Source organism: Myripristis murdjan, chromosome 12, assembly GCF_902150065.1.
Source record: "Myripristis murdjan chromosome 12, fMyrMur1.1, whole genome shotgun sequence".
NCBI lineage: Eukaryota > Metazoa > Chordata > Actinopteri > Holocentriformes > Holocentridae > Myripristis > Myripristis murdjan.
The window spans coordinates 11341543-11603700 of NC_043991.1; the positions used below are offsets into that span (position 1 = coordinate 11341543).

Here is a 262158-nt window from a genome sequence, read left to right on the forward strand (position 1 = left end):
CTGACATCGTCTGGCGGTGGTTCTCTAAACATGGTAATGTTTTTTTATTATTATTATTTTATTCTAACTTATATATAGTTATATAGTTTTTATTCTAACACAGTATTGACTTAAATAAATCTACCGAGCCCTCTAATGAATATTTGAACAGAACATCTTAGATTAATATGGTATAAAACTAATTAGTTATGATTATTCTTTAGTGACTATAGATGTCTGTGTGTTTCAGGCTATGGAGTGTAAGGTGAGAGGAGCAGGCGCTGACATATGGATCTGGGAATTTATAATGGTGGATGAAGAGAAGTGGACTGTGTCAAAGGAGCTGACATTAGTGGCCTGGAGAGCACCATAGTCTTTTTTCCAGAGGGTGGCCAAGTTCTTGCTCTGCAGTTTTATTTATATTAAATGTTGCAATTGCTTTTTCTGTGATTGGACTGAAGAGGTTAACCCATGGTGTCAAACTGGTGCCATGGAGGGCCGAGAGGCTGCAGGTTTCCATTCCAACCGAAAGCTACAGCAGGTGATTTCACTGATCACCCCACCTCCAAGCAGAGAGAGGGGACTGATCAGTGAAGTCACCTGGTGGAGTTTTCGGTTGGAATGAAAACCTGCAGCCTCTCAGCCCTCCATGGCACCAGTTTGACACCTCTGACCCATTTCTTCATGTGTTCCGTCATCCTGTTTGGTCTGTGGTGTAATACTATGTGATAATATACTTTGAATATAGCACTCTAACGTTTTATTTCATCATAAATACTGGCTAATATGCTTTGCACTGTTGAAATTGATGTATTTTGCACTGGTTATGTCCAGCTTTTTAGTAAAAATCTTGATATAGTGTTAACTATATGCATTAAACCTTTTTATATTTTATACAAACCTTCATCTTCTTTGGCTGCTTTTTCTTTGGATATATTGATTGATTGATTGCTAGTTTTATTAGCTTGTGATGAAAAACAGTTAATAACAGTAAAGCTTAAACAGTAAGTCATGCAACTTCTTTACATCAGAGTCCAAGGTAATCAATTCATCGTGATTTAGAGACATACAGTTGTTCTATGCTAAGCAATAAAATCCATCGCTTATGCATGCATACTTTTAACTTTAATGTGGTGTAGCGTATAGATGAGACACAAACAGTATGAATGCCAATGTACATTTTATTTGAGCAATCATTTGAAATCGTAGGTAAAAGACACTCATATGATAAACCTACCCAGGTAACAACTGTGCTGTTGGAGTGAAAAGACGAGAATGCATGTCAACGTTATTACGTGGATGAATTATTGACATTAACCCCAACCCTTGACGGAAATAGCGTGAATTTTCGGTAATAATTGGCAACACAAAAGTAGCCCTACAATGTTAGGAATTAATTATTTAGTAGCCTATATTATACCTTTAGCGAGTTTGTGGGGAAAAAATATATATATTATACTTATTTTAAGTCATTTAAGAGCCGTCATTTTAGCCTTGTAGATTGTAAACTTCCTGGTTGTCAAGGAGACCCTGTTAGTAGCCCGGTACATTTGCCTGCTTAAAATGGTAAAGTTTAGATTGTTCGCGTTCGTTAATGTCCACGAGTCAAAGTGTAAACATTTGTTTACAGTGCTTGTAAGAATTTTATCTGTATAATGTGAAAAAATATTGTAGGGCGGGGAGTGGAGAAATACGAAATTCACAATTCCAGCCCTCGGCCCACGGCCTACATGAAGTCACATACATACTCATGTCTAACAACCAAAGAGTCCTACTGTATGAAGTGGGGAACTGTGGGACTATCATGCACCTGCTTAGGGGATGCTTGACATGAAAAGGTTTGGGGAGCGCTGGCCTAACCAATCTCTGTCCATGCTTTGATGTTCACTGTCCCTCCACAGTTTTGGACTACGTATGCCCACATGCTTAAGATTAAGGTTATGGCTGGGTGTAAGATTATATCAAGGCTGTTTAGAAGCTGTTTAGAATCGGAAACAGGACAAGAAATTCTCTGACCAGTCATAACACTTGCTAAGAATTGCAAAAAGATTCAAAATAACACATAATTTTCACTATCAGAGCTAATACTTTGCTCTCTACTGGCATGTAGCAGTTGGTGGTGACCAAAGAAAAGGAAATCTATGAGCCTCCATTGTTTTTGATAGATTTTTTTTAATGCCAACACTGTAAAATGCACTCTGTGTGGAAGATTTTATGGCAAAATGAGAGTGAGAGTGTTCGGAAAACCTCAATAATGCAAGTGCATACCATCTCAAGCCATCAAATATTGAATTGGTATTATTCTAAAATTGTAAAATTATTCTAAAATAAGTTGTTTTCAATGCCAGTTCAAGTAGGGTGGCAGGCCGGCACACTCTCTTGATGTCACCTCCAAGAGAACACACACCTCATCCTCAGAAATCCAACCCATTTCTGCAGCGACCGATTAAGCTTTCACAAAACTGCCTTGATTTGGTACTGAGATTTTCATTTCCAACTTTTTCACCGAGGAAGAATTGAACAGTGCATTTCTAAAACTGTTTACGATCTCCTCCAAGAGCACATTGACCACTTCATCCAGCAGTTAAAGCCACCTCAGCGACCACAACACCACCACTTTTATTCAGTGACCTTTTGAACCCAGCCAGAGTGCAGGTCACGACCGGGTGACGGTGATGTCATCGCAGCCACAAGCACACTTCCTGCCCGGTCGTCTTAATGGGCTGTGGTCGGGTGAATGGTTGTCAGAGGGAGGGGATGTAGAACTCACAAGTGGCCAATAAGAATAAAAATTTAAATTTAAAGAAAATTATAAGGAAAAACTACTTCCGGAATTGATTTGTGGTGAGTTGACCTCAACCTGTGTAAGATCCCAGCGGTGTTAACGGGGTGGAAGATGTTTTTTTTTTTTTTTTTTTGTATACTTTTTAGCATCCATTTGCAAACCAGCTGAATGGTTTTTAGGCGGTGGGCTGCAGGACGAGTTGTGGGTTACTTAATGGCTTTAACAGTGACACCTCCGGGCCTGTGTCAAAGAGCAAGCAAAGTCCCTCCAGATTTTACAACCAGTCCTCGCGGGCATGTTCTGCAGCGTTTTCTACTTCTGAGGGAAAATAAAAAAAAAAAAAAAAAACAACATCTTGTCAGGAGCAAAGCAAAAAAGACTTGGTTTTAGTGTGACAACCATACATTTTAGACTTTAAGCTCAAGGGTCATTAGACATTTTTCAATAAATCAAGGAGAAATCTGAATAGAAGTCCTTACTTAAGTAAATGCAGCAATACCATAACAGACCAATACCATAATTTCACTAAAGTAAATTTATAGCTCTTTATAGATCTTTGAACAGAAATAAAGTCACATGGACTAACTGCAACACTGAAATGTCATTCTGCTGGGGTATAATAGGTTTAAAATATCAGCTAAATGCCCAACATGTTTTGGTTAGTGCTTCTAGTGATGCTAGGAGTTTGAAGTCCTTGTCAAACATGTAGAGTGTGTGAAGGGCAAATCTGTCCATCAGAGCAAAACTGACCAATATAATTAGCTTAGTAAATGGACTGCAGTTCATCAGCACTTATAAACGCAAAAGGCTGAAAAGACAGTATGAGATCTCATGGAAATACGTAAATTACCAGGACCTCATAGCTGTACTTAAGTACAATACTTTACTTGAGCAAATGTACTCAGTTACTTTTCACATCTGAATCTGAGTTGTCATTGGAGTCACAAGGTATTCCACCAACAACCACGACATGCTGTCCCTCTCACTCTTTCTGTAAATTGTATGAGAAATAAACAATGAGATTGTTGTGTTGTGTTTGTTCTTTTTTGTTTTTATATGTGTGTTTGCATCCATTCTCTGTGAGGCACTTTCTGATGAGCGTGTTTGTGAAGACCATTTTCAAAAATACATTTGGGCTGAGTTGCCTGGCCTCACAATGAAATGACATCAAGTGTAACGGGGACAGGGGTAACCCAATAGCACTGATGTCAACCCTCTATGCTCTGTGCCTCTGTGAGAGCAACCTCATTAGCAACGCAGCAATAATCTGCTTTATAGGTATAATTACCACAGCCCACACACACACACACACACACACACACACACACACACACACATACACACACACACACACGATTGCTCTCACAACAGCTGGGGCTCCCCGGTGCTCATAGTGGTCCCGATTCACATAAGGCTCCTGGTATGAGACTGGTAAAGCATCTTAGGGCTTATAAACCTTATATCAACGATGGACATTTTGAAGTGAGAAGCCTTTTGTCTACCTGGAAGCGCAGCATAGCCCAGCCACGTCCTGCCTCTGTGCACCAAGATGTACATCACATGATGCGGTATTCCAGTGGCTTAATGCCACATTTGACACAGAATGCTATAACTGATCAGAATCAAGTATTTAATTTAGCCATGTTTTACTGTTGCTCTATTTTCTCAATAATCTGACACAATCTAGGCTCACATTTTAAATAAACATATTGTGCCTACAATACCTAGCAGGTGAACCTAGGAGCTAACTGCCAAGTAAGCTAGCTGACCTCTCAGCTAGATGATCCAGGGCCCAAAAGTGTCAGAAAGTACCTGTCCTGCTGAGGTGTCGCAACACATGGAGCTGCTATGCTGTAGCTGACCGTGACCTTTGACTCCCCTGTGAATAGGGAGCAAGTGGAAACACAGTTTCTGCCTTTAGAGATCAATTATGTGTCACATTATTATTTATTGCTGCTACAGCTGCATCAGGCAACAATGCGTGTCGGTGTTTCAGTTTTTAAGACGTCAGTATCCAGAAAACAGTCAGTAAATTGTGGACTCCTCAAACCGACAAGTCCTCCTCTCAGCAGCCGGTGTGGTAGAGGTAGAAGAGGTAGAAGTAGGAACATTATCTACTTTGCTGTTTTGCATCAAAAGCCTGCATTTGTGTGAATGTGCAGAGGGGCTACATTCAACAATCACCTCTTTATGCTTAACAGAAGATGAATGAGGCAACATGGCCAAATGTCGTGAAGCATATCAGGCTAAAACAGATCTGAAAATGTTGGCCAGTGCAGCTTTAAACTAACAAGAGTAATAAAACTGTTGGTGTGTACCTTCTATTAAATACCTTGGACAGAGGAGGCCAACAGCCCCGGTGTGCCTGACTGTCCCATCGGCCCCTCGGGCCCCTTTATCTGACAGCCTGCCCCGTCTCCCTGAGTCCATGACTCCCTGACCTCCAGTCTATCTTTGTCACAGTGCTGCTTTGCCACGACCCACTGAGTCAGTGGAAAACTCATTTAGGCCTAATTACATGGGCCCGGCTTCTGCCTCTCTCTTACTTTCTTTCACTGAAGAGGAACTTTCTTTCTTTTGCCCCCTTGTCTCTTCTCCCTCGCTCTCCCTCTCTCTGTTTCACTGTCCTTCTTTTCTCTTCGCTCTCTCATTTCTTCTCTCTTTCTCTCCTTGTGCTCCAGTTACCAGTTCAAGGTAGCCCTGCACTACCAGCCAGCCAGAACGTGCACACACACACACACACACACACACACACACACACACACACACTGGACATCCAACACTCTGGTGTGGACAAGAGGCCACAGGTACACAGGTACAAAGGCTTTTAGTTGGCTCATTGTCGTTTACTCAGGGTCAGCCATAGGTTAGGGTGCAGTCTTAATTAGTAGACATAACTTATACATGATTACCCTTCTCCAGGTACTATGGCCCCAAAACAAACACACACATGCACATACACACACACACACGCACACACATGCACACACATAAAGCGCCAAAAGGGTTTCTCCACACACATACATTTCAAGCACAAACACCGCATCCCCTCAGTGTGTTCTTCCCACTTGTCCCCCGTCTATAAACACACACACACACACACACACAGCATGTCTTAGGTTTAGAAATCAAGGGGTTAGGAAGGTGAAATGTAAGGAACCCTGGGAGGAACCCTACCCCGGGACGTCAGACGACACAAAAACAACGTCAGAACAAAAGTCATATTAATGATAGATGACAGTCTGGGGTCAGCAATCAGGTCGTGTGTCAGAACCTGCGTTACCGAATCAATTGGAACAGAATTTGGCAAACAGACCACTTACAGGTCTGTTTACAAGGCTGTTAATAAACAACAATTAACATACAAAACCTATGGCTGCAGCCAGTAAAATCTATAGTTTCACTGATGTGGTATTGGCATTCATTTGTGACAGTCTGGGGAGTTTCTAAACAATTTCTATACTGTAGTATCCTGATTTAGTTAAATTGATGAAATATTTGAAATGTTCAGTATAACTTCTTCAGCAGACTCAAAGTTTAAGGGTGACATGAATGAGACAAAAAAATCTTGCAATACATTTTTTAAATATTTTTAGATGAATGTGTATACATTTATGTGTTCCTATATCAAAAATAAAATGAAAAGCATCTTTAAAAGAGGGGATTACAAGGTACTCAAAGGCATGTTTTGGCTATGTTGGCAGAAATGCATTGGGCTGTTTTAAATATGTTTAGCCATAGGGAATAAATGCTCTTCTATGTTTTTAAAGCTACATTATGCAATATTACATGCATTCCTTTCACACTAAAATGACCCATTGAAATGTGACAGTCATCACTGTGGGTCTTCTTTTCTGTATAGGTTCGAATAAGCTCCTCCTCCTCCACTTCAGCTTCATTCAAAGTGTTTCTGAAATATCACATTCTGCAAATAAACGTGTCTAGATTACAGATCAATTGCATGAGTACATCAGTTGCTGCAATCAGCGCTGCAGCGTCAGAAAACATTCATTCAAAGCAGCCTACTTGTAGCTGAATGTCTGCAGCTTCACCACATTTTCAAGTTGGAGGTCAAACTAAACCAATTAATCCAACAAGAGCCTTTCGAGCCTTTTTTCATTTCAATCTCAAAAATGCAATATTTCGCCATACTGTTCAGTTTTGTACAACCAAGCCGTCCTTGAACCTGGGAGCAGGACTGACTGTGTGTTCACAAACTGAGCTTGAGCTCTCAACACCCTCTAGTGGCCAAAAATCACTGAGTGCAGCTTTAAAGGATAGGCTTGAGAACTCTTTGTCCAAAGAGCACCCAACTAGATTATATACATTTTTGCACATCGAAAGCTCTGCAGCATTTGAGCAATCCATTTTCTATAACGTCAAGTTTTAAAAATAGTGAGCTAAAGTTTATGTTTGTTCCTGCTCTTTCATTTCTTTAACATGGAGACCAATGAAGGCCCATAACCAAACTTTAACGTTGAAGCTACAAAACACTACAGAAGTATCAACAGCCCGGTGAAGCTCACTGTTCCAATACTTACGCTACAGACTGTAATTTACCAAGCTGAATTACTCTCACAGTTATTGGAAAGCATTTTGCATTTGCAGCCCTGACACGAGACGACGTGGTTACAGCACATCCGATCGATATCCAGCCCATAAACGAGACGCCACAGTCACAGGAATTAACGTGCTTGTGTCTGTAAACCGTTCAGAAACATAAACATAAAATGAAATCCATTCTGCAACCGCAAGAGATAAAAATGGCTGCCACCATTACCAATCTATATTACACTTCCAGAAAGTTTAGGTACATTCAGGATATGGTATTAATTTGTTTGGGAAATGCTTACTGCTCTGAGCTGTAACAGGACTCAGGGGAACGGATGAGATCCAAGGCCAAACCATAAGGAAGCAGGGCCGGCATCAACAACAACAGCTTAATGATGCTCTGGTAATGGAGCGCGAGCAGGTCACTTAGAAAGAGTACTCACTCTGACGGGCAAACCCACACACACACACACACACACACACACACACACACAAGCACACTCACAGACTCAAATCTAAAAACTCTAAAACACACATTTGAGTGTGTAACTGCATAGACACAAAGCTCAAATGACTTGTGCACGTGCAAACAATCCCATGCACCCACAGAGAAAATGAACATTCATACATTTGCAGACATACAGACACGAACAACACACACACACACACACACACACACACACACACACACAGACACATTATTTTTGCATGTGCAATCATTCGTGTGCACATACAGACAAAAGTATATATGTAATACATGTTGGCATATAGGCATAAACACACACACACACACACACACACACACACACACACACACACACTCTTAGCTTACATGTTTACATATATACATGCATGCATACACACATGCACACATTTTTTTACAGGGATACATGAAGTGACACAAAGATTACACAAGCTAGTAGTGGTTTCAGTCTGGCGCGTGCACATGAATACACACATACACACTTTCACTCACAAATGCACACACACACACACACACACACACACCGTCTCCCCACTCTCAAAGATCACTCACTCTAAGTCAACCAAGCCTTTTAACTGCAGTGTTTTAATGTGTTTTAATGTCTCTGAGATGTTTAACTGTGAGGCTGTCAGCTTGCTAAGTACTGCGCTGTACACAGCAGGGATGGGTTTGGGGTTTCCATTGCTGACAGTAAACAAGTCTAAATAATTCAGGCACTGAAAATAACATTTATTCATTATTTGTCTATTACTGTTTCATGGTTGGGAATCAGAAGTGTGTGTCTGTAACACAGGGGCAAAGTAGGGAAAAGAGAAAATGTGCATGTGACTCTTGAAAAACAATGAAGACGAGTTGGGTCTAATCTGAACGTGAATTTTTCTGTTTGCCAAAAACACACTTTGGAGAAATCTTCGGGGATAGAATTGTTAGAGCTGTTTTTTTTTTTTTTTTTTTTTTTTTTTACAAAATAATTGCTGCAAAATTAAAACATAATGGAGCCTCTTAAAAGACAGGACAGTAAGTGGTTTAAGTCTCTGGTGCTCTGAGTGATAACACTTCACTGCATACAATTTGGAGGTACTCAATGGCAGAGTGATTTTTTTTTCTTACAATGAATAATTAGCCTTTTCGAAAAAAAAAAAAAAAATCCTCATGTGTTGATTAGACACAGATTGTGAAACCTTTCAGCAAAACTCAACTTTGGGAGAGTGTTGGGTTGTATGTTTACGTCAGCGTGATATGAGTCTGTATGTTGATTTTATGTACATATATAGCCCTTTATCACTTTACAGTTCATATCACACCATGCTACATCGCCATGTACATCTACTACATCATATACATACATCATATCATTAGATACATCATTATTCATACTGTACTGCATCTGTCATGCATCTAGGCAGTCTGCTCTAACTGTACAGTAAGTTAAAATGAAGAAATAACAATACTAATACATACGATAATAATACATACATACAATCAGTTAAATAAAATAAAATTAAATTGATTAAATTCAAGATCACAATTCATTACTTTAAGTTGTAAGGCAATTTTCACTAGCTTTATTTCTACTTCTGACACACCGTGGGAACTTACAGTATGTAAGAGACTTCTCACCCTTATTCATTAGTGATATGTCAGCTGGGATTAAGAAAAAATAGGCAATTTTAAATCAACCTAATCAAACCATTAACCATTATGGTTTGAGGGCTTTTAAAAAATCTTACATCAACATCAAAAATGCATCAAAGAGAAATGTATTTTCATCCTGCCTGGAGAGGAACTGATATGACAAACTTATAACTTGGCACCACATGGCAGAGGGCATGCACGTTTTCTGTACTGAGCATTTGCACGGTGTTGTGCTAAAATCCTCAGTTCTGATGCATTCAGTGCAGGACAAGGGTTTTGAAACTTGTGTTCTACACATGTGAAACGTTAAATGTTCCTCAGAGCTTCTCCAACATGTATGGCATCCACATGTGTTTCATTACAGCTGCTTTAGACAGTGTCGGCTAGGCTGATATCTGTCCTATGATGACCACCACGGGAGTGTTAACCTCTTTCAGGGCAGAAAACTGCTTTTTTCATATTTTAGTCATATTAGTCTTACAATAGAACGAGGAATCTGAAAGATACCAGATAAAAGTGACTGATAGGGCAAACAAACTTACTAGTCACAAAGTTTATCAGCATGAATCAACAACCTTCAGAGCAAACAGCTGTAAAGGCTGCATGAGCCACAGTGAACAATGCATTCCCATTAACCTAGAGAGATAATATTTAAGACATAAGAGGTAGGCAAAGAATGAGAGCCAGGCAAGGGGAGTGTAAAGCTCTGATGACTGATATTGTGTTTGCCTCCAGAGAATCACTATGATCTTCATCATCATAGCTCTTGCACTGTATTGTGGCTCTCTGACATGAACTGTGAAAACTAAATAAATAGATAAATAATAAAACAGCATTAACATTATTCTTATAGGTAGTAAATGCTTTTTTTGCCCACTCTGATTTTTTTTTTTCAAGATGATATCTGATTACGTATAATATGATGATAATATGTAAAATGCTGATGTGATCAATTATATGATATCAAAGATAAAAATCTAAAGGTAATTATTAAGACGCATTTTAAAAGAATCTTAAGGCATAAAAATGAAACAATGCAAACCAAATGCTAAGCGATAAAGTTTAAGATCTTGTACTATATGCTTACTGTAGTTGCTGACATTTGTTACCATCCCAGTCGTCATGTTTCTTATTGCAAAGTATGATTACCTCATGTATTAAACCTATGTTTTATGTAACTGCTCCTTCAGTGCCTAGTACCATGCTGTGTGGAGTTTGCCTGTTCTCGCCTGTGTAGGTGTATGGAAGATCAGGTGGCATTATCTCACCCCAGAGGCACTTTATTTTGCCTTGTTTTGTGAGCAGGTTGTGGGTTTTTGAATTTTCCCTGGCATACATTGACCCATCCTGAAGAGTGCCAGGTAGTTAGTCTGATCTTTTGCACGTGCCCCAAATACCAGTGTAGCTCTTTCTCTTTGTCCTTTATTTTTCACATCCTTAAACTCATTCCTCCACCAGCATGCCTGCTGGCCCATTCACCGACTGGATGGACAAGAACATCGTAGTCATGAACACCACCATCCACAGATCAAATTCAGAAAGGACTATCAGAAGGTAAGCCAGGACTTCAACCTGTCCATGGCAGGACCTCAGTCCCATATCAATATCCCATACCTGACCTTCTGGACCTGTACAGAGGTCCAGAAGTAGAATAATGCAAGGTTGTTGTTTTGTTTTTTTGGCTTGGGTAACAATGAGCACACTATGTTATGTTTAAAAGTATCACAATTATTCTTGTTTCAACATAGACACAGGGGTGGGTTGAATTTGACACACGGATTTGAGTGTTGAAGCACTTTCCATGCAAAAGCAGATTCCCAAATAAACACATTCATGGATCAATAAATGATACAGGCTATTTGAAGTAGAAATATTAATTAACTTGATCCTTGCAAACAAATAATTTAGCCTTTCTACTTGCTTACTAATAATGTTTCTCATGCTAAAGCTTGTATCATAAGTGTTCTTCTACCCCCCTCTAGTGCCCATTATGAGTATTACCTCCAGATGTGCTACTGCACTGCTTCTGTTGTTGCCGTTGGGCCACTTTTACCACAACTGCTACATAGTCAAAAAAAAAAAAAAAAAGTAAATTCTCCAACTTAACAAGTCATTTAGTCTTATATTCAGTGTTGAAATGTTTTTTCTTAAAACAAGTGGGGGGAAAAAATCGGTAAGCAGGATGAGATAATGAGTTAATTGACACTTATTGATGTTAATAACCATCTTTTGAAGGACTTATAAGTGTTATAGCAATTAAGGCCCTTACTACAAGGACCCTAATATAAAAGGCTACCCTTAGTGCATCAGGATGTTCTTTACATTCACTGAACATGACAAGTAAAGGGGTTCTGATTCAAATTTGCTAAAATACATGCACACACAAATCATCAATTCAGTTAAATCAGCTTTATTAGTGTACACCGTAAGAACTCGTCTGTATATGTAACACACCTGGAATTATCATCATCGTCTGAAGAAGACAGAAATCCTAACAGCTTGTCTGTCTAATGGAATATGCTGTGTTGACAGAGAGAAGAAGGTACAGAGTATGGTAAAATAAAAGAGCTATTATACAAGAATATCACTAGTGACATGTAGAAACTTCACTTCTCCGAAAAGCCAACTCTTTTAGGAATTGAGAAAAGCTGGTTGAGTTTTTTTTGGGGGAAAAAAAATGTTAGCTGGCACTTACATGTTCAAAACGAAAAAGAAAGCAGATAAAAAAGGTTTTTGCTGTACCCTGACAATATGAATGCACTGTCTGTCTAGCAATAGGAAAACACTGTTGCAATGAGGCAATATGTCAGAGTAAATGGTCATTTGTGGAGGCTTGAGGCTTGTTTGCAACCTGATTGGTCATTGCAAGATGCAAAAAAAAAAAAAAAAGCCACAGTGGTCCAAACAATGTCATGATGTCATGTCACTGCATAGAATATGGGGTTATTGTTAAGATCAACAACCTTAAGGAAATACCGCACTGTCCTTTTTAATTTGTTCATCATATTAAAAGGAATAGTTCACCCAAAATGGAAGATTTTGTCAATACAAAAACTGGATTTTTGGACCCAGAATGCAATCTCTTGGTTTCAGAAGACTCGGATAATGCTGTTTGGAATAGTTTTATGCCAATTATGGTGGCCCTTTTTGAACGTTTAAAGAAATAAAGCCACTTTGGTTGTTTTGGAGTTGTTTGCCCGAGATAACTGCGTGTTCAGTTGAGATATAATCTTAACCTGTGCTTCCACTGACGTGATGGTGAGTGTAAATAATTCCCACATACTTATTTTTTGGGTGATCTATTCCTTTCACAGGTCAAAAAAAGAGTACAGTTTACTTTTCCTCCCATATATAAAGTAAAATGCATTACAAAATATAAACAATGATAATGCTGATAAGCAGAAAAAGAAATGGATGACATCTTGGAATCAATGTTCAGTAGCCATGACACTTCGGGAATAATACAATGAAAGAGACAGGCAATGAGGCAGGCAAACATGTAGACAAGACAGAAGGGTGGACAGACAGATTCATATAAAGACAGACAGACAAGACAGCTGTTGTTGGTTTGAGACCTGATACAAGTTCATCTGAACTGCCGTTCATTGTTTAATGCACAAAAATGATTTTTAGAACAGAAAAGAACCTTTTCTGCAGCTGCCGGAGCAGAGTGACGTTAGTGGCTGGTGTTCATTTCCCTGCCATACCATCAGTGTCTTGCAGAAATTATTTACTATCTACCAAATATTAGAGAAATAAGAAAAGCCACATGCTTCTTTTTAAAAAGCACTATTCATGGTTTGGTTTAGTCCCAGTGTCATAAAACTGTTTTCTGATGGACAAGAATTTGCCTTTGGTGTTTTGTTTTGTTTTTGTTTTTTTAAAGGCATCAACATTTGGTTTAGTCCAAGTGCCAAAATACAGAAAATGCCAGCTGTTAGTTGGAGCTTAAAAATTGTGCATCAAATAAAAAAAAAATGGATGCATACATTTTCTGCAGGATGCTGACAATACATCTGATGAAACACCAAGATCTCGTAACTTTTATCTCAGCCCTTATATGACAAAGGAAACGTTTGCAATGTTTTACTGAGGGCTCTGCTTGGGAATGTAAACCTCAGTCATGTAGTCTACTATTGCTAAAACAGTGTTTCCCCCGATATTATCCAAGAGAGCGAGGCAAGTTTAAGTTCAGCTTTCATGATACAGTACATCCAGAATATGGTGTTTATAGCATTTATACAGGAATACTGCTTTAACAGCTTATTTTAAATAAGACCTTGATCAGGATATCTAACAATAGTGTACTCTCCAGACTTCAGTGTGCATGTAAAAACACACACATTCACTGTCACTCTGAAACCATACGTAAGAGTCAAACGGCTGTATATCTGAATCTGGCAGACATTAAAACACTGCCGATTGGAATGCCTTATGTTGCTAAAGTAAAACAAATTTAAATAAATTCACTTTTCAAGGTGAGAACTTTTATATTGTAGAATCAATCCTGTATTACCCTGCTGCAGGATAAAATCCTATTTTAACATTTCTGGAAATAACACTGCTTCATTTCTAGTTAGATGTCCATGCAATATTTTAAGAAAATCTAACGGTCGTTCTGGTTTGTGTTCAGCCATGCAACAACCCAAACCCCAAAAGGATCATGGCAGCTTTCGGTATTAAGTATCAAACAATGAAAACCATTAATAAAACTGAGGTTGTGAGGTTTTCATCTGCTAACAGCAATTATCTTCTTGAAACAGGAAACTGGCTACAGAGCACAGTAAAAAAAAAAAAAAAAAAAAAAAATTCTGTCTTTGGAAGGTTGCAGTTAAACTCTTGTTGCTGCTAAGAATACTCACATTTTCATCTACCGGCCATAACAGCTGATGGATTGCATAATTTCCCCAACACTTTCACTATTTTCCAAGTCTAATTGTTTGTTTGTTTGTTTGATTGTTTGTTTGTTTGTATAATTAGAAATCTGCAAAAGATGTTTGCTTACTTTGTTGAAGCAGCAGGTAGAGAAAAACAACCGACATTTAGCAACACTTGGCCTGCAACTGGTGGAAATTTCCAACTCTAATATTCAGAAAGGAGACAGTGAATAAGTGGCACGCACACACACACACACACACACACACACACACACACACACATACATACAAAATGGGCTTGGCCTCACTTCTTTCAGGATACAGTTTGAACTGTTTTCTGTTATAAATACAGTGAAAATGTTGTATCCTATGCTACATACTTAACAACTCATCATCAAAAAGGGGGTATGGTCTAAGAAAATATTCAATTCTAATAAAAAGGAAGAAAGCTTTGAAGATTTTAAATATATTTATATATAAAAAATACATGGAAATACAAAAATGTAGCTAAAAGAATGTATAAGGAAAATAACAATTGTGTAATATAACCCAGGTTGTAAAATACTTAAAGCTTAATTATTTGGATTTGAAAAGATTTGGACTCTAAAATACAAATTTTGGGACCATCTGGCATCTTCCACAGAGCCATAAGTTTCACTGAAATCAAGTGAATCATCCGGTCACTTTGCAGTGACCCAATTTGAAGAAGGAGAGAATCTTTCCAGTCAATATTCAGAAAATATGGATTTTTTTCTTTTTCTTTTTTGCTTGCTTGATTTCAATCGGGCTTTTAAACATTCCTATCTGTGCATTTCAAAGCAAATCTTGCTCCATTTCACATCAAAGGCAACTTTCTTGTAGGGAAAAACAAAAAAGAAAAAACAGGGGCACATAATGTGGGGCAGTGCATGGACAGCAGTAGCCGTTTTAGCAGTCCCACAAGGCTGCATTGATTCTGCATTGCAGGACCTTCCTATCAACACCATATCATATCAATAATGGAGAAATCGTGCATTGGTCCTAGCATATAAAAAGAGAGACTTGTACAATGGCTACATCTCAAGAGTGAAACATCAGTAAAGGGTGTTTGTCTTTTCATCTTATAAACAGCAGGGGGCGACATTGAGTTTTCAAGTCCCACACACATCTTCCACCCCCCAAGGTACAGGTAATGATATTATTTATAGAAATGGTTAATAAAGGGAATGCGAGAGAGGGAGAGAGCAAGAGCACACACGAGAGACATAGTGCAACTGGGTGTGCCACAAAACGAGCGGGGGAAAACTGTTAATTGTAGCAAGCTCCTACCACTTTGAATAATCTAGAGACAAGCTCGCGGATTGAAGTCTGGTGCAATGCCAGAGGGGTGAAGTATTAAATCCTCCTGCTTTAAGGATTCATTAGCTTACTCATTCCAGATATGTTGGCTAGTTTGCAACTGACCACACTCTGATTAAAACTCCTCACAGAAGAATAATATTAGGCATATTTCTTCATTTAAACTGAGATCCACACTTCCTGGAACAGAACTTAAGACTTTCTGTCCAGTTGCAGACAAGTGGCTCTGTAGAGCCGATCAACATCTAGGATACAGAATAAATAGTTTGCTGTAAAGTGAAAGCAAAGGTGATGGCGACAGCAAGAAGTTACATGGTGCATTGAATTGTAAAAATGTGCATGTGTATCTATAGTTAAATGTGCTTGTGAACAGGTGAAGAGGAAATATGTACTATTAAATATAAACAAGAGGGCAAGTAGCTATATATCAGCTGGAATATAGGAGTTGAAGATCAGTGTTTGGGTAATCTTATGTCAGCATAACAGTCCAGTGTTATTTGCATAACGACTGGGTTGGAAAACGCAGTTTAAAGTGGAAATATCCAATAAAAATGAATGAAAGTTTGGTCACCAAAACCAAAAAAAAAAAAAAACCCACCAAGGAATTCATATTAAGGAATGAACTCAACTTTTGCTGAACATCAGCCTGGCGCCGCAGTATCAATGTCATGTCTTCACTAGAAAATTGGTCAAACTTTGTGTAAATAAAAATCTGACATTTAATCAAGCTTGTGCTGTGGTGTGGTGGACTAGTTGTTGGAGAGACTGTCTTGTAAGTAGGGGGTCACATGTTCAGTCCTGGGAACAGCTATGTGCCCTGTCGAGACTTTGCTCAGCAAGACACTGAAGCCCGTTTGTCCCTCTGGATTGGAACGTCATTTAAATCCCTAAAACATAAATGCAGTCTAGTCCATTACGACCAGACGCTTGACTGTTGTGTGAGAATCATTTTGATATTGCAGTGTGATTTTAGGTCAACAGTCTACAATTACTGGAATGTCAGCTTGATGTTGTTCCAACTTTGCCAAGGTGACTGGACCCATGCCATGAATATCCATCAGAGTGGCATCGTTGTCTCGTCTTTCAGGACAATTTTTCTTCAAAAAAAAAAAAAAATGTGGGTGCATCAGTTTAAAACTGCATGGTGGTCTCCTCCTTTAGGACACGCCGCTCTAACATTGTGTGAATATCAGTCTGACGCTGCTGCCTGCGTTTAGGACATGCTGGAACAACGGACCGAGGGTGAGCCCATTTGGGTCAGCACTTTATCCAGCCACTGGAGGGGGCCGTTGAGATGCAGCTCGATCCAACAGGGGGTGCTGGTTACCGTCTGACGCCTGTGGGGACAAAATGCATCACAAGGGTTAGGACAGACTTTAAATCAACCTCTATCATGGTCTGTAACACAAGTTTAAAGACCCCTTCTCCACTCATTCCAGACAAAAGGGGACTCTGTCTGTTTTTCAGACTTGCACTGACATTGAGTCAAAGGCTGAGATGCCCTGCTTTGAAAATGCTACTGAAAATAAAAATCTGGCATGTATGGTGACGTAATCACTTCAAATTATTACAGCCTATGCAACGAGTCAAAAAGCTGTAGTACCTCTGGCTTCAAACAGACAAGAAATCATATGAAATCATATTTTTAAAAAGAGAAAAGTCCCCCGACCTCATGCTGTGTTATCATAATGGTCTAGTCATTTTTCTGGCAATTGTATTTGGAAAAAAATAAAAGATAAAAAGAAAGAAACGCCTGTTGCTGAAAGATTTAAGTCCAGAATATCTGGCAAATAAAAATTTCCATCTATCACACATCAAAGTATTTTTAATGTGTTTGGCATAGTATAGCATGCTTGGTTTGTGTCTCTCCACTGATTGTGCAGACAGACAATACCATGGCAGAGGTTAAAAATAGTAAAACTTAGTACATATTATTTAGTTTCTGAATAGCATAAACTGAATGGGTGCAATCTGTGTACAAGTCTGGCCAAATCATTAAACACAGCTGGCCGTGCTGTGCTCCAGCCAGGCTCGGTCAGGCTTTACAGACGGTGGAGACGCTGACTGTGAACCAGACAGGCCACACAACGGCTAAACCCTGGCCAGCGGAGAAGAGCCAAAACACCCCCTCAAACACTGCTGCCTGGTTCCTGTGAGGGTAAAACACACAGCGAGGCCTGGGACAGCCACAGCCACAGACTGACATGGACAAACGCATTCAAACCACTATGAGATTACAGTAAAAAGAGATCAGCTCGACTTCACATATGCAGCACAGACAGCAACATGTTCATCCACATACAATAATATTTTTTTTCCAAACATTTCTTAAAATTACTCTCTTTTCCTCCCTCTCACACACACCAGTTTATATTTTTCATTTTAGACCTGCACTGGGCAAGGATCGTGGCACCTTGCATCACAAATCGGGGCTGCAACAGTAAACCATCCCATCTCACCTACTGAGAAACTGGATTTGCTCTGCTTGCCCAAATGAACTTCTGCCGTTGTCACTGACAGGAAATCCCTTCCACGCACAGGAAGCAATGACTCAAAATTGAAGAGCAAAACAAACTGTGAGCAAGCGCTTCATCCTGAGAAAATTGGACCCACTAACCTCAGGTCTTTTGTCTCTCTTGTCTTTTTGGGTTTCTGTGGTATAAAGCATCACCAACAGACAAGCATGATGAAAAAAAAAAAAAAAAAAAAAACTATCATGATGTGTGCATTTTATTCTTTTCATGTTACCTGATTTCTGGGTATTGAAGTTATTTTATTTTATTTTATTTTTTTGGAAGTTACCTCCTACCTGTTAGCAGGTAAAGCTGATTAGCACAGTTTCAAGTTAAACCGTCATGACTGTAAAACTCAGCCATTGTTTCCTTGAGTGACACATTAAAACAAATAAGCAAAGCAAGGAGAGAGGCCTGAGCTGGAGAGCCTGGCTAACTGTGTATCATGCTCCTGTGCACTTTTAGGTAATTGCACTTTCTGATATTTTAATGTTACTTTTTTGGATTCAACCATCTTTTTATAGGCAGTTGCATTCATACACTTCATACAGACTGGGTTCTATTTTTGGTTGGTTTTATATCTCTGTGACTCTGTATTGGTCTTTGTCTTTTAAGTCGCTGCATTCACTGCCCACGGGAAATGAATAAACTGAACAGTCAACAGATAACAAATATTCCTACAGCCCTATATTTATCATGTAGGATAGAAAAGAGCCGCCGACTGAAGCTGGGGACTTACTGAACTCCACCAGTGCTTTTTATCCATCTTTTACCTACTGGCTGTCATTAGGCAACTTTTTAATGTAACTTTGTATTCATTCATACGCCTTAATTTTTACTATATGCCCCTATGTATTATTATGATATGTATTTGCATGACATGTTTAAGAGTCTTCTATGTGAGCTACAAATATTCCTTTAATGTGAGAGGGATGAGTGTCTGAATGTACAGTATATATAAATGTTTTCATGAGAGCCATACAACTTGCCAAAGACAAACTTCTGTTACTGAATGAAATAACAGACAATACAATCTTTGAATCTGAAAGTTTAGAACCAAGAGGCAGGGAACGCACCTGTACTCTGCTCCCCATCCTTTGACGAAGCTCATCCTGATGGTGCACATCCTGGTGAGCTGGTAAACTGCCTCAAAGCCTTGATTGACTGACTGGGCCAGCAGAGCCGCAAACTCCTGGTTGTTAAAGATCTTCAGATTACAGCCTGATTTAAAAAAATGGAGATGGAGGCAAAGTGAGGCATACATTCATCATCATTATAGTGACAGTTGCAATCATAGTCATTAATGTGAGAACTAGTGTATATAGTATATAAGTGGGTCCATTTCACACCAGACCTAATACACATAAGTGCTGCCTGCTACTAGTAGTAAGCAATGTCGCTGAAATTTTCATATCACTTTATTTGTAGAATTTTGGACAGCAATAGTATATGTCATGTAAAATCCTTGTTCTGGTAATTCTGGTAAAAGAGAGACAGACACTATGAATGTGTGTGTACCTGGCGGTATCTTGCAGACTGTGGCAGGGTGCCAACCGTACCGCTGGTTGCAGTTGGGACTCTGGACAAAAATGGCACTGTCACTGAGGCACTCGGCAAACACTTCCCCTCCGATGTAATACAACCGTACACCGCGACCTGGACAGAGTGAGAGAGGAAGAAATGTAAGAGACAGACACAGGGAGAAACAGAAAGAGAAAAAAGGAAGGAAAAGAGCAAACAAGATGAGGGAGGAGAGAGAGCTTGCCTTGGTGTACTATCCACACAGATATTTGTGCTCTACCTGCAAGCCACCACACTGACTTTTTACCATGGCACTGTCACCAGACCCTGACAACAGCACCTCAGTTACTACTGCAGAAAATGATTTGTTACTATCTGTTGTTTGAGGAGCATGGACTTTGTAACTATGAATCTACACACTTCACCTGTGAATTTTAACTTCCCCACAATCGTATGCCTGTGCCAAACCTGCAAAATTATCTAAGCAGCTGCAGGGAAAAACAGAAAAAAGATGGTTGCTCAACACCTCACACCACTGACTGCTTACAGTCAGTGGCACTCATTTGGCCGACACTGTAACATTCACATGCCTCAGTGTGTAAGTGTGTGTGTGTGTGTTTGTGTTTGAGGGAAAACTGTGTAATTGAGGAGGGATTTAGCCCTGAAACATCTGCGCTGTGAAAATCTTGTTAAAATGCTGTGCTGACAGCAGAATTAACAACAACTAAATCTTTGACTGTGGACATTTTGGCCGTGGCCATGATTTTCAAGTGCCATTGGCTCAACATCCTAAAACTGTGTTTTTCTTTGTGGGTGAGTGTGGCATTTTATTTTATTCTGACACCCAGACACAGATGCATGTGTGTGCGCATCAATACCTAAGTGCCTTTGTGTCATTTAAATATTTCAGCTCAAGTCAGTGCTATGTAGGCTCAGACTGAAATGTTGTGAGTTGCAGAGGATGCTCACGTGCACATGATTATCTTTGTATGTGTGTGTGTTTGTGCCCATACCTATATGTCTCCTTGTCATTTCGACAGTTGCGTTCCTATTAACGTTGCTGAGCAGCCCTAGACAGAAGCGTTCAGAGTTGGAGGGGTCGGTGAAGCCGTCGACAGTCAGAGACGGCTGCGAGGCGTGGAAGGTCTCTCCGACTCGCTGGTTCAGCTCATAGTAAGCTATCGAGCACCAGAAAGCCGGCTCGCTGTAGGTGACTGGCTGCAGGTCTGGAGAACAAAAACAAGACAAAATTCTTATTGTTTCCTCCTATTTCTGTTTTGATTATTTTTTGAGTAGTTCATTATGTGCAGGCTCATTTTGTGTAAATTCCTTTCAGACATGTTTGTGATGAATGCTATATAAATAAATGAACTTCCTTTTTCAAAATCACACCGTATTCCCAGATACATGTTTTTCATACATTTTCCTTTTCCAAAATCCCTTAATTTTTCCAGACTTTGACGTCTGTTGAAAGAATTAAAACTTTTTTTTTTAATCACACAGTAGCTCAAGGCACATGTCAGGTGACACTGGGTTTATAGCAGAGCTGTAACTGAGATTATTTTCACTGACAATGAATCTATTGTTTTCAATCCATTTATTTATTTACTTATTTATTTATTTATTTATTTATTTGTTGGATTAATCCATTTGTAATTTAGTCTATTATGTGTCAAAAACAATGGCAAATGCTAGCAAAATAAAAATAAAAATCCTTAATTCTGTAATGAGATGGAAAGAGAGCTAAGCAAATTGGCATTTTACCAAATTTAGAGTTAAATTTCTCTATCAACTAACTGATTAATCAACTAATTATCAGTCTCGTAATGTTTTGTCATAACTTATCAGGACTGCATGTATTTTCTCTTGCACTTCTGTCCACAATTTAAGATTTAGAAATGACCTAATAACTTTTCCAATCTTCAGAGCTGCCTACCGACTGCCAGTAATAGTGAAGATTCAACAGTGAAATACAGATAATGTGGTCTTACCCAGGCCATGGCTGACAGGTGACAGTGTACTTGGCGACAGTTCTGCTGGTGAACCTGAATACAAAAAAAAGCATCAATTCCTGATCATGGGAAGTTGTGTTGTTAGAACACGTCAAATTAATATTGTCAAATTATGTATGCATGTAGGCCCACTGAAATAAAAAATACCACATAGCTCTTTGATTTTTAAGTAGTGAAATACAGTATAAACATCCACAGTAATCATGTTCTGAAAATTATGAAGGGTTGCAAAAAATTCACATTGTAATTGGAAGGATAAAATAAATGTATACTGGAAACACAAACTGTTCACTCAATTGTACTGAACAGTTTTATGATCTGTACTTAAGTGGCAAACAGAATTTTTCACAACAAGGATACAAACTGAAGTGTGGCCTAAAAATTGAAGTTCAAATTGAACCGTGAAAAGGCTTGAGACTCTGTAGTCCAAAACGTGATCATAATGAATATAACCTAACATATAACTTTCTCTCCAACATGTAACCTATTTGCAGGGTGAGGGATTTTACACCAGGCCAGCGAGCGCCGATAAACGTTTTGATAAAACTGTTGTCAGATTGGTTTTTGATTAACTGCACACCTTCAGACGAAATCTTTGGCAAAGCTGTTTTACATGCAGGAGATATACTGTGGGCCTTTGGCAAAGCTTCTGTCAAATCAGCTGAGATGGTATCTCTAAGCTTAAATGATGTCAAGGCCAACTTCTGCAAACTGCAACCTCCAGTGTCCCAAGATCAAAATCTGACAGTCCCAGAAATGTTGGAGTACAGCAGCGCTCATAAAACATGTGTAGTGTAGCATGTATCTAAACCTTTGCAAATGAAAACAGCAATCCACAATGTGACACATTAGATGAAACAAGCTGCATATTGCCTCGCATGTTATTCCAAGACAGTCACTGGACCTCCAGTTGCTGAGGTTTTATCACACGACCATCTTGCTCTCCACACGGATTTTAGTATTTATTAACTAATTAATTTATGATTCATTAAACAGCAGGGTGGTTGTTATGCCTCAGTGTCAGTCCCGACAACTCTGGCAGACACTATCTGCTTTCAAAACTCTACTGCAGGTAAACATCACCTTTTGAGCTTAACAGCCATCAGGCAGGTGTTAACAAAGAGGTCAAACTCTTCAATGCAATTCTTCAATGCAACAATTCTGGGGAAAAAATTTGGATTTGAGGCCAGTGACTACAAACCAATGGAGCTGATTTATTTTATCCTTGTTTATTAGTTTTGAACCCTGTGTCTGCATACATCTATGACTTTCTGTGACTAATATGTAGAATTCCTATGACCTAGATCAACTTTTTTTTTTTTCCATCCTTGACTAAAATGTTTAACACTGTCTTACTTTGTGGGGGAACATAATGTGAACATGATGGGAAATATTACATTTGGTGAATAACTGAGTGATGATTTTTTTTTTAAGCTGAGGCTGACAAAATTGTAGAGAATTCCATGACTTGACCCAAAAATGTATTAAATTTCCTTCACATTCCAAGTCTTTTCAAAATTTCAAGAGTCCCCAAAAATTTCAGGGCCACTGGGAAGGCCATTTTGGGCCCCTATTTATATTGTTTTAGTGGACACTTTGCAAAGCTTCACTGAGCTGGAGGACCAATCACAGCATTCACCCTTGCTTTGTTTGGGGCATTGTAAACCAGTAAAATATCTTCGAAAGGAAAGAGTTGACAGAAAAAAGAAGCACATTATTTGTAACACAGATGCCCCACTGGTTCTGCTGGTGGTGCTAGAGGGAAGGGCATGGGGGTCACTTCTATTGCCAGATTTTATCCTCCATCCAACATGAATGTCGTTAGAAAATTTCAGCTCTTACATCCACCACTACCACTGTAGCAACATTTTGGCCACATGGCCTTTAGAGAAAAGTTCATGGAGTCACAATGGAGTCACAAAGTATCGTCATTTAGCCAGCATGAACACTGTCACCGATTTTCACAGCAATGTTAAATTGGTTTTTGAGACATTAGTGTGCATGAGTCAAAATTTGCCCAGCTGGTGGCACCAGGGGTTCAGCATGGGTTCACCAAAATTGCCAGGTTTCATCCTCTAGGCGACATGAATGTTGCCACAAAATTTTGACAAGCACAATTAACACAATCACCTGATGGTGGCGCTAGAGAGATGCTCACGCTCATGCTCATTTCATCTGCTTGGCGACATGAATCTTAAAATTAATGGCAATCCACCAAATAGATTGAGGGATACGGCCCTCTGGATCTAACTGCCAACCGACCGACCAACACAATAAACCTACTCTAAAATACTTCCTCAGTGTGCAGGCTCCTTAAGAAAATATCCTCTGGGGTACGCATGACTGCACTCGCACAGCTCTTACGCACACACACACACTCACACTATCAGAAAGTTGTCTACCTGATTCCATACTTTGATTCATTTGCTGGTCGCTCGTCTCTCCATCTTCACTGATGTAGCCAGGTGGGGGAGTCTCTGTTGAACACATACATGCTTGCGCTGAAAATATATCTCATATGACGCACTTTTGAACATGAGAAGAAAAAAACTTAAGTGTGTCAACCAAATAAAAGTCTTTGGCTGGTGAGCTAGTCTCAGTCACTGTTGTAGGTAACCAGCTGTCAATGTGGTGGATGCTTGAATTGCACTTTGAACTCAGAATGTGGCGGGTAAACTGTACAACTTACCAGCCGGTATGGTGAGAGAATAAAAACAAAGATCTGCTGCATACAGACCTGGTATGTAGTTATTTGGGGGGTCTATGCCGGCAGGGAAGTTGGTATTTTCAGGAATGGAGTGTGTGTAGTCGTCTAGAGGCGGCAGCTCTGTCAGGATCTCTGTGTGGCGCGGCACCAACACTGGAGGCAGCACTGGGGAGAAACAATACCATCACTGTCATAATTTCTCATGCAATTTAAAAGTCTGTGGCAAAACGACTTCTGCTTCTCCTGATTTCTTATGATTAGGCTATGATGAAAGACTTGAAACATGCTCAGGAAAAGGAGGAACATTTGTGGAACATTTTGTCTGTATTGCCTGTGCAAAAAAGCACTGCATTTTTTTTTTTTTTTTTTTTTTTTTTAGGTGTGTAGTTTGTTAAAAGAATATCTACGTTTTAGACGTCGCAAGGTGATATATGTTTTTAAAACCAGCTATGTTGGCCGGGCACCTCAAGGGCATGACAATGAAATACTATCCTCTCTCTATAGACTCTTTGTTGAATATTTTTGTATTTATCAGGCAAAGCTGTATGCATGCTGTAGCCACCACGTCCTACTTCTCTTTCTCTCTCTTTCTCTCTCTCTCTCTCTCTCACACACACACACACACACACACGCACACACACATACATATTTTCCAGTAGCAGTGTTCTGGTAGATTAATTCTGCTAAATAAATTGGTGAAAACACTAGTGATAATGGCATGCCTTTCAGTTTCTGTTGCCATGGCTACTGTGATTATAAACTCGTTAGAGGACACAGTGGAGAGCACAGCCAGCAGTGCTCAATGTAAAGACACACACACACACACACGCATTCAGTTTTCAGACATCATTACCAGGCGTCTCCACTCTCTGGTAGTGGTAGGGATTGACACACACTTCGTCCTTCTTGAGGTTGAATGCGTACTGGCAGGTGTCGATGGCCCGCAGCTCGTGGTGACTGTGAAGGTCGGGCCATCTCCACAGGCGACAGTAGATAACATGAGGAAGGCCCTTACGATGGGACACCTGAAGACGCCCATCTAGTGACCTGGCAGGGTTGGGAGAGAAGGTGGGTGCTGGTCAGTGATCTGCGCAGGTGTTAATTAAAGGTGGATAAAGACGAGGGTGACGATTAGGTGCTCAGTGGCCTGACAGGACACCGATGACCTTGAGGAATAATTCATGATGTCTGCACTTTCTTTATTTACTGCTTTGATGTCTGTAGATATCATAATACTAGCTAGGAGAATCTTCTTTGCTGTGTTTATGGGTATTCTGCTGAAGTGGTGACTGTCAATTTATGTTGGGAAACCCAAAACACAAAAAAGGGCTCATAGTAAAGAAGGCCCTGAAGGGTATTATGATTTTTATTTTTTGCAGAAAAAAACAATGCATGTCTATTGCCTAAAATGTTTTCTGGAAACCTTTTTGGAAAAATAGGTGCTGTCAGTGTTACAGTCAAATATATTCAGTTCATTTTATGTGTTTTAAGGATCAAAATTGGCATGATTATTTATTTATTTATTTATTTTTCTTTAAATGCCATCCTGCCAGCTTTTGGAAATGTTGATCCTCTACATCAGGGTGTAGGCTCATTTAGATACAGCCTATCACAATGCCTCCATTTTAGATTTACATGTCGCTCAATCATCTTGATTGACATCTTACTGTACTACAGCCGACATGACAGCGGGTCAGCATTACTGCAGTGTGGAGGGATGTAAATAGACAGAAATACTATACTGGCTTCTTGCTGACTGTAATAGATTATCTTTACCAACTGGATTTCAAGTCTCTAGAGCTGTTTTCTGTGCTGTTTGGAAATGAAAGGGAGTGAATGAGCCCACGAGGTGAAGCAAAAGTAATTAAATCCATATTTTGTTTCCATTGTAGCATATGCATGTAAATATCATTAACTTTACAGTGACAGAAAATATGAAAATGAAAGTTTAAAAACTCCTTGGGCACTGTAATTGCACATCCACTGTAATGTTTACTGTAAGTAAACTTTGTGGTGAAAACTAATGCTACTTGATTTATCCTTGAAATACAAATCCCCATTGTTGGTAGGTGCTGAGTCTGATATCACAGAGTAACATCAGTCATATAAAATGATTATGATAAACCAAGTCCTATTAATTGCTCATTTTTCTTTTTGTGCCACTTTTCCTTTTTTATATAGCCAAAATATTTCCTTATTGCCCTTAATACAATCAGCATTATTATATTTAGAGCAGGGATTACATCATGGGCAGCAATTTACATTAATGACAGTCTCAAGGTCTACCAGTAATCTTGATATAATACAAATGAGCCAAAGTGTATTGATAAAGCAGTAAGGGAGACATTAGACCAGTGTATGGGCATTCCTCTTTTTACAACACAACTTTACAGCACCAGTAGAACAGATGTAGAGATTTAGATAGGTGTGTGTTTGTGTGTGTACACTGTGGTGTGTGTTCATTTGTGTATTCACCTGCTGTGGTCAGGGTATCCGTACATGCCTGAAGAGTCCCACTGCTCTATCGTATGTCCTGAGCCCAGACCCCATAGATCTGAGCAATTACTACACACACACACACACACACACACACACACACACACACACACACACACATACACACACACAACCAGACATGCATATACATACACACAAACAGCGTCCACACATATACACAAAAACACACACACACACACACACACACAAAGGACAAGTACAAAAAGGATAAAAATAAAAACAAACAGATGGTAAACATGAGATGTTTCATTCCAAATTAGTAGGATGACATCACACAGATTGATCTCTTATTGGCACCGAGGCAGTCACACGGCCTCGTCCACCTCAATAAGAGAAGCTGACTGGATGACAGGTGATCATGTGACAAATCCAAATCTGACAGACAGTGATATGGTAAAGTCAGGCAATGCAGAAGACTAGAATACAAATGGCTAGACTGAATTACGTCCAAGATGAGAGGGGAATGATGTCTGTTTTTTGTTTGTTTGTTTTGTTTTGGGTCAAAAGATGATGTCAATTCTTCATCTTATTCCCTTTACCTGTTCACACAGCTGATCATCCCAACAGATCTAGCTTGTCAATGTGAGGGAAAGCTGTAAATAAACTACTGATCAATAACATCTTTTTCTGTTTGATTTTGGGAGAAAGAAAAAAGAAAGAAAGAAAAAAAAGAAAGGCCAAGTATATGCTATCTACAATTACCTCTGCACTCTTTTTAAACTCATACAATACCGCAGGGCACATAATATCTAAACCACAATGTGCAAATGATTACATTTCTTCATGTTATTTATTGACAGAGAACTTAAATGTGGTGTAAGTCACAGTGGAAACACACACATCCATAAAACAGTGATTTGGGAATGAGAAAATAAAAAGGAAGTGAACAAGACAAAGTGTGTATGTGTGAAGACGGGACAACAGCAAAGATAGACATGATATATGTATGATGTGCGTGTGTATGACTGAGGAGAACCAAACTCTAAAACATACATCCTGATTCTGCCATTCTCCACTCCAGTCAGTCACACTTAAGTGTTCACGGCATGTGTGTGTGTGTGTGTGTGTGTGTGTGTGTGTGTAGAGAAGGAGAGAGAGGTCAGTCTGCTGGAAGTTGCTCAACCTGTCTGTACAAGACCTGCTATCAACATTTATCAACCTCTGCAACAAGAGAACTACAGCACTCATATCTGCTATCTCCAGACAACATTGATTATGTCTCTCTCTCTTTCTCACCTAAAGGTCATCATTACAATCCCCTGAGTGTCTGTCCATCTGCAGTATGGTATCCTGTCAAAGACCCCATTTACACCTGGCATTAAACTGCATCTTGACTGATCGACTAGCAATCCGATCACACTCCACATTAAACCTCAAGGTGTAAATGTGCCCAAGTCACACTGGGGAGGGATTTGTGTCCCAGTGTATCAGGGTGCCTTAAAGCATTTCATGGCTGCACGTTAGCCAAGTGTAAATGTGTAAGTGTTTCTCCAAGCCACACACAGTATGTAATCTCTTGTCTCCTACCAGAGCACTCAGATTTGCTTCAGTCTGAACAGAAACAAAAACGGACAGGCCATGGGTGAAAGCCTCTTTCCTAAAGTCAAGCCAAGAAGGGGAGGGGCACAAGCTCACTACATCACTGCTATCTTTGAGTTAGTTAACTGAGGATGGGTGGCTAAAAATTTTGCACATTTAGGAGAAGGAATTTACATTTTGTGTGGGCAGCACAATCAAATGTGTGGTTTACAGTTGCATGTGTGGTTTACAGTTGGTTTGCATTGTCACTTATGAAAATAAAAAGACCCCAGGAAGAATAGCTGATGCTTTGCAAAAGCTAATGGGGATCTTAATAAACTCAAACTCAAATTTATACACAGTTACCTAATCTTAGACAAGAAATGTAAATGTAATGTAGATAATCACATCTGCATACAATCTGGGTATGAATCACGCAAAATGCCAGGTGCAAAACTGTGAAAAATGGTGCTCACTCAGTGTAAATAACTCTGGATAGTATCAGCGAAGGGGAAAAGATGTAAATTAAACTGTTTATGAACAATGGTTAATTGTTAAAGAAGGTCTATTATGGGGAGTAAATTCTCTTTCTGTAACACATATGATCGATACAAGGAAGTAATAACGTTTAATACTTCTATTAATACATTCGATTAAATTCACTCATTAGTCCAACTGTCTGCCAAAGCTTGGGCAGCTACCTCAACAACTGAGATAGTGCATGCAAACTGGGGGTTTAGAGAAATCGGATTTTCTGCCTTAACTTAGTTACTCACAAAAATCTGGTTTCTTGTGTGCATGTAAACGCAGTCCGATTCTGAAAATGTTTCCTGAACCAGAGTGTATTGAAAACAAAATCATGTAAACTTGAAATATGGACCATGTAGTGCTCTCTCTTTCCATACCAACCTCCATCACCACTCAAAAACAACAAGACCCATGCCTGCTATCTCCAGACATAGCTGTGCTCTTACACACTCCCTGTGTATGTGTTCATCACACTTTCTGCCTCCTCTCAAACAGAAAACAACTCCTATCTTCCTGACATCCTTCTCTTACATCCTTTCCTTCCAGCTCTCCCTACCAAAAGAGAAAACCACGAGAGCCAGACTACTTTATCCAACATTTTATCAGCCCCTCCTCTCAGTGTTCAAAGGGAAATGAGCCTGATATGGATAGCCTGGAATGCCATGCACCTAAAAAAACTACTGTATACTGCTAAGAATATCACACCTGGGCCAACACTTAAGGAAAAACATTAAGGATTGCCCTTCAAAAGCAAAGTCCATTAACTCTGGAAAAATATTTGTTTTTCAAAGTCTCACTTCCGTGCTCTACTCAATGATCTGAAGAGGATGAGCTCAAAGTCTCTCTGGAAGAATAATCTGTGATATTAATGTCATCGTTGGCATCTCGTGTAGCAAAATAATTAGAAAAAGAAAAAAACACGTTGCCGTGTCTTTTTAATAGACACAGCAATAATAATAGAAACATAAATTGAGGCTAAAAACATTTTTCATGCTGCACAGGATGTATTGTATTTAGTATATCATTTATGTATTGTTTTTTACTCAATTTAATGTATTTTTTAATATCTTGTATGAATCTGTTTGTCTTTGACTTACATATCTGTGCTGTTGCCTTTTAATGTGCAGTGCACTGAGACCTTTGCTGAAGACAGACTTTAAACAAAATTTGATTTGGTTTGATAGCAGTAAGTCACATGAAACAAACAGGAAGCAAGGTGAATCCTTGTGAAATGGAGATAAATAAATGCAAACCGCTTGCCGCAAACCCCGAAATCTTGAATAAATAAAGACATGCGTGTCTACATCCTAGGTTGACGACGACTGCAGTGCTCAAGCCAACGTCTACCAGGAACCACGATCACCTTATCAGCAGCACTTGAGAAGATATCTTGCCTGCATTCCTCAGAGTGATGAAACAGAGCGAGGCCTGGCATCAGACCCTGTTTGGTCTCACGTGGCTATACCTCCACCCTTCTTTCTTCCTCTCGTCTTTGCATGCAGGATAATTCTCCTCTTCTTTCCTCTCACCAATAACTTTCTTCTTTTCTCTTCCCGCTGGCCCTCTCGCTCAGAAGCTTCAATTAGACTGGCACCACTTAGGTTACTCAGGTTCACTTGTGGTGATACGTGCAGTCACATCATCTGGGGTAAATAACCATTTATAACCTTCACTATTTACCCAGGGACGCTCTGTTGAGCATGCATGCTTTTTCAGCATTCACCTCTTCAAGCAAAAACCACGTCCAGATTCAAATAAAGACTAGAAAACACATCCTCCCCAACTATACAGTAAAGACGGGCAAAATCAGGGGATGCACCACTATATCGATGGACAGTCAGTATCAGCCAATATCAGCTTGGAAGAACAATTATCAGTATCAGGTATATGGTATTATTTTCACTGCCAATTTTTGGCATATTGTGGAACTGGAATTTTTGTGACCTTTTTTGTTTTTCTCTAGGGCTGTCTCACCTAATACAACTATCAAATTAGCAGCAGAGTTAAAAAAAGAAACAATACTATCTCATTATAAAAAAGCATGTAATTACCTTAAGATAGGCTTATCTGAGACACTGAACCTGTCCTGTACCTGCATTTGAACAGTGATTTTTTACAAATTAGGATATCGGTGTCAGTCAATACGGCTGGGTAGATATCGGATATTGGTAGCAGCTTAAAAATAAATAAATGAATGAATGAGTACAAGAGTAAAACTAGAATGTTCTTTAATTAAAAAAAGATTAAAGCTAGGCACATAACATTATCTTTAGTCTGAAAGGCTTAACCTGCCTACCTGCACTGGCTCAGCAATTCTAACAAACAGGCAAATCGTATATTGTATCGGCTGATCAGATAGCAGTATCCGCCTCTACAAAACCATATTGGTGCATAATTAGTGTAACAAATTAACTATAAGAATGCAGGGAGAAGAGATGTAAGAGAGAAGAAAAACAGGGGCAGCAGCATGGTGTAACTGAGTTGAGATACAGCTCTTGAGTAGCGAAGACCGGGTTCAAGTCCCCATGTTGACAACAATCTGCACTAATGGAGTGTCCCTTAATAAGACATCAAACTCCAACCAGCTCCTGGGGTGCTGGTGTGTAGCTGACCCTGACCTCTGACCTCCCTGTAGAGAGGGGCATGAGAACAGACAATTTCTCCACAGGGATAAATAAAGTATTAGATTGCCATTAATACATTATAAATATCTGAAACAAATAGGGAGAAAGGGGCATGAGAGACGGAGACCAAGAAAACTAGAGAGGGGAAGCTCATAAAACCTTCATTGAGCGGCGTGATTATCTCTCCTGTGTGCTGATCCTTGATGGACTGATTGACAGTGTCAATCACATTACTGACCGTTCTACTTTGCTCATGATAAGGTTTCAGCTGGTCTGGTGACATGGCTAGTTTACCTAATCATGAGACAAACAAGAAATCTATACCGTGAGACAAGTGACCTCCACATTTCAGGGCCAGGATCCCCAGTGTTTGTAATTTGCATGCACAAATGTAAACCTCTTTCAGGAAAACATGTCCACCAGAGGATGAACAATATAGACCAAGTCAATGTATATCTTTTTTTAAATTACTTTTTTGTGAAAATTATCATCCACACACTTAGATCTATGCTAATTAAATTTATTAGGTAAAGCTCTCTGTCTACAGGACCGGCAGCAGAGGATATGTATATATCCAATGAAGATCTTTTTCATTGTGAAAAAGACTCTAACAAGGTTAGCAGTTGATACTCTGCACATTAGATGACTTTTTTTTTCAAATGTCATACAATCAAATCATTGCCACTCAGATTATGAACTGATATTTTTAAGGGACTTACTGTATATCTTTAAGACTCCACCCACACAGTCCCACTTATTAAATCTTTTTCTTCCTGTCTGTTTCTTTCTCAGTACAAAGGCAGTCTAAGTTATTTTTTCTTCATAGTGAGTGTCTGCATGACATCAGAGCTCACTGAACTTGACGGAAATGTGAGCCTCAACAAAGGATCTAACCCATACTATGAAAAGATCTTGTGCACTTGATTTTGTAGGATAACTATTCAGCGTAACAGCACGGGGACTAGAAAGCCTGTCCTGCAAACAGGTTCCTCCCAGGTCTCTAACCTGTCAGCATCCACAGAATCTCCAGACTGCTGGAGCACGGTGAAAGTGCAAAGGCCCCAACAGGAATCAATCACATCAATCGACACAATGTCACACAAACTATATAAATACAATCTATCACCGATGGAAAATGTTGTCTAGACTGACATTTGCAACAGGGTTGGGTTTAAAAACAGCTCCAACTGAATCAATTCAAACTGCAAATACAAATTACCAATTATAATTTTGAATGACATGCCTTTTTCAATTATAGCTTAGCAATGACAATGGTCTCATGCCAACAAATCAGTTTTTTTTTTTTTTCATTATTATTATTATTAATAATAAAATCTGCCTGTGGATGGTAAAAAGTGATTTAACTCTGACTGTGCATTCGCTTTGTGAGCAACACAAGTTACCATAAGTCCATCCATTTACTTATTTCCTTGTTTACTGACTGAGGTGATTTCATTTCAGGAGTAGCACTAGTGCCCAGAAAATGCGAAACAGACAATAGTTAATAAAAGCCACTGAAAACTGCCCAGTTCTTGACAGCTTTTATGTTTTAAAACTCCAGGAGTAAATGTCTCTATAGCTACAGTTAGGGAGGGACTGCATATTGGTGGGGTCGATGATAATCTCTTAATTTTATTATTCGGCTCCAATTAATGCTGACTAATGTTCCCTACATAGTGTTTTTAACCCATCCAAACAATGTGAAAGGAACCAGATAAGCATGTTTTTATCTGTTCAAAATTTCACAGCTGTCCAACATCCCTACATAGATACACTCTTGGACTGCTGACAATTAATGGATTCTATTGGAATACAACACACACTTGAGAGCATTTTCACCCCTGGCATGCACAGCATCATGTGCCGGACATCTGTTTCCTCCAATCAGGTTTCACTTCTGCTGCCTTGCTGGCCTCTGGCATGGTGGGATGGGGAAGTGGAGCCCACATTGCACAACAGCAACTTTTATCTGGAAACCCATGGGTGCATCTCACCTTCTAATTTCATGTGTGCACTGCTGACACAGTTTGTTGGGGTTGTGCACAACTGCATGCAGACTGTGTTTATTAGTGTGTGTGTGTGTGTGAGCAAGATGGAGTGCATGTGTGTGTGGGTGAGACAGTGCGCTGGTTTAACAATCTTACACAGGTTTTGTCACACACTTGGTGCTACTCTTCTGTGTAATAATACTGCTGAAACAATTAGCTGATTAACCGATTCGTTGATCAAAACAAAAAATTACTGATTATAATTTCAAGTAATTGTTTTAGTTACTGCTGGCTGAAGCTTCACAAATGCTAATATTTGCTTGCTTTTCTTTGTTTCATAGTGGAAAATTAAACCTTTTTTGTTGGCTGCTACTCAGACTCAATTTTAGGACCTCATTTGTGCTCTAGTAACTTGTAAAGGGCATTTTTCATGATTTTTAAAAACTGATTAAATTATTAAGTATTTAATTGAGAAAACAAACTGAAAATAATACTTAGCAGCCCTAGTGTGCAGTTTTAGCGAAAAAGTGTTGATGCTTTACCTCATTATGTTGACACACTTGGTGTTACTAGGGGGATGGATGCATGTGTGTGTATGTATAGACAAATTAACAAGACAAGAGAATGTATGCGTCCTCATCCCTCACCTGGGTATGGTGACACACTTTGTGTTACTGTTCTGCGTGCTGATAGCTTTCTCCAGCTCATCCAGCTGCCCTGTCTTCTTCAGCTTCTTCACCAGGCTCTTTACGGCCTTTTCACACCATTTCTCCTCCTGTCCTCCTCCGTTCTGCTCCCCTCCTCCTCCTATCCCTCCTCCTCCTCCTGCTCCTGCACTCCCTCCTGGAGTCTTCTTCCATCCCAACAGGCGTTTCACTACAGGGGGAGTGAAAGGTAGGATGGAGGACATGGTGGCCCGTGTGTGTCTGCTTGTGTGTTTGTCTGTGCGCAGGTCCAAGTGTTTTGCTGCCCCTCTCAATATGACCTAAAGCGAAAGAAAGAGGAGGGGGTGTCGGGCCGTATGTCTGAATGTAGGCCTACGTGATGGGGGGGTAGTGGACGTGTAAGATTTAGATTTAATCAAGTAAACGTAGGCCTTTCTGCATGCCCACTGGAGGTTTTATTGAATTATATATATATCAGTGACCAACGCCAGCTCAAGATGGAAAGTAGAGGAACAGGAAGTGGAGGAGATGCCATCCAAAGAAACCTAATGGAATAGAAAGGCAGACAAGATATTAACACTCACATACACTGACAAAAACACAGATAATCAAAAAGAAACCATCTGACAACATCACATATACTTTTATTAGCAACTGACTTATTCACTTTCTCTCATTCTCTGACTTTTGACTGTGAACCTGGGTGTGAAATTACCACTTGCCATCACCCAAATCCTGGAAAATCATGGCTGCCACTTTTCAAATACCCCAATTCTCGATTTTAAAATTCAAATTTTGATTGTAGAAGCACTAAAAAGAGCTGGGGACGTTTTGGATCCAATATCCACTCCAGCCAGTGAACTGAAAGTTAGTTTACAGTTAGTCAAAGAGCTCTGACTTATATAACCTTCACTTATTCACTGACCCATGCCTTAATTCTGGTCTTGAACATCACCATTATCCATTTTCCTAATGAAATCAGGAAACTGGTGATCTATGGGATTTGTGCTTCATTTGGAAACATTTTAATTACACACACACACACACACACACACACACAGTGTCAGTGACTTTTAAAAGGAAATCATGAATACTCAAATTACTAAAATCAAAATTTAAAAATGTAGGTTATATTTTTGCGTGTGGGCTCATCAGAAAAAAACCCTGGCACTTCATTTTAAGGACCACAAAGCTAGCGCAGTATCAAATAATCAACTGGTGCAGCAGACTACTTATCAGTAATACTTATACACATAGATTTGTATCAACTCTGTGAAGAAGACTTTTCATTCACAGTGAACTCCACTGCCAGAGAGGAAGGGATTATCACTGAAAGTGCATTACTTACTGTGAAAGTCCAAGCTCCTTCTAAGAATTAATTTCACTGGCTTAACCCTCAGACTACTTTCCAATAGTCCTAGACCCTGAATGGCCTTTAAAACAGGCCCAGAACATTGAAAAGAATTAAGTCAGTGCCCTTTACTGTGGCAGCTTAAAATACTGTAACAATTTAAGCATACCAACTACTAGAGACATCATACAATGTAGGACAAAAAATCTTTCACAGTTTCAGTAAATAAATACAGGAAATGTTTCCAGTAGCAGAGAAAGGGTCTGGCAAATTAAATAAAATGAACATGGGCGACCTAGGTCTTTTCCTGTAAGTCAGTGGTTTCAAAAAGCAGGGTCTGGGGTCCACTTGGGGCCCCTCAAAGGGTCCTAGGGCGTCCTCAGCAAAATTAAGTTTGATTTAGGCTCGTGTTAGCCCACTATTACTACTGGAAGTTAGTAGCCTTCAATATAATTTTTAAGATCACATTTTGACTGTATTCGCTGACTATAAAAGATTAAAAATCGTGTGTGTGTGTGTGTGTGTGTGTGTGTGTGTGTGTGTGGTGGGGGGGGGGGGGGGGGGGGGGGTGCTCTATCGGTATGGACGTCTGAGATGGAAAATAACGGGGACTCTAAAAAGGAGAAAACAGCATAAGCAAAAAGTGCTGCTATTATTTAATTGCTTCATCTAAACGCCTAACAATGTCGCCAGGCTGTCATGGTCCTACTGGCAGAATAAGCACCGTTATCCGCACCTTCGTGTCTTTGTTATGTGAAAGCGTGGGGCTGTCGCTTTACAACCTATGCGATTATTATGGCCAGGTTAGGCTACTTCTCTGCAGACGAAACCACACACACACACACACACACACACACACACACACACACACACACACACACACACACACAAACGGTTTCAATAAAAGGCTAGTACCAACAACGGCGATTTAGGAAGCCCATGCAGCCAGTGAATGTAGACTTTGACAAGCCGACAAAGCGAGTTGGTTTGTCTGCTGGCTGTCAGCTGTGGTGATTTCCATACCACAGTGAAATGTTCAGGTTTCTTTTGTCTCTTAATGACTTACACTTTACCCCCCCTCCCTCTCTGCCTCCCTCCCTGCCCTCTCTCTCTTTCTCTCTCCCTCTCTCTCTCCCTCCCCTTCAAAAAAGAACCGCTAGCAAGCGTTGCTACTTTGTGTCACAGACAAATAAACAGCTCTGTTGCATGTTTTGTTGCCCACAAAACAAACCCGTTTCAACGTGTAAAAAAACACACTTACTCAATATTGAAACGCGGGGATGCCAAACAGCTACTCGGGCACCTGTCGGAAAAGCCTGCTCGTCCGTTTTAAATCCATCTAGAGAGACTTTAAACTGTGTTTTCCCCCACCAAGCTGCCGGGATGATGGCCCCCTCATTCAAAGCTCAACCGAACGTGATCACGCACACACAGAGCGCGACGCCGCGCCGTCTCTCCTCCTCTCTCCTCCTATTGGCTGACGGTCGGACCTCAGCTTGTAACCTGGCGAGACCCGTGCAATCCATTGGCTGGAGGTCCCGTCCATCATAGGTTACTGCGTACAAAGGTATGTCGTGGTGTTTATCAGTGGGTATCTTGATTGTCCTCAGAGAAGCGGTCAATAGAATAGAATAGAATAGAATAGAGCAGAATAGAGCAGAATAGCATTTATTTATATGGACTGATGAATAGATCGGACTAGAATATAGGAAATTGTTACATTGTTCATTTCCCCCTTTTTTTTTTTTTTTTTTTTTTTTCCCCAAAACTGCAAAATAGCAGTGCGAGCACATGTGCACACACGCACGCAGAGGGTTATGGTATAGGCTATATATTTTTATAATGACGCTGTAGGCCATTGCAGCAATACCAAAACAAATAAACACAAGGGCATATCATAAGGTCACCAAGTCCCTTCTGTAGAAATATTACATCATATGTCATAATATAACATGAGATGTGATATGATATCATAGGAGATCAACAAAATGCCATTAAGTTGCTTATCTTACTATAGTGGCTATACATTCTTTAAGTCTCTGGATATTATACAGCCTATTTTGTGAGGGTCACTCTCCCTCACATGCACTACAAATTATCAATAGCCTACATCCATTAATAATCAATACAGCCTAAAAAGGGTTAATGACTTAATTACTAACCCTTTTTACAAATGCCATTCAAATGGATAAGAAGGTCACTCATTTTGAACTCAAGTCTGTCAACCAATATTCCAATCAATAACACAACATTGTCTTGCGTTTGCTGTGGGCTTAGGCCTGTAAATTGTGCAAACTGTGCCTGATGGAGAATAATCCAGCTGCATTTGCTGAATGTGCAGCCTAATGTCAACATACTTGCTCGGTTCTAACCCCAGAGTAAATTCAAATCACAAATCACAAATCCGTGCATATTGTCTGCTCAAAAAAAGCCTAAACTGGATCTGCATGAAACGATCTTGCATTGGAGTGCTGTGAGCCTGGCTGTCGTTGTATTTCATCACCACCACTATGTGTCTCTTTATGTGACATTCAAATGTTAGTGATAAACTCACGTTATTCACCCCACGCTGATAGAAAACAACTAGGCTACAATGCTCCTATAAAATTCCCACAGGCGCTTAATGTGTCTTCATGTGGTAACTATAAAAATTATAGTGGCCTTTATGGTAGGCTATTTGTTTTCCTGTTGTAACAATAAAATATCCCTACAACCTACAACATCAATATGACTATGGAGATTAATAGTTCTGCTGTGATATTTTTATAGCGTAACATCCCTTTAAATTCTCGGTGGTGCTTATTCCCATCAGGTTACAAGCAGTGGACATATTAAACCGCCATTGAGATATAGGAGAAAGGATGAGGTCGAGTCAACCTTCTATGCCCTGCAACTGATCCATAAAATGCAAATGATCCAGGTTATGCACCTGCAGCACCTGCATGCAAAACAGCATGCAAGGTCTCACTGTAGGAAAAAAAAAAAAAAAGAAAAAGAAAATGAAAGAAATCAGTCTGCGATGAAGTTGCTACTTGATGTCGAGTCAGTCTGTATAATCATAAAGGAGCCTGGAAGGATTTTCACCATCACACGCATTCATCTGGACTCTGCGAGGCGCATGCTCCATTTTGCGCCCATCAGTCTTCCTCACCTGTTACCTGTTGCTCTGCAGCAGCTGCTGCTCTGTTATGAATACGCCGGTTTTGACTTTAAGTGTTATTTGCTATTTTGCGATTGTTATGGAACTAACTGATGTACAGGCCTGTCGTATTATAATTAGGTTATAGCCAAACCTGATGAAAATAAACAATCAAACGTTGGACAGCGCAGGTCACTGTATCTTCTCTCTCAGTCGGTCCTCTCAAGTGGAGAAGTCCCCTCACTTGTAAGTATTTATTTTTTATCATTAGTCGACTAAATCAAGGCTTGGCCTATACCAACAGTTGCTACAGGCATTATGGCTATTAGTAATATTTTGCAGGCATTATAATCAACTATTATTGGTTTGACATGCATGTTATCTTTCTAGTAAGTGCAAGGTAATAGCAGAGATCAGAGGTTTTCAAAGTGGAGTCTGGGGACCTGAAGGGGGCTTGAAGGGCTTCCAGAAGGTCTTCTGCAAAAAAAAAAAAAAAAAAAAAAAAAGGAATAGTTTAATTTCACTATAACTTAATTCAGTAAAAACTGTTACATCGCAAGAAACGTATGAGTGATTATTTTAACATGTTTCAATCTCACCACTTTACATATATCTGTCAGTGTTCAAGTATGACCTCTCCAAGCAATTTCATACTTAACACAAAAAGTATCCTTTCTCATTAGGGTCCCTAATGAAGGATCACTTCAGTCTGGGGTCCTAGATATTAGTTTTCAGTGTGCAACAGTCAAGAAAATACTTAAAGAATGAATGTAACACAGTAAGAAATAGGCAACTCTACTGAAAATGAAGGTGACCACTATTTCTCTTGATGTAGGCAAATGTTTACGTAACTTTTAAGAGGCAAGCCTTGAGGAATAAGGGAGGTTTGTCTAGCTTATTGAAGGTACATGTTGCACGCTGTGTCTACAGGGGCTGGATGCCAACCTGCAGGTCGGTGTGATGCTTTGAGTCTGTGTACAAAACAGATAACAAGCCTCCATGGAGTATCACCTAGGTGACAGAAACTCCAGGGGGCTGATTGTGGTTGGCTGTGTTAGCTATGGAAATGTTCAGTTAGACCCATGAACCGAGTGATGGAGGAGGGTACGTTTTCCATCTTTTGCAATCATCTAATTTTTTTTGTACATGTGTATGTGTGTGTGCAGGTGTGTGTCTGATTTGTACACAACAGGTGATGGCCCGCTGCAGATGCAATGGAAGGCTGCTGTGCATGTGCCTATTGCCTTGCATGATGACCGGACACCTTCTGATCTATGTCATGGTTTCCATATTTGTCACCATCTCCTACTCTCCTCCTCAAATATCGGTGCACTATATCGCTCCGGGGGCTTCCGCAAACTCCGGGGCTCTGGCCTCGCACCCACTGGGCCCTTTCTGGAACCTTCGTCTGGAAGAGAGTGCGCTGTGGAACCGGCTGCAGCACATTTGGGACCGTCAGCATAATCCAATACTACACGGAAACACAACTGGAGTAATGAGGAAGCCCAAGACCAAGCTCTCTCCGTCAGTAGAGGAAGAGTATATTATAGACTGCATGTCATACAAGTGTTTAGTCCATCAATTGCATGACTATAACAGCTTGCCAGAGCAAATGAGAGCTTTTATTAGGTCAATGCACTGCAGGCAATATCCCCTCCTCATCAATCAGCCTGATGCATGTGGGGGAAACAAAAGCTTTGGTCTGGAGACCCCCATGCTCCTGATGGCCATTAAGTCTCAGGTAGGGAACTTTGAAAATCGACAGGCCATCCGTGAAACATGGGGGCAAAGTGGTTTAGTGAAGGGAGAACTGAACAGGAAGGGAGGGTTGGTGCGCACTATTTTTCTGCTGGGAAGGCAAGACTCAAGCACAGGCCCTCACCCAGACCTCAGAAACCTCCTGGACCTCGAGAGTCAGAAATATAAGGACATCCTGCAGTGGGATTTCAGAGACAGTTTCTATAATCTGACTCTGAAGGATTTGTTATTCTGGCACTGGCTCCAGCAATACTGCTCCACTGCCGTTTTTGTCTTCAAGGGTGATGACGATGTCTTTGTTCGAACAGGTGCCCTTCTGGATTACCTGCACAAACAGTGGGAGGAGCACAACATGTGGCGAGCTTATAGAAATGAAACCGACATGATGTTGGATTTGTTTGTCGGGGATGTTATCAATAATGCAAGGCCAAACCGTGAGCCAGCCACTAAATACTACATCCCGGAGAGCTTCTACAAGGGCGTGTACCCACCATATGCTGGTGGAGGAGGGGTGGTGTATTCTGGTTCACTTGCATTACGCCTAAGAGAGGTGTCAGAGAGGGTCCGCCTTTTCCCAATTGATGACGTATACCTGGGCATGTGCCTGCACAGACTTGGGCTGTCCCCAAGCCACCACCCTGGTTTTTTAACATTTGATCTCCCAGAGACAGAAAGGGACAAACCATGTGCTTACAGATCGGTTCTGCTTGTTCACAAGCGGAGTCCAAAGGAAATGCTGACACTATGGAAGCAGCTTCAGGCTCTCCCTGCTCAGTGTTGAGGCCAATTTGTCATTCAAATAAGATCCATTCAGTCGAGAGCAAATACTGTAGCTACACGCATTTTAAAAAAGGAAGAATATTTAATCTTTTGTGATTGGGGCTGCAGTTTCATGTCAGTGAGGGAGTATCTATGAAGGTTGATTCACTTTCTTCATGAAAAAGGTACATAATACAGAAGATTGCTTGGGAATTATACAGCAAAGGTAAATCCATTGTTTGTTTTTAACCCCAAAAGGTGCATATATTATACCTTACAGAGATAAATGATATTTCTTAAAACCTACTTTTATACTGTTTCATAACTTACAGCCAAAATGTACAGAGAAGATTACTGAGATATCTTTGCAGAATACACCCCATGAATTCACTCAAGTTTTCTCTTAAGAATGTTTATCTTTGTATTGATGCTTTCTAGTAGCTAAGCATTTCCAACCAACTGTAAAATGGATTTTTTTTTTTCACAATGCCACACTGCCACTTTGATTAAAATTACCCTATATCCAAAGCAACTGATTATAAAAATTTGAGAGCCAAACTCTTAAATTACTTGCTAGGTTTCAAGTCTGTTTGATTGTAATGTGAATATAATGTAGTTACAGTAGGTGTCATAATGTTAAGGCTGCACTCACCATCTCACTATCCAGTCGTGGTGCATGCAGATTTAAAATGGTGGTGATCTCATTTTTTTTTTTAACAAATCTGCATCCCTTATGTTCAAACAATGTAAGTCAAGTGAATTTTTCAATCATAAGCATTTTGCTGAAAATAAATAATGATTGCCTTAAGCCCCTGATACACACATACCAAGTTGATGGACAGCTGTTGGCACAAATCAGTTTATCTTGCTATTGTGCAATCTATCTAGCAAGGTAGCTAACCAAAGAAAGCTAGTTGGTAGGAAACAAACTTTCTTTCACAAGCAAAATGAGTGCCAGAAGCATCTTCTCATCAGACTTATTATCTGTATTATGAAACTGTTTAGATTCACAGTAGTGTGAAAAGGGAGGGCTAATGCTTGTTTGCTTCTTTATCTTTCTGAATCTGAGGCCTCCGGTTTACTTATTGAAAGATTACTGCCCCCTCCTGGCACTTATCTCCTCTCACACAGACGCAGACCATGCCTGCCTGTTGGCCGTGAGTTGTGGTCTGTGTGGTGTGTTCATGGAAAGTTACTTAGCCTCACAATGCCCCTGTAGGACATAACTACTGAATGACCTAAACCACGACATTCCCAGCAGCGTAAAAGCTACAATAAAAAATTTCTACAAAATAAAAATGTTACAATTTATGCATGCTACAGCAGGAATATTTGAATGCCATTGATACTCTAAGTGAAGTTTTCTTTCACCCGTTCCTGAGGTATTTAATACAAAATCACATCAGTGAGAATACAGAATTAAACAGTTTATATGCCAACACTGAAACAGTTTTCCATTGATGTTGTTTTTATTATTTGCCAATTGTGACTTTATGATAGTTAATGAGCTGTAGTCGGACGGTAGATTTTACTTTATAACCTGAACAATTCTAAGAAGAGAGTGCTATGAAGTTAAAGGAGCAATATACAAAAATCACAAAGAGTCGATTGAAGAGAGGAGTCAACTGACAAAAAAAAAAAAAAAAAAACATGGAACAAGCATGTTATTTGATTGTTTAACTGACATGCGGGTAAATTACATGCTTATTCCATGTTTTTGTCATTTGAGTGCAAATGTTCCTCCCCTCAGCTGACCCCTTGATGATTTTGCATAGTGCACCTCTGATGAAGTTAATCAGAAAGTGAGAAATTATTTTGTCTCTAGATTGGAATTTTCCTGTGTGAGAAGCTATTTTGTCTCCAAACTGAAAATGACTATGTGAGAAATTATTTTGTCTTCAGATTAAACTTTACTACATGAGAAAATATTTTGTCTCAAGATTGAAAGCAAGCAGAAGGTTTATGTTGCCTTCCTCTCCTTGCCCAAAGATTTACATATACACAATTAATTAAATAAATATATCTGTACAAACAGTGTTGGATATCATTCTTTATTTGTTTTCTGTAAAGTTTAAATTAAATTTTATTTTGGTTGAGAAGGTCATCTAACCATGAAATCTCATTAAAAATTCAGCTACAAGTGGGATGAAAACATTTTCTTCAGCCTTCATAAAGCCTCCGGTCTGCTAGCCTGGACATGAGTCAACAAATTTAGCCAATGGGCACACAATAATTAATTAATTAATAATACTGTTCAGTGATAAATGAGCATTATGCTGTTTTATACAAATTTATTACTGTCATGTGTTGTTATGTGTTCTTACTGCTAATTACCTTTGTAGGCAGGGGAATTTGTTTTTGGCATTTGTGCCTTTATTCAATATGATAATCATAGTAGAAAGGAAGGGAAGATTGGGAGAGAAATACAGATGACATGCGTGAATTGTCCGTGCCCGACTTGAATCCAAGATGTCAAGATAACATGATACATGCTGTACTCAAAAGAGCCAACAGGACAACTTTTCCATCCACAATTCATATATATACTGTATATATATATATATATATATATAGAGAGAGAGAGAGAGAGAGAGAGAGAGAGAGAGAGAGAGAGAGAGATTTAATCAATATAGCCCAACTTTTTTTTTTTTTTTAGAAATTTTGCAAGTTTATTCTTGTTATTTAGCCCTTTGAATTAACAGTTTGTAGAGGAACCTTTGGCAGTGACTACAGCCTCAAGGCTTCTTGGATAGGTTTGTTTCAGCTCAACACTTCTGAAATTGGCATTTTGTCCCATTTGCCTTATTCACATCACAGCCATTCTTTTTCACTTAAGAAACATTTCCTCTCACCTAGATTGCAGCTCGGTCTGTTCCTGCTTAAATCAAGTCTCTCATAGCCCCCAGGCTTGAACTGATGCTGACAGGAGAAATCACTCCAGCTAAAACTGAAACACTATCACTGAAAAAAAAAAAAAAAAAAATATTTATAAGCATTTATTATTTTTTTATGTATTTATTTTTTATTTAATGACAATAACATTGACTGAAGGTTTAACCTACATACATAAAAGACTGATGCTCCCAAACCGAACTGTGTGTAGAGATGTCACTGCTTATTTTCTGTAACTCTAATTCTTCAGTGTCAGTGCCATCTGGCACTGCATTCTGTCAAAGACAGGAAAGTTCCTGAAAACACAGGAATGCTCCTTTAGGCGTGGACTAGTGCTGTGACGTCAGTAGCACTGAGTAACAGCTCCACCCAGTGGAAATCTCTGGCAATGACAGGAAAGTTCCTGAAAACACTGGAGCTCCTCCGTTGAGGATAGAAAAGCTGCAGCAGTCTCACTGCTGAGGCAGAAAGCAACACAACACACACTCGAACAAGAGGACTCCACACTGAACACACACTGAAGATGCTGTGCTCACATGGACTCCAGGCTTCCTTCAGCCCTTTCATCTACTTCTACTGGCCAGTAAGCAGCCTCCGGCCAGAGGTGCAGCCTCTTTTCCACCAGAAGGATCTACTGCATGCAAACAGAAAGGAGCTGGTGGACAAAGTCCAGCACAAGATCCTGGAGGAGATGCAACCTGCCCCAACCTCTCTCCGCTACCAGCTGGTGGATCAGGGAAAACACTTTGGCCTGAGCCTGGATACTGAAGGCTTTTCCCCAGAAGAGCTGTCTGTCAAACAGCTGGGCAGGAGGCTGACAGTCAGCGGGAGGACAGAGAAGAAGCAGGAGGATGGGAAAGGCTACTCTTACAGATGCCAACAGTTCAGGCAGGAGTTTGATCTGCCCCAAGAAGTGAATCCTGAAGCCGTCAGCTGCTATCTGGCTGCAGACGGGAAGCTGCACATCCAGGCAGCAAAAGCTCCATGTGCTGAGGAGGCTGACAGAGAGCTGACTGTCAAGAGCAGCCTGGAGGAGAAGACACACACAGACAGCACCGGCAGCACAGAAACAGACAGCAGCACACAGGACACTGAGGACAAGACACACTGATCTCCAACTTGTGCACACTTACATACACTGGACTCTAAATACATGTTAATGATGCTCACATATTGTTTTATATAGATGTAATTTTGAGCAGTCAATAAACATACAAGCACCTGAGTCATTTTTGCATCTATTTGCATTCATTTGGGCATGCTGATTTTAGTTTTGAATAATAATAATAAGAAAAAAAGGTTCAGAAAATTCACAAAACTGTATAAGGCTACAGCTATAGGTGTGGGAAGAGCACCAAAACATCACACTCAAATAGCGGCATTGTCCCTTCACCGATATTTTTCTTAAGCAGAAGAAAAATGAACAGTGTTAAGACCCAACTCATTTCAGATGCACTCTGGGTAAAATTACTGAGTTGCATTTTAGAAAAAAAAGAACAGCATATTATTTAAATTCAAGCAAAATTAAAATGAGTGAATTTTAATGAATAATGCAGCAGTGTTATTATCAAAGTTAATTTAATCAATCCAGAACTTATATCTGAAGTGATTTAATGTTATCACCTCAGAGACCTGATTCTGAAGGCCACTTGCTCCTGAAGTCCTATGAAGATGTGTGCAGAAAGTGATTATTTTATGAAATGATAGTTTGAAAAAGGAAGATGCATTTCACATTTATGCCACAGTCACCTTTATAATGAGCATATTTTCATGCACATTATTAATTTTCATTTTAACCTGAGAACTTTGTCATCTGATCATTTTAATCACAGTGTGGTCATGATTGGAGTAAGTATAACCCAGTTAACACCTACATATATTTCTGCCCAATCTTTCCATTTACTGAGGCACACATGGGTAGATTTTTCTTCTTCTCCTTCTTCTTCTTCTTCTTCTTCTTCTTCTTCTTCTTCTTCTTCTTCTTCTTCTGGTTGGTTATTACATCACTTTCTTTAACCCAACAAACTAATCATTATGACTCCAGGTAAACTGGAGGCTTGAGCTGATTATTCACAGTAATGGGATTATTGATATACTGTATATGTAGTGTCCCCTGGTGTTTCTCAAGCAGCCATTAACAGAGATCTATCAAAAGAGAGTTGTTACTAGAGCTCAGGATGGCTGCCTGAACCTGATGCAACCCAACTGTTTATACAGGATGCAAAATTTAGATATGTGGGCCTTATTGGTCAAATTGGCCTTGGGTTTGGTTTTATGTTTTTGCTACTGATTTTAACTTTTGATGGAGGCTGCAACTGGCCTAGTATACATGATTATCCACAACAAAGTCCACTATGCTGTATATAATGGATACAGACATGGTAATGTTTTTTTCTTCTTCCCTGCAAGTAATGTAGTTAGTCGTTAACAAGTAATGTAGTTAGTATTCATTGTTAAAAGTTCTGTTTTTCTTTCTTGAAACCAGTGAAAAAATCTGCCAGTGAGATGAGATAATCCCCCTTGTTTCCACTGCAGTTTCATTATGGATTATGGAAGTACATATGTTTTAACATGAGAGCATAAGGCAGAACAGCCCACTAACATCAAGAGAATGACTCTTGATTCAAGAAAATTCTGGGAACAAGTTGAAAACAAATAGGATTATCACATCCGCCTGGCAGATTATTTTTCTTTAAGAAACACGAGATTTTAACAACTCTGAGTAAGAGACTGACTGATTTGTTAAGATGGAGATTTTCTTGCAGCGTGACCCTCCACATGGTGGGAGGCAAGCGATAAATCCCCTGCAGGCATCAGTAAATTATCACAGCTTTTTTTTTTTTTTTTTTTAGCGCTGGAATAAATTGTTTTTTGATGGAGATCTTAATTGGAAAAGCAGATATTGGCTGGATTCCTAATGGAAGAAAAAACATCTCTGGTTGCAAACTTACGTGACTCATTTATAGCAGGCCATACAAGGAAAAACATCAAATCAGTGTCGCATAGGGATTTAAAAAAAAAAAAAAAAAAAAAAGGAAAAAAGCTTATTTTAGTGCCAACATGCTTTTGGGAACCTGAGCCCAGCCCTGGCACTGCAGCGCTATGAGACAAAGCCATGAGATCTTAGCACTGTAGACAGGATATAAACCCAGAGAGATTGTGCTGGAGTCAGTGAGTTTAGACAGGGCTCAGAGAATAATGAATTCCTTCTCTTCCTTCTTGCTGATTGGTTAATGGCCAGTGGCCTTGGGGTCGGCGCCAATCGACCCAGCAAATCAGCTCGAAGATTGTTTTTCGCGGCGAAGAGGATGAGTGGGGATGATTGTGTTTGCAGTTAACAATAGGCTTCCTGACAAAGGGCTTTACGCGTAATTACCATGCACCCCTCCAATAATAATAAAGGCTTGTTAAAAATGTGTTTCAGGCCCACACAAAACGCATAATATCAGAGCAGGGAGTTTGATGCCCAGCTGTCTAATTGGATGCAGGAGCACATCACAGAGCCTGGGCTGCAGAAGCCCCTGGTTTCTGCTGTGTAAACGACTGGCATCAGATAATGTATGAGGCGAAATCCTCTTCCAGCTACCTAATATGGGAAGAATGAATTTGCTTGAAAATCAGCGGACAGCATGTGTGCAGCTTAAAAGATCCGCCATGTCTGACAGGTCATGGGGACATGCGAGAAGACTTAAGATAAAAAGGATTTTGAAAACCCGCTGCATCACACACACAGCAGACTTCACAGATATGCATCTTGAAGCTTGGTGCTTTCGAAACATTTGAGCGTTTCAAGTCTTTGATCATGAATTTAGTTTTATTTGAATGCAGTTGCTTTGATGAAACTTTTCTTTTTCTTTTTCTTTTTCTTTCTTTCTTTCTTTCTTTTTTTTTTTTTGTTTTAGGTAGGTGAGGGTTCAACATTGTAAGTGAGGGCCCCAGTCTCAAAGTTTTCCCGATGACTTAAATAAAGATTCATATATCTTGGCTTCACATTTGTCTCCTCCTCCAGCATATTTAAGTAATATCACACAAGACAGTCAAGAATGGATGGCATCTCACACACTGAACTATGTAGCAACCTGACACAACTTAAAGTATTCATATTTAATGAGTCTAAAGTATTTTTGTCTTCTGCTTTCTGTCTCTGTTTGTTTTCACAGACTGGAAATAAAAGACACATTCCACTCAAGATGGCCCAAGAAACGAGTGAAGCAAATGAAATGTCATGAGGAAACACCTGCGTCATACTGCTGTTTTTTTTGTTTGACTTGTAACACAAGGCAGAGATGCACAAAGCACAGAGAAACAGTATTGCTCAACTGATTTGTGAGATGAAATGCAGATATTAATGTGATAACGGAAGACAGAAAAGTTGGGAGCAGAGATTGTTTCACGTTTCAGTATGAGGACACAGAGAGAGAGTTTGGATACAAAACCGAGCATCGTTCATGTTGTAAAGAGAGTTAAAACACAATCAGACCATAAAGCATGTCATATATTCAGCCAGCAGTTACACATGAGATGGGGTAGTGTGCTGCAGGGGTGATCGGGCAAAAAGGCAGCAGTCGTCTGACAAGAAGTCGAGCCATGCAGATTCAACTTTTGCTAGAAAACAACTTGACGTCACGCTCCGGTGCCCAATCATGCAGGCCGGTGATCAGACTTTTACGCTAGAGATGAAAACCTCCCTCTCAGTAGAAAACTTGATGTCGTGAGTCAGAAATTGAAGGTCATTTGTTGAAGTGAAATGTCTATCTGTAACCTGACTTTGAATTTAAATACAAAATAGTTTGAGGATTGAAGCTATACATTCATCAATACTGGACCGTGGACCATGTAGAAGAACCCATGATAAAACGACATCAAATGTGGATGCAGTTTGCTGGCCTGACAGATTTCTGAAATGAGAACCTCTGAGATTCATCTAATTTATGTCCATATTCTAAGTAATTGCACCATGGCTGAGTCTATGTGGCATGTATTCAGGTCTTAGTGAATGTGGTTGCAAAACACGTGCTGGTAAAAGAAGTTGATAACACAAACTGCTTTACATCTGCAAAGCAGTTTGTGTTATCGAAGCAGAAATACAGGACTTTGCAGCTGCTGAAAGAGGAGCTGTGACAACCCGTGTGACCTTGGCAGAATTGTATTACCTCTATTGTTTTGTATTAATGATACAGGTATCTGTGTTACGTGTTATTGCCTGTATTCCTCCATGGGTTTCCAGACTGGCCTCTCTCCCTCATGAAATTACTGTGCATGTTTATGTGCTGCACAATCAGCTAAAATGAGACTAGACTGGTAAAAATACTGGGTAATTTTGTTCATCATTATGTTGTTTACCATTTATGAGATGTGCGGTAACATAATCCATGGAGTACATTTTCAGTTTCATGATGTAAGCAAAAAATACTTAGGAGTTTAATGATTCTTTTTTTTTTCCATTGATGCATAGATGGTAAATTCTGCTGATTTATTGCATCGATCTGCAAAAAGAAATAAATCCAATGGGTTGCTGTGAGGTTGGCCTGAATTCATCTGAAATGCTTTGAATCAAATCATTTATGGTTCCAAAAAATAAACACAAGAGAGATGTGCTGGGTTGAATCTGTCAGAATACTATGAATTACAACCTTTTTTTATGTTTCTCCCTCAAATACATAATGTTAAACTAATTCTGCTGTCTGTTTCTTTTTTTTTTCAAATTTCAGAAGAAAACAGAATCGTGATATTATGGCATGCTTTTTTTGAAATGGGTACACAATGTTGGCTTACACAGTCAAATCAATGACTTGACTACTGGTTTACAAAGTTGAATTGTTCCAAAAATAGAAAAAAAGAAAAGAGTTTGACTTGTGGTTCACTAGTGCGTACTTCAATTCAATTCAAACTGCATCTCTGCTAAGCCAAATATTTTCACTCCTGCAAAATACAAGTGTAAAAATATACAACATGTTTTGGGCTGTGTAGTTTCTGACTTTTTCAAATCAATGTGAAAGAATGTTTCTATGCCTGAAAACAGTCTCTGTGGAACAAGTGAGCTTTGCTTTATTCCACAATTTGATCGACAAATAACAACACATTTGGTCTCTGATATGACGCTTTGCTTTCAAAAGTTTGGAAAGTTACACAAAATGCAGGCCATCTTAAATATTTATTCTATATAAAAGTGAAAAATCAAAACAACAACAACTTAATAAGGGAGCGCCCCCCCTGTCTGGAAAATAAGGCCAGCTTCCACCAACACTGCAGTAGTCCTTTACCTTCACAATATGGCATCAAGAGCTGCCAAAACCAATACTGAGATACAGTGGAGAGTCACCAAAGAGGGTAAGAAGCAGAAGAGACCTCACTCTTGCCCCATGTTGTTAGTCAGAGTCTCTGTTGTAGGTGGGGCTAGCCCACCCTGTCACCTTCAAATCAACAGGTAGAGATGGTAAAAAAAAAAAAAAAAAAAAAAAAAAAAAAAGACTGTCTTCATAAACATGTACCGGCTTCAGGAAAGTCTCAGCTTGTTCCTGTAAGTCCCGGAGGAGTTGACTTTGACCTCTTTCCTTTGGCTTTCTACACCAGAAACACTGCCTCTCACATTTGGCTTATATTTAATAGCATCGCCATATATATATTTAAAAAAAAAAAAAAAAAAAAGTCACATAATTGCCATATCAAAAAGTGAATGTCCAGGTAAGATAGCATCATCATAAGATGACCATTCAGATCAAATAATAGTATACACAACATCGCAGGGGCCACGACAACAGTTTTGTCTCAAAAACAACATCCTTGTAATTCAGTGAATGTCAGCTGATGTTTTTGTAGCTCTGCCACCCTGAGCAGTCATTGAGCGATGCCGTTTCAGAGGTGACATCATCACAGCACTGCTGCTGCGCAGTCGCCCTCATAGTGGTCCAAGAGAGTCCTGGGACTCCTGTTCGGTGGCCAGTATCCTGCGTCCGTTGTCACTGTAGCTCCGGTTCGGCAGGAAGGACAATCTGAGACACAGACAGAGATTTTCTATTAGGAAGTCATAAAAGCTAGGGGTGCACAAGTTCAAACTAGTTTCATAGACACATACTTCCATTTTTAGACTAGAGCAGTGTATTTTTCAGGTCACTGAGAGTCAGAAAGTAAAGTTATTTATGCCTTGACTTGACCTTTATGTCCCCATTTGGCATGTAGACAGACTAATGAAACAGAACAAGGGCAATGGGGATTTGAAAATGCCCCTTTCACACAGATTCCAGCACCACTGAGTCAGCCGGAATGGTTTGTGATACTAGCTGCTCACACACACACACACACACACACACACACACAACACAGGACATAACAATGCTGGGTAAGGGGAGAAGGGCAAAAGATGTATTGAGTTACAGTATAGGTAAAAAGAACAGACAGACAGTGTCAGGCAGGTGCTCTTGTAATTATATTAAGGCACCCAGTGTAGTTTGTAACCACCAGTGGCGCTATTGCACACACTAGGAAAACTGGGTTCCCCTAATTGCTCACGTAACATGTTCATCCAGCAGCCATGAACATGGAGGTGACATGTTACACACTCACCTACACCTTTAAAACTTTCCAAGTATTCCTCAATAAAGCTCATTCCTCAAAAGCAAATGTCTTTTGAGGGAGGAAATGCATTCAGCATGTTTGTTGGGCCTCAAGGTCACACACAGTGTGTTTTGGAGAGAAATTTTGAATATAAATCCAACCAAGTTCACTGATAGCAGATTTTTTTTTTTTTTTTTTTTTCCCAGTGTAGAGATGTCTTCCACTTTGTGTCAGTGGAGGATAGAGACAGGTAGAGGTGAGGGTCAGCAGAGTAACAATTGTAGAGAAAAGTTGTCAGATTTCTTTTGACAGAACTTTGAGACTTAACCCATTTAAGCCCACCGGCAACTATAGTTGCCGAAGTCTATGCCTGTCATTTTCTACTCAAAATAAAAAATCTAAATGTTACTCATATAGTTTTCTTCAATTACATGATAGTAGACAACTTAGACTAAGGTTTTAAGAAAAAAAAATAAGTTTGCAAGTGCTTCCTGTCAAATGACATCATCGACTTCCTGCCCCTTCCTCCCGAGACCATGGCGGCAGCAAACCCTCCCAGAAAGAGGTAATTTTCTTTAAATTATGATGTTTTCAATCCTGACATGTATATATGTATTTAATCATACAAGTCTCTTGAATAACCCAAAAAAGAATTTTGTACCTGGGATGAATAGTTTTTTGTTTATGGGCAAATTTGTGCAAGCGGCAACTATAGTTGCCGGTGGGCACATAGCTTGTAAGTACCATGGGAAAACACTGTTTGCAATATTGCTCATGAATTACTTATTTTAAATTGTAGAATGATGTACAATGGCTCATTGTAATCCTCTTAGATTACCTTTTCTAACTACATAAGGACACTGGTGTTCAAAAGCCACATGTCCCTAGATTTTGACACATTTACACACCTCATTTTGCTCGCTGCTAACGTAATCGATCCTCCTTTGCTAGCTAGCTAGCTAGTATTGAACTGAGGAAAAAAAGACTGTTGTCCAACTGGAGGTGCCTGGAGGTGCCCACACACACCCACCCACCCACACACACACACACACACACACACACACACACACACACACACACACACACCACATACACACACACACACACACACACACACACACACCCCACATACACACACACACACACACACACACACACACACACACACCCCAAGCCCCCCCATCCCCACCCTCAGCACCCCCTCTATTATATGTTAGCACTTTTCATATAATAAAAATGAATAATCATGTTGTTCATTTATTCCTTAGGTATTCTGTAGCAGAGGTTGTGGCCATGTTGCAAGATTCTCAAACTGTGACAAACATTACAGTTGTACCTGAGTCTGAGATGAACGCCCATGATACAGATTGTGACAGTGATAATTCTGATGATGATGCCACTGGTGACCACAAACGCTTACCATCTAGGCTACTGAAAGGGGAAAGCTTTATTTCTAATGCAGACATGCAACTGCCAAATGCCACCAATGCTGATGAACCTGGCTGTTCTACCTCAGTGAGTCTTTCTACAGAGACAAGAAAGATCAGCGGCAGTAATGAAAAGGTAACCAGTCAACAAGTCATTGGGCCCATGCTTCAGAGAACCAAAAACCAAGAGAGGAAATTCAAAAAAATCAAGATTGCACCCAAAACACCAAAAGCTAACAAACACTATAAGCTACCTCCCTATCTCCCCAACGAACATAATCCCATTGTCACATCAGATGATCCTGCTGACATTTTTCTCACTTTCTATCCCAAATCCCTGAGAGATATCACCTTGGAAATGTCCAATCTGTACGCAGCACAAAAAGGCAAAACACTCAATCTGAATGAGGATGAACTTCTCACATTCTATGGTATACTTTTGACCAGTGGTTACAACACAGTCCCAAGACGGCGTCTTTTCTGGTCAGATGATGATGATGTCAGCGCCACAGGTGTTAAAGACGCTATGCGACCGAACAGATTTGATGAGATTATGTCTTCTATTCATGTAGTAGACAACATGAAGATCACACCCGACCCCTTCTTCAAGGTGCGTCCCTTGTTTGAGGAGCTGAACAAAATAAACAAAACTATTCCTACAGAGGAACATGTGTCGGTGGATGAAATGATGATTGAGTATTTTGGAAGGCACGGGTGCAAGCAGTTCATCAGAGGAAAGCCCATTCGATTTGGGTATAAGATATGGAGCTTAGCATCATCCTCGGGCTTTGTCCATCAGATGCAACCATATGTAGGAAGCCACACACGTCTGGTTGAAACTGGACTTGGTCAGGGTCCAAGCGTGGTTCTCGGCCTGGCAGAGAAGGCTGAAGTGCCAACTGGATGTAAGTTCTATCACGACAACCTCTTCACAACCCTGTCCCTTGTTGATGAGATGACCAGAAGAGGCTACGGCAGCTGTGGCACACTGCGGGAAAACCAGCTCCATCACGTGCCACTTACAGCAGCACAGTCCTTCAAGAAGACAGCAAGAGGAGATGCTGAATATCTTGTGGAAGATGGAAAGCTGATTGTGAGGTGGAATGACAACAGTGTGGTCACTGTAGTGTCCAACATGGAAAGGGAGTACTCAGAAACTGAGACAAACAGGTGGAATAAACAGAAGCACAGTATGGAAAAGGTGAAACAGCCCAAGTGTATCCAAGAGTATAATGCTCACATGGGTGGAGTGGACCTGCACGACCAGTTTGTGAACAGATACAGGATCAGCATTTGGTCCAAGAAATGGTGGTGGCCATGCTTCAGCTGGGCACTGAACAGTGCCATGGTGAACAGCTGGTGCTATTACAGGTAAACAAAGCTGTTATTGAGAGATATGATGTGGAAAGATTGTAAAATTGATAATTCATCAATGATTTCAAACTATCACGTGAACAAAAACATAGTAGAGTCAAGTGAATTTATCCATGGTGCTTGTTGTATCATTCATTCAGGTGCTGGAAAACAGGGGATAAAGATCTCCTGTCCTTCCAGCGGCTGGTAGCGCAGAGTCTCCTCCTGCGCCATGGGACCAAGCCAAGTGGGCGTGGACGAAGATCTGCACTGGCGGTGGCAATTTGTGATGCTGCCAGATTTGACGGTGTTAACCACTGGCCCCACAACACTGGTAGAAAATACCAGAGATGTAGAGGCTGTGATGGGCGTACTCCATTTGGGTGTGAAAAATGTGGTGTGGCACTGCATGTGGAGTGCTTTAAAAAATATCACAGTGCATAAGATGGAAGAGGAAGAGGAAAATCAGTTTTTAGACGTTTTGGGTCACATTTGACATGTTTACAATTCATAATGTTTATGTTTTTTTTATGATGTTTATCTATTTCATGTTCACTTTATGATTTGGAACTTTATAAGTGCTTTTTAAACTTATTATGAACTTATTTATCAATAAAGAAAATTGCTGAAATATATATATATATTTTTTTATTTCATGATTTGATTTGACTGTTGTTCAACATGTAGCTTAGAGGAACCAGGATTTGAACCGGCAACCCTATGATCATTGGGTGACCCCATCACTACCTGCCTGGGCCAATAATTCATATCCATGTACAGTTTTAGATCAATTGCTCAAGCCAAACTGAGGAGATACAATAAAATGGCAGATTATACCATTGATTTACTGGTTTAGACCTTGATACAAGGTATGTGCCCACCGGCAACTATAGTTGCCAGTCATTAAACTGCTATTTTCTTCAAAGCAGAGTACGAAATGGAAAAAATACATACATAACATGATTGTTAGTGACTCAACTGACATAATTATATGCATGAAACCTTTGAAAAAAATTTGGGCATAAATGGGTTAAAGCCAGAAACGGAGATTCTCTCTATGAGCACTGCAAAAAATATTCTGATTAAGGCATTTGGGCTCATATTTAGTGTTGAGATCTTGTTTTTCTTCATGTTCAAACACATTTTAAAAAAAAAAAAAAAATCTGCTTGTGTGATGCGATAATTAGTCCCACAAAAATTACTGATGTAACTGTGCACATCCAATACAGTTTCACATGTTTCAGGACTTTGGAATCCATTCTTCCACACCATTTTTTTTCCTACATAGCAATGATATATTTTATGTCAATCACTCTTCATACACTCAGTTCCACTAATGTACTTTCTTTTTTTGTTTGTTTGTTTGCTGGGCCTCAAGGTCACACACAGTGTGTTTTGGAGAGAAATTTTGAATATAAATCCAACCAAGTTCACTGATAGCAGATTTTTTTTTTTTTTTTTTTTTTTTTCCCAGTGTAGAGATGTCCTCCACTTTGTGTCAGTGGAGGATAGAGACAGGTAGAGGTGAGGGTCAGCAGAGTAACAATTGTAGAGAAAAGTTGTCAGATTTCTTTTGACAGAACTTTGAGACTTAAAGCCAGAAACGGAGATTCTCTCTATGAGCACTGCAAAAAATATTCTGATTAAGGCATTTGGGCTCATATTTAGTGTTGAGATCTTGTTTTTCTTCATGTTCAAACACATTTAAAAAAAAAAAAAAATCTGCTTGTGTGATGCGATAATTAGTCCCACAAAAATTACTGATGTAACTGTGCACATCCAATACAGTTTCACATGTTTCAGGACTTTGGAATCCATTCTTCCACACCATTTTTTTTCCTACATAGCAATGATATATTTTATGTCAATCACTCTTCATACACTCAGTTCCACTAATGTACTTTTTTTTTTGTTTGTTTGTTTGTTTGTTTTTTTTTTTATCATACTGTAACGCCACTGGACACTGAGGCATTTATATTCAAGTACATAAGTAAGATTTGGGATTTTCCACAATTCCACAGAGTTTCCACAGAAAGCAAAATTAACAACTTCAGCTTTTTATAATATGCAAAGTTTGTTTAAAGCAACAAGTCAGCGAGGGAAACCATAGGAAATATCTCTCAGGGTAAAAGTGGTCAGCCCTAACTTGACCAAATGTGGAGCAATTAGCAGTGAAAAAATGCTAAGAAAAAAAAAAGTAATCTGGTTTTATTTTGTTAATGCACTTAAAGTAAACGTATTCATCCAGTTCAAAGTAAATCTAATTTCAGCTCTGTTCTGCCGTGCTTTTAGAATTGCATGTGAAGATCACATGTAACACTGTTCTCTTTTTTTTTTTTTAAATAAAAAAAAAAGCAAATTAGCTTTTAGTACATTTTATATAAGCTACTGTGTGCTTACTTCAATTTTACACCAATTATTTCACTCCTACTCAAGAAAACATTGAGCAAAGTAGCCGTACTTCTACCTGAGAAGGCACTGGTATAGTGGTATCTGGGTGGGTGTGTATACTGTGACTTCATCCCAACGTGCACACAAACACATGCATACTTACTGCCTCATGCACACACACACACACTCCTCCATGCTTGAGCAAGGGACCAAAAGCTAGGTGTGCTTTACCGCAAGCTAATACAAGACTAATAAAAAAATAAAGTGTAAATCTTTTTCAAGTACACTGCATTTCACTCCATTATTCATGACATTTTCATTAAACTATGCATAAAGAAAAACTGACCCGAGTTTTCTCAGTTGGATTACTCTTACACATTCACTATCAAGAGCAGATCAGTCTGTGCACTTAGTAAAAAATGCAGTTAGTTATCTGTGACCTGATTGAAAAACTGATTAAGTTGGGAGTTTATAAACTGCACCAGAGTACTGCAAATTATGCTGAAAAGATTAATAAAAATGAAGGATATAAATACCGTAGACGATCTCTTCAAATGCTTTCAGAATAAGAGAGACGCACATAATGAAAAATCGTACCTAAAATTAAATTATATTGAAGTTATAAGACTAATGTTGTGAGACCACAAGATAACAATTAGGATTGAGACAAACCTGCAGGGAAACACAACACACAGCCCTTAACACAAAGCTCCAAACATGCTTAGCACGGGGATCTCTGATGTTGCTCTAACTTGATTGATTAGCATTTTTAAAAAAAAAAGCGATAGCAGAAAACAAAACACTGAGGGACTGCAACATTTAGTTGTAATGGGATTTCATCGGCTATAGCCTCACTCAGCAAGATGGACACTGATACATATCTCATGTTTTTTACATAGGTAGGTATTAACATGTGCAGAGGTGGATATATGCCTTATATATGCATGTAATCATCACTAGACCACTGTGAGAGGGATGTCTCAGTACTCTTTCTACCTCTGCCCTTTACAACCACAGACAAACATCAGCAATTACATCAAGTTGTTTGACCAGACCAGCAACATTCACATCATGAAGCTGGGACTGAATCAATCCCTCCGATCTCTACTTGGGTGCGAAAACATGGTTTGATTCTAAATCAGGTCAGTTATCTGATTTCACTGAAGTAAACTGCTGTATTTGTTTCTCTGCATCATCCGGCATGATTTCACATCAATCAATGTGCCTTGCCGGTGTTTAATTTACCAAAAATTTTTACTATCCGTGGGTAAGGTATGCAGCTATTTGTTTACACTGCCACTAGTTCATTTGCTGTAATTGTTAGTTGCAGCAAGTCTGTTAGTGATGCTTAGATTATCACCAAGTCCTTTCGCACACTGAGGTTTCGGTTTACTTGCCTTCATTTGACTTTTAATTTACCTGGAGCCTCAGGCTGCAGATCAGAAGCAGGAGGAAGGTAAGTGAAACTGAATCTAAGATTAAAACTAGGCATGAAAAAAAGCTAAGCTTGATGAAAAACCCAAAGTAAATGTTCCTTTTCAGTTTTAATCTTCTACATGTTGAACGTTGACATTTTGTGAGGTGCAAGTTGTCAGCATATGTGAATTCATGCTTACATTTGCCTTTATTTTTGTTTTGTGTAACCTGAGTTTAAAATAAATAAATAATTAAATAAATGAATGAATAACAAAATAACTATTCATCAACGGAAAAAAGTTAAGGATTCCAACTTTAAAACGAAACCTAAATTAAGTCCTTGAAAAAGTGAGTACAGGCTGGTGTGATTTCTATCCTTGTAAGGACACAGTGCAGGACCTCACACACACACACACACACACACACACACAAGCAAACACACCTGAACGGAGATCCGGGAGGAATCCTCCTAGTAAGTCCACATGCTTAGTTGTTATCAGATATCTCACTACCATGGCCACACACACACAAACACACACACACACACACACACACACACACACACACACACACATACACACACACACACACACACACACACACACACAGAGTCCGATGTGGAGGCATGTTGAGGGTGAAGAGGCGATGGGGAAAGACAAACAGAAATGTTCTTTAGCTCCTGCTCGTCTGTTTTGTGTGTTTTCTGTTCAGGGAGTCTGTTTACTGTCCAAACAAAGCTCTGTCCATCCACTGCAGTGTGTCACACAGCCGTGGACAAAATTCCCATCAGCCACCGGGGGAGGGATCAGTGTAGGACAATAACGCCAGGAAATAATGAGGGAAAAATGCAGGGGAATGGAGGTCGTCATTGTACACAAATGGGGGACAGGGTGTGTGAGGACACCAAACTCAACAGTATTGACTTGGTTGATGTCATGCAGACTGTATATAGTGCCACTTTATAATTTCTGCATGCCTGTGGAATCAGGAAAACAAATACAAAGCAAACAAAAAAAGCTTATTGTGTTGTGCTTATTCTGTTGTGTGTGTGTTTTTATGTTGCTTTTTACTACTAAGGCGAGACCAAAGACCAAATTTCCTGTATTATGTTGGATTATCATATTATTTTCCTATTTATGCAATTTTCAACCTAAAGTTTATTTTTCATTGTGTTCACATTACGTTCACTTGACCCCCAGAATAAAACAGAATAATAAACTTTGATAAGACCTCTGAATTTGCAGTGTGTTTAATTTGTTATCATGTATATAGCTTATGGTAATTACACATTTTAGTCTTACAAATGTCATAGAATGGACCCTTTCTCACAACATCACCTTTGTTTATTTAAGATGCACGAGGCAGCTCAGCAAAAGGCGGCCATTTGAAAATTTGAAAAAAAAAAAAAAAAGAAAGAAAAAGAAAAAAGATCACCAGTGCCCGACATAACTACGCCATTTGACTGAGAACCCATCTTTATACCAGCGTCCCGGGCAGAGGGGTGTTACACATGGGAGCTGCCCAGCAAACCACAGCAGGTCTGCAGAGCGTTTCTGGGCTGCTGTTGCTAAAAGGAGGGAGATGCCCAATCCAGATTTTCCCAACAGGACTGAGAATTCAAACCAGTGACCTCTCAACCACAAGGTTTACTTCTCCAACTGTGAAACTACCGCCACTGCCCCCCGCAGGTGTCAATATGTCATTAAACATGAACACACTGACCATTATGTCTTTGCTCAGGGAGAACAGGCCCTGAACGGAGGGTATTTGTACGTGCACATGATAATGCAACTACTGCCAATGCTGCAGACAAAGCAACAATCTATAAGATGAGCAAATGATTCTATGGGTTTGATTCCCCACAGTAATACAAAAATAAATCAAAAATGGAAACTTTATTGTCCACAGTGTCAAAATTTGTCTTTAGTTTCCCCTTAGAAGACAGTATGGGTATGTAAAATGTAAAATGCAAGTCTCAAAGAATCACAACAGCACACAGAGCTTCAAAACAAATACAATGTGCAATATGCAAATTGGAAAAAAAAAAAAAAAATCAACTGTACAGGAGACTGACCTAACGTGGTCACAAAAGTGCAGTAAAGTTTCTCAAGCCTGTATCTGTAGTGTGGATTAGTTTTCACTCAGACCTTTCCAGTTTACACGTGTGAAATAGTCCCAATTATCCACATAGCAGACATGTAAACTCATTAACCTGTCTGACAAATCAAACAAGCCTCATTTTTTTTTTTTTTTTTTTTTTTTTTTTTTTTTTGATAACATTTGTCTGAAAACGTCTTCAATACAGTCATCTAAAATCCACAGCAGACCCGTCGCCCTCCAACATTGCCCTCTGGTTTCCTCACGGTTCCTTATGAAGAGATCATTTAATAATATGAGATGAAGCACAACAAGTTCATTAAATTAGCCTTCATCTTGAATAAGGTAATTTGCTGCACAGCACAAAGAACACACAATTACAATCAACACACCAATTCAGTAATTCGCGGCGCATGGGCAGAGGCTCATAATTAAATTTTCTGTGGTAGCTCATGGCATATCAAGCTAAGATTCATGCAGCACTTTTACAAAATCAGCAAATGTAATACAACTCATGACCCGTGTCTCATCACCTTCCTCTGCCTCACATCCTTTGTCGTATTCACTCCACATGACACGAGCCGATGTTTCATGACCCGACTGACCAATTTTTGTTGTCAAACCACTACAACCACGTGAGAGACAGAAAACCTGCGACTGTTTCTAACCTGAGCTGAACCATTTTGACAAAACATTTCTTGCTCTGCGTCCTCACGTTCAACTTGACCTCTCTTTTCACTTTGGGGAGCAGCTTTTACATTCTCACGTCAACAGTAAGTTTTGGGGGGGCATCAGCTGTCACAACCTCCTTGAGGAAGAATTGGAGTTGATGGAATTTATTTTAATTGAATTATCATGCCGGAATCCCTAAATAGATCTGGATTTGTTTAGACTATTGCTCTATGTGAAACACAATAAAATACTGTTTATCCCAGAGATTTGAGCCTTTGACAGCATCATCTGAAATCTATACAAAATGGCTTTGAGGGGGGTGTGCAGATCAAAATGTGATTAATTCAATGACAAATAAATTTATGTTTTTGTATTATTTCATTGATCATTTTCCTAAACATCTGGAAGCACTTTGGATTCAGTTTAGCCTAGCAGCGCCTCCCTGAGGATTGCTGTACATGTAAGGTTGCATATATTTTACATATACAACCAAAACACTAATATACCATTAATAAAACTGGACTCCTTTGTATGTAACGCTTATCATCTCAAATTAGTTTAATCTTGGTTGAGAGCGATTTTCAGGACTTACTGTACATATATGGCACTGTTCACAAGTAAAACATGGACATTATCTTCACATCACCCCTGTGGGCCAGAGCAGATGTTTTGACTATTTTAAATAAAGTACAACATTTAAACACACAAACATTTGCATTTGTCAAAGATACAGCACATATCAGCCCTGGGCTATTCAGCGTGGTTCAGTTTGGAAAGTCACAAGTAGTTTTAAATAAAGAAATTGTTGTTGTTTTTTTTTCCTCCCCCATATTACATCATTTCCAGAGTTGAATCAAATCTTATAACATCAGTTTTTCTTGCACAAACCACAGAGCAAACGCTTTGTGTCCAGAAATAGTTCAGTGGTCAGCTCCCACCAGAATTTTCCCTCCTGTGTCTCTCCTAATCAGTCTCTGCTTACCCACTGTCCAACTCAGTAATTTACTAACAAACAAACAAACTAACTAACTAAATTGTACCAAAAAAAAAAAAAAAAAAAAAAAAAAAAAAAAGAATAAATAAATAAATAAATAAATAAATAAATAAATAAAATAAAATAAAGGTATCCTGAGGTTCATGTTGGGTCCATTTCCCCTGACAAAAATAATAAATAAATAAATAAATAAAGAAAGAAAGAAAGAAAGAAAGAAAGAAAGAAAGTTCATTTTGGAGATCTTCACTCTCTTGGCTCAGCTGAGGGCAGTGAAGCACATCATGTAAATTGAAGACAGCCGTCACTTACAGTGAACATAGAAAAAAAAATAAAACGTTTAAGGTCATATAATTTACTGAAGGAAACCTCTGGACAGAATTTTCCTAAAACGTGAGTAACATTTTTGTTCTGATGAATACCACAAAGAGGAAAACCTAAACTGGACAGACACTCTGGCTGGGTTGAAATGAACAGAACTGCATGAACAGGAACAATGTTCTGTACACTGGAACCTGACACGCTCCTGGTGTGATTATGTGTATACAGTATCTGACTTTCAAGGTTCTCGTATAGGTGAAACTCAGGGAGTAGGAATTTGAGATTTGATATAAAATTGTTAAACTGATCATCATACTTGTTCCAGTTTTTAACTCACAGTCATGTGAAATCAGGAACGTAAATGACTTCAAGCAATGAAATGACTATAAGTCATATTTTTTTTCTTCTTTTCTGCCAAGACTGAATTTTTAACTTTACAGTCCTTTGTCCATTCCTGATCCTGTGATGAAAAGAGCTGCAGAGAGCTGAATCCTACTGATTAATTTGGTTGTTATATTACATTATTTCTTTTTTTTTTTTTTTTTCCCAAGAAATGTTTGAGGCCTTTATTTTGTCTCAAATACACACACTTTCAAGGATTTTCAAAGCCCATGTGTTTCTGAGCAGGAGCTCTCTGAAAGAAGAAAAGCCAAAAACAATCCACGGCAGGTCATATATTCAACTTAGATGACTACATCTGGCATTTATAGGTAGCCAGCTTTGAGGTTATATGTCTTTTATTTTGGCCAGTCAGACAAACTGACTGCTGACCAAATCACCTCAAAAGAGAGGAGGAGTGAGAGAGAGAGAGAGAGAGAGAGAGAGAGAGAGAGAGAGGGAGAGAGGAGAGAGAGAGAGAGAGAGAGAGAGAGAGAGAGAGAGAGAGAGAGAGAGAGAGAGAGAGAGAGAGAGAGAGAGAGAGCAGTTTTTGCTCTGCGATGGTCTGATTTTTTGTGACTTTTTTTGTCCTTCTCCAGGACAAAGGTATTGAACTAAAATATTTACAGTGCATAAACACCTGACCAGAAAGAGTGAAATGCAAAACTAAGAAAATGGTTGGTCTAATTATAGTAGGCATTTCCCTCCTTCATTCTAAATTTAAATGAACTTACAAGAATATTTTTGCCCAGAGTCCTTGTTAGTTGTAAAAATGGCCATGGCAGCACTGCATAATTATTTCCTGGTCAGCATATGGAAACATATCAGTCATTTGCCTCCAAGATGCATTTCTAACCTATGCTTGCATTCATATATGTTGGTCTCACGTAGTCCAGTTATTAGAAAATGCATGCCTTTGCAGAGTGATTTCCATGTATTACACATTACACATGTGTACATACTGTAGATTCAGCTTTTCCAAACAGTTTAGTCTCATATGACCCTGGGAATACCAGCTACAGCACTGCACACAGCTAATGAGATCCTAATAAACAAAGAAATAAATAAACAAATTTTCCTGCACGGCTGCATCTGCTGGGGTATATGACTATGAAGGCTTTTATTTATTTATTTATTTATTTTTTTCATTCATTCAGCCTTGATTTATACTGGAAATCACTGAGGTTGCCCTCATTCACAATGACATGAAGGCACATTTTAAGCAAAAAACATTTTTAAAAAATCAAAATGAAGAGGGCATACTAAAACTCTGAGTATTATAGATACAAACTCGATTAAAAATAGATGCAAAGTTAAAATACCTGAAGTATGAGATGATCTACTTTGGTAAGGCCCTTGGTTCCAGTTCAGTAGAGTTGATATGAAGCTTGGTGGCTTTCCAAGAAGAGCTTTGTAGATGAACAGCGACCAATGCTTACTGCATCTTTCAGCCAGTGATGCTCTACCAGTCTTGCTATACACAATGCATTGATGTGTATAGTTGTCGTCGATTGGAGAGTGATATACAGCATCTAAGGGCTTAAGAGTCAAGGAAGCCACATGATAAATTACATCTCCATAATCTAATACTGGCAGGAAGGCAATCCTTTCCCTACTAAACAGAGGAAAGTTGTATCTGTTCCTGTACAAGAGGCCAATATGTGGCCTCAACTTGCAGAAAAGGTTATCACCATGACACTTAAATGTGACTGACTAAATCATCCCAGATGTGAAGATATTTCTATTCCGACACTCTCTCAATAAAAGAATCATTCACAGCAGATATGTGAATATTCCTGTGATCAATAGCGTTGGCAGATGATCCTTTTGAAGTGCTGTCTAAACCACCGACCACCATGAGAAGCTCAGATTTATGTCGCATGAAGTTAAAAAAACAGATCTTTTATGCCTCGTTTCTTTAGCCTTTGATCCCGTTTCCACGGTCTAGCTGTGGAAACTCGTGAAACCAGATCAGTACACATATTTCCGCTTAATACAACCACGCCATTTTCACATTAACAAGACAGTAATCACACACAAAGCCAAGTCCTCTGTTGGCGCACAAAAATCTCAGTCACATCTGATTACTGACCACTTGAGTGAGAAAGTAGCGCCTGATCTGTAATGTGACCTTAGAGAGAATGGAACTTACAAGAAAAAGGTTTGTGTTCCTTTAATTTTGTGCTAATATCTTTCTGGAACATTAAATAATCAAATTTCACTCTTATCTCTCTGCACTCGGAGCTGCTGTGGTGAGGAGGGAGCGCCGATGGGGAAGGGAGATAAAGCATGTTTTTCCCACAGGAACACCAAGGAGTAGGGCAGTGGGCTAGTCGGAGGGAAGTTTGAACGAGGTGAGCTTGTGACTGTAAGGTTGCAGTTTCACATGCTTGGCCTGATATTGAAAGGTTGCATATGACCTGATCTTAGGTCAGCGTGCTGTGTTGTTTTCAGGCCAACAATCCTTGCAGCCAGTAAGCCTGTTGCATCACGGAGAAGCCAATCTCATGTACCATTTGTTTACAGCCACAAAGAGAAACCAACAACTGTGCAGCTCTGAGCTCAACTTCTACCTAAAAAGGGGCATTAAAGGATCCTGGACCTCCATCATGTTCTCTAAGGGAGCTTTAGGGAGGGGATAACAACATGTTTTTGAGGAAGAGCCTTGCAGCTCGAAACATTACACAGCAGCAAACAATTAAAATCCTCTTTGGGAGCTTTGGTGTGTGGATCTATTTGTTCTACATTTCTGTTATTTCCCTGATCCAGCACCCATCCAACATAGTTTTGGGATGTGCATGCCTTTATCTTTGCTGTTATTTTTGTTTGATGGGTCCAGTCCCAGAGAGACTGTGATTGGCTAATTGGCTGTGTAAATCCATTCTGATTTCCTGGGATGGCAGCCAGTGAGGCTTCAGTGTTTCCTGTATAACAACTGCTCTGGACAGCTGAACTCCATGGGAGCTGAAGGAGTCCGAACTGGGATGCAATCCAAACTGAAACAGAATTTTGTAAACCATGAAACATGTCTGGTGGCAACTATTGACGATCCGATGCTCAGTTGTGTTTTCACAGTTAAAGAACATGAAAATAAAATGACATTTTGTTTATGTGAGGAAAAGGTTCCTCTATAGACATTTTACTGAGGGTTTACAAAAGGAGGATTTGAGGTTGTTGTTTTGACAACTATCAGCCATTACTGCTAGAGAAACCCAGAATTTTATCTCTTTCTTCCACTGCCATAGCTATTGCTCTTTTCCAGTTATCCAGGGGTGAGAGACAGAGAGAGACACACACCAAGAGGGATTCATTTACAAATGATTATCTTTAAATGTTGGATACCTTGGCACCATTGTTCTCATCTTTCGTGCCAGTAAAGCACATCAAATTGAGTGGAACTGAGAGAGACACACACAAACAGAGGTTTTGGTTAGAACTGAGAGCAGAGGACTTTCATCTCGAAACCTCGAGTCATGCTAAATTGAAGAGGGTGGTCGGAAGAGCCGACTCTTCCTGAGACCAAACAGAATCAAACATCAACATCAAGGGCCTTCTCTTTTTTAGTGGGCAAAGCAGACCTGGGGTGCCGCTTGCTCAGACCACAAGAGATAAAAAAAAAAAAAGGTCTCACTCCCACAGTAACAGGAATGGGTAAGCTGAGAGGCCAAGCCCAGAACTGCAACATGCCAAGCCCTGTTCAAACAGCGATGTTTACACGGACACCAGAAAACACATTATTGGGAGTAACCGGGTTAAGTCAAGAAATCAGATAATGCATTTACATGTGTTGCACTGGGGAACCACAGGGGGAATCCTGATCAGTGGCATGTGGCATGCGATCAGGATTCCCCCCTCGTCATCACGAGCGCTTGATTCAAGAAAATTCTAGAAACAAGTTGATTAGCTTTGGAAGCAAAAGGGATTATCTCATCCCACTGGCAAAGACTTTGCCTTACTGAAGAAAAATAACATTTTGCAACAAGTAACCTCTTCAGTATGAGCCTGTACCACCAGAGAGTCCCAGAGCTGTGGAAAACATCATGCCTGGTCCCAGTGCCGAAGAAAGGACATCCTGTGGCTCTGAATGACTACAGGCCCATAGCACTGAAGGTCATGGAGAGGTTGGTTCTGGCACACCTGAGGACACTGGTATGTGCAGCCCAGGACCCGCTGCAGTTTGCATACCAGCCCCGTGTGGGGGTGGACGATGCAATTTTATATCTGCTGCAGAGGGCCTACTCCTCTCTGGCAAACCCAACACCACTGTACGCATCGTGTTCTTTGACTTTTTGTCCACCTTTAACACTATCCAGCCTAAGCTGTTGAGGAAAAAGTTGGAGAGCAAGGATGTGGATGCCCCCCCTCATCACCTGGATCACCAACTATCTTATGGGCAGACCGCAGTTTGTGAGGCTGCAGAGCTGTGTGTCTGACCGTCTGATTAGTAACATCGGGGCCCCCCAGGGAACTGTGCTATCTCCCTTCCTCTTCACCACCTACGCTGCTGATTTTAAGTACTGCTCTGAGTCGTGTCACCTGCAGAAGTATTCAGATGATACGCCTATAGTACAGAAAACTGGTGGACAGCTTTGTGAAATGGTGTGGGGAGAACCATCTACAGCTGAATGTGGACAAGACAAAGGAGATGGTGGTTGATTTCAGCCGTAAGAAGCTGCCACCTCTGCCGATCTCCATTGCGGGAACAGATGTGGAGCAGGTTACTTCATACAAGTACCTCGGTGTTAACTTAGACTGCAAGCTGGAGTGGTCCACAAACACAGAGGTACTCTGCAAAAAGGGCCTGAGCCGACTTTACTTTCTCAGAAGGCTTAGGTTCTTCAACATCTGCAACAGGATACTCCACATGTTTTACCAGTTGGTAGTGGCCAGCACCATCTTTTTTGTTGTGGTGTGCTGGGGAGCAGGGATCAGGGTAAAGGATGCAAGCAGGCTGAACAAAAAAGCTGAGTCAGTTTTGGGCACAAGGCTGGCTCCATTGGAGGAGGTGATTAGAGACAGAATGCTTAGAAAGATCAAGGCAATTATGAACAATGTCTCTCACCCCCTCTACAGCATCTTAGACAGCCTGAGAAGTCGCCACAGCAACAGACTGCTGCAGCCCAGATGCACAAAGGAGCATTTCAGCAAGTCCTTTCTGCCCGAGGCTATCAGACTTTATAACACACATGTTGCCTCCAGAACTGTGCACTGAATATAATTTTTATTTGTCTATTAGGTGTGTTCTTCACCTGTTTATTTATAATTGTGTTCTTCTTCTGCTCAATGCTGCTGGGACAAATGAATTTCCCTTCAGGGATTAATAAAGTGTAATCAATCAATCAATCAATCAATCAAGTAGATGACTAACACTCAAAAGGAGGGAATGCACAGGCTCACTTGATGTGGCCATGCATACTGATGAAGGCTCCTGGCCGAAAAGTTTGTGCATGTACTCTGCATTTGAAAAAAAGCCAATATAAAAGTGAAAAATGAATTTTAAATTTCAAATGCAAATCTGGTTTACTTTATTTATTTATTTATTTTTCATTTTAATGTAAAGGATGTTACTGTGTGTGCACAGACTCCTAGCATTTTCTTACCTCAAGAAAATGATAAATAAAAAGCCTTCCGCCCTTGCTTGGAGCAGAGTTTGTTTTGGTAGAGAAAGGAATGAAAATGATTTCATCAGGCCGACTTCTGGACCTGATCTCGTCCCATTGAAGCTGCACCGGCTCACTTCCTGAACTCAAGCTGCTCAGAGATGGGCTACCTGATAGTGAGATGCTGCCTCTGTTTCAGACCTTGTGTCTCTCTCTCTTTCTGTGTGTGTGTGTGTGTGTGTGTGTGTGTGTGTGCGTGCGCAGAGTTTGCTTTGTATCTAGCCAAACTATTTGATATGTCTCTTATTTGCATTTTTATGGACTCCTCTTTGTCCTGGAAACAAAATGTTGTCACCTCAGTGATGGTCAGCAGAGTTTTATAAATATCATACATAGAGCATAGTGAGTATTTTGGGATGTTTGCTTTCTTTTTGTTTATTTTCACACTCTAATTCTGAATGTGCCATGTTGACACTGAGATACAGATAATAAGTTTCACTACTGGTGGATTCCCAGCCAATTTGGATAAACTCAAAGTAAGGAAATTCAGATGTGTGCGTGTGTGTGTGTGTGTGTGTGTGTGTGTGTGTAGCTACTGTGTCTTTACCACTTAGCTCCACAAGCTGAAATTAACTCGGCGTTTTCCTTTCATTAAGGGATCCAACCAACACAGTAGATATCTATTCCCAAGTACACACTGTTTCCTTTTAATAAAAGTAAATTAAAATAAAATAAAGTTGAATGAAACACAGCCCAGACGGAGTTTTGTCTGTCTCTGTCACCCATGCTGAACCAAACTCTGAAGACTCCGTGACTACTGTCCCGTTACTAGGGCACATCCACAACAATAAATAAATACATAAATTAATTAATGAATTCATAAACATGCCTGTAACACACACACACACACACACACAAAATACATACTGCCTTGTCAGTCACCATAACCTCAATGTGAAACGCAGAAATGTCCATAATCAGCCACTTGGCAGCAGCAGTGGGAAGCTGTCTGCAGCCAAAATCTTTTCTTGATCACAGCAGAGAGCGGAGCGTCAGGGCTGATGGTTCACGGCAGGTCTGGCAGCGCGGGACACATCTCATTTCAAACTGACCGTCATATTCCATCATCTCCTGCCGGAAAACATTCAATCTGTATACAGCTCGACAGACGGGTTGCCTGCCGTTACTTTCATACAGCATACAGATCAATCCCAGCTCCTGTATTTAGTTTGATTCTGTCAGTTTTCGCTTGTTCTGACAACAGTAAGGAGTCAGAGGGTGGTCGGAAGCAAGAAATGTTAAATTGCCTCAGAGGTTCTCAAATTGTTTTTGTCAAGTCTCCTGTTGAGGCTATAATTTTTTTCAGTCAATTTATGATCCAGGATTTTTTTTTTTTTTTTTTACACACAGGCTACCGCTACAATGTGATCACATTTTATTTACATTCAGCTTTCGGGCAGTCCACATTGTTTCTTAAGGAGAAATTATGAAATATAAAAACAATGTAAGAATGAATCGTGAAACAATAATGACTTTTGACATGATTTGCAAGACACCAAGTATGTTTTCTCTTACCACAGAAGAAACTGTCAGTGCAGGAAAGGAAGTTAATAAATCAACTAAACTTGCTGAGATATGGCACTTTCACACAAGACACAAACCGAATGAATGAAACGATTCTTTCCAAAATGAGTAACTCACCATTTAACACTCTGACTAAATCATTTATGTCCTGAAAAATAGCCTCATGGTGGAATAACACTGGTGCAAACAGCTCTCCTAAGACATTTATGTTTGTAATATTTCTCTGTTTTTCAAACGTTGAGTGATGAATGTCAGGTGACTTTTACAGGATTACCCACAGAAAGCCTTCAAACTGCATCTTGTCTTAGTCAGCTAGTCTTTGAAACCTGATGCTACCTGTGACCTGTTTCTCGTGGTAGCTAGTATTAATTTTGTCCGTGAAGAGGATGACGAAAAATGTTTGTCAGTGACCTTTTTTTCCATGACGAGGACGAGATGAGTCATGGTTGACATACATGTCAACTATGTTGACATGTATGTTTGGTTTTTGTTGATGAGACGGGATGAAACTGTTATTAGTAGACTGTCAGACATTCAAAAATCCCCCCTCCTGTGCGTTTCTCAAAATATAACCTTGCAGTGTGCCGCAAAGTTCAGTGCACTACCCTGTCATTGGTTGAATTGGTTGAAAGAGGGCAGTGCTGCCAACCCTGATCCCCAGCCACAGCCACACAGCAACACCAGTTCACCACGAGTTCACCGTGACTCAAACCACACTCCAGTCAAGCCCACCGGCTTGGTCAGAAAAAAAAGAATAGATCTACAGACACACTTTACATATAATGCTGCAGAAAATACAACACAATGCATAATGGCAACAGAAGAGACGCCCTGTGCTGCTGTTTGATGGGCCTAGTTGTTGTGATCATCTGTCAGTATTAAAATCACTGTATTTGCATTTTATAATGTTACACGAGAAGTAGCTAAATAAACAATGGCTAAAAAAAATGTTTTGTTTCTTGAGTTGGAGTAAAGCAACATTCAGTGCACGGCCCTGTTCCCCTACTATTCAAACTATATCATTAAATGCATGTAGTTCAGACTGAAGTGCATCTAAAATCATCTGTGTGTGCTTGATGAAAAGTTGATTTCATTTGAAAAAATCACAAAAATGCATTTGACTGAAATGAGACTAAAACCTCTGTAGATTTCGTCAACTAAAAGTAGACTAAAACTAACAATAATTCAGATGACTAAAATGTGACAAAAACTAATGTGCATTTTAGTCATAAGACTAAGACTAAGACTAAATCAAAATCAGCTGCCAGAATTAACACTGGTGGGAACTCTTCTGTTATGGACTGATTAAAAGAAGTGCTCCCCACTCCCATTCCTGAAAATCACTGTGGAGGAATCCACAAAGCGAATGAACGCAACAACTGAGGCAAGTGATGGCCCCAAGACCGGGAACCTGCAAGACTTTAGCGTAGCTGTTAGCCTGCAGGCACAGGGCTTACTTTTGAGAAGGAGAGGGGAGAGATGCTGGCCTAAACAATATAATCATAAGTAAACAAACCAACATCCAGCCATCATCTGTCATATTAAATACTGCTCTGTGCAGGTACCTTAGATAACCCTCATATTCACTGGCTGAAAATGCAATACACAATGGGGGCAAGGGGGCAGACCACAGGCTCTTTCATTTGAATGGTAGTGTATGGAAGAGAATCCTCAGGAGGCTGAAGAAACATTTTTTTTTTTTTTTTTTTTTTTTTAAGAGAAAATGATTGGTGACTAGCCTGGAATTGCCACATCAATTCACAGATGCAACTGCAATGGTCAGAGCAAATAACACAAGCTCACAGATTCATCTATTTCCAAGGCTAATTGGTGATATAATAAGCAGAAATGGTTGCCACTCTTGCCTACCATGCTCCTCCTGACATGATATGTTCAGAGAGCCATGATGAGACTGTTAAGAAAAAAAGACACTATTTTTCAAAACAGAGACAGGTTCATGACACAGAAGACTGATATGACTGGCTTACAACGGTCCACCTTGAACAGCCAACAATTATGCTTTTGCCAATGCTGAAACCCACAAATCTCCTACTGCATCTCCTCCCTGTACAGAAGATCTCTGGTATTAAGGGCCGATGCAAAGTCAGTGAGGAGAAATGAGACAACTGGTGAAAAACAGCAAGGAGAAGAAGAGAGGAGCGGCTTTGCAAAGAGTTTACATAGAACGTTGTTGCTTTGCTCGATACCATCTGGTGGTCAGACCAAATCACATGGTGTATGTTTAAGAAACACTGTTTTAGATTATACATCTGCTCAACACTTTGTCATGCCTGCTTGCTGCTGCTATGGAAACACATAGAAAAACACACAAGGTCAAACAGCTTTTTCAGATATGGACTTTTAAGGAACATCCGCGTCACTGAAGGAAGTCTATACCACCCAGTAAATCACAGCGATGCAAGAGAGGCTCTGGGTGAAGAAAACAAGTTCATAAATGCTCCCTGCTGCTCCCTCAGCAGCTACATTTGAAGCGCCAAACTCAAAAAGTGCAGCAGCTCAGTGGCCAGCAGCAGACCGAGGCTGTAGCTAGGCCGAGCAGCTCCCAGGTGTGAATATGTGTGACTGGGTGTGAAGCAGGCTGTTACTAAAATAGAGCATGCAGGCACCGCCAAATCCCCCTGTATAAATAAAACTAAGAAAAAAACTCTGGATATCAGCTACTCAGTGAATTTTTACCGATGTTCAGGTGCTGTACTGAAAGTGCCAACACGAACAATAATCATAGCAACTGGACAAACATGAACAAAAATTAAATTAAAAGTGTTTATTTAATGGCTAGTAGAATAAAAACTCTCACCAACATGTTTCAGCCTGCTGGCTTTCATCAGGGGCAAAGAACTAGGACAATGTGTTGGTACCGTTTTATTTATTTTTGTATTATCTATCTATTTATTTGTTAGTTTATATGGACTTGGCTTGTTTTTTGGTTTGTGTTACTTTCACAGTTTCTAACTTACTTATGTCTATTAATTATAATTATATATAATCATGTACTCCTTCATGCTTTAATCTCCTGACTTTAACTGTCTTCTTACATTTTTTTTTCATTGCTTCAGTGAGTTCAAAGTGCAGCAGCTCAAATCTGAACTGCAAAATCTCACAGCTACATGGAGTTGATTTTAAAATGCTCCCTATCAGTTCTGAAGGCTCAACAGAGGAGACTTGTACGGGCCATAACAGACTGTGATCATAATAAGCCTCATTCTCAGGCCAAACACACAAATGACAAGGCAGTTTCATTATTCCAGTATTTGCATTGTGATACTTATCTCTTTGCTTAGGATTTCTGCTCTCATTGGCAAGCTCAGGATACGTTTACATGGTAAAACAGGCAAAGTTCTGCCCCTCATCCATTTTCTATGACAACAGGCAGTGCTCTTAATCAGCCCCCACCTACTTTCAGCCATAGCACTGACACTGTGTCACCGTGCAGCGGCGCTGTGGTCCCATATTCAACCTACAGCGTGGTACAGTGGCAGCGCTACGGAAGAAAAACAGCTCCGCCAGTTTGGACCGAAAAGAACAATGAAAGTGAGTGTGTTGTGGCACATCCTTCAAAATGATTTCTCAGCTCCGTGTTGCTGCTCAAAATTATATCCACAGTATCCACTTCATTCAATTTGAAGTAGTTTGAAGTAGTAGTTTGAAGTGGGGAAGGACTTAATAGACTAACCTTAGCAGATACACTCCCTTATGGCGACAAAAAACACTAGAAGGGTAAGAATTCAGAGTATCCCTTTAAAACTGAACACACGACCCAGACTCACATCAAAATGTGTAATAGCTATGTTGGTACAAAGTGCAAAAAAGTACTAGTTTCACAGTAATGGCTCTGAAATTGTAACACGCCTACATTTTTTTGGCGTACTTGCACTGTGTGATGTTATCTAATGTTTGCGCATACTTTACCTTGTGTCTTTAACTGCCTCATTCCCATAACCCTCTCTAAATTCCCTTTAGCCATTTTCTTTTGTATCCCATATGTGGCTGCACCTTTTACAACCTATAACAGCTGACTGCCAGAGACCTCACACATACACACAAGGACATTTTATAGTTCATCAAGCCATAAGGAGCAATAAAGTCATGCTTCATGTATGTCATGCAGAGAAGGGGTGTCATTCCTATATTCCCAGGGTCTTCTGTTCCCCAACTCTGTAAGCACATAATGGGAATGTATTTGGTGGGATAGGTAAGGAGTTGTGGTTGTGGTTTATGTGTGTTAACTGAATACTGAACTGGGGAACATAGGACCCTGGGAAAATCAAGTTCATAAGTTTACAAGAACTGAACTGAAAACTGAATTGCACTGAATTGAATGCCACTAAGCTAAACTGAACTGAACTGAACTCAATTTACATTTTTATTGTCCCCTGAGGGAAAATGTGGCCTGTGGACAGGGCTTTTGGTAAGAACACATGATCAACATAATAAAAACAAATGAATAAATAAGTCCCTAGGAATGTCTGGACTTCAACCCACCACTCTAAATGAATATGTTTATGTCCGATTTTGACTGAGCCTTTATCTTGTCCGCATTGGAAGCATGTTATCATGGCCACTATTGCACTTTGATTTGAGAAGACTGAGAAATGTCAAATATTTAGTAAACAGATTTGGTCAGGCCAGCGAGGCCAGCAGTCAAATATGGAACAGAGAGTTATGGGAACCACAAATTCATGACAGCACATTATTTTGTTGCACGGCTGAATATGTGACATAATGAAATCAATAAAAACTGTGCTATAATGAAACAAGTCTCCGCTGTGTCCCACACACACCACACATACACACACTCACACAAACAGAACTCACTCTGCAAAACTGTACATTTTCCATTCCCTTAGGTAAATAACTTAAAGAAATACTCAAACATTTTGAGGAAAATACCTCTTTTCTGACTTACTCAGACTGGGCCTTGCTCCGTCAAAGGGAAAAAATAAACCTTATAGCAACTCTGAAGCTGTCATATTTCATATATTTGTATTTGAAATACAAGTCTTGGAATAAAAAAAAAGCTAGATGTCTAGATGTCTATTTCAAATACACATGATATACTGTGTAAGTATGACAGCTTCGGAGTTGCTGTGAGGTTTATTTTTGCCACTTTGACTGAGCTAGGCTAACGACTCCCACAGACTTCAAGTCTTTATGCTAAGCTAACATGAAATGCTACCCATAGGAACTGAACCACTAGACGTAGAGAAGTAAGAATGGTATAGAACATTTTGCCCAGTCTGGGCAAGTCAGAAAAAAAAGATATTTTGCCCAAAAAGTTGGCAGTATTCCTTTAAAACAAATCAAGTGCAACAACAAAAATAACAGAAGCAACAACAGCAATAACAATAGACAGGGCATCGACTATAATAAAGACAGGAAGCAAAAAATGGCAACAATACAAGCAACAACTGGAAGTTAAAGAAGTTGTGACACTGCTTGTGCTAAGCCATGCCTTTTCAAGCAAAGCTGTTGACATAGCACACACTAACCCGGCCCTGTTTGTGCTAAGCTCCATCCTTTGCCCACTTCCTTGAGGTTAACTGGCCTTGATTAAGTCAGACACAGCATGTAAAGGAGGAGCTGGGGTGGAGGCCGGTTTCAAAGAGGCTTGCAGAGGAAGCAGCAGGGGTGGGGAGGCTAGAGCAGCTTAAATAAGACACCCAGTATCATTAGCTGATGTGGGCTGGGTTTGTCATCAATCAATCAATCAATCATACTTTATTTGTCCCCAGGGGGAAATTTGGCTCATGGCCTGCTTGGACTAACACTATGCTTGGACTAACACTATGCTCAGTGTATCTGAAGCATAGACTCATTGGAAGTAACATATAGTTAAGAATGAAAAGTAGCAGTAGTCATTGTGGGGAATGGTTCCTTTCAATGCATTAAGCTATATGTAAGTATTTTACTGCAGTTGCTCTATCTGCCCCTTGGCAAGTTTACATACTAACAATGCATCAGATTTGATGTGTGGCATGTAAAAAACTTTTTTTCTTTCCCTGCAATATAATGTATGGAAGTCTCACTATATGATATGGAAATACTCAAGTACAGTGCTGTTATGGAAATGGATGAGGATTACCTAAAGACTGGACTTTGCTACAGTTTTTGAGTAAATGTACTTTAGCTACTTTCCTTTTCTGACTGTGTTGGTTATGACTGAGTGTCACATAATGTCATACTCTATTTGGAGGGAAAAAAAAAAAAAAAAACTTCAGGAAATTGCTTCAAAATGGTGCTATTGTTCCCCATGTCTGGAAAGCTGAGCATAATAAAATGAAGTGTGGACTGACGCTCATATTCAGCTGTTTCCTCATGTGTGTGACCGTCAAGTCCAAAATGCTCATCTTAAGTTACAGAAACTGGATTCAAATTTGTTTGGGCTCCTCAATTGCCAAAATGTCAAACCTGGCAGGACAACAGGTTACCAAAACTCGGTCTAATAAAAACAAGCGTCTTTTAAGTTCATGTGACTTTAATTTACAAGCCCTGGGTCATATGGAATTGAGCAGCAAGAACCCAAACAAAGCAAATCTGTTTGTTTATTCCCATTATTCCTTTTTTTTTTTTTAAATTGTGTTTCCCTATGCATAGTCATCTCCCTTCTAACAGTACTTATTTTTTTGTCATGTGCAACAAACTCATCTCAATACAAAAAAATCAGCTGTTCCTCTGTAATTCAGACAAAAGAAAACAAACTGTCGATGTGATCGCACGCTGACCTGTATCTACTGTGTAAGCATGTATATTTAGCTGCTGGTTTGCCTTGTGTTTGGGAGATATCAGTAATAAAATATCTATACCGGCGCCAGTAAAAGAGTAATACCCAGAGTTAGAGAGACTCACGGGTCTTTTGATAGACCAATGAGCAGTGATGATAGTGTAAGTCCTCCGAAGCCCCATCAGAAGTCTCTGGCAACACATCTGATGTAAAGTTCAATCAAAACAGTTCCACTGGCTGAAATGTACTTGGAATTTTTTCCTTGTGAGTATTGTGTTGTTTTAAGCGATCTTTTGTGTCTCTGTCAGTTTAACGGGCAGCTGCCATGAATTCCTGCTGCAGACGTTTCTTTCCTGACTGACAGCGATGGAGGCTCGATCTGTTTTTTAAGCGCCAGCCTATAAACTGCAGTGAGCAGTGTGACAGATACAGGGCATTTGTTTTACATGATAAAAGGGTGTATTTTTTTTTTTTGCACCAGCTGCTATGTCTGACTTTATTTTCATATCTTTTCACTGGTTTAGAAAGAACAGGCAGCGTGGAAATTAATCATATAAATTTGCTTGAAAATCCTAAGATGTTCAATTTTTTTTTTTTTTTTTTTTTTTTTTGGCATTTTGGTGATCTGGTTATTCCCAACATGTTTAGATTAGATTTGCTTGGTCCGGGCCCTTTACTGCATGTCATCCCTCCTCTCTGCTCTGTTTTTCCTGTCTCACCTCACTGAGGCTATCAAATAAAGCAGAAATGTCCAAAAAATCATCCCAAAAAAGGTTTGATGAGGACGATGTAGTCAAAAGGCATTGGTTGTCGTCCTGTGCTAAATGAAGGATTTTATTTTTACTTTTCGTCACTATCAGAGTGCCTCGGGTTATTGAACTGTTTTGCGCAAATGGACTTCATTCACAAGACAGTTTAACAGTCATTTTTTATGGTCTCAAATAAATAAAGAAAGGAAATACATCCCACCAGCTGGCAATGGAGACACGGTCTTGTCTTCAGACTTCTGATAACAGCTAATGAAAGTTTAAATCAAGGAAGAAGAAAAAGAAAACTGAACCACAATAGAAGTCACTTTTGAGAAACAATAACTCGCAGTAGATGGATAGTTTATGTCCGTAAAAAAAAAACACTTCTTGCAGTCCGTTCCTGTTAGGGTGCTTTACAGATTCATTCAGAGGAATAAACCTCATACAAAAAGCTGAAAGAAGTAATGCACTGCAAATATCCATTTTAACAAGATATTTGCCTCCCATTTCAGTGTTGAAGTGCCTTGGTTTTCCTTCAAATGAGGTAAAAAAATGTGCCAGTGGGCAGAGATGATCCCACTTGTGTCCCATGCAGTTTTATTTGTTTCAGGAAATCTCTTAGTAAACTATAAATATGTTGAAGCAAAGCAGAGTAAGGTAGATCAGCCGACTGGTATCAAGAAAGACACTTGGTTTAAGGAGATTCTGGAGATACTGATGGGAGTTTAAATTTGTCTGTTTTGGTGGTTCAAGTGACAAAAACGATGAATATTATTCCTTATATTGAAGTTATCGAGGTCGACCAGCTTGAATGGAAATGCATAAACACTGTACAGCTGTCACATTTTAGCACTTTTTTGGTTTTATTAATTGTTTTCCTTCTGCTTATATTGTTTGTGTCTTTTTCCTCGCTGAATCCCACTAGCTCTGCTGCTGCACAGGCTTCGTTTCCACACAGAGATTAGTCAAGTTTCATCTAATGTTATTAATCAACATATAGAAACTCAAAGATATATTACAATGGGGAAAGAATAACAGACCAGAGTGACCAGGGAACTGAGGTGATGAGACGGCCCATTTGTCTTCCTTATGGCCCACATTCCTAAAAGGTTTGAAATTCTCTTGTTTTGCTTTTATTCCTTTCAAATGATGAAATGTCCAAGTAGCTCTGCACTGCAGTGCTGTGCCTTCACGCTGACTGCCAAGGAGTTTTATCACACAACAATCGCACTGATTGTATATGCCTGATAACTCGGGCTGCTTGGCTGTATTACTGTACAGGAATGCAACAGGACTTGGCCTCGGTGATCTGCAGTCGGAGCTGAAGGTGAGCCGAGGACAGACTCTCACGCTCTGCGCTCGATAAACTCTTTGAGGAACAGCTGACGGGACGCTTTGAATTGTAGTTTGTTAGGTTCTTCACTAAGCGGTCGTGACACTCTTGAGGAAAAACGTTTCGACATTTGTGTTTCGGCTCCCCGAAATGGCTTTTAAGCTGCAATGAATATTTAGCAACCTCTTTTTCAAGCACTGAGACTGGAAACTGTATCGCACAAATAAAACTTGTGACCTGAATTTAAGCAGATTTATTCTACGTCTCTGAAATGACACAGCGGAGATTAATTCCATTTTCGCTCCCAGATTACGCCTTAACTCTCACTCTTGTTTTACTCACTCACACACTGTTTTCTAGGCTAAGATCACACTTTCAGCCCACACCATACTTGGCTGCTATCAGCTGCTTTGAATGAGAAACAAGAGACAAACTGGCCGCTGAAACTTGTTCCCTGTGGTGAAACAGCATCGCTACAGCCTGAGCCAAAGTCAAAAATCAACAAATCAAGATAGAGATGGAAAAAAGCAAAGAGGAGGATGTAGATCACAACACAATAAAATAAAGGCAAATATATATATATATATATATATATATATATATATATATATATATGAAAACGATTATTAGCAGCATCCCCAGCTTGCTGCCAAAGGTGATGCAAAGCAAAATAAGAAATAACTACAACTAACTACTACTAAATGCACTGTAAAAACATGTTGGGTGACATCATGTCTTAGAAAAGCACTAAGGTGTTGAGTGACAGTGACCCTTTGAACTGAATAGGATTCATCAAATGATTCAAATCACTTTATCAATCTAAACACAAGGCCTGAGAGTAGGTCAAAAACTCAAAGTGGAGATCAAAAATCAATCATCATTTCACACAGTAAAGGTAGATTCCCTGCATGTACATTTAAGACAAGAGCAGGCAACTTTGGAGAAAGGAGCAAGAGTCTGAAAGTGAATAATGTCCTTTGCAAAGACTGAGAACTGATGAAGATTTAGAAAACAGAGCCGTCAGATGAATGTTGTGCACTCCAGGAATCGAATCCAAGTTTGTGGTTAAAGTTTTTGTTTTATGTCTCTCCAGGAGTCTGACTGTTGCTAGGCAAACTTGAGTCGGCACCCACACAATACATATCTCTGAATGTCTTACATTAAAAAATAGACCCTACCCTACAGAAGAAGAAGCTTCTCTTATAATGTTATTGTTGCTAATTTGAATTGATTTCCTTTTCCTCTGTCATATTTCTATATTTCTTGGCAGACAGCTTGAGAAATGAAGACATTTCTTGATCAACTTAATTAATAATCCCACATCAAAGAAGACAAACTGATTACAAAAACTGGCTATGCCAAACAAATAGCTTCTGCAATTTTATTAACAAGAAAAGGGTTGTTCTTTAATAAATTAAATGACAACGCAACAGTAAATAACATGTTTGAGTTGTAAAAGGTTTTTTTACTACCCGTATGTGATGAATGACAATAATCACACTCAGAAATCAACAAAATTCTGCAAGGGTCAATATTTCTTCCCATGTTTACAGCTCAAAAAGCTTGGCACACTGCCCAGTGGATGAAAAAAATGCAATATAAAGATAACCCTGCTGACAGGATTCATTGTTCACAGTGAAAATTAGGAGCACACCTACCCTTTGCAAAATGCCAGGGGTCAAACCGATGCTTGGTATGTCTTAAGGCGTCCACTTTAAAAACTGCTAAGCTCACTTGGTCAAAGCCCCAAACACACAAACACAACAAAAGCCTCATTAGACAGCCTCATAACTCAATAATGCAGCAACAGAGACTGTCCATCACACAGGAGGAGTGGCAGCCTGGCTCAGGCAGTGAGGCAGTGAAGACCACCAGAGTGATCATAAAACAATGATGAGAGCAACAGCAGATTTGTCTGATGTGAGCTCGCTCATTAAATTAATAAATGTTGCTGTAATGACAAAATCAAAAAGTCTCAAAACAGTCTAATTTCAGGAAATTTCAGCCAAAATAATGTTATTTTTCTGCTTCAGCTGCTACAGCATGTGAGAGGCTGGTAGATGTCAGGGTTGCATCCATACATGGAGAAGGTCAGCTCAGAGAATCAAAGTTCACCAAGTTGAGGGTTGTTCAGTTTGATTCTGATGATTTAGGAAAAAAAAGGAACACAACAACATGGCTTTCTCCTTTGAAGGAATGTTAAGACTGTGTGTATTCATTCATTAAGTGTTAAAAAAAAAACTATAATAGCAAGAGTCTGTCGGAACAGGAAAAGGACGACAAGGAAAATCACTAGCAATGTCTTTGTCTGCGGCCTTTAACGTGTCATAATATCTTCTTCCAATGATTCTTCCAGTGATTCCACCACCCTGCCCCAGCATTTTTCCTCAGTGGTGGACCGTAATGACCATTTTTTCTTTCTCTAGCGCCACCAGCAGGCCCAGCAGGGCACCTCCTTTAGAAACAATGCTTTTGTTTTCTGGTTCCGGGCCAAACTTTGGCAGCGTCTATGGAAGGCAATTTGATGGCCTCACTTTGATTTCTACAAAAATGGTAATAAGAGATGAATTTCTCCAACCAGGTGCACATCAGCTGAAGCCAACTTGCAAGCTTCAGTCACTGAATTCCTTGTCACGCACAGACATAATATTTTCAAGACATGATGCATGTCTGTAAATAGAATTATTCATAAAAAAAAAAAAGAGAGAGAGAGAAACTTGTGGAAATAGCTTTGCCCACTTAATGTTTTGCCTCACTATCAGCGAATTTTGTAGCTTTCTATTGGATGCAGTGCTATCAATCTGGCACTGTGCACTGTGATTGGCTGGGAGGTACACACCCAAGGCCCAAAGGCTGATGCCCTGAAGAGTCCAGAGCTCTGCAAAACCAGAAAATCCAGGCAGAGGGCAGGGTCTCTGCAGACACACACACCACCACAGCACACCTCTAGTGGGTCATAGGAGATGACTGAGAGGGATTCATTTTGTATGAGTCTATACATTATTTTATTTCGGAAAATCATACTCATTTTGCCTTTAAGTTCTTTAAGTTCTGCCAACAATGTTAAAAATGATAAAAACTCTCTATATAGACCTATTTACCCTTTAAGGCAAAGAAAAACTAACATGTAGTTTGCCGTTTGACCACTTTACAGTAAATACAAGCACATGCAGGTCATCATATTAATTAGCAACAGCATCCTTAGCAATAGTATCAAGCTTTCTAATTTTACCTCCGAAACATGAGTGCAGACTTCTTTCACTTCTAGGAAAACTGTAAAACCCCAGACTATCAAGAGAACAGGTCCAAGACTCGCGTGAAACTAATGAAGGCAATGGAAGGCAAAGCCTGCCAACAAACCGCAGAAAAATAGTTCACAAGAACACAAGGGACAGTGTGGCAGCATTTAGACAACAAGTTTAAGGCTTTTTCACATGGACAAGATGTCATTTCTGTCTTCTCTGGTACTCAGCACAATACAAGACCTTTGTTATGACTCTAATCACAAACAAGTGTCTACTGTCCACTGGTGGGGTGTGTGTGTGTGTGTGTGTGCATGTGTATGTGTATGTGTTGTACTAAAGGGCAAGGCGGCTTCACATTATTCATTTTGGAAAGAGATTAGTCCTGTTTATTTTAAATTGTACACCAATGCATACACACACACACACACACACACAGACATACACACACAGAAACATGTTAAATGATGCAAAGAGAGAGGGAGAAAAAGAGAGATGACAGTTGACACTTGTGATACAAAAATAGATCACGCATGAACATACTAACGTTTTCACACACACACACACACACACACACACATATATGCATGCATACATCTTGGCCACCCACACACACTGCACCCAGATGCCCGACGCGATTCATCTAATAATTTCAACAGCGAGTTTCCAGGATCCTGGCCGCTGTAATCTGATTGTCTGAGTCTGTTTTCTGTCCCAGACAGATTTTAATAGAGGGGACATTAGACCGGCGTTGATATTGTTTGTCTTTCTGTTTCCTTCACACACCACATACACACATTACACACTCACTCGCACACTGTACAGACACAGATTCAGACATACACACAAAGACACAGACACAAGACCTTAACGAGCACGCAGAAAACACGAACACACACACACACACACACACACACACACACACACATACCACAGACATCATAAAGTCTTGGTAACGAGTACAACTGTTCCAGAGTTACTAAATAGTATTTTTCCCCACAAACTCCTTAAGTAGAAACATTTGGCTCCTTAAGCAGAAAGACAGTGGCAGGCAGACTCATTACAGCTTCATCTTATGAAGTAAAGTCTTTGTAATTAAAATGTGGGAAAAATAAAAAAATAAATAAAATAAATGACACACTGTGGAACAATGAAAGAAGACAGTTACACCCAGGAAGGAAAGCCATTTAGTAGCAGCTATGAAAGAGATTGAAGACAGAGCGAAAGGCAATAAAAAACAGGGTGTGCAGCATCAATTTGTGTGTGTGTGTGTGTGTGTGTGTGTGTGTGTATACATGTATGAGGCAGCCTGTGCCAAAAAGTTTACATGTACTGTGTGTGTCTGCACAAGGTTTTAGACTTTTTCAGTGTATCCGCTTGGTTACCCATTTGCACTTGCTCATTTTATACACAGTATATATAAATTGTCGTGTGTGTGTATGTGTGTGTGCAGCATGCACACGTGCGCACACTTGTCTCTGTGTGTTTCTCTCCGGCGGTGAAGTACTTGTGGTAAAGTTAAACAGTGCAGTCACACGCAGGTCACCTCCTCCATCATCCTCTCGACTGAGAACACAAACAGAGCCGTCGGCTAAATCACCACCATTAACGTCAATGGCAAACCCTCATGTGAAAAGCACTCTTGGATTATTACTGCAATATTATCAAAGATTATCATGCAATCAGGGAGTTTCAGTCAAAATAACACCCCGCATTGCCAATCCAGGGTTTCAATCCGACCCTCAGTTCTGAAATCAAAACAATTCAAAAACATGCACAACTCCACATTGACAAACCTAAATACTTTGGAGGAGAACATCTTGAGACGGCTCTCAGCTTTAACGGAAAACCCACTGTGTTGTTAACTTTCATGCCAGCAACCAGTTTGTAAAAGTAGGCATCAGTTTTTCATGTTGGAATGAAAGGTCTTTCCCCTCTCTTGTGGGCCAATACCGAGCAAATAAATGAAACAGTGAAGTCACATTTCAGACAATAATTTAAACATCTTTAAACCTGCCAGTCTTATTGGTTTCTGATTAAATATACATGCTAGTTTGTTAAAATTGACAGAAATTCATGCAAGACACATTTCTGGAAATACACAGTAATCTAATCTAATCTGGTGCTTCAATTTAGGAATGTCATAGTTCCCCACGTTATTTCGTTAAACATATCGACCTTTAACTGTAGCGCTCCTTCGGGCAGTCAGTGTTATGTTAAAGATTTCCAAGTTTGTCAAAACCTGGTCAGTAGTGTCTGGGATATTACGTATGACAAGTGAATGACAAGTGAACAACAAATAAACAATGTGGCGCCCTCTTTGGGCAAACTGGTGTAATTTTAGAAAATTCTTGCATCAGTGGGTGCACCGTCAACCTCAAATTTCATCAAAATCCAATCAGCCAGTTCATGGTACTCCTCCCAATTTCACTGCGAGGCAAGATAAATAAATAAATAAAGGAAAACAAAACAAAAAAAGAAAAGAAAAGAAAAGAAAAGAAAAAAAAGAACATAGACGAGCAAAGCATTCAGCTGATGCAGCACAGCACTGCACAGTTAGAAAGGTGATGTAAATCCACAAGTTTCTGCTGGCACAGACAGAAATTAGCCCAATTTCCTGCCTGATGACCAATCTCCTCTCTGATGGACTCTTAGCAGAGGACAAGAGACCAACACACACACATACACACACACACACACAGAGGCATACATAGTCACCTAGACTTCTCTATTTCTCTTCTTCTCACACACACACAGCAAATTTCATTAATTCCACCCCCTTCCACAGAACACACACACACCTGCACTTCCTTGACATTTACCTCAGCGCCATAGACGTCCCGTTGACCGATGCCGCCGAGCAAGCTCTGTGGGTGTGTCCATGAGAGAGGCTGCTCTGCCGCACGTACCTCTCATCGCCACAGCACAGTATCACCAGAAACGCCCTCCGAAACGCCCGGTTCAGGAAGGCGTACAGGAAGGGGTTGAGCCCTGAGTTAATGTAGCCGAGCCACAGCCAGGCCGTCCACAGCTGCCAGGGCACAGAGTAGTGGATGAACGGGTCCACCACGTTAGTGATGAAGAACGGTGCCCAGCACAGGCAGAAACACCCCATAATAACAGCCAGCGTCTTTGCCGCCTTGGTCTCCACGCGCATGCGGCTCGTGGTCACTGGAGCTGGCTCCGAGGAGGAAGAGGAGCCCGCTGCCGACCTGAGGCGGTAGTGCTCCGAGTGATCCGAGGCCGTCGAGGATCGTGTGCTTGTGGCCCCTGTGATAGGGCCGGCACCGGGAACGGGGGCAGAGCCGGCGCGCTGAAGCGTCTCGATCTGCCGTGCGTGGGACATGGCGGTGACGTAGATCCGCTGGTAGGCCAGGACCATGAGGGCCAGCGGGACGTAGAAGGCCACAGCGGAGCAGATGAGCGCGTATGGCCGGTTGACGAGAAACACGCAGCTGGTGTCATTGGAGCTGCCTGTGGACACGCGCCTCTCTTCGATCTGGAAGAGAGAGAAAGACAGGAGACACAGGTGCAAAAATGACAAAGACATAATATGCTGAAAGGAAATTAAGGCCCCTGTCTGGAGATTATTATGACCTCAGTCCTTTTCCAAACTCTTTGGGCCTGCTCACCCTTGGCTTGACCTTTGATCTTCAGTGATCCAGTCACAAATGCGTAGCTGGCATGGTGCATCTCAAACGCATGTCCAGTGAAATCCATCCTCACATCTGTCAGAATCCCATCTTTTTTTCCCTTCGTTTTCTTACTTTGGTTCCACTGTACCTTACCCCAACTCCCTTTTGTCCCTTATGTGCTGTAATTATCTGCCCAACAGTCAAAACCCCCCCTTTTCCTTATCTGTGGCCTATTCACAAAGCAGTTTTGCCAAATCACCTTATCATTTGTTTTAGGTGATAACAATGTCATGATTTGTAATAACAAACTTCTTCTACATTTGTATTTCACCACAAACACTTGTGGTGAAAAAAACCCGGTGGGCTTTCACACCACAAATGCTCTGCAGCCCAGTGCATCGCTAACCCCATCGCGGAAGGTGAATAGAGTAATCCGATCACAATGTGTCTCTAAGACGCGTTCACACTTGAACTTAGCGCTGTCCACTTGTGATCAGATCACCTGAGACAGATGTTAAAACCACCAACCTGATCAACACCCCACAGGTAAAATAAAGGTCATTGTGGTGCAATGTGTCAGTAAAAGCATTCCTTTTCGCCCCTTTTATGTGTTAAGGATATACGTACTACTGTTCTAAGACTATGAGAGAGCAGAGGCGCCTTCATTTTCAAAGCTGATGGCCAGGAGTGCTTCCTTCTTTGTCTCATGAAAATGAAACAGACACAAGCACAGATTATAAAAACAGACACATCCTATCCCTTAACTTGTGTGCCCTGATAAATCATTTCTTGTGGCTTGTTGAAGAGAGGAGAAATTTATATTTTAAACAATTCCTTTTTTGGACGTACAGCAAAAGTGCACCAGAAATTTGCAGTGTTTTGACCCCATTATGGGAGAGACGAATTGTGAGGAGGAAGACCCATGCACATCGCACACACAAAAACAAAAATCTTTTAACCGAGGCCAGAAGCACCGTTTAATGAACTAAACAATGTGCAAATAATTAACGAACCCCTTTTAGATTAAAAAAAAAAAAAAAAAAATATTGCCTTTTATTTAAAAAGATGTAAATGCATGAATTTAGCAGCCCACAACTTGCCACCCCCACGGTTTAATTAGCACTTTGTAAAATGATAGGACTGACCTCCATTATAATTTAGGCTTATTCAGTATCACACACGCAGTCTGTGGATATACTTTCAAATAATGTTAGCGACAAAAAAGCCAAAATCAAATCCTCCAGCCAACCGTATGAAAAACAACCTTGTTATTTGAATACTTCTTGACTGAAATGGACAGAAAAGAGCCGTGTATTTCATTAAGTCGAGATGAATAAGTACATCCATCCCCGTCTCCCCCTGGGAGTCCTGCAGCTCATTTCAAGGCAGCTCGGAGAGCGCGCACAGCCAAAACATTTCCAAACCAACAGAAAATGCCTCTTGAACTGCTGTCGTTGCTCGAAGCTAGAAAGCCTCCACAGGGACTGAGATTGTTTTGGGATTGCTGTATTACCGTGTCATTGTTCAAGGGATTGGAAACGTTATTGGAAACAGAATATTAGGTTGGAAAGAACTGAAAAACATCTCTCTTCTAAGGCCTTTAAGGAAGGCATTTGAGCTATTTGGCTGAATTCTTTTTTTTTATATATATATTTCATCTAATTTCTTTCTTTTTTTCTAATCTAATGATAGCCTGTTGTATTTTTACTTGATAAATGACGCTGTTTGTAGAACTTTTGTATTAAACAATGTCATACAAGAAGGAGTGCTGTCATACTGTATATCAGCATGGCTGTGATTTGGTCGTAGCTAATGTAGAGGACAATCATTTATTTAATCATTTACTTGATTTTGCCAACATAAACAGTTCTGTCAGAACTCAAGAAAATGATTTGCACAAACACAATTTCCCAACTACAAGCTTTTTGGAAACGTGTCTATCTTTGCATGGTCGCAGTGCAAATTTTGTTTCAGTGTTGGTTCACTGTCGTCCTGATATATAATAGCAATCCCTCTCATGTGATATTTATCACATGAGATGTTTGCATTGTTTCCTGTGGCCAATGGTTAAACTGATTCATGTTGCTCATTTAAATATTTCTAACTTGATGAGTTTAAACATAGCCTATGTTGTGGATTAAGAGCCCACTCACATTGGCAAGTTTGAGCCCGTATCATGCTAAAGCCAAAATCCCCCACTCCCCCTCCCCATAAAATGTAACTTCTCTACATCACATATAGAAAGCTGTCAAGACAAAGCCTCCACTTAACATTCCAGTGTTTTATAAGATAAGATAAGATAAGATAAGATAAGATAAGATAAGATGTACTTTTATTAAGAGGTACATCTTCTCATTCTTGGCTGTCCTCAGTGACCCTGCTAGTGATTTGTAGTGTAGTTGAGTGTAACTGTGCAGGGGAAAAAAGTGCTGTCGGCAGCTGCTGTGTGTCCCATAGTTCTGTCAAAATTAAGAGGAATCACTCTGCGCTGGCGCAGGAACTCAAAAACATGGAAAAGCATAAATTCTCAACATCTGGGATGATTACATGCAGACCATTTTAACTTGTGAACTTCATTAATCCCGAGGGGCAACTGAAACCAAACAGCAGCAAAGAATAGAGGGATAAACAAAAGAACAATTACTACAAATGACAGCAAAGCATTTTTTTTTTTAACTAGTGTCTTAATGACACAAAACCCTGATTTGTAAGAAGTGATAGTACTTCTGCGTCTTTTACAGTCGGTTAGCGGTTATAGTGAATATATCATACTTGGTTTTCTATACTTTTACTTATACTGAAGACAAACTAGGACAAAAACCTCAGTGTATCATGTGTCAAACACTCGCAGACGAGCTATCAGAGCAACAACACCGTTTAGAAAAGACACAACCAGCCTCTGCGGAGACACCAGTACCTCAGCTACTCAGGGACTCATTTTTGTGTTTTAATTTACCCGTGATGAAAACACTGTGGATTACCGCTCTTGTCATTTTGCAAAATTAAAATTGAGTGGCTAGCCTGTGCGTTAATTAGCCTGTGAATGAACTATAACTGAGAAGCTATTGATGACGGGGGCGGCGGGGCTGCAGATGTGCAGTGTTCCTCTTGTAAACAGAGGGTTCCTGGTTCAATCCCTGGCTGCTCCAGTGTCCTTGAGCAAGACACTGAACCTCTAACTGCACCTGCAGCTTGGCACCTTGCACTGCAGCCTCTGCCATCAGTATGTGTATGTATGTGTGTATATATGTGTGTGTGTGTGTGTGTGTGTGTGTGTGTGTGTGTGTGTGTGTGTGTGTGTGTGTGAATGCGTGAATACCTCCATTGTGAAGCACTGTAAGTGACCGGTAGACTACAAAAGCGCTATAGAAACACAGTCCATTTACCATTTAATAAGGATAATGAGGATCGTGTTGAGAACCACTACAGCACATTGATCAAAATAATGAAATGAAAACCACTATGAGATTTTAGAACGTATCAACAAGCCTGAAACAAATGTGCGCTGTGTGGAGACTCTTTAGTAATGATCTAAACCATCCAGTTTGCTTTTTGATAAAGTGTATCAGCACATGCAGGGAGTTATTGGCATGGCATTTTTGACCAAAGATTTTGTTTAGCTACAACCAGCTGTGATTTTTTTTTTAATAAAACCGCCAGCTGTGACAATTCTAATCTTACTCTTCTTAACTATATGCTCTCATTTTTAATTTACTACTTTATTATTGAATATTATTTCCTGTTTTAATGTGTCATTTTTGCTCTGTAAAGGGAACTCCAGTTTTGAAAAGGAGATATGCAAATAAAGTTTATTATTGGTGTTGTTTTTACCACTCGTATGATTTTGACATAGACTGGTCTCGTGAATTTGTTTATGTTGAAAGCAGCTTTTGACAACTCACTATGTCCTCAATGCCAATGGCGTTCCAGCTTTGCATGATGGGTAGGAAGGAGATGAAGAAAGGGATGAGCCAGCAGCCTCCCAGCATCACTGCCACTCTGACTGGGGTCATTTTGTGTCTGTAGACCAGTGGCTGGCAGCAGATTGCATAATACCTGGAATAACACACACACACACACACACACACACACACACACACGCACAGAAAACACAGGTGACTTTTACAGCTGCGTCATCGATTCAAGTTTCTCTCCAACGGAAAACTTTGATATGCCAGCAGTGTTTTCTATACATAGCTGACACTGTGGTGGCCCACCACAATATATGCACTGACCGCAACAAATACATATTTTTTTTCCCTCTCAAGTTTTCATGTCCAGCTGCAAAAAAAAATGCAGATTCGCTCATTATATTACCGTTATTATTGTTGTTATGTTCATTATAGTGATCTTCTTTACAGTTTTACCGCATTTCCTCACATGCTCCATGCTGCCACTCCTGCCCGCTGTGACACACACACACACAAACACGCACACACAAACCTGTACAGCGCTTCCCATTAATGTATCAACTGCCATGTAACCGGCACTTGCATTTGCTGAGACACACACACACACACATACACACACAGACATACACACCCAGTCTTGAATGTACTATTAGTAAGGCTTAGTATTGAAATTCGTACATTTATGGTACCTGAAATGCCTCTCTACTACCAGTACCTTATAGAAAAAGGATGTGTCATCTATACCACACTGATTTCGATACCTAATAAACAACAAGCTGCCTCCACACATGGTTCCCTTTATAAAACACACTTACCAACTACCTCCTAACATGGTGTTTTCAATCACATTGTTCACAAGACTTGAAATGTGACATTTCGATGTGTCCTTGGTTTGCAGAAAAGTAAAATGCCAGCTTTTTTTTTTTTCCTGCAACTAAGCTGTGACCAGAGAAGGGTTGCAGGTTTGGTGGGTTTTCATGCCAGATTGAGATATTATGTAAACAGAATTGAAGGGGAAAAAAAAAAAATCAAAGATGCAAGCTGTGTTTTTGGGCTGGTTAAAACACACTTCTGCTGTGGAAAGTCAATACAATGGGCACACAGGGGAGGAGAGAGGCAGGGCTGGGCGAGCAGGTGTGTGTGCAGTGACAGACCAAGCTTTGTGTTGATCTGTTTTATTGTGGTGTAGCAACACACACTGACTGAATCATTTGAAATAATAACTTTCGGGTGGCAGCCCTACCTTAAAGCACCACTGTGTAAGTTTTCCTGAATGAATAAAGTTCACACACACACACACACACACACACACACACACACGCACACGCACACACACACACATGCACACACCTGTCCAGCGCTATACAGCAGAGGTGCAGGATAGATGCTGTAGTCAACAGGACGTCCAAAGATGTTCGGACCAGACAGAAGATCGCCCCATATCGCCACTGACCAGTGGTCAGTTCTATGGCCGCAAACGGCATCACAACCACGGCGACGAGCAGGTCGGCAAAAGCCAGCGACACTATGAAGTAGTTTGTTTTCTTTTTCCTGCAGGGGAAGGAAAACAGGAGAGGAGAGGAGAAGAGAGGGGAAGGGAAGTAAAGAAAAGAGTGAGCCAGGAACGTGTTCAGATGCTGCTCAGATCCCATTTCCTGAGTGTTTGTTTGCTTTTCCACCAACACTGTGCGGCGAGTCGAGTCTGCAGGCTACTGTGGAGAGTGATACAGAGCTGGGAAATACCTCAGGAAATCATCCGCACATCAGAAAAAAAGTCTGACCATTACTGCCTCTGCATTTGCCCATCCACGCGCACCCTGTCATCAGCCAGATGTCAGTGTATTATTCTATTTTATTTCATTTTATTCATTAAATTTATTAAATGTGCCACTTTGAGTTGATTTGATTTGACTGTGTCATTACTAACTTAAACCTGCCAACTGCTATGTCACAAACCCATTCAGATTGTTCATGATGTTGTTGTTCTGTAGAGGATCTGTAACAAACCTGGTGTAAAACTATATCTAAAGCAGGGGTCTCAGACTCGCGGCCCGCGGGCCAACTGCGGCCCCCGGGACGATAATTTGCGGCCCCCGTCTTAATATGAAAGATTAATGTTAGTGCGGCCCGCAAGATTGATATGAATGACACTTGTTGTGTGCGGATCTGAACAAACCAATCACGGTGAGGTATATGGTTCTGGAAGGCGGGACATCGAGCGGGCTGTCCAGTGCCTCGCTCACTCATTCATTCATTCCTCTAGTCAGCTGGGCGGAGGAAAAGCCGTGAAGCCGCTGACTCCGCTCGGCGCCCACAGTCCTCCGCTGCTCTCAGCTCAGAAATAAAGGAGGCGCTGTGATCTGTGATGCCACTCCAAAAATCAGTGGACTTTGACCTGCAGGGTCTCAAAGGCCAAAATCCACCCTCTGTCCCCCCGCAGCACAATAGAGGCACAGTGGGGGAGGGAGATTTGTGAGATTTAACGTGTTTGGATCACACCGTTAGTGTTCAGTGTTTACTGGTCAGTGCACGTTTGTTTTGTGCGTCTTTCTGCGGTCCGTCTCTACGCCAACTTTCTGCCTAGCAACTACAATAGAATTTTGTGATTAGCTGACGTAGTGTGCTTTCGACCAAAAGGAAAGGAGCGTATTTCGGTTGTTTTCTTGTCAGAATCCATGTATTACCGAGTCCTGTACAACACACGCTCCATAAAAAAAGACGCACCAAACGTGCGATAAAGTACGGCGTTTATTATTTGTCGTAACTCTGGTTTTACTTGGCCGATCGACACAATTCAAAGACTGGTAGATAGTTTGAAGTCCGCAGATTCGACACAGATTGAGGGCGTTTTCACACCTGAAAGTCCGAACCAAGGTCCGAACCAAACTCCGTAATTCTGTTACATTGTAACACATTTGGTCCGGTTGGTTTGGTTGCACACTGCAAATGGAGTAACGGACTTTACAAGACAAACATACAGGGGAAATTTATTCTTCTCATTAGAGGACGCATCAACTCCCCATGCACTTCCGCGGCTCATTTTGCTTTGGTTACGCTGAGTTGTTGGGCTGGCCGGCATCTGACATCAGTATTACTTCCTGTTTACAGAAAATGAATGGAGCAAGCCAGAGCCGGCTTTGGGCATAGGCGGTATAGGCAGGCCTAGGGCGCCATCTGTTGGAGGGGCGCCGCTAGCGGCCGGAGGGGCGCCGGCAGCGGTTGTTTACCGGAGGGATACCCGCAAGATTTTATCGGTGTCATAGGTAGAGTCGTCGGCGACATAGGTAAAGCCGGCACTGGAGCGAGCCATCTTTTTCCCGTTCTAATATTTTTGTTGGTATATTGCTACCAGCAGCATCAAGTTAATGAGCAATACATCAGAGTAACTGCTATTCACAAGATGAGCCTCCTCATCATGAGAAAACTTTATCGAGAGGAGGAGAAAACGGCATACAGTCCTGCGAGTTATGGCAATGTGTATTCCGGAGAGAAGGTGAGTGTGGGAATATTTTTTAAAGAGATGAGCTGTCAGTAGTGATGTACCGGTATTAACTTGTCTTTATAGTGCTATACATTTTACCATGCGACACTTCATTCAGCATAATAACAGACACGAGTCGACTAACGTTGCGCCTTGCATATCACAGCAACGTTTAACGTTAGCAGCTAAAGTTAGCATGCCGTCAGAGATGCATAACCATGGTAACTTTACTGATGAGCATCTTCAAGCCCTACTGAGGGTCTCCACTGCTTCCTCCCTCAAGCCAAATGTGGCTAGGCTATGTGAGAAGAAGCGCTGCCAGGTCTCTAGCAGCAAGAAGTAGGCAAGAGAAGCCATGTTCAGAACAGTTCGGGCTCTAGTTTCTGGCGCAGTGAGGCGAACCCCGCGCAGAGCTAGTTTCGACCGGCGAAACGGCAGAGGCGGACAGTGTCCAAGTTTCGCAGGCGGAGGTTCGCCGAGATGGGAGTGGTGGCGCAGCGGGGGGAGGTGCTGACAGATTCGGCTTGGCGCAGTGACAGTTTCGTGCCAAAAGGCTTCGCCGAGGTGCGCCAAAAGCTCGCCATCTGAAACCACGTCTACTTTCAGCGCAAGGCGGAGCGGAGCCGGCGCAGTGGAAGTTTGGCTGGCTGGCGCACATCACCAAAACCTCACGATCAGCACAAACGGTGCCAATCTCCTTTGATCTGACATCAGCTGTGACGGGACAGTTGATATGGAGATATATGTATGTGCTGATTGTGATCGTAGCATTGAATAGTGTTTTTTTTTTGGTATTTATTGCATTGTTCATGTGTCTGACATTCCGGAAGCCTGCCTGTGAGGTTTTGGTGATGTGTCCGCACAGCTCGCCGGTCTCCGCTCCGCGCCTGTCTCCTGAGCTCCGCTCCGCCTGCGGCAGTAGACCTCCATGTCAGCTGTGTAAACTTTCATTACGCCTTCACGCAGCGCATTTTAAAGGCAAGGACAGGGGCTCATTTGATTGGTTACATGTGAATCGGCTGTGTCAAACCCACTCCATGCTTTCTCTCCTCCCCTCCGCCGGTAGGAGGGACGGCGGAGTACTTGCGCCACCGAGACCGGCGTGCCAAACTTGGAAAATCCGCCTGGCCACACCCAGTTGGCGAAGCGCATCTGCGCTACGCCCCCGCCTCGCCAGGTCTGCGAAACTAGAGCCCTTCATGTTCAATGTTCCATTCATGTTCAGAAAGTTAAAGTTTAAAGAACTGTTAATACAGACATTTGAAACTGAATAAAAATAATTAGTTTTCTCTAGTCAGCCAGTCAGTCAGTCAGTCAATATGTGGTTTCTTCAGTCGTCTGTATCTGCTGTATGATCATTATTATTATTTCATTTATTTATTACTGATTGATTTTTTTTTATTCATTTTTTAATTTATTTATTTAATTCATTATTTTGTGTTAAAAATAAAGATATTTGAGAACATTGGAATGTTTTATCAGCGCTTTTCTTGTGGAAATCCTGATGCGGCCCAGCCTCACCCAGACTCTGCCTCCAGCGGCCCCCAGGTAAATTGAGTTTGAGACCCCTGATCTAAAGTATGAAACCTTTAGTTATGTTATGTATGTTCAGTCTAATGCCAAACAAATTCACATCACTACGATTAGGCTTAGTATTATTGTGACAGTGATTATAAATACGGTGTCTATAGTGACATTTCCGGTGCAGATTGGACTTTTATTGACACATGCTGTGTCAGCTACACTTAACATTTTTTTCTATCCAATTTCTCGACCTGATTTAAGATGTTGGAGTAAGAGTTGTTGAACAAAAGGCAGAGCAGACAGCTTAAAACTAGATTGTTTTAACAAAAAGAAAACGCTAAATTGCTGAATGGCTCCAGTCCACAACATGGTTTGTGATTATTTGATCAGTTTATTCTGTCATGGATGTGTTTTTCAATGGAGCAAAGTGGCATGGTTCAGTCAAAACTTGCTTAAACCTGCAGCACAGAACTTTAAGTATCTATGCAATAACTTAACTTAATTTGAGTAGAAAGTGTGAAGTATGGTTGACGTAAAATGCATTACTAAAGGTCAGCTGTGCTCCAACAAAGGAATGCCACAATAGACAGCTTTGTAATGTTGTCATAATTTCATTCAGCTCTGATTTGATAAAAATAGTTTTTTTTTTTTTGCAGTGGGAAACATGGAAACCATAGAGTGATTACACCAGACGAGTACAGAGAGCTGCTTTGATATCTCATCAGCTCTGCTCCCAAACCGCTGCACGTTTATTTCCGAAAACATTCATTACCCAAAGTTTATCATCCATCATCTCTAAAATCCATCATCCAGTTTGTGCAATGTTATTTTGTCAGCAAAGGGCTCGGGGTACCTACTGACCTTTAAAGTGCCATATTTTTGCATTGTTCAGATTCGGAGGTGTCAATCACTTTGTAATGATAAGGCACTTTAATGTTAACTTACTAAAACTGTAGACAGGACATTCTGGAAGACAAATCTATTCAAATGACTGACTGTGAAACTCTTCCTTCTGATTTAGTGTGACCAGAATAACAATCATGACAAAGTTAGGCAAACATTTGAAACAAACTGTTTTTTACTAACTATCAGTTTTAAAATCGGGTCAAACAACGTGAAGTAAATCTGCAATGAGATGGGAGGGTGGGCTAATTTCACTTGATTCCAACTGAGTTTCACATAACTCAAAAATTTAGATGAATCAAGCCACCTTATATTCAAACAAGTGGACTGGCATGTGCATGATGCTCTCAAAATGCACAAGATTTGTGTGAAAAAGGTATCACTGTTGTCCAGTATGTAGCCATAGTCTGCACTCATGCACACTGGATCACTGTGCAATATTTTTGACAAATATCTCAAATTTACCATAACCTCTGATTAGAACTTACCGCAGATGTCTGTCCTTGCAGAGCGCCACCATGACCAGCAGGTTGCCGAAAACCGTCATAATGATGATGATGGAAAGGAAGATGGTGAGCACAATCTTCTCCAGGGAGCTCAGGACTTGCTGCTGCTGCTGCTCTTGTTGCTGTTGTTGCTGTTCTGCGTTTAATATGTCATCCAACAAACTGCAGAAACACATTTTTTTTTTTAAGTTCAAAGTTTTTAAAACACCTTTATTGGCTTGCACTACATTCCAGTTGCTCATTGCTGTAATCGTTAGTGGAAACAAATGTGGAGTTTCCATGTATCTTCAGTCTATTTTATATGCAGGCAAGGCATGTAAAAGTCTCTCATGTTTTGTACCATTCAGACAGACGAGGATGTGATCTAAGGTGGGATGGAAGGGATGCGTCCCCCCCAATACTGATATGAGGAAATTTCATCCCCCCCAATAATGTGCAGTGATATAAATAACCCCAGTGGTAATGAAGCTTAATTTTTCACATTCAAATGATTCAGTAAATAGACTCGGGGTGTGCTGCTGAACAAAGCTGTGCCTTTTTTCCAGTTTAAATGGTTTTATAGGCAAGTTTGTCTCTACTGCCTCCCTGGAAAAGTGTGGAGTCCAGGGAAGCACCGTGGTGGAAATAATTTTGCCCCTTCCGCTTCAACAACAAGCAGGGTGATCGCCAGTTTGTTTCGAGGATTAAACTGAGACCTACTGTATAGATGATGCTGTGGCCATCACTGGTCGTCTGCATGGAGGTCAGCAGAGGACAGTCCTCATCACCCCACGCTTCGGCCCTATTAACACACACACACACACAAAGAAACAAACACAATATCGTGATGGAACAGAGATAGGTTTGGATGCAATACACTGCTTTTTTTGTTTTTCCAAATAAAAGCCGGTTTGTGTGTGGAAGTGGACTGGATGTCGTTTGTCCAAATTGTAGTTGGATTTTGAAGACAGTTTGAAAAAGTGATATATAGATAGATTCAATATATATTCTGTTGATGTCTATTCATCTATGCAGTCTTAAGATTATAGCAATGTCCGAATGTCCTGCAGGCTCATGAAATTTAACAATATGTTGCTCTATTGTGCTAATTTATCTGTTCTAATGGCCTGTTGTATTTTAGTATTAAAACACAAAGCAGATTGGAAGGACCTGTTTCATTCAAATGACACGTTAGATAAGTCCTTCCAATGAAAATTTTCAGATGGCCTGTAGACTAATAGCATAGTCATCAATCAAAATTACTGAAGTAAGTTTAGCTTTCATCTCAGTGAAATTACAAAGCCTGACAACAGAACAGCAGGTCTTTTAAAACAGGTCAGAACCGTATGCATCACAAGTCACACATCACTTTGGTACTGTCACCTGCTTTTGTCTCACACCTGTTCCTTACTGACGGCGCCATGACTGAGCGAATGGATAGGCAGCATGAGAAAATAAATAACAGCCAGTAGTTTCACTGGATATGTCCGAACTCGCAGCAAGCATCAAGTGAAGCAAGCAGCGCTGCTTCACTTTGCCTCTACTTCAGCAACATGTCACGGATGTGCCAAGGCTCAAAAGCTCTGCTATTGGCTGAAAACAGCATTTACAGCAAATCAAGCAAAACAGCATTTAACTCTAACTAGAGCTGGATGTAGCGAGGTTTATTTTGACAGAGGAGAGGGCTTTGCCTCCCTGTGATGTTTCCTAGCATGATTTAAAAGGACCTGAGCAAAAACAAGACATGGGTATAAACTGCAAAGATTTTAAATTCAAGTTCTTAGCGTGACCCACCGTAGATATATACGATCATTGTCAAGTAAAAAAAGGGAAAAGTGTGCAAAATAAGTAAAATCCCACTCTGCAAGACGACTGATTCCCATTTGCGAGACTGTGCTGCTGCCAGATCCTGTCAAGACACATCCCAAGGCAATAACAGGTGTCAAAATACTGCCACACAGGGCTTTCACATAGCTGGACAATGTCTTTTTTTGGATCCTGGATCTAGCGCATCCCCAGAAATAATGCTGTACTTTCTTGATCACCATGAAAAAGTCTCTCATTTGCCTCACCTGGGAGGTAGGAGCTCAGCTACAGAGTGCTACATGGAGCTGCCACCCTTATTTAACCAGGCAAACCAACTGACAACATTTTGATTTTACCAGCAACAAGCCAGATGTAATGGTGAGGGCTACAAACACTGGATCTGGGGGTTAAAGCATAACTTTAATAGGGCCCACCCACAAAGCACCGTCACACATCATGTCTTTTTAAACACACTGATTAGTGCCTCTGTGATGAGACAGGTTGGTAAAAAGATGTAAATGATCTACAATGAAGCTGTTCTGGTAGTTTTGATGCTACCTTGGCTGCAGTCGCATGCAGTCGCCTGTCTGCATGCACTGCTGTGTAAAGAAGTTCAAAATAAGCAGTGACATTCCTCGACTCATGGACAAACTGAGAATAAAATGCTTTCGGGGCTTTCTCGTCTCCATGTTCATGTCAGTTGGCGTGTTAGCACTGAGTTAGAAAGCTGCACCCAAACGCCTCAGTTCAGTGCAAATTCAATTTGATTTGATTGACTCAGTGTGATTCACTTTAGGTCTGTGCAATTTTAATACAATTCAATTCAACTTTATTTGTCCCACATGGGGCAAATTAAAAGATCCTGTGAATCACGCTGTAGTTCAGTGGGTCTGACCGTGTCTCTATCAGAGACGGTTTACCAAAGTCAGTGCTTGTCCAACCTGCACGGCCAAGACTATTGGTCAGCATTAAACCATTCATGGTAGGCTACCTGATTGCATAATCATGCATTGCCACAACAACAGCAACATTTACACCGTTAATTGTTGATCTTTTAATCTATCAATACTGCAAAATTTCTTGAGTACTGAAGATGCCAAATCTAGCTTGCTATTGGTAACATCATAACTCTTCACAGCTGCTGTTTGTTTACCTCTCAGACATGAAAGCGCCATCAGAGTCCAATCAGTCATCTCTCACAAATATGTCCCTGTGAATGAGCACTTCCAAACCTCAGGAATCACCATGGAATTAAAAAAAGGTGGATGTGGTGATTCGTAAGGGCTGGATCCAGGCTACCAGAGTTCTTCTTCTTACTTAAATTTGTCATTACTTCTGCCACATATGTGTGTTTTCTCCCCCTCATGTTTGTGTGACACCGCAGAGTGCCAACCTGACGCGAGAGGTTTTAATTTACAGTGCAGTATCGGTGGCTTGTCGTGTGATATTGTCGGAGCCTTTCTCAGGACAATGCTGAGACTAAGGACGGGCGGGTTGACACCAAACTGTCAATCCTGAAGCTCAGTGCTCAACAGCAAATGTTTTCCCTCACCATTATTTTTTAGCATTCCTTTCTATGAGATATGATGTTGATAAAATGAGAAGAAATAAATGTTTGTGGCAGTTAGGAAGCATTTCTTCTTCACGCTCTCTTTCCACACACACAAAGGCACGCTGAAAGACACACTCTCTGTCGGAGAGAGTGGAGTGGACAAAAAATTTTGTGCTGCTCTGCCATAATTAGTGTTTGCAGTTATTTCAGTCCACTGAACAATGTTGACAAACAAACAAACAATCAGACCAAGGAAAGCGCCTCAGTGCCAGCACCTGCACTGCTGCTGTGCACGAGAGGCATCACAGCCACATGCATGAGCATACATGATGGATGGTGAGATGGAAATGGAGAAAGCTGCTTGAGTTTGACTTTTTTTTTTTTTTTTTTTTAAGAAACTGCCCATTTCTGCTGATTTCCGATTGATAACTGCAAACCAGGTCATGAAAAAAAGACAACCAAGCCAAAATAAAAACATGGTAATAAAATGTACTGTTGACCTGCTTGGTCTCTGCAAAGGAGTGTGGCTGAGAAGAATTTGATCAGAACTGATTGGTAAAAAGATATCATAGAATAAAGAAACTGCAAGAATCTGGGTTTCTTTCTATACAGAGAGAAGCCTGCCAGTTAATTTCTCCAGAGTCAAACAAGCGGTTTTCCTGGGGATTAAAAGCCACTTTCACACATCAGAGTGAAAATAATAAAATAAAACGACCTCAGTTTTTACTCCTCCCACCACCGTTTGATTGACAGCCTTCATCTGCACCAGTTATGCTCCACCAGGCTCATTAACCCATCCGGTGAGCAACAGGAACGGCTAATTTAGCAGCACAGCAGCTGATTTTGTGCTGGATTTAAATCTACAATTTTACCAGGGATTACTTTAAGAACTCTAACATTGTGTCGACGAGACAAGGGCGAGCAAAGGACTTCGGTCTGATTAAAAGCTGTGGCTCTTAAAATGGCCATGAACATCCTCCCATCACCTCTAAGTCTAGCTCAGAGAGAGGAGACCCCTTCCTGGCCAGATGGCTGTGCAGTAGGTGGTGACAAAATACCAGCGCAATACTGTCTTATTTGCAGGCAAAGTAGAAACACTATAGAAAATGCAACCCCTACAACTTCATATTTTTTATCTAGGTTTACTGTCCCTGTGGATTTTTACTGTAAGTGAGTAGCACCTCTAAGTGCCATTTACAGTAATTCCTGACGGCCACAAAAGGGCCTTTCACCGGTTCAGTTGTTGACGCCTTATCAGTCGTAAGCACCTATTACGACATCTGCTGCGTCTCTGCCTTTTTATGACAGCTGTCTGGCGTTACTGCCCTGCATGGGTCAATATCATCACAGACACAAACCGCACTGTCACCAACACCCACTTCCTTAAGATAGATCATTTACTGTATGTCGTGTCTGTGTATCATCTGGTCGACGGCAGTCCCCATTCAAATTTCGAGAACACGGCGTTCGATATGAATCTTGTTTCCTCCGCTCGGAGTGATGCAACAACTTTAATAAAACAACATTTACACTCCTGTCATGCCTGGGATGTGAACTTAGTGCGGCTCTTAACTTTCCGTCAGAGGTGATGAAAATCATACTGAAACCTGAATACTGAGATTGAAATGCAGCTGATAAGAAACAGTGGAGGCAGAATTGGTTTATCTGTCAGCGGTTCCACTTTCTTGAGAGGCAAAGCAGGGAGATAACACAACGCCGATTATACACAACCTTATTGTGTTTGGCCGAGGAGCAGACATGATGTCTGTACTTATAAGGGCTGGTAATGTGCTATGAACATTCTCTCAACATATGAGGTTAGAAATACACACACACACACACACACACACACACACACACACATACACACACAATAAAAATAAAGTCAAATACAAAGTCGGTGAAAGAATGATTTAGTGAAAAAATAGTCCAGAAGCTGGACTGTATCCAGCATTGCACTGTCTTTCTCTGCCATCTCTATCTCTCCATTTGTCTCTCTTTCACACACACACACACACACACACACACACACACACACACACACACACACACACACACAGAGACACACACACACACACTAAGCTTTCAATAGCTCACAGAAATAATACTGATTATGTGTCTTAAATGCTCTGCAGAGAAAAGTGAAATCAACATTACTCTTTCTCTCTCTCACTGTTTCACACACAGACACACACACACACACAGACACACACACACACACACACACACACACACACACTAAGCTCTCAACAGCTCACAGAAATAGTACTTATTATGTGTCTTAAATGCGCTGCAGAGAAAAATGAAATCAGCATTACTCTCTCTCTCTCTCTCTCTCTCTCACACACACACACACACACACACAGGGCCAAATAATCACTCAACAAAAAACTAACACTGCCCACCCACCAACTCCTTGCTTGCTCACTCGCACACACACTGAACTCCAAGGAATGAGACAATATTTGCCCAATCTGAATTTCAACAATACAAAAAAAAGAAAACAAGAATCCTTCCAGGGAGAGTAGACATATTTCTGACAGGTTGGTGCGGTCCGGCTGTCTGATGTGCGTCCAGGGAGGCGTGTTTTCACAGCTCACCATGTACATTTCACATCTGTCTGACAAGGAGCCGAACTGGACATGATGAACTCTGCAGAGCAGGGAGGACAGCGGAGGGAGTTTAAGGAGAAGGAGCAAGAGGAGGAGGACAAGAGAGAGTTCGCAACAAAGAATATCCATCTTAAGTCATTTTTTTCTCACACTAACTCCTAAAATTTGTGCCTTGTTTCAACATATTTACACTTTCCAGAAAAAAAAAAAAAAAAAAAAAAAATCTGCCAGTGGGATGAGATAATCCCACTTGTTTCCAGTGCAGCTTTACTTTTTTCTGGATTTTTTTTTTTTTTTTTTTTCTGGAAAGTGTAAATATGTTGAAACAAGGCACAACAAGGCAGATTAGGAAACAAGTGGAATTATCCCATCCCACTGGCAGATTTTTTTTTACCTTGTTTGAAGAAAATTTAACACTCAATCTGAGACAAAATGATTTGCTAAAATGGAGGTTTTTTGCACTGAAGGAGAAGGCGGGAGAAAGAGAAAGAGAGAGATAGACTGGAGTTTTAGCTCCATAAATATTTCTTGAAGGCAGAGATGGTCAGCAGGCAGAGATAATCTCATTGGCTGCGGTAAACCTCAGTGGGCGGAGCCACTCCTCAGCCACTCTTCACTTCATAGAGGAGACTCCCTGTTTTCACGCCCCTTTGCCCAGATTACCTCAACATGTTTTCGTTTGATTTTCAGACTCTCCTAGGCAACTTATTTCCCACAACTTTTTACAACCAAGGTCAACATTTTTGACAAACCTGACAACAAATCTGTACAGCTGGTGCCAATTTCCAATACATGTTTGCTTAATTTAAACAGGTCTGATGATCACATGGCAGCCCGACAACATGCTGAAAGAATGCTCAGTGTGCAAATTAGCATATGATGCCATCTGTTCACTTCAAGCAACTTCTTAAGAAGCTGATACAGCCACTCTCCTCGGAAAACACCTGGCAGCACAGACGTGTATGGTGCTTCAGCAAACTTGGTGCCTCCATAACTGGGTAAACATAACCATGCATCATCAGTAGTGACATGTGGGTCATTTTTTTTTTTTTTTCTTAATCCCTGCAACCAAACACACCAACCTGCCATCAGAGCCTACCTAACAAACCTCAGCCACTTTGAGAACAACTTAAACCCGCCCACTGCCCACCTGCTACTTGAAGGAAAGTTTCTCTGTTGAACACATGCAGCACAATTATAGATGCTGTTCTGGAAAAAACTAGAAATGGTGCAGCACATGAAGAGGACTGAAACTGTAACTGTGTTGACTGTTGACCTCCCGACCCACTATTACATGTAAATCCATAGTAGCCACAGACTGACTCATGCAACACTAGTTTGCAAACTGGCTAAGTAGCTTAACTATACACTAGGGCTGTAGGATGTGATTATGTGCTTGCTTCCACTGTTGTATAGCGTATACTGGAAATGACTGTTGCTCTTCAAGAGGGTTTATATGATGGATTCCCCGATGTAATCTGGTGTTTCTCAGCCCGTTGTCATCAACAACCTTGATGGGGACGGAAATCCATTTAGCGACTGCATCGCTCACAGTTTTGTTGTGTTGACAGATTTACCCCTCATGCACTCCACAAGTGTGGTTTGAGCAGCGCCGTTGCTCCTAGTAACTTACCACTCCATCAGGGAGCTTCCTGAAAGGAAACTTGCCAACCAGCAGGCCACAGGCTATCTTGTCATCATTTTGTTTGTTATCAGTTTTCTGCAGCTCACTGCTGGCAGCATCTGAGTCATGTGTCAGTTTGCATGGGGTTAAGGATCAAAAGTGTGTCAAAGTTCAAAATTGCCTTAATTCACATTAATTTCTTAACAATGCATTTCGATGCATTTTATTATGTATTTTTTTCCCCATTTGATGAAATTCATGTCTGCTCATCACGCAGTGTCTTACCTTCCACACAGTTGGTTGGTGTTTGATTAGATTTGGTGGGGAGGTTGGTCATTGGCCCAGGAAGAAGTGTCTAACTTTTTTTGCCCCTTAACCAAAAGGGTGCATGGTGGTGGGTGTGGCGGATCAACAAAAGGGCTCATAACTTCTGAACAGATTCACAAAATATCTGATTAACTTTTCACGTCGTTCTGCCAAAAGCTGGTGCGGCAGTGTGTGTGGCATTACACAAAAGGTCACACAAATTCCCAGCAGATTAGCATAACACCGACAAACACGTTGTTTACTTGTTTTTTGCTTTTTCTTTTTTTTTTTTTTTTCCAATTGCTAATACGAGCACCAGCCTTCATAATTTCGTCCTCTCTAACCTCTTGCCATTTTCCCTGGGCTTCAATCTCTATTATGGACCACCCTCTGCTTTACCCCACTGAGAGGAGACACAAAGCTGTCATGCTTTTTTAACTCTGGAGAAAGCTTTTATTCTATTGTAAAGCTATTCATTCTCCACTATTTTCAACCAGAGAAATAGGACAGGGAAGTCCAACTGGGAGCTTGCAGCCACCATGTCTTTGTTATTCTCTAGGAACAGCTCGCTATCACTATTCCAGTACGGTCAAGTCAGATTCACTTATAAAACCCTCCTAATAATACAGGTTTTTCACCAAGTGATTTACAAATAATGAAGTTAGAGCTTTTCTGTTTGTGTGTGTGTGCACATGTGTGTATTAGCAATTAAAAAATACCTCCTATCTTTGTCATGAGAAGAACCTGTTTTTAGTAGACAGTCTGATTTAAAAGCATCTTTCTGATGAAGGTGACGAAGGTTGCATAACTGTATGTTACAACAAAATGAAGGCTGATGACTAAGTGGTTAAACATAATGTGCAAGACAACATTTTCAACAACATCCACTGTGCCCTTTTTTAATATACCCCTGTCATTTTGGAGAGATGGTAAAATACTCTTGGATGAACACCAGGGCGATCATTTTCAGTTAAATACACGGAAAATGTCAAATCTCTTTCTCTGTCTCCCTGTTACACACACACACACACACACATGCAGATACACCACACCACATAAACAAAGACTTTTTTGCATATTTTCCAGCAAAAAAGTCCAAAATCTAAACAGCATAATTTCTGATGTGCTGACTCTTGACGACATTCCCAGGAATATATGTGAAAGCAATTTGTAATGTAATGAATGTCTAAAAATTACAAATCCCACTAATCTGATTAATCTGTAGTATACTGTGACCATAATAACACTGCACAACAACACAAACAGTATAAATCAAATCCTCTTAACTCTCCGCACACTTCTTTTCTTGTCAGGTGGGAAGTAAATACTTCACACATAATCTCACACGTCAGCTTGTGAGAGGGCCGATGTGTGTGTGTGTGTGTGTGTGTGTGCGTGTGTGTGTGTGTGTGAGTGTTACAGTTAGCAGTTTGTGTATTTCTGACACGTGTCTGCATGTGCCTGGGCATTTAAGTGTGCATGATATACTGCATGGTTTTGTAATATGTGCACTGACTTTTGTGTGAGAAAAAGTAAAGGCCTAAATATACTCGTCTGTTTGTACTACTTTCTGGAGATCGCAGATTGCAGTTGGTGCCCTTGTATCATAATCTGGGATGCACATGGTCACCGGTGTGCAAACATCTGTGGACTTGAGTCGTGACAAAATTTACATCACACGGATCCAACCGAACCCTCGTGGACAAACGGATGCAAGAAGTGTAATCTGAGTTTAAGCATACGGGAAATGCATATAATTTTGTGTATATGCATGTGTTCATACATTCATGTGTGTGTGTGTGTGTGTGTGTATGTGTTTGTGTGGAGCAGGGAACCTCTGCTCCTGTTGCCATGGTGACTAAGAGACACCACGCTTGAGCAGGGACGGTTTTACTACCAGAACTACTCTCATCTGTAGCACCTGCTGACCAGTGCTGATACACACTAAAGGACAAGTCCTATTTCTATTTGTGTTTTTTTTTTTTTTTTTTCTCATGTATAATCTGAGAATCCCTGAAGCTCTCACAACAAACTTTTAACAAACAAGCTTCTGGATTCAGTGGATCCGCACAGGAGATGTGAAGACTATTCGACTATTGTTACAGAAAACAGTCACAGACAAGAAACCACATAAACACAGTCAGCATGGAGCTGCATGATTTTGAGACATTTGAGGCTTTTGTGAAACTTTGTTTGATCCTTACTAAGATATTGGCAATATGGACAAAATCATGATTTTCAATATTGATATTGTGACAATATGACAAATGTAGGGATGACTGCTGAAGGGTAGTGTTGACATGATGACCGAGCAGGTTAAGGCAAATGATAGACCAGCTAGGAAAAAAATAAATAAATAATAAAGTCCTCATAACATAATTCTACTTGACCTCACTTTTGTTGTTTTGGTATGTAAAACCAAAACCTTTCTATAAATAGTACATATTAGATGTTTTGCTTCAGATTTTTCATTTTGTTGACTAGGTAGATAGATAGATAGATAGATAGAGTAGGTCACAGCAATGGCCATATAAAACAGAGAGCACATGAACAGCCTAAACAATAATAAGTTTAGGGTATGGTGATGATAATAATAGAAAGACCAAAATGAAAAACACCTTTTTTCACATTTCTGTCCCATACCAGCTGGACCCATATGATGCGGGACCAGGGTTTACCCCGCCTTTTACACATTTCTTACTTGCAGCCTTGATCAGCATGGGAGTAATAAAATTTTGACACGGCCATCTAGCATTTCGGTGATCTATGTGCACACCCACCAGCTGGGGAGCTATAAATGTTCTCACTGTTGTGGACAACTACAGTGTAGCAAAAGAAAAACTTCCACTCAGAACCATAAATCAGCAATAAGTGTTGGACAGAGCGATAGCAACGGCATAGTCGGGGCAAGAGAGCGAACATTTTCTAGTAAAAAATTGAGAGTCTCGCCCATTTGCTCATGATGCAACACGTGTTGTGGCTGAACTGTTTGAGGGCTCCTCCTGGCAGCTAAAGCAAATCCAACATCATCTATGTTCACTCTGAAACAATTCGGATTAGTTTATTTGACAGTTCAGATACATTTACGCACATACGAAGAAAATGTCAGGAATAGTACAACAAAGACACAGGCTCATTTCCATCACGGCCCCAGTTTTTCCTTCAGTCCGGGCGAGATGATGACCGACGTCACAAAAAGTCCAGTAAAGTAATATATGACACCATAGCGACATGTTAAACTGGCAATAGACCTGGGGCGCTCCAGTGGCCCACATGGTAGAGCGCGTACCAAGTAGCAAGACTGAGTCCTCACCACTGCAGCCTGGGTTTGATTTCATGTTGAGGCATTTGCCACATGTCATCCCCTCTGTCTCCCCTGCCTTTCCTGGCTCTCTTCACTATCGCTATTATAAAGCAGAACTACCAAAAACTGATCTTTAAATAAATAAATACATTTGGCAAAAGCTCTCAGAAGTCATAACATTGGCCACAACTGACATACCATAACTGACATAGCACTGACCACAAACCTCTGACTACGTAAAAATGACATAACATTGACCACAAAAGCACATTTTCTCAGTGGGGACAATCCATGGGGTTTTTACATAATCATCCCTGTCACAGTTTATGATTGAGACTGCCGTAAGTCTTGAAAATGCAAACAAATCAGAGATAGATAAGACTTCTGAGGCCTATATGTAAGACTTTTCTGACCTGTAGCAAAAAACGGACCTACAGAAAATGCTGCAGAGATTGCAAAACAATGTTACAAGCTTGCAAGCTGCAAAATGACAATCTAGGTTTTACATCACTCACTCTTTCCAATTTCTAGTGGAAGTGTTTGACTGAAATCATAGTATGCCTAATTACCTCATTTAAAAATTCCATTATTCTGTCATAAAAAATAAAAAAGCAGCCCAAGCAGCATTACATTTACTGCCACAAGGGGGGAGACAAATCATACAAAACTGGAAGATTTGGTAGTGCAGGCTACTGCAGCAAAAACCAAATGTACCTGAATGAAATAATATTAGGCTACTAACTAAAAAAAAATGCCCACAAAGTGTAGAAAACAGTTAATTGCAGTCATGAAAGTAACTGTGATTTATTAGTTTTAGCCACGGCTACGCTGCAGTCAAAACATATGGGAAAATCAGATTTTTCCTCTCTAGAAGCCCTTTCTTGGCCGTTTTTAAGCCATGTCATATTAGAGGTGATGACTGCTGCACGGCACGTATTGGAGCAACAAGCTCTCAGAAGTTCAAAAGTTCTCTGACCTCGTCCTGGCACCAGTGACTGACCTGCAGCCAAAGCTGCGGTGGAAAGATGATGGATATTTTTGCCACTATTTTTCACTGGAGCAGAGCTTAGAGAGGACAAAACAGAAACAGAAAGCAGAACCCTTGTCAGTTTAACTCAGCAATCATCAGTCCTCCTCTAGAGCCAGGAAGCAAAAACACACATCGTCCGGTCTCACTCCCCAGTTGACTTCTTTTGAGCCAACACACATGCTCAAACACACACACACACACACATGCAAATACACACACACAGCCAAGGATTTCCAATTTTGCCTTAACACTAACTGACAGCAGCAGGAGGAAACAGAGAGGAATTGGAGAAATGGCAAACTTGTAAAGTTTTCTCAAGAACCAATTGGTTTGGGCTGCTGGTCAAAGCTATGAAATAAACACCCCCTCTGCTTATAACACACACACACACACACACACACACACACACAGACACACACACACATACACACACACACACACACACACACACACACACACAGAATTTCTTTGGTTAGGTTGGAAAGGCCTCTGAAATAGCATTTACACCATGTAACATTAAACTCTCGACTGTAACCAATGACATTCTTACAGCTGCGGTGGAAACAGCAGTTAGACTGTACGGCATGTCACTAAAACCCGCTGTGGGAGCAAATTTATACAGATAATCTCAGAGATCCTTGTGTTTGTGTTTTGTTTCCATCTTTGGTACTATGTGCTCATTGCTGTGGTGTTTCTGCTTTGCTCTTCCCACAGAGATCACCTGTTAATCTAACAGTGCTGGCGGGACACTAGCTGGGTTTCCATCCACCTATTTTTTTATTTGAAATCTGAATTTGTGCATTAAAAACGTAAATGGAAATACTGCAAATTCATAAAAACCTATTTGCATAACTTTGACCAAGTGGGGATCCTCAGACCGATGTTGCGTTTCCTCTGTCAGAGATTTAGGCTTTATTGTCAGCCGAGTCAGAAACAGAGAACACCTCCCTTGCACAAATAATCACTAACCTATTAATAGACCATAGAACTATCAAGCCACAATGCTTGTTGTATAATATATATGGACCCCGGATTCGTCATATCATCATGATTTGACTTTATGTGCGATGCAGCAGCAAGGGAGTGATTTTGGGCTCTAAATCAACCTGAATTTGAACTTGGAGTGCAATCTGCAACACCAGAACTCAGAGCCTCTATGGTGGATTGCATCTGATCATAACAAAATGAGCCATTGCACAGCCTCGTCTGTGTCTCTGCACCGGATCAGCCATGTGTGCTGAGGACTGTAATAACCACTCAGCCCATAGCGAGCTGGTCATGCAATCTCTCCATCTTCTGTTTGGCCGTCTGATTTGATTACATTGGATTAATGCTACATTTTCAGGATATCTTGCATAACGTGGTTGATGGAAACCCGCATTAATCGGCACTTTCTTTTGCGGAAGTGAGCTTAAAGTATGCAAAACATTTTGGATGGGAACATAGATACTAATGTCTTCCTGGATTTTCTGTTGACGGTGTCTGAGTTTCTCTAGGTGGGGCTCTTTTCTTTTTCAGTTCAACCATGGTTTCTATCACTGGTCATGTTAACTACCAACCTCTTCTGTTTATAACAAACAAAATGGAGACATAACAAGAGGCACTTAATGGCAAACATATCATTAAAGATGCTCCATGAACAAATTTGACCAAGTCATAAAAATACAGTTTCAAGTTTCATTTCCCAGGTTTCTGGCATTAGCAAAGCCCTGTCCACACATAAAAAATAATGTTTTTTTGGTATTCCCTATCAGGGGAAAATAGTTGTTCTTCTTGTTAGCATTTATTTATCCTGAGCTGACGCTGTAAAAACCATGTGGTCAAAGGTTAGAAATTTACAAGATGAAGATCCAGCAAATGCAGCATTAGCCAAGTTTTTTTTGGTGGATGAATTTGGTGGCCATATTTAACTGTGCTCTGAGTTTCCAAATTGGGTTGTTCTGAGGTCTAGCAAGAAGCTGCTGATGTCTGGGCCACAGCCATACCCTTGCAGTGTTTCCTTAGTGTTTTCCCTGTGTTTCCCTGTGGGTGTGTTTGTCTTTCTCTCTGTCTTTCCAGGTTCACCGATATAACTCCTCCTCATTGCCATCAGCGCACCTGCCATCCATCAGTCTTCATTCCCAGCGTTTGCTCCCAGATCGTTATTTAAACTACAGTGGTAGTCAAACGTTCTCTCCTCAGTATTGCGTATACTGTTCTGCTCTCCATTGTTGTTCCTGGTTGCCTCTTCTCACCTGGCTAAATTTGCCTATCTATCTATCTATATTGTAATTTTTTCCTTTAATTCAGTTTTTAAGTCTAAGTCTGTCTACAGTCATATAATTTTAGAGATAGTCCTCTCATAGGTAACAGTGTAAATGCTTTTTTGTTCATGAATAAGCAGAGTAAGCATGCATTTCAAGCATGCATCATATATTAATTAATCAATCAAGAGGGAACCACATTTGTCATGAAAAGGAAAAAATGTTAAGTGTTGTCATGTCTTGTCTCGTGATTTCCTGTTTTATTTTGAAACCCCACTTCCCTTCTGTGTCAGGTAACTTGCCCTTCCTGTTGTGTTTCCCTGGTTGATTGTCTTCCCCCGCCCTGATTGTTTCCACCTGTTCCCCATTACCTTGTGTGTGAGTGTATATATACTCAGCGTTTTCCCTTGTCCTGTGCCAGTTTGTCTTGTGCCATCTTGCCAAGTAAACCACGCCATTCTTGTCTCGTTTGCCACAGTTCTCTCTTGTCGTTTTGCCTTATTGCCTCAGTTTTATTTGATACTTTGTCTTGCTTGTTTCCTTTGTTCTCCTTGACCACGCTTCAGTGAGTATTTCAGTTGTTACTTTTGTATAGTATTTTAGTTGTTACTTTGGCATGTTATTTCCTCCTAGTTGAGTGTTTAATTCCTCCTAGTTGAGTGATTTTGGTTTTGTTTTGTCCTCCTTGCGAGTGAATATTTGTGTTGTTACTTTTGCCCAATAAAGACTGTTTTCATTTAGAACCTCTGTCTGGAGTCGTGCAGTTGGGTTCACGTTTTTGCTCGGACCTGTCAACATTTTAATTTCATTATCCAACCTGTTGTATAATGACCAATAAACTTCCTTGTATCCTTGTATCCTTGTATATTCTGCCAAAGCTACAAAGGCCTTGTTCATGAGAAATATTGTGTGATATTTCTGTGCTGTAGCTGCACCCAAGTGAAGAATTATTTAATGAGATCCTGTAGGACTAATGAAAGATGCAGGTTCACAGGGGATTACTGAGGGTACTGCAGCTGCACAACCTCACACAACCTCCTGTGGACAACTGGCCATCAGCCTAAAGTAGTTTCTTCAGTGAGGCCTGTTAGTTTAAGTCTGCGAAGAATTAACATTGGTTATTCAGTTAGACCTACTGCGGAGAAACACCCTGGACAGGTTTCTAGTTCACTGCAGGGCAGTTACACAGACAGACACATTCAAACCTGGAGGAAAAAAATTAATATATCCAATTCACCTGACTCACATGTCTTGGGACTGTTGGAAGAATCCGGAGGAAACCCACAAAGACACAAGGAGAACATGCAAACTCCACACAAAGCTGTATGCAAACTCCATACAGAAAGCACCCTGGCCATCCAGCTGGGAATCAAACCCAGGACCTTCATGCTGTCAGGTGCTAACCACTGTTCCACTGACCACCCTATTCGAAATACACTGAACTCCAAATCATGAGTTTCCGTTCAGTACCACTTGTGGTGTGAAAACCTTCCATTTCTGGCTTTGTTCTTAACTTTCACTGATTTAAATAGCTTGATAACACCTATTTAACCAGCTTGATGTGCCCCAGTGGCTCATCTGGTAGTCATTATTGCAGCAGACCAGGCACAGAGTCTTTTTTTTTCTTTTTTTCTGATAATCAGCAATCCTTTGGCATATGATTTTATAGTACATATTGTAATTAAATACACTCGTAACATATACACTTACAAATAAACAGCTTTTTTTTTTCAGACCATTTTGTTGTACACCCGCTACAGAGTGAAATGATTCTCCTGGCTGTGGTGCATCAGCCTTTAAGCGGCACTCCAACAATGCTGGACACGTCTCAATACATCCTCAAATCAATAGTGCCACTTATAATTACTGATTACTTAAAAGCCCGTCATTTTCTCCATTGGCAAAGAGGCGTTGACTTTTCCATGTGCTCACAGAGACTACTACACACACTAGGCTGCTGCACGCATGGCTGGAGCAAGATGCAACTCTGTGGGGAGAAGGATGGTTTATGAATAAAGCTGTGTGGCTGAAGGTAATGGGTTGTGAGTGGGTAATTGAGCATGCAAGGCTCGTCACAATAAGGGCGCCAGTTTACTGGATACCGGGGGGCATAAAAAGAGAATGAGTATGGAATAAAATGTTCTGAATAAAACGTGCCCTTGCGCATGCATGCAAGCATAGACACACACACACACACACACACAAGGAGTCCCACGTGCATAGATGACCACAGGGAATAAAACGGCGATGGCTGATGGGTGCATAAAGAGAGAAAGGCACACAGCCATTGGAAATAATGCATCTATTCGAGCCATCACCCGTTGTATTCTTCCCTGTGTGTTTAGTTGGGACTGATCAGTTTTCCACTTTCTCATGGCACCACTGTCCGCATCAATATCTCCTTCTCCACACACTCTGCTGGGCAATGAAGCCTACTTGTATGTGGAAGGAAAAAATGTTATGCCCAACAAAGAAAAAAAAAAATCCTTACACAAAAGTTGAAAACAACAGGCATACCAAAAGGGTAAACTGTTCAAATTTAAAAACGAAAAGGTTTTAATTATTCTGTGCTAAGAATAATGGGTACTGGTGGTGGTACTGGAAGTTGAAGCGGAGATGTTTTGTTGTACCAATGTCATGTAATCCCGTGTGGGCTGGGCCACTGGTGTGGTACGACACATGAATAAAATCATTCACTCACTCATATAAATCCAAAACATCTCTCTAGGTGCAAGCAGTTTAGAAACCTCAAGGACACGCTCACCCCCTTAACCATTAATAACCTGTTCAACACCAACAAATCTCAAAGAGGAGGGAAAACCATGTTTTGCTACAAGACAATGTAAAAAAAAAAAAAAAAAACATGACTACAGCAGAAAGAGAAACTCAATCCAGTTCTCATCTGTTGTCATGTCACCTCCATTTCCTCTTGAATAACTTGAAAAACAATGCCACCTATGTACAGAATCAGGATAAGAGGCCTTAATAACCTGCTGACCTCTTGTTGGTAATTCTCCTGCCAGGCTAATGGCCAGTTGTCAGCACAAAACAAGCCTGAGATTGAACGCAATTAACAGGTGTAGTGAAAGCCAAATCAATGTGCTGGGCTGGTCTCTTAGCTGTATACAATGAAAGCCATCATTGTTCCTAGGTGGGGGAGCACCTCTGTTACAGCCGAGCTCTGTGGGTGCGCTCATTCACTGTTTCTTGTGTAACTCTTTTTTTGCCACGTGCACTACTTAGGGGAATTACATCGGCACTGTGTGGGCTCTGTAAAGGAAATCCAAGACTGTAACACCAGGCAGGCCAGCATCCGTAAATTGGAGGCTGGTTGGTGAACATTGACGAACCAGGAATTAGCTTGCTGGTTCTCTAACTGTAGTGGCCCGAGTTGTCTTTCTGTGTTTATTCTTCATTTATTTTTTTGTTTGTGCTGTCATCTCCAGTTAATTCATACAGCACTCCACCTCCCCGCCGTGCTGGAACCAGAGAGAAGTTACATGAATTTAGTTTACCATTGTTCAAAGAGAGAAAGAGAGGAGACAGAGAGAGAGAGAGAGAGAGAGAGAGAGAGAGAGATGGAAAACTACTGCCCTTCACCTGATGTTCTGCTGTCAGTTCAGGTGTCCGTTATGTAATGTTGCTAGTATGCCGTCTATCAGCTGACTATCTGCAGATCATGTTACCTGTCTACTTTTGAGTCTTTTTTTCTCCATGTGGGGAAAAAAGACTAAAAGTCTAAATGACGCACAGCTGCAGCGAGGCTCGAGTCGCGCTGCTCACGCAGGCTGTGTGGCTGCTCTAATCTGTTAGCGAGGACGCCAGAATGAACGCTCAGGTGGGCAGTGTGTCCCAGACCTGACATGGGGAAATCATCAAGCCATTTTCATAGGAATCATGCTCTTTCCCTCATTAAATGGCATCCTCCAAAATCTCTTCATGTTTAATAAACCTTTCATGTTATTCTGCAAAGTTCAATTTTTTTTTCATTCACATTAGTCTCTCCTGATTGAAATATGTTTGAGAATAAATTTTACCACTGCATGTTATACACAATTTGACTGTGACTTTAAATACGGAAAGCACTTGATAATCCATCCTGCAGAATGGCAACTACCCATTCAAAAAGATAGGGGTCTGGACTCATTGTTGGTGATCTTACTTCCCAGGGGTGTTTCAAAGGTGGCGGTCAAGTGATGAGTCTCCTTTTATAACCACCATGTCTCTGCCAAGGCTAAAAATCTAACCTCATCTGGTTCATATACTTGAAATCTCAATCTGGTCTGATCCTGGCCCGACCCAGTACAAACAGTCAACTTGTGCTGGGTTTGGCGGCCATCTCAAGCTCTAATAAGAATTACCTGGGTGCGAATTAATACCGTCTGCCAGTGTCCTTCAGCGGGGTATAGTTCCTGCCGAAGTTTGTGTTCTGGATCATCTGCAGAAGCTTGAGTGTGCCTGCCGGGAGCCCTGCCAGTAAGGAGCTGCAGTAGTCAAGGCGTGAAATCACAAGTGCCTGTACCAGGAGTTGTGCTGCATGCATGTTACGGTCTAATTTTTCTGATGTTGTACAGGGCAAATTGGCAGGCGCGAGCTCCAGAAGTCACATGTTCCTTAAAGGTCAGTTGTTCGTCAATTATGACTCCCACGTTTCTGGCAGATTTCGTGGCAATATCAGCATTAGGCAGCAAAAATACAGATGTGTCTGTCTTGAGAGACTAGACAGCTATTCAAAACATTGGCAAGAGGCTGCAGAGCAAGACAGTGTTATAGCTTTTTTTTTTTTTTTTTTTTTTTTTTTTTTTTACCACAGAAAGACCAAAAAGAGCATAATGGGGTTAGGTCCAAGCTGACATGATGAAGAGTGCAATTGTGTGCAACTGTGGAGTTATAGTGATTTTTTTTTTTTTTTATTGTCTGCAGTCTTTCATTATCTGCAGTCTTTATTTTTCCCACTGAGAAGTGGGAAAGCACCCTTTTTTTTGCAATCTTTTTTTTTACTTTGTTTAGTCATGAGCACCCAGTACTTTTTCCTCATTTGTGAATCAAGTGGTAAAAAAGTCTCATACAGATGTGCTGCTTTCGGAGAAGTGGGCTGACACTGATAACGAACAGGCCTGGCTAGCCTTCCTCAGCCCTGGGAATCAGGCTAATGAGTTGGCTTTGGTACAGACAATCTGAAACTGGGCTGAAGGCAGTGTGTCTCTGCAAAGTGTCTAAAGGGAGCGGCTAATGTGGGCGGCAGAGTGGACTTGTGCAGGGACGAGAAGTTAACTGTTTCTGGTAAAAGCGGAGGGCCGACCTAATACGCGCATCGCCTCTGTGACTCTGTTATACTTACAGTATCTTGTTTGCTGTTAGATATTTCACCTTCATTCAGCATGTGCAGGTTACCTGAGTGCACTTCTATCTCTCAGCACAGCTCTGTTTCACCTCCCTGATTCAATTACACACATTCATGCCTGGCAACTGGACAGTGCCATCATAGTCTAGTTTTGGCCACTGACCAGGCTACTGTTGGGACTGTGCACTGCTCAGGGTTGGAATCAAACAAAAGCTCATGCTACCATGCAGTAATCAGTGTTTAATTGATTTTTTTGGCCAGATTTTGGCCAGTTTTGATGCAGTCAGCTATCTAATAACAGCAAGTCAACAGCTTACAATTTCCTGCATTGCTTGTTGTTTCCCCCTACAAATTAAATCATTATTTTTTAAATACTGCCAGAAGATGTTGTACAACATGATTTCTTCTTGAGAAACATCTTTAAGGAGCAAAGGAGGTTCTGTGGGTCCTAATTTATGATGATTTTTGAAAATACATATTTTGATGCACTTAGAAGAATTATATGGTGTGGAGTCAATGTAAAACGTTTTGTACATCTGAACACGCCAAAAAGGTTACCAAGCTTCTACTGATTTCCCATGCGTAATCAAGGGGCTACAGGGAAAATAATGAAAGTCAAAAATGATTTATTACCATGGAAGTTATTTGAACAACTGCCTAGGGAATTGTTTTTGGACAACACCATGGTCATCAGCCTTGCTTTAAAATCCTGTCTCTCATGTTACAGACCGTGATCCAAGTTAGTCTAAATATAAGTCTCCCCTGCTTAACCAAGATATCTAAGCTCCTTTCTGCTACAGCAAAAGTTGCTAGCATAAAATCAGACAGAGGGGGGTACTTTCATGGTAATCTCTTTTTAGTTGCCTTATAATTTGTGTTATGTTTAAGTATGTCAAGAGGGGGGGGAAATAGGCTGAGGTCCATGCATGAGATCCCAAATCCACCGTCCACTTTCACAATTTCACTGGGTAAATACTTTTTTTTATTACAGTCAAACTTCACTTCAGTCTCATCTGGACACTGGAAATTCCATGAAATGAAAACAATGTCTTCAAATATAAATAATGTGTTCTGTGCATGAAAAGGAAGTGCAAATGGAGTCAGCTATGGCCCAAACCACTGTACATTCACTAAAAAAATGCTAAAACACCACTTAATCACTCACTGGTTACACTGATGCTTTAGTCAGAATAAGCAAAAAGCAATACGTGGAGACAGGATACTCACTCCATCAGTTTAAAATGGGAAAACTTGAAACGCTAACCATGCCAGATTTTGCGTTGCTGTTCAACAACAACTACACTGCAGCCCAGACAAACTATGGCCTGCTCCAAACTGCAAACTGATAAAGGTAAAAATCAAATGTATGCATTTTTAAAACAATCTCTGTTACTGTGGCAATGACAAAGGCTGTTGCAAGGCCAAATGACATAATCTTGCTATTCCCCAAGGCTGTGGATAAGGCATGCATCTATAAGCCTTCGTGTGTGGGATTTTTTTTTCTGTGGCACTTATGTCCTTCAGAGCAAATTTTATGAGTCCATGTTGTATTCGGCTTCCCAGAGTCCCTAAATATGAAAAAGTACATGACAATTCATGCCAGATTGTTAAAGACAACTTCCCATTCAAACAGAAGGAGGTCTGGTGTTGCATGTTGAGATCCTGCAGCCTGAAGGTTGTTTCAAAGATGGTGCCTGAGCGCCTCTCTCTTGTTTTTAAACACTTAAGCAGTCAACTGGAACTTTTTGTCTCGATGAGGCATGCCATTAAAAACTTTTTGTCAGACATTCCTCTTCTGTAACTACTTCAGCGAGCATCTGCATCAATGTGTCAACTGACGTCTTCTGTAGCTACTTCAGCGAGCGTGTGAATCAATGTATCGTTGAAATCAGAATGTAACATTGTTGTAGCGGGAATATCTAAATCTTACCCGGATACAGCAATGCTATTTTCTGATTGGCTGTTCGGTAGCTATATTCTTTTTATTTGATTAGCTGGTGCGTGGCAGGGCCTTCTGAACTCTACCCGGAACTCACTTGATTCCTCTACCTGTTCCACTGTTATAAAAAATAGCGGTGCAACTTTCTGGGTGTTATCCTGGGAATTTCTCTGCGTGAGAAATACAAGGTGTGGCGTGTGAACGGGTTGAAATGTGCGTGTCTCACGCCCAATGCGTGAGACTTGAGAGCTTTGGTCTCCACCCACCCACCTTCCCGTTTTACTCTCTCTCCGCTGCACTATTTCACTGCCAAATTACTGTCTGTTTTCGGTTACACCCACAGTGATGGAGCTTTGTTTTAAAACAGAATTTTAAAACTAAAATGATCTGTGTCCACAACAGCATTTTAGCACCACATCAGAAATAATCTCTGTCCATACCAACATGCCTCAAAATGCATAGAACCGTAGTGAACCTGAATGGTCATCATTCAGGTTCACTGAGCATGCATGGACAAGAATCACACTGTCAGGTGCAGATGATGCAGCTGGTGCAAAGCTAAAGGCTATTTTAATGGAGAAACGTGGGAAATTTAAGCTATCTATTCCCTCGGTGGTGATGGGGAATGTGAACTCACTGGCCAATAAGGATGACCAGCAAGTGATCAGAAATCAGAGGATCAGAGGACATTGTCAAATTATGCATTTTAAATAAAGGCAAATCAGTGTTGATGTAGGCCTAGTCATGTCTCTCCCACTTGATCTTTTCATGCTGAAGGAATATATTTCTCTCTCTTTTCTGTGCACAACACTCATTAATTGCTGTTTAAGACACTGTGGTCATCCATCTGCCTCTCTCTCTTGCTCTTGCTCACTCACTCACACACACACACAGAGTAAACACTGAAATATCTACACTGTATCAGCAGTTATCTCAAACACTTAACTGCTGTGCAATAATACATTTCATCACACCTTTATCTTACTGTGTTCTAGCCATTCCAATCAAATCCAGCCTACACTTCTCAGCTGAATGCACTGTGTGCATACAGTATGTGTGTGTATGTATGTGGGTGTGCTCACACAAATGCTCCCAATAGATGAACAAGGAACAGGCAACAAGGAGGGAGAACCTGCACAATGTCAACAGTGAAATGCCAGTAATCAACTCACTGTGTTGGAATTAATTGAACAACTCAGCAGACCTTTTCATGTACCTTGGCAGCCAGCAGCATTTTTAGAGACACTGACGTGAAACAGCCTTACTCAGAGCTCTCTTGCAGATGGCACAGCAGGCCAAGATCTATGACAAACATCTACATCTACCCATCCATGATCTGGTGAGGCCACCAGATCAGGAAAATATGCAAACACAGGAGGTCACTGAGTCAAAAGCAGCACTAGTTGGCACTGAGTTCTAAACTTAAATGTTCCAATAAGCCCCAAGAGAAGACATCAGAGCCAGGAGGGTCTGCCCAAAGATGGTGGATAAAAAGATAAAGATAAAGATAAAGAAGGCATAACAGTGAAAGCCTGGCAAGATCGACCTGATGCCACTGTCCAATACATCCGCCATGTTCGTCACTTGCTGCAGTGAACCAATAGCAATTCCAAGCCAACCTTAGCAGTAACATGGAACATTCCTTTTTTTCTTTTCTTTTCTTTTTCTTTTAAGTGTTATATTATGGCCTGCCATAATATAATAGTCTGCTTTATCTGCAATGCTTTTTCCCCACCAAATGATTACTACAACATAATCATGTCAGGAAATAGATATAGATATCTTTCTGTTTCAGCCTCTCTCTGGTCTGGCCAGAGATGGTTCCAAAGCAAGACGACCCAGCTCTGAAGAAGACCTACCTGAGTACATTATTTGTCCTGCTGTCACTGAAGTACATACTGGACTAAGCCACAAATCTCCCAAACAGTCTGACACTAAATCCAGCACAACTCCACGTGTTTGTTTAATGTTCAGTTATCAAACACATCCTTTACTGAAATTCTGGGTTTTATAGCACTAATCAGCTTTCATTATCATATTTTCATCTGTTCTCCCTAGTTTAAATAGATCGATGGATATGGATATAGATATGTACACATATTTTAAAAATCATCTCCCATTTAGGTACAGTAAGTCTGCAAATGGATTTTTTCCCACTTTCATACTGAGTTTTTCTGCATGTACACTGATTTTCCACATGTCTCTGTCCTCTCTCTATAATTTGTCAGGACTAACAGTTACCCAACACAGTAATGATGATTATTACAGTAATAACAACACATGACTGACAAAAAAGTAACATTACACAATGAATTGTCTACCTCAGCCCACAAGTGACCTTTCACAAGTGTTTTTGTTCTACTCCTTAGTCCTTTTTTGTTTCCTTAAAATAAAATCCACAGCTACATGCCTATCCAGATTAACTATGCGATTATGAAAGTGACAGTGAGACAAATAATGACTGTATGAATGACATTCAAAATTGAGGACATGACTTATGGGAGGCTACAGTTCACACAACACAAATCCCAGCAGTTTTTTGCCCTCATAATACTGAGCTGTTTGACCGTATTTGCTGTAGGCTATTTTGCTGGATGTGCTGCAACTGTATGTTTTTTTTTTTTTCCTCTTCTTCTTCTTTTTTTTTTTTTTTAATGACTGCAGGCTGTAAGGGAAGTTGCCCCCACGAGAATAAACCCCTCTCTGCTTTACTCTGAATTGTCTATTGTGACTATTCAGGGGTTCCTCTGAACAACCAGAAGCAATTCTTAACTGCCAGTGAAACTTGTATAGCTTCACTTTATATTCATGTAATCACAAAATTTTGAAGGCAATTACTTTAGGCTATACATTCAGAGAAAAAGAGCACTCTTAACAGAATAAAGAATGAATAAATTAATAAATACATAAAGCTGTGGTTTTATACCCAACATGAATATTTGGCTTACTATTGTACTTTTCATTCCCACGGATAAAGAGAGAAAACAAAACACAAAACAAACTTTTCCCCCCACCCTCCGCACCCTGCCTCACCTGTGCCGGGCTCCGCGCCGCCGCTCCCCGGTTCCAGCAGCGCCTTTGGCTGCGCGAGCCTGTCATATTCCACCGGACCCCAGTCGCGTGTCAAGAACGTCCGTCCGCGCGAGCTGCTGCTGCCGCCGCCGCAGCTGAGTGACAAAAGGCGACAGGCTGCCTCGTGCCATTAAGACAAGGGACGATAATGAAGGAGAGAGAGAGAGAGAGAGAGAGAGAGAGAGAGAGAGAGAGAGAGAGAAGCCGAGCCGCTGTGGGACACTAGGGGCTCAATGCTGCCATCTATTGGCATTAGAGTTTATTGTTTTTTTTACCAAGTCAAATTATTATAGATAGATGCATAGATAGATATACTTATATTGTCTTCTTGCTTTAGTTTTTTTATTGGGCTGGAAGAGCTTTTTTGGCATCACGGGCATCTCTAAGCTTTTTGATGCTATTTGATGCTGAATTATAGTGCTACACAGTGACTACCTTTAGATTGCATCCGTTTTTCACGTGGCTGCTGCACCACCGAACTTTATTTTAAAGCCCTGTGAAGATCCCATGGTTTCCAGAGATGCCAAATATGTCCTGCTGAATTACAGGAAAATGTGTAGAAAATGATGCAAAACATATTTAGCTGTTTATTTTATTTAGCTATATTATTTATATTTAGCTAACCCTAACCCTGTTTAGCTGTTTTATTATTATTATTATTATTATTATTATTTGATGCAATACTGCAGCCACAAAAAATGGCTTCTTGGTTGAATATTTTCCTCAATATAAGCATGATGTAGTTTCAATGAAGTGCTGAAACCAGAGGAGACAGAATATGTAGGCCTACGTGACACTGTCATACAAATGGGGAAAAAAGAGTTTGTTTTTTTTTATCATTATTTTATTATTATTTTTCATCTTTGATTTTCACTTTAATTTCCCTTTAGAGTTTAATTGTTCATTATTAGAGCTCAACCGCACACCAGGCCACCCTACAATGCTGGCGCTACCACCTAAGATACAGGTGACTAAGGCTGGCTAACACACTGTAAGATGTGCAATCATCCTGTTACTCATGAGACAGGTCAGTGTTAAATGAACACACTGAGGGTTTTTTTGGGGAGATTGTTCCGCTGTTCGTCTTATCTGTGAAGGGTGTGTTCACACAGAAGTTTTTGCTTACATACTAAAAACAGCAAGGCATGCTCAGTGTTCTTGGTTGCATGGTTTTCAGGGGTGGAAGTACACACGTTTGGGATTGACTAAAAGGGAGTGACTAAAAGTCACCAAAGCTCTCAAGTCTCACGCATTGGGCGTGAGACACACGCATTTCAACCCGTTCACATGCCACACCTTGTATTTCTCACGCAGAGAAATTACCAGGATAACGCCCACCAAGTTGCGCCGCTATTTTTTATAACAGTGGAACAGGTAGAGGAAATCAAGTGAGTTCCGGGTAGAATTCAGAAGGCCCTGCCACGCACCAGCTAATCAAATAAAAAGAATATAGCTACCGAACAGCCAGTCAGAAAATAGCATTGCTGTATCCGGGTAAGATTTAGATATTCCCACTACAACGTTACATTCTGATCCCCTCCCCTCCCCTACAAGCCGTGTAATAAACAGGGTAATATGGGATCTCCTGTTGAGGAACCCAGTTCTTCACCTCCTCATCAGTCATTACTTTTCGATAACAGACTGCCTCGTTGTGGAATATCCCTTACATTTTGTCCTTTACCTCAGTAGTGCACCAGTGACATCAACCTAACTCAGATGTTATCTCACTGGAGGAAACTGCCAAGCCACTTTCAACTAAGCAGAGCTAAGCCCACCTTCAAAGAGAAGAAGAATATTTATTCAGGATTTGCTTAGCATTTGAAGCTACTCGCAGAGTTTCAGGAGCGGGACCACAACTCAACCACATCTCTTCCACCTTACTGGCAACCCAGACATTCTCTGTGGACAATGACCTAATGAGGAAATCTGATTGGCCGGTGGGTGCTTTACCACATGTAGGGCATACTGGGGCATACACAACACAAACACTTTTTCCACAAAAGAAAATACATTCAGCACATTAATGCACTTACTGCTGATGTTTAAATTTAAATTATTGTTTAAGTTCAAAATCTACATAATCTACCTTTAACTTTGACTTTTAGGTAGCTAAAAGTTAGCTTTCATGTAACAGGCAAAGTCCAAACCTCTGTCCTAAGTCGAGGTAAGACTTTAGAGTTTGAAGCTTTCTGTAATTCCAACCCAGGCTCCTCCTACATCTTTCCTCTGCCCAAATTGGCCAACAAACAGCTGCTGTACTGTACAAGCCTCCACCACTGACGTTATCCACGCTCAGCCCTGCCCACCGATGGCTCCATGACCTGCACGTGTCAAGAGAGAAATGCTGAGAGGGCCTGGTGCTGCCAAGCTTTACTGCAACGCAGGCCAACCCAGCCCAGCTTGAATGGCCGTGGCGGGGGCACAAGGATCAGAGCAGAGCCTCTGCTACCCAGAGGGCTGCAAACAAGGGGGTCCAGTGGCTCCCAGCTCACCCTGGTGATACCCAGTGACTCAGACGGGAGCCCAGAAAGGGTAGAGAAGATCTGTGAAGCCAAAAAAACCTAACAACCCAAACCTGAGCATTGTAGCACTGGATATCACCACAGTAAGGTATACAGGCTGCTCACTTAAAGGAGCTTAGTGTTGATAATCTGCCCATTGTGCCCTTCAAGGTGTGGAGCAAGGTCATGCTGCCCTGAGCCTGCAAACACACACTCCCAGTGTGTATGGGGGGCTGACCACCGGCAGCAAAACTTCCTCAAAGTTTGCAACTACAAGGACCAGCAGGGAGAGTAATGCCTTATAGGCTTGTCATTAGTTCAGCAAATACAAACAGCAAATACAATAAATGTTTTTTTTTTTTTTTTTCAGTTTGTATCTGTAAGTTAAACATTTCATTATTTAGAGTTTTTATTTTGAAATCGATGTGTTGAATGCACAAATTTTTTCAGTCAACTCATCCATATGACTTATCCCTTGAATATCCGTTGAATAATAGGAATCTAAGAATACATGATTTGATATGAGTATATATATACGGCATACTTTCATTCACTCTGTAAATAACCCGGAAGAAGGATGAGTACCAAAATGTGGTGGTTTAATAAAGTTTCATTTCCTCCAGTGAATCAACTTGTCCTGCTCAATTATTCTCTGCCGCATGTGGCAACAGTATCCGTAAGTGTGTGTGTGTGTGTGTGTGTGTGTGTGTGTGTGTGTGTGTGTGTGTGTGTGTGATGATGGAACTTTATTGATCCCCATGATGAAATTAGGTCCTGGCAGCAGCAGAGGTCATAGCATTTGACCATGAGTAGGAAAAGAGAATATAGGTTGAATACAATTATGTGGTTATGAATACACACTGCTGACAAATTCAGCATTACAGAGTGGGAAGTGTGGGAGAGAGTGTGAGTTATTTATTTACATTGTTACTTAAAGGCATCGTCTCTAGCACTAATTATTCACTTAAACAGGGATCAACAGATATCCTGTATGATTGATTGATTGATTTCTTTTATTTAAGTGTCATACTTCACTCAGAAGCCCAGCCCATATGGGCTTACAAGACACTGTTACACACATTACAAAACCATACTCAAACATACAACAACAGCAACAACAAAATACGCATTAGAATAAATCAGGCATACAAAGTCAAATCCAAAATGTACCCATCAAAGTATCAGTTAAACAAAATATGCTGCCTTCTATTCCAAGCCTTGGCAATAAAATTTGCAGTCTTAAATACTTCAGCACTAAAGAGCCATTTCAATTTATGGCCATCATCTACCCAAAATAGCTCAGGTTTTTGGTTTTGCATGGCCTCAAATAAAGGGACCCTCAAATCATCATACAGGGTGCAATAAAACATAAAATGAAATTCATTTTCAACATCTTTTAAATCACAAACATTACAGATCCTATTCTCTTCAGGGATAGCTGTGAACCGCCCTACTTCAATGGCCAGGGGCAGGGTACCACTCCTCAGCTGGGCACACAGTGACCTCTGGCTTCTGGTTAGAAAAGAGGTGACATAGGGTTCAGGAACAAAACAATCTTTCATCTGAACATATGATCTGAGCTTGGGCTTCAGCCATACATCATTTGACCACTTCTCTTTAAAACTGAGAAACAGTCTCTGCTTCAACATATTCACATTACAGCGAAGCCTATTGTGAAAAATATAAGAAAGGTCTGCTTCCCTAAAGATAGAGAGGACTTCCATTATCCAGGGATGACTGTGGGCTTTATTCCAGTTGAAAACCTTTTTTGTTAACCTACTCTCTGGCATATCAATAAGGCGGTTCCACAGTCTAACCATTTCTCCTTTTAATTTAACTTCCATTGGTTCCCAGCCCATATCACCCTGTACTGCAAGAATCGGAGCAAAAGCATGCACTCCAAGAAAACATTTAATAGCTCTGTTTTGAATAGAATTTACTTTTTTGGCATCCTTATATCCCCAAACTCCAGCTGCATAGCAAAGAATTGGACTTACGCATGCCTCATAAAGCTGTGAATATGTTGAATAACCAATATCTTTACAAAATTTCATTTTACTAATTATCGATCCGACAGCCCTTCCCGCAGAGTCTGCCAATATTCCCATTCCCTCGTCATAGGTCATAAATTCATCTAAAGTAAAACCTAGATATTTATAAACATTAGTAAATTCAAGAGGCAGGGCGCCAAATGAAAAGTTATACAATGATCTTACAGTACCCTTCTTTCTAAAGTGCATAATTTGAGTTTTGTTTTGGTTAATCAGGAGCCTCCATTTAGAGCACCAGAGGTTAACAATATCCAGAATTTTTTGCAGGGAGTCCTCTGACTCTGCCAGGAGGATTATATCATCCGCATAAAATAAAGAACCTAGCACAGTATCCTCCAATGCTACACCTAACCCAGAATTTTTGATCTCCTGAGCTAGATCATTAACAAAAATTGAGAAAAGAGTAGGGGATAAAACGTCTCCCTGCTTTACTCCAAATGGTGTTGGAAACCAACCAGTAGTCAGATCGTTCACTTGCACACATGCTACAGGAGCTTGATACAATATGTATGTTTGTGAAGTAAATATAAATATAAGCAAATAAAAGTATATATGTAAGTACTGGCATATAAATGTAGAATTATAAAGAAATATAATCATAAACATGAAGAGGAAAAGTGCCGAATATGCTGACAAATACAGAGAATCAGCACAGATTTGTTTAGAAATGTGAAGAAGAGCACATATATATGAATATAATATGTATTAAAAAAAATATGGTGCACATAAAACCACCCTGCTCTCTTTTTAGGCAAAGACACAGAGTTTGTCAGTGAGGAGAAGCCGATGACCTGAGGCAACAACAGACACAAATGGTGACCGATAACATTATTAAACTTTGGCAGGTAGGATTTGAATAAATAAATAATACAAACCAGCATTTTTGTATATTTGCCTCTGTGAAAGAAAGACATTTTTTTTCCCTTTATTGTATATTATATTGTATTATATTGTTTTATATAGTTTGTGCTGCATTCACTCTATGATATTGAAAACTAGTGCAAAAGTCTCTGCAGACTTTCAACATGGCTCCACGACACGTCTTATAAATCATATTCCCAAAATTGTATAAACGCAGGTTTACACATGTATAATGAATGTTTATACTTATGTATTTACATAGCCAGCATTTACATATATGTTATAAAATGTGCAAATGTAAGTAAAATCATTAATTTCCCCACTCTATCCCATTTTTCACACATTCAGTATTGTTAACATGTTGAAGTTTTAAGCATTCACCAAACTCCAAGTGCTATATTAGCTCCAACTGTTGTATTTCTATCTTGTTTCCAGTATTTGTTTGCCTTATTTGTAGGTTGCTTAACTTTTATTTCCCTTTTCCAGGTGAATCCTGTTTTTGCTACTTAAAGGCAAATAAAGTTTTGTCTTTCCTCATACTCCTGGTAGTGGAAGCTACAGAATTAGCCAGAAAGAGTCATTTTCACATTTATACATCTGCTGTGATTTCAAGTCATTTAGGGATTGAACTATTCTACTGGCGGGGGAAACACCGGAGCCTCTGACAGACTGGAGCTGCTCACCTGGAGGGGGCGGAGCTTAATCTGGAGCGCAAGGAGTAAGAACTCGTGCTCCCTTCAAGTACTGCTCGTAAAAATAACTACAAATGGCAAACAAAGAATAATGATTAGAATGTGCACTTACTGTAAATTTAATTATACTTTTAACCTGAGTAAATACATGTCCTATATGTCTAAATTTAAGGGAAAAAAAGACATTTATGAGGGTTATTCCTTATGGATGAAATTTGTGTTGCTTTTTTTTTTTTTTTACTCAATTCAAATTCAGTCAAGTTTATTTTTCCAGTCCCTTATCACAGTAACAGTCTCAAAGAGTGTTACAGTGTCACATTATGAAGTAATAAATGCAAATGTAACAAAAAAAAGTATTATTTTAGTATTATAAGTAGTATTATATTACTTTTATCCAACCTTTGTTTGTTTGAGAAAGTAAAGTCCACTCACAATAAAGTAGCAGCAGTAATGATAGGTTTGAAATACGACAAGATAAGGAGAGTTGTTTTCAGAGGGCAACAGAGACGCAAAACAAACAAACAAACAAATAAATAAATAAATAAATAAATATAGATGTGTAATGGTCCATTTTTTTTTTTTTTTTTTTGGCTGATTAGTCAGTCAACAATTTCATTGTAACACAGAAAGCTTTAGCCTGCACTTAATGCCTGTCTCAGAGGTGAAAAAGCATCAACGGTGCATTTGTGGGACAGAGTGCTAGTGTCTTCTGAAATTTAAAAAAAAAAAAAAAGGGTCAAGAAAAAAATTTAATCTTTCTGGCCCAGTTTTGCGTGTTCATGTGTGTCCGTGTTAATGTTTAACACAGACCTGCAGCTTTAGATTATGTCATTTAGACAAATGATGTAATCTAAACTACAGTTAGTTACTAATCCAGAGAGTACTGGTTATTGTTGTGAACTGCAGTGGTGAAAAAAAAGAGAATAGTTGAATAGCTGGCTGTTAACTAGGCTACTTGAATTTTCTGACTCGTCCTGAATCTGTATTGGTTGACTGATTGGTTACAGCTTCAGAAATACTAACATTTGTGTGATTTTTCTCCTTTGAAATTGCTGTTAGGTGATTTATTTGGCTCCTGGTCAGACTGAGACACTTTTAGATTAATTTTAGATTAACTATAAATAAGTAAATAATTAAGTGAGTAAGCAATGCCCATAGCAATTGGAGCATTTCCGCCGGTCTTTAAACGCCTCATCGGCTGCTGAAGCTGGATACTTTCGGTTCTCCTGCGAGATAACACAATTCACCATGAGATAGCAGTAATTTGAAACACAGGTTGCTTCCGGTGAGCCAGGCGGACCAAACGGACTACAAACACGGAATCTAACTGTCTGCTTTAATCCAGAACACAATTTTAGAAACACACAGGATTAATTTCGCCCGTTAACCCGGCAGAATTACACGTCTCCAATGCCAGGTCACCGAGCAAAACGGTGAGGTACAAAAAAAAAAAAATGTCTAAACTGCCGGGAAATGCGGGCGTCTCCGTCCTGGGGGACAAATCCCTGGAGTTTTACCGGGACCCAGTGTGTTTCTGCCGGGAGAAGACGGAGAAACACCGGAGCAGAGTGTTTCAGTCCCGGCTGCTGAACAGACCCACCGCCTTCGTCTGCTCCGTGCAGGGGATGAGGGAGCTGCTGTGCGGTAGGTCGTGCGTAGATGCGTGTGTGCGTGCGTGCATGCATGCGTGCGTGTGCGTGTGTAATGGATGATGCAGGTGCAACACACACATCAGAGGAGTCCAGAGTTTATTGACCGCTGTCGTGATGCCAAATCAACAAAATGTCAGATGGGAAATACTATTAATGTGTTGCTATAGTACCCATAGTTTTCACTAATGACGCTGTGTAATATTAGACTGCAGTATGTAATATAATGGCGTTTTAATCTCTTGTAGGTTTAATATATCGGTCGTACACACAATGATATTCCTATTCGATTTAGTGAACATCCATTATGTTTTATTTTCCATATTATCTATTTAAAAAGCCCATGACTGGAATGTATGGCTCATTTTTGGCTACCATGATTCTCTTATAATATTCCTTTAGGCACTTGTTTGTCTGTTTCACTCAATAGATGTGATTATTTATAGTATCTTATTGTACTTTGTGATACTTTTTTCTCCTTATAATATTCTTATGTTCAATAATATAATGTTAATATGCATATAGGGTGCCTGCAGTAGGCTCAATAGTTGGTTCATGACTTTTTTAAAGCTCTATTAATGAATATTTCAGCTTCCATTAAGATTTGAGTAATAAGGTTAATAAGTTTTCAATCCCACCATCCTTTTTGAGATAAAAAAAATAAAAAAAATAAATAAAAAAATACCTGTTGTTCTTAAATCAACATGCTTGGGGAAGCTGATTAGGCTGCATCCTTTAAACTCTCACAGCTCTGAGTTCATTGTTCCAGACAGTCACATGCAATCGTGAGTTTTGCCCTCAGGCCAGAAATAGCTCAGTTTTTCTTCCAGATATCTCAGTTTGGGGTGAAATTCATCCTGGGATTAGTCTGAGCCTGTCATGGGAGAGCCCCGTGACATGCCCAGTGGTGTGTGTGTGTGTGTGTGTGTGTGTGTGTGTGTGTGTGTGCGTGTGTTTGTGTGTGTTTGAGTGTGTTTGAGGATTGTGGGGGGTTTGATTCTATACAAGTAACATAATAAATCTGTTGAATGCCATGGAACCAGGCGAGTATTGATCATTGTACCCTGGCTGAGGAACCACAAACACTTTTTATAAACTGACTATTACATACTGTATATTTAAAGTTGGATGAGGTCACTATAAACTGACTGTTTAGAGGTGTAGACACACCTCAAGTCCCAATAGGAAGATTAGCAATATTACAGTGATACCACAGGAGATAAAAAATCCCATAACGTACCATAAGCATCCAAAGCCCACCACAGGAATAGCATTTTACCACAGGAATATTATAGGAAATCTGATAGTATGAATGAAATTGTGCATGTGCATGTAAAGAGGTTGTGTGTTGTGTTTCAGACAAGTCAAACGTGTTTCTGAAGGATCCAGCCGATGTGATGACCAACATGTATGGCGACAACATTGTCACCACCAATGGTAATTCTCACACACACACACATACACACACATAGGGTACACAGAAAATATACAGAAAAAGAAAAAAAAAAAAAAACAGTGACAAAGACCATCAGAGTTTAATATAATTGAGGGGATGAAAAGATGTTTGCACAACCACTCACAATGTCTGTGTAAATGCCTGCATGTAGAAGTGATAATGATGCATCAATCAAATAAACAATGACAGCATAAGGCAGACAACTGATAACATAAAGTGAAAAATACAAACAAATTTGATTGTACGTACAGAGAGGCTCGTATCCATCAGTTGTGTGTACGTGTGTGTGCATGTCTGTGTGTGTGTGTGTGTGTGTGTGTGTGTGTGTGTGTGTGTGTGTGTGTGTGTGTGTGTGTGTGTGTGTGTTTGTGTGCATGTCTGTGTGTGTGTGTACTTCAGGTGAAGAAGCATGTCTTCTCCGTCTGTCCCTCACCAGCTTGTTCACAGGATCCTGTTTAGAGTCGTGGAACAATTACATTACCAGGTAGGGAAAATAAAGTTTTCTTTCATTTATCTCCTTTTTTCTGCTGTGTTTTTTTTTCCCATATGTACTTCTGTAATTCTCAAGTGGGCCAAGATGATGGCACCATAGACAAGATGTGATGTAACTGCAGAGCCTCTGTTGCTGCAACAGCTGCTGTAATGTGTCCATCGCTGTCAAAGGTTTTTTTGAGCAAGATACTGAACCCTCTCTGCTCCAAGGGAAACTCCTTACACTGAGTGTAATATGGTGACTGAAGTGTAACAACCACAGAACTTATACTGTGAACCGGAATTTAATCTTATGTTATTATGGTATTATTAGTAATTTTAGCAGTGGCAGTATGTGCACTCAGCTTAATAACTCTGACATAGATTGGTAAGGTTTTTTTTTTTTTTTTTTTTTTTTGAATTTCTTATTTGGCAGGTAATCATGGTTTCTCACAACCTGGACACAAAGAATAGTGCTTTTTGGCCCATAACAGGCACCGTAATAAGCCCTCAAAGTCTAGGACTCAGCCATCAGGTCTAGGGATCTGACATGTGGTACTTTGTACGGTATTTATCTGCACATGCTGAATATTTTTGCTGCTATTGCCCATAAAATTTGCTGTCTTTTGCCTATTATTATTATTATTATTTTATTATTTTATTATTAATAATAATAATAATAATTTTTATACTTTTTTAGAATCTCTTTCTCTCTTATGGAAGACTTACTTTCTTCCACAGTGGTAACTAGTTTGTTAGTGTGTTTTGTTAGTATGTTTAAAACATGTGTGTGTTTTTCTGCATCTCTCTCTTAACAGTGTGTGTGAGCGCTGCCTAAAGGACCTCTCTTTCAGGTAACATTTAATGTAAACTTTATCTATGCAGCACTCAAATCACAAAGTGTTTCACATGTTTCACAAGCAATAAAAGCCCAACGAATAAAAGTCAGTTGAAAATGTAATACAAAATATTTAGTCTAATTGATGTTTGGTTTCCCACATGAGTGTCGTGTCTACCTCACGTTTTAGGTGTCTAGTCTTTCTGATGTATGTGTATGTGTGTGTGTGTGTGTGTGTGTGTGTGTGTGTGGGTGTGTGTGTGTGTAGTGGTCAGCCGGAGTGTGTGTACTCTGTGTTTAAGGGTCTGGGGACAGAGCTGGTGTTAGGTCTGTTTCTGAATGTCCGTGCAGACGAGCAACCTGAGCTCTACCGGGAAATCACACAGCTCTGTACTCAGCACTGGCATGGTAGGACATGTACACACACACATACACACACACACACACAGACACACACACACACACACACACACACACACACACACACACATAGTGCCTGTAATAAAGTGCACAACCTGAGGTGGGCATGGCCATGTGTCAGCCATCTTGTTTGCTTCTCCACGTAGTCAGACGACACTGCATAAGGAGTCATTTGGGGAAAATTGCAAAAAACAGAAGTGGATGTGGCCTTTGATGAAGTGGGCGTGGCTTGCTTAGTGTGAGAAGTTATTATGTTGCTCCTTAGCCCAGGACAAACTTTGTGTCATTGTGTGGTGTCTTCCTTGGCCTATGACCAGCCTGCTCACCGAATTTGGTGAAAATCTAAACATCTGTCAGGAAGTTATAGCACTGTGGGGCACACTAAAAGTATGATGCTAATAACTAAATGAAACAAAACTCATTTGGTTTTTAAAAGAATCAAGATGTTATATAATCAACATTTTTTTTTTTTTTTTTTTTTTTTTGCAGTGTGGTATGCAATATGGCAATAGTTTGGACTAATTTTTAAAGTTTCAAATATATTTAATTATATTCAAATATATATGTACTTTTTACATATAAACCTTTTTTTACATTTAAACATTTCTAATATTTTTGTATTTATGCTTGTTTTACTTTTCCTTTTTGTACTGTACAAAAATCCTCATTATTATTAATTTTAAACTGATTTTTTTTTTTGTTAAATATGTGTCTGTCAAAAGAAATTCCATCGCACATCTCTTAATAAGTGGTAAGAAATGTGCACTTGTTTCTAGGCTTGTTTCTATACATAGACCCTAATTCACATTCATGTTTTTTCATTTGCATTTTAATTTTATAATACAGGATAACACTGTCATCCAAACGATCATGAAAAATGTGCTGGAGGAAGAAAAATTAAAGGCCAAGGAAAGAAGTAGTAGGGATGTTTTTACTTCACAATAAAATCATATAGGCAGACAGAAGGGGTAAAGCATTGGAGACAGAATATAATTCAGGGTTATGGGAAATAATGCTTCAACAAATAGGTTCTCAGACTCTGGTGGATTACTATTCCTAAGTAAGGCTTTGAAAGGGAAATAAAAGCACTCCTAAATGCCCACAGTTTGTTTTCTTTGATCTGAAATACAAAGTGGAAAAGTTTGCTTTGTTGCATTTCTGTATTTGGTTTGTTTAGGCACAAACTGTACAGTTCCAAGCGATCCAAAGCTTGTAAATGAAATCACTGGGAGTCATAAGAAGCTTGTTTATTGGACAGTTTTGGTTACTTGTTGTCCTGCCAGGATAAGGGATATTGGCGTCTGTCTCTTCTCTGGGGTTTGCAGCACTCAAGGAAATGGATGAATATGCGCATCAGTCCACACTTTATTTTGTTAACCTCAGCTTCCTAACCATGAGAAACTGCTGGCTTTATCAACAAATGTCATCCTGTACCGATAAGAGCTTGGGCTCGTAGCTGGTTGCAGTACTTTGGGCCATATGTAATATCTTGTACAAAATCAAATTTCCACTCCCTCCCAACCAAACAGTCCTGCAAAACAACTTTTTAGTATTCTGAAAGTTGTTGGAGATTTCAATTTAATATTTACATTAGCGGATGAAGTTCTTAAATGCTTGGTGATAAAAGGATATCTATGATATTTTTGGACTCTTTTCAGTAAAATTCCTCTTTGATTGCTGGAACTCGGCTAAGAGGGGAGGGGCTTAGAAACGGGAACGTCAATCACGGACTTACTGACTTTTTTCAGAAATAAGATAGTGGCCCCTCCTAGTGGTGACATTAAACATTGTTAAGTAAGGACGGGTCTCACATGCCCAGACGTCACTGCTCAAGTTCATATTGATTTTTGTTTCAGACTCATTGTTTTATTCAACTTCTATTTCAATAACCAAAAAAAAAAAAAGAAAGAAAAAAAGAAAGGAAAAGAAAAAGGAAAATTGTTGACACAGCTAATACTGGCAAAGTATTTTGAGGTAATTTTTATTACATAAACTCAATCAAAACTATCATAGCTTTGGATAATATGCAATTTGTGTACATAAAAGATTGCAAAATGTCATTGAGAGAATATAGTGATGTGTAATTTTGGAAAACACAGACCGTAGCTGTGTTATTACTGTATTCACATGCAGCACATGGCATGTTAAGGCACAGAAATACACACATCTTGCATCAATATGTAGGAAGTGAGTTGGGTTATTTTGCAGTGTAGTAGCTTATTGCAATTAATAGAGATAACCACAAGGTGCAAAATCGGACTCTTCCTCTTTCCGTTTTTTGTTTTGTTTGTCTTACATGTTGTCATGCTCTTGCTATCCCGCAGGTCTCATCTCTGCTCCGGTGAACGTAAAGGTTCCCATGTGGTCGTCCGGTTTCTGCACCGCTCTAGAGGCTAGAGACAAACTGATGGACATCATCAAAGACAAACTGGACAATGACAGAAATGGGTGAGACTGAAACTCCCTACCTCTCTCTCTCTCTCTCTCTCTCTCTCTCTCTCTCTCTCACACACACACACACACACACACACACACAAAATTCAGTTAAAGAATGACTGGTGTCTGTCAGTGTCCGTCAGTAAATGGAACAATTTCGCAGACCGCATTAGTATTTGGAAACTTGTCATTAAAAGTTGAGCTGTGGAGTTCTGTATGAGATTTTCTGTATTTAAACAGCAGTATGATATTTTCAAATGGTACAAAGTTGTTTATAATGCAAGTGTTACATATTTCAGCATGTGAATTACTCTGACAAATTCCAACACCACAGTCTGTCTAACCTGGCATCATGGATTTGATCATGGACATGTGCACACACCAGCAGCACAGACATCTCCAGTGGTTTTGGTTTACGTTGAAGACATCGGCTTTCATCCATTTTAGGTGGAGTTCTACCTTTCCCCCTCCTTTTGAGCCTCTTCAGCTCTCTCTCTCTCTCTCTTCCTCACCATGTCTCTTCAGATTTGTGGGTTCCCTTGGGTCTCTGCCGCTGCCGGACTCCAACTCTGCCTCCCAGCACCTCCTCCTGTTCATCTCGGCTCTGATCCCCAAAGCCCTTGCATCCATGCTCACCTCCTTCACAGTGGCACTTAGTGGGAGTGAGCAGGTAGACATGCAGATACACACACACACACACACACACTCACAAGATAGGCCACTACATTCACTGAAAATGTCCACACATGATTGTCAATAAGTGAGGCGAGTGGCGGTGCTTTGGGTTAAAAAAAAAAAAAAAAAAAACTTGGTCACTTTGCCTCTATTTCAGCAACATGTCGCAGGTGAACTGAGCTTCTAAAGCTCTCCTGTTGGCTTGAAGCTGCACTGATCTTCTGTTCTGCTCCTGCTGATAAAGGCAGTCTTGTCTTGAAAGTAGAGAAACATCTGCCTCTCAATATTATTTGTGCATGAAGTTACACGATCCACGACAAAAATTAGGCATTCAATTAAGTACCTTTACCCACAGAAAGGTACACATTTTGGTCAGGAAAAAAGATAGGAAAAGAGCACAAGATGACTGGTTCCCATTTTTTTTTTACCTTGCGATGCCGTTTGAGCCCGTCAGCACATTTCCCAAGGCGATGACATCAGGCAGTCACTCATTCGCTTCTGATACAGGTTAGGTATTTAAAAAAAATCTCAAAATCAGAAATCCCTTTGAGTGACAAAAGTAAAATGCACACAGCTCACACATGATTTGTGATTCAGGGTTCCCAAAAGCATTAAAAATCATTAGGAGGTTGCTGCTTTGAGAAAAAAAAAACAAACAATGAAAAAGTTGAATATTTTAAGCTACAGCACATGAAGTCCTGGAATCTGATGTCCAAATGACCGTGGGAACCCCAGTGATCGCTTCATACCAAAGGAATGACACAGAGGAAAGTTTGGATTCCACTCATAAATTTTGATTTGTCCCTTCCTGTGTGGACAAGAGACCAAACCTGACACCAAAATCTCACGTGGACAAACAGTGTGAATCTACAGGGTCTGTTAGGGGGAATGGCTTTGGCAGCAGCACTTTATAATTAAGTCCCTTTTCCTCTCTCTCTCTCTCTCTCTCTCTCTGTTTTCCAGGAGGAGACTCGTCACCGAGCGAGGCTGGACCCCGACTACCTCCACAACACTCTACTGGAGGTTCAGAGACTCTGGCCTCCTTTCATTGGAGGTCGCAGGATAGTCAATCAGGTAGGACGGCTCACCTGCAGAATAAATTTACCTCATGCCAAAATCTAAAAGTTGAATTATCAGTCATAGACATTCACAGAAGGTGGAGTCGAAGAGTCATGATTTTTTACAAGCTTACAAAGAATACCTTTAAACGTTAAGGTAAACATTTGAGGCTTTTTCCATAAATTAACAAAGGTGTAACTATTTGATAATTGCCACAGTGATGATTGTGAGATTTTGCTTTTGTAATAAAATGCAAAGAAGCATTATAAACTTCTAATTTCTATTACTCTCTGTACATTTATATATTTTATACATTTTTTATTTTTTCTTATTGCTATTTTTTTTATTTGATATGTTTTATTTATTTCTTGTCTATGTGCACTACAGGGAGGTTGCAATTTCGTTGTCTGCCTGGTCATGCAATGACAATAAAGTTCATTCATTCATTAAACACAACAAGTGCAATGCAAGGCCAACCAGTAGTTTCATACATCAGTGCTATGGGTTAGTTGCCATCAAGAACCATATAGTGATCACATTGGTATAATAATAATAAATAAGATGATCACTGCTTCTTAGAAAATTAACATATCTTATTTATGTTATAAACAGCTTTTTATTTATTTATTTTCATAAAGTTTTAACTAGTTCTGGCCACTGAGTGAACAGACAGTGACAAGCAACAGCTTCAGCCAGAAAAGATTCAGATTCTCTTTGCACTAAAATATGAGATGTCTGTCATCCCAAACATGTCCAGTGGTTTATTTTCTTGGAATCAGGCCATGTTATTATTCTGTTTATCAGCAGTTTTCTGTACATGGTCCACAGAGACTGAGACAGAGTGTCTCTGTCCTGTTTCATGTGTTAGTAGTCTGATCCTCCAGGTGGCAGTGTGTTACTGCAGACCTGAGTCTCCTTTAGCATCCAGTCCTTTCTTCTGCTTCCAAGAGCTGTGTACTGCAGCATTTAGTGAGCCACTGTTTCCATGTGCTTGATTAGCTGGCGACTTATTTCCTAGTAGGATTTAAAATTTTCCCCCCTCTTTACAAACAACACAAGAGGTTTTGGTCTTTGTCGAGTCAAATACAGCTTCTTATGGGGTTAAATCATATTCTACACATCTTCTGACAATTTAAAATTGGTATAATATCTTAAAATTCATTAAATATGTGCTGCTGTCATTTTGTTTTTGCTGGTTTGGTCTGACAGTAGTGCTGTCAGCCAGTAGAATCTCGCTTTGCCCAGGATCCTGTGACGTGATTGGCCGGATGCTTTACCCTGGGGGCGGGAGATCACAGCATCTCCACCCACAGCGGCTATCTTTGATCGGTGTGACCTCATCAAAGAGGCTTATGCAAGAGCCCAATAAGAGCCATTGATCCGTCTCTGTGATTGATTGGCTCTGCTCCCCAGGGCGATCAGTGTGTGTTGGTGATGCTGTGAAGCCGAGTGGAAAGTCGTTCGTCACTACCAGGAAACGCAGCGGTGCATTTTGACTCATGTGGGCCAGCATCAGTTCATGATTATGTGGGATTTATCCATCTTAGGGAAGAAACGACAATAGTGCAAAAAACAGCAGCTTTCCATATGGTTTTAGGAGCCAGAGTCATAAATTCATCAGTGTTAGGCATCAGTCATGAAAGAAAAACACTTTTGCTAAAAAATACTGTGGTTTGATATTCTTAGAGGTGTAACTAATGATGATTTTTATGATGTCAGTTAATTTACTGATTGTTTTTTGATTAACTGATGAATCATTTTGTCCATAAAGTGTCAAAAAAAATTAACAACAGCTCATGGGAAGTTCGCAGAGCCCAAAGTGATTAACTCAAATTGCTTCACCAGTCTGAACAGCAGGCAGCATAACAACTTTGCACATTACAAGACTAAATGAATGGCTTTGTTGTACCCTCTCACACTACAATAGATGACAGGGACAGAAAATGATCAGCAGATTGCATCATGATGTGTTGATCTCACATTATAAATGTTTGTGCTCCTATCTTGACTGTTTGTCTGCAACCGGCTGCTACGCTTAGACCAGGCGTGACTCTGGTTTCTTCGGTCAAATGACACATTTTCTACAGTCCACACTGGCCAGTCGCAGATTTCATTCCTTGCTGAAGTTTTGTGTGTTACAGAGATGCAGCAGGTACATGGCAGGTTTCGGACTGGTTGTTTTTTAAGCCAAGAAATTGCGATAATGGTCTCTGCCAGGCGATCGTTTTTTAGAGCCAGAGCAGCTGAAAGCAAAGGAGCAGAGCCAAGTTGGAGCAAGACATAGACAACCTTAATGACCATAAAACAAGTATTTACTTTACAGTTTTAGAGAGAAGTTATTTTGTGGTCCAGTTTGGCCCAATAAGGTTTCCAAAGCCAAAATATGTTAAAGTGAATCATAAGATGATGCATGCAAAATCGTGCACCAACTGTAGATTTTTTCCACTTGATGTAACGGTGCAGCCATAAGACAGACAATGCAGATACAGAACAAGCATGCAACGTCATACAACATGAGAAATAGTTTGTTTTTTCAACTGTGAAGATATTTAATAGGAAGGGGGGGAAGTGGAAAACCAAAAGCTCTACAAGTTAAAATTTAGCACCTTTAACTTCTTCATAAACAATTCAAATTCTTCATAAACACCATTTAGTGTTTGTTATGAAGACAAAGAGTTCCAGTTGTCACTTTTTCTCCCTGACAGACTGATGTACATAACTCTCAGCTGCACTACCAGCAAGAGGGAAAGAGAGGGGAGACACAAGACCTGCAAAGGAAGGGATTCTAAGTTGTTATGTGTGTGTATGCAATAAGAAAAGTAGAGGGTAAGCCAGATATTGGAGGGGAAACATAAAACAAACAGGAGATCAACAGACAGAGATGGAGAGAGACGATTAGTATTCACTATCAGGTGGAAAAAAAGTCTCACACTCTGTCAGGTGGAACGAATATATGCAGCAGTTCTGTGTGTGTGTGTGTGAGAGAGGGAGAAAGTCAGAGAAAGAGAGAGAGAGAACATTAACTCAGTGACGTCTCCCAGCGAGGGAGGGGGGAAAAGACAGAGTTTTGTAAAAGATTTTCCACTCCAGTAGAGAGGGGAAGACAGAAAAAAGAGAGGATAAGGAAAGGGAGAGAAAGAAACAGTAATTGTGTTCCCTGGCAGTCCATTAGTCGCTGTTATGTACTGCAGCAGTGAGATGTGAAAAAAGAAGGGTAAAAATAGGGCAGTGGGAGGGTAAGTGGTCTTTTTTGCCCCACGGCGGCTTCTTTCACCAAGCATCAGTAAAAAAGTAAAAAAAAAAATTAAAAAAAAGCCTGGCCTCGCCTGGAGGAATTGCGTAGAAAATTGAATTATAATTTACACTGAGTGGAACATGACTGACACTGACGGTTCTGTGTGGAGGAAAAAAAAAACCCTCATTAATCTGAAAGTCATAATGAAATGAAAAATAACTTTCAAGTTGTTAGCTAATTTTCCATGTAAGAACACTCACCTGTTTAACCCAAACCTTAAAGTGTTGCCAGCAGTTCCTGTTATTTATCTATTTATTTATTTGATTTAAAATCTTTGGAAATGTAAAACAATAACAACAACAACAACAACAACAAAAAAAACTGTAAGAACATTTTGCAAAACTACATTGTAAAGTATTTTTTATGTACAGTTTTAAACAGTGGTCCGTGTTTTTTGTGTCTTGATTGTTCAGCAGCTTTAATCAATAGCAGCCAGCTGGCTGCCACTGATGATTGATATTGTTACCATAGCAACAGTATTGTCTGAATATAGTGTAATTTTGTGCTGAAACCTATACACCCATACACAGTGCTTTTGAAAGCTTTATAAGTCACAAGTTTTTGTTCTCACCTTTGGCGAGAAGTGATTTGGTACCAGGTGTTAAGTCTGAAGAAATACTTCAGTGAAATTATTTATTCCAGTTTATTGTTGACCCTATCTTAAAGACTTTTCTGCAAAAAAGCTTTTGATGTATTAAAAAAGAAAAAAAATCAGCCCAGTAATGTTAATCACAAAGACATACAGAGAAAATAATTTAATATAAACAAGAGCACTGTTTACTGAAGTGATATTTTTCTTCTGTGTATGCGTGTGTGTATGTGCGCATGTGTGTGTGTGTGTGTGCATGCAGGACACCACCCTGGCAGGTTTTCATGTTCCTAAGGGTTATGGTGCCATGTACATCAGCCACGCTGTTCACCGTGACCCCGAAGTTTTTCAGCGTCCTGACGACTTCCTGCCCGACAGGTGGAGTGGGAGGTGAGGATGTGACATCACTGACATGTTGACTCTTTTTCTGTGTGTCTGTCTGTCCACCAGTCTGTATGTCTGTCTGTGTGTGTGTGTGACTTACTAAGTGCACAGAGCACTGTGTTACTGAGTCTCTTTAAAATCTTCCCATACTGCTGGTGTTCAAGATTGTGGTTTTTCAGAAGAAGGATCATTTTCATAAGACATAATGCTGGTGAGAGGACAAATCAAAATATTTCCACGTGACGCGGCGTCAACGCACACCGCGCAAATCGATCGTTCCATCATTAAACCTGGAACTAATTTTGTTATCATTACCTGGTACAGTGTCTTCGCAAATACCTGTCCTACTATGACCAGGAATGATAATTGATAATGATAATTAACAATACTCTTGAATTTACTGTTTCCCTATATCAATTCCTGTTGTGCAGTTTATTTTGCGATGTAAATGTGAATTAAGGCAGTTTAGCTCAGGTGGATGGAAAATGACAAAATAATTCGTTTTCAGTATGAAGGACAAAAGTGAGGTAGACGCACTGCATAGCCTGTTTGAGCATAGAGGGTTTTAGGGCGTGTCCCCCCATTTCTAAAAATAACACTTCACCAAGCACCAGTGCAAACCAGCATAGATGTGGTCTGATGGTGAATCTTGTTTAAAATCAGTGGGATAGTTTTCTCCACCAGCTGGATCAAACATGTGAGCCGCTGCTGTGTCATCAGTTGTCTTATTTGTCCTGCATTTAACCACCAAAGGTTGAGGGAGAAGTGTCCCTTGCCTCTTTGCACCCTCCCTCCACTTTTCGCTAACTGCTTCCTGACACACACACACACACACACACACACACAGGCATGCATGCACAAGGACCATTAGAAGAACTAAGAGGGAGGAAGCTTTCAGTGCCATGTCACATTAAGAATCGAGGAATTGCGTCACCAAAAAGCCATTTTCATAAAAACTCGAGAAAAATAATGCATTTTTCATCAATGTCCATTAACCAGGGTTATTTTTAAAAGCACTGCAAAACGTTTAACAAAAAAAGAAAAAAAAGAAAGAAAAACGTGCCAGGGGAGAAAAGGAGACAAGAGAGCATAAACGGATCGCTTTATGCTGATGTATGTATGGATGAATTGTAGGATGAATGGAGGGATGAATGAAAGAATAATCCATTGATGTATGGATATCTGTACAATACGGTGAGACTGAGACTGAGGACATGAAGGCCAGGGAAGGAAGGCAGATAAGGAAGAGGGAAGGACGAAAATTAAGAGGGATCGCTCAAGAGGGTAGGAGATTTTTTTTATATCTTCCGCTCCGTGCATCCTTTATTCATTCTGTCTCTGCCTTTTCCATCATCCCACCATTTTGTCGCCATTCTCTTTAAAATCATAACGTGTAGACGCACATATGCAGGGACGGTCTATCCCTCGCTCTCTGCCTGCCACCTGCTTTACTAAATTGAAATTTGATCTGGCTCAAGTGCTAATTCACACTCTCAGTCACCCATTTTTCTATTCATCCATTTGTCCATTCAACCGTTTAGTCTCATTCATGCTGAGCCCGACTTTATTCATTCAGGCGACAGAGCGCTCGGCTGGAAAAAAAAAAGAAAGAAAGAAGGGGGGGGGATAGAGAGAGAGAGAGAGAGAGAGAGAGAGAGAGAGAGAGAGAGAAAGAAAATCTGTGAATGTATAGCCAGGTAGCTGTTGCCATGGCAACTGGTCACCTGACACTCTCTTTACCAATGGGGATTCCCTTGCTTTGTGCGTGTGTGTGTGTGTGTGTGTGTGTGTGTGTGTGTGTGTGTGTGTCTGTCTCTTTAGGGAGGGGGAGAAGCTGCTCTCTCCCATGATGCCCTGCAGGATGGGATGGGACTCAGGAATGAGTCAGAGGAGATCCTGCTGTGTGTCTATGTGTGTGTGTGTGTGTGTGTGTGTGTGTGTGTGTGTGTGTGTGTGTGTGTGTTAGCTCAGGAGGGATTCCTCAAAACAAAATGGTCTCTGTTATTTGGGGCTTCCCTTTATAGGTTAAATATAACTTTTAAAAACATTTAGCCATGGTGACTCAGTGAAATCAGTGAAGATAAAAGAAACGCATTTACACACACACACACACACACACACACACACACATATATACACGCACAATAGGAAGCTTGAACGATTTGTTGAATGCAGTTTATTGAAAAAGTTAATTTTGGAAAACACCAGTACAAATGATGCCACATCTGTGAACTGCAGTCTCATTATTATTTATTTATTTATTTTTTTTTTAATTGAATGATACCCCAAGATTTTACCATTAAGCTGATAATGATGTATTGATGTTAAAATGCAGGTAAGTATTGCATCATCCTGTTTCATGGCTGCTTGTTTAGTGAGATGATCTCTCTCTCTGTCTCTCCCCGAGTGATTTCTGTTGCTACGCTGCCACTCACAGCGATGCCGTGGATAATTGGTGAGGCTCTCTGAGATCCCCGGCCAATGGGAATTCCCTCTGGACTGAGCAGGACCGATAGGGAGCCGAAGTCCCGCCCTCGCTTCCCCCTATTAGCTTCTGTTTCATTCGATGCTGTTCCGCCGTGTATTTTTCCATGCGAGGGATATCGTCTCAGTCCTTTGGGGAAAGTCGAGACAAAACAGTATACAGCTCATCGGACATCCACTTAACTGTCTTGTAAATCATTTTTGACGAAGGTATAACATCTGTAGTTTAGCTCGTAAAGGCATATTTAAAATAAATGAAGACAATGGAGTTTCTTGAGTTTTAAGGGTTGCATTTTCTACAGTGATACTTTCCAGCAGGGCTAGGGCGGGCTTTAGTTCCCCTTGTAGGGTAACAATATTGTCTTGACTCTGTAAGACCAAACAACTGTCCAGCAAAGTCCAAATATCCTGCTTGTTGGAGATGAAATAGCTAGTCATTCTCTAGCTACCGTACAGCTCACCAGATAAAAACGTCCACTTTGGAGGCTCGTAGGCTTGTTTCCCCTCAGTGTTCATTTAAACAGCCAGTGTTAATTTTTGTTTTAATCAGCGTCTTTTGACTAAAATGTATTTTAGTTTTAGTCATTTGAACGGTTTGTAGATGGCGTTTTTATGCAGTGCTTACAGTGACATTAAAAGTAAAGTTTGTGTCTGTATCTGTCTATTTCTGGCTTTTTTTAATCTCTTTTATATGCTGACGAAAGCAGCATTACATTTTGTCATATTTTTAGTCAACTAAATTAACATTTTCATATTTGGTTGTGTTAATTGGCACAGAATAACTTCCGTTCTGGTGGATGTGACTTCTCATGTGCGGTGGTCTATGATCTTATTCGGACTAAAGTCACCTGATTATTCAGACTGTTGTCTTAATAGGATTAAAATCAGAATATTGCAGTTCATGTAGTTAAGTATATAAATATATATTTCTAACCAGGATGAACTATAACACCAGTCTGTGTCTGTATCTGTTTGTGCACTGCAGCCTGTCTGTCTCTGTTCCGACCGTCCATTTATCTTCCCGTCTGTCTGTCTGTCTTGATAGTTGCCTGGTTCCCTTTCTTGCTGCATGCCTGCGTTCATTTAAACAGCCCAATTACATAACATGCCCACCTACAATTACCGCATTCACATCATGTGTGTAAGCTGTAGGTGTGTGTCTGTGTATCCTGTGCGATAATGTACCGTGTGCTTGCATGAATTGTCCGCTGTGTGTGTTCCAGTACATATCGCCGCCCTCTTCGTGTGCTTTTCCGGCTGGAAGCAAATAGTAGCACTTGATGAACTTACATCATATCAGCTGAACACCCACGCAGGCTCTGACCGCAGATAAACGAATAGGAAACGCTACCAAACACAGATAAAAATCCAGGCTCACTGTGCAGCCAGCCGTGTTGCTAGTTTTAGATAAACCTGAATAGGATGGGGGGATCCTTCTTGTCGACGCAAATTTAATAAATGCTGTGCATAATAAAAATATACTTTATCTCTTTGCCAGCTCTCATTATGTTTTAATATGTCAGCCATCGTGTAAACCTTCAGTGCAGATAGTTTCAGGTGTGTGTGAAAACAGGATGCATGAGTGAACGTAACGCAGAAGAGACAGTATTGTAAGGCATGAATATAAGCTGCTGTAGTGTATAGTTGGTAATTAGTGAACCGATAAAACCAAGGCAGCTGTCCGATACACTGTCACATGAATGAATGCATGCTAATGAAAAAAAGAAAGAAAGGAAGTATACAAGGGCTTATCAGACTTTTCAGGCAATACAGTAGAGTGTGAGGCGATTCAAACTACACAACAAATAACACTTTTTTTTTTTTTCTTTTTTTTTTTTTTTTTTACAATCAAACTGATGATATTCTAGAAAAGAGATGCCAGAGATACGGCTTGTGGGCAAAATCCAGCCGGTGAGCGAGTCTTATCCAGCTCACAGGATGTTTTTTGGAGCGAAAGTAATACAAGGAAACAAGCAAACATATTTTAAATCAAATGCATATATTTTGTTGTAATTTAAACCGTTGCATCACATTATCAACTATGTGTAACAAGCAGGTTTTATATGATAAATTGATAAATTCATGATTAATAAATTTCGATAAATAAATTAGACCTAGCACTATAAACTATCCATCATCCAGAAATAGAATCAGATGAAAGTCAAGTTAAAACCAGTCGGCTAGATTGACATGAGATGTAGAATTTGTCAAGGAAGATGGAAAGAGCAGTATTTTCTTCGGGGAGGTAAATGGCGAACTGGTATGTTATATATTAGTTGTATTTCTCTCTTCTGCTTTATGAAATTCTACATGATGTGTTATTTTCGTATGCCAACATGCAGTTTGTCACTGATTGGTGGTAGGTTACAGATTGTGACATTAAGTGCAGCTTGAAGCCTGTTTTGAGCACAAGAGAGACACAGAAAAATGATTTGAATCACATTTTAAACCACATATTGCACTTTGCAGCACTTGCAAAAATTGGTTTCCATTTTTTTTAATGTTATTTTATTTTATTTTATTTATTTATTTATTTATTTATTTTTTTTTTATGTTCAAACTTGATAAAATCAGTCTTAGTCCAATCTGGATATGCCACAAATCTGATTTGGGCTGGCAGTCTGGACCAGGCCTTTGTGGATTGGACCCAACATTTTAAAGGAGAAAAAGAAATTATATTACTTAATCATATAGACTATAATATCCACCGAGCATATTTGATAGAGCCTGTCTTGTTCTCTGTATCTGTCTGTACTGTCTAGCTGGATCTAATAGAACATTAAACCATTAGACATCCACTGTCAGAAAACACTAATATTCTCTCTCTGTCTCTCTCACTCACACACACACAAACACACACATGCACATGCACGTACTCACACACACACTAACCCTCTCCCTCACTGGACCCAGACTACAGGGACCACTAATGCTTCCTGTTTTCCTTTAATCAGAGCTCAGGTTTCAGGAAGACAGGATGCATTAGTGACGGGAGAGAGGAGATGGCCTGCATCAACAGGCTGTTGACAAACCTGAGCATGCATTTTCACAGAGAATATTTTTAGGGGCTTTACTCTGGAAAGCTACAAGAGTGATGGGAGAGGGAGATAAACAGAATGTACGACATGCATCTGATAAGTTCTGTCATGAATTCAAACCCATGATGAGGAGGCATTACGCTCCTGAAAGGATAATTATTTTATTTTCCACCTGAAACCTGTTAGTCTTTTGCCATCATGACAATGGAGTTGAACATTTCCTCACTGTAGAGCTTCACATACCTCCAAATCACTCAGATCAGTCAGAGTTATTAAGATTTGCCAGTACTGTACCTGCAGGTCATACTGCTGACCATCTCTTGCAGAGAGGTCAGAGGTCAGTGTCTTGCTCAAAGACACTTCAGCAGGTCAGATGTTCATTTTTTCAGGGTTCTGAACTTCAGAGTATTAGTAAGAATAAAACATTAAAATTCCTAAGAACAATTTTGTGCAATGAGTATATTTTTTGATTGAGTATAAAAAGAAAGTAGGGCACTTATATCATCATACCTTAAGTGTATGTAATATTAGTGCACAAAGTGACGGTTTTTGCTGCTGGTGCCCCGCTGGTAAGGCTCCCGATATTGGCAGGGTGAGTAGGGAGCAGGGAGGATAGTAGGCGGATAATTGGCAAATCCAACTGTCCGTCACGGATAATGTGTTTTCTTCCAACGATGACTGCTGGCCAACTTGAAAAGACCCAAAACCCAGATATACTGGATATCAGTGTCCACAAAATGAAACTGATTGGCCGACCACAACACCACCAACAGGCCAAAAAGTCCCCGAATGTCATGCAGCAGTACATATAGATAAACATATGTATCTGTCATGAAAATCTTTCATATATTTCATAGTATGACAGTCATCAGTTTGTGAAATGTACATTTTCTGTTAAAAAAAAAAAAAAGGTTGTTATGTTTTTATTTGTTTTTTTGTTTTTGTTTTTTTTTTAGTAACATAATGAAATTTAGCTGTAGTTTAGGCTCTACTGTCATTAGTTTTTATGTCACAGCGTGATCTGAAAATGTCGTGGGGACATGATTCATAGACTCCACTTTTTTGTGCCAGTGTCCTTGTGAATTTGTCTGTGTGTGTGTGTGTGTGTGTGTGTGTGTGTGTGTGTATTCATAATCATATAGCTATGATTTTTTATGTCCAGGAATGCAGGTCAGGAGCATTTCCTGTGTTCGTTTGGCAACGGGCCGAGGAACTGCATTGGAGTTAAACTCACTGATGTCTTCATGAAGGTGACTGCTTCTCTTTGTTCACTTACACACACACACACACACACACACACACACACATACACACTTTCAGTATTTCTTCAGTCTGTCACAATTCTATTTTTGAGGCAAGGAGAAACAATGTCTCTTTCTGTTTTTCTTTCTCTCTAAAGCCCCATTCAGACAGGATTCACTTCCCAAATGACGTTTGAGTTTTAATTACTAACACGGGATGTCTGTAATTTCATGTACCCGTTTGGACTGGATGAGAATCTCTGTACTTTCTCCCCGATATCACAGAGAGGGGAGTGGCTACCTGAAGCTGTCAGTACAGTCATCCTTGTCAGCAGCTTGTGGGATCAAGCTCTCTCTGCTGATTTTTTTTTTTTTTTTTTTTTTTTTTGTTAACATCTGAAAATAGACTCCCAGTAGGCGGTATAACTGGTAGGTGTTGTTAGGCTGCCCATGCCAGTTGAATTGGCCAGAAACTGTTCAAATACCTTCATAACAGCAGTGCGTCAGAGCAGTACACAGCGGTGTGCATAGATGTTTCAGTGAGAGAAACGTTAACTGCACTCCAGGAGAATTCAAAATAAAAATAAATAAAATTCAGAGGGGATTAAATTTATCTGCAGACATTTGAGTTTGACGGAAAACAGTTGGAAATTTGCGTTGTAATAACCACGGAGGTTCATACAAAACAGATATGGTCAGATGTGGCCCTGTAAAAGTAATCCTGTCCCAATATGGCTTTAGTCCAGGCTTTTTGCTCTCAATGAATGTTCTTGAAAATGTATGATGCGACTTAAAGGCACTCCGACTAGCATCTGAGACTTTATTTTAGCCACTACACACAAGTAAAAGCATCACCAAGAGGGCTCTCACCCTGTAGAAATCTGCTGTGTTGCCATCAGGCACAAAACAGACGGAGGGCATTGTTCTTTGAGAGCAAACGAAACTAAAGCTTTCAGAGTTTCTGGAAGCTTCTGGTACATGGTGGTGGGAGTGAAATGCCAGTAGAAAAATCACTTCCAACATGTTCATCGCCCTCAGGGAAGGGGACAGAAAGCAACCGGGTTCTTGGGGAAAAAGAGATGCATTTTCACTGCTTTGGTTCTTGCGGGGAAACCTCTAAAATTAGAGACTTGCTAAGTTGGTTTCTATAGAGGTCAGCCAAATGTTACCATGAGAACAGTACACAAAAATGCCTGCCGCTTCGATCTTGAAACGATCTGCAACCATCTTGGATACTGAATTGTGTAGGAAAGATCGTAAAATTTCATGCGTCACTGCTCTGTAACAGCAGACTTTTTTCTATTATTTGTCACTGCCAGAGTGAAGTTTCTCTTCTTCTGTGGTCTATGTTGAGTTGTTCATGCAGGCATGATGAGGATGATGATGATTATGATGATGAACATGACAAGTGACCTGTGCTATTAAATTAAATCGAATCGACAAAACTCATTAAATCTTCATCATGTGAGATGTACATTATTTAAAAGTTTTTTTGTCCATTTACTACACATTTCCTTTATTTTTCATTGCATCAAACCATTTTGCAAATAATGCGGGGGTTTCACAACATAAATTCGAAATTCCTCTATTTTCAAATATGAAATTTTGGTTGATAATGTTCTGCTTTTGTGGCTAACAAAGGTGTCATTCATAAACCATAAACCAAATATTACCTGGGGACTGTTTTCTCGTGCACGGACCATTTCACCACACCCAATTTCAAAACACAACAGTGCAGCTGCTTTTCTGAAAACTAATGTGGATGACTTTATTACGGTGGTGGAATACTGTTGTGAAGAAAGTTTGAAGTCTGTGAAAGTTCACTTTCACATCATAGTGGAATGAATGGGAACTAATGGCTGAATAAAAGCTAGGACAAATTATATCAAACCATAAAATACAACTGCTTGCTTTGGGAAAGCATTAGCAAAAATCTCAGGTAGATACTCTGTAGATATTACACTAAAACATGCAAAATCACTAGTGTGGTCCTTTAAACGCATATTTATCGGTTTATTTTATTTTTTTTAATGTGTGAGCTATTTATATGGTCTAAAACCCACTCCTTTTCATCAGTGCTGTTAAGTGTGTCCTGGTCTAATTTGTTTATAGTAATTATACCAAGGTATGCCCATAATTTCACAATTATATACTGATATTTACAAATGCTGCACATAGTACCTTGTGTCAGTTCCCCATTAGGGAACTGACACAAGGAAAAGCCATAACTGTAACTACAGCTGAAAACAAAATAGGCAGAAAAAAAACAAGAAATAAGTGAGAGTGACCTCCCAGGCTTGTTCACTGAGTTTTTCAACTCGATGTTCAGTTGCCTCATGAAATGAGAGAGAGAGAGAGAGAGAGAGAGAGAGGGGTGAACCATCCACTTAGTCAGTAAATAGAGCGCTACTCAGGGGAACTGTGGTGTACCGGAACCTACTAGGCTATGTGTGTGTGTTTGTGTGTGTGTGTGTGTGTGTGTGTGTGTGTGTGTGTGTGTGTGTGTCAGTGACGTCAGAGGGAGAGCCCCCGCACAGCCGGTCTGTTTTAACCACCTGCCAGTCCCCACGGCAACACTCACCATAGCCACCATTGCCTACACCCTGGAGACACACACACACACACACACACACACAGTTCTGAACAGGACAGGTGTGTTACAGGTGTGACAACATGAAGGCGGCAGAAAATGTGTTTCTTGTGTGGGAGTGTTTCTTTCTAGACTCAGATGTGTGTGTGTGTGTTTTTCATGATTTTCTTGTAAGTTTGTTTTTGAGCCTCAGTTTGCAAAACACAAATCCCACAGAGACTATCTGAATGGATATCTTGTACTATATGGTTAGTGGCTGATTATTCATTTTGTATTTTGAGTGTACTGTTCCTTTAAGGAACTGCATCCATCAGCAGAAACTTTGCTGTTTCAAATGAATGTCACGCTGGAGCTGCAGGTGCTTCATGAGCGAGGCTGCTGCTGCCAACTTCAACACAACATCTTTTTTCAGGAATTACTTCCATCTGTTCTGTATTAATCCATACTTACATCTGACTTCGTGAAGTTAGGTCACACTTCCAGATGTTTTAAACTTTCTAACTGCCAACAAATGGCGTCAGTTGCTGCGTCATCACAATTTTCTTGCTCGAGAATGTTGTTACGCTGAACTGGAAAGCAAAGACCTGAGCAGTGTGTGCATGAATTAAAAATAATTAGACAGTCAAGAACCAAAAGCAGTACAGTTTGACCATGAGGTGAAACCATACCATGGTATTTTTCTTCCTACCAGTCAGTAGACACTAGCTAATTGGCACAGAGTTTTTGATTACCAACCCTGCCACACACTCACAGTTACTCGACGTACTTTACATTTCAGCTACAAGCAGATTTTTAAACTCACTTTTTTTTGTTGTTTGGTTAGTAAATAACAGAATGACACCAATATGCATTCACTAAAAGAGACAGACACAGAGAGAGTCACTTCAGAACTGTGAAAGTGTGTGTGTGTGTGTGTGTGTGTGTGTGTGTGTATCATTGCAGGCTGTCAGGAATGACTCAGTCCTGTTGCTGATAGCATCCTGCTTACACCCAAATGCACACACACACACACACACACACACACACATGCACACACACAAACATGAGTCCTCATGAGTCACTGGAAATGTTTAACCTTGCTGAATATAGTTCAGGTGAAATGTTGACAAAGATCTCCTCTCTCCTCATTAAGCTCTATTCATGGTTGCACATGGCATATCATGTTACTTAAAATTCTATTACTTACATCTGTGTTTGGTTTTCTTTCTATGCATTTCCTTTCATATTTACTGTTGTTACAGACTTGCTTTGGCAAAGTAGGGAAAAAAAAAAAAAAAACAAAAAACTTCTCTTGCCCTCAAGCCTCTTTGGACTGAAAATTGGTTGCCTCCCATTAACTCCTGCATTCTGCATGTGCTACAGTCCAAATGGAAGGTGGAAAAGCAACTATGAATTTTAGTGGAGAAAGAAATAACATTCACAAGTAGTTTTCCTCATAAAAAACTATTAAGCCAATCATTTTCAAGTCCTCTGAGGAAGGGATGTGTGTGTATATCCGGTTAGCCGGTTAACCAGTCATTAACAAAATATTCAAAATATGTAAGCCATTGATTACCTTTTTTTCATATTATAGGGTGAATGTGTAAAAATGTTAAATAAAGTGAACACATGAGATTTAGGCGAATGAGGGAGGTCTAATGACGTTACGTAGACTATGTTAGGATTGAGAACATTTATGGTCTTCTGCCAGCTGAGGCAAAATGAGGAGAACAAGCAGCTCGGTGTCGGATGATTTTTACGAGAATAGACAATGACGCTCGTTGTAAACTGTGTGAATCAGATGCTAAAATACAAAAACAGGCACCCGGTCCATCAGGGAGTTACAGCATGCCAGGAAGACGGATGGTGACTGCCGGAATCGAAAAGCACCGAGAGGACTGCTCACGTGCACCAAGAGAGGAGCAAGCCACCATCGGGAAACGTAGCCTTTCATGTAGAATTAGAAATGAGGAATGGGCAGATTGTGCAAGGCATTTGTTATGTTTTTTAAAAAAAGGATATCTGGTTTGAAGTGGTTAATAGCAGCAGCGTTATGCAAATTCCTACTGAGAGGTGATGCATTCCTCCTGCGTGAACACGGTAACGACGCAGGTGTCTTCAGGCAGAGTAGCAGCTCTGAATGCAGCAGGTAGCAGGAAGCTGGCTACATGTTCACCTTTTAGATTCTGGCTTCTTAAATTTTGCTTTGAGTCATGGTGCGGCTTGCAATCCGTGCTATGGACCATTTTCCTGTCTCTTATTGTTTAATGAGGTGTCAAAAAGTGTTGCATATAAAAAAAGTAATAAAAAAAACACTGAATAGGGTCATAGTGGTCAAACTGAGATGTGATGTGTTGACACAAAACATGAATCAGATTCAAAAAGTGTCCGTGGATGAGATCCTGTCTCATCTGTAAGTTTACACCTAAACCTGCTGTGGTGATTCAAATTAGGGGGGAAAAAGCACAACATTTTCATCAATTAAACAGCACCCTTCAGCTCCTCCAATCCCACCCGTGGGTTTGTCATTACAAACACATGCCGCTTTGTTCAAACACTCAGCACTTTATTTGAAATTCTAGTGAAGATCCCAAGGTTTCCAAAGATAGCAAATTTGAGCTGCTGACTTACAGGGAAATGATGAATTTTTCTGTCTGATGTCATGGTGTAGCCGTGAAACAATGGCATCTTGGTTTTAAATATTTCACTCATTGGAATGTGATGCGATGCGATGTGGCCCTATGTGCCATTGTTGTGTTAATATAGAAACTACTTACGGGGCTATTTAAGAGAAAATTGGCGTTCAAAGGGTTAAATAGTGCTGTGTAGTAATTGAGCTTAGCCTTCTTTATATTACATCATAATTTGACTAAAAGGACCATGTTTTTTTTTTTTTTTTTTTTTTTTTAAAGGTGACTGGTTTGCAGCAGGCTGCCACATGCCACTGCGCACACACACACACACACACACACACACACACACAAAAGGGCGTGACCAGAGTAAAAAAGTAGACTGCAGGGATCTAGGTCAGAGTTGTGACTCATCGCCTCTTTGCTCTGACTCCCTCCGTCTTCGCCCCCCCCATCCCCCTGCGCCTCCCTCTCTTCTCTCCCTCCTTCCTCCCTTCCTCCATCCACATTCATTCATCCATCCCTCCTGTCTCATTCTCCTTTCATTTTCTGCCTCCTCCCCTTCTTTCAGAAATATTCATTCATAAAGTAAAGTGGGCGGGATAAAGGCGCATTATCGGAGCACGTGGTTGGTCAGCTCTGCGGCCAAGCGTCAGCCAATGGAAATGTTGGGCATGATGTCACCAGCCACAGAGCTCTGAGTGTGAAGAGGATAGAGCAGAATAGAATAGGGGTTCTCTGTTTCTATTTCTTGCTGTTATCCGTGCTTCAGCTTTCTGTAGAACTTCACATAACACAGAATAGAAATAGAGCTGAATGGATTTTGTGTTCATAGCGTATTTATAAAACGTCTGAAATAACAATGTTTGGTGTTTCTGAATGGAATCTACTAAGAGTTTGGTGCAGAGGGGGAATCAGTGAAAGAGCTACACAACAGTCAAAAGGCTAGAATTAATAAAAGAGACATTATATTAAGACTACTGTAAACCTACACTAAATTCGGTGCGAAAAAGGGCAGAACTGCGCCTTTTAATAGAATATAAGTCTTCTGTATTTCTGTTCTTGGAGAAGTATGACTGTTACCTCTGCTACTGGAGTTATTTTTTATTCATTTATTTATTTATTTATTTATTTTTGTTGCTGAACTTTTCACCCCTGTGTTTTTCTGTCTGTTTGCAGGAAATCGCAAATATTTTTTCCAGATTTGGCTGAAATATAGTGTACAGAGAGGCTCTGGCTCAGTGCAGGATCAGTTAATTAGAGTTTGTTTATGATCCATCAGACAAATATATTTTTAGTTAACCAGAATTATTATGCTGCATTCAAGGGCTAATGAGAAAGTAAGGCATTTAGCTTCCTAGCTGGCTGCTAAACAGTGTTGGATTTCCAGAAGACAAACAACAAACAATCACGAAGGTTGCAGGTGCACAGTAGGACGTTGTTCTGCACTGAGTGGGTCTTTTTAATTTAACACAGTTTTTGTTCTGCTGTAAAATTATTAAAATGTCATTTATAGCCAACTACTAAGCCTTTTATTTTCTGCCAGGCCGGTGAAATTCATTGTCGTACACATGGAAATGATTCTGAAACACTGACAGAATATAATATAAATCAGCTGTTTGTTATTTCTGTTTCTTTCAGGCAGCATGTAGCTACTTGCTAAAGCACTACGACTGGTGTTTGGACCCCCCGTCGCAGGACCTTCAGTATAAATGGCTGCCTGTGTCTCGCCCCATCGCCCCCCCCACCGTCTCCTTCAGCAGACTGGAGCAGACCAGATCTGACAGCAGAAACACGAGCTAGGGATGCACCACATATCAGTCATGTACACGCTGATAAACTGGGGAAGATTCACACAAGGTGATATGAGCGCAGAGGAGTTCAGGTCTATTATACGTCTATTTATTGTAGATTTTAGAATATCTGGCAGAGGAAGGCAGACTGCAAAGCGAATGGGACTTCTGGCATTTCTCTGTCAAGACACTCAGCAGATTTGCTTGCGTTTTTTACAACAAGCAATGAATAAATGACTGGAAATTGACTCTAAGTTGGACATGACACTGATAGCACAGTGTTTTATTTCACAGGATGTTATTTTTGGATTTCAAAATCAACCATTTAAAAGAAAAAGGCACCACAGAATTTATCATTTTGACCCACTGCATTTAATCCTGATGAGTCTCTTCGTAGGTCATATTTTGCATCTAGGATGAATTGAGAGAAGCCTTGCTGTTTTTCTTTATTTTTCCTTTTCTTTATTTTTTTTCTGATGACTGATGTAAAATGATGATTTAGATAGTAATTTAGTTGCCTCCAGTAATTGCATTCCTTACAGTATCAATATTAATTTGATACACTGATCATCCCTAGAAAACACACTTACTCGCACACACACACACACACACACACACACACACACACTCACGTGCACGCACACAGTTGTGCCTTCAGATTCCAACACTGACTGCAAACCTGGCGGATCCCCTCCCCCTTTTCCACCTAGCAACCACTACTGCTTAGCAACAGTTCGTCATACCGACAGTGACTTGCTTCCTTTTAGTATGCAGGTCACACACACACACACACACACACACACACACACACTCAAGTACACTCACACACACAGACATCTAACCTGGTTATTTCAGAAAGCTACAGTGACTGAGTTGGCAGCGATACACAGTTTGTGGAATCGCATGTAATTAATTTCACAGAGGATGCCTAAATTATTATGTGTCTTTGTAATTTCATGTAGCCTGAAAATATTTTTTAATATATGAATCATATGTAATAACATGTAAAATCCTTCAGAGTTTGTGTCAGCTACAATCAGTGTGAATCCATCCATTGATTTACTTTTTCTCTTTATTATTAACATTAACATGTATAAATTTGCATTCTTCTCTCTCACAATCTGTAGGTACTGTGTTTTTGTAACATTTATATATGTGATTATGTTATGTTTATATATAGATATGCTGTATAGTGTTTAATTTAACACTTAGTCACTGGCTAAATTACTTGCTGATGACGTAACAGTTTAAATTATTTATTCTACAATATTATTTTACTAGTTTGTTTTGTTTTAACTCAGATCTTGAAAAGTTTTAAGTGCCTCAGAGTGGGTGCCTCCATTGCTTTAATCGGTCAGATTTACTTGCTTAATATTGAGTAATTTTCAATATTAAGCCTTCCAGCTATTCTTTTTCTTAAGCTGCCCCAAGCTCATTTTTCTGTCTGGGGTGTGCTAAGAGTTTTTAATGATAACATGGTGCTGAGGAAAACAGATTATGTGAAAGGCAGTGGCACACTGTTGGAAGTCACAATACCAGCTTGCACAAGCCTTTATATTTATACAATAACATGTTCACTTTTATTGTTATACACTGAAGCTGTGACGTACATGGACCAGGGAATTATTTCAAATTGAGAGTGAATGATAAGTTACAAATTAATGCTGCTTAACACCATTTTCTGCTCGCCCAGCCTTGATCATCGGGATAACATGAAGATTATACTCATAGTTTAGAATCTTTATAGAAGCATTATAATTAGGAGAGAGAATTAAATACTTGCATATGGACCATCTGATGATATGTTTGCAACCTTTGTCTTAAACTACCTTTATTATATTCCATGATGTAATTACCGTTGTTTATAATGTCAAACGGCAGCACTTTGCTTGTGAATACAGTTATGTTCACACTCTGGCAGGCTGTGGTGCTCAATTTCAAATTGTTGGTCAGATTTTTTTTTTTTTTTTCCTGACATCAGTTTAAATGGACCACAATCCTGAAGTGATACTTGACATGTCAAGCAGCTCAAATGGGTACCTTCTGGGTTTACTGACTAAGAGTCGGTCAAAGTCATTGCAAAAAAGGACTCATGATGCAAACACAGCCACTTTTGAGGAATCTTTTATCCAGTGAAAAATTTCAAGGACAGTCTCTTGCCTTTTGTTGTTGCTGCAGCCAAAGTTATGTTGTGGCACCACGTGACCACAACTCTGGTGATCGAGCACTGGTCAATTAGCTCTGGTCTACGATGTTAGCTGCCTGTTAGTCTAGCCACACCAAAGCAAAATTTCACCCCATGACTTTGTAACCTCCACCTGCATTTCATTTTGTCTCGAGATTTCAATAAAATGTGAAAGAAGAATAAAGATTCGTCATTTCACAGGTTTTGAGAGCTGAATTCATTGTTTAACGATGCCATTAATTTGAAATACCACAATTCTTTGCACTACACTGCTTCTTCATCTCTATCTTATGCATCTGTAAAATACATAATATAATATAAATGGAAGGTGTGATAGATCCCCTTTAGTTTTAATCTAAATGGAGGAACCTCCCCAAATACAATTCAAAGGATATTCAGTTATCATGAAATGTAAAAACAATATTTTCTCATTTACCCATATTATAGTCTATCCATCAAGATAGTTTCTGTGTAATGTGGCTGGTTTTTGAGTCGTTTTCCTTTCATCCCAGCACAGGGAAGATGGATAGGTTGTGTGGAGCTAGTATTTTACACAGAAAAGTCAACAGACACAGCTCTTTCCAAAAACAAACAGTAACATGGATACCGAGCGTAATCTGCAGCCCTCGGCAAAATCTTTCATTGGCAACTGTTTCCTGGTAACTGTTCATTTGCCAATTCATACTTGTTTGGCGCAGATAGATACAGTTGGCTTGAGTTCCCAATGAAACCCTCTCCAATGGCCGCCTGAGTCCTTCATGTTTTCATGGTGAAATAGACGCAGAGCTATCATGACAGTGATCTGTTGTCACAGATCATACATCGATTTATCTAGTTTTTGTTTCATTTTCTGCCCACACTGATCTGAAAACCTCTGCAGAACAAGGTGAGGAAAAGCAACAAAACAGAATTGGGACACTTTCAGCTGCAGTGTGAACAACCCAACCCAAGTCCCTGGCACGATAAGGCCCATGAAATGTGAGCTATGCTGAAAGAATAAAGATGTACAGAAAGATGCCATTGTCCTGTGCTGAACTACTCAACAAATCTACTGTGTTCTTTTTGCTGCACTGCTCAATATGTTGCTACACACAACTATACTCCCCCTCGTTCACTAAATTATGCTGCAGACATGCGTGCATATTTCTCTCCTTTTTCCCTCTCTCTCTCTCTCTCTCTCTCTCTCTCTCTCTCTCTCTCTCTCTCTCTCTCTCTCTCTCTCGAAGTGGTATGACTCACCCTTATCCCTGCAGTTGTCCATTAGCTGAAGCTTCTACCCACAGCAATTTACAACAAGCGAGGGCAACTTTCAATGACTTCTCTTGTGCAGGAGCACACGTTTACTTATAGTTTTATTATGACACTTACTTTTTGCACGTTCTTTTTTTTTTTTTTACCTCTATTTTGTGTTGTAACACTCTCAATATGATTGACAGTGCTGAGAGGACAAATGGCTGCTTCTGTGCTCTGCTATACTGCTATACCTACTGTGCATTTGAAGAATAAACTTTTATTTTGACATGGATGTTTCAGGGACTTGAACCCGGGACCTTTGTGTTGTGTGATGGGCGCTGTAATGACAGAGTTGCATATTTGGCATAGATGGTGCATTCCAGGCTAAAACAGCCAATTGTGTGTTTCCTTGTTGCCTTCTCTTCACATTTGAAAGCATGATTAGAAATCAGCTGACCACATACTCTCATACAATGGCCCATTGATTTTGCTCTCATTAATGTAATATTGATGAATTTCATGAATGTGATGAGCAGAGGTGGGCATGGGAAGGAACCAAAACCAGGGTATTTTAGTGTAATATCTCTCAATATATAACTGGTTAAACAATTACAACAGTATAAATACAAATACTGAGCCAAATACAAACTATCGGTCAAGATTTTAGAGAATTTAGAATTGAAAACTGAAAATACAGTCGAGGGAACATAGCTGGAACATAGAGCCAAGGGAATATAGAGCTGAAGAAACATAGAGGCAAAAGGACATAATTGACATGTTCCAGACAACTTAGAAGTTGAGATTTTTCCGAACACCCGTGGGGCAAGAAAGAACTGATATATTTTTCAAACTGATTGAGCAAAGTGGGGTGTGGCAGTGAGCGTGCTCTACTGAGTAATTTACTTGTTTTCATTCCCCAGACTGATTCCTTTCCCTGGATGTAACACAAGAAAGTGTTTTACTATCTAGACAACCAGTGTGTAGAATTAAATGTTTTGTGTTATTTGCCTGGACGAGGTTACAATAGGCTTACACTGAGATCCTTGCTGTGTATGCTGTCACAGTATAATCTGACTTAAAAATACTGAATGCTGAAACTGTTGCAATGAGCCAGTTTGTGAAATTTCTTCCCTCCTAGATGTTCCATGATCAACTGTAAGTGGTATTATTGCAACGTGGAAGTATTTAGGAATCACAGCAACTCAGCCACCAAGTGGCAGACCATGTAAAGTTGCAGTTTCAAACCTCCTCTGGCATTAACATCAGCACAAAAACTGTGCGCCGGGAGCTTCATGGCATGGGTTTCCATGGCCGAGCATCTGCATGTAAGACTTAAACCACCAAGCACCATGCCAAGCACTGGATGGAGTGGTGTAAAGCACGCCACCACTGGACTCTGGAGTGGTGGAAAAATGTTCTGTGGCGGTCTGATGGACGAGTCTGGGTTTGGTGAATGCCAGGAGAACGTTCCCTGCCTGACTGCACTGTACCGACTGTAAAGTTTGGTGGAGGAGGGATAATGCTATGGGCTTGTTTTTAGTTGGTTAGTTCCAGTGAAGCACAATCTTAATGCTTCAGCTTACCAAGACAATTTGGATAATTGTATGCCTCCAACTTTGTGGGAATAGTTTGGGGAAGGCCCTTTTCTCCTTCAGCATGACTTTGCCCCAGTGCACAAATCAAGCTAAAATTCCCACAGACAAACTCCACAATCTTGTAGAAAGTCTTCCCAGAAGAGTGGAAGCTGTTGTAGCTGCAAGGAGGGGACCAACTCCATATCTGTGCATATGGATTTAGAATGGGATATGACAAAAGCTCCTTTAGGTGTAATGTGTAGGTGGTCCAATACTTTTGTTCTTATAGCGTATGTCACTGATTTTTGGTGTACAAACTGCCGTACTTCTGCCTGGCACCTTGGCCCAAATGGCTGTGGTTTTAGCTTGGAATACAACCTATATTCTGGCTGCAGTGCATATAATCTCATATGAAGTGTTAAAATTTTGTATTTACTGAAACAAGGTTTAAAAAAAATCTGCTGGTTAGATGAGATAATCCCACTTGTTTCCAGTAATACAGTGATAATCAACTTGTCATTTCCTTCAAACTGGTGGGTGGATGTTCCTTATTCTTCTATGTTTCATCATATTTATACTTCAATCGCAGAGAAAAAAAAAATAAAAGAAGTGAAACTGTGTTGGAAACAAGTGGGATTATCTCATCCCTTTGACAGATTTTTTTTTTTTTTTTTTTTTAATCTTGAAGATTTTAAGACTGAAAGAGTAAATGCCTTGGTAAATTAGACATTTTTATAGTGTAAAGGTCAATCTACCACTACATACTCTGAGTCACACTATGCTTTTGACACTGTTAAAGATGTTTTGTGGAAGCACCATGGCCTTATTAGATCTTCTGGAGCTTCTTTATGCCATCACACTGTACCCAATAACCTCTGAAAGAAAGAAAGAAAGAAAGAAAGAAAGAAAGAAAGAAAGAAAGAAAGAAAGAAAGAAAAAGAAAGAAAAGACAGAAAGGAAGAAAGAAGAAAAGAAAGGCTTTACACAAATGAGGAAATACAAAAAGGAAATAAGGTTATCATGTCAATCACTTTCACACACTCAACACACACTCTCTCAAACACACACACACACACACACACACACACACACACACACACACACACACACACACACACACACACACACACACACACTTCTCTAACAGGAGGTAGAACAGTCTATCCAGATGGCAGAACAAAGCCTGAGGTCAGTTTTAAGCAGAGCTAATTACCACAAGACTGTCCCATCTATTGACCCCCATTGGATTATTGGCCTTTTACATAGTATACTGCAGGAAGCAGGGATCGGGTGTCCCCCACCCACACACATACACACACACACACACACACACACACACACACAAAGGTCTGGACACAATTAGCATGCAAGGAAGCATACACACAATAGACATACAAAAGCAACACATTTTTACAGTCATACTAATACACACATAACGCACACACACACACACACACACACACACACACACACACACACACACATACATACACACAAGTAAACAACTCATTGGCATGACCAAAACTAATTCTATTCTCGGTGGGAGAAGACAGCCCCGTTATTCTCTGTCGCTGTGAGCTAATGAGGTTTTTATTTCTCTGTCTCTGCCGCCACGGTCTGTTACGCTGCACCGGGAAAAGGGTTTTAGGGCTCAAACCGCAGAGGTACACATACTTACAATATACACACAGTGACAGACACACACTTCCGTATTGTATATTTATTCAGAGGGGTGATAAAGGACAAACCAACATGAGGTGTCTTAGTGAGGTGTTGGACCACCACGAGCAGCCAAAACAGCTTCAGTGCACCTTGGCATATATTCTCCAAGTCTCTGCAACTCTTTTGGAGGGAGGGAGCACCACTCCTCCAAAAGATACTTTGCATAGAGAGGGATAATATAGTAGGGCTGCAGTGCATAAAACCCTCATTACAAAGACAAATGCACATTTGAGAGTTCAGTGGTGCAAGTGGGCGAGTGCATGTGTGGCGTCCACTCAACAGGCACGAATGCTTGAACCTCACAGGGAGAGGGTCCGCTGGCTCTGTTATGCTGTGTGGGGCGTTTTCCTTGCATGGTTTGGCTCCACTTGTCCCCTAAGAGGGAAGGCACACAGTAAATCTGAGTGATCACCATTATCCTGTGATGAAACATTTCTATCCCGATACAAGAAGTATGTTCCAGGATGACAACGCCCCCGTCAACAGGGCACAAATGATGTAAATCATGATGCCATGGCTTTCACAGTCAGCATAATGCAGCCAGTTGGACATGTATTGGAGATTTTGGACCAAAATGTTAGACAACACTCTTCACCACCGTCTTAAAAACATCAAATGAGGGAACAGAATCAATGCCAAGGAGCACTTAATCTCCTCTCAGCTCGTGGTATCCCAACACTTTACTAAGATACTTTGTTGTATTTTCTTGTAAATTCTCCTCTGTCTGTGGATTTCAGTTCCTTTTCTCGAGCAATTAAAGTCAAAACATCTCTTGTATGAAAGAGTGTAAAACTGTTTTAAATGGGAAAAGTGTATAAAACAACCAAGGAAATGTTCCACCAGTCATCTCAGAGGATGAAACTGTGCCAATACTGCCCTTGTGTATGTTTGCCCAAAGAAACACACCTAAACAGTACACACACACACGCCCACACACATGCATGCAGGATCAGTAAGGATCAATACAATGAAATATCTCCCAACTCTGCTTTTAGACTGACTGCACCCACATAACCACATGCTGCTTTTCAAATGACCGATTTGAGCAAACTAATTTTAGCTATAGTTCCAGTTTTGTGCGGCAATGGGCAGACACACAACACCGAAGCATCAGTATGTGAGTAAATAAAAAGCAGTGAAATGAAGAAATACTGCTGGTCATAGTCGTCAAGAAAATGAACCGTACGGATCACCTCACAGTCTGTAGGTTCCTTAGTGTCACTGTCTTGAGGTCGGCAAGTGTTTTTCTATCTATCAAGTGTATACACACACACACACACACACACACACACACGCACACGCACACGCACACACACACACACACACACACACACACGCACACACGCACACACACACGCACACACACACACACACACACGCTCCCTGCCTACTACTGTGTTTGTCTGTGCTCAGACAGCCAGGAAGAAAAAGCCATTAGTCACTAAGGTGCCATCAAGCACTGTTTAATTGTCTCATTCATCTTCTCTCTCTCTCTCTCCCTCTCTCACTGTCTTTCTCTCTCTCTCACTCTCTCTCACTCTCCCTCAGTTCAGTCAATTGAGTTTTAATGCAAAACTTAACTCTCCCATGAGGTAAATCTCATTCGCGCAGTGTTTACAATTAAGCCACACAATGAAAGCACAATAATAATAATAATAAAAAAAAAAAAACACCATTACATTTGTCTTGGTTTACAAGACATCAGTTGATAAACCTGGAAAGCACAGGTGGCAAAATATTGGTCTACTATGATTTTGTAATCTCATAAAATCATGTTTTGTTTTGTTTTTTTTTCTTCAGTTAGGCTGTCTTCGTTGGCCTGGGTGGCATTTCAAGCTGTGCTTGACGCTGCAAATATGATGAAAATGAACATGAAATGAACATTGCAATATGATAGAGACAAATGTAAATTCGATGCAGAGAGAAGTAAATGGGCTGTGATTCTAAATGATGCTGGTATTGTTCTCTAGGCTTAAACATAAAATGACACATTTTCTACACTCATTAAAATATATTGCCTTTTATGATACTGGATTTGTAATATCATAAAATCATGTACTTACTTTTGAGCATTATCAAATCGAAGAAGAATTCATCGCACCATGACACAAAGTCATCAACAACATGGTCATGTTTCCCTATAAGACAAACTGATTACACCATAGTCAGTTCCAAACATTTTTTTTTTTTTTTTTGCTGAGAGGTGTTCAGATGAGATCCACTATCTCCTGGTACCTTTACCACATTTTTGTGTATGTATATCTCTGCCTCATTTCATCTTAACACCTGTAAGTAAGCTGACTTCAAAGTAACAAGTGATCTATTGAACTGTAGCAGCAGAGATATATTGTTTCATTTTAAAAAATCTTTATGTGTATGTTTTGACATGGCAAAAGTTCAGACTTGGAATAATGTTGCAAGTCTGGCAGTGCCTGCCACCCAGCTCATCAGGGAGAACCACATGGAAATTATATTATAAATTATATATTATGATTATATATGTGTTCTATATATACATATTCTATTGATATTTTGCAGAAATAATACATAATACATATAGTGTATGCAAAGGTTTATAGGTAGAAGGTTTATCAGTATTTTGTAGATATATTTTAGCATATTTTATTTTTTTATTACTCTTATAGGGTATGCAATGTTTTTTTTTTTTTTTTCATATATATACATATCCTTTGTATTGAGCAACTTCATTTAATTTTGTTATTCGTTGTTCCTCTGGTGCTGTGAGCTATATTTTGTGGAGCCTACTATTGTTCCTGTGCAATGTCTTGATAACCTGCTGCTGTAACACAAGAATTTCCAAATTTGGGAGGAATAAGGTACATCTATCTATGTATCTGTTGGATTTAGCTTGAAGTCACCTGTGAGGATCCAGCCAGACTTTACAAAAAAAAAAAACTTTCTACGGCCTGGGCATCACCACTTTGGGTCATGATTGCAGCTGATGACGTAGGAGATTGCGGGGCGATTTGCATTCATTTGAAAGCTTTTGCGTATTCAAACGTGACAGCCAATCAAAACAATGACTCACCATTTAAGTGAACTCTGCCAGATCAATGGAGCCTGTCCAGACTGAGCAGTGGCAGTCACTCTGCTGTCCCACACAGTCGCTACCAGCCAGGATAACGAGGGAGGGGAATGAGTCTAATGCTGCCTTCTCATCATATGGGAGGGAAGGTGGAGGCAGGAAAGGTTCCCACTGCTAAAACTTGTGCTGAGTGTTCACATCAATCGGACTTATATCAGAAAGTAACACTACTGAACCATTAAATCAACAAAAATATATTTATATATATTTATAATAGGGCTGCTCTGTCATTTGTAGCAGGCATGATAAAATGTAGCATTAAATTTGCATTCATTTTCCATTTATGGTTGCTCAGAAATGATATGAAGACAGTATTGTCTGGGTATTTCCACATTATTTAGCACCTAGTCAGATGTATCAGAGTTTTCAGAAAGATATGAGATTCCCAGTTGTAATTACTAGTTAAACATGGGTGTGGGTGCATTTTACAAATTGGAGGATAGTACTTGGGGTATGTACCATATGATGTGAGTGCAGCAAGACATCGTGGAGGGCAAGTATCTGAAAAGCAGTAACATTCATATAGAGCTCGAGACAACTGACTCTGTTGCTTGATGCTTCTTAGCAGCTAGACTGTAGAATAATCACAGTAATACACTTAATGTCGTGCTAGGCTGGTGTGCTGTGGTTTTAGCCAGCATAGGTCTCCCTCCTGTTTATTATTGCTCAACTAACCCCCAAAGTTGTTAAGGTGTCTGTCTACATAGGGGCTACAGCCACTGGGGTATAACATGCACCAGAGTGGGGAAAAGGCAATGCAGAAGGGAAACGGAAACGAGTGAGCAAAATTAAGTTGATCACACTTTTTAGCCCCTGTCACAGCCACCGGGAAAGCTGTAAAGGACTTAATGTATGGTCAACTTGATTCACAGTGTACAGTGTATCAGCTACTCTACTACTGGTTTTCATCACTAAAAAAAATCAGATTCAGATTCAGACAGATTCATTTATCTCTACAAAGGCAGTTTGTCGCAGTTTATATAGACTATAAAACAACACGTATCATACATACAGAGCAAGACATTTGAAAATCCAGTGACACATTTCCCCAAGATAAGTAATAAATAAGTAATAAAGTAATAAAAGAGTTATAAGTAGTGAGACATGAGATAAACTATTCAGGTTCAAGTTCAAGTTCAGGTTTATTTAAAGCTCAGTTTACAGTCTCAAAGGGCTTTCTATGCCCACATGTTTACAAGGAGTAGCAATTGGTTTTATTAGTGGGCGCTGTCTTAAAATGATAAGTTTGAAATCATTCATCTCCTTTGGATTGCTCATCGCCGTATGGGAACAGCATACCCACTGCTTTTCCTGCTGCCAAAACGATTTCATAACAAACATGACATAATAAAAGTCGAGTCTGCTGCTAATTGCATAAAGTGTCTCCAAACACCTTTACAGGCCCGACAGTTTGTTTACATACTCTTTATTGGATTTGATACAATCCTAAACGCTTCTTTGCTGACTTTCACCTCGACCTGCATGCTTTGGCACTTTTTGCCTGGTGGAGTAACTGAGTTAACTTAATAGGTAAAGGAAGGCTATTTCGGGAGCAGCTGCTGTCCTCTCGCAATCGCCGTTAATTTCAGAATTAGAGTCAAGTGTTGTTCCATGATGTTGCAACTGATGACTGCAATCTAGAGGAGTGGAGAGAGAGAGAGAGAGAGAGAGAGAGAGAGAGAGAGGAGTTGGATACCCAGTTGAGAGTAAAAGCTTCTCTCAGCACCTGATCTTCTCTCTCCCAACAGACACTCTCTTCCTGTATCTTTTAAACACTCTCAGCCACTTGTCCTCCTCATTTCCTCTGTCTCTCATATCGTCGCTCTCCAACTTTCTACCTCTCTCCTCACCCTCGGACTATACAGTCATCAATTTCAACATCACGGAAACACACTTGACCTGTTTTTAGCTGCTGGCTGAGTAATGATTCCTTCCCCCGGTGATGTCCACCACGTCCACCTGCATGGCCCCTCATCAGGCGAGTCGAGGAGGACGAGACCAGACGTGTGGCAGGAGAGGAGAGGAGAAATTACACAAGCACCTCAGAGGTTTAAGTCATTGAAGTTGCCACCAAATGTCCTTCAATATTCTATCAATAATGAATAATAACCGTAAGTCAAGTCAATTATATTGATATAGCGCATTTCACACTTACATGATTCAAACTCAGTGTGTTCAGTTACTAGAATATGTTTTCCCAGTGTATACGGTGAGATTCCCAGTTTTCTGTCAGCACACAACCCAAGGGAACGCTCTGTTTAGACTACAGTTCAGTTTATTCAAGGCAAATACCAGCAATGATGTTTTTAGGCTTAAATTGCTGATATCTGATAATCTGCGTGTCTTCTTTCACCTTCTTTATGCCAAAAGATTATATGTACCCAGTGCTGCTCCAGAATTTTGTTGTCATCAGGGTGTGAAAGCCTCAGACTTCAGACTTCAGCTTCATTGTCATCAGCATTCAGATGAGTGCACCATGAAATTAGTTAAAGCACAATGAATTTCTTCATCTTGGGATTTCAGCTTGGAAAAGAAGGAAAGAAACACAGAATGGACAAATTATACAGTAAATGAATGAATGAGTGAATAAATTAATACCAGAAGTGGTATTTTAGGATGTCTTTGGAAACAAACAAAAAACAAGTGTTCAGTGTCAAAACTACCTCTAATCCCCAAACAAATTTTGCTCACTCACATCAATTTAAAAACAAAATTTCACAAAACAGCTTGCCATGTTTCGCTGCCAGCAGGTTGGCTTTTGGACAAGCTCTTGGCCTCACTTTCCTGGACAAAAATGTGGAGAGGATATAAGTTAAACCTCAGTCAACCCCCCCACAGACAAACTGAGCAAGGAGACAGCCAAGCCATACTCGCAGTGGACAGACTTCACTCTCCCTCCGTCATTTTCACACTAAATCTACGCGCTTTGCTCAGTGTTACAATGCTCCGTGAAAAGCACGTTTATCCTCAGCTGTTAGGAAAGCTGGCCTCCGAACACATTCAGATAGAGACAACAATAGCAGGCTTGTTTCCCTTCCAGCTTTTAGCACAGCTCACACAGTCTGAATTAGGAGGTCAGGCCACTTTCCTCATAGTCCTGCTTTCACACTGAGTTAACAGCACAGATTGCCTCTGACCAGCCGATCACATGCAAACATCAGCAAATTCAGCCTGCTCATTCAGATAAGCAAACAAGAAAACTGCAAGTCCAGTCGAATATTCAGATAACTGAAAAACAGAGATGAGCACATCATTTTGAAATATTCATGTGACAACAATGCAAATGTATAACAGAACAAAACATGGATGATAGGACACGGGAGGTGACCGGGTCACAAAATAATCACAAAATAAATAATAATAATAAAAATAAATAAATAACAACATAGGCCAATATACAGGCCAACAAAGACATCCTAACTGAAGAAAAAAAAAAAAAAAAACATGATTTTGTGAGATTATTTCATACCCGTGCAAAATCATAGTAGACCAGTGTATATAAAATATAAAATAAACAAAATAATCAGACAGAGCAAAATTAGGACGACAAATCAGAAAGAAAGAAAGAAAGAAACGGAAACAGGTGAAGACAAAGGCAAGCACAGGGGTTGATAAGCCTAAATATGTCCATACAAGTGTGATGGTGCAAATGTCTGTGTGGTGGAGGGGGCCGCCAGAGGTGGAAGGGAGGGGTTGAAGTTAGGGATGGGGGTGGGAGCGATGGGATGGGGTGAGGGGGTATAGTGAGCCAACACTGGCAACCACAGCAACAACAGCCAAGTAAAACAAAGAAAGATAAGCGAGGATAATGGTAATAATAAAAATAGTATGAGCCACAGGAGGTGTCTGCGACCAGAGCTCCATTGCAGATGATAAGACGGTGCAATGGAGGAAGGAGAGGAAGGAGGGGCTAAAAAGCTTTTTGGCCGGACCTGACAGTGGCAGCCCCCAGACCCAGGAGGAGGAAGCCCTCCTCACCACGGGGCACACGGCTTTATTGATGTCACTCATTTATTTATTTAAGAATTTAAATATTCTTCTGTACCTATTTCACTCTTGCCACCATCACCAGAATAGCAGGACAGAACTGAACAGAACAGAATAAAAAATACTGGAATTTAATAGATGGGAGAACAGCATAATAACAAACCTCAGTTGATTATTTTGAGTCTTTGCCTTGCGTAAAACGTTTTCTCTTCTTATCTGTCCACAATCGCAGTGTTCTGCTACAGTCTTGTATCCTGTGTGATGTCTTTTCCCTCCGAACATTTCCAAGATGTTGCAATTACAGAGGAAATTATCAGTAAGAGGACTGGGACATCCAGAGAAATCTATCAATCTTGAAACCTGAGTGCCAAAAAAAAAAAAAAAACAAATGAAAAAGTGAACATAATTCCTTAGAAATTGACACACGTGCTCAGTGATGGGCTGCCACTGACGCAGTGAGTATGAATATCATGTTCAGTTCCAGGGAATCCTAACAGAGTTTTCCACTGTCTGGCATTTTGATGGTTGTTTTACAATTTGAGAAATATATTCTACTTTTCCTGAGAGACCCAAACAACAAGAACAGAAGCTGGTTAGGGGCACATATTTGATATGGGTAAATGCTCTTCATGGAGCAAAAACACTCAGAATTAGGGCAGCTATCAAAATGATGTAATTTTCTGTGTCTAATAGCCCAGCTCTATATTCTCTCTCTTCCCATTAATACTGTCCAAAAGCCACTCTCTGTCAAGAAGCCACTATTTTTATGTCGCTTGCTGAGGCAAAGGTCATGTGCAGTATTCCTTGTAGCATAAATAGCAATGGGTCACCAAGACAGAATCAATGTGGATAATGAAGTGTACTTGAAAAGAGCAAAATATCATCTCAAATGAGCCTCGAAACAATGAGATTAGCTGAGAGGTCCAGCGAACATGGCTTGACCCTCACATTTGTCAAAAGAGAAAGTGATATGCAGCGGTCTGGTTAGGAGTTATTAGATCAGCCACAACCTTTAACCTTTATTCGGTGAGGGAAAGCTGAATCGACATGCTTTATCTTTTCCCACAACATCCTGCTTCACATTTAGGGAATTTTTACACCAAAAACCCCTGCTCAGGGGCACTTCAGTGGCAGCTGCTATGGGAGGAGAGAACATTTCTCATTCAGTTTTCTTACCAATCCCCTTCTTATTCAAAACCACTTTGACTAAGCGGAAGATGACACAGTTAAGTAAAACATTTTGCCTACTGTTTTTCATTTCAGACAACTGCTTTGATTGGTGTGTGTTCAATATACAGTAAATATTCAGGTAACAAAAAAGACAAGATGTGGCAAGATGTACAGTTACTTAATGTGGGGGATTTCTGAAAACCAGGCATGATGCGATGTCCAGACATCATGCATCACCAACCCTCAGCCCACCTCCCCGATAACTCTGATCTGATAAGCATTGAGTTAAAGCTGCACTTGGCAAGATTTTAACATAAAGACACACCCATATTACACAGGGGAGCTAATAGCCACTAGATACTGGAGCGGAGCGTGTGGGAGGCACTGCTTGCGTGATCCCCTCATTCCTCTGAAATCAGGAAGGAAATTGCCCGACGTAGGCCAGCCTTCCTTGGAAATGTCTGATTTTCCAGCTCAGAAAGGAAAAGTGTCACTGTCCTGAGCTGACAAATCCAAACCTAACTATCTGTCTATCCCAGGAAAACTCAACTTAAGTTTGTCATTCTTAGAAAGTTTTAATTTGGTGTTTTGGTTTGCTGCCATGTCACATGAGTGCTTTAGAATTAGCATTCATTTGAGTTTCAGACAATGTGGCCACTTGTGTGTGTGTGTGTGTGTGTGTGTGACATGATAAAGAGTGGCTACATGCTACAAGGGCAGTGTGTGGGAAGCACTGCTTACATAATCCCATCATTCCTCAGAAATCAGGAAGGAAACTGCCAGAGGTGGAGCGACCTTCCTTGGAAATGGAGATAATATCTGATATTGTCCCTCATGACGGCAATATATGCTTGAATGCATTTTAAAAACCAGAAGTCCAAAATGCATGCATATTATTTGGAAAAGGAGCCTTTTTTTTCCTCTCAGCAAGCTACATATAAAAGCCATAACCACATTTTTGATTATAATCCACATACCTGTATTTCTAGATTTTTCAGGTCTATTCTCAGTTAAATATTTTTCAGTTTGCTTTCGGTGTTTCATAGTGGAGCGTCACCGTTGCAGGGAGAGGTGATGATAACCTGATTAAACAGTGTGACTTCTCATGCTGACATCATGGTGCCCCATCATTGCTCCTACCCCCCTTTTATCTTTTTCTTTTTCTTACTTTACCATGTTAAGGTGTACTTTTTTGTCTTTAAAAGTTGCATAATATATATATAAAAAAAAAAAATATTTATATATATATATACATATATATATATATATATATACATATATATATATATATATATATATATATATATATATATTTCCTCATATCCTCTTTCACTGTTGGATGTTATCTCTCTGTTGATTCACTCGTAGCATACCAGGAATATTTTGATAATGAAGTGATATTTTTTTTTCTTTTCTTTTTTTTGTAACAATTTCAACACCTGACTCTGTCTACTTCTAGCCTTGCAGGCCACATTACACACACACATTTGGAGGTCATAGTTTCAAATAGCCCTTACACAGCCTGGAGGTGTGTTTGGGGTCATTGTCCTGTTGAAAAATAAATGATGGTCCAACTAACCGAGTCCCAAACCGGATGGGATGGCATGTCGCTGCAGGATGCTGTGGTAGCCATGCTGGTTCAGTGTGCCTTCAATTTTGAATAAATCCCCAACAGTGTCACCAACAAAGCTCCCCCACACCATCACACCTCCTCCTCCATGCTTCACGGTGGGAACCATGCATGTAGAGACCATCCGTTCACCTTTTCTGCGTCTCACAAAGACACGACGGGTGGAACCAAAGATCTCAAATTTGGACTCATCAGACCAAAGCACAGATTTCCACTGGTTTAATGTCCATTCCTTGTGTTTCTTGGCCCAAACAAATCTCTTCTGCTTGTTGCTTTTCCTTAGTAGTGGTTTCTTAGCAGCTATTTGTCCATAAAGGCCTGATTTGTGCAGTCTCCTCTGCACAGTTGATGTAGAGATGTATCTGCCTTGTCTGGATCTAATCTGAATTGCTGTTAACTTGCGATTTCTGAGGCTGGTGACTCGGATGAACTTGTCCTCAGAAGCAGAGGTGACTCTTGGTCTTCCTTTCCTGGGTCGGTCCTCATGTGAGGCAGTTTTGTCGTAGCGCATGATGGTTTTTGCGACTGCACTTGGGGACAGATTCAAAGTTTTTGCAATTTTGCGGCCTGACTGACCTTCAGTTCTTAAAGTAACGATGGGACTGTCATTTCTTTTGACTTAGCTGACTGGTTTTTGCCATAATATGAATTCTAACGGTTGTCAGATAGGGCTGTCAGGGCTGTGTACCAACCTGACTTCTGCACAACACAACTGATGGTCCCAACCCCATTAAGAAGGCACGAAATTCCACAAATGATCCCTGACAAGGCACACCTGGGAAGTGACAACCATTTCAGGTGACTTCATCATGAAGCTCATTGAAAGAAGGCCAAGGGTTTGCAGCGCTGTCAACAAAGCAAAGGGTGGCTACTTTGAGGAATGTAAAATATAAAACATATTTAGTGTGAGTTATTTAACATTTTAATTTTTTCTTTGCTACATAACTCCATATTTCTTGCTTCATAGATTTGATATCTTCAGTATGTATATACAATGTAGAAAGTAGTAAAAACAAAGAAAAAACATTGAATGAGAAGGTGTCTCCAAACTTTTGACTGGTAGTGTATGTTACCACATTGGTAGACTGAACAATCTGGCAAGGAGTGACTGGAGAGCTGGGGTTGAACTACTGCACACTGATGAGATGATGAGAAGCAGGTGAGCTGGCTGGAGCCATCAGGAGTGGTGGGTGGAACTGTTGAGAGCCCAAGTGGATAGCCACATCCAGAGACACAAAAATAGCAGGAGCAGAGAGAAAGCACAGGAAACATTAGGAAGGGAAAAACATGAGAAACACAAGGGAAACAAGGGGGAAAAACCTGGATACTAGCCCCAGATCATGAGAGTAGTATCAGAGAATCTCTAATGTAGGGAGAAGTGCCACTCTTGTCTAACTTCCGGTTCTCGGAAACACGTCTCTGTCCATGTGAGGGCGCTCGCGGGTGAGTGCAGAATGAATGGGAGTCTATGGGGATACACCCCTAAAAATCCACTTTTCTCAGGAAATATTTTTTTGTCAAGTAATTTAAATACTAAAAAATACACTCAGCTGAATACTGGATTTTTTAAGTTCACCTATCTGTTCTAAAAAGCCGTTCAAAAAGTGCGATGACGTCACACATTTCATATCGCGAGAGGTGCTGCTTTACGGCAATTTCCAGAGCCCATCTACGGAGACCAGACAGAGACACTCGCGACACTTTGGCCAGAGCCCGTCTACGCTATATTAGACATTCTCTGTACACACAAATATCACCTTTGATAGAAAAGTCCTCCTTAAGTGTGGTGTTTCCAGATTCTCTTGGTCTTCAGGTGCCATCAAGTGGGATCCCTGGTCGTAAACAGCGGCAAGTCCGTCACTGACCAATCAGCATTCATTAGCAAATGCTAGCGTGTTATGGCCAACAAAAGCCCAACCTGGAGGAAATCGAAAGGATATAAGTTCTCACTAATTTCACTTTTAACCTATAATCCATATTGAACTTTCAGAAACTACAACAGTATTTGTGATTTTTCAACCATAAACAGGTGTAAGAGACAAATTTAGCCTACTAGCTCCACAGAGCCCCATTCATTCTGTACTTGCCCGCAATCACCCCCAGTGGAATTACGGTGGAATTGCAACCAAGTTCGATACAATGGGTTTTAATGGAGAGTGGCAAGGCTCGTCGTAGACGGGCTCTGGTAGTATGGACGCTGACTTATTTTTTTTTTTTTTCAGTGAACATCATATAAGTATTTTCACCTGCACTGAAAAGCAGTTGTAGATTTGGGGAAGGTCTCAGATGTGTAAGTTGGTTTAGACTGTGTGCGGCATAACAACTGGTCGATGGTTCACCATGTTTCGATTCAACTCTGAACAGCCAGCACAGCAGTCCCAGATGCCCTGAGAAATCTGGAGGCTTCATCTTGTAAAAGTCAGAGATGCATTTGGGCCCTAAACCATAGAGTGAATTTTTATTCCACTACCACTACTGCCAATGAAACACATCACAGCCAGTCTTACTGATCCTCTAAAGTGGCAGAGTCTGAGTAACAAAGCAGCCCAGGATATTTTATCTCTTCACTGGAAATTTCTGGTGAATTGCTGCTTTATTTATCTAGTTTAGTTCTAAGCCTAGTCTATTGTATAAGTGTGACTAAGGCTGCTCTCATCCAGAACCACTGTGAGCATGCACAAAGAAGGAAAGTCATGCTGATGATAAAAAATCCAGGTTGAAACAGTAAGAAAAATGTGCGACCAATTCACTATCTACTGAACTACATGAATACACAGCTTTAGTTATGTGGTGCTTTTTTTTTTTTATTTCCTTTGCAAATCCTGATTAGCAGCTACAAATACAGCAAAGGTATCATGACCACTATTACATGTGTCAATTTAAATATAGTATAATATAGTGGATACTGCTTCACTCTTTTTATGATAGTGATAAACTTGATAATTTTACAGGCAAAACTCCCAGCAAGGGTCAGAACAAAAAGCTACTGGTTTGCAGCACATATGATTGGTTAACTCTATTTCATCAATTTGAAGGAATAGAACAATACTGGTCATAATTTTGAAATGTGAAAAATTATCATTTCATCACTGATAAAGTTGAGTTGGTGTTCAATGTGGGGAGTTTGTTAGCGATCCATATTATCTGCCCAGCTTACCCTGTTGTCTCTGAAACACACTAACTGCATTTACATGGACTTGACTCATGATAAGGTTTTTTTTTTTTTTTTTTTTTTAAATATCCCGTATTTGTGTTTTCATATGTCAACATCATATCCCGATTTCAGAAACCTGGATAAGCCCTTATCCTGTTGCCCCGTGTTCCTGTGTTAAGTACTTCCTGCCATTCTCTTCTCACACTGCTGGCAAGAAGGTCAACAAGCCAAATTCGCCATGCACTGTTGGCATTGAATAGCGCTGCACCCCCCTGTAAGGCAAAGTGGTCTCATTTTCAGTCGCCACAGCCAAATTAATTTAAGGGTAACAAGTTACACAGGACTATCAGATTAATGATTTCAAAACTGCCATATGCTTCATAACCACGATACTCAAGTCCATGTCAGCACACTCACTGATTTGTACACTGCCTGAAATATCCAGCATTCTTTACCTTTTTAACATTAACATCAGACGTTTCGTTATATTAGCCTGCCGGCTGGATAGCAGGTTAACTGGGAGATTGAAACAACTGTGCCTGTTCTAAAGTGGCGATTAAAGCTACAGAAAAGACATTTTAATGTGTCAAGCTAACCCAAATCTGGAAACAAATCTACTTTACCAGATTATTTGCTTTTATTCAAAATGTTTCTGAACTGATGTACAGCCACAGCACAGGCTTTTCCCAGATGTCTCTCTCCTCCATGCCAGGTTGTTATATGTTTATCTCTTATTTGCATACAGCCCGTTTGTATCTCCATGATAGCATAAGCTGTAGGCTATCTGCCATTTATGACGCAGCTTGTAAAGTCTCTGCTGGGGGAAACCACCAGCATGCTGTGTTCATGTTAAATACATTCACCATGGCAGTGTGTGCAGGCTGCAGCTGGCCGGTTTTGTACTGGGCAGTCAGGCTGTTGTTAGCGGGCTGACACATCGTTGTCAGCTGCTTTTCCATTAGGCTTTACAGCATGAGCCGACAATGTGAGTGTGTTACTCAGGGAGGAGTTTTTTGTGTGACACTAGCAAGTTTGGTGACATCAGTCAGTGTGTCAGCTAGTCAAACAATAAGCCAGTCAGGCAGCCATTTTGTACCTTGCACTAGAAGAACACTTTTTAATTATCAGCTCTCAAGCCAGTCACCAGCACCAAATCAGTGTGTAAGATGCCCTCCTACTGCCTTCTGTGACTCACATCAGTATTATATGACTTATACCTATTAGAGTGCCTGTAAGTCATAAGTCATAAGTCAGTTTATTTATGCATTAGTGTGCATTTAAATACAAGCACTGGCCAAAGTGTTGCACAATGTCAGACATTCGACAAAAATAAAACCACTCAAAAACAAAGGAGTGCTTCAAAATGAAAAGAAGTTGCACAGCACTGGATAAAAATGAAGACACTGCAACGAAACAAAACAAGTTAAAAGCAAAGGTAACACTTTACAATAAGAGTACAACAATTAACATTAGTTAATGTTAGTTAATTCCGTAATGGTTAATTAACTGTTAGTTAATGATTATTATTGCATTTACTAATGTCGTAACATCTACGATAACCCTTAAATAACATATAAATTAATACCTTAGCATGAACAGCATTAGTACATGATTCTTAGACACATTAGTTAACGGTTAGTTAACTAATGTTTATTACATGTTACTTAATGTTTATTACAGCATTAACTAACGTTAATTGTTTTACTCTTATTGTAAAGTGTTACCAAAGCAAATTTAGCCCTAAAAACTGAGGTTAAAAACAAAATTAGCGATAAAATCAAATTCTGCAGCTTTACAGAAATTCAAATGAATAAACCTGTCAGGTCAAGTTTTAGTTGCATCAGGCGTTATGCAATTACAAAAATCATTTTCTAAAACTTTAGATAGAACATGCCCACTCGATCTCCACTAGAATTTAAAATAAAGTTCTGTGGGTTTGAACAACATTCAGCCACGCAGCGATGACTAACCCACCCACGGGCACGGCAGATTGAGGAGGTTAGTGCGTTGACTCAATAGATACGGTCTATTTTATGATGAGGCTTGTTTTCTTCTTTAAGGCAATTCTATAATCAATTATGAATAAAAGATACATTTTTCTTTGTTGCATTCTAATGTAAGAGGTTTAGCATAATGAATATACACTGTAGTGTAATAGAAACTTCGCTGATGCTCATACTGAATGTCCATTTTTCAGAACTTTTAGAAGTTTATTCATTTCCTGAATCATAAAATGAGTAGGCAGGGCTAGCAGGGGTGATTCACAGGCTGAGTCAGGCAAAATAAATAAATCTGCTGATCTATATCATCCATTCTCAATATTTTGTTGCCATGTTGAGCCAAAACATTTCAGAATGAAAGACATCTACAAGCAGTTGCACCGAACGAGGCTGCAATAAATGAAGTGAATTTCACAAATCTCTTCGACATGTCGGCTAATGGAAATAATATCAGTACCATCCACAGACGTAGACCATCCCCTTGTCTAATTTGACACCGAGGGGCCAGCAGAACGAAAGTGAGAGTGCAGCATTGTCTAGTTGGGTTTTTCACACAGGATGTTCAAAAAAAAAAAAGAAAGAAAGAAAGAAACAGAAAAGAGTGCAGACGCCTGGTTTCTTTGCATAGATTTTGTCCCACATCCAGCGCCTCTTTTTGACAAGTGTGCTCCTCTGTATCACCTAAGCTGTCATTCAAATCCGACTGCTGCTGAAATTTACAATGTGAGCGCACACTGACCCACTGTTATCCCCACCAGCAGCATGTCACTCAAGAAAAGCTGCAGGAATGCAAACGGCTATCTGGGTCAGCCAGCTTGCATGTCCGTTAATTAATTAGCTAAACTTTTTAGCCAATCAGCTATCATGTAGTATCAAGCCTGTCAGATACACTTACAGTTAAGTGAATCAGATACACATGCAGCCAGCTGATCAGTCAATCAGTCATCCAGCAAAGCGTTCAGTGTAGGCGGCAGGTCAGGAAGTCAATCCCAGTACATTATGTTGTGCATACTGCGGCTCAGGAAGTCGGTCGGTAAGTCAGTCAACAGTCATCAATACTCAGCTTCCTGTTGGTCAGCCAGGCAGTAAGTGAGTAAACCATCAGGCTGTCACGCCACTGTAGCAAACAAGAGTCACTCTGCTCAGGGTGAAAAAATGGGAATATGACCTGTGAGGCTGACAAGCTTCACATAATCAAGCTTTGTTCAAACTCACATGGTTTTATTTTGCATGCAAACATCCCAAAGTTTCCAAAGATACCAAGCGTGTCCTTCTGAATTACAGAAAAATGTGTATAAAATGATGCTTAAGATACCTAGATATTTCCTTTTTTACATTAAGATGCAGCCATAAAACAATGGCATCTTCGGTTTGAATATTTTACTCAATATAAGTATCATGTTCAATGAAATACTGCAACCAGCAGATGCACAGTATGAATGTGACACTGTCCCATGATATTGAACAAAATCTATATATTTTTCTAACTCTGAAGCTACTTCATTGGAAATTAAGTTAGCTGGTTTGTGATGGTTGTCCAATTTTAAAAAGAAAAAAAAAAAGAAGTGTGCAAAAACAGTAATGTAAACAACTGCAGGATTTTCTTTTACAGGAGATAGAGAGGCTAAAGAGAGGCGGACAGAGGGGGCGAGTGTTATGAAACACATTTCTATAATATGATTCAGTTGCGTCCCGCTGAGATAACAGGACGAGCCTTGTGCTTCATTTTGAGCCTTCAACAGTTTTGCTGAAGAGGAGGGAAATGTTTCAGCTGTGTGTTGTGTAACTCTAACCTTGTTCGCTGTCCAGTAATTGGGCAATTGACTCATGGCTGTATATTCACACACACACACACACACACACAGAGGAAATTCAATCACTCACTGTAAATGTGACAGAGTCACATTAACAAGGACACTCTGCTTCCTCTCGTTCCTCCCCCAATTCATCTCCTTTCTTCCTCTCTTTCTCCCTCCTCCTCCTTCTCGTTCTCCTGTCACCCCTGTGCCCTTCCTCCGTTGCTCAGACTCCATCCTTCATTTTTTTTTTGTTTGTTTGTTTTTTTTTTCTGTTGATGTTTGTTAGTGCTTTGTTTTTCATGGGATAAATGCACGTAAATCCACACACACTATATCAGAAGGAGGTCAACGCAGGTTTAGCAGACGCATATATGATGATACTTCCTGCCACTGGCAGAGATAAACAACATGAGAGAGAGAGAGTTAAAATGTTTGTCTGTGTGTCTTTGTGTACATATGTGTGTGTACATATGTGTGTGTGTGTGTGTGTGTGTGTGTGTGTCTGTGTCTGTGTGTTTCTATATACCTATCATCACCAGCCTATTTGCCTGACCGGTTGCCTTAGTAACCACAGTTTCTGGCTGTGTCACCGTTTCTCAAACAAAAACATGACAGATAGATGACGTCAAGGTGTGTGTGTGTGTGTGCGTGTGCATGTGCGTGTGTGTGTGTGTGTGAGTGTGTGTGTGTGTGTGTATGTGTGTGCGTGTGTGCATGTGCGTGTGTGTGTGTGTCTGAATGATTGTTTGGGTGCGTCATAATAACTGCAAAATATAGTATTTCTGCGTCAAGAGTCACAATTTAAATGTAGTTTACTAACTTGCTGAATGAGGAAGATGTGTGTGTGCGTGTGTGTGTGTGTGTGTGTGTGTGTGTGTGTGTGTGTGTGTGTGTGTGTGTGTGTAAAGGCTGAGATGTGGAAAGGTTTTCAACGCCAGTCTGTTTCCTGTCTTTAATCCCTGAGTCTGTTCTGCTTAGACTGCCACGTGTCTCTCTCATACACACACATACACACACACACACACACACACACACACGCACACACACACAAACATAGCAAGAGAGAGTTTTGCTTAAGTCCTCTCTCCTTTTGACCTGCAGATAATCCTCATTCGTCGTTACGGCAGACCAAATACACACCAGACTCCCCCCTTTATTCATTCAACCATGCATCGCTAAAAATAAAATTAGGAGAAAAAAAAAAATGTGACTAAAAATGAACGGGCCACTGTTAAAAATTTGCAACATTTTCACAGTGAAGTTTCACGGTAAAGCAAGGTTTCCCAATTAAATATATAAAGCAATATGTCAAGAAATGATGATATGATTAAAGGTTAAACAATAATCAGTGTGTGTGTGTGTGTGTGTGTGTGTGTGAGAGAGAGAGAGTCCACACACACACACACACAGCACTTAAAAATCCTCAGTCAAATTTCCCCGTCTGCTTTGAATAGTCAAAGTAGAACAGGATGAAATGGTGAGATCATATTCAAAGCTATTCATATTTTACTCAAACATCTGTACAGTACGTGTGTGTGTGTTGGTAGCCAGTTGATTCGTCCAAAACACATCATGATGTCTGATGATGTTCGGTTTTAGTGCAACAGCACAGGCAGCAGGTCGAGCACGCTGTGTGACATAACCATGTGCATCTTTACTTCCTAAACACACACACAGTCCTTGGAAGGATTTATTGTTCACGGACTTTTAATTTTTTTTTTCACGACCAAACCGTGCACTTTATTTACGTCATTTGCACCGGGTAAGGACAAATGATAAGTGATTCCACCAAACATTTTCAATTCCAAATATTATTTCTGGTTGGCTGACATTAGGGGTCAGGGGCATTACAAAAATACTTTTGTTGAACAATACCATTTGATTAAAACATACATAAAGCAGAATGCAAAGACCACTTATTGAAATATTTTAAGGGAAAAGAGAGCTTGGCAGATAAGGATAAGGATTTTTCTATATTTTTATAGATTCATAATATAATATTGATGGTAATTACTGGAGTATAATACAATATATATGTAATATATAGGAACTCAAGGGGTAGGATCATATAAGTTTTTAACTTCTTCCTACTCCCTTTTGAACATGTGCTGGCCATCTAGGAAATAACATTGATTTTTTTTTTTTTTTTTTTTTTTTGTACTTTTCTTCTATTACCCTGTTGTTGCATTGTCTCTTGTCCTTTATACAACATGTTCAAAATAAATAAATAAATAAATAAATGATAATGTGGTGGTTAAAGTTGGGAAAATGATGCCCAGGGATGATTAAGAGCAAAGTGAGGGCCACAGGAAGGAGGCAGAGACCCTCAGACACAAGCACAGGTGATGATGCTGGTTTTCTAATTTCTACACCACACAGGTGTAGGAGGTGAAGGTTGGGGTAGAAGTACCTGCAATAACTGCAGTTTAGTTTCACCCCTGTTACTCAAATTGTTCAATAGCTGGAAATTAATTATATCACAGTCATTTGTCCTGCTCTAATGAACATATTAAGCTAAGCCATGACAATGAGGCACTAAGTCATCTCTTTCCTTTTTAAAATGTGTCTTCATCTTTTTTGTATAACTAACAAATGAAGTATTGTACATGCGGCAGCTAGTCACAATATAATCCTGCTTTTCCACCCAGCAAATGCAACATCATACCATTAGATGCATTTAATCACTGCTTGAAGCTGTATTTAGAGTTTGACCTCTGTCCTTCATGTTTGTATTTTTCCTGGCAACAGGCATACCATAAATATCAGCCATTTATCCTCCTTGTGTAACTATGAAACGCAAGACCATGACAGCACTGCACATGGCAGTGTTTTATTGTTTTATTTCTATTGTTTTTATTTCTCTTTATGTTCTGTTTGCCAGTTTTTATCCATGTGTTTTATGTTTGTTTGTTTGTCATTCATTGTCATTTACCCCTATAAATCTATAATCTATAAAATAATGAGGTAGACGTGAATGATTTTGAAAAGGGTGATGATTTGTGACAAATGTCCCAGGCCAGATCTGAACCAGGAACATATTATTTATCTTCTTGTTTACTTATTCATTTCTATGTTATTTACCCCTTTTTTGGTGAAATAGACAGGAAAGATCTGGAAACAATGACACTGCCAGGTCAAACTGAGGGGTAAAGACTTTTTTGTCGTACGTAGATCAAGGCAGAGAGAGACAGGAACGTTTCAGAGAGGAAGAGGAATGATTTGTGACAAAGGTCCCGGGCTGATTTAAACCAAGCAAGTCACGTTTACATGTCATGCGGCTGTGACCACTGAGCCCCTGCGACGCCCAGAACTGAAACTTAATTATGTCACAAGTCATGGATTGTCACACAGCATGTGAGCGCTCAAGGCCAACTTTCCAGAAAAAAAAAAAAAAAACAGCAACAACAAAAACCTCACTTCAGACACATTTCTCTGAATGGGGAGGAAACAGGAAGCACTGACCATGTAAGGAGTCAAAGGTTCCACTTTCACAATGACCAGCATGAGTAAACTAGCGACAGTGTGTGTGTGCGTGTGTGTGTGTGTGTGTATGTGTGTGAGTGAGTGTGTCCAGCCTGAAGTGCAGCAGCAGTAGCAGGGTTAGCATGTGAGGTCGGCGGCCAGATGAGAAAGGATGCAGTACACTGACCTTGTGTGTGTGTGTGTGTGCGCGTGTGTGTGTGTGTGTGTGTGTGTGTGTGTGTGTGTGTGTGTGTGTGTGTGTGTGTGTGTGTGTGTGTGTGTGTGTGTGTGTGTGAGTGTGTGCACAGGGTAAGTTGACCCGCTGAAATGAGGATAAGCGGCTGGTGACCCGCTAGCCTTGTTACTCATTTACCAACACAGTCTTCACAAACAGTTCCAGACAAACAGTGGCTGAGAGACCGAGTGTGACCCAAAACACAAACCAGCATTCACAGACGGCACAGATCAAAACAACGACAAGGAAACAACATTCACAGACGGCAAAGTCAACACTGCCCTCAGTTCGTTAGATATTTGGTTGTAATGTTGAAGTACTTTGATTTGAATGATTAAAAGGATTTTCTTATTTTGATATACTATCTACATCATTCACCAAGATCAGAGTTCTTAAAAGTCGGTAGTTGCAATATAAAAGAGTTTTAGGGTCTGCATTTGCTATATTGACACATTCCAACAGAGATTTAGGGCTTTAGCTCCTCTTGAAGTGTAACGATACTGTCTGGACCACGCTGAGACCAACCAAGTGTCCAGCAACGTGAAAATATCCTGCTTATTGGAACTGAAAACGATGGTTCTTACTAGCCCTGCAACAATGTTGTGATCCAAACGGTCACCAAAGTCATGTCCATTCGGCCATATCCACAGAGAGATGGATTTATTTGAACAATGCAACTTTATTTATCAGTTAAAAGAAGGGATATAATAATAATAATAATAATAATAATAATAATAATAATAATAATAAGACCAGACGCAAAAAAAACATGGTCTGCATGCTGAAAAATGAGGCCCAGTTTGAAATGAGTGAAATCCAAAGTGACGGGGCTCAGTTGTGTAGGTAAATTTTTCTTCTTAATTTTGGCAAATCTAAACTCAGCCTAGCCCACCGTAGCTACAGCACTTTGGCTTTATGTTACCGTGGCTGCAGAAGTGAGGCAGCTCCTACGTCGCTACTGCACTGCTATCAGCATTGGAGCCACACACACGAGCAAGCGTGAGGGTGACGGACTGGGAGGAAGCAATGAATCTCGAGTGCTGCTGTTTGAGTTCAAATTTTCGACCAAAGTTCACCCACTGCAATGATATCTACCCTATTTTTTTAAACACAACTCTAAAAAACACAGTTCAATTTATGGCTGTCATGTTATCCGATTTTTACGTGGTTACATGGTCATCATGGTGAAAATAATTCCTGAAAATGATAGTATTTATAGAAAATTTGACAAATAAAATAATGTGATCAGTCAAATTCATCTTTAACTGTGTGTGACCATAACCATACAATAACGTACAAAAAGAACAATTACACTTGATGGATGGTGAAAAGGCAAATAGAGGAACTGATAAACTAAAGAAGGCCTAACATCTGCCATCAATACAATGTCACCTGAAACAGAATGGCTTGCAGCGAGCAGGGGACAGAGAGTTTGTGTGTGTGACCACAGGCTGACGACATTACACACTGATGTAGCCACACACTGTGGTGGTAGCTGGCTAGTTACTGTGTCACATCAGGTGTGTGCACTCTGTGTGTGTTTGTGGCGTTGGGGGAGGGACACGAGGAAAGAAACAGAAATTATTTAGCAGGCACTGGATTATTTACATGATATTATCATATGTGTATTATTAACACAATATCAATATTTCATCTTATAGTTATGATCATTACCAATATATTATGGCTCTCCCTATTCAAACTTTAGTTTTTTAACTGGAAAACGTGAACATTACAAACTAAAAGCTGACTATTCACTGTTTAACTTTATAAGCTCACACTTATCCAGCTTTTGAAAAAAAAAAATGTATTGCTCTTACTGATGCATGTGATTTAAAAGTGATATACAACAGTACAGCAAAACCATTGACTTGGAATCATTGACTTGAAGTATAAAATACACAAAAAAGCTACTCAGCAACATGAGAAAATGTAATTAGTTACTTCCACCCTTGACTACAGCACCGCTTCCACTGCTAAACCCAGCCAATCTTTCACCTCCGACCTCCCCCTCCTCTACATGTTTCTCTCACTCGCTCTTGCTCCACCTCACTCTACCATTTATATCACTTTATCTTACTGCAGCATCCATCTCTCTGTCTCTGTCTCTCTCTCTTTCTCTCTCTCTCTGTCTCTGTCTCTCTCAGCACACACACTAACACATGACAAATGACACAAACTCATTCATAAAAACGTAGCGGCACTCAGTTAAGGCTTAACCACTGGATTATGGGATTAGAGAACGGGACAGATTTAGAGTGTATACACACACACACACACACACACACACACACACACACACACACATATGCACACGCAAGTTGTGTGTGTAATGCTGCTGCTGTGGGAATTATGTTGCCCTGTGGACTTTATTTGTACTTTGTATATGTAGGCTTTCCACTGTGAGGAGATAGAGAAACTAGACTGGCTGTGTTGACTATTGACGGGAAAGAGAGACAGACAGACAGATAGCTAGAGAGAGAGAGAGAGAGAGAGAGAGAGAGAGAGAGAGAGAGAGAGAGAGAGAGAGAGAGAGAGAGAGAGAATAACAAAATGTACTTACTTTAAAAATGTTCTGTAGATGAAAAACTGAAATTCATTACTGGAAAGACATCACAGCTGTCCCAACATATCATTGCCTCACACAAGAGACACAATGAGAATGTGAAATAGGAAAAAAGGCATATGGCCAATGCTGTCTGAAAATACAAAATGAATCTATTTAAATTAGTTGAATAATAACGACCGGCCTGCATGGTGCACTGATTTAATGGCATTTATTTGTGATGATTTTTTGTGATTTCAGTGTAGCTTTGTGATCTGTTCCCTTTGCTTTGACAATGAGTGATTTTGTGTTTTGTGCCAATAAAGCACCTTCGATTTGAACTGAGCTGAATTGAGTGATGCAGACTCAGACTGATGAAAGAGAGAGAGAGAGAGAGAGAGAGAGAGAGAGAAAGAGAGAGGGGGAAATTCAATAAAACGGAGAAGAGGGAAGAAAGATGTTTACCTACAAAGGCTTGTGCGAAGCTCAAATACAGGAAGTTATGTCGTCTCACTCTCCTGCACCCCCCCCCCAACCCCCCCAACCCATCTCTCTTTCCGTCTTTGAATCTCGTCCAGTCGATTGATGGATGACGGCATGAAGGAGGGATGGAGGGAAGGATGAATGGATGGACAGGGGAGGGGGAGAGGAAGGGGAAGAGGGGAGGGGAGGAAATAGGTGACATCAGAGCAGAGTCTTTTTTCGACCAATCGGCTTGCAGCTCTCTGGCTGCTGTCTCCTCCCTCCCACACCTCTCCCTTGTTGCTACGGCAGCAGCGCCATCCCATCTCTACGCGGCATTGTTTAGGTGGTGTAGTAGCATGGCATGGTGTGTGTGAGTCTGTGGAAGTGTGATGTGGGGAGATGGAGGCCACAACAATAGATTCCAGCACAGTTCCAGCACATTCCAGCATAATCACCTATTTCCCTCTTTCCTACTCGATCGTCAGTCCCGGCTTCAGTCTCTCTCTCTCTCTCTCTCTCTCTCTCTCTCCTCCTCCTCTCTCATCACTCATGCTTTCCTCTCAAGCTATTTCTCTCTCCTCCTCCCCGTCTCTGTCACCCTTTATCTCCCCTGCTTCCTCTCTTAATTTCTCACTCTCCTTCTCGTCCTCCCTCCCTCCCTCTTCTCCTCTCTTCCTCCTTCTTCACCTTCCTGTCTTCCTTCCTCTAAAACCGTCCAAGGCCCTTTCATTCATGGTTTAGTTTGCACTGCAGTGCCACAGTCAGTTACGCACACGTACACATGTGAGCAAACACATGGTCACACAAGATAGCAGCAATGCGGATGGAAAGTGTCACAAAAACACCCCCCCCCCCCCCCCCCCACACACACACACACACACACACACATACACACACACACACACACGTATGACTCAGATCTGCAAGGGATAACTTCTTCAACTCCCATCAGCACCATATGGATATTTGGTACATAACTGTGTCCCGACTACCACATTTAAGTATCTCTAAATTTTGATTGTCCATTGTCCATTTCCTAACACACCTTGGACAATATGCCAGTCCATCTTGATTATGATTGGAGTAAATTTGCCCCCCACCCCCACCCCACCCCATGTTCAAATTCAAGTCCATAGAAACACATGCAGAGCCCCATCCATGGCTCACGTTGTAAATATCTTACATCTGTCTGTCTGCCCAGTTGTCTGATCCTCTGTCTGCCTGTCTCCTTGACTGTCTCCCTTTTTGTGTCAGTGTGTCTCTTTCCCTCTCACATCTGTTTCTGTGCTGTTCTTTCTTCTCTCGTAACCATGGAAATGGGATCAACATGCAAATACCTGAGCACGCTCAGTGAGGTGTGTGTGTGTGTGTGTCATAGAAGATGCAAATCGTGCCCTGCTCATGGGCTCACACTCACGCACATATGCACGCGTACAACCACACACACTCAGCCAGCTATAGAAGTACACTGAAAATGATATCTATGGAGTGGCATTTTGTTGAAACTGGCCTAAATGTAATTAATTACAGAATTGTAGATTTAAAAGATTTTGAAACACTTACAATTAAAAATAAATGAATAAATCAGTGTAGGAAAACACAATGAAATGGTGACCTATATAATGATGATGACATGTGGCCTTAAAAGAGACCAAATTAGAATGGGGATAAAGGGTGGTTACAAATATAATAGGGTATAAATTTAAAAAAAGCCAATTATTTCTGTTTTGTTACAATAGCCAAATGAAATGCTTTAAAACAACAACAATTATAACGCATTATGTGATTAAGTTCACATAATGAGACGGGTATGACAGCGGTCAGGACAGCGCCCCCTGGAGCCGTTAGGATTCACATTAATTTGGCTGCTTGAAGGTGATTGACTGGGTGAAATATAAAAGCCATATATGGGAACTGGACTATAGGTGGTGCCGTTTTTATGTTCCAGCTCTGTGTTATTACTACAAAAAAGATCAATTCAAATCAAATTTGGACGGTAACAGGTTAAGGCGCAGGACCCACCATACCCGACTGACGCTCATGGACTCCAGTCTCCATCTCCTCCAGTTTCATTGATGTCTGACTGTTTTTTATGAATGAACGAGAGAGGAGGAGAGAAGGCGGGGAGGGGGAGGGGTATAGGGTCCTTTTGATTGGCTGCTGGCGGTTGACGTCACCTCCGCCGTGACGAGACGCACCCATTCATAAAAACCAAATCCGGAGGAGAGACAGAGATAAAGAAAGGGGTGACCGAACTGCGCGTAAAAGTAGTAGGTGACGATGCACGGCACAGCAGAAAAGATGCGCACATAGAAGGGACATAGAGGGAGGCGGGGAGTCCGCCGCAGGATCCGTGCGCCTTTTCTAGCGCGAGGTGGTGGTGGTGTTTGGGGTGGTGGGGGGGAAGGAAGAGAGGAAATTACTGACAGTGACATACAGCATCAACAACAACGACGGCGATGGAGGAGCTGTGCGGCGAGATGGACTGCCCCGTGCTGAAGCGGCTCCTGAAGGACGACAGCGGCAAGTGCCTGCTGCTGGACTGCCGCTCCTTCCTCGCCTTTAGCGCCGGGCACATCCGCGGCGCAGTGAACGCCCGCTGCAACACCATCGTCCGCCGGAGGGCGAAGGGCTCCGTGCTGAGCTTGGACCAGATCCTGGCCGGAGACGAAGACGTGCGGAGACACCTCCGCTCCGGGCTTTACTCTGCCGTGGTGCTCTACGACGAGAGGACGCCTGACTCAGACGCGGTGAAGGAGGACAGCACCGTCACCGTGGTGCTCAACGCGCTGTGCAGGGACTCATCCGGCACGGACATATACCTGCTGAAAGGTCGGTTGGCACTTACGGGTCATCTGGGGCCTTTAATAATGACACAATCACGAGTAGTAGTCCTTCAATCCTGGATTCAGTCTGTATGGAATTGGTGAAGCATATAATGACAAAGCAAACATAATGAAAACCGATTATAGCCTACTACTATCTCTAATAGTCATACTAATAATAGTACTTTATTCTCGGATAAAGTATGGGACTGTGCAAGCCTTTGGTTTTCTTGCAACTAGAATCCCAAACACTACAACTGCCAATTATTCGTGGATTCAGCCTTTATAAGGCCGTAAATGCTTATAATAATAACAATACAGCGACAACGGAAGCCTGACACAGTATACTGTTAGTATTGGTATCAGTAGCAGTACTGTCATTTATTAGTCATTTATCCTGAGATTGCGGCTTCAAATAGGGATAGACAGTAGAAGCCTATAATATAGCTTCAACTGGATGTTTATACGGGCTACAATCACAATAAACGCCTGTAATACTTCTACTACACAGAGCTCCAAATCACATTAGCAGTCTGGGTTAAATGAGGATGCCTGCCACCATAGACACCATGGAAATTTCATTGTTTAAAATTTGATTTTATTTTACCATTAAGATCCTGAAGATTGTTGGTATAGCCACTCATTATCTCATAAACAAGTGTGTGAAATATCTCGCTGATCATGCCTGCTTTATTTTTAAGCACTAGTGTAATTTTTACACCACGCACGAACACACACAAACGCACACACACACACACACACACACACACACACACACACACACACACACACACACACACACACACACACACACACAGAGAGAGAGAGAGAGAGAGAGAGACCAATGGGTACAAGCTGATGAATGAGGTAATGCTGATGCGTAGGACCCACATCAAACCAGAGGCAGTTGCAGGACACACACGATCATTTCTGAATGGGTCCGGTTCAGTCAATTCACCCACAGGGAAGCAGTGACATGTAAAATACACACCGCATTTCCATCAGCGTATATACAGATTATAGGAAATCTAAAATAAATAAATAAATAAATGAATAAATAAAAAACTAGATGTGTGGCGCACTTTTTTTTTTTCCTTTTTGTGCATCCTAATGACGCAGATGCCTTAAAGCGCACGTCCGGTTAGGATGCAGTCCATAAATGGGACATTTTATATGTTATCTGATTTGACCCTGCCCGTGGAGGGAGAATAGAAGAAGTCCCCACATACAAATAACACCGAGAAGGTTGATGGAATTGTCTCCAGCCTGCTGCTGCCCTGGGGTTTAGGCTATTGTACAGTAGATATAGGCCACAGCAGGTCAGGGGCTTTAATAGGCTTTGTGTCAGACTAAATGGTTACAGAGAAGAAAATCCAGACTGCGGACCGTGCTGAAATGATTTAATGATTTTATAGAGTGCCATGCTTTTCAACTTACTGCTTTTGCTGCTTCTTTTATGCATCACCCCGTGTGAATAATAAGAATAAGAATAATAAAATCCTTTGTGATATTGCTGTAGTGACTTGGAAGTGACTTGACTGAGTATGCCTGCAGTGCACACGAGTGAGCGTATCTTCCTTTTGTGTGGCATCATGACCTACAGTTGCTGGATCATATTTTTTATCCCATTCCAAACTTACTAGTTTGGAGAGGAAAGGGCCATATTTGCAGGCGTGTGGAGATTCAAACCGAATCTAAAGCCAAGTGTCGTGCTTGTTTCTGACTTTTTCTCCAGGTGGGTACGACCGGTTCTTCGCAGAGTACCCAGAGTTTTGCCTGAAGACCAAATCTTTGCCGTCCCTCACCAGCCAGTCCAGCGTGGACTCTTCCTGCTCCTCCTGTGGGACACCGCACTACGACCAGGTAAAAAAAAAAGATTTATAATAATTTACTACTATCAAGTTAATGTATGTCATATGATAGAATAATATGGGCCTTTGCATGCTTTTCTGTTGGATACGCAACCTGGAATGTGTTCTTAGGACGTTCACTGCAGTTGCACACACAGCCTTGCAGTGAAGGGGGCTAGGTGCCTTGCTCAAGGGCATCTCAGGAACATGAACTGTTTTATGCATATGTAGCATGTTAGGGTGGTGGTGGTGGTTCGGGGGTTTAGCACAGTTGTCTATATTAAATCATTCCACCACAATCTGCAATAATTTACCTCTGTGTGCCATATGTCATGCTGCACACACGGCCGCATGTGATTTAAGTTTAATTCCCCTGACAAGCGCAAAGATAGAGACGCAGACAATGGTGCCTCAGTGTTTCCCGAGGATAGACAAGCCTTCTGCTGTGTAGGCTGTAAGAAAAAAAAATAGCAACACTGTTGTGTGTTTTGACATGAGAGATTTACTTTGTTTCCTCGCGGTGTGTAAAAGGATAAATACAAATGTAAGTGTATTTATCGCAATGCAAAAAAGGATGGACTGCGTAAAATGGCTTTCGCCGTCATCATCATCGTCATCATCACCATCATCGTCTCTCTCTATCTCTTTTCCCCTCTCTCTCCCTCTCCCCACCCCTTCCTCACATTACATCTCTTAGCAGTATTGATCATTTCCTATGTCACTACTGAGGTCGTCAGCGGCAGTGACATAAACACACTGCGCCCTCGTCAATATGTCCCACTACCGGTACAGACAACCATCCAACTGACCTCTTACACCCATACTGATTTTTTTTCTCATGTACATCGATATATTTCCAGATAAGTTTACAAGTAGATGCCACAGCAGAGATAGATCAGCTCTTTCTCTGTGCAGTGCAAGGATGTAGGCTGCAAACTATATTCTGTGCAGGCAAAATATAATTTATAAATAAATAAAGCAAAGCTAGAGGAGTTGCAGGCACCAAATACTGGAGTGGCTTCTGTTGGTTGTAGAAGTAAGATAAAACAATTTTCTACCTCCACCACTCACTCTGTTAAATCTGAACAACTTGTTCATTGTCCTCTCCAGCCAGTCATTACCCAACATTTTTATTACAGCCTACCACGGATTAGATTTGTACAGGGATCCACGTTCAGCTGGAATGGCTATATTTATAGTGATAATAACAGGGTAATGTTCAATGGTATGAGGTGCAAATTAACCTGATGTATAAATGAGCTGAGAACTTTCATTCACACCAATCTATCAGTTGGTCAGATTTAATGGAGGTATATTTCCAAGATGGCAAAAACATTCCTGTTTTACTTTCACTGAGCTGGAGGGGTGAATAAAAGTCGTATTGACTGACTGACTGACTGAATGAATGAATAAATGAGTGAATGAATGAATGCAGGAAAGAAAGAAAAAAAAACAATGAACAAATGAATGAAGGAGAGAACAGACGCATGAATAAAGCTATTCACTGAACAAAATAATGACACGGCCAGCAAATGACTTACTGGCTCAGTGAGTGAAAGAATGACAGCATAAATGCATGAATGAATGAACAAATGAGCACGTGAACCTGAATTTAAAGTGACTTACTGACTTATTGGCTGGTTTAACTGAAAGTACGACTGATCGGCTGACTCAGAACCGTAAGCACTTCTTTAAGTGAAGCTATTGATCAACTGAATTTCCTTCTACTGCCAACCTGTCTACAGTGCATGCTGTGGTGGGCTCCAGTCCCCTGTCACCCTTAATAGTAATAAGTGAATATAAAAAATGGATGGATGGATGAATTTCCCTCTATTTTTTTCTCCATTTTGGCCATGTGCACCCCCCACCCCTCACCCCAAACTCCTGCATCTACATTTTTGTGGCTGATAATCAAATGAAGATGCTAACAAACTGGTTATTTCCCCCTTTGCCTCTCATGCAGGGTGGCCCGGTCGAGATCCTGCCATTTCTCTACCTTGGCAGTGCCCTCCATGCATCTAAGAAGGAGGTTTTGGACACCATAGGTATCTCTGCCTTGCTCAACGTGTCAGCCGACTGCCCCAACCACTTTGAGGGCACCTACCAGTACAAGTGTATTCCTGTGGAGGACAACCACAAGGAGGACATCAGCTCCTGGTTCCTGGAGGCGATAGAGTTCATAGGTCAGTGAGGGAGAAAATGCAGTGTGCATGCATGTGAGCGTGTTTGCAGGTTTGTCGTATAAAGTGTATTTTACGCTTAAAGAAAACTGTTGTACCTGCATATGGACTGTTGCTATCTGCTGTGTACTTGAAGTAAAAAGGTCTCCACCTGCCCATGAATCTCAAATTGACATCAAGTGCACACAAGACTGTAGATGTAAGTGTCTGGGAATTTAATGACGCACATCAACACAGCCGTATAAAAGCTTCAATGTAAACTCCACCACGTTGTTTACATTTGTGCTTTACATCACATTTATATTACACTCAACTATAAAATGCTCTTAAAGGTACACTGTAATTTTATAGAGCTTTACCACCATCTAATGGGTAATCCTTTCTGTGACTATATACAGACTCAAGAGGCTGGGAGTTACAAGACAACAAGTATTTCATTCATCATACTCTACTACACGGGCTACGTTTATGCATAATATTTGAAATGTTTAAAGACACTGCAAGAAGAATCAGGTCAAGCCACAGACACAGGAAACAAGACAAACATATATTTTAGGCTGCAAAAACTTATTGCAAGCTTGAAATCTCAGTAACCATCATGGTGAATGCAGTGGTACTGATTAACAACAGTTGTGAACCCTGGCTGCTGTGTGCTGTGCACCTTTGAGTGAGTCAAATGTTACAAATTCTACACGTTACATATGAATAGTCATATATGTTCAGTTGAATGCCAGATGGATTCACAGTGATGTTTAAGCCCACCAGTGACCCCCAAATAACATTACATTCCCACGCTGGTGCACAGTTGGTCTTTATTGACACATTTTATATCAATCACACTTAATATATTTTTTTTTTTTTCTGGAATTGTATAATTAACAGTTATAGCATGGACAGTTACCTCTTATGACAATTCTGTGACTCTTTGCATTTAATTTACTGCCACAAGAGGGAGACAGAACAGGATAGTTTCATAAAGAAAGTCAAATTTGCTGGCTATGGCTACACGATGACATTGTGCAAAAAAAAACAAAACAAAAAAAAAAAAACATCTTTTTGTGTTTTCCTTCAGGAATTGCAGGGCTGCAGATACTTAATGGGGAGGACTTACTAGTTGGTGGGTGGGTGATTACTGAGGAGAAAATGGGTATACTCTAAATTACCTTTAAAAGCTGGTCTGCTCTTGTAGTTACACTCCATTACTTCACTGTGTTATGGCAGTGGGATAAAGAGTTGGATTTATTGATACTGAAATATCAGAAATATCACTTTAAATAAGAAAATATTCCCTGCAACCATTCTGTCCCTGTCTTACGTTTCAGGGACTCCCATCACCAGCATTTATCCCTTTCAAGCATAAGCTGTGATTTGTGTGTGTGTGTGTGTGTGTGTCCATATAGAGGTGTGTGTGAGGTAGAGGTGTGTATGTGCTCTGCATAGCAATTCTGCGAATACAGTTTTTGTGTGTGGTTTCTGTGCATCTGAATGCATGTTGGGGAGCATGTACTCTGCCGCATGTGTGTGAGTGTGTGTCGGTGCCGGTATGCGTCATAGTTAGCCGCTGTGGGACTGAAGTCTGACTCATCCACTGTTACTGGGTGCACAGACACCATGGTGGAGGAGTTACCTTAAATCTGTGTTTGCATTTGAGAGAGAGGGAGAGAGAGAGAGCGATAAAAGATTGCTTATATGTGCCTGGGCAAGAGAGAAAATGCCAGGCACACAAATGCAAAGTGGGGGATGTGTGGAGGAATTAGCTGATGGCTCAAATTGTTATACCTGCAAGATTTAGTTAAATGTGGTTTGATGCATTTTCACCTGTAGCTTAGGTTAACTCACAGGTTGAGAGGCTTAGGATCACTATGCCATTTTACACCTTAAAATGATTCACACATTAAAAAAAAAAAAAAAAAAAAAAAAAATATATGTATATATATATATATATATATATAGATATTTTCTTAAAAATGTTTTTAGTAACATATAATTCACATAAGACATTTCAGAACAAGGCTTAGCTCCATGTTCCCTGCCATGTTACAAATGGCCTATCACAACATCTCAGTTAATTTTGCAGTAAAGGTATTCATTACCATATGAAAAACATGTGAACACATAACTGAATATGAGCATCAGGCCAGGCTTCATTTTGTTATGCAAGGCTTTCCAAGCATGGGGAACGGCCAGCTATGTCAACATCTGTCTCCTTATTCCCATAATCCCATGTGGTTTTGGGGTTGTTTCCTGTAGGTGGTTTGGATTATTTCACTGTCAACAAGCTTGCCTCATGAGAGCATTGTGACGTTTCCAGGAGGATCTGTGTGGTTATTTGATCACACCAAAGTTGCAATGATATTTTTTCTTACATGGCTAAACAAACCAAATTAAAGTAGTAAAAAGTCTTCTCCAAACTTGCTTAGTGTAAGCAGGTTTTAGGGATGTAACAGGCAACATAAATCAGCAGAAAAACAGGACTCATCCATTTTTACTTCAGTTCAATTTAGTTCACTTTTATTGTCCACAAGGAAAACTCAGCTTGCTGTGAGCCACAAAAATAGTCTCTACACAACTGAGAAGCAGATGGAGAGGTAGATACAAGGCCTAGGTGTTGCATAGGGAATGGTGAGAAAGATCCATCGATTTCCAAATTCTTGGAATCAGAATTGGAACAGATTACAACATTTTGGGAATTCACTAGCCCTTGCAGATACCATGAATGTGCAAGAATGGAACAAAGAGAAATTTATGCAAAGAGCAAAATTGGTACTTAGGGTGTGGGTGAGGTATATTTACTGTAAATCTCTAACCTCTGCCTCTCTCTCTTCCCAGACTCAGTACGGGACTCCAGTGGCCGAGTGCTCGTCCACTGCCAGGCAGGCATTTCCCGTTCAGCCACTATATGTCTGGCCTACCTGATGAAGAGGAAGCGGGTGCGTCTCGATGAGGCCTTTGAGTTTGTGCGCCGGCGCCGCAGCATCATCTCACCCAACTTCAGCTTCATGGGTCAGCTGCTGCAGTTCGAGTCACAGGTCCTCGCCACCTCGTGCGCAGCTGAGGCAGCCGCCACGGCGAGTCCGCTCCTCGGACCCAAGTCGTCGACAGCAACCACTGCGACGACGGCCACGCCCACCTCCCCCTTCATCTTCAGCTTTCCAGTCTCTGTGGTGAACCCTGCCTACCTGCACCACAGCCCGATCACAACCTCTCCCGGGTGCTGATGGACAGCTGATCAGAGCCTCCCTCCAACTGACTGACTGAGGACATACTGGCCTGTCATTGGCTGAGAGAGCTGTCAATTTCACTGACCACTACAGTATGTACACATGGGGAGGTGAGACGCATCTTGGTGCCTGATTCAAAACTCAAGACAGAAAGACCCTCTCGATTCTTACATGGAGGAGCAGAGGTGGAACTGTGAAAGTGCAGAAGTACGCTTGAGAGGGTCCTGGCAATACCACTCACTTCCATTTAAACATGATTTATTGAAATTGACCAAAAAAAAAAAAAAAAAAAAAAAAAAAAAAAACGAAAGGCTTTTAACTTTGTTTCAGTAAACCAAGTGGGGAGAGAGTGCTGAACCGACCTTTTACTGAAGATAGAGAAAACAGCAACAAACACATACACAGATGCACACCAACACACCAACACACAAACTGACACATAGAGGCATGTGCAGCAGGGAACACACTCACACACACTTACACACATTCATGACCACCAACTGAATAAGCTCAGTATGAACACAGGGTCCGGTGGCAGGGGCGGTTGCTACGGAGACGACAGGTCTTTAGGAGAGGAGATGGACACAGGAAGGAAGGAGGAATTTTAAGCACCCTCTCCTTCCCTTGGGGTGTCCTATTGCCAGACAAAAGAGATCGATGGGAAAGGATGGGAGGAGTCAAAGGGGAGGAAAAAAAAGGGAGAGAGAGAGAGAGAGCGGGTGATAGAAAGCAGGAGTCTTTTCAGTGACAGGTGCTATGCTGGCGGTCTGAACGGGGCTTCCTGTCTTTCATACATCCCCTTCCTCTCTCTCTTTCTCTCTCTCTCCCACGCACAGCCTCCTCTCCTCTGCCTTTCATCCCTTTTTATGTCCCTCCTCTCCTTCACTTCTCCTCCTCATCTCTTCCTGATTCACCCCCCCCGCCTCCCCCAGCTCTGCCGCTACTCACCTCCTCACCTCCTCACTAAAGAGGACAAAGATAGACTCAATAAATATGACGATACCAAACAAAGGCTCGGGCACTATTAAACAGTCACGGAAACCCCTGATAAAGCCGATTACTGCTCTCATTATGTGGCAGTGAGGCAGAAAAGGGCCCTTAACTTATTTTGGATCACAGCATAGTTAAAAGGAATACGGTGACATTTTGAATTTTTAATAATGAATGTCATAATGCACTTACTTCATTGCAATTAAACCCTCAATATGCCACAAAAAGGCCAGCTGAAAGCAAATGCAGTTACATAAAACAGGGATAACAGATGAAATAAGCTATTTACCAGTTCAAAAAAAAAAGCTTTGTTATTCTCTTTCTTTACCAGGTTCTTGTCACAGTGTGGGTAAGGAGAGGTCTGTAGTGACAATTCTCCTTAACTCCAAAAAAAATGCTTTCAGTGAAGAGTACAATCAGCTGTTACACGCTGAGGCAAGATGGTGTATGTAGTGTTCAGGAGTCAAACCGACCATTTCTGATGATGTTTTGTCCAAAGACACCACATCCAAACACAGATGCTTTCACACTGAGTGTATCTGGGATGCTTGCACTTTCACTAAATACACTGATGAGCAGAATCCAGGTGAAAGCCAATATCCGGTGTTGATTTGTAAATCTATAGATAAATCCGTCGACTGCTATCATCAATGAACAAACATTTGCATTTCAGGATATGTGATTTACATTCTATTTTGGTCTCGTAGTTACAGTTCATTGTGTAAAAAAGGTAAAGATGAAAAAGTGTAAAATCCTCAGGAGAGTTTGCACTTACACAAGGGTAATGGCGATTTGTTTACTTCTGCGTACTTTCCTGGATTTATGTAAACCAATCACAAACTGAGGAGATGATGTACAGGCAAAGCATTTTTAAGCTTTGAGACTCATGAGATGCTGATTGCAATTCAATATCCAAAAGATGTCTCTACTGTTTTGTACGTTCAGTGTAGCTCGATATGGGTCCTGACATACAGTACATGCATACAAACACACACATGCGCATGCACACACTCACACACACATTCACAAAGTACAACACAAAGATGGTAACCCTTTTCAGTTTTTAAAGACTGTCTCTCCGTAGCACTTTGAAGTGATGCAATACTGTATTTACAACTAATCATGGAAGACAACGGGCTAAAATACAAAACACCACCGCATCCTTTTAAGAAATCACACTCTTAAGATCATTTGTATCCATCATGTCACAATTTGATATCTGATGTTTTTAATGAGATGCTTTTGCCGGACCGGGCGAAGCTCTACACATACTGTACTAGACATCCAAAGGCACAATATCCATCCAACCATGGATGCTTTTATACCTGAGTCCTGAGACGTATGCACAAAACACACATGGTCTCTTTCACCAACAGACAGATCAGATGGACACACACACACACACACACATACACACACACACACAAGGTTACAAAGAACATAAACCCTTTCTGTTTTTGAAGATGGTCAGCACCTCTCTATGTAGCACTTTGAAGTGATGCAATACTGTATCTATAATTTATGATTGATTTGCACATCATGGTGATGATAGACTTTGTAAAAACAGACGTTTTGTCCAGGTAGAGAGAGAAAGGCAGAGAGAAAGAGGAAGAACGAGAGTACTAATAATTGAAAAACGCAATACTTTGTACACATCTGTGTGGTTTTTACCTGTTTGTCAGCCTGCCCGTCCATCCATCTGCCGCTCTGTGTTAGTCCATCTGTCTTGACTGTCTCTCTGTCTGGTCAATGCTGTTCTCCCATCATGGCAATATCAATCCACATAAACATTTATAAGAAATTATAATAATAATAATTAAAAAAAAAAAAAAAAAAAAAACTTTCCCTCAGTTTTATTGTGGAATGGATGATCTGTGCATTTATTTATTACTAAGGCTCCATTGTTGAATAAAACAATGTTCTTAAAGAAGGTTTCTTCGCTTTCTTAATGCTGTGTGGAGTTGAATCAAGGCTTGAGATGTCCTGCTGAGCACACGTACAGTTTCTCACCATGCTCAAGACAAGTATGAGAGAGTTAAGAAATGTGTTATGGAAGAGTTCAAACAGTTAGGCCAGGCTACATTACCTCTGCATTTTGTAATATATAATGCTGGTGTCATGCAGTAACCCTGCAGTAAGGCAGCCTACAACCCAATAATGACCTGACCTAAGTGTTATATTGTCCTGGTTTTAAAGGGTGCAACACAGTGAAGAGATGACATTTTCTGAACTTATTAGACCGTTGTAGCTGTTCTGTTATTTGGACAAAATACGATCCAAAACCTATATTAGGCTAATCAAAGAACAGTTTACAATCACAGCATCAGAGACAAATTATAGGGAGATGATCATCAGCCCAACAGAGAGGCTCTACTTCATACTCAGGTTAGTTTTATTAGAGTGCTGATCTACACATATCTAGACATCAACAGGTATCGATGGGAAACATTATTACCCAGTCCCTAGCCTCAACAGGATCTCAATTTTAAAACTATGAGGGATCATTTTCCATTGTCCTGTTAGCAGTGGTGGATGCCACTATAGGTTCGAGGTGGTGATCGTGGTGAACATACAGAAGGAGCAGTGATGGGGTAAGACTGGCAGCCTCTGTACTGGGCAAAGCCCTTCATCAGGGAACTATCAAGCTGCCTGAAGACCAACCTTTACCAAACAGTAACAATGCCATATATTTTTTTATGGCTGATGAAACCTTCCCTCTGCAGATGAATCTTTTCAGGCCTTACCCGGGACATGCTGAGGCACCACAGTGTGTGTTCAACGAGCTGTTATCATCCTGGCCACTCAGGGGAGGCTCTCCAGCAGTGCTGTTGGAGTGTCTCCAGAGGTGGCTGAGTGTGTTGAGAAGGCAACATGTATCCTCTACATGCTCATAAAATGGTAGGACATGAAGATGAGGAGTGTGTGAACACAGTCTAGCACTTCAGGCTATCTACATAACCACAAAAGCTTTCTTAAGAGCAGCTGAAATCACAATGAAGAACACTTTCCAAAAATTCAATGACAATTTCTTTGTGTATATATTACCTGTGACTTTAAAGGACATGGTCAAAGGCTTAAATGGCAATACTTCATGAAATAGATTAATAATTGATTAATTGTAATCAGTAAAGCACTTGACCTGGCAAAAAAAAAAAAAAAAACAATGCCGCTAGCCCTTGTATTAATCTATGACATGAGACAAATTGTAAGGGACAAGTTCATTAAGGTAGCTCACATAGTCTATGAAGTATGAAGTGAGCTTAGTAGACAAAATGAAAGAAAAAAAAGAAATATCTGGCTCCATCTTGTGGTACTGAAAAGTCATGCAGTTGGTCATACTGTTTACTAATGGCCATTAAAAAACAAAACAAAACATGTTTTTAAAATTTTGATTTAAACCAAAATAACCACGTGCTTACATTTTTACAGCATCAACCAATTTGGCCAAAAGTCAAGGTGTGACTTTTGAACATGCTGTAAACAACTCACCCTAAACAACCCTTTGATACAACACTAAATTATCAGATGTCTCCTTGGATAATGTATGCACATAATTTCATTTGCTGATTCCTCTGTTATGTTGTGATTAAAACAGCCCTGAGCCTGAAAGGATTGCTCAGCGCCTGTGCCCTAAACTATTCACATGTAATTTATTTGCTGATTAGAGAGGGGGAGGAAGGACTCTGGGATAGGCAGGTGCATGTGGATCAAGGCACTTATGTCTAAACCAAATTACATCAACAATATCAAGTGAATTTCAACATGAGCTTGTGTTTTGCAAGTGAGTGTAAACCACGAAAAAGAAAAACACAGTTAACACCAGACACAGTAAAGGAAGTGTGCTCTTCCTATGCTAACAGCAGATGGTAGTGTTACTTAAAGAATGGTCTATATGTTCAGAGTGCAACAATGGGACTTTTGACTTTGTGCTATTATACCTGAGTGTAGCTGTACACAATTCAACAAGCCTCTCCATTCAAATGTATACAGGAGTAAGGATATAGTCTTCAAGCTTCATGGTGCCTTATAAAAGAAGCCCTTACATACAAGTATATACTATAGCAATATCATTACCAATTAATTAAACCCTCTAATTCACAAATCCAGAAAAAGAACCAGACACTTTTCTTTCAAAGAAGAGTATATTCTGAAATAATGATGAAAAAATAAAATAGAATTATTTTACCAAAGTATGACATAAAGGACAAGGTGCTGAATTTACCACTTCCCTGAAATCTTAAAATCCCCACAGATTAACAAGAAACCATTTGCTAGTGTTAATTTGCATAGATAAGACCATTAACATATTCACACACACCATTGTTAAGATACATGTGCTTGGAGGCCACTCTAAAAACTAAGGCAAAGCCCACAGTCCTTCCACTTTATTTTTCCATTTTGTCCTAACATGCATATTAAAATAGCATTTTCATCCACCAAGTTTTTTTTTTTTTTTTTTTTTTTTTGGAAATACTGAAGTGCATCAATTTGAGGTGCTGTTCTGCAGATGCCTATTAAAGAATTTGAAGAGTTTTGGGTGTGTCGGTGTGGCTGGACAACTTTTTGAACCTTTGCAGATATGCCAGTGTGGACAGAAAACAACATGACATGAAAGCAGTGTTTTCAGATGAATGATGAATGACACTTAAAACTGAGAATTCAGATGTTACAGCAAAACAGCAGTTATAGTGAACAATACAGTGGCAAGCGAGCAATTTCAAACACAGTCTTTGTTTATAAACCTTTCATTTCCTTCATTTTTTGGAAGCAATAAGTTTTCATGGTGTCTGAAACCTCATTGAGTTGTTCCTTATATGGTTCACTAGCACAAACACTGTAGGGTGAGAGGTTAGGTGTTGCATTTGGACTCAGTACGTACATCTAATCCTCAGTGTTTTTGGAAAGAAGTAAATCAATTAGGGCCTAAGTGTATGGAAAAATATACCCATGGAGGTGTGGGGAAATCTGCAGTGATTGACATTTTAGTGGTGCTGGAGTTGTGGGAGAAGGATTTTAAGAGTCTGTTTTCTAGCAGCTTCACTGGATATGAGGAAGATTTTTTTTTTATATCTGCCAAAGTAAATGTAAGCTAGAGACTGAGATGTTTGCCAAAGATGTCTGATGCAATAACGACTTGAATGATGTTATATCTCTAGCTGAGGTTCAGAGGCCTATAGACTCAGCTAAACTTCAAAAAAATCTATTAATATAGATGAATTATCACATGAGGCTCCGAAATGTCCTTTTACACCCACAGTATTGTTAATTTATACTGTGTTTTTCAGTAAGAAGAATGCCTTCAGTTTGGCTAAAATCCATTATTTGCCCTATCCCAAGATGCCAGAAAGATGACCCTTTAACTTACAGGGGCATTAGCATGTTGAGAAACGATTATAAGTTACACTCAGTTTTACACAGTGAGTGGTTAATGTGCTATCATCTGCTAGTAGAAGAACAGAATGGCTTCTGTGAGGGCAGAGTTTGTGACCATATCTTTACAGTGTGCACTCTAGTCAGAAATATATTAAAAAAATAATAAACCACCTTTGTTTGTTAGATTGACTCTCAGAAGGCTTTTGATTGTGTAAACTTTTCCAGTCTAATTCCAGCAGGGGTGAATTGTTTACCAGGCAATATGTTCACTTTATAATACTCCTTTGGCCTGTGTGAGAGTAAATTATTTCTTAACTGACTGGTTTCCAGTTCCCTCAGGGGGTCAAGCAGGGTGATGCCCTGCCTCCGACTCTATTTGCAGTTTTCATTAATGACTTGGCAAAAGAGATCAGTGCTCTGCAATGTGATGTTGTACAGTGTGGGCAAGAAAACGCCAGTGCCCTTTTGTATGCAAATGATGTTATGTTGGCTGAATCTTAAAGTGATTTACAGAAAATGTTATCATATGCAAATGTTACACCCCAGCTGAGAATTGACGAACCAGTGTCAGAACAAGAAGGCCCTCGAAAATGTGCTATTGTTCAGAGAAGTACGAGAAAATAAATGGGAAGAATGGGTGTCCGCCCATGCACTCAGGAACTTCAGAGAATCAAAATGAAGAAGCCCCCTTCTACTCCCTTTCACTGAAGATATGACGAGCATGAAGAAAGGGCTGAGCATCAGTCCAGTCTTTATCTTAACTCCATCAAAGTTGAAAAAAAAAACAAAAAAAAACTTACATTAACTCCAGATCTGTCTTATTTGCACAATATATCATGTATTTGACATGGTAAATAGATGGACTGCATTTATATACTGCTTTTCTAGTCTACCAACCACTGAACCCCTAACTGCTCCTGATGGACAGCTTGGCACCTTGCATGGCACGCTCTCTGGAGGTGCCATGGATCGAATCAGGAACTTTCTGATTACTAGATGACCGCTATACCTCCTGAGCCATGCTTAAAAAAAAGTTAAGAGTTAAAAAAAATAAATAAATAAAAAAAAAATAAAAAAATAAATAAAACACTGACTATTAGGGGGGGCTATATTGCAACTAAAACTATATCCCCATCTATACACTTGCAATTACAATTGCTCCACAAAAAAATTCCTGCAAGTACTTTTTTAATCTATTCTCATGTTTTTATGCCACTAGATACAAATGTATGCCACTTTAAACAGTAACCTATCAAGAAATATAAGTATTTTCATATAGCATAATGGCTAACTGGGCAAAACTGCAGACGCGGCCTGGCAGAGTTATGCTGCTGTTGTGACAGATTGTGCTCACGATAAGCCTCCAGCTGCTCATCCTGCAAGCTACTCTGACAAAAATCATGATATAGTAGCTCAGCTTGCATCAGAACGGACGACTACACCTACGCTGTTGACGGTGGGGTGGCTCATTATGTCAGACAGGAAGCATCTATTTGAATAGATAATTACCTGAATTAATAGAAGACTAATGATGATGAATACAGGAAGACAAATGAATCGATGAATAGCATTATGAACAGGAGTGTTCTATTAAACCTAGCATCATACTATTTCTTTGTTCAAGTATACCCATAGGACCCATTTACATTTCATAGACATGATGCACTGACAAAAGTTAAATAGTGACTGAATTCTACATACTGACTGACTGGCTTATATTTTAAGTGGTGCCAAGTTTCACAGACCCCATTTTTGAAATACAACATATTTGATGAAACATTTTATTTAAAATTTTGATTTACACTTGAGTAATTCAATCAGTATGGCAACATATAATAGTAAAGCCACAATTACATAACAGAGTTACACAATAATATTTTGGGGATGAGCCTAGGTGAGTGGAAACAGTCTCCTGGGAGATAAAGGGAAACTGCACAAACTGGGAATAGTGGTGGAGGGACAGGATTAATATTGCTAGCTGTTACAGACCTGGAGATCTAACAGGTGCTGGTGATTTGCAACCAAGCAATGCATAATTTGTGTACCCACCATGAGCTGCCGTCAATCACTGAGGAAGACAGTTTTACTCACAACCATCATGGTAAACTTTTGGTAAATATGGTAAATATTTTGTTATGCATCCCTAAAAAAAAAAAAAAAAAAAAAAACTTTTTGTTGCTGCTCAAAATTGTGTAATACACTCCGGTCGAAGCTCCTGTTCTTGAGACAGGGATGGACTTAATGCACCAAACTTGGTGGATGTATTAACACATACCACATTCAAATGTAAGAAGAGCCTCCAGTGTGTGAGGATTTTCAGCAAGCCACTTTACTATCTGGTGACATTTTGTTTTTATTGGTACAGAAATATGTAACTTTGAGTTTGAATGTTTGAGTTTTTTTTTTAGATCGTGGCCATGATAAACACTGATCCTGACTGTGTTGTTTCTTGGAGTTACATCACTCCATCCGACCTCAAGCCACTCGCATGTTCTCCCCCAGGGCTCCACAAACATGTTTTGATAAGGACAAATCTTAGATTCAGTTCCTCTGAACTTTTTCTTTCAGCACATGTAAAAGTGGCTATCACTTTTAACGAACCTATACTCTTTATAGGCTCATGTGTCATTCTGTTTTGCTGAATTTGTGTCTTGCAAAGACAGCTGCAATACCAGATACCCACAGCTGTTAACGCACAGTGCAAAAATATCCATCTTAACAAATCATTTAGTCTCATATTCACACTCATATGCTTCTCTTAAAGTGATTGGGATGATTTTCCTGATGAAAAATAGCTGCACCGACTTACACTGTGGCTCTGCGCTCCCATGTTCAATCTACAGGGAAATACAGTGGTAGTGGTTCGGATGAAAAAAGATCCACCATTTTGGAAACCAGCTGGCTGAGAGTGCTCAAAGTGGAACTGAAACGAATGGGTTGTTGTGCATCCTTCAAAACAAATTTTCAGCTTTGTGTCGCCATTCAGAAGTGTGTTGTTTTCCAGTCTCTATTTATTTCATTCATTTTGGAGCAGGGAAGCTCTTCCTCTTGAGACAGGGAACTATTGAACTGACCACACTTGGTGGATGTATTACACTTGTATGGACCAGCAAACACAACCACATGGGTAATAATCTCAGCGACCACTTTAATTAGATCTTTGAGGATAAAGAAATGTTGATTGGCTGTTCAAACCTATGGGAGGCCGTTTAGGCCGTAATTCATACTTGCTTTCACATCTACCATCATACTCTCTCACACATACTACTATACTCTCATACACACGCTATCATACTCTCTCACATATACTACTATACTCTCATACACATACTATCATACTCTCTCACAAATACTACTATACTCGCTCACAAATGCTACTATACTCTCTATGGAGTATGATAGTATTTGTGAGAGAGTATGATAGTGAGCGTGAGAAAGTATGGTAGAGTATGCGCGAGAGTATGATAGTGTGTGTGAGAGAGTATGATAGTGTGTGTGAGAGAGTATAGTAGTATTTGTGAGAGAGTATGATAGTGTGTGTGAGAGAGTATGATAGTGTGTGTGAGAGAGTATAGTAGTATTTGTGAGAGAGTATGATAGTGAGTGTGAGAAAGTATGGTAGAGTATGCGTGAGAGTATGATAGTGTGTGTGAGAGACTATGATAGTGTGTGGGAGAGAGTATGATAGTGTATGTGAGAGACTATGATAGTGTGTGTGAGAGAGTATGATAGTGTATGTGAGAGAGTTTGATTGAAACGGATACGAGTTTGATTGAAACGGATATGAGTTTAAATTCTCAGTTCCTGATTGGTTGTTTCAGGCTATGACCCGCCTTCACACAGACATGAAAAAATGGCGGACCGCGAGAGGCTCACAGAAGCCATTGGATTATTAAATAATATTTTAAACACTCCAACTGCTGTCACAACGATGTCCGAAATGTTGGATCAAAGTCGGCAGACATCCAGAGGAGCTTCGACAGACATCCAGAGGAGCTTCTTCTAATGAAGAAGCTCCGCCGGGTATTAAGACCACAACGGCCTGCAACGTCAGGGGAGGGGAGGGAAGGAGGAAGGGAGGGGGGTTGCGGCCGGCCGATGGTCAGATGGAGGCTCTGTGGTGCGCGATTCCGGCTCCGATTCCCTATTGTGATTCCATACTGACACCATATTCATCTCGCTGCGGAGATGGAGAGCACAGGAGATGCGCACCGCAAAGCGCTGCGCGGAGGCGGATTGGTAATCGGTAGATTCGGGAAGTATCCCCTGGTGTTTGCGTCTTGATGGGGCCATCGGTCCCGGGGGGTGGGAGCCGAGAGAAGTAGACACGGCCGCACTTGCGTCTTGACGCGACCGCACCAGTGGAATGACGCACCGACGCCAGCACCCCCTCCCACACCTCCATCGGACCATCGTTGCGGGCCTGTGTGGTCTTAATACCCGGCGGAGCTTCTTCATTAGAAGAAGCTCCTCTGGATGTCTGTCGAAGCTCCTCTGGATGTCTGCCGACTTTGATCCAACATTTCGGACATCGTTGTGACAGCAGTTGGAGTGTTTAAAATATTATTTAATAATCCAATGGCTTCTGTGAGCCTCTCGCGGTCCGCCATTTTTTCATGTCTGTGTGAAGGCGGGTCATAGCCTGAAACAACCAATCAGGAACTGAGAATTTAAACTCATATCCGTTTCAATCAAACTCGTATCCGTTTCAATCAAACTCTCTCACATACACTATCATACTCTCTCACACACACTATCATAGTCTCTCACACACACTATCATAGTCTCTCACATACACTATCATACTCTCTCACACACACTATCATAGTCTCTCACATACACTATCATACTCTCTCACACACACTATCATAGTCTCTCACATACACTATCATACTCTCACGCATACTCTACCATACTTTCTCACACTCACTATCATACTCTCTCACAAATACTACTATACTCTCACACACACTATCATACTCTCTCACACACACTATCATACTCTCTCACAAATACTACTATACTCTCTCACACACACTATCATACTCTCTCACACACACTATCATACTCTCGCGCATACTCTACCATACTTTCTCACACTAACTATCATACTCTCTCACAAATACTACTATACTCTCTCACAAATATTATCATACTCCACAGAGAGTATAGTAGCATTTGTGAGCGAGTATAGTAGTATTTGTGAGAGAGTATGATAGTATGTGTATGAAAGTATAGTAGTATGTGTGAGAGAGTATGATAGCGTGTGTATGAGAGTATAGTAGTATGTGTGAGAGAGTATGATGGTAGATGTGAAAGAGTATGATGGTAGATGTGAAAGCAAGTATGAATTACGGCCTAAACGGCCTCCCATACAAACCTCTGAACACACACACACACACACACACACACACACACACACACACACACACTTGCTGTATCTCTGAGGCATTGCTTTAAGATGCTTCTCTCATCCCTGCTGCTTTCAAGGCGCAGAACCAAATACTGAAATAGGCACAATACTGTCCATCACATTGGCCCAATTTGCACTTCTGAGATGCTGACCTTTTGGGTTCACTGTGATAGTCAAGCTGAAATGTGCTAAAAAGGGATTTTTTTTCCAAGAGTTTTTAACCAGACCAGCCAGTTCTCTTCACTTCTCCTACTGCTAAATGCCATTTCAGTGTCCAGCTACCAGTGTTTATGTGTGTGTGTGTGTGTGTGTGTGTGTGTGTGTGTGTGTGTGTGTGTGTGTGCGTGTGTGTATGTGTGTGAGAGAGAGTGTCTTTGTGTGTGTGACAGAGAGAGACAGAAATACACAGGCATGACTAACAGCTCAGTAAACTCCAATTAAAGAGAGGTGTGAGAGAGGCACTTTCTGACTAATCTGTCCTCTCATTGGATGCTTCAGATCTCAAAATGGGAGAGAGCGGCATCGTGAGAGAGAAGGATAAAGATATGGAATCAGAATCAGAAATACTTAATTGAAATTGGGTAACATGGGGAATAATGTAAAGAAGGAAAATAAAGCCCCAGACAGGGAAGCAGAGGATGTGAGGGAAAACAGTAGAAAGGAAGAAGAAGAGGATGGGAGTACAGGAGAGAAATAAATTACTTTTTAATTTTTTTTTTTTTTTTTTAATAACAAGACAGAAAATTCGAAATGGGCACTCTCATCCTGTTAGATAACAGTTTGTAACATTCAGTGCACTGCAGGATTTATTTTGTGATGAAGTGTCGATATATGCGTTTTTGTTGCGTTAAATGTTGCATTCGTAAGGTCTTGACTCTCTGGGGTCTGAGGTGTTTTAGGAGTGATTTTGCTTTCATATAATTCAAATATCATGTATCAAATATCGATGAACTTCCGAAATCAAATTATGGCGTGACTAGATTTATTTGAAGAGTTAACAAACCCCGATTATGAATAAAAACATTAAGTGGCAAAGTAGAGGCTTATGTAGTGTGTGATTCTCATAATGTAAACGGCAAGGCAGAATGCATTAACCACTGGCAATGTGTGATATTCATGAAAATCAATAGTAATGTCACATAAACTATCATAAAGATAATACTCTAATAGTAATTATTGATAGGCTTCATGGAAATGCATGAAATATATGTTTTGAGATATCTATGTCATTCCATGTATGGAGGAGACAATGTCTTGGTGGTACTAACGTCACAGAGAGAGTTGCATAGAAATTTTTAATCCTTTTTTCCATTATTTAGATGCCTAGTTTTCAGTTTAGTGTTTGAATGTAGTTTGTTCCAGTTTACAGCCTGTGAGCCTTGTTTTTATGAGGCTGTGACAGCACCCTCCCACCCCATCTGTGCACCCTGACTGGATCCAGCGTGCTCCCTTTGCGAAGAGCTCACCTTATTTTTTGTGTCACACTCAGGGCTGTGGGAGTTTCCCTCTCTGCGGCCTGAACTGTTGGAAGCAACACACCTCAAACAGCATTTCTGAGCCTCATTTGTAATTCTATGCTAATGCAGTTTCATTAGTTTCAGGAGTTATGGGAAAAAGTACATGATAAAACAGAGCAGAATAAGGCAGTCCAGCCCACGAGCGTCAAGAAAACTTAAGCAAGTTGATTAGCATTTCAAACAAGTGGAAGCAAGATTTTAACACTGAGATTTTAACCATGAGACTAAATGGCCTCTGAAGATATTTTGCAGTGTATCTATCTGAAAAGACAAGTTAACTTCTTGAAATCAAACTTCCTTTGCGTGCATGACTATCTGCTCACAGTTCTCCATGCCGACCATGAGTTATCTCTTGCCCGGGAGTGATTTCAATCAGATCAGCCACAGATTTCAAATGAGGCTGAAAACTTTCCCTGCTGCTTCCTGGAATCGTGCAGCGTTGCTTTAATTGAAGAGAACAGAGAATTGTGGCTTTTCATGGCATGAAGAGGCTCTCGAGTGAGAAAAACACAACCCACCTCACTGGCAGTGTTATCACCTAAACTTTCCAAAGATAGGACAAGCAAGAACCATTTTAACTGACTGTAGTATCTATCTATCTATCTATCTATCTATCTATCTATCTATCTATCTATCTATCTATCTATCTATCCATTAGAAACATAAGTTAACCTGGTGAAATCAAAGTTTTTCTCCAAGGTGCATCATTCTTAAATGTCCAAATATTTTCAGGCCAACCATGATTTATCCCTGCCTCAGAGCCCCATTTCAATCACATCAGCAGCAGATTTCAAGGCTGAAGACTTTCACAGCTGGCTCCAGGAATCATGCAGAGCTGGTTTAATAGAAGCGAACAGAGAATTGTGGTTTTTATGGCATGAGGAGGCTCTCTAGAGGGAGAAAAAAACCCACATTTGAAACACAGTCCCCTACTGGCAGTGTTATCACTTAAACAGCTGAAAAGCTGGGAGAAATCCGTCTAGTAGACACAAGCCTGCTTGAATCTCTATGTTGTTTTCTGCTGGAACTCAGAGAAGCAATATGTAAATATACAACAGAGGGCAGTATGAGACCTCAAAATATGATGCACCTCATCTCTCTCCAGTTCATTGGTATGGTAGAGTACGGATGACACAGATAGCAGGAAAACTATGTAATCCTCATGGAAAATGTTTCAAAATCACATTGTACACATGGTGTATTGTTTTCGTCATCAGATCTACCTGTATATTCTAGGTTTTCTGTGAAAGATTATTCCACAGAAACATGGCTTATTTGCTTTTAAGAATAGCAACCTTGATTGCCTGTGAATATGAGCCAAAACAAAAGTAATTTCTACATTAGCACTGCTCACTTGCACAGGAATAAATTAACGTGTTAGTGTGAAGCCAGGCGATACTGAAGGAGAGCATGCATCTGTATTAAAAACCCGTCCCTGAATAAATAGTGGTCGGGGAGACATTTGGAAGTGAGTATGAATGTCATTATGCTATTCTACTCTATTAAGTCTTTAACAGTTTGACCTCAAGGCCACTGGTGAAAACTAGAACCTGGAATTAAGACAAAAATGAGATAAGATGAGGTAAACTTTATTGTCCTAAAAGTGGAAATTTGTCATTGTCTCACTGCTGCATCAGTACATAAAGTGATGACAAATAACAAATCAAACATATATCCATCCTACATATGGACACATTAAATCATGCAGATCAAATACATAGAGTATAGCACAGGAGGATGGTTCAAAATAAATCCTACACTTAAAGAATATATTCGCTATATTTTAGAGACACTTGATCAAATGTCAGAGTTTTGGAATAGACCCTTAACAAATTTCCAATGAAAATAGTCATCAAAATAATCTCTGTTTCCTAATTTCCTCATCTTTCTCTACTCTCTCTCACGCCCCCTCATGCACCTTCTGTCTCTGTTCTCCGCCCTTCATATCCCTTTTTTGCCTCCTTCCTCTTATTATATCACTTCCTCCTCCCTCCACACCTCCCTCCCCCTCTGCTCACCGTCTTCACCTTCATCTGCCTCTTTCTCTGCTTCTCCACCCACAGGCTAATTTATCTGTAGCAGCGCTGACTAAGCAGCTGTTGGTGTGTCTTGTTATTTAAAAAAAAAAAAAAAAAAAAAATTGACAGGAGAAACGGATACAATCGATAGCCCCACCGGGGCATGTAGGAGTTTCATAGCTACAGTGAGAATTAGCAAGCAGATGGAAAACGGAAGCTAAATATTAGCAGCAGCAGCTCAGCACAAGCCCAAACTCCCTGAACTCAACTTCATAACACAGTGGAGAGGGTATTGGATTATAAATTTACCAATGTCTGTGTGGTGAGTGGGATAAATATGCAGACACATCTATCCCAAATACACTACACTGTTGTTGGAGAGAGAAATGGTTGGATATGTGATGACTGAATGATGATGATGATGATTCAAACATTACAGGATTAAAAATAATGTCTTCTCTGGATGGTGCTAACATGTAAATGAGTCTGTCTGATAAAGATGCAACAGATAAAGCTATCATATTTGGTGCGTGTATATTTTAAAGGGTCTACTACTCATACTTGCAATATTTTGTGAACAGTCATAGTATAACACAGTGATTCAATTGAAAACACAAGATTCCTGTGCCTTAGCTGTCATTTTTTTTACGCAGTTTAAAACTGTGTTGGACCCCCCTAGATAAAGCAGAAGAGTGCATAAAGCAAACTTAATCTGATCCAGTTGATTTGAAGGAAATTCTAACCATACCTCATTCTTACATGTTGCATATATTACCATGATGTCAACATTTTATCTGTGAAAATAGGTCTTTTTGAAGAATTTGTATGAATTCTGACTATGCTGTTTCCCAGTATAAACCTAAAAAATTACTAACTCAACCAACATAAATGTCAAAAGGGGCATAATTTTGTGTGTTCAGGGGGTCTGAAGAGTAAAATGCATGTACTCAAATTGCAAGAAACAATATGTGATTAAACAGGTCATAGGACAGGTATTCATATCTCATGGTTTAGGATTGTTCTTCAGCCAGAAGAGCCATGCAAGTAGCAAAAATTGTCAGCTAGCATGTTGCAAAAAAAGTTAATAAGCCAACACATTGCCAAAAAAAAAAAAAAAAAAAAAAAAATCAATATATCAGGAAACACCCCACCAACAAACAGCCACACAAAAATAGGATTCAAGAAAATGTTTAAATGGTATAAAAGGACACTGTGATACACAATCAGTCTCTTTGTGAAAATTTATTTGGCATTACAAAGAGCGAGAGCATAATGAACATAATAAACATTCAGGCTACCTTTCAAAATGGTTACAAAGCACATGCAATAATATATAAAGGCAAATGAAATTAATAAAAAAAGCAATTTAACAATAGGGTTGCATAACAATAAAGATGAGCAATAATAAAAACTGATAATAAATCATCTGTAAAGCCTGCCTGTGAAAGTGTTTTAAGAGGCCATTTGAAAGATGACACTGATTTTGCCAGTCCAACCTCATTAGGTAAGGCTTCTCGAGGTATACAAAGAGTGAGAGAGACAGACGGAGGAAAAGAAAGGGTGAGATAAAGAAACGGATGAGTGACAGCGAAGTGAGAGCAATTGCCTTATGTGCTTATCATAAGCAGAGGAGAGAGAGAGACAGGTGGGGAAGAAAGAGCTTTATTTTCCTTTGCATGCTGAGCATCACAGTGAGAAAGACAGAAAGGGCAGAGAATGATAGACAGGACTGAGAACCAAGCAAGGGAGATAAAAAGGGTGATATAAGACAGGGAAAGAGAGAAACAAAGCAGAGTAGAGAGGCAGAGTGACAGAGGCAAAATGAGAGACAGAAACACAAGAGACAGGGAAACAGGATCGCAGCATCCCAGAGAGAAGTACTGACAGAGAGTGGACATGTGTGATTACTATGAGGCAGAGAGCAGCAGGCTCAGGGGACTGTGTTTCTTTGTAACTCAAAAGTTAACACACAGCTGCTGCAGAACACACACACACACACACACACACACACACTCAGACGGTGGAGGGTTGGGGTAACTTCAGAGAGGACTATGTTTTTTAAGGAGAAGTGGAAAAACAACCACATATAGAATTTAATTGACCTCAGGAACATATGCAGGCTAATGTTCTACTAAACTTCTATTTTGCATCACCCTAAAGGCTTGCCATAAATACGCAGCACATACAGTAACCACGGTAACTGGTAACCAAACACCTGGATGAACCGTGAAAAGCAAGGGGTTGTGTGTGCATTCAGTTCTTTTCCACACTTTTGGTAATTCAGTGAGTTTTGTTTTCCCTCTCTTTATCTCTTGTAAGCTTCTTAAACATGTTACATAATAAAATGATTAAATTAAAACAATTTGTGATGGCTGTCTTGAAGAATTCTGGTGGGCTCTGACCTCAAAAAAAGTTTGTTTTAATAGGAGTTATGGCATAAAACATGGTCTGAGATGTCACCTGTACTTGTAGGCGAGAAAACAGGAGTGAGTCATCTTTTAAGTCCACTTACAATATGAACACAGAGGAGACTAGTTCATTAAAAATAACTGAGTTTGGTTTGTTTAAAAAGAACTGCAGGTGAAAAGACCCTCTGGCATTTTCCTTGCTGATGGATTCGGGTTCTCTTGAACTCAGAAAATAAATTGTATCACAGTAGTACAGATGTGAATTTCATTTTGAATACTCACCTCTGTAAATATAGATTGTGCAAAAGCATTTAAAAGATGAAGGCTGCTTAATATACCTCCATACATGCAGTATGTTTTTGTCTCAATTTTGTGCTTACATTAGTCAACCTCTGGCAAAAAAGAAGTGGAAAAAACAAGGAGAGTACTGCAGGAGCGGGACAGGTGCCTCAAGCCAATGGCCTTGGAAATTCCTGGCTGTTATGAGGTTCCCTGTCCAATTCACTGAATGCAGGGCCACAAGCTCTAATTTCACTTTACCCAGCCAGCTAGTCCTTCAAGATGAGGACAAGCCAGCCAGCCCTTCGGCAGTCAGGAACCATCCTGCTGCCAGCCAGCAGCAGGTAACCAGCCACACAGGCAGCCAGCAGCTGATGGCCAGCCAAACAGACAGCCAACAGCTAGTTAGCACCCACGTACCCAGCCAGCAGCTGGTAACCAGCCAGCCAGTCAACGTGCACCAGCCTGGCAGTCAACAGTGGTGAAGCCAGGAACCCAATAGTGAGCCTGCAAGCCCACAGCCGGTCAGGCAGTCCACAAAGAAGACCTGAGACCAGAGTCAGGGTTGGTGCAGCAGTCACAGCACATCCCGCACAGCCACTGCAAGTGTACCTGCATCTGCCATGCAAAATGTTCACGTTTAATAGAGAGGAAGTCCCCTCCAGTTATTTCAACCTACTGCTTCCTAAAATCAACAGACACAACCAGTTATTTAAGGCCTGTGTGTAATCTTAAGACAAAAGAGTGATGAGAGCACTGAAGCCACTGGCCTGTTTTGTTTAGGATGCTTGCAAATATAAATACTCTTGCTACCTCAGTTTGTTCTTGTAGTGCGGTTCTTCCTAAATTTCTCCCAGTAACTCTTAACAGTGCTGAGGCTATAACTAAAAGAATAATGTAAAAGACTGTCCACATGCCATTATTTGCCATATCTAATAAGCAATTAATGCCATGGAATTTGCAGAGTTTGTATCGGTCATGGAAAGTGTCCTTGTGCCTCACTGATGGGGATACTTTGATGAGCCAATTAATTTGCACATTCTCACACAGTCAGCATTTTTTTGCCAGCAGTCTTTTCTAGTCTTGGCAGCAGAAATGGTGTCAGTTTGATTTGGATTCTACTTTTAAATCCTCATAAGTGTTCTAGGTATTATTTTGCACCTCCTGCATAAAATAAGTGGCTCTTTAAAACTTCTTCCATGTTTGTAAGTGGAGACACTTCCTCTTTTTTTATGGACACACTCATTAGTGTTACAGCAATTATTTACAAAAAACTAAAAAAAAAACAAACAAAAAAACTTGTGTCCAAAAAAAAAAAATCATATCAAATCAGCACCCCCATAGATAGATAGATAGATAGATAGATAGATAGACATGTTTAGTAGCAATGGCTCCATACATGATTGTACGGCCAAAATTGCACTGCACAATGAATCAATGAAAGTTCATTCACTTCACACACGCTCATATTTATCCCCTTCTCTGTTCAGTCTGGTGTGTAGCCTAATCTCTGGCAGTAGAAAAATAGATAAAGTCTTTTCAAGTTTGGGAATATTTTTCATAAGTTGGAGAAAAAAATGTTTCTCTGCTGCATTCTGTAATGCCAAGCTCCAGTGACTGTGGAAAAACAACAAACAAACAAAAAAAAGAAAGAAAGAAAGAAAGAAAGAAAGAAAGAAAGAAAGAAAGAAAGACACCAAAACGCAGTGGAATGTATCGTATCATTGAATTATTTAGAAATTTATATTTTAAGTATTCATTTGTTAAGTGTTTATGTTTGATTCATTTCAAGTTCAGTGCACCTATCCTGAAAAAGCTACAATTATTATTATTATTAGTGATAATACAATTTTTATTCATTGATTAGGCTACACTCACAGATTACACTCAGATTTCACATATTAGTTTTGTACATGAATTAAAAACTAATGTGCAGTATAAGTGAAAAAAAAGAGCCGTAGACTTGATTACATTATATACATTAGTATATGAATATTAAATGAAGATTATGTTGATTATAAGAAAAATGAATACTTGATATTTGCAGCCCTTACATCTGGCCACAAAAAGCCCCGGTTAACTACTGTAAGTGAGTTGATAACCTCTGTCATGATACTGATCAAGCATTAATACTGGGCCAAAGCTGTAACTGGTAACACAGGCAAAGGTTTCATTTACTCTGCTAATAGCCTGCAGGAAACTCTTCCACTGTGGAATCATCCACATCCATTACGTGATACACTGGCCCTCATGCAAGAACATTTTTGCAGTTTTTTGTCCAAACTTTGTCATACTTTTTCACGAGGTGTGCTCATACAAGTCTGCCACGTCGAATCCAGCAAATGCTCGTAACTTCCTAAGTGACCTACAAAAGATGTGATGACTGACGGAGAGCAGACTGGGACTCTACAGCACGACTCTGACACAGGATGAAATGAAAGGGCATTCTTTACTTGCAGAAAAGAGTTACCAAAAGCAACAGGAAAGTCATCAGGCAACAGGTCGGGTCTGATACACACTAAGGGGATGATAACAATGCGAGGGAGGACCACTGGTATGCTTGACACGAGGGACAAAGATGAACTGGCACTGATGTGGGGAAACACACAGACCTCAGAGTAACGAGACACAGGTGAAACTAATTGGGGCGTGGCTGTACAATCACAGTGGCAGGAACACACACACACACACACACACACAGGGATGGAAAGAGAGCAAGGATGAGTATGACAAAATAAAACCATGAATGAATGAAATGATAAGAACAGAAAAACATGACCAAGGACACTGAGCGAGACGCCACAGAAGATGAATTATGATGAATTCCATCTGTTCATAAATGTTTGTTAATTAGCATAGCTGACATCCCAAAACTACCATAAAATGTGGGCGTCGAGCTGGACGTGTCATTCACAAAAATGACATCCAGTAGAAACAAGCCATGACGGGCATGACACAGCCGCCTGTGTAACATTAGTTGTACTTTATTGTCCAAATAGAGATATTTTCTTTGGACTCGACCCCACACATAACAAAGAATGCAAACATACTGTGGCACAAATACATGCACATGGCTCAACAGTGAGATCAATAAAAACCCTACATCATAATACACAGTTTCATCCCACTAATCTGTTTCTCCACTCTTCTATCCTTTGTGTTGCACATCCTGGCGTCACAAACCTATTTCATATCTCTAGCCCACTATCTTGTACATGCTGACAGCATAGACCCATTGCTCTGTCACTAATAGAAGTAGGTACAAATGAGTTTTAAAAATGATCACACTTGGGAACTCTCTATCACTTGCCAGAGGGGACACTCAGTCTCAGGGTTGGGGTTAAGGTAAGGGAGGATTATTTCCTGGCTGATTCTTCCATTTCTTCAGGCTGTCAGGTAATTGGCACTATGGAATAGAAAATATAAATATTCAACTCACAGTGAAACAATGATAGAACAAACCTTTGATAAACAATCTGAAGGAGAAGGGGCAACCTTGACTATTGGCATGAGCTTTAAAAAGCCGACATTATTCATTAACACACATCATGTTATCCCCGCCTGACCAAACTGCCCTAAGGTCGGAGATGGCAACCCCCAACTGATACCCACAATACTATGCAGCTGTTCACATTGTCCTTTAAAGCTCCCAGCGCTGTACTACTGTACCTCTCTTATTTTCCCAGGGACTTCAGTCCAGTTGTTGAACAAGCGAGCCCTTTGGAGGGGATTGTAACATCCCTATACAGTGAACGCCAGATGTTCCAACTTTGTGACGCCATGCTCGTAAGACGCAGTTACTGCATATCTGGACGTAAAAATGGGGGGTATTCAAGGGTGTAACAGGTATGTTATTATAGAGGGTGGACATGGGGGTTGGCGTCTGCAAATCTTTTCCCCCAGATGATTTCAGAAATTCATACTGTCATCTAGCTTAAACTCTAGCTAAATTCCCTTATCTTCTATTTAAAAATAAAATGACAGGTGATTGGTAATTGGACCTGTTTTACAGAAAAGGTGTGATATTTGAAAGAATGAAAACAAAACAAAAACAAATAAAAACACTGATGTATATGTTCAGTTATTTTGAGAGCTGCCTATTAATACAATACCAAAAATCAAATTAAATCTTGACCATTACTTAAGCAAAACCACCTTGCAGTCAGCACTTCAACAGGATAACGGACAAGCTGCATTGCTCAAAATAATTAAGGGAAAAGAACGTCATTATCACCGACCTCACCACCACTGTGTGTGTCACAGCCATAGCACTGAAATATTGGCTGTATCACAATAACAGAAGCTTTTCAAAGACTGCCAACTGTTGCATTTATGTGTTTTATTTCTGTTACTTACAACAGTAAGAGTCATAATGTTACTCAATTTTGCAGGACTCATGTCTCTCAGATGTAATGATATTACGTAAGTTCTTATGTTATGTAACTTCTAAGGCCCAGCACTGATCTCAGCCTATCTGTAGCCAGGCTTTCTCCACTGTACAGAGTAAAGCCTGGAGGGTCCCTGATTATTGTAGAAAAGGGAAGGAAGATAAGAAAAAAAGAAAACACTCAATTCATGCTCCGAAATTCTATTTAATGCAACTTTTCGACCACAACCAGGGTCTTCATCAGGCTTTGCCCTGGTTGTCTTCTATTTTATTGCAAAATGATTTTGTTCTGCGCCTATAACCAGCTTGGATTGGATGTGCACTCAAGCCTGCCATTTTCTGCAGGGAGATAATAAAACCCTGTCACTGTCCATTTTGAAGAGGAAAGTGCAACTTTTTAAATGTCCCAATGATTTGTACAAGAGTCTTCAAAAATGTGATTGAATATTCCATATTTCGCAGATCAATCGTTTTTCTGCCTTCAAGCTTTCCCCGGGGAGGTCCACGCAGACAGCGTGAATGGACACTCTCCACTTGATAAACACAGAGGCCCAAGGAAATAAGGGAGCTTTGTCAAGGCTAGATCTCAGCAGATCCAAGGCCCTCAGGACAGATGTATAGATTCCTGAGATCAAGGTGTCAAGCCCTCCACCACCAGCTTTCTGCAGCAGCTGTTAGCGCTGCTTGGAGACGAAATGCTGCCACCCTGCAGTCAAAGTCAATTAAGTCCTGACAGCCTTCAGCCCCAAAATTCCCCGCCCCAAACAGTTTAATCTCTGCCAGGAAGCTGCAAGGAACCTTAGATACAGCAAGACAACAGCCCATGGAGGAATCTGCAACTTGAACACACCAAACCAGCATAAGCTACAGCCCCTCACCTCCAGCAGTGAGGAGATTTTTTTGGGAGTGAGAGCGTGAAGACTGTGAGATAGGAGAACAAAAGTAAAACCGATGGAGGGGAGAGTGACAGAAGGGTAGAGAGATTCTGGAGAGAGGGAAGAACACAGAGAGAATTGGAGAAATGGACAGATTGAGGTGAGAAAATCATAACTACAGTAATTACCGTAATAACAAGCTATTCATCCTATGTGACCAATATCAGTTTTATAGGATGATGTGACAAGAGGGAATGGTGATAATTACTGCCCTAAGAGCATCTTACTTTAAAAAATTGATGAGGCTATCAACTTTGATGACTGTAATTGTGTGTGTATGCTGTGAGACACATAGATTGTGCATGTGTGTGTGTGTGTGTGTGTGTGTGCGCGCGCGCGCATGGGTGTGTGTGAAACTCCTTGTTCTGTGGATGACAGTAAATGACAGCTGCTGGGTGAGACGGGGTCTCAGAGCTTGTTAAAAACTGACCAGATATAATATAGTGGCTGCTGGCTATTGGCTCTACGCATGCACATGCACATGCACATGCACGCGCACACATACACACACACTCACACAGACAAACACACACACACTTAAAATCTCTCACCCTATCCTTGTTTTTCTCTCTCCTTCTCACTCTTACACATGCATGCACACGCAAATTTACAAAAAAAAAGAAAATCCTTCATTAGGGAAGCTGTGTGGACGCAGAACTAGATGGACCGAGAACTGAGAGGAAAAGACTGAACAAAACATAGAGACAGTCGAAGAGGGAGACCAATACAAAAGGGAAGAGAAAATGGAGCCGAGAGGATTTGAGACTTCTAATGATTTCTAGTCCAGTGATTTTTCAGGCTTCTTTCCGTTTCATAATGACCAATCTCTACAGGTTGGAACCTTGTTATAACCTCTGTGTGTGTGTGAGTGTGTGTGCATGTGTGTGTGTCCCAACCATGTCATTAAAAAGCACAAGTCATCCACAGTATCTGAACAAATATAACTACCCACATGAGCTTCTATATTTAATTTTTAACAATAATATAAACATGATTTCTTGTGCAACAGCACCGTAGGGATGACTGGACTCAAACCACAAAATGTGCCTCAAAAAACTCTGATGGGAGTGTGTGTGTGTGTGTGTGTGTGTGTGCACATGCTGATGGATTGAAACTATTGATAAGGATTTTTAGAAGGTCCCACAACATAAACACCCTCAGTATAGTCACATAGTAAAAATGTGTATAAATATCTATAAACATATAAAAATGCAACGTATAAAAACGTATAAATGTATAAAAATCTTCATTCAAGTGGGTGTGTGTGTGGCTGTGTCTGTATATATGCTCCTGTATGTATGGACAAGTGCATATGTATAGGCGTTTTATAATGAGTGGCTTTGCAGTTGTTTTCCTTGTTCCTTTTCAGGTATATTTTTTTCTTTTACTTTCTTTTACTGTTTTGTTTTTATTACTTTTAATGTGGAGTGTATGTTTTTGTTTCATAAATTGTATTTTTTATCATCCTGTTTTTACTGTTATGCATTGTTTTTCACTCTGAGGCACTTTGGAACTGCTGTTTTGAAAAGTGCTACATAAATAAAGTTTACTTAAGTTACTTTTGCTCCTCTCACACAAAATTATTTCACATTTCTGTCTGTATCCGTAAACAATTTCCTTGTGTTTTATTATTAACATGGAGTAATGTGTGTGGGCATATGTCTGTCTGTATGCGTGCGAGTGTGTGCATGTGCATTTGTATGTGTGTGTGTGTGTGTGTGTGTGTGTGTCTGAGAGAGAGAGAGAGAGGTATTCCATTTGCTGGCTCATTTACCACAGGTGTGGTTGGGTAGACTGTAAATACTTGTGTGTGTGTGCGTGTGTGTGTGTGGGGGCTCATTGTGTCGTGGTTCCTCCCCCCAAAGCGCAGTAACTGCAGGCTGTTAGACCCAAAGACAAATCAAGGTTGAACTTTCCAAAGACAAGACAATAACTCACAGGAAAACTTGTGTGCTGGAATGCAGGCAGAGCAGAATAGGACTTTTGCACCTTTTCATCCTGGGACTCAGAGTGAATAAATTTAATTTCACCCAGGAGCCCTGCCTTTGAAAATACACCCGTATCACTGTGAGAGCCATCAGCGGCAGTTCAGTAACCCCATATCAGCCCAAAGCCTAGAAAACTTGGTCATACCGCCACAGACACCTTAGGTCAACCTTAATTCAGGTAGTTTTCCGTGATAGCGAGTTTGAAAAGTTTAACCTCCTCTTATTGTGGAAAATACCACGTATGTCCTGCTAAATTACAGGGGAGTGTGTATAAGATAAAGTGCAAGACATCTAGATATTTTCTGTTTGCTGTGTGTTTGCAGTGCAGCCATAAAACAATGCTTGCTTGGGTATGAATATTTCACTCAATATAAGTGTGATGAAGCTTCAGTGAACCAGATACACAAATAATACATGCTATTGTATTGTTGTACAATATGGATGAAAATGTTTCTTTCCCCTTAAGTGGTGATACAAACATACTGCAATTTCTCCAAGGATGTTATGATCTGTTTGCTGTAGGTATGTTAATATCTTGTGCCTTTGTGTAAGTCTTGCTGTCAATGTATCATCAGTTTGTGGCTCATTAAAATTTATTTATTTTTCTTCCCAGATTGAACATTTACATTATTGAACTAACCATCCTGTGGAAGGCAGGGTCAGAAGCTGCCTCAGAAAGGAAGAGGTTGAAGTACTTGTTGCTGAGTGCAGAGAGGTGGGTTTGAGAACCATCATCTACCCGGTGGAGGTGGGGTACCACAGCTTTGTTGGAGCAACAGTTGTTCACCTCATGAGAGACATGGGAGTGTCTGGAGCGAACCAGTGAGGCCCTCAAAGACCTGACTGAAGAGGCTGAGAGGAGCAGCTTATGGCTCTGGTCGAAGAGGAAGGACACCTGTTGGGTTTGCTGCAGGCGGTGGCAGGGAATTATCACTTCTCCAGTTCACTCAATATGACTTGTACACAGGACAAATGGCTGAGTTTTTTTTTTTTTGCTGCTATGACAAACCTGGAATTGAACACTTCTCCATGACGGAACTCATATACATGCCAGATAATAAGAAAGAGTCAGAGTCACACTTCCAGCTCAGCCTGTGGCGGGCTCACTCTGCAGAATCCAGCAGTGTGTGTGTGTGTGTGTGTGTGAGGGCCATAGATCACATCTGATTGTTATAAATTTTGGGAGAAACGGGACTTTGGGGTTCACAGCGTGCAAAATGGGACATGTGGTGTGAGTGCATGTGAGAAGGCTCATTTTTGTTGAGTCTCATACCCCCTGATGACATAGAAGAGTGTAAGCTTATGTGCCAGACAACCCCTGTGCTGAGTGCCTCTGATTCCCCTCTCTAGTCTGTACGTCCCCCCCTTGCATAGAGTACCATCCCCATGCAGCGAGTATGTCTTGTCTATGATAATTTTCCCTCTTAGGGTGATCATTTCATCCGAAGTGTAGAAAACACATTCATTTTGCTGTAGGAACCTCATAGTAGCACTAAATTGCTTTGAATATGTTTCTTGAATATGTTTCTCCCTATTCTCACAGAACTGGTTGAGGAATCAAAGCCTTAAAGAAAATTGAAGAGCATCAGTCTAGAAGAGACAGCGCTTCTTGCTGCTGAGGATGAAGTACCACCCCAGCGTGAAGAATATGTCTCCTGCTAGCCACCAGGTCCTGTGAAAGGATGATATAATCCGACAACGGACATCTAATATGCATGACTCCGACTTGAAACAGCTGGTTTCCACGGTTACCTGTGGCGAGGTGCAGTTTTGCAAACAATTTGACCAATGAGGCCTGCCAGGCTTCAGCACCTTCCGAAGGAAATCTGGCTTCAAGGGCCACATGAACAATGATCGAATGGGTCATATTTATACTACAACATATATACCACAACAATTATTTAAATCATAAAAAAATATTACCGATTATATATAAGAAACAAGAAACATCCATCCATTCCATGTCTGAATAAGGATGTTAAGTGCCCCAAAGTGCCCCAAAGTCACTTAACCCTTTAGTTTTGCTTACTCTACCTCTTAATCACACACACACACACACACACACACACACACACAGTCTTTAGGTACCTGCCTACTTGCTTTAACTAGAAAACTGAGAGCATGTGCATGCACATACTCCAGATTTCAGGATTTATTTTAGAACTTGTTGGAATAGTGCTCTATAAATGTTTTATGTCAATCAAAAATTCACCACCCTGCTGACGAGGGGACACATATTGTAATGTGAGTTATTAGTTAGTACGTCTATTAATCAGTTTACTCTATCTTTAACTTACAGATGTGTTCAAATGGCCACCAAATATGGAGATACAGTCCACACTCAAGTGTCTACATACATGCTCCTGTCTGGGAATATCTACTACAAAGTACCACACCTGTTCAACTGTTCAGTTACATGAACATGGGCTTTGTTGGGAAGGACAGCTTTTCAATATTCAAGACACCCTCTGCCTATAGGAGCAATACATGAATGCTGGGAGGACAAGAGACCCATAGCCACCCAATGTCTGCACTGCAAAAACTCAAAATCTTACCAAGATTATTTGTCTTATTTCAAGTCAAAAATGTCTTATTACTAGTCAAAATATCTCATTACACTTAAAATAAGACATGATCACCTCAGAAGTAACTTGTTTTTAGACAATTGTCTCTTGTTTCAAGTGAATATTTGCTTGAAACAAGTGAAAATTTGCTTGTTTCATTGGCAAAATTTGTTTCTTGTTTCTAGCTAATTTTCACTTATTTCAAGTGAATTTTCACTTTTTCCACTGGCAAATTTTGCCAATGAAACAAGCAAATTTTCACTTGTTTCAAGTGAATTTTCACTTGAAACAAGAGAAAATTGTCTAAAAACAATTTACTTCTGAGGTGATCATGTCTTATTTTAAGTGTAACGAGATATTTTGACTAGAAATAAGACATTTTTGACTTGAAATAAGACAAATAATCTTGGTAAGATTTTGCGTTTTTGCAGTGTGCAGAACAAATATAGTGTTGTAGGGATGTTTTTTCATTTTGTTACTTTGTTGTTTTTAATGTTGCCTTCTTTTTTTTCCAGTCTTGCCATGTTCAAATATATCAGTGCAGCTCAGCAGATGGAGGAATGGACACTCGTGGCTTCTATGCCCAGTACTTCTCCTACACCACCAAGGAGAATGATTATAAAGAAATCATATTTGTTGTTGTGCCCGCTGATAAAAGGCAGACCCTGCACGGCTCTGTGATCATGGAAAGAGATGCTTTTGTGACCACCATGGGGATGCTTATTACAGAAGTGAAGCTGACAGAAACATGTACTGGTGCTCAGGCGCAGATGGGGTGAGTAGTAACACGGAAGGGCGCAAGGCAGTAATTTTACCCAGGGCGGCAACATCGGCAGAACCGCCACTGTTTACTATTCACAAAAAGCAAAGAAGTTTTTTTTTTTTTTTTTTTTTTTTTGATGTTTAGCAAATGTACATGATCTGTCTTTTGTCTTTATTAGCTCTGAAATGAAACAACATGTTTTTATTTCCAAGATCGAAACACTACACTACAAGGACTAACCTAATTATCTTAATCCTGGTCTTATCTGGATCTTACAAAGGAGCATCTCCTTTGTAATTAACAGACCTCACAACTGTTGTTATCTACTCATGTAAGTGACTAGATAAAATATGGTTCACATTTAGTCAGAAATGGTTAACTCTGAGCTTTTGTTCATGTTTATCCATGCTATTACCTATTTATGGTTAGCTGTTATCTATGGCACTGTCTAATGTAGTGAGTAGCTCGTATGTCTTGGGGAAGCCGTGAGGAACAAAAGTGTGTTTCATCATGTACTGCACTGTATATGGTTGAGATAACCACAAACAAACCTGAACAAGATAGAAGAAGCACACAAGAAAGCACATGACGCAATTTCCAGGCTCTTAGTCCAGTGCACTAAGATTTGGCAAAAACGTGGAGTGAAATGGACTGCTGTGAGTTTATATACAGTAGACTCAGAGCTCATATTCCATAAATTCTGACACACCACCTGTCTTAGAGCACAGTGCACTGAAAACACCTGTAATACAATAATATCCATAATACACCCAGAATACAACACCTCAACTATTTGTGCATGCTTTGCTGTTCCAGCGGCTGGTCTGATCTACGTTCTAATCTAATCTAAGCTCTCCAGAGACACATGCGGCTTTGTTTTTCATGCAATTTTTCTATTTAACCTTTATTTCACCAGGTAAGGCTGCATGAGCAACATCCTTATTGACAGTGCCAGCCTGGCACTGTTTACTTTGAAGTCCAGTCTACATCTACAAATCCAGTCTGAAGTCACTGAAATCTCTATGCGTCCATAGTGTTAAGGCCTCCGGGAAACCTTGGAAACCTTGGAAACCTTGAGAAAATACACACAAACTTAGGTCTGTAAACTATTACATGGTCCTGTCCCCTGAGCTGCTCTGCTGTTTTGTTTGTCAGAGGACTCAAGCCAGATTGCTGGAGCCACCACAAGAGGGACCGCATTTTCCCACGGAGGATTAAGTGCATTTCTTCAATCTGGCTTTTCAATCAGAGCCTCACAGGCGTGAAGCTCTATGCTGGTAGGTATCAGAGAACAAAATGCATTCTGGTCTTCCTATTGACAGTTAAGATCTTGGTTTATTAAAGCTACAATATGAAACTTTACATATTACCAAATGTGATTTACATATTATATATTAGACTTTGTCAGCTTGTGTCGGTCTGTGACCCGGTGTTCACAAGCAGACGTTCCCTTGTTTGCTTGAAATTGGCTTCTCAATGATGTTTTGGACATTTTGGGATGTTTACCTCTAGCTGTGGTTGACAGCCACAGAGCTGGAACAGCATTGCCATAACAACAGTGCTGGAACCCTGTAGGAAATTAAAGAAGAGCAGAAAAACACATTGAACACAGCATTCCTTTTTAAAATTGTGTGGCTACATTTGCAAATATTATGATATTCGTCATATGCATGTTCATGCCTATGCTCTTAATATTTATGTTTTTGTTTTTTTTGTTTTTTTGTTTTTTCCATTATAGTAAACATTATCTCACCAGGCTAGGGAATACAGATGAAAACTGGCTTCTTTTTTTTTTTTTTTTTTTTTTTTTTGTTAGTTAACACTGGGACATTTATAGAAATCCAGAGAACCTACAGGGATTGTTTCTCTATGTATACTGTGAGTCTGATCCAATTCCAAAACACAGGTGTTAGGTTTAGTTAAGCTACTCAAAAATGCAGAGGGAAAAAAAAGTGATGTTTTTGCAATTTGCCTGAATCCAAGTGCATTATGCTAGACAGCAGCTGCTGTGTGTACAGATGAGATTTTCTACATAATATAGAGGAGATCTGGCTTGAATCTCGCCTGTAAAGCCTACACTCTTGAATTTAATATTTGGATTTAGCTACATCTCACATACATGTTGTGCATACCCTTTCCTTCAAAATGACTATAAAACAGACAGTTGTGTGACTGATATGCAAGAAAGACAGAAGGATGTGACTCCCAGTGCAATAAGCATAATGTGTTTTCCTGTGAACTGTGGATCCCAGAGTTACAGGAAGAACTTGATAGATGACTTGTGGGCCCTTCTTCCATCTCTCCTGTCTACCGTTCCTCATGCCAGTTGCACTTTACTTCTCTCGTCTGCTCTGTGTGTCTTTCCGGCAGCCTCTGGTTAACAGCACCTGGTGCCCTGCTGGTCACATGACAAGTGGACACCAGCAAGGACAAAGTGAACTGTCACAATTGAATGCATTCGTAGTCTGGTGACAGCAGCATGACAGATGTAGTGGCAATAAGAGCAATCATGCTTCACTCATCAATAGTGAGCTGTCACTGAATGTACTTTATTAAACTTCAAAAAAAAAAAAAAAAAAAAAAAGCCCACAATTACACTTGGAGTATCTTAGTTTTTACTCATCTAAAACATGTCATCCTACAACAGAATCACACTTTGTTGGGTGAAGAGAAAGTAAAAACATAAAGAAACTGCTGAATTTGAGCATCAGCAGAGACTCTGACTGCACATTGTCTGTCTTAGATATCAAAGAAAAGCTGCGACACGGAGATGTGGGAGATGATGGATGTTCAACATGATTGGGGAAACGGGCATCATGACCAGAGGACGATTTTGTGAAATACTCTTAGTCAAGTTAGACTACTGTCACGTAGTATAATGTCACACTGAACTGATGCATGCCGTCAAAACTTGCATGGTTATGATGACAACCTCTGATTTTCAAAATCGGTGGATGATGTGGGATAGCTGCTAGTGTTCTTTTCTTTTTTTCTTTTATATGCTGAGGGACAGGACAAATACCTAGGTTTGATGTCATGTAGGCTATAGGTGCGCAGTTGTAATTGTGTGATGTTGTTTGGCACATTGGTTGGCCTTGACGCATTGCATTTGCAATAGTGCTCATTTGATGAAAAGAATCATTTAGTTGGTGGTCTGCTGCTGCGATTGTATAGCTTGAAACCACCATTTCTCTGATTCCTGCAGCACTTTCATCTATTTTCAAAGGTTGCATAAGCCCATTACCGAAGACTAAAAGCATGTAGATTAATGCAACAACACTCTTAAGACATGATAAAACGGTGTGGGGCTCATTTAACTCTGCTGTTATCCCTTAAAGTCAACAGATGAAATGCAAAGTTATATATATATATATACATATATATATATATGTGTGTGTGTGTGTGTGTGTGTGTGCTAAACTGGCTGTGCTATTGATTATAACTAAAGTGAAACCTCACTACTGTCACCGTCTTCGGCATCGGTTGATATTTCCACGCAGTTTGAGAGGGCTCGGAGGTGGAGTTCGTCTTCTCAGGATTCAAACATATTAATGCATATAGCCCTTTTCTAGAATGATGTTTAGAAAATGCTTTTTGTACAATGAGATAGAAAGACAGTGATGTTGAAGGCACTACAGTGTCCTTATTTGAAGACACCACTGACCTTGATGAACTTGTTGTGTTATCTACTTTACAAGTTCTTTAAATAAAACTCAACCACACTCACACTCAGGAAGTCTTATTGTTTTCATTAAGTTCACATGTTGGGGAAACAAAATGTTTTCGGCTTAATAATATAATGTTCTACAATTGAATAAAACAAAATATATGAGTATCAAACATACAAGAAAAAAGAAAAGATGAAAAACAAATGGTAATTAGCTGCGTTAAGTGAACACCCCACCCACGCTGGCAAATCTGCACCCCATTAACCCATAACCGTTTTGGCATAGGCGGTATAGGCAGTTGCCTAGGGCGCCATCTGCTGGAGGGGCACCGCTAGCGGCCAGTCTGATTTCAATGGAAAAAGATGAGTAGTATATTGACCGTTGAAACAATTCTTGTGTTAAATCATTGAAACTTATTGGGTGACTTGGTAAGCATTTTTCACCAATTCACATTATTTTGCAGCTACTGCAATGTTTTTTTTTTTTTTTTTTTTTTTTTTGGTTTTGTACAATATCATTGTAAGGTATCATGTACAAAATCACGGCACAGATAGTAGCACAATAGCATACAGGCAAAACAGCAGTGGCTATTTCAATCATCAAACAATGGTGCATCTGGCAACCCAGATCTGGATCCACAGTGCTTCCTCAAGCAACCGCAGGATGTTCAAGGCACCTCAGTTGGATATGAACTCTCACTGCCTTCCCTTTGGTGAGCTCCAGCACAACAGCTACCTTCAACACAGATTATCCAGCCTACAGGGCCCGGGCAACAGGTTGCTGACAATGCCTTGCAGGAAAATAGCCAGTTTTGTAGCCACACTGGACCAAATGCATCAGTGCACCAAATGCATAGTCTCCAGGTGTCTGACCAGTGATAATTAGGCCAAAAGCCTAAATATAGGGTTAAAATGAGATCACCAAACCAGATGAGGGTCAAATCTGCTGCTTTGACCCTGAAATATTTTTATGTACTGTTGTTACAATATTTGACTTAAATGCAGCATAATTTTAAGCTGAAAGTTTGAATACTTTTTTATGTTCTTTCAAGCATTTGGGAGATTTGGCCTGTGTTTATACACAATTATTTATTTATTTATTTCACCTCACAACCTGCAAATGGCCTGCAAATACTGTCTAGTCAAATACTGTCTGGCAATGGCAACATCTGTTTAATTAACCCACAAATCACATTTTTTTTTGCATTATATCCTCAGGTTGGTTCATACTGCACTCTCAGCACAAACAAACAGCATCTCAGTTCTCTTGGAACACAACCAAGATTGAATGCTTTTACCTGCCAAAATGGGCCAAACGGAAGGAGTAAATGCTCCAGGGTTTGGAAGAATCACACCAGTCTACAGTAGATGTTAATGTACCCTGAATCTCAGGACTGGACAAGAAATTTACCTGTAAGCTGCTGTCTACTGCAGTCTGTGGAGAGAAAATAAGTTGATTATATTCATTTGTAAGAACAGACACTTAGACAAACGTGTTTTAAAAATGCCTTGAGACTAACTAGATTTTTTTTTTTTTCATTCAATGAGTTTAAACTCACAAATGCTCTTGGAAACCACAGCGGAAACCACTGTGCACTAGATGATGATGTGCACAAGGCATCACATGTGAATACAAAAGCTTAAAGTGATAGTTATAGTAGTAATTCCTGCTCCATGCGAGTGCAACATCCACCAGGTTTGCTAAATTAAGTCTTTCCCTGTCGTAAGAAGGGGAACTTCACCCATAGCGCACTCCCCCGCAATGAATGAAGGAGATACAGTCCAGGTGGTGTCCAGGCACATAAAAATTTCACAACCTGTCCATCACTGCCCGACAAGGAGGCCTTAATGAGCATTAAGGCTATACCTCATCGCTTGGCACTTTTGACAGCTGTCTCTTGGAAAAAAAAAAAAAAAAAAAAGTAATGTCACAGTCACAGTCAGAACTGTCGTGCAGTGTGATTTGGACATTTAATGTCAAGATGGTGATTGGCACGTATGTAAACGGCTCGTGGCAAACAAACATCATCAGCAATATGGAAGGGATAGAGGAAAGGTTATCTGAGGCAGTGAGAAAATGCGGTCATTTATATGTCACCTCATGCAGACAGTACGGAGATGCACAGTAGCAAACTCATGGAAAAGATCGCTTTGAATATCGGTGCACTGGAGTGTGTACAAAAATGGAAGAATTTGCGGGACAGATAAGCTTACGAGGCACCTCATTTTTTTTTTCAAATGGAACCCACAGACAGGAGAAACTTTTAAGGAAAAAACAGCATAAAGTGGCCCACCGCAAGTCACCAGAAAATCTTCAGCCTTGGCACAGATAGATGGCATAGAGAACCATTCCGCCAAAAAAGACTTGGTGTTTTGATGATGTTGGTAAGGAGCACTGTCTAACATGTCGCTCCAAAATCTCCCATAGCTGCTCAGTTGGGTTGAGACATGGCGACTGTGAAGGCCAAAGCATGAGATTACCATCATTTTAATCCTCATCAAACCGTTCAGTGAGCCATCGTACCCTGTGGATGGGGGCACTGTCGTCCTGGAAGAGACCACTCCAATCAGGATAGAAACATTTCAGCACAGGCAAACAGTGATCACTGCGAAAATTGTTGAGTCGATTTGCAGTGACCCTTCCCTCTAAGGGGACAAGTGGACCCAAACCATGCCAGAAAAATTTCCCTCACAGCACAACAGAGCAAGCGGACCCCTCTACACTGTTGGCTGTTTGGGTGGCTTGTGGTTGCCTAACACTCACAAAGACACTCAAGTTGCTTTTTCTTTAACTTGCCATGTGTCTGTATTAGGGGTGTAATGGTTTAATAACCCCACATTTTGGTTTGTATTGCAGTTTTTGGGTCATGATTTCAGTTTAATTTGTTCTGTACATCAGGGGGAAACAAAAACAAAAAAAAAATTGGGATAACACTATGAAATCAACAAATATTCTCTCAAAGGCAAACATCCATTTAGACTATTTAAAACAAACATAGAAATACTCTGTGTGTGTTCATTAATTCATGAGCTAAGTGTGTGGTTAGATGACTCTCATGCAGTGGATGTGTTTGTAACACTACACTTTGTAGGGTGTATTGTGTATTGAACAGTTCCTTTTTTTTTTTTACAGTTGAGTTTTACACCCCTAGTCTGCAGTAAGCTTGATTACTACTAACTATTTTCGACCAGGGCATGGCCTGGCATCTCTTGTTACCATGGAAATAATGAGAGCACATCTCATTTATCTATGACAAAGTAAAAATATGGGTGTCATGTGACATTGTATCTTTTTTGTCGAGGGACATCTGTTGAAAGTGTCAAGCAACAATGTATAAATAATCCTTTCCCCTCCGCCTGCTGTAGCCCTCTGTCTGTCTCTTTCATACAGGCCTTTTGTTGTCTCTTCTCTTCTCTCCTCTTTACATTATTCACTGTTTCTCATGCTTTTTGTATGTGCTGCGCTCCCTTTGCTTCTTTCCCTTTTTTCTTCTCTCGCACACTTATCATTTTCTCTATGGCACACAAACACATAGACCCTTTTCTCTTTAGTTCTCTCTTTTTCTCTCTCTCCCCTGCAGTCAATGTATGTTGCAGATATGCTGTACTCTTGACTTTTTTCTCTACATAGATAATGTAGCTTTAGCGGGTCAGGGAGATGTCTATAATCAGGGTCAATTTTATTCTTTATTTTATCTCTGTCAGACACACTTTTTTCTCCCTCTATCTCTCTCTAACACACACACCCTATTATAACCCCCTCTTTCTCTCTCCCTCTAATGCCCCTCTTTCACACATACACCGCTCTCTGCTCTTTTATTTCATTACACTCACGCCCACTCTCTAATTTGTCCTCCTCCCTGTGACACACACACATAACATCCATCTCACTTCATTGTCCCCCTCTTTCTCTCCGTCTCTCGCTTTCTCTCTCGCTCACACACACACACACACACACTTGCCACTCAGCACCTCTATTACTTGTCCTCTACCCAATCTTGTCTTCACTATTGCTCTCTTTCTAGCCTGATTCTCTGCCCATCCGCCCCTCCCTCTCTTCATCTTGGCAGCGTTCCTCTCTGGTATCTGGGATTGTCCTGTGCTTCTCGGCGGCCAACTTTCTGTCTTGGCTTTGACAGATCGCCCCCTGGCAGACGATATCACTCAGCTAGACCCTGTCACCCAGGAGTATGAGTGTGTGTGTGCGTGCGTGTACATGTGTGTATGTGCGTGCTGAGATGAAGTGAAAATTAGCAAAGTTTCAATATTTAAGAATGGAAGAAGGAAAGACTCCAAGAAGAAAAAAAAAACTTTTTTTTTTTTTTTTTTTCAGGAAAGTGGTGAAAGGGCATTTGTAAAACTTTATTTTGTGGTGATTAAATGTGAATCCGCACTACATGAGAAATTGTTTCAAGGTTATCTTCCTGCAGTTTGTGCAATAAGGATAGTACAAACTTTTTTAAAGTTTAACCCAAATGCTAAAGCTTCATTTAGCAGTATACTTCAGTCGTTTCTTAGCTGGTTTCTTTGAGGAGAGCATAAAGAAAGGTCAGTCCAGCTTGTGAACTCTCTGACTAATAACTCACCCATGTCTGCTTTTTATTCGGGCCAAGCTTCAGGCTTGGCCAGCTATGGATGGCTGCTCCTTACAGTGCACTCAGACTGCCATCAACGTCTTCAACAATGTAGTGAAAGTTCATCTTTATTGAGCCAATAAACCAAACAACAAACTGGACCAGCATCCAGTGCAGCTGAAGGCTTCCTTTCAGCCTTGAGTTAAACGGAGCTGTCCATGGTGCTGAACTGGGCAGAGAGGGCACAGGGGACACAAACTCTAAAGGGTGTGTGTGTGTGTGTGTGTGTGTGTGTGTGTGTGTTGAGGGGGGGCTGGAATGTCACTCACTGAATAACAAACTTGCTGACTTATTGATTTACTGACTGTCTTTTTTTTAGAAATAAAGGAAAAAGGACTGTAGCCATTAAACATTGTTAGCGACAGCAAGAACAGCCCTGGCTGTTCTCGTTCTTATATATATATATATATATATATATATATATATATATATATATATATTTTTTTTTTTTTTCATTTCCTGTTTGAGTTCTTTGTACAGCTTTGTAAAGCTGACTAACTAAAACTAATGTTTGCTTATAACTAACTAAAACTAATATGTTTGCTTCCTACTTTAACTTTTTTTTCCCCTTGTTGTGATGTATATCTCTTGTTTGTATTTTAGATGCCCTCTTTCCACTTGGGTGCAACAGTTAGCAATAAGATAAACAAACACTATATGATAAAAAAACAAACAAACACAATAACAAGCACTTTAGATGATGTCAGCCAACCCCTGGTACTGACCGCAAGCCTGAATTATTATCACTGGTTAATAATCAATGTTTTTTTTTTTTTTTTTTTTTTTTTTTTTTTTTTTTTTATTATGCCTCCCTGACAAATACCTTCTGTCAGCCTATGTTCCTGGCATTGGCAAAGCACGGAAATGAAGTGATGAGAGATGTGAGACCACAATTTCCAAGACACAGCAAGGGATTAATGGCACAAAACCAAAATTAACCATTAATGCACTGCAATAAAATCATAATTTATTGTAAAAAAGTGAAAACATCATGATAAAAAAAACAAAACAAAACAAAACAAAAAAAAAAAAAACAATGGCATGTATAAAAACAAGTCAAAACACAATATCACAAAATTAGTATGTGTGAGTATGCACTGTAAGCGAGTGGCTTGGATTATAGTGGGTTGTATAACAGATTGAACAACAGAATAATAAAGAGCAAAAAACAATAATATGGGAAAAGAGTGCAAATCTTCACTTCACAGCTGGGTAAGTCCTACAGCCTAAATCCATGCCACACTTTAATAAAGTCTCCCCAAACCATTATACAAATATTTCAGGTTGATAGGTGGTGTTTTGAGGAGCAATTACATAAATTCTACACTTCCAAGAAACTTTAACATATTTTTTTGGTTGTGTTTAATGTCTTTTGTACAGAGCCACTGCATTGAGGTTACTGAAAATAACTAGGCTTACTGAGAGATATGAATGCGTGCTGTTTTTTGAGATTTCTAGGAGGATCTGTCTGCTGGTGACCACACAGATCCAGCCTGGTGCATGAGCAATATTTGAAAAACCTGGCAAACACAGTAACAAAGTGAAAAGAAATATGCTTCCATGCACCTGACTTTCTGCCAAAAAAAAGAGGCCATCTTTCTCTGTTAACAACATTCCCTTGTGAGTGCAGTTCCTCAGAAAAGTCTTGAGTCTGATCTGAACAAAGACTTTAAGTGCCAGAACAAACATAAGTGAAACAGTAATAAAGCATAACTGATAAAGATATAGCACATAAAATGTAGGTCCAGCCATAATAAATACCTCAGACTCAGCAACAGCAATGAAAAGTGAAATAAAAAGTTATGAAAGGCTTTATGGTAAAAGTAAGTTTCAGGAGGCAGTTTAAAAAGTGATATAGACCCTGCCAACCTTCCTGAAGCTACGGTGCCCCGAGGCTATGCCAAAATAGCATCGAGCCGTTGGCATCCAGGAAGTCCCACTGATTAGAGAAGGTTTAAGCTAATCTGGTTCAACTTGTATGAACTCTGCAGTTCGTAATTTTCATAATTAATGTTTCGAAAATTAGGTTTCAGGCATTTTTGCCTTGATAGTTGACAGTAAATAGAGACAGTACAGATTAGGAAATGATTTTTGACCTCGTGTCCGGTAAATGCATTACTCAACTGAGCCAAAGCTGTTTATAGGCTTATTTATTGCAACGGCAATGCTCAATCACTGGGTGTCAGCAGCGTGTTTTAACAGCTTAACCAAAATAAGACATTACCTGGAGTGTGGCCAATAACCAGCTTACTCCACGCATGTAAACAAAGCCACTATTTTTCGGTGAATGCAGAGCTGTTTATTATTATATTGAAAACTGGTGTGTTAATTCAGTCTGTGAAATTCCATGACAACTGCTTCTTTCATTTGGGGAAATCCTCTTTGCAGTTGTTGCCACTGTTTAAGTGCCTGTTCATGCCTTTATTTTGAATCAATACCGCATGAAAACAATTTAAAAAAAAAAAAAAAAAAAAAAGGTGCTCAGATTATAAATTATTCAATGAAAAAATGAGACCTAGTGAAGGCCTCCAGACCCAAATGCTGTCCTGTTTTTAGGATATTTTTATAAAGATACCATGTGAGCACAGTGTCGTGGGCATTTGTTTCTTGAGTCATATAACAGTAGGATCAAATTATAGAAAAAAACAAACAAACAAACAAAAAACCTTTACAATATGTCTGAACATTTACCAAGAAGCCACACACACACACACACACACACACACACACACAAACATACGGCCGCTGTAGTTTAACATTACAAAGACCAAGCCACTGTGAGTTGGCTCCTGTTTTCAATTGTTGAACAAAATCTCAACTTTCAAAATCCCTTTCCATAACTGCCCCTAGACTGTTCCTAAAGATCAATATTACAGCCTATCTTCAGAATCTCAGAAGAAGAATTTTACACTCATTATTAGCTGCTTGTTATTTTTCTCTTAACCCACAAAAAACTGTAGGCTTTCTCTCTGGCGAGACTGTGACACATGAGCATAGTTTCTTTTAATTTTACTATTTTTATACTGTGAATAAACAGGTATTAGGCCATCTTAAGTTAAAGAGTTATTCACAAGGCTTGTCAAAATCAATTCCAATACTTACAGAAAAAAAAAAAAAAGTCAAAAATATTGTATTTGTCACTTCACTGTATCCTCTCCATCGACCAGCAATTACTGAAATACCTCATCTTTTCCTGCTTCATTTCAACCACAAAAAGTGTCACAAATATTGGAAATCATTTACTGAGCAGCAGCCCGCGCCTACCCCAACCCACACACACACACACACACACACACACACACCAATTCTGTGCATTGTCCTGCTGGCAAAGACAAAAAGAGAAGAGGCCTGTGGGAGAGGAGAACTCTCTATCGACCAACAGTCAAACTTTTAATAAACACATTAAATCCTTATCGTTCCTCCCACTGAGCTGTCACTAGATTGTATTCATGATGAATTAGCACTGGGCAAGATTAATTGGCTGCCTGGAGACGAGAAGAGAAGAGAAGAGAAGAGAAGAGAAGAGAAGAGAAGAGAAGAGAAGAGAAGAGAAGGAGAGCACATGGGGGACAATATGATAGGGAAGAGAAGAGAGTTGAGAGGAGCAGAGGAGGAGGAGAAGAGAGTGAAAATGTGAGATGACAGAGGATACAAGCACCGACCTTTTCTGAAAACAAGGCTTAAAATGGCATATTCAGATTAAAATTGCTGTATCTCCTGAACCCTTCTGAAAACAGACAGAAGCTTGAGCTCTACTGAAAGCTCAGACTTTCTGGTTTCATGGACAAATAAACAAATAATCATCACTCGAGGTATGACAGCATAGGAGTAACAGAAGCTAAACCACAAATAGCGCAATACTGTGCCTGGTGAACCCACAAACTCAGTGGAGGCACAGGCACAAGTCTGATCATTTCCTGGTTCAAATTTGATTGAAATATCATCCAAAATAAGTGTTTTGCATTGTCTTCTCTATGTCTGTGTCTAGGCGGACCTACAAAAAGGCCATTTGGAGACTCAAAAGGACACAAGGTAACCAAATGATATTTTTGTACCTTTGAGATATACAAATGTACTTTTTTGTATTTCACCAAAATCCCACCAACTACCCGCAAAAAATTTTTATTTTAGAAAATTGGTTTAGGTTATTTAATGGGTGTCTGGAGATGTGCCAAAACTTTGCCTACCTGTCAGGGTAGTCAAACTTTTATGTAGATGCATGGGGTGGACCTTAGGTTGAAACATGGCACAAAGGACACTGTGAAAATCATACTTTCATTGACAAAACTGGTCAGTCCGCATAATCTTGTGTCACCTATGGCTGGCTTTGGGTGACTGTCTGAACTCATGACGTGATTTCTGTGACCTTGACTGGCTTTGTTATGCTCCTGTTCAACCACTGGTCATCACAGAAGCTCATTTTTGTTCCAAAGATTTCAGGCTACAAGATGTATACTGTACCTAACAGAAAGGAACTTGTGCATCCTGCGTCATGGACGATGGGAAATCAAAGAAAGTCCGTCTGCAAAAGGCAAAATAAAAAATAGACATTCTCTCACGACTTTATCGAGTTGGCACATTTTGTGGATGAAACCATGGTGTTAGCTAGATTGCTTGAGCCTCGCTGAGAAGATTGAGACCAAGATCACTTGAATCAGAGCTGCTTGTCGGTGGCTACAGAGCTTCACGTGATAATGAAAACAAACAAATGCAATCCTCTATTTTGGCAAGGCAACTGTAACTGCACTAGGACACCATTTAGGGGAGTTCACCAGGATTTAAAAAAAAAAAAAAAAAATCTGTCATGGATCTATTCCAGAGTTTCTACACTTCCAAATGAGATATTATATGACAAGATATGGTATGATGAAATATCACTGTGTAGACACTGTAGTAATAGTTTTAACGGCTTTAAATGGCTCAGGGGCAGTAAAGTGTGAGTTAAAAAGTGAGGGAGGAGAGGAGAGAGTAGGAAAGGGATGGAGAAGGGACGAGCAGAAAAGAAAGACAAGGGTAAGAGGAAAGGGGAAATTTACAAAGAGAAGAAAGAAGAGAAGAGCAAAGCAGAGGGATGGGAAATAGGGGAGGAGAGGGCGAGAGAGATGTGAGAACAAGGGAGAGAAGTTTCCGAGTTGTTATGCCAAACACAGTGACTGATCAGTCCTCCAGTCTCCCGACAGTACTCATCTGTTATGAAAATAATGAGACTTACAGCTGTCATACTATTCAGTCATCAGCAATTCTGTCAAACAATTCAGTCATCAACAAAATTGCACTGTGTTGTTGAACATGAGGAATGAGGAGAGGAAATAACAGAAAAAAAAAAGAAAAAAACATGAGAGGGCAGGCGAGAAGAGGTAAATGAGCAAAATGCAAGAGGCGTCAGATTCAAGGTCACTCCAAGGAAACCTGATGCAAAATTAATAATAAAGATGTGCATATTGTAATTAAAGATGGATTGTAACAGGTTTACATTCACCTGCTCGCCATCCATCAGCCTGTTACTGCTTCATCCAGTAGAAAGAGGCAAGGAAAAGGTCATTATCAGTAATTACAAAGTTCCCCAAGAAACACGTCTTGCCTGATGACACTTAATAAATTGCCACAGAAAGATGACAAGGTTCTCTTGCGTCCCCAAGTTCATTGAAATGTCAGGTGAAGGTGAGTTGGTACTGTAAGATGGAGAGCAGGAATTACTTTTTTTACGTCAAACACGTGCGCAAATGTTTAATCAGAGGAGTGGTGCGAGTTATGCATGATTGCATGACTGTGTTGGTGTAAGAAAATACAGTGGAGACCGCTTACACAGATAAGTGATCAAAAAGCTTGGGACGAAACCATACATATAAAAACATACATACACATACATATGCATAAAAAAATACATAAAATCGCTTATTGTAATCAAGTTGTCCGCTGGGTTTTTTCATACAGGAAAATATATGGAGGAAAAAAAAAATACATTAAAATGATTGTTTCTTATTGTGTGAGCCAGTGACATCACTGTATTTGTGTATTCTAATGACACTTTATGATTTTATGACACTTTGTTATCACATTCATAAAATTAACGTTTGGCCTGATGGTGGCGCTGGAGGAAAGGTCACAGGGTCACCAAAATCAGTAGAGATCCTCCTTCAGGGAGGAACTCTACTGAGCGTCAAATCAAAACAAAAGGTATCTCAAGGGGATTTACAGAAACCCAACAGATAGTGGCTAATCCTGTGGACCAAAGTCTACCCCAAGAGCAAGCAAAGGGCGACAATGGCAAGGAAAAAAAAAACAAAAAAAAAAACTTTTAACAGGGCCAAAAACCTCGAGCAGAACCCAGCTCTGGGTGGGCGGCCATCTGCCTCGACAGTGAGAGGGAGGGAGAGGGAGAGAGAGAGGGAGAGAGAGAGAGAGAGAGAGAGAGAGAGAGAGAGAGAGCACATTGCAGAACATTGAACAATGCAAGTCCAACATAGGGCTGTATAGTAATACTAGTTGTTGCTGGCAGTGGCTTTAAAAATATAATAAATAAAATAAAATAACTAATTAACTAGCTAAAATAAATGACTAAATAAATAAATATATAAATAAAGAAATAAAGAAATAAAATAAAAATGAATGGAGTGTTCTTGTGGTACCAGTTACAACATGCCACATATTTAGTGTCAACATTGTTATATCTGCTATAAAGTAAAGCACAAATAGGATGGCACTGTAAAAAAAAAAAAAAAAAAAAAAAAAAACATGTACAGCCATTTTATGACATTTACATCTTTAACCCTATAAAGCCTGAACTATGAAAGAATAGATAGATAGATAGATAGATAGATAGAAAATGTTACTTACACAACCTTTCTGGTGTATGATATATGATATGTACTTGAAGTGCCAATGGTATGGTCCAGGGTGAACAGGGGAAGTGTTCAAAGGTATACAACAGTATTTTGGTCAAGAATTGATTAAACTGAAAACGAAAAACGGAATTGAAAATGTGTATCATATATGATACGGATGGCTTTATAGGGTTAAATACAGCTCACAGCTATCACTGTGTCTTGTACAGTCCTGGCCACCACCAGTCTTTAATAAAATCGTATTAAAAAACATAGGAACATGCATTATGCAAATATGAGTGATTCAGTGACATTCACTGTTGTCAGTGGTAAATACTCTTGTCAGATGGTTTGGTCACAGGTGAATGAACTGTTCTGTTGATTCAAGATCATCTTTGTAAAAACACAAGGTCCCTCATACTGAGAAAACAGATGGCTCCACCTGACACACAGGCGTGGATGCACATGTGCACGCCCACACACATACACACACACACACATGTGCACACACATACGCACCTGACTTGCTAGGTCAGTAATGAAACACATGGCAAAAAGTGAGTGGTGGCTCTTGGTGTGCAAATGTGTACACACACACACACACACACACACACACACACACACACACACACACACTTCCTTATAGCCTTGTATTGCGTTGACAGCTGTGAGTGTGTATCCTCTGATCTTTGGCAGTGTGTTTGTATGGATTACAACAGTCAGCATGTGTTCAGAGATCCACTTCATGAACAGATGGCTAATTGCTTTATCATTTAACCATGAAAACGTTAATGGAGTCCCATTATCAATTATTTAATTAGTCATATAATTTATTAATGAGACAGACTGGGTAATATGACTGAGACAAGGGCAGGGACTGTTTGAAACGTGTTCAGGGTTTAAGTGGTTTTGACAGATAATCTACTTCTTTTTTGAAATTCCATAGGGGTCTGGCACAGAGTGATTACAGTTTGCATAACACTAACCTGGTGATGGACTAAATTATCCAAACTGTTGTTTTATTCTCCAGTATTCATTTTGCCTAAGGACAGAAAAAGACCACGTGGTTCATCTCAGATGTCCATTAGGAATTTAGGAGAACAGGGTTTTTCCTCAGGTTTTTCCCCAGCAACACACTCCAGAATCATGAAGGGGCCACCTCCAGGGGGCGACGCAGAGCACTAAAATTGGCTAAACACAGATGGGAATGGGACATTTTTCCATAAAATCAGCTCTCTAAATTTTTTTACTGTGAGCTGGTGAAAATAAAATCGACAGTTGCTAATGAGATACACATTTTTATGTGTTTCGATTAATGGAATCTGAAACCATTTAGAAAGAAAAAAAAATACCCTCTGGTTATGCCACCAGGCAACAGCACATAGCCTCAATGCTAGTGCAAATCTTCTGAAACTGCTGTAATTTTACAATCATCAATTTCACGCCAGCTTGTAATTACATCTTCATCTTCATTATAAATACTGGGTTGTGTAACAAAAACAGTAATAGTCTAGTTGCTTGTAAATTTTTGGAATCACATCTAGTGATCATTTTATATTATTTATCCCAATTGAGCGCCATATATTCTATGCTGTGTAGCAGGTGCTAAGTCAAACCCACAATGGCCAAAAAACTATGACTCTTCTTTTTTCTGTGTCACAGCAGTAAGTGGGTCAGCTCTGTCTCTGTAGGTTTTGATACTGTCATTCTTTCATCAGCTTCTAAAAAATGTATTATAATTCTTTCTTTATTATTTTTTTTTAGCAGGTCACAGAGTCACTCTTGTAATTTCAGTGACAGCATCCCTCATGCATGTAACCCTTTTATCCCTCAACATGTTAAACTGAGTAGAGCAAAAAAAAAAAAAAGCAAGAATGTTTTACTTTCTACAGATCCTTTCCTTGAGGTGATGGAAACTCAAGATCTTACAACTGTACATCTACAACACATAAACATGTAAAAGCTCTGAGCAGCAAATTGTTATGCGTGAGGAGGTTGGTAGGACCCAAATGCAGCAGCAAAAAGAAAGCTAAAAAGAAAACAGAAATATTTAATAATAACTCAGAACACAAGAAGCACTAGGAAACACAGGGAACTCCAGGAGCACTGAAATCAGCATGACACAGAGCAAAGACAATAGGGAATTTAAGCAGGACGGTTTTCAGGACGGCTCCGCTAGGCGGAAGTGCGGCTGCTATGACGCAATCGCCGTAGCAGTCAAAATCGTTAGGCAAACAGCCGTTGGCAACGGGTACCCACCCCTTTCACTGAACTCTTGGTTCCCATGGTGACGCGTCTATGCGCGTCTCACCTGCTCACGGCGTTGTGTGGCTACGTCGAAGTGTGCTTTGTGCCGTAGTAGGATGGACTGCTGCGGCAGGCAGGTTTATATGTCGAGCGCCGATCCGTTTCCAGTTACCGTAGTGGACTGACGTAGTGGCCCATGCTTAAATTCCCTAATGATCAGACAAGGAAATAAAACTGAAGACAGCACCTAAATACACTAGGAACTAGAAAGATAATAAGACACACCTGAGGAGGGACTGGAGTGCAAGACAGGAGAACCCAGAGGATAGGCTGAGGGAAACACTGGGAGGGATCAGGACAACCAGGGATAATAGGGAGTTTAAGCAAAGGCGGATTGTGCGGTGGCTACGGCAACCGGAAATGGATCTCTCCCGACGCTCTTGCCGTAGCTGTCAAATCCACAGTAGTCATTAAGCAAACTACAGCGACAGCGGCAGCGTTTTCCTCAGTGTTAACGCTGTGCAGTTTTATTTATTAAAAGTGTTACACTCATAGTGAGTGCTTTCAAGTTTTTTTTTTTTTTGCTATTCAAATGTATTGTCATTATGCCAAATGCAGGTAGAGGGCAAAACGGAAAGAAGTGTGCATTTAATTGAAAGAAAATAATTGAAAAATTTAAATAATAACAATATATTAATAATAATGATAATTAATTAATGACAATTAAGCACAGATCTGCAAGTGCAAGAACACATTTAATTTCAGAAATACGAGGAAAACTATTTCACCTCACTTGTATCACGTGCTGTAGCGACTACGTGAGAATGATCCTTTCGCCGTTGTAGATCAGGCTACTACTGCAGACAACGTCGGCACGACGGCTGAAGTCTCGATCAGCAGAGCGCAGATCCATTTCCAGTTGCCGTAGCCGCCGCACAATCCGCTGTTGCTTAAACTCCCTAATCTCAGACTCAAGGCAGGTGGGGAACTGGGAGGGGCAAACAAGACTGAGGAACCAGACTCAGGTGAAACCACTAATGGGAGTGAGATGGCAGGGCAAAGGAAACTATACCAAAACACAAGGAAAACACAGAAAAAAAAAACAAAAAAACACAAACACCGCTTCAAAGAGATCAAACTATTCACCAAATATGAAATAATAACTGCACCTATTGCTGTCTGGCTTGGAAACTTTGTGACTAACTGAAACTATCCATTGTTGTCTTCTTTTTATGGAAGTCTCTCTCTCTCTCTCTCTCTCTCTCTCTCTCTCTCTCTCTCTCTCTCTCTCTATATATATATATATATATATATATATATATATATATATTTTTTTTTTTTTTTTTTTTTTTTCTGTCTGCCATTTTCCTTTGCCCAGTCCTGAGGGAAATGGATGTGCCTGCCACCTCAATACAAGGGCTGCGGTCAGCTTCAGCCACCATGCAGCCTTATGGGAGCAGTACAGACAGACTCATACGCAGACTAAACTTGATTCATCCATCATGTGGAAATTTGTTGTTCATAGAGTGTTCTGTCAAGGTAATAAAATATTACACGTTAAAAATACAACAATTAAGTAATGGTATGCAAAGATATAGAAATATATGGTAAAATAGGTCAAATGCATAGTTATGTACAAATGCAATGTACAAAAATTAATTTAATACATATAAAAACAACGTAAAATAGACAAAGATTAAGCAACAGATAATCAGCAGTACTTAGAATGTAAAACCTATTTAATTTCCAGCATAATGACCTTTTAATATTCCAGCTGAATGCTTAATTGCCTCGGGGTGAAGGAGCGGCGATGGTGGGATTCATTGTGTTGCTTAAGGACACTTCAGCAGGGCAGTGCTCGGTTCCGGCTCCTCCAGCTGAAAGACAGCCTCTTATCTAATCAGACATCCTTGCTCATCCAAGGCACGTTGCAGTGCCATGAGAGCGACACAGCGCTGACAATAATCAGGATATCTTTTTAATCATTGTTCGTTTCTAATACAAAATCAAACATTAAGTACTGCACTTTTTCAAGCTTTCGAGGCTGAAAGCTGCCCAGCAAAGCTAAACTAATGCAAGAATCATCCTCCATATGAAGGCATTTACAGGAAACAAAAACGCTGATTTGAATTTCAAATTAGCCATTGTGTTGCTCCAAGAAAAAGCTCCGTGTTTGTCCACCAGAGTAAAATAAACAACAATCACAATCAATTTGCTTAAATTCAACAAAAGAAATGGCAGGGTGGGAAAGGACTGTTTTCTCTCATTATCTCTCCAAAATATGGGGGATTTATACCATCATTTGGCAGAAAGATCCACTCCACAATTACAATATAGGGAGCCTTTTACTGGCTTTTCTTGAATTGTGATTTATCCACAATTTGTTAGGGCTCGGTTTAGTAAAGGCAAGAAATTGACAGCCTAACGAAGCGCAAACTAGAACACCACTTAGCAGGGAAAGGTGTATGGAAATATGGTTGCACATGTCCCACAAACTGAGCAGAGTGGTGAAAAAGGTCAAGTTGCTATGAGGGCTTCATCAGGACTAGGGCCAAATGGAGTCAGTATCATTCAATAAAAACACATAAAACATGTTAAGATTCCTGTGGAAGCTCATGAAAAAATATCCATGGAAAAATGTCTAATTAATGGTACTACACTGCTTTGAATTACACTATGCAGTTTTATCTGACCATTAGATAGTATCTAGAGCAGCTTTACGTTTGTCTACTCTTTCCAAAGCCGCTCCTCTGTCTTTCCCCCTCACAAAAGACAAACGTCGCGGCAGTACAGCGGCCAGCGCAGGACAAACTTTGCTCAGCTCTCTGCCTGCATGCAAATGGCTAAGCTAAACCAACCACTAAAAAGGAGCCACTGGTATGTCTTGCAGGTGACCACCAAACCTTCTTCTACAGAAGGTTAAGTGTGGTGCAATGACATACACACAGTAGTACAGGACCGTACATTACAGAGCTGAAATAACAGACAATAATCACACATCATCTGAATTTCATGTATGCAAACGAATTAGGAATTTAAGACATTTACTTCATGTGGGATGATGGAGTTTTTAAACACACTCCAAGCTGCTCTGTATACTTTATGCCAGTGCTTTATAACAATGCTCTGAACAAGTGCTTTATACCACCACCTAAATACTTTTGGGTTTTACAAAGGCCATATTGTGTAGTTTTAACATATAGTAGCAGGGTTTTGATTTGTGACATGGGTGAATTTTCTACTACATGTTTCACATATTAAATATATATGAATATAAAAATATTATTGTCTCTCAACTCTAATATATGCTACGTGATGGTCACCGCCATGTGCCATCCTGGTCACACATGCATCTGTAGAAACCTGAGTGTGGAGCTACCTTTGAAATTGCTGTAACATGAAACTTGTGAAAAGTGAGATTAAAGTGAATTTCTCTCTGCTATGCCGAGAGTTTTATTAGCATAAACCTCATCAGATGGCTCTTTTAAAAGCAAAACATAAATAAGGGATTTCTCAACCACTAAAGGCCTACAGCACACACTGCACCACGCTCTCCATGGTGCTGATTTAACCTACCAATTTGGGCCCTAATTTACTAAAGCCTTGAATGTGTGAAAGAACTTTCACACATTCAAGGCTGCCATAGCGACAGCAGCATTATGACATTGAAGTAGAGGACACACATGACATAGAATTGGGCATTTCTTCTCTGAGAGCTATTTTGAATGTTTCCAACATATGGTTTATATTGCAAAAAACAGAGAACAATTCCAAGGCACTCTCTTATAAACAATAAATGCCTTTATTTGACTGGCATTGTCAAAGTGACATACTAAAAACCGCTCTGACGCATTTCGGAGTCAAGCCTTCATCAGGGAGTCAAACACAGTATTTTCACAAACACAGTTCTTTTGTCTTGGTGTTCACCAATGACATGCTTCCACTTGGTTCCTGTGAAGCAAAGAGGGTGTGGAAAAACCTGCCCATGTAGAGAGCATGGCTAGGCTCCACCTTACAGGTATTCAAGCTGACTAGAACAGAGAGAGAAACAATGATCAATGTAGTTACACTTCACATGAATATAGGAGTAATCCAAAATACAAAAAAACAACCATAGAAGATCTCAGTAAGAGAAGACATAATGAACTCAATCCAACAACCATAGATACAATGGGTGTAACAGAGGATATCACTTACACTCACAGAAAAGCTGTGAAATCTATGTCCTCATTCAGGCCAGGATGTTTAGTGGCCTGCAGTTTATCAATCCAAAACACTTCTCTTTGATTCAGTTTCTTTTGTCTGTCACCTTTGCGTATGGAGGCTGGAATATGATCAATGCCAAACGCTTGCAGAGTAGATGGATTACTATTATGGAAGTCCAGATAGTGTTTAGCCATGGGATAATTTACATTCCCTGTACGGATGGCATATTTGTGTTCTGCTAATCTGTCTTTTTGCTCTGCCAGTGTAGAAAACTTTGCATGTGGGACATTCCAACCTATAAATGACAAAGGTAGTTTTACAGTTAATGAAATGGTTGTGAATTCTTTCTGAGAAGTAAAATCAAGGAACGTCTTAGTTTGCATTATATCTGTACAGTGATATTTCTATGTGGTGTGTATTGCTCACTGCAATTATAACTTATGGATTGTACATTTGGCTGGCAAGTATGAGCCTGTCAACTTGCATTTTCTCTCCAGTTTGCTACATTTGTTAAAATATGCAATGATTTTTTTGGTGAAAATTTTATGAAAAATGATCTTAGCAGTGACCAGGATTTTCTGTTGCACAGGGAAATGCTGAAAGGAGTAGACTATGCCTGCCTTTGGTTGAGGTATCTGTAGTTTTGAGCAGGGCTGTTTTTGGATACATGTATGAAAATTTGAGAGGTAAGAAAGACGAGGTGTGTGGCGGGAGAAGAGCCTCTGACTGTTTGTATCCAAGTGTCCCTGGTACCTGTTTTGGCTGTCTCATGCATGTGTATTTTACAACTTTTGTTTGAATTGTTTTGTTGTGAGAGGTTTCATGAAAAAACATCAAAAGTCACTCGTCACTGTTCTTATTTTCATTTTTGTTCTTTCTTATCGCCATTCATTTTATGGAAACACATTTTTGCCTACAGTATTTATTTTCACAGTGTTCTATTGTGAAAAAGTCTTTTCAGGGTGATTTTCCTGTTTAAATAAAGCTGTCAAACAAATTGGATTTGTCTAACTTCTTTGGGCCCCCTTGATGTTGTTTTGTTATGTCCTACTTTCATCTTTTGTCTTTCTCCTCCTCAGCTGTCTGTTTACATCCCTTTTTTTCTTTAAAAGTTTTTCCTCTGCTCTACCATCTGACTGATGTATTTTCCCCCCATTCTTCATCCCTCAGCCATCATGTTTTTCTCTCTCCTCTCTCGTGCTTTTGTCTTGTTTAATTGTGATGTTCTTTTTGGCTGCTTAATGGCTCAGCAGCCTGGAAATACGAGCACCCACAGTATCAGAGAAGTGACTTTCCACATTTTGAGGCAGGTTTTACAATTCAAACTGAAATTCAAGCTTTGGGGCAGTGATACATTTTTTTTTCCTTATCTTATGATACTTTTGTAATTCTGCTCATACTATATAAGCAATGCAGCGTGCTTAATTACACTGCACTGAACGAGAGTGAATCAGAGATTAAAAGAGAGAGACACAGTATAGAGAAAGGACCATCTACTCTGCCTAAGGGCCACATAAGCACAATTCATATTGACAGACAGAACTTCCACTGTATTCATTGCACACCAAATCCCCAAACATTCATATTTATGACAATATCAACTTCTAGAGATAGATGTATGTGCTCCAAAGGCCTGTGGGTGGAAACCATCCTCCTCAGCATTTTCACAGGGTTTACAGGATGCAGAGTCCTGAGATTTGTCTTCTGGAAGGTCAGTCAAGTGGTAGCTTCGGACTGGCCAAAGATATTGAGTAATGTATGAGCATACACCCATTTTTATTTACAAAATATGCAAGCTCAGGAATTCGAAGCATGTGTAACCAACAGCACTTCCAGTGGGTCAACAAACAGGACAAACATACCCACCTCTGGATTCAGTCGAGGCAGGAGGCTGTTTGTTGCCAGACTGAACTGCATGCTGCTCATATTTAATATGTTATATATGATATGAAATGTGTGTGCATGCTGTATTTCAGGTTGTTCACAAATGATTTGTGTATGCAAAATTGCAGAGTAAACATGGCAAATTCTCAGTTTGTTGCCAACGTTTTACTCAAATGGATGGTAAACCTAGTTAAAAATAGGGATTATCCTATTTAGGGTTATTCTTGAGTGCCATTTTCATCATCAGCCATGAGTGAAGATTTTCTAATAGTGAGTGACTAATAAAATGAAGTTTTAGGACCTGCATTTTCTGCAGTAATCCAGCTGGGTGGGCGGTCTCCTACTGCCGCAACTCCAGCCAATTGTAGTGAAAAAATTCAGCTTGTTTAACTGATATAAGTATGGGCTTTTATAGCAGATAATTACACAGTCAGTGCTTGGACCGCCTCTCTTCTCGCTGTTTTGGAGCAGAGCTTCAAATGTGTGCACTTGAATGGTGGAGCACTGGAGTTTGCACTACCTGCAGCCTGCAACCAGTTTATTAGGTAAAAGAAAAGTCAAACAGTGGTGCTGAGGTTAAATTATTTTTTAATGAAGTTACACTACACATTGATATTGTGGAGGAAAGCCTGCAGCTAACTTTAGAACTTGGGCATCTATTGCACAAGAAATATACACTGAGAGTAAATAAATAAATAAATAAATAAACGAGCATGCTCTCATTAGGATTTCTATGGAGTACAGGTACATACATATACATTACAGCTCCTGCTATTTGGTACTTCAGTAAATGTCTACTCAACCACATTTATCATATCTTCTCCTGTTATTTGCATGATCCTACCTTAAATGAACATGCGTACAGGAGAGAAATGTGTATTACAGTGTCATGGCACATGTCCCAGATGACAGGCAAACTACATTTTAAATGACAAATAGTGTGCATGTCATGAAGGGCAGATTGTGCCTTAAAAGATGTGCAAAAGGCTTAGTTAATCTAGTCCTCATATTCCAAGGTGGGGGAAGCTAGACAGCACGCATTTTTAATCCGGTTTGATGACGTGCTGCACTCGAATCTAATGCATGCATACTTTTTTCCACTCTTTTTTCCACTTTTTCAACTGTGTTATACTGTTTTTATCATTTCTGCTGTTGGAACAACAACATGATGAACTTGTAGAATGGATATCAAAATTAATTTTAAAAATAATAAGAAGAAGGTGAGCATGGAGACAGGTCATTCTCTGTGATTGTTTGGCGTATAGAAAAAAATTGGAAAATGGCACCCATATCAACAGTGCATGCCATGTAGGCTAATACTAATGCTGAAATGCAGGTTTGAATCAAGCCCAGACCCTTTGATGCATGTCATCCCCTTTCTCTGCCCTGAATTCCCTGCCTCTCTCCACTGTGACTATCTAATAAAGCAGAAATGCCACCAAAAAAAAAAAAAAAAAAAAATAGAGAGATTTGGATGGATATCTGCTTGTTTGATTATCATGAGACCAGCTGAGCTGATGAAAAGACTGGTGAGAGTCACAGGACAGAAAGCATGGAATCGCCTGAATGGCATTGATCCACAATGTGCATGTTTGTGTGTGTGTGTGTGTGTGTGTGTGTGTTTCTGTATGTTGTTGCATATGCCTGCCCTGTACATATCCCCACCAAGTAAATGACTGAGGATATATCAGGATATGCTGTAGGTTTATATGTGTGTGTGTGTGCACAGGCTTGTTAGTATAATGTGTGTATGCACTCTGATATTTGTCAGAGATGAATGAATGTAAGATGAATGTGTTACACATGTCATTCATGCCAGCAAGGACTATCTCTTCCAATTACCCTGATTCTCCTCAAGGTATCAAGTGTGAAGTGGCAATGCAATCAATGGAACTTATTTAAAAGAGTGTCTAGAGCTAGCCAAAGGACAGCATCGGTATCACGGTGTTCAACCGAGCACTTCAGCTCTGTTTCACAGGCGTATAGTGTCCATCTAGTCAGAAATGTAGTGCCATGTGCTACTGGCGACAATGTCAACAAAAACTGTAGGTTTGTTGCACATTTAATCATAGACTGACTTGTGCAATATTTCTAATTTGACTTATTATATGGCTCTGTGGAATAGTCAAAATTGATCTGTCATTTATGACATTCTACAGTCCAATATTTCTAAAAAATGGCCATTGCTACAAATGGCAAATTCAAGCAGATTTTATCTATGATTCTGCTCTTTTTACTACCTTTAATCATGATGACAACAGCATGGGTATCACTTCTACAGCTTGTGTAGGTACGGTGTCCCAGCGGCTCACTCTGCAGTTTATTCCAGTCTCTCTCCTCTATACAAATCTAGTAAAGCTGAATATACAGCAAAAAATGTAATCTCATTTGTTAAAATCCATCTCCATGTGAATCAAACGACTATTCATCTAAAGCAGGCTCCACTACCTCAATCCAATCATGTTTTGTGCACATGCACCCTGCACTGCTGCTGTGCATGCTCGCTTTCCCTCCCCAAAACAAACTCTGGAACTTTAGCTTTGCTTATCGTAGCTGGAGAATGGCAGAAACAGGAAGCTAACTTACAAAATTTGTTAGGTGTGGTGGCCATGTGGGCCACTATTTTTGCAACAGCCTGGGAGTGCCAGTGGCACAGAAAAAAAAAAAAAAAAAAAAGACCACATCCCACCGGCACCTCCCCAGGGCTCCTGCCCATGAGAGGCAGCCTTTGGGGCAGACCTACGAGGGCCTTCCTCCCTCTTGAGCTGTCTGGAGTACAAGGAGCACAGAAAAATGACAAAGTCCTACCGATGCCTCCCCAGTTCCTATTCCCAAACTGCATCAACATCGGATTCACATGCACAAGCGCACATGAGGGTAGAAGGAACTTGGAGGAGATACTGAATCTCAGGTGGAAGCTGTTTGAGTTAAAATTTTTCATGAAATCTGCTTACAGCTCAGTTTTCTGCACATGCTTTGATTTATTAGGGAACAAGAAATGTTTAATTCATGGTTGGTGGCTGAACTATCACCAGAAATAAGATGAAAACCAAACACCGGAAAAAAAAAAAAAATAAGCACAACAAGGAAGAGGAAGTTATCACTTGGGTATAACTTGAATTAAGATAACTGGAATGTTAACACATCCAACCTCCCAGGTCCAATGCTGTTTTTTTTATGAGGCATTTCTTTGTTTCAGCGGACTTTTGGAGCCTAATAGAATCATTTCAAAGTTAATATTTTGCAGTCAATCCTGTCTTTGGGGTGCCCCATTAGCACACCTGGCAGAGTTCATACCATTTATCAAGATTCTGGACGTAGCCCTTTGTGGCATGTCATTCATTCAACAGTCTTTCATAAGTAGCTGTAAAATTAGTGGGAAAATGTGCCAAGTGGTAATTATTGCAAAATAATTAGGTCTGAATTAAGATTAGGGTTGAATTAAGATTAGAATTAGAATTAGGAGTTTGGTTAAATGTTATGCTAAACTTATGGTGAATGTTTGACAGGTCGTGGTGAGAAATTGGGGTAAAAACACTGAATTGAATCATTGCCTTGAATTGTGATTTACGAACTCAAAGGTGAATTAAGTTGTTCCACGGAGGAAGAAGAAGACGAAAAAAAAGATTGCCACCTGGTGAATCATGAATCCAGTGGAACCTCTGTTAAACCAAAGATCACACCCCAAAAAACTAGGATCTGTGCATGTCTACCTGCCATTTAGATTTAGATTTAGATTTAGATTTATTGTCCCCTAGGGGAAACTCCTTTTCATAACACTGTACATATATACACAACAGCAATACAATGCATATATACACAACAGCAGTGCAACACACTCAGACAACAGCATCCCATCACCACAGCACATCACACCACACATTAACACAGGACAGGTGAGTAAAAAACTTGCCATATTCATGCCTTCTGCCTGTGAGTCATTTTGCATTTGCAGGTTTTTCCTGAAGATGAATAGATCGACTCACCTAATTCAGATGTGTTGTATTAAGGAGTGTGCTGGCCATATGTGCTACACAGAGTGGAGCAGGTGGGTAATAATAAAGGAGGTCTGCAGCGAGCGAGTGGGTGGCACAGCATGAGAGACGAAGGTCTGGTTTATTTTCAAGTACGCTGTTGACCTGTTGTGGAGAATTTCCTCTTTGTCTTGAAAAAATGGTGAATATTAAGGAAATTCTTTTGAGGAGCAATGCAGGTACAAGCCAATATTTAGATAGCATCTTGCTGCTCATATTAAACACACACACACACACACACACACACACATACACACACACGCACGCACGCATAAACACACGCTGACCAGCGGGGTTACTGTCTCATGAGTTTTTAATGCTAGACACACACACACACACACACACACACACACACACAGTAAGTGATACTACTATCAAACTCTCCTACAAAAGGCTAATTAAGGAGATACATAACGTGGACTTAACAAGCTCATTTGTCTCTCCACCATTCACACAGTGCTAACAAGGCCCTCTGCTCATTAAAGCCTTAAGCTGCAGGCCAGCCAGCCCCCTGCCAATTAGCTAACAAGGTAAATGAAGGAAGCAGCCAGTGTTGACTTTGTTTCTGAGGCAGGAGGGGGTAGATTACCCTGCTTGACTTAGCACCAAGAGAGCAGGTCAGGGTTCACCTGACCCGAGAGAAATGCCACTAAACATTAACAGCCTAAAGACAGCAATCATGCTGATGGGCTGACTGCTTGCTCCAACTGTGTGTGTGTGTGTGTGTGTGTGTGTGTGTGTGTGTGTGTGTCTGGGGGGGGAGGAAGCAAGGGGGGTTAATTAGGCTCCTTGACTTATCAGTGTGACAGCAAGAATCAACCACACAGAAACAAGGTCAAACATTCAAGTGTTAACTACATAAATAGAGCGATCATACTGGCAAGAAGTGGAAATTTCAGCACACACACTGCCCTATATTTTCACGCTGTTTCATAAGACCTTACAGGTAATAGCAAAAATCTAGCTACATTTGCCAATGACAGTGTGCTTATGATTGCCAAAGAGGAGGAGACAGATTCCATTGTGAGTAATATTGCTTCAACAAATCATAATATGGTGAACAAGGTGCTTTGCTAGTTGGTTAGAGATGTAGTTTGCTTGTGCTCTTTGGCAGTAAATAATTCTTAACCAGACTCTTGACCCCCAAGGCTTGTGGATTATGTTGGGTATCCATGTTGGGTATCCATCATGAGCTGTTGCTGTTGAGTTTTTCACATGCACATTTTTGACAATGAATAGCCATCCAGCACCACGGTATGGAGATGCCAGGAGACGGGGCAGACCATGGCAGACTGGAAACATCAGCATTAATCCTAGAAACTACCTGGATCATTAAGTTACACGGTGGGTACATGGAAAAAAAAATGATTTTGTATTTTGGGTAAACTGTTCCTTTAAGCAACTTTTAGTGCTTTGTGGCAGAGAGTATCTCTGGTCCATGGTACATAAGAGGTATAAGTGGGCACTCTTGCCTACTCACACTTAAAATTGACGGTCAGTGTTGCCGCATGCTACATTAAGCGTCAGGCACATTGTCCTGCTCAAGGACACTTTGGCATGTCACATGGCTGCTGATTGATGCCTTACAGGTAAACTGTTGAGGGGATCAAATCTGATCCTGCAGTCCTCTCAGTTTTCTCAGGCTCACCTCATGTATATTGTAGTTAGAGCGCCTTGTTGGCTGTAGGTTTGTTGTTCTTGCCAAGCTTGTACTATTCCCTTTTTGACTACATAAAAGTCAGGTCAAGTCAGAACATCGTCTACTGAGTCTGTCTCTTCTCTGCTCCTGGGCCCACATTACTATTCTGTGGTTACACACTTGCACACATTTCTGCACATACTTTTACACCCACACCCACACCGCATAAAATATCTTATTCAAACAACAGCCTATATTTTTAACAAATGATACAAAACAATTGTTGTGAGAGTACATGTATTATGTAAAGTATGTGTTAAAGATATTTTGGTTTGTCTTAAATATTTATACTGCGTGAAAATAATTTGTTTTCATCATGGACTTCCTTGTTGCCCCTCGGGGACCGAAGGGAAACCCCAGGATCACTGCACTAGAGAGCTCATATTGTTGCTTACAAACATAATTGACCTTGTTTTCAACATCTGTAACATTAAAATGAAACCCAATTCACACGAAGCTCACCTCTGTTGGTATTGAAGGCTGTTCGTCTGGTGGCTGGTGAATCTGTTGGGACGTTTTGTATTAATGAGAAAGACTGAGACTGAAGAAACATAATCAGAGAGGTAAAGAGCTTTCTCAGGCAGACCTCAAATGATCTCAAGGTGAATCCCCTGGTCTTAGTCTCTATAACTAGTAGGAACACATTTACTGAAGAAAAATGAACTTTTGTCATATGAAGAGCCCTCTGACAGATGGACTGGAGGCCCTGCGGCTTCTAAAAACCCATAATCCCAGGGATCTTAAAAAGACCCAAATGAGAAATATACTCTGCAAGAGTTCGAGATGCAGACTTTTTAAAACATAGTGCTACTCCTGCCACATGGGGACCCAGCAGAACTAGGCCTGCGACCCATTTTTGGGCCATGGGCCTACTTTTATGTAGCCCCCATATGGCAAAAGCTTCTGTATGTTTTAATGAGGCTGGGATCCTGGGCAAGATAAGGTAAGGCGAGGTAAGATTAACTTTATTGATCCCTGAGGGACAGGGATGTGCCTGAGGGGAAATTGAGTCATTACAGCGGCAAAGAATCGAGGTGTAGTTTGGAAGACAAAGAGTAAATGGGGCTGTGAGGTAGTGTATTGTGTAGGGAGAATGCCCTGCAATCACAGGCACGGAGATTAAGCCACCAGCAAGCAGGGAGGAGAGTGAAAATGGTAGAGAACCGCTTGTTCAAAGACGCCTGAGCAAGATGCTTGCCAATATGAGGACTTATGCCGCTTTCCTTTCAACTGTGAACTGCTTAAAAATGGGCTTGAGCTTGTGGAAAAACAACAAACTGAATGGTCAGCCAACCAAGAATTACAAGTTGGACATTCAGGTATTGTTTCAGAGTTTGGTTACTGCAGTTTCAGTCTAAGTGAGGTCAGACCACAGAATCATGATGTAAAACCAATCACCTTTTCATGTTCACAGTAAGAATTTAATTAATTTAAGAATGTGTACTTGCTACTTAAGCAAATACTGCTACATAAACACTTTTGGTTTTCCCCCCTGGAGGAAAAATGCAGTTTCTTCTTCCTTTGGGCATCCATGTTAGCCATGTTGACACTGTAAGTGCAAAATTGACGCAGGTCAGAATTTTACAAGTAGGAAATTTGGTTACTTACACAGCATCACACAGGGGTCAGTGTTAGAGTTTGTAATGGGTCCAAAAATCAAAGCCCTACCTCACGAGAACCTGAGCCAGTCCAGCTCATCCTCTCCTGAGTCTAGGTTTTTGTTGACCTCATCCAATGTGCAGTTATAGCTGCCTACTTACTAGTCGAACTATGTCTGTGCCACAGTACAGAGCCAGACTCCAAACCAAACCAAACCCACTGGAGTAAGTAAATAATCTGAACTGACCTGAACCCATGGGGTCGGGTTGGATCTGGTAGTGTTTGGCTTCAGAATAACAAAGTCTAATCAGTTTCTTCATGCTGCTACGTCACTGCTCCTGGGTTGAGTTGGTTTGCTTTTAAATGTCTGTATGACGTGGTAGCCAAATGTTTCCATAAACTAGGTAACAGAGTCACTTCTTTGATATGGGAAAACTAACTGACAAATAATGATTCTGCTGAAGTGATGCATCAAAGCTGCTTAGAAGTACAACTTTACCACTCCACCTTGACACCTGTTTCTAACAGAATGCGATATTAGCAAGCAAAAAGGAGGGGCACCAGGAAAAAATAAATAGCAGCCAGTAGGTTCACTTAGTTTGTCTGAACTTGCAGCAAACTTCAGCAAGTGATTTGAGCGGCGCTGCTTTTGGTTAAAGCAAATCTGTCACTTTGCCTCTACTTTGGCAACATGTCATGGCTGTAGAGCTCATCTATTGTCTGGAAACTGCAGTGAAATTGTGTTGAAAAGTGTTTTTCATGCTGCAAAGAGCAGACATGAACAAAGAGAGTCGTGTCTTGGAAGTAAACAAGTGTTTGCCTCTGTATGATATTTCCAGCACAAGTTACAAGGACCTGAATAAAAAAGAGGCATGGATGGAAAGTGCAAAGATTTTAAATACAAGTAATTAACATTGAGCACCACAGAAAGGTGCTCACTGATTTTTGACAGGTAAAAAGATATGAAAAGTTTTCAGAATGAGTAAACCCATACTCAGCAAGATGACTGGTTCCATTTTTTGTGACTATGAAGCTGTCAGATCCTTCCCAAAGCGCTGTTATTTGCACTACCTCTACAGGTAGTGTAAATAACAACGATGTGGTGTGACGGGGAGTGAGGTGACGTGCTTCAGTATGAGAAGCAACAAAACCTGCAGTAAGAGGTGACTAGGGCAGAAAATGGGTCACTCAACCGTACCTTACCCTTAACCAAGTGCCTAAACTTACAAAGTGCTTAAAGTTAACTAAAATCACTTTAGTGCCTGCATACCAGGGCTTGTGGAATATGTCCTGCCACCTGTAGGAGGCGCTAATGTAGGAAACACTCCTGTCGGTCGTATTGGAGTTGGAACAAACGACCTATGTGGTCATAGGGGTTGGAGGACTTATTGTCTGTAACTTAATATAGGTGTATAGATGTGTGTTAGCACACACACACACACACACACACACACTGCCCTGCTTCATCTTTGTAATATATAAATGTGAATGCATGTCGTGTGTATGCTTGTGCATATGTATTGGTGTTTGTGTCAATATGACTACATAGTCATTCTTATAATACCCTGCTTAGACAATCTCTCTTTCTGAGATAGTGTGTGTGTGTGTGTGTGTGTGTGTGTGTGTGTGTGTGTGTGTGTGTGTGTTCAAAAGACTAGAGGCTGTCATGGTTGTTTGTTTCTTCTCTTTCATCCTGTCTTGGCAATAAAGTAATGTATTCATAAACAATCTCAGCACACAGCATTCTGTGATTGAATTAGAGGATGCAGAATGCATTTCATTACCGCTGAAGAGCATGGCAAGATTCCTCATGTAAGGGACAGAAGTCTGTTTGCGGAGGGGGGCGGATGTGAAGGTGACAGAGACAAAGACGAAAAGACTGAGACACTGAGTTAAACAGGGAGAGGGAGAGGAGAGAGCGCAGGAGAGGAAAAGAAAGAAAGAAGGGAGGCAGGGGAATGAGAGGGAAATGAAGAGAGTGATAGAGGTGTGAAGGGAGTGCAGAGACGAAGCTCTGGATGGGGAGGGGCTTTAGGGGGTTTGGAGGGTTGGCTGCGTGATAGCCTCAGGCTGTGGTAAATGAGCCCCGGTCAAACAGGACAGCTCCTACAATGAAGAGACTGCGTGGAATGCAACCTGTGTGTGTGTGTGTGTGTGTGTGTGTGTGTGTGTGTGCGTCACTCCTGTTTTTTTTCCGCGGTGCAACTCCAGGGACGCCCTGCGGCTCGGCTGGCTGCGGTTTGCACTGTGGTCTCACACTGACATGGGCTGAAGTCCAGCTCACTGAACTAATATCTCCTGTCTTAACCTCAGTGCTGCACCCTTCGAAAACAAGTGTTTAAACACAGGATGTGAAGTTCCTCAACACACACATATATTGCTGAATGAATGCATGACTGAATGAAATGAGTGAAAAGAGCATAATGTCTTAAAATGCCAACCATGTACTTCACGCATGAAAAGTTGCAAAAAACAAACGTTGCCCTGCCATGAAAAGATGATGCGAAGGGAAGACCGCTAGAAGCAGGTATTAGTTTGACACTGAGTGTGGTGGAAGGGTGCGGAGGTCAGGCTTGTTTACATTTACCTTCAACTCTGACAACCAAGAACTGACAACATTTCTGGAGAAGGATTTTGCTGGGAGTGAAGCTTACATTTTTAGCAAAAGCCTTTCATGCTCAGCCATGACGAAGCCATGATTTTTCCATAATGTTAACCAAATTGCTTTAGCTCCCTAACCTTAACCCAAACCTTTCCTGAAATTTGGTGCACAACCCTGACCCAAAAGCTTTCTGTTTTTAGTCACGCTCTCACCATGAGTTGTCAGGAAAAAGGGTCCAAAAACATAGCAAACATAGCCATGTCTTCAAAATAAAAATGCTCTAAAAATAAAGCTTTTCTTCCTGACTTACTTATGATTAGCATTGACTTGACTGGAAACTTTGACAGCAACAACAGCAAACTCAAACATCCTCAAATTCTTGTGGTCAAATCCAAATCTTGACCCTCCATTCCGATGCTCAGTGTGTCCAAAACCTATGTAATTACAGTGAAAAGTTGCTAAATAATGACTTCTTGAAAATTTCTCATGCATGAGCAGCTAAAGTGAAGACCTGCCTCTGGCTTGGTCATTGACCAAGAGTCCTCCTCACTCACTGGCTACACTGACACTTCAGTCATATAATGTTTTAATATCTTGGTTTCACTGGTGTTATCATTATTATTATTATTATTATTATTATTACATATCAGTTTTAACTTTGTTTTATTTTGTTTTATCCTGGATTTTGTACAGCACTTTGTAACTATTATTATATATTATGTTTTTATTATTATACATTATATATGAATATTATTATATTATATTATATATTGTTATAATAATAGTTACAGTATTATAAAGTATTATAAAGTTAATAATAATACTTAGGCAAACTGTCCACCTTTTCTGACACTCCGCAGCTTTAAAGATATAGTCATACATATAGATGCATTTTGTTTATATTTAATAAAAACAAAGCAGTCACCAGTCAGTCAAATATGTGATAATACAGTAAGTTTTTTTTTTTTTTTTTTTTTTTTTTAATTATGCAAAGGAAACAGGAGCTCAAAAGGTGCCAGCTGAGCTACTGCAGGTTTAATATTTATATTTCACCAGATAAAAACTAGTAAATAAGCCTCCAAGGAGGGAGCTAATGATGGCCAACTGACCCGGCCTGGCCTTCATCATTTCCCGATATATCTTCAAAATCTGTCTCAAGGTGAGCAGCATAACATGAATAACATCTCTCTCTGTCTCTCTCTCTCACTTACTCATACACACACACACACACACACATACACACAAACAATCTCTACAATTACCAGTGACCAAATCATGCTGATCTGTATGCCTTTAAAGGCTCTAGAGTGATTCATATACCAACATTTTTAGGCAGTGGGAGTATGGATTTACTAATGATCAGGGCTTAGCACATAAAGTCAGTTTTTTTTTTCTTCGCTATATTTTTCACATTAAAGAAAAAGAGCTCATATATGACCACTCCCGGATATCTCTTATAACATTGAGTAGGGTTAAGAAGCACCACCTTAGGGGCAAATCTTGGTGCAAGAAATGCTTGCAAGCATCAGTGAATGAATGACAACAAGCTAGAAAGCCATTAGCATTAACTATCTGACTGGCTTGCCCGCTAGGCCTGCTTTACTATAAAGGTAAGGCAAGGCAAGGCAAGTATATCTGTATAGCACATTTCAGCAACAAGGCAATTCAAAATGCTTTACATAGAGCATAAAGGCATTAAAACAATATAAAAGTGACACAGGGAAACATACATAAAAACAATTAATAAAAAGAAGCTAAAAGGAGAATAAGATGACAAAGCAGGACATTGAAAGTTACAGTGCAGTGTAAAATATTAAGCCTTAATGTGGTTTAATGGAAGGCAGCGGCAAACAGAAAAGTCTTCAGCTGTGATTTAAAAGAACAGAGAGTCGCAGCAGATCTACAGTTTTCTGGGAGTTTGTTCCAGATATGTGGAGCATAAAAACTAAACGCTGCTTCTCCATGTTTAGTTTTTACTCTGGGGACAGAAAGCAGACCTGTCCCAGATGACCTAAGAGGTCTGGATGGTTCATAATTTAACAATTTAGGTAGTGTTTGTAGGGTCAAAACAACAAACGCAAAATAGTTGAACTCAGAGGAGGAAATGCATCAGCAGTTATCCACATGTACACAAACCCAAAGCCTTTGTCTTGGCTTGGTTTCCCTCGGGTTGGACCTTGTTGTAGCCATGACTTGTTGTAGCCATGACTTGTATTTCACTTCTTTAATAATTAATAATTCTTTCATAAAATGACATGTGTTTTTGTTCTATTATAACACATAATCGAGAATTTTCCAGAAATATGTTCAGAATTAATGAGCATTTCTAACCTGCAGCTTCTTCAGGCTCTGACAATATCACTGAAATGGTAATGAAAACTGCTTCTTGTATCTCTGTTACTTCCTCCCCGCCATGGTGGTTTATACACACCTGGAGTTCGACTGAGTCAGACAGACAGGACATCACAGGACAGCTAAGTTATTCACATAAATCTGCATGCAATTTATCGTCAACTTTCCCTGATTATAGCGTGAATAACAAACAATAGAGCAGCCTAACGAGTCCCGTGACATGCAGATATGTGCATTCACACAGCACCTGTGGCACATCATTACACACACACCTCTTTGATTTTGTGTTTTTCCATTTCATGAACTTCTAGCTACCTTTTCATCTCCCCTTTTTTTGGTTGCTCCTAATATTTTGAAACTTAGCCAAAGTTGTGTTGCTGATACCACGGTGCCAGTGGTGCAACTGCAACAGCTTCGTTAGGGACACATTTGTTAGTAGAGCAGCTAATGAGCTTGCTTGTCAACACTACAGCCTGTGTTCGCCTTTAACAGATCACATACACACACATAACGCCCACACAAACACACACATATAGAGAATAGTGCATGGGCAAGTATGTGAATAATACAAACACACATCCACACCACAAATGTGTCAAACAACAGCCTAATTAGAGGTATTGAAAGGTGAAAGAGAAGGAGAGGGAGATGGAAAGAGGAAAGGAGGAGAAAATAAAAGAGAATTGGAAGGAAAAAGGGATCCTTTATTGATTGTGACTTTCAGCGCTTATAGCCTGAGGTTTTCAGTGACTCCTATTGCCCAGTAACAGGGAGGGAATGTCTTCCGCTGTCCAATTATAACGCTCTCACTCTCTGGAGTTGTCAACCGCAGGAGCATTCAAAAAAGACAAGACAGAGAGAAAGGGAGGGAAGAAGAGGGTGGGACAGAAATTGAAGGAGAAAGAGATGAAAGTAAGGTGGTGGAGTACATGAGGTAAGGGAAAAGGAGGGAGTGATAGGGAAGGTGGGAAGGAGATGGTTGGAAGGGGCGAAGGAAGAAGTGAGATTGTTCTAAGGAAGACAAGTACGTCAAGAGAAGGAGCAAAGACGGCAGAAATAGGATGATGAGAGAACGTGTAGAGGTGAAGATGCTGGAATGGACGATTCCGACCCGGAAAATATAGCCAATAAGATTGGCCGATTTCACAAGACCACGCCCCTCATAATTCCACGTGCAACTAATGTCTCACAAACAAACTTTAGCGACAATGTATCAATAGGCTACCAGACTGTGTAACTGAAGTCTTGCGGTGAAGCTTGCGGTGAACGTTACTATTTCATAGAAATGGTCCTTACTTGTGCTTGGGGGACATGCAAAGGTGACCAAAGGTACCCAGAGAAGCTGGTTTGGAGCTCTTTAAATTAATTCCCCCAAGCCAAAAACACAATTGGAGAAATGTCTGCGGTGGATCAAAGCCTGCGGAAGGCCACATGAACAACTGAATGTAAATAACATCAACCAAAACAAGGCTGTATGCTCGAAAGTAAGCCCTAAATGTTACACTTTTTGCTGATAGTTGCTATTTGTTCCGATTATCCGACTGGTTACATTATTATTATTATTATTGTTGTTGTTGTTATTATTATTATTATTTTATTTTTTTAATTTTTTTGCCCAAATTTCATCTGTTCAGCTCATTTCAACGTCAACTGTTTTATCAGCCCGACACAATGCAATGCTGGCTTCACAAAGAAATTTTGTAAAGGATGCTGCTGTCCCCACATTGTCTGGACTAACGTCTACTCCGCGACCAGTACATGATTTTTTTGTCTCTGTCTCATCAAGATGATAACATTTTCGGAAGTTGTAAAGTTTTTCATTAGTACCGTTGATAACGTTATAGCCGTTAGCTTGCCTGTGATTGGCCCGACCAGATGCCACTCAGAAAACAGTCAACCAATCAGTGGAGGGGTGCTGATTCTCTCTTCTGATTGGCTAAACAAACTGTGCTGCCAGAGCTCTAGGAGAAAGGCAAGAGAGAGGAGCTGTGAAACTATATTTAGCGGACCACAGGTACTCGAAACCACAAAAACATCTTGCTAGGGATATCTACAGTTAAAATAAAACCCTGAAAAAGTGTACACCATGGGGCCTTTCATATGGAGTTGGTCCCTTTGCGGCAGCACAGCTTCCACTCTTCTGGGAGGCTTTCTACCAGATGTTGGAGAGTCTGTGGGCAGGGTGGGAATTATACCACGGCCATGATGGCCATGGCCGTCGTTGCCCCTTGCTTTGGCCGTAGTGCCCTGAAAATATTTGTACCCCTTGCGGCCAATTTGGCCTGTGTGCCCAAAGGAGTCAATCTCTCAAGGTTATGAATGCAAGAAAATCCCGAGGTGAAAAAAAGCGAATCCCGACCGAAAATGAATTGAATTTCTGCTCAGGTCGCTGACTTTAAAGCAAAGCAATGTTTTGCATGCGAGCGCAACAAGGGCGGACTGGCGTATGGGGAAACCGGGGATTTCCCCGGTGGGCCGGGCCACAAGACAAAGAAGACGCAAAAGAAAAAGAAAGGGGAAAAGTCTAGCGCAACGGCTAACAGCGTCGGGCAGCTATTGTTGTGACAGGCTCCGCACTTCACTCCACACTCCGCTCCACTGGATCAGCTGGAGAGGTCAGGAAATGAAGCTGGTCAACGTCTTGGGCCGTCAAATGTCTACAAGACTACCTGACAAACACCGGGCAAACAGCTGATTTCTCCACTGTAAGTAAAGAAGAGCTAAACAAGATCCTCCGTGAATTTTATGGAGCTTTAATTTCTATAATAAAGACAATGAAATGCCTGAGAAAAATTTCCACGGAGATTCCAAGGAAAATCTGCTGAGGCAGATTCAGCACCACGGACAGTACTTGTTATTAATGTGTTAATGTTTAGTTATCAGTTATTAATTAGCCTATTAATCATAGGCCATTGATTTAATTAATTCGTCAATTTGTTTGCATCTGTACATTGAAATGAACATTTAATAAATCAACACATTTGTGAAAACTGTGGTCTTTATTTCAGAGGTAAATTGATAACAGCCTGAAAAGGTGATTCTATAACTCTGTTCAGCCTTAATGTGACTGCTTACTGTCCTTACTTTTGCTGCTTAGCCACATTAATCGGAGCTGACGTTAAATTGGGGGAGTTTATTAAAAGATATCATGTGTTTCCACTGAAACGGAGAGAAAACCAGCAAAAAACTTGATATTTTGAGAGCGAAATGCCCACAGTATGAATACATTTTGATTATACATTTTATTTTGTTGGTAATAGTTGTGTAATCGCATTGTATTTTGTATGAGTTTTTTTTTTTTTTTTTTTTTTTTTTTTTTTTTTGTATGAAGTCATGATTTTCATTCATAGTATAGGTTAAAAGTCAAAGCATTTTACTCAATGGCCTTGGTGCCCTGGCATGTGGCCTTAATGCCCTCAAAAAAGTTGCAACACCAAAGGCCAAATGGTCTTGCCCCTAAAATTGTGTAATTCCTACCCTGTCTGTGGGAATCTGCATTTGTGAGGTCAGACACTGATGTTGGACCAGAGGGCCTGGC

The 262158-nt window shown here is 40.3% G+C and overlaps 6 protein-coding genes across 8 annotated transcripts; 4 read left to right on the forward strand and 2 right to left on the reverse strand.

Annotated features, from left to right (window-relative positions):
• Positions 1–11828: 11828 nt before the first annotated feature.
• smad2 (SMAD family member 2) lies at positions 11829–36991 on the reverse strand. 3 transcript variants are annotated; one of them, XM_030065166.1, is made up of 11 exons: positions 36855–36991; positions 34225–34787; positions 26878–26967; positions 25256–25449; positions 24433–24567; positions 24110–24172; positions 21675–21728; positions 20697–20909; positions 19681–19818; positions 19239–19383; positions 11829–16986 (listed from the first exon to the last, which is right to left on the reverse strand). In XM_030065166.1, exons 2-11 carry the CDS (start codon positions 34485–34487, stop codon positions 16863–16865), a joined length of 1419 nt encoding a protein of 472 aa, XP_029921026.1. In that variant the 5' UTR covers positions 34488–34787; positions 36855–36991; the 3' UTR covers positions 11829–16862. The 3 variants fall into 3 exon arrangements, with proteins under 3 accessions (XP_029921026.1, XP_029921025.1, XP_029921024.1); XM_030065164.1 differs by having other exon boundaries at positions 16863–16986; positions 24098–24172; XM_030065165.1 differs by lacking the exon at positions 36855–36991 and having other exon boundaries at positions 24098–24172; positions 34225–34487.
• Positions 36992–38766: 1775 nt separating this feature from the next.
• On the forward strand, positions 38767–41377 carry LOC115368901 (N-acetyllactosaminide beta-1,3-N-acetylglucosaminyltransferase 2). The gene is made up of 2 exons (XM_030065335.1): positions 38767–38978; positions 39899–41377. Exon 2 carries the CDS (start codon positions 39928–39930, stop codon positions 41269–41271), a length of 1344 nt encoding a protein of 447 aa, XP_029921195.1. The 5' UTR covers positions 38767–38978; positions 39899–39927; the 3' UTR covers positions 41272–41377.
• Positions 41378–44622: 3245 nt separating this feature from the next.
• LOC115368902 (heat shock protein 30-like) lies at positions 44623–45349 on the forward strand. Its single transcript, XM_030065336.1, has one exon. The coding sequence runs from the start codon at positions 44665–44667 to the stop codon at positions 45250–45252; it is 588 nt and encodes a 195-aa protein (XP_029921196.1). The 5' UTR covers positions 44623–44664; the 3' UTR covers positions 45253–45349.
• Positions 45350–50245: 4896 nt separating this feature from the next.
• LOC115368501 (5-hydroxytryptamine receptor 4) lies at positions 50246–120761 on the reverse strand. The gene is made up of 7 exons (XM_030064620.1): positions 120724–120761; positions 96651–96732; positions 95934–96113; positions 90888–91088; positions 89529–89682; positions 84814–85490; positions 50246–51133 (listed from the first exon to the last, which is right to left on the reverse strand). The coding sequence occupies exons 2-7, from the start codon at positions 96671–96673 to the stop codon at positions 51040–51042; spliced, it is 1329 nt and encodes a 442-aa protein (XP_029920480.1). The 5' UTR covers positions 96674–96732; positions 120724–120761; the 3' UTR covers positions 50246–51039.
• Positions 120762–128110: 7349 nt separating this feature from the next.
• On the forward strand, positions 128111–154998 carry LOC115368870 (beta-amyrin 11-oxidase-like). The gene is made up of 11 exons (XM_030065272.1): positions 128111–128511; positions 129876–129953; positions 130372–130456; positions 131262–131297; positions 131550–131689; positions 134026–134149; positions 134663–134807; positions 135776–135886; positions 140018–140145; positions 146824–146911; positions 153743–154998. Exons 1-11 carry the CDS (start codon positions 128322–128324, stop codon positions 153902–153904), a joined length of 1287 nt encoding a protein of 428 aa, XP_029921132.1. The 5' UTR covers positions 128111–128321; the 3' UTR covers positions 153905–154998.
• A 31532-nt stretch (positions 154999–186530) lies between these two features.
• Positions 186531–197081, forward strand: dusp4 (dual specificity phosphatase 4). Its single transcript, XM_030065273.1, has 4 exons — positions 186531–186993; positions 188722–188849; positions 190800–191019; positions 193846–197081. The coding sequence occupies exons 1-4, from the start codon at positions 186621–186623 to the stop codon at positions 194232–194234; spliced, it is 1110 nt and encodes a 369-aa protein (XP_029921133.1). The 5' UTR covers positions 186531–186620; the 3' UTR covers positions 194235–197081.
• Positions 197082–262158: the final 65077 nt, after the last annotated feature.

Bases quoted from the DNA above. Each gene is read 5' to 3' on its own strand.
- LOC115368501 (XM_030064620.1), bottom strand. From the start codon at position 96,673: ATGGCCACAGCATCATCTATACA. The intron at 96,114-96,650 runs GTAGGTCTCAGT...GTGTTTCTGCAG, and splicing joins GCCACAGCATCATCTATACA to TTTGTTGGATGACATATTAA. The intron at 91,089-95,933 runs GTAAGTTCTAAT...CTTCCCCTGCAG, and splicing joins TGCAAGGACAGACATCTGCG to GAAAAAGAAAACAAACTACT.
- LOC115368902 (XM_030065336.1), top strand. From the start codon at position 44,665: ATGCTGTGCTCACATGGACTCCAGGCTTCCTTCAGCCCTTTCATCTAC.
- LOC115368901 (XM_030065335.1), top strand. From the start codon at position 39,928: ATGGCCCGCTGCAGATGCAATGGAAGGCTGCTGTGCATGTGCCTATTG.
- LOC115368870 (XM_030065272.1), top strand. From the start codon at position 128,322: ATGTCTAAACTGCCGGGAAATGCGGGCGTCTCCGTCCTGGGGGACAAA. The intron at 131,690-134,025 runs GTAGGACATGTA...GCTATCCCGCAG, and splicing joins CTGTACTCAGCACTGGCATG to GTCTCATCTCTGCTCCGGTG. The intron at 134,150-134,662 runs GTGAGACTGAAA...ATGTCTCTTCAG, and splicing joins CTGGACAATGACAGAAATGG to ATTTGTGGGTTCCCTTGGGT.
- smad2 (XM_030065165.1), bottom strand. From the start codon at position 34,487: ATGTCCTCCATCCTACCTTTCACTCCCCCTGTAGTGAAACGCCTGTTG. The intron at 24,568-25,255 runs GTAATGATGTCT...GTTTCTCCCCAG, and splicing joins CCAGAGAGTGGAGACGCCTG to TGCTGCCTCCAGTGTTGGTG. The intron at 24,173-24,432 runs GTCTGTATGCAG...TGTGTTCAACAG, and splicing joins CCCAAATAACTACATACCAG to AGACTCCCCCACCTGGCTAC.
- dusp4 (XM_030065273.1), top strand. From the start codon at position 186,621: ATGGAGGAGCTGTGCGGCGAGATGGACTGCCCCGTGCTGAAGCGGCTC. The intron at 186,994-188,721 runs GTCGGTTGGCAC...CTTTTTCTCCAG, and splicing joins GGACATATACCTGCTGAAAG to GTGGGTACGACCGGTTCTTC. The intron at 188,850-190,799 runs GTAAAAAAAAAA...CCTCTCATGCAG, and splicing joins GGACACCGCACTACGACCAG to GGTGGCCCGGTCGAGATCCT.